This window comes from Ursus arctos, unplaced genomic scaffold, assembly GCF_023065955.2.
Source record: "Ursus arctos isolate Adak ecotype North America unplaced genomic scaffold, UrsArc2.0 scaffold_20, whole genome shotgun sequence".
NCBI lineage: Eukaryota > Metazoa > Chordata > Mammalia > Carnivora > Ursidae > Ursus > Ursus arctos.
In genome coordinates, this window is record NW_026622875.1 from 47,188,696 (window position 1) to 47,477,053 (window position 288,358).

At 45.5% G+C, this 288,358-nt stretch overlaps 2 protein-coding genes and 1 long non-coding RNA gene across 23 annotated transcripts in view; 2 read left to right on the top strand and 1 right to left on the bottom strand.

Annotated features, from left to right (window-relative positions):
* Window positions 1-27,592: 27,592 nt before the first annotated feature.
* Window positions 27,593-208,043, bottom strand: TRAK1 (trafficking kinesin protein 1). 16 transcript variants are annotated; one of them, XM_048215966.2, is made up of 18 exons: window positions 207,630-208,043; window positions 146,943-147,090; window positions 142,890-143,186; window positions 111,988-112,182; window positions 71,553-71,629; window positions 63,703-63,819; window positions 61,356-61,456; window positions 60,398-60,506; window positions 58,490-58,568; window positions 57,496-57,626; window positions 56,791-56,865; window positions 55,966-56,103; window positions 52,011-52,087; window positions 50,612-50,848; window positions 49,307-49,623; window positions 42,619-42,837; window positions 33,324-33,426; window positions 27,593-30,409 (listed from the first exon to the last, which is right to left on the bottom strand). In XM_048215966.2, exons 5-18 carry the CDS (start codon window positions 71,601-71,603, stop codon window positions 29,611-29,613), a joined length of 2,553 nt encoding a protein of 850 aa, XP_048071923.1. In that variant the 5' UTR covers window positions 71,604-71,629; window positions 111,988-112,182; window positions 142,890-143,186; window positions 146,943-147,090; window positions 207,630-208,043; the 3' UTR covers window positions 27,593-29,610. The 16 variants fall into 16 exon arrangements, with proteins under 16 accessions (XP_048071923.1, XP_057172077.1, XP_057172078.1 ...); XM_057316094.1 differs by lacking the exon at window positions 207,630-208,043 and adding an exon at window positions 153,714-153,904; XM_057316095.1 differs by lacking the exon at window positions 207,630-208,043 and adding an exon at window positions 152,667-152,822.
* On the top strand, window positions 188,304-193,902 carry LOC123000913 (uncharacterized). Its single transcript, XR_006409289.3, has 3 exons — window positions 188,304-189,879; window positions 191,237-191,821; window positions 193,214-193,902. It is a non-coding gene; the product is annotated as an uncharacterized LOC123000913 (long non-coding RNA).
* A 25,395-nt stretch (window positions 208,044-233,438) lies between the features above and the next one.
* ULK4 (unc-51 like kinase 4) overlaps window positions 233,439-288,358 on the top strand; it is a 592,175-nt gene continuing 537,255 nt past the window's right edge. For 5 of the 6 annotated variants that reach the window (XM_026496790.4, XM_026496789.4, XM_048216241.2 and 2 more), the window contains exons 1-17: window positions 233,511-233,618; window positions 239,573-239,766; window positions 246,147-246,246; window positions 248,303-248,442; window positions 249,882-250,044; window positions 252,420-252,521; window positions 253,111-253,194; window positions 254,772-254,847; window positions 257,799-257,891; window positions 259,806-259,918; window positions 260,073-260,142; window positions 261,470-261,566; window positions 266,380-266,484; window positions 268,881-268,941; window positions 270,279-270,460; window positions 270,794-270,840; window positions 284,968-285,046. In XM_026496790.4, the coding sequence (XP_026352575.1) occupies window positions 239,629-239,766; window positions 246,147-246,246; window positions 248,303-248,442; window positions 249,882-250,044; window positions 252,420-252,521; window positions 253,111-253,194; window positions 254,772-254,847; window positions 257,799-257,891; window positions 259,806-259,918; window positions 260,073-260,142; window positions 261,470-261,566; window positions 266,380-266,484; window positions 268,881-268,941; window positions 270,279-270,460; window positions 270,794-270,840; window positions 284,968-285,046 (1,650 nt within the window). In that variant the 5' untranslated portion in view covers window positions 233,511-233,618; window positions 239,573-239,628. Of the gene's footprint in view, window positions 233,619-239,572; window positions 239,767-246,146; window positions 246,247-248,302; window positions 248,443-249,881; window positions 250,045-252,419; window positions 252,522-253,110; window positions 253,195-254,771; window positions 254,848-257,798; window positions 257,892-259,805; window positions 259,919-260,072; window positions 260,143-261,469; window positions 261,567-266,379; window positions 266,485-268,880; window positions 268,942-270,278; window positions 270,461-270,793; window positions 270,841-284,967; window positions 285,047-288,358 lie in introns of all 6 variants that reach the window. The other variant, XM_026496788.4, reaches the window with a different exon arrangement.

Consider the following 288,358-nt stretch of genomic DNA (forward strand, 5'->3'; position numbering starts at 1 on the left):
TTCTCTCTCTTTTTCTCTCTCTCTCTCCCTCCCTCTCTAAAAATAAAATAAAGTAAAATTAAATTAAATATACCCCACCCCAAACACACACACACACACACACACACACACACACACACACACACACACACATCCACCCGTATTTCTTTTGCTGTAAGTTAAAATCCAGAAAGAATAGAGCAATTTCAAAGAAGGAAAAAGAAGGATGTTGATGGTTTTTGTTGCATTTACTCAGAATATCAAAGAAATGGAAATAATCTAAATGGTCCACAGTGAGGCAGTTGTTGAAGAAATGAATGTACAACCAGCTAGTGGTCTACTAAGCAGCTATTTAATGAGTATCGGGATGGTGTAGGCACATGGAAAATGACCATGATCCATGCAAAGTGAAACGGTCCTCTGACCCCATTAGGTTTATTTTCCTTTTAATAAGATTATGTGAAAATGAAGATAATCATGTGAGGGTCATAGGATCATGGGTATTTTTGTTCCTCTTCTCCAAACTTCTATGGTCTTTGTAGAACATCCTTTTAATGACTATAGCTTGTGTTTTCCAGGTTGTTCCAGTCTACAGAGACACAGAGTCAGAAGAAAATCCATAAAATTAGTTCTTCAGCCACCTTTACCAAGAAAATACCCCCACCGCTCCCCAGATGATTTCAACAATCACTTGTGTAGCCACAGTGTCCGCCATTTTGCCCTCCTTGGCTCCTACTCATCAAGGCCTTGGAGCTCCCTGAGGATGTCACCTCTGCTGGTAGAGATAAGTGCATTCTGGCTGCTGTGCCCACCCCAGGTTCGGGCCCAGTGTCTAGAGTCTTCTGGTACCTTCTGTCCTCAGTGTGGGAACCTGCACCACACTCATAACCATTTTGTTCTCACTGGGTCTCAACAGTTCTCTGTCAGACCTGGATGCCAGTTACCATCAAAGTCACAGTTTCCCCAGCCAGGTGGGTGTACTGCCTCCCCTGAGTGTGCAAGTCCTTTATTCTACTCACAGTTTTCAAAAACATCATCGGCCTCTGAAGGTCACTTTGTATATTGAAGTCTCTGCATTTACTTTGTAAATTGAAAAACGATAGCGTGAGTCACGTGAGCCGTCCATTCTTTACACCTGCGGGCTACTTAGGTTCAGCAGGGTAGGGATGCTGCAGCGGGGGCGAGCTCAGCTGCTGGGCGGAGCCAGGGCACCACACTTCTTTCTAAAGAACTTTATCAGTTCTTCTACAGCAGGTGTGCTGCTATGGATTCCCCTAGTTTTCCTTCATGGAGAACGTCTTTATTTCACCTTCCTTCCTGAGGGATATTTACACTGGATTTAGAATTCCAGGTTGACAGTTCTTTTCTTTTGTACTTTCAAAGTACCTCATCACTTCCCATGGCCTCCATGGTTTCTGCTGAGAAACCTGCGGTATTCAATCGTGACTCGACTATAGATAATGAGTCATTTTTCTCTGTTTTCAAGATATCTTCTTTGTCTTAAGATTTCAGTAGTTTGTTTATGATGTGTTTGGGTGTGGATTTCTTTCAGTTTATCCTGTTTGGGATTTGTTCAGCTTCTTGAATGTGCAAGTTTATATCTTTCACCAAACTTGGGGAAGTTTTCAATCATTGCTTCTTCAAATGTGTTTCCAGAATCACACTCTTTCTTGTCTCCCGGGATTTTGATGAAACAAACATTCAACCTTTTGTTGTTGTCCCATATGTCCCAGAGGCTCTGTTCATTTTTTTCTCTCTGTGGTTTACAATGGATAATTTCTGTTTATCCATCTACTGGTTCACTCATTCTCTGTCATTTTCATTCTGCTAATGAGTCCCATCCCCCGAGTTTCTTAGTATGGTTTTTATATTTCTCAGTTCTAAAATTGCCATGGATATCTTCTCTTTCCTTGTGAGGATCTTCTATTTTAGCAGTTGTTTCAAGGAGCTTTGCAATGGCTCACTTGAGCATTCTAGAACAGCTGCTTAAACATCTTTGATAATTCCAACATCTGTGAAGTCTCATCCTTGGTGTCTGCTAATTGTCTTTTCTGAGGAAGATTGAACATTTTATGGTTCTTTGTATGTTCAGTAATCTGGAAGATTTGAATATGAGACTCTGGCTCTTGTTTAAGTCTTACCAAAAATGGTGGTATTCTTGCTTTAGCAGGTGCAAGCTGGTGAGCTTCAGTCTGCAAGTTCCAGGCCCCCCGTCTGTGGGCTGTGGTTCCAGTGACGGTTCAGTGGTCAATGAAGTCACACTGCTCTTTGGCCCCATTTCAGGCATGCACTCCCAGTGACCATGGTGGGAATTGGGCGGTGCTCTATGCATCACTTTGGTCCTCAAAATAGTCAGTATGCTAATTAGGATCTGATCCAGACATACATGGCTCAGGAGTTCATAAACAATGATACAGAGTCATTGTCCTGAGCTCCTCCCTTTCTGCAATCTCCCCTGCACTTTTCAATTCCCTAGGGCTCCCCTTTTCGGTCCTCTACCCAGAAATTCAACTCTCTGGTACCCTGTTCTGCCACACGCTTTCTTATCTGAGCCCTTATTCAGGTCCCGGGGGCAGGAGAACAGAGAGAGGAAAAAGCCATGGGGGCTGGTCTCGTGCTCTTGGGATCACAGCTCCTCTCAGCAAAGAGCAAGTTTCCCCTTCCTTAGGGTTTTGGCTCCTGCCACATTACTGGTGGCCACCACCGTACTGTGGGTCTGCCTGGGGACTGTGGCATGAGAGAACAGAGAAAGAGGAGAAAGAGAAAACCAGGGAATGCCCATGCTCTCTGGGCATTAGGAGCTCCCTTTTTCATTCCTAAGCCAGAACAAAAGGGCGCCTCCTGAAGCTATGTGTGTCCTAGACCCCGCTTCCAGTCTCCAGTGTGTTAAACTTAAGAAAGTCACCACCAAAGCCTTAAGGGATTTTCCCCTGCCTTTTCTCAGCCTGCCAGGGTCTGGCATTTCCTGCTGGAATGGTAAGATCTCGCTGTGATATCACCTCAAGATGGGTCGAAAATTTAAAACCCAGTCATTACTACCATCAGGCTATTCTCTAAGAAGGGGTGGCTTGCTTTATTATCTTAACTTTGAATTGTTTAATATGACTCCCAAGAGGCTTCTGGTTTGGAAAATCTCAAGAGAGGACAAGAGTTGCTGATGATACATCTAACCAAGCTCCAAGACCAGCACCTTTTGTACCTTGTCCTTTCCACGGCTCACATGCTGGTCCGAGCAGATAGAAGCAGGAACACTTGGCAGTAGCCCAAGCCTTACCTGCCCAAACACCTCTGGACTGCAGCCAGAATGACTTCCATGGGTTCCATCTTTCTCTAAGTTCCATTTTGGAAAGGATTCAACTGTTGTCTTGTATCAACTTGGGTGGACTGTTACAAACCCTTCACTGGCTTAATATGCAAGGAAATTGCTTGTGTGCCAGGCACTGTGTTGATGTACTAGGTACGAGACCCAGCCAGGTGGAAGATCCAGAAAATCATAGTGCAATGCACCAGCAACTATATCACGTAATATGCAGAGGCTGGGAAAAAGCAGGGACACTGAATGAAGGGGCCAGCCAGGCAGCTGCCCGAGAATGCCAATCTCTAAGTGACATCCAACCACCACTGAGGCAAGTTGGAAACCCCGGTGTGGGTGAAGTTCTTCATACTTGACAGTTTACCTAACTGGAGAAAGGAGGTTGCTTCCAACCCTGCAGAAGACAACAGCGCCCTCAAGGGGATAGTTAAAAACACACACTCCTCTGGGCGCCGAGATCTCTGCAAAGAAATAGTAGTGCCCGTGATGAAATCTGCAGAATCAGGCCCATTTCTCCTTGCCAACCTGCTGGTTATCCCACCTAGTCAGCTGAGATTTTAAAACCAGAGAATTCAGAGCATGGGACTGTTTTCTGAGAATGGGTGGTTTCTTTTATTGTTTTAATTTTGAACCTTTAATATGGCTGCTAGAAGTCTCTTGGGTTTGGAAAATCACCCGATGAAACTGAAGGGAGAAGAAGAACCACTGGCAAGTGAAATGCTTTTTGTAGAATTAAAACCAAGAAAAACAAACTCTCAGATATATTGTGAAGGCAACTTGGTAACTATGGTTACCTCTAATTAGCGAGCACCTTATGCTTCCCAGATTTGAGTGGAGGAAAATTGAAAGGGAAAACAATCTCAAATAAGTAAACATGTTAATTTCCATCGAGTGCATGTATTCTTGTATTTTTAACATGAAGGATGGGATATAGAAGTTCGTTCTCTTCACTTTCACCTTCTGTGTCTTTCCTTGCATAATGAGGACTCAAAAACCCTAATTGGGGTTCAAGGAAGTCTCCTTGCGGGGGTGGCACCAAAAGCCAGGGTGAAGGACAGGCAGCTCACCGCAGAGTCAGACCTACACAGATGTTCTAACTGTGGCTGAATTAGGGCGAACATACACAGGATCCAAATGAACCCCTCCTGTTCTGTGCTGGACCCTGGGGAGGGGTTGAGTCTGGCTGTGGTCCCCATCACGAGTGGCCAGCAGGGGGCCCGTAATTACTTGGACTTGAACTTAAACAGAGGGAAGCCCCAAGAGAAAGTGTTCTGGGGTCCTCCTCGGGTGTTCTGAGAGGAGGAAGGACAACACGAAAACATACCCACATTTAAAGGAAGAAGAGAGTTGAGGTACCCATTCTACACACCTCAGTCCTCTCAGCCTCACCAGAGCTGATTACCTGACCCGCTCTCCAGCTGAATTCCGGCTGGGGTAAACTCATCGCAGGAGAGGGGAAGCTCCTGTCTCTGTGAGGGATTGCTTCACATCAAGGGAGAAAGAGTTCGTCTACAATTAATGAAGTCATAAGATGGGTTTCCATTGAACACAAGGCACAGCATGCAAAATAAAATTCTTACTCTCTTCTCTCTGGGGAAGATTGTAGGGCTGGAATCTGGGTAAGACGAAATTTGGCCTATGTGAGAAGCCCTTGAAGTTGTTCATTTATTTTTTTTATCCTTTCATTCAAAAGCGATTTACTGAGATGAGTGTGGTCCGAGCTCAGCGCTGAGCACCAGGCATGGCCGAACGAGACACATGGGCGCCGACATCAAGCATTCATGCTCTAGTCCGTAGTGAGCACTGGGTGTTATACGCAAATAATGAATCATGGAACACTACATCAGAAACTAAGGATGTACTGTATGGTGACTAACATAACATAATAAAAAATTGTCATTAAAAAAAAGGCAAAGATTTAGGAATCATTTTTCCATTTTATCCATTAGGAACTAATGGATACTTCAATCTCGATAAATCCAAACTTGGACTGAGGACCTTCCTCCTCCCACCTTCTCCACCTAATGCCTGGATTGCAACTCAACTGATGGCAACTCCATCCATCCAGTTGCTCAGGCGAAAACCCTTACAATAATCTTTGACTCCTCTTGCCTTCACTCCTCTCATCGACAGCAGCGGCAAATCTTGTTGGCTTTACTTCAAAAAGTATTCAGAAGCCACCCACTTTTTACAACTTCCTCTGTCACCACCTTGTTCTGAGCCATGTTATCCTTCACCTGGATTGCTGGAACAGCCCGCTAACCGGTCTGCTGCTTCTACCCTACAGTTTATATATATAATTACAGCAATATGGGCAGATTCCGAAACCAGTAAGCAAAGGGTTAACAGGACTAATCGCAGCTGCAGATCAGTAAGACAGGTGCAACTTTTTACCCAGACATTTTTCATTAGCTTTGAAATATCCCTGACTCTCCTTCTTCGGGAGGCAGATTTGAGGCTTGCCCTTCTGTCTCCTCGTGTGGCTGCCTCTCCAATAAACCCTTTCCTTGCTGCATACTCCATGTCTCCGTGATAGTTTTCGCTGTACTTTAGGCAGAAGAACTTGGATTCAATTACAAATGTGGCGCGCCAGCCCGCAGTTCTTTGTCGGTGGTCTGTGGATCCCCGCCCCGCCAAGAATAGGAGTCGGATAACCACTCCAGCCGGTTCCCTAGGCTCTCTGTCCTGGGACGTCCCAGTGGCCGCACCCCAGCTGGACGCTGCCAATCTTTGGAGCTCAATTTAACTCTTGCAGCAAGAAAACGGTTTTTGGATTCAGTTTCGACAGACATCTCTTGGTGAACATTTGGTGTGTGACAGCAGGTGAGCTGATTTCTTCCTCCCATTCAGCTGCCTCCAGATTGGAGATTTGGGTCCCTTAGCCTCTTTTTCTTGCTTGAGAAAAGGTTGATTAGGAAGCCCTTTCATTCAGTTGGTGAAGCTCTGAGTTTTAGGGAGGAACTAGAAAGTAGGAAGCCATAGGTTCAGTTGGTGACACCCCAACTTTTGAGGAGGTGCCAACACTCACAGAGGTATTCTGGGTTTCATTCGGTTTGTTTGTTGCTTCAGCTTTTCGTGTCTTTGAATAAAACTAGCTGTGTTCTAATTGGAAAATGGGAAATAACAATTTATCCCTACATGCTGCCCTTTGGGCTATATCCTCCAAAACTGGGCGATCTTTTTTTCTTTTTTGCAACACTGCTTGGCCACAATATTCATTAGGCTCTGGAGAAGAATGGCCAATTAATGGATCCGTAAGCTATAAAACCATCTTACAATTAGATTTCTTTTGTAAAAGGGAGATATTTGGGAATTGAGCTTTTAAGATTTGGTTCGCATCTTGTTTGTGTATTTGTCCATGTATATTGTAAATGTGAGCTATTTTCTCTACCTCTGGATGCTATTGCTAAAATTTATAAAAGAGCTCTGTTTAGTTGGTTAAAAGTAAGCACTTATAAGGATTAGGCATTCTAGTTCAAAGATAGAAACAAATGTTTTACAAGTTCACATGATCTGGAAAAATATTTGCTATGAAAATTAACTTAAGGTTGGTTTAATTACAATGGACATGTCTTTAGAATGATCGGCATTAAATATAAAACCTATTCTGCCCATGCTTACTGAAAGTCAAATAAGTTCAAGTTATTTCCATTGCAAAATTTGTTGGTAAAGGGGAAAAAAGCCCTTATGGAGTTTTATGGTCAATCTAAGAACAAAGAAACAGATGTAAATAATTTTATTGTTAACCTTACTGAAAATAAGGGGAAGAACTCTGTATGCAAGGACAGCGAGCCTGGTTATTTAAGAGGGAAAACTTAAGACAAAATCTGAACGTAAAAAAGAAAGTTGTAGGTTTGTGAGAAGGGCATCTTTGGAAAGGAATTTTGTGTGTGGTCAGGACAAAGAGGATGGAGGCTAGTATGTAAAAAGAAAGCTTATCAGGGAGTGCTCGGCCCCTGGGGAAGGGAAGGGAGAGTAAGAGGCAAGACCAGGTGACATTGAGCAGTGATACAGTATCAACAGGAACCTGATTCTCTGACAAGTTCCAAAAGAACCTAAAGTGGGACAAAAAGGCTGGATTTTTAGAACAGTCATTGTATGTGGCCACCCAGGAAGGGCACCTGCCTTTGGCAAGGCAGCTGTCTTCAGTCAAGGCCATCCCTGATGGTGTCTGGGAGTTGAGGACCGTCGGCAGCATCCCTATAGCTGAGGGCCCTTCGTTCCTGATGGGGATTCTGGTCCACACATCCCAGCACCCACCCCAAGAACCCAGGTCCATGCAGCACCCTGGATGTCCTTGTGTCAATAAGTATATCAACATGAGATTTGGGCAGAAAAGGGGTGGGACTGCACACAGTTTTAAAAAAAAATTCAGCCTGTTGGAATGAGTTTTAGTATCAGATGTACATTGGTATAAGATTAAAATTTGGGTTTTCCTTGACAATATAACACTTTTCTTAGATAAACTTTTGTTTACAATTTAGACCAATTATCTTTTAATCTGCCTAGAAAAACAAAGCTTCTATTAAAAGAGCTAAGTTTCAGGGGCACCTGGCTGACTCAGTTGGAAGGGCATCCAACTCTCGATCTCGAGGTCATGAGTTCGAGCCCCACATTAGATGTAGAGATTACAGGAATGAATGAATGAATGAACAAATAGAACTAAGTTTTGTTAACAACTATGTAACCCTCTACATTTGGCTTTAGAATCTCTTACTGCCACCTTGATTAAATACATAATTGAGTATTAAGTTTTGTAACCTGTAATCTTATTTAGGCATGTGCTTCAACACCTGGTATTTCAGACAAATTTCTCAAAATTCAACTTCTAAATGAGGTCTTGACTAATTACACTTGTTTATTTGGAATGTCCAATTACATGGGAAGCATTGTCAAATAAGTGCTAATAAACCCTCTTAAGGTTCTATTCTATGGGTGAATGCTATGACTGTTCCAGGAATTACATAAAATTCCAGAGGTTTTGATATGTCCTGGCATAAAGTCGTCACTTGTCCTAATTATTGAAGTGTTGGTCATAGAATTTCCTTATCAATTGCATCGTAATGACAAATATTGGTCTCTGATACCTTTAAGATCCTAAAACTAGAATTTCTGAAACTAATGGAAAGGCTGCACTCAAACAGACTCTTGTTTAAAACATTGCTGGTTCTCTAATGTTTGCTTTTGCAGACTTAAGGCCATCACTTAACAGAAATCTGGTAAAATATTCCTTTGTAAACAGATATGAAACCTTTATCTTTTTCTCCCTGCCTGATCCCTCCAGAATTCAGAAACTCTCAGTGAGTGTTGTATTTTCATGGCAATGTATTTATTTGCATAAGTTCAGTAAAAGTCTGGTCTCTTTATGTCAGGACACAATTGGAAACATTGGCTATATTACCAAGCTTTTGACTAGAATGTCCTATTTGAGAGAGACATGCACAGACTCAGATATGACTAGACAGCTTTAAGGGGTAAGAGTGTCTTTATGGAGCTAACGAAGCCCCTTGGAAAAGTCAGCCTCGTACCTTGCTTACAAGGTTCCCAGCAGCCTTACCTGCTGAGAAAAGAAGGTCGCTTTCTGGCAGATGCAGGAACCTCAGGATATTTGGGGGACCTCAGGAAGAGTGGTATCACAGGTGAAGTCTGTGACAAGTATTTGGCTTGGCTTCCTAGCCTCAAGAGGCTGTTAAAAGTTCAATCTGAAATTCCTTATTAAATTCCAGAAAAACAGCTTAAAAACCAACTAACCTAAATAACCAATCACTATTCTTGCTGTGCTTATGTAAATGATTAGGCCAAGTTTGTTAAAATTGGATTTATTTTACAAATGAATTAGCTTATTTTGGCTGTCTTTGGAAATAAAGGTGATTTTAGAGAAATTGTTTCAGTAACACCTTTGTGGATGTTAGATTCTCATTCTGATTCACTGTCTTTGGACTGGATCCTAATTTCCTCAAATGTCTGGCTATGACTCTTCAAACTAAGGTTTCCAATTTTCTCCCATTCTCTTAACTTGGAATCAATGAGAACTAAAACCACTTTTCCCTGAAGCGCTCCAAACTGAACCTGAACAACCGGAGCTAAATTTCAGAAAAATTACCATAATGGCCCGTGTTTAGACCAACTTCATGCCTGTTGCTTCATAGGCCAAAGATCACCAGAAGCATAGGTATAATTGAACAAGTTTATTTCAGTCATCCAGATTTGCTGGATCTGCCAGCGGAAAATCCAGACCTTGAGATGTTGTCCTTGCTTGCATCCATGACAAAGAGCTGAATGCAGTGGCGACCCATCAGCTCTCGTCCATGGCCAAGGACACCAGAAATCAGACCGTTTGCCCAAGGGAGAATCAAAATATAAAAATCTTGATAATGCAGAATGTTGCGTTTCAACCTGGAACTGAAGAGTATTTCTAAACGAGTACAGAAAGTTTCCATCCCTATAACCTCGAACTTCATTGCAGCAGGTCATAACTAAAATGGTCATTGTTCCAATTCCCTCAAGAAGGAATGACCAAAAGACAGTACGGAGTGAAATCAACAACGTAAGGGTTAACAGGACCAGTCACAGGTGCAACTATTTACCCAGACCCTTTTTGTTGGCCTCTAAATATCCCTGACTCTCTCCCCTTCCCAGAAGTGAGGTGGATTTGAGGCTTCACTCCTACCTTCTCCTTTGGCTGCCTCTCAAATAAACCCTTTCCTTGCTACATACTTGATGATGATGTCTCAGTTATTGTCTTTGCACATTGGGCAGACGGACTTGGGTTTGGTTACAATACTAGAGTCCTTGTTTCTGAACAGGTCATGAGGCTGTAGTTGGTAATTATGATTTCCTTCCTTCACTGAATATCCCACATTCCCTGCAAACCAAACAGGCATAGCCACTGGTGATGGTTTGGATCGTTCCCAAATGAAATTTTGCATTATCTCCACCAAGTAAAGAATTTTGACCAGCTGAGGAGAAAAGGAACATGAAGTAGGTGGTAGAGGAATGAAGTTCTAATTACCAACCAGAAACAAGGGCTACCAGGCTGGCTTTTTTGACAGACAGAATATAGAGAATTGAATGGGTGATCGAAGACCGAAAAAGCAAAAGGGAACATGGGATAACTAGTGATATTAACAGCAGGAAGCAGAGCCCCACCTCTGCAGGGCTGGGAGTACAAAGGGAAGAGGTTGGGATTCATTAAATTTAGAAGCTTGGAGAAGTGGTGAGAAGGAAGTGGAACCTAGACTTCAGAGGAGAGCATGTTACTTGGCTATTATCATGGAGCAGGTGTGTGTGTGTGTGTGTGTGTGTGTGTGTGTGTGTGTGTGTGTACACACATGCGCACATGAGAAAAAGAAAGAGAGTGAATGATGAAGTTGGTTCTGGGAATGAGGAAGACTGAACTGGAACCAACTGCTGCTTCCAGGGTGAAGAAGTGATTCTGGTTGACACTGATGGGAAAGGTGCACAAGCAGGAAATGACGAGCCTCCTCTCCCTCCTCCGGCCCCCTGCCCCAGTGATGCTCCTATTAGTAGCACTTCGGTGTGGACCGGGTTTGCAGAGTCCCAGCCCCAGCCATGTATAAAATGGTGTGTTCGGAGCAGAGAAACAATATCTTAAAAACTGGCAGAGTTGCCTTTCCCTACTCTTTCACAGAGGATGTGTTAAATGGCAGATGTTGCAAAGCATCCACAGGTCTAGTACATCAAGATGGGGTTACAATGGAGCAAGACGAGCTCTGCCCATATGCTGTAGATCCTGAAATTCCCTTTGGAGAAGGCCATGCATTTATGATTTGCAGGAGGGACAGCTGTACTGTGCTAATGGGAGTGCTGTTGCTGCTGAGGTTTGTGTTTTGAAGTAAGGAAGAAGAGTCTAGTTAGGTGTTGGACAGCCAGGGGGTGGACTGTGAGGGACAGTCAACCTTCCTCTTGGCTATTTAGTATTTTGAATGTCCCTCCTCTGGGCATGCTCCACACCCCCCGAGTAGGAGCAGAAACTTTTCCCCCAGCCTCTTTTGCAGCTGGGCACAGGCTTGTGAAGCTGGCCCCACCAGCCATACTCATCAGTAGTATGGACTACAGTGGATCTCCTGGGGTCGGCTGGTGACACGATTTGGAAATGTTCTTACCTCCATGGCTTCTCGCCCTGGTTCTCTATGTTAGGAGATTCTGTAATCTTATTATCCCTTATTAAGCCTCTTTTCCCCCTAAACCATCTACAGCAGTTTTCTCTTGTTTGTAACTAAGAGCCCTGACTGATACAGATGGTAAGAACATACTGTGTGTTATATAACTCTTTGCTCTAAGTTTGAAATTCTTCATAAAGAAGGTTTTTAAGATACAGGTGAATGAGAGTATGATGCATGAAATAAGGCCCTAGGAGAAGGAGGGAGGGGCTGAGATCTATAAAATTGGTGGAAACATGGGACAGAGTCCAGAAGAAGAACCTATCTTCCTTTGTAACAGAAGGTAGAGAGAAAATAATGAGTGTGTCTTCAGTAAGTTTACAGATTTGATCACAGAAAATTGAGACCATTCCTGTGTGATTAATTCTCTCTATGAAAAAGGTAATTTCATTTGTTGAGTGTGAGGGAGAGATGGAGTAGAAAGTGAGGAGGGGAGAAGAGCTGAAATAGTATCTATAGGGAATGAAAGAGACCACTGACAAGGAATATGTAGGATTGCCCCATCACTTGGAAGGCCTGGTGGGGTGGGAGACAATAATTGGGCATCCATACTCGTGATTTATTTTCCTTACCAGAAATCAGCAGTCCTGTTCAGGAAGCATAGATGAAGAGTTGAATGATCCAGTATTGGGGTTTTGACTTAAGAACTTGGTTCTGGAATGATGGGACATGGTCTAGGCTGCATAGGAAGAAAAGTGACAAGAAGAGGGGTAGATGGCAAATGAAAGGAGCAGAGGAGCCAGGAGTCTAGATATTTCTTTGAGGTCCAAGAACACATGGAGAGTGAGGAACTGACAGAGAACTATGTGCCAAGAGGTTGTGGTCAAAAGGGGGGTAATTGCATCTCAAACTTCAGAAGCTGAGCAATTTCAGGTGATAATAAGATTGAGGATATGGCTTTGGGAGAGCTTGGAAGAAACAGAGCAATGGTGAAGCCAGTGGAGATGAACTAGTACAGGAATTGAGGGCCCAGAGCCAAAAGGGCTGTCCGCATGGTGGCTGGAGTTACCTAGGCTGACAGCAAGATGTAAGATGGAGAAAAAGACTATAAGCTCAGTGTTAACATCTTCAAAGAATGAGGGGGATTTCCAGGAAGATGGCCAAGGACAGCCTTGTTGGGAAGGAGGTTGAGGGCCAGGAAGCATGGACTTCAATATGGCAGTGGCTCTGAAAGAGGTTAATGGGAAAAGAGCAATCTAAAGACAGTAGTAGAGAGCAAGGAGATCCAGGACCCCCGGAACGTGGGAAGAAGGGAATGAGAGAACGAGAGCGTTCTCTGAGAGGCTGTGGGGAGGCGGTTCCTAGGGACCAGGGAGGTTTGGTGAGGCATGAGGTGGAGGATTGTTGATGGTGGAAGTCAACAATGTAAGGGAGTCCGTTCACCATGGAACTGGCATTCCAGTGAAAAGTGGTAGACTCTGAGGAAGAAGGGAGCCGCTGAGGCCATTCCCAGATCTCACCCTCTCCCCATTCTGGATGGCTATCAAAAAAGTACAGCCCAGGGGCGCCTGGGTGGCTCAGCGGTTGGGCGTCTGCCTTCGGCTCAGGGCGTGATCCTGGCATTATGGGATCGAGCCCCACATCGGGCTCCTCCTCCATGAGCCTGCTTCTTCCTCTCCCACTCCCCCTGCTTGTGTTCCCTCTCTCACTGGCTGTCTCTATCACTGTTGAATAAATAAATAAAATCTTAAAAAAAAAAAAAAAAAAGTACAGCCCAGCTTTGGTGTCTGCCTTCTTCCTGATCCTCCATGCCATGGGGGTGATTTGCTAAGAGCAAAACTAACCATTCCAATTATTGAAAAGCATCTTTACTTATCAATGGGAGATTTAACGAAAAGTTGCCTGTCACCATGGAGTCTTCCATACCAGCACAACTCGAAGAGTGGTTTGTAGGCTGATGCCAGTCCATAAAATAAATAAGAATGGAAATGGGGAACGAATGGTCAGATGCTTTTGGAGGAATCAACATTGCTACATTATCTGAGCCTGTTACCAAAAGGTGGACCAGTTCAGGTGTAGGAAGGACTCTCAGGTGTCACCAGCAGCAGACTGGTCACACACAGTGGGACCACATTACAGCACATGATATTCTAAGGTTAGTTTGTCAACCATAAGCCAAAAACGTACAAAAGTCGGAGCAAATGTATGCCTTCATTTACTTTTCTAACTGCTTAATTTTACCATCAAGTTTTATCAAGTTTTTAAAAATTTATAATTCAGTATTATTCAAGATCAGAAGGTAAAATTTGTAGTGCTTATTTTTCAGCCGGAATTTACAGATTGTAAAATAAGCCCCACTAGAATTCTTTGTCACGATGTTACTTGAAAAATCCTGTCTTCCTTTTCTATTGATATTCCTTCTCTGAGGCTATTTCTCTAGGGTGGGTGTTAGTGAAAGAAAACATGGAAGCACTGTAGAAACACCCTATTCCCTGCAAGGAGAATGCTAGTCAGTCTGAGCCAGCTGAGATAAAATAAAAGAATCCAACTCTTGTACCACCTTAAAAACTTTGATGCACAGTGTTCATTCCAAGTGAGTGTATAAGTGTTTAATATGGAAAATCACTACTTATAACTGTTTAGTTATGATTGCAGAATGACAAAGTTGAGTGTAATGGTGGGTCCCTATATTAAATGTTCTATGTACTTTTTCAGTGAATAACATGTACTATTTTCATAAGTCTTTCCCTGTGGTGTATTTGTTCTTATATAGTGTACGTATATACTTAAATACATATTTATTTATATATGTATATCATATACATATATCAGTTGTAGGCTGGAAAAAGTTTCTCCTTAGAAATTTTAAGATTCATTATTTTCTAGTCAGCGTTGCTGTAGAGCAGTGAGGTGCTGTTGTGATTTTTTTTTTTTTTACTTTTAATTGCAGTGTAGTTAACATAGTGTGATATTAGTTTCAGGTGTACGACATAGAGATCCAACAATTTTGTACATTACTCAGTGCTCATCATGATAACTGAAGTCCTAGTCCCCTTTACCTATCTCATCCATCCCCCCACCCACGTCCCCTCTGATAACCATCAGTTTGTTCTCTATAGTAAATACTCTGTTTTTTGGTTTGTCTCTTTTTTTTTTCTTTTTAAATTTGTTTTGTTTCTTAAATTCCACATAGAAGTGAAATTATAAGCTATTTGTCTGTCTCTGAGTTATGTCACTTAGCATTATACTCTCTAGCTCCATCATTGCAAATGGCAAGATTCCATTCTTTTTATGGCTGAGTAATATTCCAGTGTGTGTGTGTGTGTGTGTGTGTGTGTGTGTGTGTGTGTGTGTGTGTGTATAGCACTTCCTTCTTTATCCATTCACTTATTGATGGACACTTGGGCTGCTGCCATAGTTTAGCTGTTGTAAATAATGTTACGATAAACATAGGGGTGCACATATCCCTTTGAATTAGTGTTGTTTTCTCTTTTTTTATTTTGGGGGTAAATACACAGTAATGTAATTACTGGATCATATAGTAGTTCTATTTTTAATTTTTTGAGGAAATTCCATGCTGTTTTCCACAGTGGCCGCACAGTTTGCATTCCCACCAACAGTGCACAAGGGTTCCTTTTTCTCCACATCCTCACCAACACTTGCTGTTTCTTATATTTTTTATTTTAGCCATTCTGACTGGTGTCAGGTGATATCTCATTGTAGTTTTATTTCCCATTTCCCTGTTGGTGAGTGGTGTTCAGCATCTTTTCATGTGTCTATTGGTGATCTGTATGACTTCTTTGGAGAAATGTCTATTCATGTCTTCTGCCCATTTTTTTAGTTGGATTATTTGGTTTTGGGGTATTGAGTTGTATCTGTTCTTTATGTATTTTGGATACTAACCTTTTATCAGTTATGTCATTTGCAAATATCTTCTCCCACTAAGTAGGTTTCCTTTTACTTTTGTTGATTGTTTCTTTCACTGCAGAGACTTTATTTTGATGTAGTCCCAATAGTTTATTTTTGCTTTTATTTCTCTTGCCTCAGGAGACATAGTTAGAAAAATTTTGTGACAGCCAACATCAGAGAGATTAATGCCTGTGCTCTCTTCAAGGATTTTTATGGTTTCAGGTCTCACATTTAGGTCTTTAATCCACTTTGAGATTATTTTTGTGTATGGTGAAAGAAAGTGGTCCAGTTTCATTCTTTTGCATGTGGCTGTCCAGTTTTCCCAACACCATTTGTTGAAAAGACTGTCTTTTCTCCATTGTATATTCATGCCTCCTTTGTCAAAAACTAATTGACCGTATAATTGTGGGCTTATTTCTGGGTTTTCTCGTCTATTCCATTGATCTATGTGTCTATTTTTATGCCAGTGCCATACTGTTTTAATTATTATTGCTTTGTAATATACCTTGAAACCTGGAATTGCAATACCTCCAGTTTTGTTTTGTTTTGTTTTTCAAGATTGCATTGGCTGAGGTATTTTGTGTTTCCGTACAGATTTTAAGATTGTTTGTTCCAGTTCTGTGAAAAATGCTGTTGGTATTTTGATAGGGACTGAATTAAATGTGTAGATTGCTTTGGATAGCATAGACATTTCAACAATATTTGTTCTTCCAATCCATGAGCACAGAATGTCTTTCCATTTCTTTGCATTGTCTTGAATTTCTTTCATCAGTGTTCTATAGTTTTCAGAATATAGATCTGTAACCACTTTGGTTAGGTTTATTCCTACATATTGTTTTTGGTGCAATTATAAATGAGATTATTTTCTTAACTTCACTTTTTTTTTTAAAGATTTTATTTATTTATTTGACAGAGATAGAGACAGCAAGCGAGAGAGGGAACACAAGCAGGGGGAGTGGGAGAGGAAGAAGCAGGCTCATAGCAGAGGAGCCTGATGTGGGGCTTGATCCCATAATGCCAGGATCACGCCCTGAGCCGAAAGCAGACGCTTAACTGCTGTGCCACCCAGGCGCCCCTTAACTTCACTTTTTGCTGCTTCATTATTAGTGTATAAGAATGCAACAGATTCCTATACATTGATTCAGTGACTTCAATGAATTCATTTATCGGTTCTAAGAGTTTTTTGGTGGAGTCTTTAGGGTTTTCTCTATATAGTATCATGTCATCTGCAAATAGTGAGAGTTTTATTTCTTCCTTACCAATCTGGATGCCTTTTCTTTCTTTCTGTTGTCTAATTGCTAAGGCTAGGACTTCCAGTACTATGTTGAATAAAATTGGTGAGAGTGGACATCTTTGTCTTGTTCCTGACCTTAGGGGAAAAGCTCTCAGGTTTTTACCATTGAGTATGATGTTGGCTGTGGGTTTTTTGTATAAGGCCTTTATTATGTTGAGGTATGTTCCCTCTAACCTTATTTTGTTGAGGGTTTTTCTCATGAATATCAGATGTTGTACTTTGTCAAGTTCTTTTTCTGCATCTATTGAAGTGATCATATGGTTCTTTTCCTTTCTCTTATTGATGTAACGTACCATGTTGATTGTTTTGTTAATATTGAACCACCCTTGCTTCCCAAGAATAAATCCCACTTGATCATGGTACGTAATTTTTTAAATGTATTGTTGGATTCAGTTTGCTAATATTTTATTGAGGATTTCTGCATCTGTGCTCATCAGAGATATGGCCTGTAGTTCTCTTTGTGTCTGTGTGTGTGGTGTCTTGATCTAGTTTTGGTATCAGGGTGATACTGGCTTTGTAAAATGAATTTGGAAGCTTTCCTTCCTCTTGTATTTTTTGGAATAGTTTGAGAAAAATAGGTATTAACTCTTCTTTAAAGGTTTGGTAGAATTCGCCTGTGAAGCCGTCTGGTCCTGGACTTTTGTTTGTTGGGAGTCTTTTTGATTACTGATTCAATTTCATTGCTGGTAATTGGTCTGTTCAAATTTTCTATTTCTTCCTGCTTTAGTTTTAGGAGGTTATGTTTCTAGGAATTTATCCATCTCTTCTAAGCTGTCCAATTTGTTGTCATGTAAGTTTTCATAATATTCTGTTACAATTATTTGTATTTCTGTGGTGTTGGTTATTTCTCCTCTTTCATTAGTGATTTTGTTTATTTGGGTTCTCTCTCTCTCTGTCTCTCTGTCTCTCTCTCTTTTATGGGTCTGGCTAGAGGTTCATCAGTTTTGTTGATCTTTTCAAAGAAATGGCTCCTGGTTTCATTGATCTGCTCTATTGTTTTTTAGTTTCTGTATCATCTATATCTGCTCTAATCTTCATTATTATTATGTTTTGAATATATGTTAGATCAACCTGGTCCAAAATGTCATTCAAAGTCCTGTTTCCTTGTTGATTTTTCTGTTTGGACAATCTACCCATTAATGTAAGTGGGGTGTTATAAAGTCCCCTACTATTATTGTATGACTATTGATTGCTTCCATTATGTTTGTTAATAGTTGCTTTATGTACTTGGGTGCTCTCATGTGGGGTGTATAAATATTTACAATTGGCATACCTTCTTGTTGGATTGTTCCCTTTATGATTATATGGTATCCTTCTTTGTCTGTTGTTACAGTTTTTGTTATAAAGTCTATTTTGTCTGATATATATATTACTACCCTGGTTTTCTTTTCACTTCTGTTTGCATGATAAATGCTTTTCCCTCCCTCCACTTTCAATCTACATGTGTCTTTAGGTCTGTAATGAGTCTCTTGTAGGCAGCATATAGATGGGTCTTGTTTTTTTTAATTCACTCTGTCACCCTATGTCTTTTGATTGGACCACTTAGTCCATTTACATTCAAAGTAATTGATAGTTATATACTTACTGTCATCGTTTTGTTTTATGGTTGTTTTTGTAGTTCTTTGTTCCTTTTCTTCCTCTTTTCTCTCACAATTTGTTGGCTTTCTTTAGTGATATAAAATTGGGTTCCAGAGAACCGGGGTGGCTCAGTCGGTTGAGCATCTGACTCTTGATCTCAGGTCTTGATCTCAGGGTCATGGGTTCAAGCCCTGCATTGGGCCCTGTGCTGAGTGTGATGTCTACTTAAAAACATTGGGTTCCTTTCTCTTTATTTTTGCATATCTATTACTGGTTTTTGATTTGTGGTTATCAGGTTTATATATAACATCTTTTGCATATAGCAGTGTATATTAAGTTGATGGTTGCTTAAGTTTGAACCCATTCTTTACCTCCCCCCCACACATTTTAGGTATATGGTGTTATACTTTGCATCCTTTTATTTTGTAAATCCTTTGACTGATTTTTATAGTTATACTTAATTTTACTGCTTTTGTGCTTCCTACTTTTCTTTCACTTACTTATGATCTTTTCTTCCCACTCAGAAAGTTTGCTTTAACATTTCTTATAGGGCTGGTTCAGTGGTCATGAATTCCTTTAACATTTGTCTGGGAAACTCTTAATCTCTCCTTCTATTCTGAATACAGCCTTGCTGGATAGCGTATTCGTGGTTGCAGGGGGTTTTTCCTCTCAAATATATCTTTGAATATATCATGCCACTTTCTTCTGGCCTGCAAAGTTTCTGCTGAAAAATCTGCTGATAACCTTATGGGGTTTACCTTGTATATAACTGTTTTCTTTCTTCTTGTTGCTTTTAAAATTCTCTCTTTGCTGCCACATTTTGCCATTTTAATTACTATGTGTCTTGGTGTGGACCGCCTTGGGTTTTTGCTGGGGGGGTTTCTATGCCTTCCTGACCTAGGTTTCTATTTCCTCCCCCAGATTTGGCAAATTTTCAGGTATATTTCTTAAATAATTTTTTTGCCCCCTTTTCTCTCTCTCCCCCTTCTGTGATCCTTATAATGCAAATGTTATTATGCTTGATGGTATTGCTGAGTTCCCAGAGTCTACATGCTTTTTTTTTTCTCTCTCTCTCTTTTTCCCATTCAGTTTGATTGGTTTCCATTACTCTGTCCTACTGGTTGCTGATCCATTCTTCTGCTTCCTCTAGTCTCCTGTTTATTCCACTTAGTATATTTTTAATTTCAGTTATTGAGTTCTTTATCTCTGGTTCTTCTATGTGTTTTCTCTTTGCTGAGCATCTCACTGAGGTCTTCCACTCTTAAGTCCAGTGAGTATCTTTGACCAATCCTTTGAATTCTCTATCAAACATATTTCTTACCTCCATTTCCTTAAGCTCTCTTGATGTGACCTTGTCCTGTACTTTCATTTGGGACATATTCCTCTCTCCTCATTTTGTCTTACTCTCTGTGTCTCTTTCTGTGTGTTAGGAAAGTCAGCTATGTCTCCTGCTCTTGAAAGCAGTGGCCTTATGAAGAAGGAGTCCTGTACTGCCCTGCAGTACAATGTCCCATGTTTACCAGAAGCTCCACTTCAGGCATGTCTCCTATGTATGTTGTGTGTGCCCTGATGTTGTGTCTTGGCTGTTTTTTCCTTCAGTCCAGTCATCTACGGTGGCTCTCTTTGCCTGTTGTGGACAGGATTTGGTCCCTGTGTTGTTAGGGGACAAGTCGGGCCAGCTTGGGCTTGAGTTTGGTCAGAGCAAGCATTTGCTAGAGATGCAGTAGCACCAAACCGCAGGGTGCTTTCCCTGTGGTGTTCCTTGAAAAGCTTTTGTTGATGGGCAGGGTCCACAGTCAGACCAGATATCTGCCCCCAACCCCCTGCAGTCAGATGGGGGCCTCTGTGTGGCTATCTTCCCCTCTCCTTGGTGCAGGAGTCACTTTGGAGTGGTGTTGACCCCGATTGGGGCTGCTTGCACACTGCCAGGCTTGTGGCACTGCTTTGGATGGGCTCTGATCAAGGGTGTACTGGGGGGGGGGGGGCGGAGAATGTCTGCAGGAGAATGCAGGCATGGGCATGCTGTTAGCAGTTAAGTAGCAAGTGTTGGCACTGTGCTGGTTCCCACCAGTGTCCCTGTGTCTAGGCTGGGGAATGGGGAAGAGAAATGACACCCACTAGCTCCTTTGTTCTTGGAGAAGTCTCCCAATGATCCCTGCCCCTCTAGCACATGTTCTCAGATTAGTAAATAAATCTCTCTCCCTTATACCCGGCAGTCTCAGCAGGGCTGTTTATTGTGCTACCTCTTTAAGAATGGGAACTCCGTTTCCTCTTGCCCTCCCTGCTTTCCCAAAGCCAAGCCTGCTGATTTTTACAGTTCCAGGGGTTAAATCCCACCAGTTGTAAGAATTCATGAAATTATGCCCCTCTGGTTTTCAAAACCAAATGTTATGAAGATCCCTCTTCCTCCTGTGGGTCTCCCAGGCCTGGGATTCCTGGTGTGAGGATCTGTTTCTCTCCCCTCTCTCCTACCCTGGCACTTCTCCCTCCCATGGACAGTCCTATGGGTTCATTTAGCTCTCTACTGGTTTTTGCCCTTCCTACCCTCTTTGATGTGGCCTCTTCTTTACATTTAGCTGTAGAGAGTCTGTTCTGACAGTCTCCAGGTCGTTTTCGGGGTTATTTACACTGATGTGGGTGTTATCTCCTTATATCCATGAGATGAGGTGAGGTTAGGGTCCTCCTACTTCACCATCTTCCCTGAAATCTCATAGTGCTTGTTGTTCAGCCGGACTTTACAGATTGAACAATAAGCCCCACCAGAATTCTTTGTCAAGAAGTTACTTGAAAAATCTTGTCTTCCTTTCCTGTCAATATTCTCTGAGGCTAGTTTCTCTATGGTGGGTGTTAGTGAAAGAAAACATGGAAGCACTGTAGAAATACCTTCTCCCCTGCAAGGAGCATGCTCGTCAATCTGAGCCAGCTGAGATAAAATAAAAGAATCCAACTCCTTTACTGCCTTAAAAACTCTGATGTATGGTGTTCATTCCAAGTGAGCATATAAGTGTTTAATATGGAAAATCACTACTTATAACTGTTTAGTTATGATTGCAGAATGACAAAGTTGAGTGTAATAGTCCATATATTAAACATTTTACGTGTACTTTCAATGAATAATATGCACTATTTTCCTAATTTTACCTTTCCTATGTTCTTACATTCTTGAAATATAACTTAGTATCTTGAATCTAGTCATTTAAAAGTTGGTTTTGTATTTTCATTGTGTATTTGACAAATATTGGCCCATAGGGATTGATTTAAAGCAAACCAACCAATCCTTCACCACTAAGGACCGAACCCAGAGTTGGAGGAAGTGGCTATTTGGAGGAAGGACGCACTATTTTCCATGTCCATAAAGTCCCAGCTGCTTGGCTGGCCCTTGACAACTGGGCTCAGTGGCCCCCTCTTCATCCCTGTGTATTTATGAGGGGTCAGGACTCCGGCTTTGACAAGGCAGCCTCAGGGGGACCAGAGACTGGATAACAGGTGACGAGAGTGGAGGTACCTTCTTACCCAGTTCCTGAGCCAGCCAGGTACCTTGTCTCTTTGGTGGGTCAGTTCCATATCTTCTGCGGAACTGGGGGCACCCTCTCAGAACAGCTGAGCACACAGTGCAATTACTTCTCCTGTCACAAGCTATGACCCAAGGACACCGAAGGCCACTGCTGGCTGGAAGTCAGGCAACCAGGAGAGTCAGGGGTCACACGGAGCCATTGTTACACTGGGCCTTAGTGTCACAGGTGACAAATAGAAGCCCCAGGGAGGACTAAGGGTTTATCTACTTCAGGGCTTAGAACAAAACATCCATTTTTTTTCTCTTCTTCTTCTTCTTCTTCTTCTTCTCCTTCTCCTTCTCCTTCTCCTTCTCCTTCTCCTTCTCCTTCTTCTTCTTCTTTTTTTTAAAGTAGGCTCCACACTCAGTGGAGCCCCAGCATGGTGCTTGAACTCATGACCCTGAGATCAAGACTTGAGCTGAGATCAAGAGTCTGACACTTAACCGACTGAGCCACCCAGGTGCCCCTGTTTTTTCTCTTCTGTAAACATGTCCCTAAACTTCGGCCTGCTGCTTGTAAGTCACCTCTGCCAGTGGTCCTCCAGTGGTGCAGCTGCCTGGCTGTAGGAAACCCTGCTGCATTCTGCCCTGCTCTTGGGCACCGAGTTCCTGTCTTACTTCCTTTCCCTGGGGCTCATGTCTACTCCCAGGCATTGCTGAGCCTCCATGCTGCTGGTCTAAGCTAAAGGGCCCACTTTCCCTCTCTGGTCTGAAGTTCTTTGGGACTTGAGAGCAGAATCAGCCTGAACCTTGGGTATTAGACATGACGAAGGCCCAAGCACCGAGGAATAGCCACTTCCTCCAAACCTGGGTTCGGTCCTTGTGCTGAGGCTCTGTCAAGCTCAGGAGAGGTGGGCTAATGTATTAAAGAGTAAAGAGGCATGTTATCTACAGCCCACGCTCAAATGTCTTTGGAAAAAGCAAGATACAGAAATTATTTTTAAAAGGAAGGTGCGTTTAAAGGGGGTAGATTAATTTCCAAAAGTGGAAACACCCTCCTAGTATAGAATGTTTTATAAACTATGTTTTGCTTTCTTCTGTCTCCTGGGTATGGCAAGACATAGGAAGTAGTTTCCTTCCCATTATATGCTGAATTTCTTTACTGATACCCCAAGCCTGTGTGTATGCTGACCCCTTGGCCTGGAATACCTCCTTCCAGTTCACCAGGTCAACTGAGACAGTGCCTCCTGACTTCCTTCAATGTCTCTGTTCATCCCGGTTGCCCTCCCTGAATTGCTTTCTGGTAAAAGCAAACCCACATGAATTCAGGATTGGATCATCAAGGTAGAGTCTTTTAGGTCTTCTGCTGTCTTAAAGTGCCCTCTACCGGCTATAGAAAATAAATCCTCCCTGGATACGTTTTCCAGCCAGGAACCCACATGAGCAAACAATTAATTTTCTAAATTTCCAATCTATTTAGGTCATCAGAATAACTTTCCACCTCCTCAGATGAATCTAAGTTCTGGGTGACAGCACTCCTATGAGCTTTGAGGGAGGCATGTGTCTACTTTCTTCCCCCTGTTGGAAAAGACCCCTAGGGCATACCTGCCTCTCTGCTCCCAGGCAATGTTTAGAAGTGAGTCCTACATCTGTTTGGTGCCAGATACTTGGTGATTCCCTGGAGAGCTCTCTGTGGAGACCCACTTGCCATTTCTCTTTTTGAGTGGTCATTGCCTGAGTAGGGGTGAAAAGCTGGGGTGGTATTCTGGAATATCTTCACTTTCTTGGCCCCCACTATGAAACTAGCTTTTCTGTACTTGGATTTTCAGACTCGTCTGGGGCTTCTCTCAAGACTCTAGAGTGGGCCCAGGGTCAGGGAAGATGAAGGGTCTCCATGTTCGTTGTGGGTCAGAGCCCTCTTCCAATGCTCTCCTTCATGTCCTGGCTTGCAGAACAGGCTGGGCTGTCGGGATAGCAGAGGGACAATGAGCAGTAAAAAAGGAAACTGGCTCAGTAGGTTTCATCCCAAATCTTTGATCTTTTTTTTTTTCTTTAAAGATTTCTATTTATTTTTTTTGAGAGAGCGTGAGCAATTGGGAGGGGTAGGAGAGAGAGGGAGCCTGACACAGGGCTTGATCCCAGGACCCCGAGATCATGGCCTGAGCCAAAGGCAGATGCTTAACTGACTGAGCCACCCAGGCGCCCCCTGAATCTTTTGATCTTAATCAAAACATTTATTCAGCTTTTTCTGTACTCCTAATTTAAAAAAAACAAGAATTTGACATTTTTGTTTCCTGGTCCCATCAACTACCTCTTTGAGAACTTCCCCTTGGGCCCTGGTGCCTTCTGGTTGAGCTCCCTGGGCTGGGCGAAGGGTTCGGGATACTCATGAAGAAATTTAACACAGAACAGGGAGGAAGAAACAAGCCCCAAGCATCCTCCTGCCACATGCCACAGCCACGAGACAGAAGAATGCATTTAATCTTACAGTTTACGAGACCTATGGTATTAGGGTGCTTCCCACTTTTACAGGTTCTTTCCTTGTATTTTTTTTTTTAAAAAAAGATTTTATTTGAGAGAGAGAGAGCACATGTGCATGAGCAGGGAGAGGAGGGGAAGGAGAGGGAGAGGGCATGTGAAGCAGACTGCGCTGAGCACGGAGCCTGACATGGGGCTGGACCTCACGACTAGCAGATCATGACCGAGCCAAAGCCAAAAGTCGGACACTTAACCGACTGAGCCACGCAGGCGCCCCGAGTGGTTTTTTTTTTTTTTTTTTTTTAATTAAGCTCTCTGCCCAAAATGGGCCTTGAACACACAACCCTGAGATCAAGAGTCGCATGCTCTGCCAGCTGGGCCAGCCAGAAACCTCTGAAAATGACTTGCAGACAGACTTCAAGCCCCTCTGGCTGAATCCTCTAGCTAGTATCTCCTAAGAAATAGGACAAGCTTTTACATAGTGACGGTACAAGTGAAGTCAATGAAATTTAACATTGACACAATGTTTTCAATTGTGTTCAATACTGAAATTTCTCTGATCATCCCGATATCTTGTAGAGCGTGTTTTTCAATACAGAGCCATGAATTGCATTAGTCGTCTCTGTTCTCCTTTATCCTGATACAAGCCCTTGGTCTTTCTTTCATGACCTTGGCGGTTTTAAAGGGAGCAGGTACCTTGTTTTATAAGTGTCCTCCATTTGGCCTAGTCCATTTGTCAACCTCATGATTCAGGTTTTGCAATTTTGGCAGAACAGCCTAGAAGCCATGTGCCCTTCCCAGTACAGCACAGCAGGAGGTGCTGATACCGTTTTGTCTCCTTTGGGTAACGTGAAGTTTAAGGACTTGTGGGAAGTGGTGCGTGACCGGTATCTCCACTGCAGAGTTACCTTTTCCCCTTTGCAAATTAATAAACATTCTACGGGAAGATACGTGTGTAATTATCCTGCTACCTAACACACTCTCACCCAACCCAGTGGTTTTGGTGTCCATCTTTGTCAAGATGAGTTGGTCTTAGGGTTGCAAAATGGTGGTTTTCCTAACTCTATTGCCCCTTCTCTATTTATCAGTTACCATGCTACTGTAAGGAAGGGCCTAGAAAAAATGCATCATGCTAGGATCCTTTTCCCATTCCTCCTCTACATCTTTACCCTCTGCTTGAGATGCCTTCCCTCCCTGGGGCAAAGCCTGCCCATCCTTTAAGCCCAGATCCAGAGTCACCTTGTCTCAAAGCCTTCCCACCTCAGTTGGGCAGATAAACCCCTCACTCTGCCTCTCCCCTTCAAGCAAGATGGGCCGCAACTGTCTGGCCTCAAGCCCCCGCGGCCCGGAGAGACTGGAGGGAAAACCCTCCCTCTCATAGCAAGACTCCCACCCCAACACCGCCCCTCCCAGCACAGTGGTTCTCAAACTTAAGCTCCAGAATCCCTGGGAGGGTTTGGTAAACCACAGACACCTGGGCCCTACACTGGATTGTGACATACGGCCCAAGAACCTCACTGGCTTAACAAGTTTGTTTCTCCTTCAGATCACGTGCAAAACGCAGGTTGGGCAGGGAGTCTGGCCTACAGGGTTCCCGGGCAACCCAGGGTGATGGAGACTGCACCAACACGTCTCCCCATTTCCACCTGCGCTTCAGGGGAAGGGAGGGGCGTGGAGAGTCAGGCACAGATCTCTCTCTGCTCATAGCCCACAGGCCAGAACTAATCATGTGGCTTGTCCCCTGCAGAGTGGCTGGAAGCAAGGGGATCAGAGGGATCACCGGGTGAGCACCCTGGCTTCCCGGTCACCACCGTGCTCCCCTTCTCTACTAGCAGGTGGGTCTTCTTTGTGCTCCTCAAACACACCAAACGCTTTTCCAGCCTTTGCGTCTCTGCACTGGCTGCTCTCTGGCCACGTGGTCTTGTGCCAGATCTCACACGGTTATCTCAAGTGCCACCTCCCTGGAGAGGCCTTCCCTGACTGCCACCCATTCCCTCACAACACCCCACTATAATTCTCTGCATGGCCCTCATTATGTCGTGTTTAGTGTCATCTTTCTGCCAGTAACAGACTGTATGTACACTCGACAAGAGCAGAAGCTACTTAGATCCCCACTACCCAGAACAGTGCTGAGCGCACAGTAGATGGCTCAAGACAAGCTTAGTGAATCAGCCCTAAAGTGTATCACCATTCACATTTTACAGGTCAGGAAAAGAGGCCCCGAGGACAGTAAGTGGCTTGCCCAAAGTCACACCATGACCGAACGGTTGCACCTGGTTTAAAAACCATGCTGCCACCCCCCACTCCTCTTTGCATAATTTCACTGTTGCCACAGATGGAGGTGGCAGAATAAGTTTGATCCTTTTTCTCTCAATTCTCTGATGACCCTCCATTGTCATTGGTTTCTAAAAATTTTTTTCAAGATTTTACTTCAGAGGAGCGGGGAAAGAACGGTTTCTCAACATTTGTTGCAACATGGACGGCACTGGAGGAGATAATGCTAAGTGAAATAAGTCAAGCAGAGAAAGACAATTATATGGTTTCTCTCATCTGTGGAACATAAGAACTAGGATGATCAGTAGGGGAAGAAAGGGATAAAGAAAGGGGGTAATCAGAAGGGGGAATGAAGCATGAGAGACTATGGACTCTGGGAAACAAACTGAGGTCTTCAGAGGGGAGGAGGGTGGGGGAATGGGATAGGCTGGTGATGGGTAGTAAGGAGGGCACGTATTGCATGGTGCACTGGGTGTTATATGCAACTAATGAATCATTGAACTTTACATCGGAAACCGGGGATGTACTGTATGGTGACTAACATAATAAAAAATATTATAATAAAAAAAGAAACAGAGGAGCGGGGAGGAGGGAAAGAGGGAGAAGGAGAGGGAGAGGGAATCCTAAGCAGACTCGGCACTGACTACAGAGCCTGACGCAGGGCTCGATCCCACAACCTGAGCTGAAATCAAGAGTCAGATGCTTAACTGACTGAGCCCCCCAGACGTCCCTCAAAAGTTTCTTAACACAACTCAGTGGAGGGCAATTTGGTAGTATCTCTCCAGGAATTTATGGCACAGATGTGCTCACATATGTGGAAGATTACATACATGCCAAGTTTTTCTCATTACAGCGCTGTGATAGAAAGGGCCGGAAGGAAATCTGTGTCGCCATAGGGTACTGGTCCGCGGGAGTGTCAACGGATTCACCGTGGGTATGTGTGCATGCTGGAACAGTGTGCAGCCCTGAAAGGTAGGGAAGATCTTCGGGTTCCAACTGGACTGGTGTCTAAGGGTCAGCATTGTGTGAGAAGGGGTGGTCAGAACAGCATGTAAACTGGATGGCTTCCATTTAATCTTCCAGAAGAGCTGAGTAGCTTTACGTCTCACGTGAATGAAAAAGACAAAAATGAGACACAAGCAGAATCCCAGTGTGGTTTCCATCTCTCGAACTTTTTATTGATATTCATTAGAGAATAAAATTTTATTGATTTTTTTTGACGCATGACAACGCACTCTGTTGGTCGTGGCTGCACAAGGTCGATCATGAGCTGTACTGAACACTGCAACCTCCGAGGTGCTTATTTTTACACTGCTATTTCCTTGGTGGTGATGGGTGGCTCCTCTCTGAATACAGAAAGTGGTCCGTTGGGTTCGTGGTTTTCATATTCCTTTGTTATTCTACCTACTGCTTTAAAATACATTCAAATACAAAGAATTTCCTTGCAGTGAGTGCACACATACAGCCACGAGGGGAGCTGAAAATAATGAACCAACCCCCTCGTGTTCTGAGAATAAATAATCTAAAAGTGTGGAACTGAAGCTTGCTCCTTTGAGACGTTCTCAAAGAGTCTTCAGTGGCTGGGTTTACACTCAACTGGACGTATTTTCACCGGGGTGGGCGGGGGGTCGGGGAACAGGGGGATGGCAACGTGACAGTTTCATCTGCATATGATGTCACCCTTCCACAAATGCCTGGGACAAAGGACCAGGGAGCACTGTGCTAGGCAGTGCAGCCCTCAGGTGAGAATAAATAAGTTACCTGCTTGGAGCGGAAGGCCCCATACACACTGCGACCAGAACAGGAGAGGACAGCACACACACATAATAAATAAAATTCAAAACTTGGTCAGCGACAACAACAGGACCAGGCTCCCCTGTTCATTTCTGGTTCGTCCCACGAGCACCTCTATCTGTTCTTAGGGATAAACAGCAGCGCACGGAGACCAAGGCTTCTGGGGGGTGGGGGGCAGGTGGCGGGAGAAAAGATCTTATTGTGACCACTCTGTCCTGAAACACAAGGGCAACGTGTGGGGGCATCAACTGTGTGCGTAAAGACCACGCACGTGCGAGCGCACGGGCCAGCCTCGGCTGTCACAGCGAGGACCGGAACCAGCAGGACGCCCAAGCTTTGTTGCTCTCATGAACCAGTTTGATACTACATTTGGTGGTTTCTTTTCACTTTTCCCGCTGACCCATTCCATCCACGCCCTTCTCCCCTGCCCCCTTTCCTTTTCACCCTATTGTGAAAACTGTCTTGGGTCTGGTCTTAATTTGGTTGTGACCCCGGGTCCCCAAGCTCCGCTGCTATCTCGCTAGAGACTGGGAGAGTGTGAAACGTTATTTCCGTGTCACAGAGAGAACAGACCGCGACTTTCCATCTAGTACCATTACTTCCCTACATATAAAAAAAAGTGGAAAAAATAAGACCTCACACAGAACACGGCGGGAGTGTCAATACATTCTTTCAGGTCAGCCGTCTGGCCTGACGACCGAGGGCAGGACAGCGAAGGGTGATTCGGGCTAAAGGTGTGGAAAGAAAAAGTCACACCTCGAAAAAGAAGCGACTCTCCATCGAAGCAGAGTAGTGAAGGTCTGGAGGAAGCTGGGCCCCCCCAGAGGAGGAAGAAGAGCCCTGCCATCCCGGGAGCTACATGGGCTGCGTGTGGCCGCAGAGGGGGGCTCGAGCTGCTCCCGCGGGGCGCACGAGGTGAGGCGCCCAGCGACACCGGCCAGCAGACGCATGGCGCCGGCTCAATGTACTGCACTGGGAGCCAGCCACCGATTCACTGGTTTCCTATCCATGGGATAAGAATGCACTTGGGAGTTTCAGTGCTTCTCGAAGGAAAGGAGGAGGAGAACAAGACGCCCGGTGGCCCCTGCCCTTGGGCTAGCACGGGCGAAGTCCCGGTGGGCGCGGGGCGGTGCTGGGGCCTCTCCCGCGGCATCGGGAGAAAAGGCAGGTGGACACGAGGTCGGCAAGTCCTATGTACACACTTTACAAAGTCTCCGCTCTTCCCCCATTAGGCACGAGGTTGATTTGTCTAGCTCAAGAGGGGAGGGACGGAGGAGGCAAGGGGGAGAGCGTGCGGTGCAGGGTGGGGATGAGAGGGAGGCAGGAGCGAGCCTGGTCTCCTCCGGGGGAAGGGCCTCCCCCTCCCCCGCCCTCCTCACCGCAAGCTAGTTTGTTTGGGGAGCTTAGCACCCATCAAGATGCCCGAGGTGAGAGTCACGGGGGCTTTCATCTGCATGCTGGACCCCACCATGGTGGGGAAGCTGCGGTTCCTCCGCATGCCGCTGCTGAGCTGCAGCCCGCCCATGGCACTGGGGACAGCGGGGCATCCGAGGGGCAGGCCCTCGGGGACCAGGCCCCCAGGGACAAGGGCCTGGGCGGGGCCGGGGGGCCCACAGAGGAGAGGTCCCTGATCCTCGGCCAAGGTGGGCACGTGGGCTCGCCCTGAGTTCACCACTTTGGCCACGCCAAACCTCCTGACTTTGTCCACGAGGTTGAGGTTGGAGACAGACACGTCTGTCTGGCTCTCGCTGCTCCGGACGTTCTTCTTCTCCCTCACTTCCCTCAGGATGGAGCTGGCTGGCTTGGAGGCCAGGAAGTTGTCATAGGGAGGGCTCGTGCACTTGAACTCGAAGGAGGGCGGGGAAGCCGTGGGCGTCTGCATAGGCGAGTTGGGCGGGGTGGAGGGGATCACAGCCATCCTGGGGGTGTAGGAGTGCAGGAGCGAGCCCCGGCCGGCCCTGTCCCAGCTCTGAGGGTCGTACACGGCTGCGGAAATGCCCCGCTCCTTCAGCAGCCACACCAGCCCCAGAGACGTGCTCATGGTGGTCGTGGACTCACGGATGTTAGTGAAGGATTCGGCCAGGCTCAGTCTCCGTGGAGTGCATGGGGTGGCCACGGGCGTGGACTTCAAGTGGCTGGCGCTGCCACAAGCTGGAGTTGGAGCCGAGTTAAGGCTGATAAGAAAAGACAAGAGGTCATTTGTCAGCAAATGCCCACGAGACCCTGGGAAAAGGTTCGCAGCCAGTCTCCTGCAGGGGGGCAAGGAGGACTCCCCCAGCCCAGGCTCCCCAGATGCCTCCTTCCCTGTCTGTTCCTCCCTCCTACCCAAGAGGACCCTGGGTTTCCTTGTATGGGGGTCACGGCTTAAAGTTCCCAAGCTCCACGTGATTCCCTTGTCTCAGCCCCAGAGGGCGGGCATAACTGCCCCTTTGCAGGTGAGGAAAGTCAGACTCAGAGGTTAGGTGGCTAGTCGATGTCACACTCAGCTATTAAATGGAAGACCCAGGATTGGAGCCCAAGTCTGAGTGACCCCAAGGATGGGGGGTGAGGGAAACCCCTCAGCAGGGAGGCTTCCTTTCCCTCCCAAATCTACTCAGTTTTGGCGTTCCTTCCTAATGACTACTTCCCTGAGGCAAGAAGTTAACCAGGACTATGGGACATGCGAGCTCATCTCAGGAATGGCCCCAGCAGGTGGCACGTCCCAGTGGACGGCCCCTGAGTGATGGGGAGCTGGAGGCTGACGGTGTGTATCACGTCAGCAGCGGAACACGGCCTCCTGACTCCCACTGTAGGCTCTTCCCTTGGTGCCACACTACCCCTTTGTCCTCCTTCCCTGGTTGCCGAGTCCATCTCAGGGGGTGGAGATGTGGGGTCAGAGGCAGCCATGTCATGTATTATCAGGCCTACATCTGTGGAGCGATCTAGAAAAGGCTCATGGGATGTATGAAACCTGCATCACCAAAGGAAAGCAGCAAGATTGCTTTATCCACTCCTGCCATGCTGGCTGAGGACTCAGTATGTTCCAGAAGCTGGGGTCCCACAGTAACAGGAGTTAGGACAGAATAGTGTAACACGCACTGCAGGGGGAAAGGCATTGCTGTCTGCTTAAAAAACAGGAAAGGTCTTCTCTTAACAGCTGCTACAGGGATGGGGCTGGGAGGCCACGTAGGCACAGAGGCCCTTCACAGCTGCTGGATGAGCTACCAGGGGCAAGGCAGCACAGCCCTCTCCTTACAGTCTCCGGAGCCCTGCGCTGGCACCCACCCAAGGACGTGGCAGGGCTGCAGGTGCCCCTTGGAGTGGGCCCCAGGAGCTGGGGGACCCTCTGTCCCCAGCCTGGCAGGGGGAGGGCCAGACACCTTGGACAAGACACCAGCCAGGGGAATGGGCAGGAAGGGGCCTCCTACTGTGGGAGGGAAGGTCACAAGCAAGTTCAAGCTAAGGCAGCTTTTGGCTCCTTGCCCCCGGCTGGGCAGCACGGGGCGAGAAACCCAGAACAGGCCCACTTCACGCAAGCTCAGGGGTGGGGATGCTGGAGGGTTGGGAGCACTCAGAGAAACACGAGATTAGAAGCCACAGCAGATTCCTCAGGTTAAAAAGTGGATTCTTCAAAAGGCACAGGTGGGACTCTATAAACTGGTCTACAAGCAATAGAGGGCAAAACCACTCTGGACTCCAAGCCTTGTTTACAGGGCCATTCTTAGGGAGATCTGTGATTTTGTGTCAAGCAGCCGTTCTTTCAAACTTGGGCAAAAAGCCTTCTCTTGCTACTGACTGCCCAGGCCTCTTTCGTCCCTGACAAGACATGGGGATGGGTATGCTGGTTGGAGTCCTAGGGCTTCAGGCAGGAGAGCCCCGGGCACCGGCCTCTCCCAGGAGAAGTTCTATCGCATGGTGAAACACAGAGCTCTTCCAACACAGAGCCCGGGGGGGGCACTAGAGGGGGGGGTATCGGCTTCTCCAGAGGCAGGAAGGAGGACAGAGAAGACAAGCTAACATTTAGATTCCCTTTCTGCCGAGAACTTCGGTTAGGCCTGTATTAGTGCTGGCACTCGGCTCGACTGAGCATTTAGAGGTGTTAGGGGGGTCCACTGTCAAGGCCACGTTAGCCAGGCACAACCACAGAGACACATCCACGCCTAAGTCCTGGGTTAGTGGCGGCCACGCGTGCACACACAGCTCCTTCCAGGAGGCCCTGCGGGGCAGGCACCACTGGCGGTGTGCTCACCCCCTGCCTCGCCTGTGGGCTCACTGTCTGCCCTACATCTCCTCTCAGCTCAACAGGGCATAGGGCCGCTTCGCCGTCCTCCTCACATGACCTGCGGAGAATTATTCATAGTTTAACGTGCTCCCTGGGGCGGCTGCTCCCTGCGAGCGGGCCCTGCTCGCCTCCCTCCCTTTCTGTGTTACCTGCCATTCACCCCAGCATCTTGCTCGACTGCACCATAGAGAAAACGGCCGAGGGGGCCACTTCACCATGTGGAGGGAGACCGTTTGCCCTTGCACTGGAAGCCAAGTGGACCACCCCACGCCATCCAGGTCCTCTTGCCAGATGGTGCCAACCTCTATCACTTCTTGAAGGCACCAAAGGGAAATGGACATGACACGGTTCGGTCTTCAAGTTTTATCATTTCAGTCATTACCATGCGGCTGTGGTGCATGGTTCCTGTGGTCTATTCCAGAGGCACAAGGGGCTTCCGCAGGGCTCAGTAACTCCATCCTGTGAAGGAACTCCATGCCCTACTGACGAACTTGGGAACAAAACGCCAACCTTCGCCTTATGGCCTATGGTAGTGTCAGCTGCGGCTGGTTAAGGACGGACCTAAGAATCTTCCATGGCCAATGAAAAAGGCAACTATGGGGAGGTCCAGGTCCGTCTCTATGGTGGCTCTGAATCAACAGGGGCCTCAAGTCAAGAGGAAAGACGGGACCCCAAACAGGTGACAGAAAGCAAGTGCTACGGGATGCCTCAGCGGGCCGGAGTTGGTTTCGAACGAGCCTCTCTACTTGACTTGCCTTGACAGCGAGTCTTGCAGGAAGTGCCCCCACCTCGCCGCATCCTTCCCCACCCGGGGCGGGGTCCCTTACCTTGGCGTGACCCGCGTGAGCTCGTCTGAAGGATGCAGGATGCGGCATGTGGTGAAGGTGAAGGTGGAGTTGGTCTGTGACATGCACTTCCCAGGGTGGTGCGCTACATTGGGGGGGAACAGAACATATTCCTCGCATCCAAGTAAACCCAGGAGAAGAGGCAAATTCCAGCATGGCTCTCAACGGACGCAGGAAGGGATGAGCTACCTTGTTAACTGGATCTGGGCAAGGAAGGTGTAATGCAAATGTTCTGGATCGAAGGTGGTCTTTCAAAAATAACCACACTTTTGAGCACTGGCGTGCAGCACATCGAATTCCAGCTTCCGACCCAATCCAGACAGGGTTCCCCATCAGCGTTCTTTGGCCAGTAGTGGATCCAGTTTGAGGAGCTAATGAGCCCATGGGGGTAATTTGATTTCCCTCCTCAGGGGTCAGAATCGGCTTCCTTCTTGTGGTGCTTCACACTTCTTTTCACTGGCAAACAGGTGCCACGTTCTGCCAAGGAGAGGGGAGAGGGGCGGGGCGGGGAGGGGCCTTGCCACCTGGAAACGGGGCAAGGCTCACATGGCTCCCTTTCCAGATGACACGAAAAGGGGCTTGGGGCAGCTGGCTCCACTACTGTCTATCGGTGGTGGGCAGGGTGGGGGATGGGGCCTCAGCTGCCTCAACAACAGGATGGTAAGACCCCCAGAGCCTGGGGCCATCTTCAGCCGTAGGATCAGGTGTGGTCTGATGCACTCTAGTGCCTGCAGCCCCTGACCCCCAGGCCACTTTCTTGCCATCCCCAGGATGTCTGATGTCTAATGAAAATAAGATGGCCACAAGCTGTCCTCAGTGTATCTCCTTTTAAAGCTCTAAGGAGCTGTTGTTGAGGCAGCTGAAGACTATGATTTGGAGCAAAGTAAATCACAGAAGCCTGAGGACCATGCATCAGGAAGCTGGCAAATGGTAAAGTAATGAGTGATAGAGTCTACGGGAGACATCATGATTGTAGAGGTCACCCTCTTTCATAACTCAAATGCAGAAAAAGAAAAAGAAAAAAAAGGAAAAAGGGGGGGGGAGATGCTGCTCTGAATAACATGCACAGTGAGGTCCTGGGACAACCCCCCACCCTGCCCGCCTGCCGCCTCTGCAGCAGCTCAGCCCCCAGAGACCTCCTGGGGGGAAACACGTTTGGTTCTCAGATGCCAAGAGCACTCTGAAGATTCGGAAGGCTGGGAACTAGAATCTTCTAGCTCGTTATGGCAAGTTTTCTCTTGGATTTGACAAAAAGGAAAAGGAAAACAAAACAGAAGAGATTGGTGCCCTAAACCTACAGATCCACACACAGCCAACTGTGTCTTTAAAAAAAAACAAAAACAAAAACAAAAACAAAAAACCCCCCAGAAACTAGATGAAACAAAAAATGTCGGAGACAGGCAGGACGAAGCCAGAGCACAAAAGTGGTGGCAGTGACTACAGTTGCAATGTAAGACTGCTTTGCCCTGATTATTATGGTCCAACCCATCTCTCTGGGTCCAGGCAGGTGCCCGTGGCCCCTGGCGTGGCAGCCAGCACCCCGGCCACCAGAGCAAACTCTCAACCACGGGGAGCGCCAGGCAGAGCAGGAAGGGGGGGAAAAACACACATGAAAACAGCCTTTATGAATCTTTGTTTCTCAACCAACAAATGCGATGGCTTAGGAACTCAGGCAACTGGAAAACTGCTGCGAACAAAACAAAAATCGAATAAGCTATGAAGAAAAGGCAACCAAACAATCACGATTCTCTGACTGCAATAAGGTCTAGAAACAAAAGCAACAAAAAGCCTGAGAGAAGCATTCCAAATAACCGGCGTGAGGGGTTATTTGGGAGGAAGGGAGGAAAGAAAAATGCAGTAAAAAGAGGGAACGAAGACAAAACAGTGGAAAGAGAGAACCTTAAAAACAAATCAAAAGGCTGGATTTAAAATTAGGAGTGTACCCCCATTAAACACATGGCCAGAATATCAGATCAAAAGATCCCAAAAGCCCACGCCTCCTCCACCCCATCACACATGGGATCTTCGATTGCAACAGGGAGCACGAGATGGACATTTCAGAGAGACGGTTGCATCAGCAGAAGCGAAACCCATCTGACGCAAATGGGTTTTGGGGATAGGAAAAGGCTGCTAAAATTCAGAAGTCATCATTGCCCGGAAGCCACGGAGAGAAAGATCAACAGGAATCAAGAGCGTCAAGCCAGAGGTTGGGCCCCTCTGCAATACCACTGGGCCGCGTGGCCCCGCCAGCTCTCCGCGCGTCACCACGGCCTGCCGGGCTGCTGCGGCGCTTCCCTTCCTTGGGACACAACACAGAGACAGTGAGTCGCCTAGGCCCCTTGTGCTGGCCGCCGAGCTGCTACATACAGGCTGATTCCTCAAGCCCTGCCTGCAGGAGAGAGCAAGTTCTCCAAGCAAGACGCATAGGACGACTTCTTCTCAGCGGGGACAGGAGGCTCGGGGTGTGGGCTCACTACTCAAGTCCCCGTCCCCACAGCACACCAAAGCCCTGCCTCACGTGCTGTGTGTTTACCTCCGGCTGCCCGCTCAGGGCCTCTGAGGGACAGGGCTTCTTGGATTTAATGCTCCGACTTCCTACTTGAATCCTTTCCCCCAGTCTGGACTACAGGGCGTCACCATGTCGCAAGGAGAGAGTATTACACGGGTTAGAGTATTCACACTGAAAAGGGCTTCCGTCAAGCATCTCCTAATCCTACATTTTTTCAAATTTATTTTATTTTATTATTATTTTTTAATCCTACATTATTTTTATCTGTTCCTTTTCCACCAGGTTCTGACACTGGTACAAAATATGAATCTATCAAAGAGAACCTATAAACTCAGCTAATCCTTGATTATTCAAGATCTTCTGTGTCGGTGAACTACATACAGGTGGCTAGTGTGCAATTTTTTTTTTCTGAACACGGGCTGCATGCAGGCACAGGCCTTCAGCTAGCTGCACGTGGGGGCATAGGAAGCCTGTCGAAGGACAAGGGTCACCCTGCTCACTTGCTCTCTGATCCGACCCTGGGTGCTTTCTGCCTGCAGCAGGTGCACTTGGTAAATGGTTCCGATGGGCTGTGCTCCTTTGGGGGGGCACAGGGTGCCCAGTACTGACTAGAAACTGGGTGCTTGGGATCCTGCCGCTGCAGCCAGTCATGGGGGTGCCCTGACAGGGCCCACAGTCTCCAGTGAGCTGGGGCTTCCTCCCTGCATGGCCCTGAGACTCTACTGGGGGTTATCTGCAAGTGTGCTATGCATATCTGGGTGATCGCTGCTCAGGGGGATGCTTGGCCTCCAGAGATGGGCAGAAAGCCCCTGCTCTCCCCAGGGGCCCCTGCTCTGATCGTGAGGAGAGAAAAGGAGCACAGACAAGGTGGGGTTGCTCTGGTGGGGACCTGAAGCCTCACCGAGACTCTACCAGCCTCTCCCATCCACGTGCCGTGATCTGTGTACACCAAGTCACGCATTTCAGTCAATCCCAACGGCGCTTTCCATCCCCCATCCACAGGGAAGGCAGGCTGGTAATGTGCTGGGGAGATCAGACATTCGCCCCTCTAAAGGCCATCGTGGCACCCGGTCCTTCAAAGAGCCCTCGCGTGAGCCCACACAGATGCCAAAGAGCATGCCTCCCCCCGGAGGTTTCTAAGGGGAGTCGCAAAACACACACCTGTACGAGGCTGCTTCAGAGGGGCTCTCTGAGGACCAAGAAACCTGGCCACACCACACCCCCCAAGCTATGTTTTTGCTAACATACATAACTTCTTAAAAGTCAAAATTACGAACGCCTCTCCAAATCTTGGAAAAAGAGGACTGTCGTTGTGATGCACTGAACGCTTTCTAGAGTCTCTCCCCCTTTTCATGGGAAGCGGCCACACCTGTGTGAAAGGAACAAAATGCCTGACAATTCCCTTTTCTTAAGTGGAACACCTAGGGTGAAGCTGCGGTCACACGGTTTGGATCTGCTTTGCAATTTCTATGAACTCACTAGCCAACACACACACACACACACACACACACACACACACACACACACCTCCCCCCACCCCCCACGGTTCCAGAAGCTGCCACCACATCCACAGTGGTACCCACAGGCCAGCCTTTTCTGTCCAAGCCAAAGCAAACCCACTGAAAACAGAAGCCACTGTGCATCTAGTTTAAAGCCGTGCCTTAATCTAAGAGCATCCGTACCTTTTCTTGTCTTTTTGTTTTGACTTTTTGACCAGCTCCTAATGACTTCATCACTTTTTGTTCACAGAGTAATCACATTGTGGGGGCGGGGGGGGAGGGAGAGGAGGATGTATCTTTGCCTGTCAATTACTTGCCCATTTAAAAAAAAAAAAAAAAAAGGCCAAAGCAATGTTTTTCGATTCTTCCTAAAAAGCTAAAATGTCAGGACACAGGAAAATGCTTTAAAGACTTTTTCTGTCACTTCTTTATATAGCTCTGCCCGTGAGTTTTTCTGGGAAAAAAAAAAAAGTTCCGTGATGAGTGCATGTGGAAAAGCTCCGTGCGGCCTGTGTGCTCTCTGCTTCATTAATATCAATGCTGTGTCTGGGATTCATGTGCTCTGCTAAGTGCTTTCCTCTGGGGGACGGGGAACCAAGAACAGTTTCTCCTATAGTAGGGCGGTTTTCTCCCTTTAAAAAAATAAATAAAATAATAAATAAAATAAAAGTGATTTTAAGCCAAGCAGTGTTACAGTGGTATTTTTAAAACCCTTAGTACCAGGCTTAACATGGACCTACTAACTCTCTTTCTCTGCCTCTTGAGCATTTCTTCAACACAGCCCTCATCTGGTCCTACAGCTCGACAGGACCTCCGAGCCCCTGATGCAGACACGGGCCTGCGGACACTGGGAGGTTTCTATCCCAGAGATTTGTGAACCACACATCTTTTTCTGGTTTCCGTACAACTTATTTTTGGCTCCTGCAAAATGAAAGTAATCAAAAGTCAATTTTTCCCACTGTGCCAAGCTGTCTACTCCCTGTTTCATCTAAGAAGTATGTGATTTAACAGATGAATGATCTAGCAGCATCGTGCAGAGAGGGACAGAAATTCCCCGCAAGTGGCCCCTAAAATATCTTCTGGAGAAAAAGGGATTTTTTTTTTTTTTTTAAGAATGTGGTTAAAATGTCAAAGGGGGGCAAAATGCAAAAGCCTCTTTGGATCCTTTGGCTACCAACAAAGCTGGACCCTATACCCTGTCCTTTTGTCCCTCCTTCTGTGGCAGACGCTCACAGGCGTGGGGAGCTGGCCTGGCGAAGCTTCAAGAAGCGAGAGCCATCCCTGCTAAGTGCCTTCCAAGCCAGTTCAGGAGTGCGCTTCCCCCACCCGCCTCTAGGTGGTGCCTCTGGACCGCTCATGCCACCGTGACACCCACCCCAGTGCTCCCTCCTCCAGCGCCTGTGCACAGTCTTCAGTGGCCCATGTGGCTGCTCCTAGAGCACGGGAGGGCCCTCCTGTGGTTTTCAGAGGTGAGGAGGCCATCAAGAGAGCGGTCCGAAGAGCAGGCTTGTTCAGGACGTTGTAAGCAGGGTTGACTCCAGCTGTTAGTTTGGGAGGAGTCAACGACCTCTCTTCGTGTCGTTTTTCCACTTCCACGTGGCAGTTGGCCTGTTTTGCTCTGGTTTTATAGGTATCCTGAGGCAAAAGCACAGGGGCTTCTTAGCATCGCCTAACATGGGTGGGTGTGAGCAGACCATCTGCTCTGCACCCAAGGACCGAACTCTTGGAACGGCTCCAGAACGAGGGCTGGGTTGGAAAGCCTTCCTATCAGAGTGGGAATGTGTGGTCAACTCTCTCCGTGGAGACAAACAGGAACCTTTCCTACACCTGAGGGTCTGTGAATCTGAGGGATCAGCCTTTCCTTCCAGACCTGTCAGGACCCCATGGCCCACTCTCCCTCAGGACCCACTTGGGTCCTGGGGCAGAAAGTATAGGACAGGGCTGCGGGGCTCTGCTCCAACCCGCTCCTGGCCCGCACAGGCGCTGGAGAAATACTCCGGTGGTCCCACTGCCCCTCTGGCTCCTTTCCTCCACGTGCTCTTCCTTCTCTTGCCTTGCTCGGTAGCCATCCCTGAACAGAACCTAGACCTATGTATCAAGTAAGGATGTCACAAAAGGAGCTAATTCCTGGCCTTTCCCTGGCCTGCTGGAGTGGGGGAGGGGGAGGGAGACAGGTCTACGTGCTGCAGCTTTAGGGGATTTTTCAACAGCAGTTTGACCAAATGTGATTTTTGCCTTCAACCCTTACTTTGGCACCTTAGCCCCAATGATGACACATCCCCACTGCGGGGCCACTGCCAGACAGGTGGCCGTAATTGCTATGAACCTACTTTCAGGCACTTGCCCCACCTGAGTGGCCTTCATGGGTATGTGTGTGAAAATAAACTGACCTTCGATTTCTTCTATGTTGCTCTAATCCTACTTCTCGAGACCTTTAAGGATCCCGGCATCCAAGATAATTCAACTAAACTGCCCAACCATCTACCAACTTGACTGTATGACTTTAAAACTCTAATCTAAATCCTTTCCCACATCTGGCTCTTCCCTCCACACATAAATACCTAAAATACAGAACACAGACAGTACAAGATAATGACTATTTCTGATAAATTGCACTTTCTATATGTGTGAATACATAAAACGTCACTGAAAAAGTAAAACTATAATCTAAAAATTGTTTTAAACAATCCATTTTAATCATCTAAATTATTTACAAATATAAAAACAAGGAATCGTGCTTTTTAAGACATGGGATTATAAAAATCAGCAAATAGTGATACAATACATTAAAATATATTAATAGTTTTTTTTTCAATACTCAGAACTTTTTCTCCATGAGCTAACAGGGTCTAGACAAAAGTGCCTAATATACAGGTCTCCCCAGTTTCCTTCCAGAGCATCAGTTGTAAGAAAAAAGGCTAAACCTTCTGTCTTCAAAGTTCTTCCCTACTCAGCCGCCCAGATGGCGGCTTCTGGGACTGTGCTGTCTGGCAACAGAAAAGCCTAAACATCAAGGGTGGACTGAGGCAGGGACCAGACCAGCCTGGATACAAGTCCCAAGAGAGGCAATGCCCCAGTCCTCCCTGATGAAGCTCATCTATTTACCTGTGACTCCAGAATTATGTACATAGTTGCCACTCGAGGCCTCAGGGGTGATTACTTAAGAGTGACATGTTTCTTACCTTCCAGTAATCAAAAGGGTCCTGTTAATCTCGGTAGGGAACAAAAGAGCCAAGTCACTATTCACACCGATCCCCTTTGCGCTGAGCTTTTAACAAGTCTGACCCAGAACAAGCCGAAAAGAAATCCTGTCTAAATGCTCGGGCCCTTCCTAAATTACCTTCGGCAATCTACAGAATATTTTTTGATCACATACTTCCAACCTGGGGCTCCTCTAAGTTTCAACTCTAGATTGGTGTCCTCTCCCCAAAGCTGCCAGGATGAATTTGGGGCAGGTTTGAGGAAGGAGGGAAGAAGCAATAAATATGTCCTTGTTTATGGTAAGGAAACTGGTCGGGACTTAGGTCATAATTGATGTCTCCCTCTGACCTCTGAGGGAAGTTCTTAGCTGACTTGATGATAAGTTTTACTGCTTCTGAACTTCTTGAAGACACACCTAACAGTGCTTCTTTAAATAACATTCACCTTCTGGTCCACCTGTAGGACCGCAGGGAGGGGTCATCACACTCACACTTGACATGATTCCTACCCTTTCAGTGACAAAACTCAGCAGACACTGTGTTTCCTGTACCACTGCCTGCCTTCCAGAAGGACATTGGTGCTGAGAACAAAGGGAAGTAACAACACCACAGCTGGTTTCCCTTTCTTAAGTGTGAGATATTAAATAAAACACATTTTCATTCCCTTGCAAGCTTAATCTGGTAACTTAATTGCTAAAAAAATAAATCAATAAACCATAAGCTTATGTGCTAAACCAATCCTTTTTACTTGGTGATATCGCTAAAGTTTACGTCAAAGAAAAAAGAAAAGTTGGCCCCAAATAATGTCCCTTGTCACAGGCACCCGAACTTAGCCTGGGAGGCGCCATGATGTCCCTCAGCTCGCTCCTGCCCTGTCCTTCACGGGAGTGTTGCGGCCTTCATGAATGAAAGTTATGAATCACAAAGATGCATGTTCTCTCCTCAAGTCTAGTGACTCTGAGATGCCATCAGGATGACAGCATTGGGTGAAATCATCTTTTTCAGAGTCTCTGCCCTGATCCCACAAGACAGCTTCCTTGTCTTCTCAGCACTGCAGGTGGGGACCCAGGAAGTCGGGAGCAAATGGTAACCACGTAACCCCTGTGGTTCCCGTGAGCCCAAACCATTTCATCCCAGTGACGACACCTAGGGTGTGATTCTGCAAACTCATGATCTCATCTTTAATGGGGCAGCAGGGGGTGGGCGATCAGCTAAAGCTCTTCTCCAGATTCATCTGGAGTCCTCTCTCTGGAAAAGCTTACTGACACTCTCCTCAGATTTGCTGGGTTAAGAAGTATTGCTAAAACACTTTTGAAAACTCCACTTTGAACACATGCATAAGCTGGAAAGAAAATACCTTCATTGAAGTTAGAAATGTGAAAAGGCTGATCTACCCCAGTGTCGTCTGAAATCCTGAACACTTTCTGGGCTTCCTCCTATCTCCACCCTCCTCATAGGTAACAGAGTCTCTCATTCACCGTCTGAGCAATCCAGTGCTCCTCATTTCCCCTTACAACACCCAACTCTGCTCAGCTCAGTTTAGAAATCACTGCGGGGCTCGGGAACCTGCCCTCCAGACTCAGGGCGAGAGCCACAGCAGGAACAGGGGAGCTGACGTGCGGGGCAGGGTAGGGGGGGCAACAATCCACTTCGTTTTAGCAGCCTTTCCTGCTCTCCCGTCAGGAGCCCTGCCAGCAGGCCATGCACCTCCAAGATGGGCAGGGAGTGACACCCATTTGTGACACAACTGGGGCATTGGACTCCACGTTCAGGAACAGAACCGCACGATGGGAACGCTTTAATCATCACCCACACAGACGAGCGGAAGCTACAGACAGAGCCACTACGGATGGTGCTCGGGACAGAGGTGAGAATGGCCCAGAACTCGGCCTCCGGTAAAGGTGCCGGGTTTACAGGACTTATCGAGGTGCCCTCACCAGACCCCTCCTCCTCCTCCTCCTCCTTCTCCTCGGCCGCTGGCGGCTCCTGCATGTCCTCTGCGAACGCCTGAGGCCGGCGCGGGTAACTTCTGCTGCCCGAGACAGTCACGCGTGCTCGGGACCCCTCACCTGAGGTCTCTGGGTGCTGAACTGGCGTGGAGGTAGCTAGGCCCGGGAGGGAAATGTGGTCACCTGTGTCGTCTTCCTCAAAGTCGTTAAGGCAGTACACTTCGTCCAGGTCAACGTCCAGTGTCCGGAAGCCTTTGGTGACCACACCGGGCCGGGGGTCCAGGATGCCCCCGAGGTGGGGCTGGGCCAACTGCTGCCAGTGGTGAAGGGTGGCAGAGCCTTGCAGGAGAAAGGGCAGAGAGGGAGGGGGGACAGGGAGAAGAGAGGGTTAGAATGGAAGTCTGAGAGGATGGCCGTCACCACCCCCGGAGCGTGGAACCCGATCCCTGGCAGGATCTGAACCTGGCAGGTGGAGTCTGGTGGGGACGCTGGCAGAGCGGCCCCGGCCACTGTACCACAGGGGCTGATACCTCGCCACGCCTGGGAGGGGCACCCATTCAAGGAATCCCAAACAAATCTTTTTACAAAGCAAAACTAATGCCGTCCGGTGTGGCAAGGATGTTTGGTGGCAAACTATTTTAGCCAAGCGAGGTCGATCCCCAAATCCAACACTGTATCGACGTAGGAACAGCAGAGGAAAAATAAGCGAGACAAGTACAAAAGCGGGTGTCCAGGTACCAAATCTGTGCCAAGTACCCACAGCTGGGGACAGGGAAAGACCCAAGCAGAGGCAGCGTATGACAATGTCGAACCGAGCCCGGGACGCACGACAAGAGACAAGAGGAACTGAGAGTCGCATGCACGACTGTCGCCTCCTTTACTTATTCGGGTTTCCGTCTCCTGGCGGCAACCCCGAGAGGCTGCAGGTTTGGGAGAGGGCCTGGTGCTAGCCAGGTGTGATCAACGAGCACAGAAGTCCGCACCGAGGTCTGAAGCAGAGGAGCAGATCTCCTCAGTGACACCAGACCCTGGGACTCAGGTGACATCGTGCAAGGTCTGTAATAACACCGGAGTGTGTCCCTGAGGACCTCGAGGGCGTCACGGCGGCTCAGAGAAGCGCTCCAAGAACAAGTATGCTTCACAAACCCGGCTTGAGAAGCAGATTTACTGCGGAACATCTCAGAACCTTCAGTACATTGCTGTGTCCTAGGATTCTGCCCAGCCCATTCGCCAGAGCCACCCCTTTTTTCCCTTGGGACACTTCCTACATCTCTCGTGGCCCGGGGATGATGGCCTGTGAGGCCAGGTGTCTGTCCCCATTCTACAGATGAATTAGTTAGCCACACAAATGCCTAGTCCACACTCAAGAGAGAGACTCTGAGAGCGGTTCTCAGACGTGGGAAAGCAGGAGCCTTCCCGCACAAATGCCTCCCAGTTACCACTGGTTGGTCTACCAAGGGAAGAACCTCCTTCAGGCCGCCCCAGGGCACATGAGAAAGGGGAGCCAAGGGAGCCAGGAGCCGGCAAGAGAAGAGAGAAGGAAATGGTGGCAGGTGTTGGGGTCAGGGACCGGTCCAGGAACGTGAGCGAGATACAGAGGACCCCCTCCACGGGAGCTCCCGACCCTCGGGTGTGCCCAGTGAGCGCGCGGCCCCCAACACCCCGCCGGGAAGGACCTTCCCGGGAAGCAATCTCAGCCAACGAGTCTGGAAGGGATTTTGTAAGTGGGCAATTTCGCATCCCCTTCAAAGAGAAACGCTGTACACGCTGCCAGCAAGTGTTTAGGGAAGTCCGCAGACAGCCACGCGGAGGCCTGTCCCAGTCTGAAGCGTGCACAAGGACGACTTCTCCTGAACCCACTGCATGCGAACGGCAATGTTCTACCTGCGAGAGAAACACGGCAACAAGGTTCGTACAAGGAAGAACGTCACATACTGTTTGTTCTCTCATGTGGTGCTGAGATGCTTCTAGACCCGTGGTTCTAAACTGGGGATGATCTTGCCTGGGAAACGAATGGAGACACTTTTGGTCATCACCACTGTGGGGAGAGAGGGAGGGCTAACGGCATCGAACGGGTAGAGCCGGGGATGCCGCATCCCACGATGCCCAGGGCAGCCCCCGCACCACAGAAGGATCCGGCCCCAGATGTCAGCAGGGCCGAGGCTGAGAAACCCTGCCCCAGAGCTGAGGTCCTCTACTCTCAGATCTCTGGAGAAGCTGGAGGAGCTCACGTGCAGGCGGCAGTGCGCACCACCCGCCGGGGCTTGGCCGACATGCTCAAACCAGCTCATGGGATCCTGGGCCCAGGTGCCACAGCATCTTTTTTTTTTTTTTTTAAGCTGCCCTGTATTGAGCGGGTCCGTACAGCAGCTTGTGTTACATCAACCCCCGGCTCAGAGGTACCAGATGAGGGGACTGAGGTTCACTGAAGTTAGAGAATTTTCCCAAGTCCCTGAGTGGTGGGGGAGCGGAAGGCCAGGTTCCTTGAGTAAGCTCACTCCGCCTGCCACCCCCCAAAGTCCACAGGCCTATAAACAAGCAAGAACCTCAGTGCTCCAAGCCGGGAACCCACACTAAGTGAGAAGGATCAATGGTGGGCAGTAGAAGTTCTAGGTGGCCGTTCAAGGTCGGCCAGGAGGCACACACACTGAGGCTGAGGGGATTTCTCAAGCCACCCCTGGAGCCCCCCATTCATGTTATATAATGAGCTCCCGTTCATGTGTTCGCTGGGTGCCCAGGCACATTCCTGGCAAAAACACTGCACTGGGGTGAAGTCTTAACAAGGCACCGTGACATCTAGATTGGGACACACGTGCTGGTCTTAGGAGAATGCTGACAAATCCCTAGGTATGGCGTGGCCACGTCACCTCTAGTCTTGGAAGGGGTGGAAAGGGGAAGTCGACAGACACCGGGAAGTGAAGAACCGTGTCTGGAAGTGCCGAAGGTCCTCACCCTTCTGAAGGGGGCTGAGGTGTTTACAGTGCCCTGGGAAAGAAGTCAGGGAGGCAGGAGGTCTGGGCCCGGACACCAGTCCCGTGGGCCTCCATCCTCCCTCTGTTCAGCGGACCGCCCTCATCCCTCCCCACCCAGGCATGGGCTCAAGAGAGAAACGAGGCTACAGGGGGTCTGCTGTTTGGAGTTCAAGATGCCGCAGAAGTACGTCAGGTTATCTGCCTTCCCTGAACACACAGAGCCAAGAGAACTTAGTGAGATTACAATGGAAAGATTATGCTGAAAGATGCATGGTAGTTGGATTTTTACCTCCCACCTTGGGCATCCCCAACCTCGACTGAGCATTGACCAGGTGTCAGGCACCCCTCTAAGAGGCCTGCACCTAGTAACTCAGTCATCATGATAACCCTGTTGTCCTCATTTTACAGAAGAGGAAACTGATCACAGGGAGGTCAGGTAACTTGCCAGAGGCCGCACAGCTGGCAAGGGGCTAATCCGGGACTCAAACCCATGCTGGCTCCAGTGTCCACCCTCTTAACCATAGACACCGTCTCTGGGCCAGCAGTGAGGCCCCCTGGGTGTGTGTCTCAGAAATCAGGGCAGCAACACACCTGAATGGCTTTTTCAATCCTCATGCAGGTGTCCTCCATCCTGCAAAAGTGACCGTTTCCATTCCCAACTGGTACTAAGGCCCCAGGAGGGTTTCCCAAGTCCAGCACCCGAGCAAAACAGCCGCACCTCACTCCCTCCCCCTGCCACTGCCTGGACCGCCACATAAGAATCCTACTGATCTCCTGGCTGCCGGAGGTTCTGCCTTTGATACAAGATGGAGCACAGATCAAAAATTAAATACGAACGGTATCTTATTTGGCCTCGGCTGCCTCTTTCCTGTCTCCCCCACCCCCACCCCAGCCCTCGCCGGCCTGGCTTCCTTTATTTGTCAAACATAAAGCAGGAGAATCACTGCGCTATGAGCTCCCTCCCATTACCACCCCCTCCCTCCCACCCACGCGAGAACGAGGCCGGGGTCAGGAAAAGAGGAAGCTTCGCGTTCCTAGTTGGCACCAAGATGAAGCTCTATGAAACAAGGGTGGGGACAGCAGGGAACACAATTATGGTCACCACGCCTTTCCCGGTTTGCTTTCCTTCCACATCTCACTGTTCTAATGAAAAGTTGTGATATCATCAAAGGAGAAGACAACCAAATCCATTTATGTCAGAGGAGTACCCGGGACTTAAAAGTTTAGAGCTAACCTGCTGGACAATGTCTAGCTTAGCTGAGAAGTGTCTGCTTCCCCTAATTACATATGAACTTATTTATTGGGAAATGCCATCTTGGTTTTAATTAATCACAAAGAAAGAGCAAAATACGGGGTGGGAGGGAATATTGCCGGGCTCATCTTTTTAATGGAGCTCTCTCTCTTCTAGTCTGAAAAATTTTGTTTGCTCTTCGCCTGCTTAAAACTCCTAAGGTAAGATGAAGAGACAAGAGTGCTAACCGTAAACACCTAGCCCAGCTATTTTGGCTGACACAAATAAGCAGATACCAGGATGCATTAAATAGGTAAGGGAGACACAGATGGAAGACCCAGATTGGCTACCTGCTATGATCCCAGCCAACACTCTCCAGGGACCTCATGCCAGGTACATTTACCTGAGCCACTGAAGATCAAGGGAATCCTATCAGCTTCTGAGTGGGCCAGTGAAAAAGGATGATGTGAGAACATGGCCCCTGCACAATTCTGGTCTGGGTTCTCAATACTGGTAAGGCCACCCTTTAGACCTGAGCTGCTGGAACAGGGTAAGTGTGGGGAACCTAAGTTTTAATTAGCACCTATTTAGGTGCCAGGCATAATCACATTTATTCCTCACAATTCTGTGTGACAGATGTAAGCCTTATTTCACAAGTAAGGGAAACAGGGCTTAAAGGGTAACTTATCGACTGTCACAGTTCGAGCTGCATTGAACCCAGTGTCTCAGACTTCTGTGTCAGCACTGCATCCTGTCAAATTAAACAAAGTACTACAAAAAAAAATTGTGGAGGTAAGGAAGAAAGAAAATATTGGTTGTATTTTAAATAGCTGAGAAGTCAGAGAACTACAAAATGGAGGAGAAGGACCTCTACCATGAGGATGCATTACAGTCCATAGTGATATGACATGACTTCTTAATGGTAGTGATTTAGCTTCCTGGTGAGCAGGATACTAGACGAAACTGATCTAGCAAATCTCATGGGATTTCCTCTTACTCTATTAACACAAAAAATACTAAGTCACAATATTAAAAGAAAAAAAGATGAATTGGTTGAAATAAATTTTTAAAAATCTCTTCCTGCAATATGCTTGGAAAATGAATCCAAAGACATATTTTTAGATGATCTAATGAAACACAACGTCAAATACAGAAATCAGACGAAATAGAGATGATAAATTCCAATGAGCTTTAAGAGACAAAGGAGAAAAAAAGAAAAGAAAGGCAGAAAGTAAAATTGCAGAAATGGAAGATTTTATTGAAAGAAAAACAGACATAATTATGGATCAGGAAACAATCACCAAGCTCACAACTGAATAAACAATTAAAAAAAGAATGAGTCATCCCTTTTCTGAAATCTAATAAGGGCCTAAATTATACAATTAAAAAATAATCATGAAGAAAGAACTTCAGCCCGCCCTCTTCCGTCCTCTGGAGACTACGGGACCCAGCATGTCCTGGGTCTTTAACAAGCACACCCTCATTTTACACCGCACATTCTCAACGGGGATAATACTGCCCCCAAGGGGTCGAAAACAGGTTCTTATGAGGTGAAAAGAATCCTACTCTTTTTAGGCAGAGAGCAAAGCTATATAGCACATCAACAGTATATTTGTGGTATTAAATTACAAGAACGAGTAACTAAGAATATATGTCTAAAATGACTCCTTAAGAATATAGGTCTAACATGGGAAATACAGCCTTACAGAAATTCTGATTTGGCTTTGCATCAGAAACGTAATACAGAATTCTAAAATACCTTCTCAAACTCACATGGGTTTCCAAACTAAAAGAGTCAAAAATGAAAAATACAAACACTCCGTGGCTCTTGATAGGGTAAGTGGGTAAGTAAAGGGAAGACATTTTATAATGCCTGGAAGAAAAAGAAAAGAAAAAAGGTGAATTTTTCTAGGAGTTTAACCATCTGGGGTGTCCCTGGTACTAAAAAGTAAATTGTCCCTGGGAAAGGCAGGCTTAAGGAGGTACAGAATTCACTTGCCTCCAGGACCACCCCCTTCCTGGCCCCCAGACTGTGGAGGTCTAGGCCTCTTGCTCAGAACCCACCACACTGGAAGCAAGCCACACCCTCTCTACTGGAAGATGGAAACAAAACATGTGAGCCCACAAACTGCAGATCGCTTTCATGTGGTTCCTGAAAAAACAACTTCTAGCATTTGCTCTGCACCCCTCCTTGACACCAACGTTTCTGAGAGGTGACAGCAATAGTTCCTGCGCTTCTCAGACCCCAGGCACGACCTAATTAACTTTTTAGTATGTTAGCAGTGCCTCTGCCTCTCAAAAAGATGCTCACTTCTAAGGTTCTAGATGCAAAAGAAAGAGAACTAGGAAACCCGCGTGAGCGCGTTCGTTCCTTTCCTTTAGCCGAGTTAGAGCCGGCCTGCGCGCACATTCCCACACCTGCCCCGGGTGACGGAGGCCCAGGCTGGGCACCGCCGTCAGAGGAACTCAAACCAGCAGCGCGGGAGGCTGTCTCTGAAGAAAAAGGAGTAGGCGTTACAGAGGCTGCCCGCTTGCTGGTGGTGGATCAGGGACCACAGGCGGTCGCCGAGGAGGGCGGAGAGGGGCCGAGGCCCCCGGTGATCACCTTCCAGCGGCTTCACGATCTGGAGTTTCTCGGGCAGGTAGGAGCGGCTGCTGAAGGACATGCCCGAGAAGCCGGTGAACTCGGAGAAGCGCGAGTGGGTGCCGAGGGACATGATGCTCTCCGTGGGTGTGAGGGAGCCGCTGGGCAGCTCGCCCTTCTCCGCCAGCTCCCTGAGCTTCCTCTCCTGCTCCTCCTCGAAGAACCTCCGCTCTGACAGGTAGTTCTCCCGGCGGAGGGACAGCCGCCGCAGCGCCGTCTCCAGGTCGTGGGAGCCCGGGGTGCCCGGCGTCCCGGGCTTCTTGCTCCGCTCGTCGTTCCTGCGAGGAGGGAGATGGGGCTGAGCGTGGCGCACCCGCAGCGGGCGCCGTGCAAGGTGCATGGTGTGGGGAAGTCCCTACTGCTAGATGGCCAGGGGTGGACATGTCCTGGTGGCCACAGGATTTTTGCTAGGGAAGCCAACAAGGCAAGCAGTGGAAATTAAGGCAAAAATGGGGAGGTAAATGCCTGTTCCCTCTGCTGGGTGTTTTGCCAGGTAGGGGAGAGCCCTAAGGTGCAATGATAATTTGCACATACTATGTAAAACATTCCGTCCCTATCAACATCTCCCTCATTAGCCCTCAGGAAGATGACTTCTTCAGGCTAGTTATCAGAAGGGCCACTGGTTCAAGAGGCATTTCTCTTTCCTCTTGAATTAAAGGAGCTGTTCTGATCAAGCAGTTTCCTCTCTGAGCCAATCAGGGAGAAGCACCAATTTCACTGTCACAGAGAAAGGGCGTACAACACAGCTGATGTGCATGCGTGTGTGCGTGTGTAGGGGGGGGTCTGCAGGGCTTCAGGACAAAGAGGGACTGCCCACCACTGAGGAGGCCCCACCCCAGGGACAGGAGGTGTGATTTGCACCTGCAGGGGGCCCTGCACCCCACCTTCTGCAGCAAACTAGATTCTGGTCAGAAGACAGAGCCTGAGTCCTCCTCAGCCTTTCAAACACCCAAGCAAAAAAGGGTCCCTGAAACTAACGTCTGTTCTGTAGTCCAACAATGATGAGTAACAGAAAAAATACTCATTTACCCTCCCCTTCAGCACCTGATGGAAAAACAGACTTCTGTCATACCTCCTCACACTGGCGAAAATACCAGAATCAAGAATGAGCCTAAACTCAGAGGGCTGGCAAAAAGATTACAGAACGAAGTATCTATACTTTCCAGGCGATTCTTTATCAGCCTCCCTCTTCTGATGGCCGAACCTATCCTCGATCCACATGACGTGTCTCCAAAACACAAAATTACAAACTCTCGTCTGCCTCACCCCAGGTCCGTTGACTCTGCTTCCAGGATGATGCTGTTGGTCTTGTTGTCCAGGACGACGTTGCCAACGTCACTGCCATAGAAACTGGACCGGGGGGTGCTGACGCAGCTGGATAGGAGGGAGTTCACGGCTGAGGACTGGTTAGAGCCGGGGATGTTCATGGGGGACGGGGTCAGTGACCTCTGCTTGACGACCTGGTTGATGTTTCTCACTGTCTCAAAGACTCGCTTCTGGTGACTGGGGGCGGGAGAGGGGGAGGGAATGCATAACACCCATGAACAAACAGATGCAGGAATGACAGTGGAGTTCAACCCTCCAAAAATTACCATCCGCGGAGCCAAAAGGCAGCTGGCTCAGTGAGTCCCCAAGCAACCTGCCATCATGTGCCTTCTACTTGTTTCTTAAAGACTAGTGGCTGGAACTCAAGAGCCTCAATGCCCACTGAATTCAGGGCTCTAATTGGTGGCTGTGTCCTAAAGGTGATGCTAGCAAGGTGATACTGCGTTTCTCTCCCTTAGGCTTGACGCACAAATACAAATACTTAAGTAGGGCTTCTGTCTCCTGGCTACTTTTTCTCTTTCATGATGGTCATGTGAGCTGGGGGAAGGGCAGAAGGAGAATCCCAAGCAGGCTCCGTGCCCAGTGCAGAGCCCGATGCAGGGCTCAATCTCACGACCCTGAGATCATGACCTGAGCTGAAATCAAGAGTCGGATGCTTAACTAAGCCACCCAGGCGCCCCCTCATTTGTTCCTTTTTCAGGAGACAAAGGCCACTTCTTTCTGGGATGCACAGGGCTTCACACACACACACACACACACACTGAGCCTCGGGGACTCTGGTCACTCCCAAGATCCCATTTCGGTTCTGGCTGGGGGCTTTGGGTACAGAAAATATACAATGAAATCGGATCCACAGGTTCCTGAGAAACACCTCGGGGCGGGCCTAGCACGAGGTCTCATGTTAGGAAGAGAGTTGGCAGAGGCCAATGTCTGTAAACATAACCAGAAAGGAAGCTTCTGCTTCCCCTCAAGAGCCCTCTGTACCTCCTACTGCACCCTATTTTGCTTTTTCTAACAGACATTAAACATTTTTTAAGTACTGTTTTTCACTGGAAGGAAAGATAAAACCAAGTGGTGGTATCAAGACAGGGCCTGTATTAACAGAGATGGGAAACGCATCCCTCCTTACTCAACTTTCTATAAGTTAATAACATAGCCTTAAAACCCAGGAGGAGGAACTGGAGGGCTATTACTGACTGTGTGCTCGTATCTCCCTTAATCTGGACCAAATTGGTGGAAGGACCACAGTGATCGCGGTTGGTGCCTGAAGCCCAAACACGACTAGCCTGTTGAGCACAGGGCACGAGCAGCCTCTGGGAAGCTTAGAACCAGGCCGTACGCGATATCTGGAGACTCGGGTTCTTCCAGCTGCAGCTCCTTGCGCATCGTTCCCTCAATCTCCGCTGCCAAGGAGTCCTGAGAAAAGCCAGAAAACACACTGAGTGAGCAGCTCAAATCTCTAATATGAGGCTCGTGGCTGGCTAGCCAAAGGAGAGTCAACTGAGGTCTCGGAAGCCTGCCAATTACCCATGGCCCGAGCATTCACCACTGCCAGCATTCACCACTGTGGGAACCCCTGGCCGGGCAATCCCCATGGCGGGTTCTGAATGGAGCAGTCCCCAGTGGGCACGGAGTGTACACCCCTTCACCCCCCTGCAGCTAAGGGTCTGAGAGCAAACCCCATGTTGCCTTGGCCACACCATGGAGCTGTGACTCTGCCCACAAGGAGAGGTGGGGAATTTGTGGAGGAGGGGACCTGAGTCGTGAGCACTGTCATCTGAGCCTCTGCTCTCGTGCCCCCCACTTCCCCTGCAAGGAAAGCTCCTCTCTCCACCAACGACCCATTGCCCATCCACCTTTAAGTGTGACCAGCCCATTCACCTTAAGTATGACCAGCTCATACTTCGTTTCCACTACTAATCCTTCATTCCTGCCCCAAGAAAGACACCGAACATACGAAGTTCCCGCGAGTTTCCTGAACACTTGGTTCACTTATGGTGGATTCTGTGGGTCACAGGAAGGCCGGTCACGGATGACTTCTCCATTCCTAGACGGGCCAGGCCCCAAGCTGAGAGTCACCAATACAGACTCCCTAATGAGTGCCCCCCTCCCTGAATGACCCACCACTCCTCACCATCTGAGGTAGAGCCAAACAATCCCACCCACTGGCCCAGGTTGGTGCCAACAGGAGGACCAGGCGTGTGCAGAAAAGCACCCGCTGGGGCCTCAGAGGAGGACACCACCTAGGACAGCTCGAAGGGAGGGCTAACTCTGCGCTAACTGAAGACTTCCTGTGATGATCGGGAATGTTCTTTCTGCACTGTCCACTGTGGGAGCCACAGGCCGCAGGTGGCTGTTGGGCACTTGAAACATGGCCAGTATGACTGAGAACCTGAATTTCCTGTACTAACTTTGATGGATTTAAATTTACATAGCCACCGGTGGCCAATGGCTTCCCAGCAGACAGAGCATGGGAATTCCCAAGCGCCCGCCTCCACAGCCCACAGTCAGGGAGCAACGTGCCAGTCTAGAAGCTGGAACCACGTGAAGACACTTGCCAGGAGCTAGGAAGAAGCTGGGTCCATAAAGGGTTAGTGGGCTTGTTTTCAACTCCTACTTATAAATATGCAATTTTATTTAGTAATTATTACATACAGATCACCATTCAATGTAACCCAGGTTGTAAAAGGCTTCCCTGGGTAAGCTTTTTAAAAATCAGTTTACTTTTCTTTGTAATAGATATTTTATTTATTTATTTATTTGAGAGAAAGAGAGAAACTGAGATAGCGAGAGAGCACAAGCAGGGAGCAGAGGGAGAAGCAGGCTCCCCGCTGAGCAAGGAGCCCAATGTGGGACTTGATCCCAGAATGCTGGGATCATGACCTGAGCTGAAGGCAGACGCTTAACTGATTAAGCCACCCAGGCATCCCACCTGGGTTTAAAAAAGTTTCCTTTTCTTAATACTGTAATTCACCATACAGTTTACATTCAGAGTTCTGCACGAGGAAGGACCTTCATACTACTTAGGAGAGATGACATACCAAACTACTAATTTCAAGGCCACGCTGGGAGGAAGTGGCAAGCCGGCTCTGTGACTTTTTTTTTGGCCCTGAGCCCCCTAGCAGTCTGGGGAAGCCATGGACCCCTTCTCAGAGTAATATCTTTAAGTGAATAAAATAATTAGGACAAAAAGAAGACAGATATATAGAACTGGTCACTAGACTATTAATAACAAGAATTGTGATACAGTAACACACAGGATCTGGCTTCAGGCCTGGTCATTACCGCCCCCTTGAAGTGGAGCTGAGCACAAATGGGATTTGGAGGCATCTTACACCCGAAAGCAGCTGTGATCTCAAGTGGTGACAAAGTCACGGGGGTGCTAATATCGCCATGGTTTGTTGCCCACCTCCAAATGAGAAGGAAACACTGTACACAATTAGGGACTAACATAAAAGACGTGACCTTCCCTCAAGTTCACGGGCCCCTGAGTCCTGACTGGGGATCCCCGATTTGGAACTCCTGCCACAGGCAAGAGAGCTGGCAACCACTCCTCAGGCAGAAACTGCTACTCACAGTTTGACTCAGCAATTAGAAAGGCTGGGAGCAAGAGCGGCAGATTTGGGCGTTCTGCTCCAGAAACACCACTCGGTGCCTCAAATACCTTTAATACACAGTGCGCTTTAAAAATAGCCGTCTTCAAAAACCAAGCCGTGCCAACAACTACAGGAAAAGGCAAGCGAAAGCTCCATCTCAGCAAATATGAAAGCAGAAGACACCCAAATGCAGATTTTCAGTTTGACTTTTCTATGTTATGGCTTCGTTTGAAAACAGTTCTGTCCCTGAGAGTGGGGAATGCAGTGGAGTGCCTCCTAAGTGCACGGGAAATAAGATGCCCCCAGGAGGCCACAGAGCCCAGGTGGGAAGCCAGGAAGGAGGGAAACTGAGGCAGGGAGCATACATCGCTACATAGGCCAGTCTGTGAGCTGAGTGTCATCGGCTCTAGATGGAGGCATCGGGGGCACAGAATGTTCTTTGCTGCCCTTACTGGGATTCCTGGACATACTGGATCACCAGTATGTCCCTTGGGAAGCTAAGTTATGCATCTTTCATTTTGGTTTCATGAGATTTCAATCAAGCTGAGACAGAGAGAGAGAGAGAGAGATTGTTCTAGCCTGATTTTGGTATATAAAAGGAAAGGAGACAGTGATTTAGAAAAAGTGGGGCAGACAACAAGGGTCGGGGCGGGGGCAGGGGTGCAGTGTTAGCAACGGGGGTGAGGGTGTGGGGAGGTGTAAAGGGAAAGAGCCCCAAGGAAAGGCCAAATTCCAAAGGGACCAAGTGTCACTGAAGCCACCATCCACTTATATCTCATTTGGGAGTGTTTCTCTCAAAAGTTCTTATCTCCTCCAAGAGAATTTGGTATTTCATCAAACCACAGAAACAGAGCCTGAATATAAAAGTTCTTGGTCATCTGTTCTTCGGGCTGTCTGTCCACTCCAAATCTAGTAGCTATTAGTATGTACAATTCTGTAACGTAACAAGCACCGAGCAGATAGCAGAGTATTACAGAGAGGGAAGGAGGAAAGGAGCAAACAAGACACTGTCCCCGCCTGCGAGGGGCTTTAGTCTGACAGAAGAAGGTACAATGAGGAAGCCCATCAAATGTCATGGCGAAAAGACCAGCAGAGGAGGCCTGCCCGGTGCTGCCGAATCCCTGCAGGGAGGGGCTAACCTGGAAAATCCCCTTCTCAACCATGTCTCCCTAAAGCCCAAACATGAAACAGATCAGGCCAGAGCTACAAAATAAGACTGCAGGGAAATCATTTGTAGAAATAGAAACACCGCTCCTGGTGCAAAGAGAGATTTTTTCAGATCACAGACACTGAGAGCTCCCAAAAGGATGATCAGTAAGCCTGGAAAGAACCAGAACTGCATGGGCAACAAAGAATTCTGGAATGCACTGTGAGGCCAAAACAGCTCAGACTCTAATAAGGTTAGAAAAATAACAGTGTATGCATAACATCTTCCAAATACCTGAGGTTCCTAAGAAATGTAGCAATTGAGGACACAAGCATTAAAAGAGGACTGAGTCAGAGGGACAGCAAAGGAAGAATCAATCCGCCTCATGTCCTCAAGGAGCCAGCAGCTGGGCACGTGAGCCCCTGGCGCAGATCTAGATCTAAGCTGTGGAATGAGAAGCCCACCCACCAAGCGTCCCCGCGGACCCCCCTCCCTGTCAGGGGCCCCCCGGCGGGTGGGGAGCAGGCGACACGGAGCGGGCGGGCGCTCACCATGGGGAACAGGCCGAGCGAGTGGTAGCGCCGAGATGTGGTGTTGGGCATGGTCTTGTTCCGAAGGTTCTTGAGCTCCTCCTGCGCCTCGTGAAGCATCTCCATGCACTCCGCGTACTTGTCCTCCAGCTCGCGCAGCTGCACGACACCGGAAAGGCACGCACGGTCAGGGCTGCCCTGTGCCTCCAAGTGCACACCAAAGGGCCCTCGAGGCTCAGCTCGCCTTCCAGATGGGGCGTGCTTCTAGCCTCAGAAATCTCCCAAGGTCTAACACGCAACTGAGATCACAGGCTTCCAGTGGCCGGATGCGTAAGTCACGGGGACGAGAGGCAATCTAGTCAATGGTACGGTAACAGTGCTGTGTGGTGACAGATGGGGCGACAGTGTGGTGAGCACGGCAGGACGGACAGAGATGTCCGATCACAACGTTGTACCCCTAACACTCATGGAACACTGTGTGCTAATGATACGCAAATAAAAAATTAAGATAAATCTTTTTTTTTTTTTTTTTTTTTTAAGCCAACTTTCCACGAATGGGAGAGTGAATTGTCACACCCTCATTTCTAGCTATGTCTCTGAGCGGGCTCCTTTCCATGGTGAGCATCGTGCCATTTTCCTCACAGGACACTCAGTAGGAGTGGGCTGGACAGGGCCCGGCCTAGCAGGTGCTCGCCAGCAGTGACAGCATCAGCAGGAATTACCAGTAAGAATGGCTTTCGATTCAGGATAACACCGGCAGGTGAGGTGGACACGATCAGCGGCCCATCAGAGGGAGGCTGATCACCCTAAGTGCGATGGGCCTGGTTGGGGGGGGGGGGGGCTCACCTCGGCCGTCAGCTGCCGCTGGGCATCCTTCGCAGCCCCCAGGTGCTGGACCAGCTCTTCATTTTCCACTGCGCACTGCAACGGGGCAAGGGCCGTCAGCCTCTCCTTTAATATACCTGGAAACGTCTGTCTTCCTCTTATTACCTGATCGGTTCTGATCCTATCATATTTCTACGGTAACATTTCGTCTTTTCTGTAATTTTGAAGGCAGCCTTTCCTCCGTCCGTGTTCACTCTGTACAGCCCGCCCTATGCCCGCCTCCGCAGGCACAGCCCCTTCCCAGACGCACTTCACCTCATGCTTCTAGCAAAGGCCTGATGTGCGAAGCTAAACTGTGTTTGTTTTGTTGTTGTTGTCTTGCTGCTGCTCCGTCTTAAATCTAAAGGGGATATTATTCTGCTGCGGGAACACCAGGTGCACTGTGTAACAACAAATCCTAGGCTAGAAAACTCACAAGTTAAATTTCAGAACTCCGTATCCCCGGCACCTTTCTTAACGAATTCTATTCATGTGCGGATTATTTTTAGGAGATAAGTGCGTCTATGATGCCCTCCCCAGTTCAGGGCGACTAACTTGATTCTACTGAATTTGCTAATAAGCCCTTTCTCCAAAGGGGCAGCACTGATTCCTAAACTACGAAACCAAAGGGCACGGTCTTTGGAGACAAATGCATCCGCAGCAGCCAGAGAGAAACAGAAGCCTTACAGCTTTCGCCTTCTTCTGCAAGTCAACTATCTGTGACAGCAGGTGCGTGATTTCCTCTTGCTGGCGGGCAGCGTCTTCGGTCTTCTTAGCCAGCTCCTCTGAGATACTGGCGATCTGCACATTGGCATCCCCTTCAACCAAGAAATGACAACAAGAGAAAGTCAGACCTAGAGAGAATGGCTTCTCTGTGGTTTGCACAAGAAAAAGCATCTTTGTTACCAGACAAGGGGAGGAGAGGGCGCTGAAGAAGGAACGGTGCCCATTTTCCCATACGGGCTCTGTCTGTCATGAGAAGGAGGTGTGGGGCCTGGTGTGGGGACCCAAGCCCGTTGACTAGAGGGAGTCAGACAGGCTTTGGGAGTCAGCTGGGAGATGCCACCCCACACAAAACTGCATTGGGCTGAATCCCCATGTTCATGTGTGAACGGACCCACATCATCAACAGGAAGCCCTGCTGCACCCTGTTCTAGAAGAAACTGTGCCCATACCATATAATTCCCTTGGGTGTTTTCAACCCATACTCAGAGTCATAATTCATTTTACTAGATTGGAACACAGGGTGTGTTTCTTTTATTGTTTTGCTGAAATTCAAAATACTGTTTGCCCTTTTGTCTTAACTTGTAAACTACGATAGAGAGGGCAGGGGAAGTACTTGTTTGCAAAGCGGGAGAACTCTGGCCTCACCTTTCACACATCAGTTATGAGAAACCATAACTGATTAGTGTTTGTACATCGACAGGGGACCTCTGTAACTGGGCTTAACTTAGAAATCACGTAACTCCAGTATTCCAGCAGAAAGCCGGAATCAAAATTAAACCTCCGTCTCAGTGAGAAATGGGGACAGCGTATGGCTGACAACCTAGCACCCAGTTTCTCATGAATCAGGGTGAGGGGTGCCACGTAAGACTGCGGGGGGTAGGGTCTCATCACAATGATGGCAGCTGCGGAAAGTTAAAAGAGGGGACGGGGATGGAGCAAGAGGACCAGGCCATACTCAGCTCCTTCACACAGTCGTTGACCAGCTGCTGTTCCTTCTCTTCGTAAGTGATGGTCTCCGTCTTCAGCTGGCAGGCCTGTGGACAAGGCTCAGGTCAGAGGCTCCACATTCACACCTGGACTGGTGGGGTGGGCAAGGCTGGGTCACGGAGCAAAGATTAACCTGGGTCTGGGAAGCTGCCCTTCACCCTCTCCCCACCTGCCATCCCTGACACCCTCAAATACAGAAAGTCCATCAGAATGCCCTGCTAAGTTAAGGAATCTCGGATCCTCAAAGCTGAAGAGCTGAAAAAGGTGTACCACCAGAGGGCGCCACACAAAGCGATATGCACTCTGCAAAGCGCCACCCTGGTGTCTACTCATTTGAATCTGTCCCGGCTCCCTTTTGTGACCCCAACAGTGTCTAGGACTCAGCTCCGCCTACCGTCTAAGGATGACCACAAGAATGGCTAACACGTGTCACGTAACCTGTTTTCTGCAAGGCACTGTGCTTGAGGTCTGAGCTGGAGTTAGATCCTCTGTGTTCAGCTTAGTAAAAACAAGGGACGGTACAAAAGCATTAGAATTCAGAGACCCAAGAGCTATCCCAGGACTCTGGATAGCCTGCTCCCAGCTGACAAGGTGAGAAAATAGAGATCCAAAGGTCTGAAGAAAATATCCCAGGTGGAGAGGAGTATCTCTGAGCCCTCAGGCCCTGGTCCCAAGGAGACACTACGCTCCCGAAAGCTGAGGTAGAACTGGTAGATGGGGTCAGATTCCCTCCACCTGCTTTAGGTGGACTCTGACAGAGGCATGGATTACTGCGCACCCAGGACTGGAGGATTTACCTGGGGCAGGCACTGGGAGGGAAAGCTCTGGGCAGTAGTCTTGGCTTGGCCACTGGCTGGCAGAGAAAGCTTGCACAACCCTCTGGGTGGCTCTGGGTTTGTGTTTCCCATTAGTCAATGAGGACTAGAAGATGAAAGATCTAAGGGAACATGATCCTTTCCTCGTGCATAGCCCTGGCGTAAGCCCAGACATGAGGCTCCTTCCAACGTGTGGGCAGGTTCAAGGTGGTCTGCCCTATTGCAGGGGTTGCAGGGAGCCCTGGGCCAGCTCAGGTGGGCATGCAGCCCAAACTTGACAAAGCATACCTCTGGCTGGAGAGCATAAACTCACTGATAATTAAGACGAAAAGTACTAAACTTGCATGCATCAGTGTTTCCAGGTAGGGGCCGTGGGTGAAGGGAAGTAATGGGTTCAGAGTCACAGAGCCTTGCAGATCCTGCCTTTGTCATTCCCTCACTTGCGCCGGTTGGCAAATCACACACCTAGGAGCCTGGGTCCCAGCTTTCTCACTGTAAACGAGAAGCAAAGTAACCCGCCTCCAGCCTTGCTGTGAAATTTGAAAAAAATCCGAAAAACAAGAACACAACACAGGCAAAGTGCCTGGCACAGCAACTAGCTAGTCAGAAACACTCAAAAGCAGGAGTCCCCATGTGGTCCTAGCTCTACCTTTTTAAGTTAATCGTCTAAGAAACCTGTCTCCACATTCTCACGTACCACGTTCCCTCAGAGCCTATGTGACCTGCGGCAACATGCGTCCCTGTCACTTCCATGGCAGAGCTGGAGGATGCCATAGCCAGGCGGCACCAACGGAGCCCCGCCCTAACTGAAGGAGGAGGGGCTCGCCATGCTTGCCCATCCACACTGACAATCCCCGAATCCTCAGTCCCCCAGAAGCCAATGCCCTGCACACGGATGAGGCACGCCTGCTGGGCTCTGGGGGCCGGGGTGAGCGGAGCTCAGGTGGCTCCCCACAGACGGTCACCCTTTAGAACAGCACCGTAAGCACGGCTCCTTCTGCCAGATAAGGCAAAGGGGGCCACCACCCTCCAGAGGGACAAGGGCAGGGAGTGCACTTCACCTCCGATCGAAGTACGACGTTCTCCTCCTCAAGGTCCTTCAGCTTCTTCTGAAGAGAATCCAGATGGAAGTAATTCTGGACGGAGGAGGATGACTCATTCCTCTTCAACCTGGGGGAGAAAGTGCAATCTCGCTCCAGGGAGAGACACTGGCTCCCTGCACCTGGCAAACCACCGTTTCCATGGGGGGGAGGGGGACTACGAACCACGCAGGGGGGACGGCGGCCCCCCAGGGAAACAGCACCTGCCAGCACACAGGCTCGCCAGCACTCAGGAGCCCCATCCCAACCCTCTGGCCACCGTGTGCAGTTGCCACACGGCCTCACAACTCCGTAGAATCAACTACTCAACGCCAGTGCACATTTCCAGATGCCTCGAAGTCTATTTCATATTCACACTGCAATTCTACGTGCCTAGGACACGTTCTAGTTTGAAGTACTCTACAGGTATGAAGTCAAGTCATGCTCATAACCCTCTGAATGAAGCACTATCAGTATTCACATTTTACGAAGGAGGAAACAGGCACAGAGTGGTTAAGTAACTTGGCCAAGAGCACATAGCTAGGAAACCACAGAGCCAAGGTCTGAACTCAGTCCCCTGGGCTCTAGAGTTCATGCCCCTAATGTGAGGTTCTGCTGACTCTCCGAGAAGTCCCCACACCTTCTGTCCCAGGGGCCCACCATGGCACCTCTGGCTCCAGAACCTGGTACTATCCTCTAACCGTGGGGCCCACCCTGTTACCCGTGACCAGGCCTGGTCAATCTAAGTTGAGGGGAAGAATCCTGTCCTTCCACGCCCTGCTAAAATACTGCAATCAATTTGTTGGAGGCACATGGAGACTCCTGGTCTGGGGAAGGCTGGGAGCAGTGGACCTGAGCTGCTGGGGAAGCAACCCTGCCAAGACAACTCCAAGGACACGGACGAAGGCCAGCCCCAGAGACACGGCCCTCGGTGACTTACGGGGTGGAGCACACGGACTCGGGCTCGCTCTCCTCGGCTGCGCTGGTGTAGAACTGAAGCAGCTCATCCTTCATGGACAGCTCATGCCGGAGCTGAGACACCTGCATAGACACGGCCGGGGGCCCGGCGTTCAGCCCCGAGCGCGGACAATGCCCCCTCCATGTTCAAACACCTGCTGCTGGGGGACAACGCGCGTTTAACTCCTCACCCAAAGTGAAGGCATGTCATTGGTTTTGTGCTTTTCAAGAAAAAGAGGTTACATTTGATCCCACTGAAGAAAAATACAGTCAACTGTGTTTGGACAGAAAACCCTCTGCCTAGATTTATAGTTTTTACTTTGGTTCAGAGAGGAGGTGAGAGGAGACTAGAAGGCTCTAGAATGATGTTGGGTGGGGGGCAAGACAGCATATGGGCTTTGCAAGTAGCCAGATGACCAGCTGGGCAAATGGCCAGAGAAAAAGGTCCTGTTACCAAATGAAAGGAGAGGCCATTCACTTCTGCTGAAACCAAATGCCACCCTCCACCGGGCTCCTGGCGATGCCAGCTCTGGGTGGGCAGCGACAAGCAGCTTGTCCACCCTTGCTGTCACACTTGGCACACTCACACCCCACCCTGTGACTGCTACACCCTCACAGGGCTCGCGGCCAAGCCTGGCCAGACCTTGCTCTGTGCTATCTTGACCACAAGATAGGAGAGAAAGGAGGCAGCCATCAGGAAGTGGCCATACAGATTACTAGGACAGTTTTTGCAAGTCTCCTGATTTATACTTAACATCTTAAGCAAACAAACCTGTGCCATAAAATTTTTCACTTCCCTTTCACTGCTTACTACTGATGAACAGGGATCCAGTGCGGTAAACGAGAATTACAATCTAGTTTTCATTCTTTCTTGTTTCTAATTTGATTTGGGGCTACGGTTATTTCCTACACAACACAGTGGGTATTTACGTCTTCCATGGAGAAGCAAATTCTATGTGGGTATTTACGTCTTCCATGGAGAAGCAAATTCTATGCACACAATAGCTTTAGTTTCAACATCTAGACTGACAATGTAATGACGTGCCAAAGGGGAACATGTTACAGCTTCCCCATTCAAAGCTTTTCCAAGGAAAAAGAGGCATTTCCACTTCCAAAGAGGTGGGTGCTGTTTGTGTGAGGTGAGGGAAGCCCAGGCCAGGGCAGACATGTGGAGGAACAGCACCCAAAGGACAGTGGGTGACCATTTACTGGTTCCCCAGGCGGCATGGTCCTCTGCTCAGAGGCCAGGCTGACCTTGCCTGCTCTAATGCCTGAGAGAAGGGGAGGTCAGGTCATGATGCTGGGTGCCAGGAAAGCAGGGGGCGACTTGACTTCTCCAAAACAAGACCATATTCTACCATATCATCTTTCAAAGGAAGCCGCCCAGGATGAAAACTTTTCTTAGATATTAGCAACCCTGTTTCATCAATATTACTGTTACTAAACCCAAGCAACAATAGCTGGGAACAGCTTCAACGAGGAAAAGGTCTGAATACATCTAAGAGACATGAGTCAGGGCCTCCTTTCCCGCTGAGAAGGTTTCTGATAGAAAATAAGGGAGACCAGGAGAAGAAGAAGGTCAAGTGAAAGTCCTCACAGCTAAAATTCGCAGTTAAAAGAACAGGATGATGGGAAAGAAGCTACAAAGTACGGCCAGGCTCTAACTCCTCAGCCTTGTTCCAGCGACCCCATCCGACTCTGCAGAGCCTTCCTTGTCCTGCCTGCACCACAACCTCCCAGAAAACCAGTGTTGCCCTCGGAAACCTCAGCCCCTTAAGATAAGCCCAAAGCATTCAGACCCCCTCCCCTGCCAACGATGCCCTTCAGCCAAGATTTGTATCATGGAAATGACAGGGTTCTTAAAATGACAATACAGCCTATTTTTCTCGTTTTGTTTTACAAACACAAAATTGTATTGGAATGAAGAATGTGCCATCGCTGCCCTACCCTGCAGCACAGGCTGGCCTCCTCCTGACAGGGCTCCCCTCTGGCCTGCCTGTGCCCACGTGCCCCAGGAACCCCTGCTCACTGCCGTGTTAGCCCGCGTGCGCTCCTGCCGAGAGCTGAGTGTCTTTCCCAGCCTTGGTGAAGATCTGGACTCTCGGGGGACGGGGACTGGCGTTGGTCCAGTACACACCCAGGCCTGGGGGGACCTAGCAGGCCTAGTGGGTAGATGGAGGCTGTTGCTACCCCAGCCGGTGCTGTCCACACTGTCAGAACAGCAGCAGCAGCAGGAAGGCAGCCTTCTGCCTCCAGGTGGCCGCCCCGGGACAGGCAGCGCGCGGGGCCTGAGCGCAACCCCCCCAGCCACGGCATGGCCAGCAGCTCACCTCCTCCCGGATGTATTCCACCTGCTCCTCCAGCAGCTCGTTCCTCTCCGTCAGCGTCTTGTTCTTCTTCAACAACGACTGGCCAATCCGAGCCGCCAGTTCTAAATCCCGCTCTTTCTACGAAAGGCAGAAGTGAGAACAGACGTTCAGAACACCTGTGCTTCCTGAAGGACCCAGAGTGCTCAGTGTCAACTGAGGAAAACAGAGCGGTTAGAACTAACAAGGGTATTAATAACTCACCATCCACACACCCAGGTTTGATACCTGTTCAAAGAGGGGGAACGCTCTGCCCCCAGAATGTGTAAGAGCTATGCAGACCTCAGGCAATGGGAGACAACCTTAAAATCCAATGAAAACAAGTCTCTGTTCCTACAAGAGAAACGTGCTTCCAAAAACATTTCTCCGCAGCTGCTTTTGGTGTCTGTGAAATCACTTGACAACCTGCCTACCTGAGGCCTGCGCTATTGTATCCCCAGGGCCCAGCGCATGGAAATACTCAGAGTAACTGCTCGCTGGATGAATGAATGAGCACAGAAACTCCAGTGCTCTTGCAATGCGGCCAAGAGCTGATGCAGGGAGGCAGGCTCGTTAGAACAGACGAGGGTGGAATTTACCGAGTTATTTACATTTACTTCATATGAAACACAAATGTTCAAAGTTACTCTGAAATCCAATAGCATGTTTCTTTTACTTGATGGAGGATACTTGGGTTGATTCTTTTATAATTTTTTTTGATTTATTTATTTATTTGAGAGAGAGAGAGAGAGAGAGAGCGAGCACAAGTGGGAGGATCTAAGGGAGAGGAAGAGAGAATCTGAAGCAGACTCCACTCAGCATGGAGCCTGATGAGGGGCTGGATTCCATGACCCTGGGATCATGACCTGAGCCAGAACCAAGGGTCAGACGCTTAACTGACTGAGCCACCCATGTGCCTGTACTTAGATTTATTAAAAAAAAAAAAAATAAAAAAATAAAAAAAACCTTCAAGTGGCACCTCGCTGGCTCAGTGGGAAGAGTGTGCGACTTTTGATCTCAGGGTTGGGAATTTGAGCCCTAATGTTGTGGATAGAGATTACAAAAAAAAATAAACTTAAAAAAATTTTTTAAATACTTTCAAAATGAGATAATGCATAAAACTGCCTTACTTCAGAGACAAAGCCTGTGTTAAGAACACAGGAGTTTCTGGCAGTTCAGCCGATGACGTCGCTTGTATGTAGCAGAGCGGTACACAAGGGAAGATCTTTAGCGAATAAAGGTACAGCTGCTGGGGCGCCTGGGGGGGCTCAGTCGGTTGGGCAGCTGACTCTTGATTTTGGCTCAGGTCACGATCTCCACGTTGTGAGACTGAGCCCTGTGTCGAGCTCCACGCTCAGCAGGGAGTCTGCTTGAGATTCTCTCCCTCGGCCCCTCCCCCTGCTTGTGTAGTCTCTAAAATAAATAAATAAATCTTTAAAAAACATAATAAATAAAGGTGCAGCTGCCTCTGTGGGAGGAAAGATGTTCCCTGAGAGTGCAGACAGCAGGAGAGATGCCAGCACCGAAGGCAGACTCGTCCGTGCCCGAGAGACTGTTTGTCACTGTGGTTAGATTCAACTTGCTCCCCTGTAGCAAGGGGGAGGAGAACTCTGGAAAACAAAATCATTTAAGAAGCTTCTGCTAATTATTCTGTCCAGCTGGTGTAAAAAGCAGATGAATAGGAACATGTAGTTTAGAGCAGGAAAAAAAGCTGGGGAGGAGTCTCAGCTTCTGACTGGCTACTAACCACCCACCCACATGGCCTTGGGACCCATGGTTTCCATTGAACAAGCATCGGGCACTCTCCAGGCTAGCTCTTCCCAAACATAGGTTATGAACCGTCAGGAGGCTGACAACCATTTTCATAATGGCAACGGATATTTTGTTTTAAATGAAATTCAATAGCATGAAATTGAAATACCGAAGTGCATTCAACAGAATAAGGGTCTTATTTCATGTTTATGCTTTTGCTTGTCATGTATTTATTTATGTGAGTACAGAGTCACAGCCTGAGATGCGTTTCTTACAGCAGGTATTGGCCAAAAGTTGACCTGCTCAGGGCGAACCCTTCTCCTCCACAGCCATGAGCTTGGGCTCTGAATGCCCCTCGGACCCGGTTCTCTCCTCTGTTCGATGGGGAGGGCTGGTGGGGCCGACTGGCTGAGCTGCCCTTGAAAAAATCTCCTAGCATTATGATTCAGAGTTGTAGGATATCAAAAAAAAAAAAAAAAAAGAAAGAAGAGGGGCGCCTGGGTGGCACAGCGGTTGAGCGTCTGCCTTCAGCTCAGGGCGTGATCCCGGCGTTCCGGGATCGAGTCCCACATCAGGCTCTTCCGCTATGAGCCTGCTTCTTCCTCTCCCACTCCCCCTGCTTGTGCTCCCTCTCTCGCTGGCTGTCTCTATCTCTGTCAAATAAATAAATAAAATCTTTAAAAAAAAAAAAAAGAAAGAAAGAAGAAAAGGAAGGAAGGCAGGCAGGCAGGCAGGCAGTTTTTATTTCTAACTTCTACATCCACCAAGTAATTCCATGCCCTAGCAGCACACCTTAGGAGCCGAGCAATGGAGGTGGAAGTACAGTTTGGGAAGGCTCTGGAGTTGACGGGGATGTGGCACTCTCTCTCTCGCACAGATGATGGTCACTCTTCCCTGTTTCCTACGGTCCTGAAACCTGTCACTGCCATCCCCGCTGCCCCAGAAGCCAGCCGGGCGTCACATCATGGGAGCCACAAATACCTCGTTCCCGCAATGTGTGCCTCCTTGTACGCCTGCCACGGAACAAAGGGGACCAGCGACTCTGCCCAATGAACCGAGATGTTCATCTGTGTGCTCATCCATGCTGGCGACTGTCTCTTCCAAGGACGGTCCTTCGCTCAGCGGCCTTTCATCACTTCTGAGACTCAACATGTGTGCTTCTTTGGTACGTGGGGGAAAGGACCCAAAGGAGTGGTGGGAGGGCACCGACCTCTCCAGGCTGACTCAAAATTAGCCTCTCATGCAAATGGTTTCAGCCGGCTAACACTCAATTAAAACCGCAATACCAGTGTCCATTTCTCTTCGAAAGAGTGGTCTCCGCAAATCTAACTCAAGTCTATTGAATCTGTCTACCAGAACAAATTCTCAGACTGAATACCCAGCAAGCGCTTAAGGCCAGAGGCTTCACGGCCTCGCTGGTGTACATGACATCACGCATCCATCATGGCATGCGTCATGCGAAGTTCCAACAAACACAGACATTCTGTATGCCTTGGCCACATTCTGTGGGCAGACTCCACGGCAAAGAAATCAAGCAAAAATTATAATTATGGAAGCCCGTTGGGCAAGGCCAGCTGGAGCACCCGAAGGACGGTGAGGGCTTCCCATGGCGCACGAAGGCCAGAGCCCAACAGCAATGGTCAGGGGAAGAAAAACAAATGGGCTATACACTCACTGAAGCCCCTCCCCCTCCCCATGACACCCCAAACCTCAGACCTGGGGTGCTGCTCACCCTCCCTGCCCCACAGTGGGGCAGCTTTCACCCCATCTACACCAAAAATCTAATCTTTATAGTAATATAAATAAAACTCTCTGCTGGAAAAAAAGGCAAGAAGTTATAGCAAAACTATTTATGGATGAAATGAAAAAATTAAACAAGTGACGTCTTGTCTAAAAGTTATCCTAGGGGGGCACTGACTGGCTCAGTTGGTAAAGCATGTGACTCTTGATCTCAGGGTTGTGAGTTTGAACCCCATGTTGGGTGTGGAGATTACTTAAAAGTTATCTAGGGAGTCTGGGTGGCTCAATCAGTTAAGCATCTGCCTTCAGCTCAGGTCATGATCCCAGGGTCTTGGGATCGAGTCCTGCATCAGGCTGCTGCTCAGTGGAGAGCCTGCTTCTCCCTCTGCCTGCTGCTCCCCCTGCTTGTACACCCCCAGCCCCGTCAAATAAATAAATAAAATCTTTTTTTTTAAAGATTTTATTTATTTATTTGACAGAGAGAGAGACAGCCAGTGAGAGAGGGAACACAAGCAGCGGGAGTGGAGAGGGAGAAGCAGGCTCCCAGCGGAGCAGGGAGCCTGATGTGGGGCTCAATCCCAGGACCCTGGGATCAAGCCCTGAGCGGAAGGCAGACGCTTAACAACTGAGCCACCCAGGCGCCCCAATAAATAAAATCTTTAAAACAAAAAGTTATCTAAAACAGCTCATCTAAAATTTATAGTAACTAAAAACTTATTGTTGTCACTCTGGTTTTTCTTTACTAAGAGGACAGACCGGTTGGGCTTCTCTTGGAGGATAAATGTGAATGAACACATTGGCATTTATTACAACAAGCCAACATACGGTAAATGTTTACTTCTGAAAACAGGCAACCAGCTAGGAAATGACCATTGGGTTAAACTACAGTGAGAATGAGAGACTACAAATAAATAATTTAGGCCCTTGGAAATAAACTATTGAAAGATCCGGTTCCCTCCTTCCTCGGGAAACTGCAGCCAGGTGGATGAAGCTCATTCCAATTGCTCGCTCCCTCCTCCCGCCCGTGCTTTGCTTAAAAAGACTGTGACTTGGCTCAGCCCCTTCTGCCAGCGGTGCTGGTGCTGTCTGACACAGCCCTTGGAGATGGAGAGCACGCCTCCCACACTTCGCGACTGACTCATCTCATTCACCAATCTCAGCATAAAATGCATGACTAAGGGGCCCTCGGAACAACCCTCTCCAAACTGGAGGGGGAGGGCGCGGAGGGAGGCAAGTTCTGCCCAAAGGTAAATCCAAAGGCAGGGAGACAAGGCAAGCCCTGGAATGGTCTTCCCCTTAGAGGCAGAAACAAAAGCTCCCCGCTGGCCACGGGCTGCGCTCTGGCACCCTGTGCACACCCCCGCCCAGCACCCTCCCTGCACGCGGCAGGCCTGCGAACCAAAGCAAATGATTGGAGGAAGCGGAACCAAAGCCAAGCCAAGCAAAACACAGCCCGGTACAAACTGTCACGTGACCGAGGCAGTTAGACTTTAACCGGAACCCACCTAGTTCCAAAGAAAGGCGGTGACTCAGAGGCGGTTCTTATCAGCACAGGGAGAAGAAGACATTACAAATAAAACACAGGGACACACAGACCACTGCCATGATAAGCGGCTAAAAATAGAACAAAGAATGCACAACAAAGCCACCTGAAGGAAGCGCCCCACAAATATTCCTTTCGACAGCTCAGGGTTTTTAAAAAGAGGGCAGCATGCTCTCTGGGGAGTGACACTTGTTTAGATTAGCTGGGGGAACGGGAACTACTGATACCCAGTATCTGCACGAAGGGCTGCAGGCCCAGGCTCCTTCCGCAGCAATCCCCAAACGTCCAAGCAGACACAGGTCTTGGCCTGGGAGGGATCACCGGGCACTACCAGCTCCAACTTGGCAAGAGCCAAGAACTGCGGGCAGCGGACACTCACAGAGGCAGCATCCCATAAAATATATGACCCAGTTTGTGTTTTTAAAATGTCCCACTGACAGCCAGCAGACTATATTCCCCAACACTAAATAAATAGGGCAGTCAACACTCCAGCCAAAAGCAAGAGTCACACGCGCTGCAGGTACCAGCCTGGGGTGCAAAGCAACCGTGTGGCCCTGGGCTGCTTCTGTCCTCTGATTCAGGTCCCTTCACTGAGATGGGAGAGACAGTGGCACCCACAGCTGAGAGCTACTGCAGAACTGATGAGACGACGCACGGACAACACGCAGCTCTCAGTAACGATTTACCCTTAATAACAAGCAGGACAGCCGTGGCAGGCATTTACAAAAGGCCTATTGTTTCCAAGGTTAAAAGGGAAGAGAACTCCCACCCCCCGCCCCCAGCCATGGTCCCCACCTTGGAAAAGCTTCTAGGCTAATCCAGCTGGGTGAACAGAACAAACGCAACTGCAGGATGACTCCTGTGCTGGGGGCTCACGGGGGTACAGACCACCCGGGGGCCGTGGTGATGGTCAGCTTGGAAGGTCCGCATGAGCCCTGCGGCACAACACTCAAGGCCAGGGAAAGACGGGGCAGGTCCCTGGAGACAAGCTGGAGGGGGTTTCAGAATGTGATTTGTGTGTGGCTTTGGATGACACAGTGAGGACTTCTAGGTGTCTCTAAGGGGGGGGGGGTGTGGCAAAGTGGCCATGGTGGGCTTGGGATGGCGGCAGCTGCAGAGAGAAACAGAAAACTCCCTGCTGAGGCTCTGGGGGCTGATGGAGTGGAGTGGCCCTGGAATGAAAAGAACGGTCCAGACAGCCCCCTCAGAAGACCCGATGGCTAATGGTGTGGGGTGAGGAGTGGATGCTGGAACTACTAGGGGATCCGGACAGCATGGCACTATTGGGGGAAATGGACATAGTGGGAACTATTTTCTTTTTTTTTTTTTTTTAAAGATTTTTTTTATTTATTTGACAGAGATAGAGACAGCCAGCGAGAGAGGGAACGCAAGCAGGGGGAGTGGGAGAGGAAGAAGCAGGCTCATAGCAGAAGAGCCTGATGTGGGGCTCGATCCCAGATCACCAGGATCACACCCTGAGCCGAAGGCAGACGCTTCACCGCTGTGCCACCCAGGCGCCCCGGAACCATTTTCAAAAGTTAGTGCTGCCAACCAAGCTAGCCTCCCACGTGCCTACTGCCAGCCACCATAATGGTGGCAACGGGAGCACCACCAGAAGGCCTATGCCCTAAAATGCCTCCCAATGGTCCTATCACACAGCCAAAAACCTAACATCACCTATTTGAGGCCTAGGTGTTGGTAACTGCTGTGACACGCCGGTGGCCAAGCAGTCTCAGCTCCTGCCCACATGCCACCCAACTGGGTCCATGAGTGGAGGGCTGGCTGCAGGAGGAAGGGAGGGGAATGGATGGCTGGGCAGGTGAGCCCTGAGGAACTCAGGGGGAATCCAAAGAGTCCAGCCATCGGAGCAGCTGGGATAATACTAGATGTGCAGATGGGAAAAACACAGGGGAAGAGAGACATAAAAAATGGGATACAAAGATGCCTCCCCAAACTCTGGCTCCCACCACTCCTGCTCGGTCCTGTGTTTCAACCTTGTCCTACCAGTGGCTGAAAATGACAACAATGATTTCTGTGTCTCCCACATTATTCTACTCCTTTCCTGGAGAAGAGCTGATGAGTGGTAACATGACCCAAAGGCAGTCTTGGTTCCAGAGCAGAAACGAGGGTCTAAGCACCAGTGCCATTAAGGACGGATAACGTTGAAAGACGGGCATTTATTCAATATATACCTCTAAGAACTTGCTGTGTTCGGGCTGGTTCTAGGCATGGGGGTATACATATGGTGCTCATCAGTTTGTAGTGGTGTGCACAGCACCGGGATTCTCAACTGCCAACAGAATGCTAAGAAGAAACCGAGAAAACCAGAGTCCCAATACCAGCAGCTCATCCAATTCTAAGCAAGTTTCCTAATTTTTTTTCCCCACGATGATTTTGATTATTTCTATGCTGCATAATATCCCCTGAACCTGAGGTAAGTTCAAAAAAATTACAAAGATATAATAATGATGTATTTTTCTGACACTTTTGGATACCCTTAAAATAGAGTGTTACAAAATACTTTCAGGGCTTTTAAAAATCTTAAACTGGGTATTCTAGCAAATATTCCTATTTGGTGTCATTAATACATTCCTTTTAAAACCTAACGTACCTTGTGCAAAGTTACAGCTACAAAGACCCGCAGAGCTACCAGTTCAAAAAGTAAAGGCCCTGCCCTGTACCCCGAGAGGGCCCCATTTTGGGGATTCTTCACTGAGACAGACAATAATGTACGCTATAATCAATGTAAGTTATAATCCGTCAATCATAAATGGCTCTTTGCCTCCCCGGAAACACTCACCTCCTCCAGAAGCCGAGTGACAGCATCTATGTCATTATACGTCTTAGTCATCTGGCCAACTCTTTCAGCACATAAAACTGCAAGAAATAAAAGTGGCAATGAGCTACTGATGTCACAAACCTGCCAAACAAATAACCCATCTAATAAAGTGGCCTTCAAGTCGTGCCTGTGTGTCGGGCACAACGGGTCGCCGGTTTTGCTGGGTTCGAGCCACACTGTGCTCAGCACCACTGGATTTCACTTCCCAGTTCCAGGGAAGAGCCTCAGGGGGCTCAGGGGAGGGGGTAACTTCCAATCCTGCAAGGTTCTGATACTGTGTGTGTGTGTGTGTGTGTGTCTATGTCTGTAACTCTGTGTGTGTGTGTGTGTTGTGTGTGCACGCGCTCTTAGCGGTGGCACAGAGGACCAGGCGCTGGAGTAGAAAGGGGTCTGGCCTCATATAAACTCAGCAAACTGAAATGGGTCAGCAGCACAGCCACCAGTGTGTGAATGATCAGAAAGCATCACAGGGTCTGGACCTCGCTAATCACAGAGACCCAACCACAGGGACAGAGTGGGATCCTTCGGAATGTGGCTATTGGTATAATTATTAAATAACAATCTTAGCTGACCGTTTCATAATGGCACAGCCCCTCCCCCCCCCCAAATGGCCTGCATTCTAAGGCTAGACAACCAGTTTCCCTACCATGGAAACTAGGGTCGTAGGTTCTTTTTAACCAACACCCAAAAGGCTGATTACACTCCTGCCATACACAGGCGCATGCGTGCACACGGAGTGCTATTTCACCACATATGTAATTGTCTGTGGTCATAAGAGGCTGCCTGCAGGCCACTTTAGGACGGGTGGGTCTTTGTTCTCCTTCTGTTGGAGAAAAAGGTCGTGCAACGAAAGAATGCTTTAGTCTGCGGAAAAATCGCAGGGTGGTTTTACTTTAAATCGATGACAAGGAATCGATCTGCAATTCCACAAACACCAAGAAGGGTGTCACAGGGCTTTTCTGTGGAGGGAGGAATGAACGTAAATGGGTTTAGGACCCAAGTGTAAAATTTTTTAAAACTTGCCACCGGTAACGCTTTATAACTAAGACTCTACAAAATAATTCCTTAAGAGCCAAAGACTTGGTTCAGCTTTCACAGTGACCCACATTCAGTAACAGCCCAAGCAAGGCAGTTGGGAATTAAGTGTATTACTAAGCCAACCTCTGTAGCATTGCTAATGGCGAGCTGCAGCACGAATGCAATAGGTCTCTCTGAATATTTTATTAAATGCAAGTAAAGATCACCCTAGTGAATGAGCTCAGAGAAATCCAATCCGTTGGAATGATTTTCTAGCTTAAAGGGATCTGAAATCTGGTTCCAAATCTGAAACCCCCTGCCAGCTCTCTCCTCCACCTGACACTTCTCTGGGAGCTGGAAAGAAGTACACTGCCTCGGGCACTTTCCTTCCCTCACCTCCAGTGGGGGCTGTCCAGCTAGGAAAAGCGAGGGAGATTCGTTAAGGGTTGGTTTAAATCAGAATTTACTTTGATGGAGATGGAGGCCAGATGAAATTGCTGTCACTTGTTCATTAGCTCGGGGTCATGAGAAATCTTTACTAAGTAAAGATTCCTGCGTCCCTGCAGGCGTTAGTTTTCAGGCCAGACAACTGCTCTGCGGCAGCACTGCAGGAAAAGACGCAGGAGGCCCCCCAGACCCCTGGCCCGGCAGGCAAGCATCAGCATGCCAGGCTCATCAACCGGAACCAGACCCCGGCAGGAACAAAAGGGCTCTGTGCTGAAACCAGGATTGCGACTGGGGGCTGCTTAGCGCCTACCCACCCTCTTAACTCAGAGCACCAAGTCCTCCGCTGTTGTGGAGACAAAGAACACGGGGCTATGCTTTAATCGGGCTCCATGTCACCCAAACAGGAGAGAGCAGGATTCAGAGCTGCTTTTTTCCTCTAGAATAATTTTTAAGCTAATTTTTTCAACTAATCATGTGTGATTAATCATGTGTAGATAATCACATGTAGACTTAAGAAATAGTACAGAGATCCCTTACACCCTTCACCCAGGTTCTCGCAATGGTAAAATTCTGTAAAATTGTATCACAACCAGGGCACTGACTTTGATACAATCCATGAATCTGACTCGGATTTCCCCAGATTAATTCTTACTGAGTGTGCATGTGTGCACCTGTGTGTGACTCGTAAGCTCTAACAATCCTATTACCTGTGTAGGTTCATGTATCCACCATCAACAAGATCCTTCGTGTTTCCTTTTATAAAGCTAATTTTTAAAAAGCTTTAACGTGCTTTAACCATTGACCCAATAAGATGTACATTTGGAGCAGTGGTTTTCTCGCATTAAACAGACACATATTGTCACCACGCACACAGGGACGGGAGGGCAGGTGTGATCTTTCACAGTCAGGGCTGCAGAGTGAGATAGAGACCTTCCAAAAGTCCCCACGCTTTTTACAGCGCCCAGCTTCAGAAGTCAGAAGCATAAATGAAAAACCACTGTTGACTCTGAGATATTAAAAGACATGCACTGTTATTCCAGTTATGTTTTTAAAAATACATATAATCCCAATGGGGAAAAGATGTACTGACTTATAAAAAAACAGGGGAGAAAATTGGGAAAGCCATAAACATACTGACATTTAGATAGCATTACAAATTTTAATTTTTTTTTTTGTAGCGACCACGTACTGAAGGGGAAAAAATTACTTAAAATATTTTTCAGAAAGTACACAGTTGACTATACTATAGGGTCCTGGGATTCTCCCTGATGCAACTTTTTAGAGAAATCAGTAACAGCAGCAGCAGACCTTTACTGAGCACACTTCCTATAGCCAGGCCATGTTCAATAGCCCTCTATACGGATTATCGATAAATACGACAAGACAGGAACTTAAACTAACCCCATTTTAAAACGGGAAACTGAGGCCCAGAGAGGTTAACTAACTCCTCTGATGTCATACAGCTAGCAAATGGTGAGTTTTGATATAAGAAGAGACTCCCAGCAGGGGCAGCTGTTAACATTCATAGAGTCCCTGCTATGTCTGGGGATTTAATGTGCTTTTTCCTTAATCCTCACCGCAACCCTGCAGGGTAGGTGCTGTCATGATGACCATTCCACAGATAAGAAAACTGAGACGTTAAAGGGGCGCCTGGGTGGTACAGCGGTTAAGCGTCTGCCATCGGCTCAGGGCGTGATCCCGGCGTTATGGGATCGAGCCCCACATCAGGCTCCTCCGCTATGAGCCTGCTTCTTCCTCTCCCACTCCCCCTGCTTGTGTTCCCTCTCTCGCTGGCTGTCTCTATCTCTGTCAAATAAATAAATAAAATCTTTAAAAAGAAAAAAAAAAAGAAAACTGAGACGTTAAGGACCCGACCAAGGTTGTGGCAAAGGAGGCTGCATGGCAAGGACTGCACGTAGGCCAGTCTGGCTCACGTCCTGAGTTAGGGAGCCATAGAGGATACAAGGGCGAGGCTGAGGCCAGCACACATCAACAACATTGAGGAAGCAGAAACAGAGTGAGGAGCATTTGTGGTATAGGGGAGAGATCCCCAGCGCCGGGGCTCTAAGGCTTAGGTTTCTATAGGAGACTCTACCAAGGTCATGGGGCTCCAGATAAGCCTTGTAGTTGTGTGTCTTGGGTTTTTCTTCCAGGAAATGAGGGGGCAGGGGTGAGAACAACGAGGTGGGAAAAGGACCAACCTTTAAACAGTAAGACAAGTACAGGCTGCACCTTCCAAGCACCGACTTTCTAGATATTTAATCTATAAGAAACCATGGTCCTGTTTCTCTCTCCATGGGAACAACATTCCAAAGGGAGGCTCCAGTTCTGACCAAGGGAGAGCTAGCAAATCAATCCGCTTCCAAAGGATGTTCAAAAAACAAACACACACTGAAGTAAAAGGACAGCCATAAACCTCTATAGTAATATGAAAAAAACTAGGGTCTAAGTCCTAGAAAAAGAAGCATAACACGCCTACGGTAGCAAAGCAGATACACCGTACATGTAGCTCCCCTCTCGCAACATCAAACGTGCAGCAGGCTCTGTGCCGACCAGGACAGGAGACCTGCCCCTTCCGAGGCACACAGAAAACAGGCTGCCCATGTGCTCCATCCGGGCAATGCCAGGCAGGGGCGCAGGGTGTGTGAGGCCTGGCAAGTCTCTTTAAGGAGTCTGGACTTCCATGATGGGACAGCAGAAGCCACTGGAGGGTTCTCAAAGAGGGAGAGTCCACGTAAGAGCTGTATTTCAAAAAAAAAATCTGGCTACAGTACAGAGAAATGAGGGGGAGCGGTGGTCAAGACCGTTGATTAACCCAAGGCAATCCTAAATGGCTGTGAAAATGGAGAGGAGTGGTCTCTTGGGAGAGTTAAGAGACCAGAAGGGGTGGGAGGTAAATCAACCTGGACAGAGGGGACACAAGCACTCCATCTCCTAGGCCTACTGTCCCCTGGCAAAACAGGTGCATGCAACGGAAGGTCAGAAGCACGAAGGGGCTGTCCTAGCTCAGTCACAGGCAAAGGGGACAGTGGCTAAGGTCAGCATGGGAATAACGTGACAGGCAGAGGGCCCACCGCAGGAGGAATACCCTCCCAGGAGCAGGAGGAGCTAATCATGGTTTGCAATGAGAAAAGAATCCAGTGCCTGTCCTTGGGTGGGCAGGTGGAATTGTGAAGCCAGACTGGAATGAGTGGCCTTGGGCTGGCTGAGCAGAGAGAGGGAGGCCTGTACTGGGCCGTCAGCTAATTGAGGGAGGGAAGAGGGTACAGCTCTGAGGGAGGGGGGCCGGCGGCTTTGGCTGAAAATCAGGAACGCAAACTTTATGCAAATTAAACCGTGCCCAAAACAATTTTGAGAATAAATGCTGGCAGCCATGTTTCAGCTCCGGTTCACAGATGTGAGATGGCAGTCAACAAATCCCCAGTATCTACAGAGATCAGGCCCTGAAGAGAGATGAGTCCCTGCCTGATGCGAAGGATAAGCAGCCAGTGGGAAGCTCGGGGTGACCACCTGAAGCCCAAAAGAAACCCCTGCAGGAAAGAAACCAATGGGGCCAGGGGCAGCAGGGGTGGGGGTGTGGGGCTCCATGGTCAGACCAGACGTGGGCATGGGAGGGAGCCCCGGGGCAGCAGTGGGAGAAGTGGGCAGGGGTGGGGCAGGCAGTGGAGCCGCCGGGGCAGGCAGTCAGATGCAGAATGGCAGGCCTCAGCAATGAAGTGGAGGGCAAGAAGGTTCCAGCACACAACCTGCTCTCCCTAGGAACCCGGGCCTTCTCATCACATCAACCGGCTCTACAAGGCCCCCTTGACATTTTGGCCTTATCAGACTTCTCCCAGAAACTATGGCTGGCAGCCCTCACTGCTCACTTACATAGTGCACTGTGGTGGAAAGATTCTCCTAAAGTTGTGTGAAAGATTAGCTCTCCTCACTTCTTCACCTAATTTTGATGACATTTCTCCTATGTCAGTTTTACATATCTTTGGAGCAAATAAATGAATGAATATTTTGCACCCATACAAATATGTGTGTGTATACAGGCATAAGTGCACATATATATACAATTAAATTATAAATATATATATGTGTGTGTGTTTGTGTGTATGTGTGGGTGGGTGGGTGGGTGTGTGCACCAAGACCTCAGGAGACACTGCTCCCTTATAGCACAAAGACCAAGTCACCAGCATCCATGAATAGAAAGAAGATATTCATGACTGCCCATTTTCTTTGCATTTGGGTCGTTTGGCTTACGTTCTAGCTTATTCACAGACCATTTCTTGAAGTAATGAAAACACAGCTTTTCAACTTTCTAACGTGATTCCAGTCCCCTCCCTGATAATTCCTCCTCTTACCTTACAACTTTTTAAAAGTAAATTTTATTTTCTATAATATTTATAAGAACCCTAACCATACTGAATAAGCTTTCAATATGCCCAGTCTAGACAGGCGCTGGCAGTTAGGTGTCCGAGACAATGGTCCACAAATCAGTGGGTTATCCCTCTCTCACTGTGACCAGTAACAGCAGTTGTCAGTTGAAAAAGCATCCCTACGGTTGGCCCCGATCCTCCAGGAAGTAAACTGGGTAAGTACCTACTGTCTGCCCTGCCCCCGGCAAGGGGTGGAAAGTTCAGAACCTGAAAGCCACAGGCTAAAAAGATTCCCTCCACACCCGTGAAATTCTAAGTGAGTCCCCCACTGGTGCTAAGTTTCCAGGCATTACAAAATAAATGTCATTTAAAGCTTTGTCTGTGCGTTTTTGAATTTGGTTTGGCTTGGTGCCACATATGCCTATTTCCTTCTGCAGGGCCTGTCCCTCGCCTGCTTCTCCATCTGGGGCATTCCTGCTCCTCCCCATGGCCCAGCAGGACAACAGTCCACCACTGTAAAAACTGCACTCTTCCCAGCCAGCCTTCCCTTGGAAGACAGCTAGCAGACTCCCAGACTGGGCCAATCTGGCAAAGCATTTTGATGAGGGGGACATCTTTATTTTCTTAATTTATTTATTTGAGAGAGAGAGGGCAATCAGAGAAAGCGAGAGAGAACACAAGTTGGGGGGAGGAGCAGAGGGAGAGGGAGAATCAGGGTCCCTGTTGAACAGGGGACCCTGGGATCATGAGCCCAAGGCAGATGCTCAACGACTGAGCCACCCGGGCGCCCCAAAGGCAGGGGGACATCTTTAAATGGCTATTCTGCCCCAGCCACATGGCAGCACCCCCTGCGTACCTCAGCCAGTGACAGTGCTGGTGGGTTAGACACATGTGTCCCCACACTTTAAGGCAGGGAAACTCAGGCTCTGAGAAATCAGATGAATGGCCTAAGGTCACACACTTTACAAGTCCCTTACGCCCCTGTCCAAGAGAAAAAAAAAACCTACGTCCATACAAAACTTGTACAAAAATGTTTACAGCGGCATTACTCATGATAGCCAGAAAGTGGAAACAAACCCAAATGACCCTCTCCTGGTGAACGGATAAACAGAATGGGGTACGTCTGCCCCCTGGCAAGCTACAAAGCCGTGATAAGGTATGAGGGGTTGGTACACGCAGCACGTGGAGGGACCTCAACGACCGTACGCTCAGAAGCAGCCCGACACAAAAGACCATACACTGTAGGCTTCCTTCCGACGCAGTATCCAACACAGGCAAATGAGACAGAAACAGCTTAGTGGTGGCCGCGGCTGGGAGTGGGAATGGGACTAGCCGTGAGCGGGCATGGGGGAGCTCACATGGGGAAAGGCAGACACATGTTCTAGAGCTGGACTAGGGTGATGGTGGTACAACTCTGAGAATTTCCTCAAAAGTGTTACACTGGGGGCGCCTGGGTGGCTCAGTCGGTTAAGCGTCTGCCTTTGGCTCAGGTCATGATCCCAGGGTCCTGGGATCGAGTCCTGTAATGGACTCCCTGCTCAGTGGGGAGTCTGCTTCGCCCTTTCCCCCTACTTGTGCTTGCTTGCTCTCTGCCAAATAAAGAAAAAAGAAAAAAGAAAGAAAGCATTACACTGTCCATTTTAAAGCAGCTGAGTTTTAAGGTATGTAAGTTATACGTCAATATATTAAGTTACCAAACAACACGCAACTAAAAATACTGGAAATACGCAGACTCTGTTCCAACCACTGCCCCACTACATAGCAGTGTAAAAGCCTTCTTTTGTTACCTCGATCCCTGACTGAGCCTTCCCCAGATCACAGTGGTGCACTCAGACAGCAACAACTTAGCAATGGCAATCCCCACCCCAAAACCGGCAAAGCACACACATGTACTAGCCCGCCCCACAGAGAGCACGTTTGCTTAGATGACTGTCATTAAAATTTGCACAGGTGATAACATCAGTAAGGAAACCAAAGGCCACCTCGGTCCAGTTTTTGAAAAGAAGGGCTCTGGACTGTTTTCCCAGGCATGATGCTTGCGCTCTTCTCTCAAGCTAGAGCCTCGTCTCTGGCATAGCTGTTGTCCTTCACCTATCTTCAAAATAATTTAGACTTGGCCCAACAGCCCAAGTGGAGTAACTACTAAGACCCATAAGACACACATTATTTGGTTTGAAAAACAAACAAATGAAATAACTATTTTGATGCAGCCCTTGAAGTGGGTGTAGGAATAGAGTGAGGACCTACCAAAAATGGCCATGGCCAAGGCCATAATGAAGGTAATTCTTACAAATGGCCCACGTTCCCTCCCACCTGGGCTATGGAAGTCACATGAAGGCAGTGGAGCGTCTTCTTTGGGGACACACGTAATTGGTGCTCAAAAAAGATGAAGATTTTGTTTTCTCCCAGACCAGTCTTTGGAAAGAAAGGCTCATGTAACCAACACCCCAGAGACGGGTGAAAACGTAAAAGCCCCGGAGTATATCTTGTTGCCCCAAGATAAACTAATGTCCCAGAGAATCGCCTCCCCTCCCCTCCCATCCCCTCCCAGCTCCCTGGGGAGTGGGGGTAGGAAAGAAGCCATCTGGAAAAGGGCAGTCTTAAGTCCAATGTGACACAAAGGGATGATGCAGGAAACTGCTAAGAAGCAGTGTTCAAGAAGGCATCAACTAATAAGCAGCTGTGCTCTCAAGCCAGAACCAAATGGGCCGACAGAGGCCGCCACTCGTCTCGGTGCAAGGCGCTGGTGTGTCACAGCAGCCTCGGAGCTGGACGCAGGGACGGTGTGGTGGCAGAGGCCAGCCCGCTACAACAGCAGTCTGTCCGGCCACCACCAGCGTCTGCGTGGCGCCCCGTCTGTGAACTGGGGTGGAGGAGGGGCAGCAGGGACCTGACAGTACAGTCTGGCTACACTGAACTGCTCGTCAGCAGCGTTAACTACAATGCTAGTGTGACTGTCTTACTGGTTCACTTTCCCCACCAGGTGGGCCGAGAGCAGAGCGCCACGGGAAGTTCCTGAAGAGGCAGGGAAGAAGAAACAAAAGGACTACTGAGTCTCCCCAACATGCCAACTGCTACCCTGGGCATCTTACAACGGACTGGACTATTTCACTTAAAACCCAGCAGAGTTCCATAACATAAACATGATCCCCACTTAACACACCAGACAGGGAGAGAGGCCAAGTGGCTTGTCCAAGGACATAACCGTGGTCTATTGGGCGCCTTAATCATCCACCCCACCCCAGGCTAGAACATTCAGTGCTGATCTCTGGTGTCCTTCCATCATCGGGATATCTACTGAGGGCTAACCTGGTGGCTAGCAATGGCTCACTGATGACGGCGCTCCCCGTGCTGGCACTCCGCCAATTGCTGGATGGCTGTCACCTCCTTCAGTGTTTACATTCATCCTAGGAGAAAAGTATTACTGCTCTCCACCCTTTAGACATGAAGAAACTGCCCAAGGTCATAGAGCTATCATGCCTGATCAGTGTGACCCCCATGAAGGCGTGCTTAACCACTGTCTGCTGAGTGAATACATGAATCTCTCTCTCTCAAGCAGGTAAGGTGCTTGCACAAACGAGCATCACGGAGAGGAGCAAGCAGGAAGCGCCAGGTGAGAGGCGCTGTTGGGAGTTCAGATACACGAAGACTGGGGATGGCAAGGGGTCAGGGGACAGATGCCAGAAGTAGGCAGAGCAGCAAGGGGACCCCAAAAGGCTTGGCCCTGACCAGCCCTGGGGTTATGCTGGTACCTGCACCCCAGGAAGAGGACCACCCCAAGCAAATGACATCACTGGAGGCCTGCGTGGGGTGGCCATGGATACCACCAACCAAACCCCAGGCTGGAGATCAAGGTCACGAACACCATGAGCAAACAATGCTGAGGCCAGTACTGATAAGCCGGGTCAGCTCCTTCCTCATGCATGACCTACAGGAGAGAGTGCTACACGGCTCGCTCACATGCTGCTGGCCACCCTGTGTCAACACAGACACGGGTGGGACCCTGACGGCGCCTGCTCTGGCGCAGACATCACAACCACCTCCCCTCCAGCCATTCTCCACGCAGCCCAGCCCCCCCACCAGCAGCCTGGGATTTCCATCGCAAACTGGAGGAATGTGCTGTTGGTGCTGCCTCTCAGGCTTCGCCTTGGAATCAGCTGGAGAGCGTGCACAGCCCAGCAGGGTGCGGCTTTGCACAGAGTCCCATGGGGCCGGCCCCGGGCTCTCCATCAAGCTCCAGCTAGGTTCCCACTGCCAATTGTGGTTTTCTCTGAGATCTCTGCTTTTCCAGATGATAATTTCTGGTTAGTGCTCAACACCTGAAAACTGCCCTTTGTGCAAAAGACTGAGGTGGCCCCTTCCATCCTGGCCATCAGCGGCCACCTCTGAGGACGGGACACAGGCTTTCGCGCAGCCGGTGGGCTCAGGAAACCAAAACATGCTATGAGAGCACCGAGTTAACCCCAGAGAATTCCATATGCTCTTTTCCAGTCCTGCCACCTGCCAGGAATCGGGTGAGGAATCTTGCAGTTGGGTAACAGCCTCGGGGGTGTCCAGATGAGAAAAAATTACGAAATCAGGCTCCCTTAGACACTCCCTTAAGAAAATGGTGGGAATCTGCTGCACAGAAAACCACAAGGAAACAACCACAAAAATTCCCTCTTGGCCAGGGTTTTCCTGTGCCGGCGCCAGCGCCCTGCTTGGCGAGGAGGGGGCACGACCTGCAACTTCACGCCCAGCAGCACTGAGCCCTGCTCCCTGCCCGCTCCCACCCCGAGCAGAGGGGACTGCGCAAACAAGCAGAGGCCTCCTTCAAGAAGGCCATGCAGCTAGAATCTGCTTTAGGTCAGTTCTGTTCCTATGCTGTTCAAGTCCTCAGGGGCCAGAAGACACAGAGCCCAGACACTTTCTCAACTGAGAGCCAAGCCGCCCCTTGCAGCTGCATGGTGGGAGCAAGCTGCTTCTCCTGGGAGTCCCGGCCCCCTGTGAGCACCCACCTTGTGGGTTAGAACCATTACATGAGATGATGCCAGGGAAGGCCTCCACACCCTTAGCTTCGTGCCTGGCTGTGCTGGAAGGCAGACCCCGGGCAGGGTGATGGTGGTGGGACCCGGGACAGGGACAACCCAGCTTACCTCAGTTGCTCTGACTACAAATGGGAATAGCATTTATTTCAAAGGCTGTTTTGCAGGTTAAAGGGTGACATTAGAAAGTGCCTGTCACCCCGTCAAGGTGACCTGAAGAGAATAAATGTGTCCTGAATCCACAGCTACCAAAGCAACCCAGCACCTCTTATAGATCATTAACAGGGAAGAAAACCACCTAAACCAGCTCAGAATCCAGGGAACAGTTATGTCCACATCCTGCACATAATTTCATTATTCAAGAGCATTTTCTTCCACATGCAGGACTTGCTTCCCATTAACTAAGACACAGGCGGTATGACAGCGTCGGAGAAAAGCAAGGGCCTGCCCTGCAAGTGGCTTGCTCTGGGACACAGGACTGGCTACAGAAACCAAACCTGCCAAGCCAAACCTCCAGCTTCTGATCTATGCTCCAGTCTTCCTTCAGGCCAGGAGCCAGTCTTGTGAATTCGACTTTACAAAGAAAACAGCACGTTGGCAAGAAGGTGTCTTTCTTTTGAGCTTACTGTCCTAAAACTATTATTAACACTTCACCCCTCCAGGACACCGAAACATTTTATTGGGGAAAGGAAGGAGATGGAATGGGAAGGGACAAAAGAGAAGAGAATTTAAGTCTGTTGGGAGATGGCAAATACAGAGCAATGCCCCCCCTTGAATGTGATCTTAAAGTAGGGGACACGCGTTGGGGGATGCCAACAAAAAGATGTGACCTCCGTCAGTTGACCTGTGAGCTGGCCCAGGGCACTCAGAGGCTCCCTACTCCCTCCCTATCCTTGGAATGTGGGTTCGGCTGGCCTTTCCTGATCCCAGAGGCTGTTCCAAGGTCACAGCCTTGAGTTGGTGATGTGGTGTTGAGAACACCTGAGTGGTATACATGACTAAACCCAGTTAAAGCCTCTATAGAATCTTCTAAGGTTTGGCAGGCAGGTGTGGGGAGCCACTGTCTTTCAGCCACCCAAGGCAAGCCTCCTATGAAAGTTCTCTTTGCTTATAACACCTGCCCCCCACCAATCTGGAGTGGCCTGCCTCCTTCTTCATCTCTCCCTACCCATGGGGAATGGGGGCGGGTTTCAGATTACACCCGGGAAGCTCCGGACAGGGTTGTGAACCAACACCCGTGGTTATCTATGAAATGTGGACCAGCATAGGACAATGTACATCGGAATCAACCAGAGGGCGTGTTAAAACCCAGTCTGCCGGGCCCCACCCCAGGGTTCTGGCTCAGCAGGTCTGGGGCAGGGCCCGGAGAAGGTGCAATTCTAACACAATCCTGGGTGATGGTGATGCTGATGCTACCGGGCAGGGACCCCACTTTGAGAACTGCTAGTATAATGGTTGAAGAGCAGCCGGCCTTGAGCCGTTCTACGCAGGTTGAAATCACTTACTAGCTCTATGACTCTGGACAAGGTCACGTAAGTTCCCTCTTACAAACCTGTGACATGGAAATTATAACAGAACTTAACCTCATAATGTTGTTTTAAGGATTAAATGTACAAATCCATATAAAGTACTTAGAATGGTGCCTGGCACACGCAGTAAGCACACAACGAACACTGGGTCTCATCATCTTCTGGCTCACAGTTTTTTCCTTAAAGTTAAAAATATGGATATTGGGGGGGGGTGCCTGGGTGGCTCAGTTTGTTAAGCGTCTGCCTTTGGCTCAGGTCATGATCTCGGGGTCCTGGAATCAAGTCCCACATCAGGCTTCCTGCTCAGCAGGGAGTCTGCTTCTCCCTCTGCCTCTGCCTGCCTATCTCTCTCTGTCAAATGAACAAATATAATCTTAAAAAAATATATAGATATAGGAAATATTTGCAATACACAATTTTTTCTTCTCTTGACTAGGCTATAAGACTGCTCCAGAACCTTGTGTAGCCTTTAATTTAGAATCATATGGTTCAATGACTGGTTTCTAAAATCATCTTACTATGCTTTACGGCGACTGCTCACCCCACACTTTCATCTACACAGGGATCCCTGGAAGATCTTGTTAAAAGATGGGTTATGACTCAGTGGGTCTGGGGCCTGAGAGTCTGCATTTCTAACCAGTACCCAGGTGATGTGGGCACATGGGCCACACACTGGGTTCCACAGCTGTAAGGGACATCCGCTGATCCAGGTAAACCTACAAGGGCACACGGATGCCTTTCCCCCTGAGCATTTCCAGGAACCTGACTAACACATAATCCCCATTACAGGGCACTTCTTTTACCTCCACCATCTCCTCTGTGGAAGGGTCGGGCGAGGAACCGGGCCTCAGCACAGAGCCCCTGGCTCTCTTCTGGCTGTTCCCTTTCCCTGATTTCTCCAGTGTAATGCTTTTAACTGGCCTGTAGGTAAAATGTTAATATTTTCAGGACAGACACCTCAAAAGAAAAACACTTCTGGTATATGGCCAATTATAAATAATTTTTAAAATAAAAAGTACGTTGAGGGGCGCCTGGGTGGCACAGCGGTTAAGCGTCTGCCTTCGGCTCAGGGCGTGATCCCAGCGTTCTGGGATCGAGCCCCACATCAGGCTCCTCCGCTATGAGCCTGCTTCTTCCTCTCCCACTCCCCCTGCTTGTGTTCCCTCTCTCGCTGGCTGTCTCTATCTCTGTCAAATAAATAAATAAAATCTTTAAAAATAAATAAATAAAAAAAAATAAAATAAAATAAAAAGTACGTTGAGACATGAAAATAGATCATCACAGAGCAGAATTCTGAAAAGGTATTCACATTGTTTTTACTCAAGACCTAAAGGACATACATGCAGTCAGTGTTTAAACATTCAGTTGCACCCCAAAAATCCCTTTCTCTGGGGTTTCTCTGGGCTGTGGGTGAAAGCCAGAGAAGCCCAACTAGGAAACTCACACCAAGCCTTTGGGCCTATTATTAACACTCTCCCCCTTGTCCAAAAGCAGCATCCCTCTGATAGAGCTGATGATGGGTTCCCAAGGTGATTTCAACATCAGCCCTTGCACTTTTCTATTTGGAATAATCCGAGGGGCACCTGGGTGGCTCAGTGAGTTTAGCATCTGACTCTTGATCTCAGTTCAGGCCTTGACTTCAGGGTTGTGAGTTCAGGCCCCATGGTGAGCTCCATGCTGGGAGTGGAGCCTACTTTAAAAGAAAAAAAAAAAAAAAAGAATAAAAAAGAATAACCACTTTGGGGAGCCTGGGTGGCTCAGTCGGTTAAGCCACCGACTCCTGATTTCAGCTCAGGTCATGATCTCAGGGTCATGGCTCCCCGCTCAGCAGGGAGTCTGCTTGAGATTCTTTCTGCCCCTTACTACCCACACCCCTGCCCCACCGCTGCTCACTCTCTCCCTCTCAAATAAATAATTCTTTAAAAAAGAAAAAAGAAAAGAAAGAATCTGAAGTTTGGTTCTTTTTTAAAAATCCCTATTTCAAAACAGTGATTAATGATTTTTTAAAAATAATGCCAGCACATTATAGGAAATAAACAAACTGAGGGTTGCTGGAGGGGAGGTGGGTGGGTGATGGGCATTAAGGAGGGCACGTGATGTAATGAGCACTGGGTGCTGTATGCAACTGATGAATCCTAAATTCTACCCCTGAGGGGTGCCTGGGTGGCTCAGTCATTAACCGTCTGCCTTCGGCTTAGGGCATGATCCCAGAGTCCTGGGATCGAAGCCCGCATCGGGCTCCCTGCTGGAAGCCTGCTTCTTCCTCTCCCACTCCCCCTGCTTGTTTTCTCTCTCTCGCTGGCGGTGTCTCTCTCTCTCTCTCTGCCAAATAAATAAATAAATAAAATCTTGAAAAAAAAAAATTCTACCCCTGAAATTAGTAATACACTCTATGTTAATTAATTGAATTTAAACATAAAAAATAACAAAATAAAAATAACGCCAGCACAAAAACATACTTTATTTAATAATGACTCAGTCTCTTGCCCATTAACTTACCAAAACCCATTCAGCCACAAGAAAACAACTAAAACTCTTCAAAAAGAGTACTGGAATGCCGCAGAGGAAAAAACAAACAACCAGACAACTACTGATATTTGCAATAACATGTATGAATTGGTTAAGCACCAGAAGCCAGACAAATTAATGCACACGACTTGATTCCACCTGCATAGATCAAGAACAAAGGAGCACACAGATCTAAGGTGACAGAAGCCAGGACCATGGTCTCCCTCCTGGGGTGCGAGGGGCCTTCTCAGGGTGCTAGACATGCTGCATGTGGTTTTACACGGGGGTCATTACAAGCCACTCACCACATAAGATCTGTGTACTTGAAGTTACACCTCAATAGGAAAATAGAAGAGTGCTGTGAGATCAGTAAAACAGTTAGACGCTAACAGGGAAAGGGTCAGATTTGAACAAAGTACAGAATTTACCCTCTTCCAAGAGGTCCAGGCTTTCATGCTGCTCAACAGGGGTCTTCCTCTCTTCATTCTGGTAGTCATACTCAAAATACTCTTCTTCCCTTCCCACATCTCTCAGGGACATTGCTGAAGTCACCCCAAAGCCCAAACATGGCCCTAAGGGGTGGTTCTTGGGGTAGCTCCCAGCTGTCTGCCCAGAGGAGCCATTGGAGCCTGGGCCCCTGGGGCACACGCCGGGCCCTGGACGGGGCAGAGGACATTCCCTGGTTGAGCTGGAGTGGAGGGTGTGCACAGGGAATTGGCCCAGCGTCACCCAGGACGGACCGGAAGGAGCTGGGAGGAGGGACAGTGTGGGGCGAGGCAGGGCGGGGAGGAGCACCTGCCAGAATGGGAATGCCCTGCCTGCCCCAGGCTGACCCCACCAGGTGCCGTTGACTCAGAGGGGAGGAGGGCAGGCAGGTGCAGGGCTGCAGGTAAGCTCTCCACCTCCAGATTCTTCTCTCCACTCTTCCTCCCCCCAGAAGCAATGAGGAATGGTAGCTCCCTGCAAGTTTCATAGCAACAGCACAGGGCAATACCAAACAAGCCTGAAGCAGGTACACCTGACTAAAGGTAGGACCCCAACAGAGCAGCTGTCCTGGTGAATAACTGCCCAATGCCCTCGGATGAGAGAATTTCAGTGGGCGTGCTCCAGGAACTGAGACCAAGCTTTTATCTTTTTTTTTTTTTTTAAAGATTTTATTTATTTATTTGAGGGAGAGCATGAACAGGGGAGAGGGGCAGAGGGAGATGGAGAAGCAGACTCCCTGCTGAGCAGGGAGCCAGACAGAGCGCTCGATCCCAGGACCCTGGGATCATGACCTGAGCTGAAGGCAAACGCTTAACCTGAGCCACCCAGGCACCTCTGAGACCAATCTGACTTTGACAACAGCCTGACACAGTGCTGAACAGGGAAGGAAGTGATCACTCTGACTCCTAGCAAAAGGAAAAAAACAAACACATGGCAGTAACCATTACCTATTTTAAGCTCAATTCACTCTTTTGGTAATAATACATTGCATTTGCTGTTTTTAAATCTGCGTTTATAACCCCCGCTCTCATCCTAAATCTGTGTATTCACAGGCAAATTTATAAATTCTAATTGCTAGGATAAGGGGGGAAAAAAAGCTAAAGTCTAACAGTTAACAGTGTTGCTTGGAAGAAGAATCCACAGTTTAATTGTGTATCTCAGTACCAATTCCTCTGTACTGTCTGATTTTGCCTTTAACAGTGAAAATGGCAGGTTCTTCCATCAAAGCCACTGGAAGGTGGCCCCGAGCGCTGGCAGCTGAGAATTGCAGCACATTCTGCAATTTCTGTGCCTCGGCCGCCTCCCAGCTACCCTGTGGTGGGTGTCCCTGCTCCTAAAAGCCACAGCAGGAGACCTGTCCCAGCTCTTGCCCATTCACCTCCCCCAGGTCACCAAGAGGGAGGCTTTCAGCCGAGCCAAGACCATCATACAGCATTCCCTGCACAGGTGCGGGGCGCTAGGTCTCTTTCAGCTTTGGATCCGTAGGTCTGCAGATCCTGTTTTGGTAGCTAAAAATGTCTGCTGCATCGAATTGCTACCTCCATAAAAACAAATATAAGACCATATGAGTGCCTCAAATAGCAAACCAGAATACAATAAAAATGCTATTTAAAAATAAAACCCTAGAGACATATGCATTGTCTGGCTAATATTTTGGAACCTGAAAATGACTACTACATTGTACAACATTAAAGAGGTATTCTTTATAAAAAGAAGGCTTAGCAGAAATTCAGTGGCAGGGGTTTTAAAATCACATTTTGAAAATCTGCATAAGCTTTAAATACAATGTTTATGAGGATACACACTCAGAAAAAAAATGCCATTTAATCTCAATAAATGGCATCAAATTGGGCTTAATTCAATTCAAATGACAGTGAGTCTGAAACGCTGGCAAGGGAGGGAGGGAGGGAGGATAGGAGGGGGGATCTCCACCTTGTGCATTATTCATTCACCAAATATCAGACTGACTAGAAGATGTGTAGGATACCGTACTGGGGCACGGTGTGTACAAATGAAAACAAAAGCTGATTTCATGTATTTGAAAATACTCTCAAGTGATGACTCATCACCAAGTTGTTTCTACTCAGCTTTTAACTCAAATCTAGGCTATCCTTAACAAATGATGCCCAAGTCTATGTATATTATATAATAAACACTGAGGACACAGCATTTTGAACACAAAACCATCCTAGACTCTCCATGTCACCTCATATTTCTGGGTTTAGTCCTTCAGGATATTCCCTGCCTCCCACCCCCAATTTCTCCTCCCCCCCACCCCCGCCCAGCCCCCTAGGGATGTTAAGGAATTCTCAAATCTTATCCACACCTGCATTCATTTCAAGGTTAAAGGCAGAGACGGGCCAAAAAACATCTTCTCTGACAGAGTACTTTCTTCAAAAGCCAAAGCAAGAAAGCCTAGGAATGCCTGTGCTAAGTGGGAGATCCTGGACCTCTGGATGGAGCTCGGCCCCAGGAAGAGTCAGGTATGTGTGCTGGCCTAGAGGCAAGGACCAGACACTGGGGCACCGGGGAGGAGAGGCAGGGACTGAGTTATGGACCGTCCCTGGGAACGCTGGACAGGAAGTGTGGCCTCCTGCGGGGTAGAGGGGCTTCCTTCTGCAAGTGTCCCTCTCTAGATCTACTCAATATACTGTCAGAGGTGTCACTGTCCTGAAGGTCTACCATGCACTGTCCTGAGACAAGCCACTATTTACAGTCAAATTTAAATTGATTAAAATTAAATAAAATCCAAAATTCAGTCATGCTAGACACATTTCCAGTGCTCCAGAGCCACACGTGGCTAGTGGCTACCATACTAGACAGCACGGCACAGACTGTTTCCATTGTCACAACAAGTCCCACTGGACAGCAGCCCTCCTGAGAGTGCCCCTTTGTTCCAAGATGTGAGCTGTATACTTCCTGAGCTCCATGGTCTGTGCCTCCCCCTGCCCGCCCGACCCCACTGCACCCCCCTGCCATTAGTGTCCTTCTGTCCTCTCCTCCCCGGTGCCATCCACTGTGCAGACCTCTCTCAGTGCTCCAAGCGCCCCCCTCCTTCCACTTCTTGGTCCCATTTTAGCAGGGCCCCCCATCATTGAGGGTCATGGTCCAAGGACTTTGTTTATGCCATTAAAAATAAATAAATAAGAGAAACATCATGCTTCAAAACCTGGGCTCTGGGCTTGCATCGACCTCAGAGGGAAGACATTACCGCTACTTTCCCAAAGAACAGACAGTTAAACTATGCATTTATACTTCCTTTTTTTTTTTTTTCAAGTCACTTTTACAGCCATTCAGAAGGGTGCTGTGTCTGGAAAGGAAAAAGCCATCCTCCGCTTCCAAAGGTGCATCCCACAATAAACACAAAAAGAACACATGGGAGGCCTGCTTGCATTGACACAAAAGTGCAGGAACATTAGAAAATCATCTAGAGGGGGCGCCTGGGTAGCTCAGTCATTAAGCATCTGCCTTCGGCTCAGGTCACGATCTCAGGGTCCTGGGATCTAGCCCCACATCAGGCTCCTCTGCTAGGAGCTTGCTTCTTCCTCTCCCATTCCCCCTGCCTATGTTCCCTCTCTCACTGGCTGTCTCTCTCTGTCAAATAAATAAAAAAAGAAAAGAAAAGAGAAAAAAAAATCATCTCAAAACCTAGGAACAATTTTTCAATGAATGTTTAAAATACCTCCAACAAAACTTTACTCCCAAATTAGCCACGCCCCACCTTGGGGTGGCATTTTAGAGGTCACTGCAGTCAAGCAAGTTAACAGGGCACACATGACAGCCCCTGTGTATCGTCACGGACTTTTCACTATGGAGTAAGAAGCCCAAGGAACAACTTCCTCAGCCGTCCACCGAAGCTTCCCCGTGATACGACCAGCAGGAGGGAGACCACCCCCCGCCCCGACACTCACACCTACAATGTTGGACAGCAGGCAATGAGGGTGTGCAGGTATATGAGAAACTAGCAAGAAACAGGTGCTAAAGATACCATAGCCTGGGGCGCCCGGGTGGCTCAGTTGGTTAGGAGTCCGCCTTCGGCTCAGGTCATGATCCCAGGGTCCCAGAATCCAGCCCTGCATCTGGCTCCCTGCTCAGCGGGGCATCTGCTTCTCCCTCTGACCCTCCCCCTTCTCCTGCTCGCTCTCTCTCTGTTTCTCTCTCTCAAATAAATAAAATCTTTTTAAAAAAAGATACTATACCCTTGTTCAAAATGCCACTCACCTTCTGAGAGGGATTTTTAAAAAGAACTTACTAACTAGACTATTTCTGAGAAAATAAAATTAAGCACTGGCCCAGCACGTCACCGTTTACAGAAAGCTTTTACAGTTGACGCTTGAACAACATGGGTTTGAACTGCATGGGTCCACTTATATGTGGATTTTTTTCAATAAATGCAGTACGGTACTGTGAATATATTTTCTCCTGTGATTTTCTTAATAACATTTTCTTTTCTCTAGCTTACTTTTTCTAGAAAACTGCATATAATATATACAACATACAAATGTGTCAATCAACTGTTTATGTTTTTGGCAAGGCTTCTGGTTGACAGTAAGCTATTAGTAGTTAAGTTTTGAGGGAGTCAAAAGTTCTACACAGATTTTTCTATTGTGTGTGTGGGGGGGGTTTGTACCCCAAACCCCGACACTGTTCAAGAGTCAACTGTATTTTCAACAGCCCTTCACTATGGCTCTGGTCATTGTGTCTATCCCCACTTTCCAGACGGGGCATCTGAGTTGACAGAGGCTCACAGAGGTCCCAGGATGTGCCCAAACCATGCAGAGTGCAAAATGGGCCTCAGAAACTCCACGCCAGTGCACTTTCTGGCAATCTCCATACTTCGAGAGTCATTACAAAAGTACGCTCTCTTTAACTTAAAGACATACACTTGAACCCAAGCCTTTTGAAATATTAAAACGGTGTCACAGTTTTTAAAAGTATACTTTTTTTTTTTTTAAGTGACCAGCGTAGCCAAGAAACAACAGAAGATTCTGTGACAGACCTAAAGAATTATTTTCCAGACCTGGTCTCCACTGACATTGGCACAGTTTCCCAAACACACCTGATGTAAAGACCACCTTTAATTATGCATATTAACGTAAGGAATCATGTGCTAAAAATTCAGATTTCTCAGGACCTCTCTGGGTCTGGAGTAAATCCAAGAATCTTCTTTTTAAATAAGTGGGCGATTTTCATAATCTGCCAGGCTTTAGAGGGAGGACACATCCAATGTAGGTAGCCATGACCCTGTCTGACACCACAGTTAAAACTGGTTTATCTGCACAAATTCCGCGGTGGCCACGCTATACTGTGTTGAGAGCTGGCTGTTTCAAATCTCTAAAAATGACTTTAAGGTACTAGGCACCCAACCCCTCCAATTTCTTATTATTCTAAGCCCAGGCCCCATGCCCTTTGTTACACCATCTGGGGTCTTACTGTTTTTGGTTTGGGGGGGTGGGGAAAATGGTGTGCAAGATTCCATAACTAAGACTAAAAGGGGGAAGGATACGGTCATTTGACACCAAATAAAGCTTTCCTAAACCTCAGAGAGAAAAGAGAACAGCAGCTGTTTTTTAATTCCAATTTTTAAAGAGGGGTCCTATTGTCCTGCAATCGATACTCATATATATATATATATATATATATATATTACTTTTCAGTGCTAACCCTGCAACGTAAGTGTGAGTCAGTAACTCTGACATAAATGATGATTTTGCATCTTTTTCAAAACATTTGACTCATCTTCTGTCATTAATATGGAAAGTTCCCTAGAAGTTTCCCTCATTAACGATTCAAATGCCAAATGACAAGAGAGACAAAGCAGTGCTGTGTGTCTCCTCCTACGTGGCCTCCTCAGGTAGGTCAGGACTGGGAGACGAAAGGGCTATTTCATTTGCAATTTTAAAGATGCATATATAAACAAAGGCAAATGGCATTTCCAGACCAACTGCACGGGCCAGGAAAGAACCCAACTAGTGAGAAATGAGTAAAGGAATTAACTACAAAACTAGCATTTACTTGAAATCCCAATCCCCTGGATTTTCTCAACTAGATGATTTCTGGGTTTCTGTCCCTTGTATTCCCTGTTTTGCTGTTTTAAAAATGGGATTATGAAAATGCCAGTTGTCCCAGTAAATTCTGTCCCAATGGCCCTCTCCCCTTCATCCAAACTGGAACAGAGGGTAAAGGAAAGTATTCTGCTCAACACACACGCAGACAGTAACTGCAAACAACACTGATTTACCCTTGGACAGATGAGTTGCCTCTCCTTCCATTTTCCTTTCAGTTGGAAGAAGAGAGATCTGGCTGCCTCTGGGCCAAAAGACTCAACTGAGAAATGGCTGGGTAAGAAAATCCTTCTGACAGACACCCAGATAAGAGTCAGCGGCCTCCTCTCACCCCTCAGACTGACTACCACGAGCGACTGGCTTTATTCCCAAGGACGAGGGTGTAAAGAGAGCTGGACGGTGTAGCAATTGGGTCAAGACAGTAAGAAAGCTTCCTCCCCCACTTCTAGGAGGGATCCGTGGGAGCCATGGCCACACCCAGCTCATCCACAGTCTGGGACAGGCACTCTGCTGGAACTTACACTCCCCATTCCAGTGATCCACTGAGGTCCATACTTTAAAAAGTTAGGGAGGGCTCAGTGAGTCCCAAATCACCAAGGAAACTACACAAGTTCACTGACAGTTCTGAAAAGACGCATCCCTATCATTGCCTCTTGGAGTCGGGTAACAGGATGGGAACCTGCTTCAAGAATAACCTATCCAAACAAGAAAAAGGATCCAGTCACCTTTTCCCTGGAAGGCCCTCGGAGCTGCCCACCACCACCATTACTCAGGATATTTAAAAACGCACACGGACTCCACATGACGCTGTCCTCACCGAATGCTGGGAGACAGTGGGGCTCAACTGGGAAAGTTTCTCAGCACAGTTACATACACACCCACCCTACCCGAGGAAACCTCCCAGTCCCTCTCCTGTAGCCGTTGGTCAAGGCAGAAATCAGCAGACAAGAGATAATCATGTAGTTCCTCAGCTTGCTGATGAGGCCGGCCCCCAACCTGCTACATCATTCTGGTTCATCGAATGTGGTCATGGTTAGAGCAGTCTGAAACTCCCGATTCAATTAGGAAACAGTCACCTTACCTATGAATGGCTCGTGCGGGGCTGAGAACATAGCAACCCTAGGGACCAGACCCTCAGACTGCACACATACTAATTGTGTTCTTTTCGTGTGTGGCGGGGGCATACAAAAGACATGTGATTTGAGGGTCATTTTGAAGAAGAAATTAAAGAAGACAGATCCACTGTGTCTTACACGATTCTGAGGCCCAACATCACAGGAGCCTAAGGGCCCTCTCCTGTGGCCTCTCTGAGAACGCACCTCAGTGCTATTTTCTGGGTACCCGAAACCTCCCGAGGCCTGTCCGGCCACACAAACTCCACCCAGTCTCCTCTGGAATGTGCCACACCCTCCCTGCACACAGGAGCCGGTGACAGAAGGAGAGCCCCTCCCAACGGCTCCCCACATCCATATCTCTGTGGGATCCCACAAGCAAAATTCATTTGAATTGCCTGCTGGGTGGGAAGCTGCTTCTGCATTTTCTCCAGCCTCCCCAGGGGCCCCCAGGTCTGGGCTCCCGAAAGGAAGGATTCTTCCAGGCCTGCTGCCAACTGTCCAGAGAGCCACCTCCTGAATACACTCTTTCCCAGCCCCGCCAATTGCACAGAGGTCACCGAACACATCTCCCCTTGCGTGCACACACACACACACACACACACACACACACACACACAAGCGCATGCACACGCATCAACACCACACTCACGCCTCACCCCAGAGAGAATTCAATCCAGGAGAAGTATAATGCTCACAAGTCCAGCACACCAATACCATCTGCCCTTCTGAGCAAAGACCGACTAAGCGCCGAGGATTCTCAACGAGCCCTGCCCACCTGCCATATCGTCCACCATGCCTTCAGAACTGTCAGAGCCATGCATGCCTACGGTGGCGCTGGTTCCAGTGCCCCCCCACCTCCTGCCCGTGTCCCCAGGCAAGGTTTCAGGACCACCACCCTACCCCAGAGGGAGACAATGCCCCTACACATTCCTGCTCTGTTTCGCGGGGGGCCATAATTACCGTCCGAGCATTCTTCATAATACCAGTCTAGTTCATAATAATCCGCTTCAATAAATTTCTGCATAGTCAGTATTCTTGCAGAGGAAAAAACGGACTTCACAGCGCCATCAACATCAAGTAAAACACTGCCATGCCTCCCTGCCCTTCCAGAACACTGGGCAGAAGAGCATCCTGAAACACACCGGAATTAAGCTGTGCATTCCTAATGACAGTCTGCAGCCAAAAGAGAAAAGAGGCCGTGAAAAGCAGAATTCTGGTGGGGCGAGGACAGGAGGAGCAGAAAGAGAGGCAATTTGCAGAGCTGTCGGAGCCCCCAGCAGCCCTGCTAATAAAGCGACAGCGGCCAGCAGCCCTGAATGGGAGTATCCGTTATCATCCTATCCAGACGCGAGGAGGGTGACGTCAGGGACACACACCACCACCCGGAGGTCTCACTCGAGCCTTGCCTCCCGCTCTGGCCTCCCGCTTGCTGATCATCTTTCAATCTAACAGTTGCCATAGAAACTGGCCAGCTCTGGAAAATGATGCAGAGATTTCCATCCTTGGAAATGTCTTCCAAGGATGCTGGGAGCAGGGGCTGGGAGGTGCCACCCAGGGAGAAAGGAGGGTGCAGGCAGGTGGGGTCCGGGGGCCTTGCCACCATCATCACTTCCAACAAATGTTAAGGACAAGAATATATGCTCGATTCTGGGCCTCCTCGGAGTCCACATTTGAAAAATGCCACCTTCTAAAATCTGCAACCATTACTTTTGATTTTCTTTCACCAACCTTATTTAATACATTAAACACCTTTTCTTAACATTTTTAACCACCACCTAAAGGAAATGTGAATTACTCAGAAAATGGAAATATTTCCATTGAGATGCAGTTCTGCTCCGCTGCTCATGCCTTTGCTCAAACTTCTGGGAAAACGGCCTGCCACATACAAACAGGGGAGAACACCATGACAAAGGGGCCCAGGCAACTCGATATAGTGTTTCATGCACACTCACGTGTGTGATCCGAGTACAAACAACAGAAGGCAACAGCCCACCTGCAAAACGGTGTGGCTGCCTCTAGGGAGGGAGGGAATGGGGCTTTGCAACTGTCCTTTTAAGTGCATCTACAATGTTTTATTTCCTTTTTTTTTTTTAAAGATTTTATTTATTTATTTGACAGAGAGAGAGACAGCAAGAGAGGGAACACAAGCAGGGGGAGTGGGAGAGGGAGAAGTAGGTTCCCTGCGGAGCAGGGAGCCCAATGCAGGGCTCGATCCCAGGACCCCGGGATCATGACCTGAGCCAAAGGCAGACGCTTAACGACTGAGCCACCCAGGTGCCCCTATAATGTTTTATTTCCTAAAGAAAAAAAAAAGGAGTTACTGTTTATTAGTTCTAAGCGTCTGGCATGTTTTAAATATCTCATTAAAAGGAGTAATGGATAATTAAACAGATTCTGGACTTACTGTAGGTAACTCCATCCCTTAAACCAGTGTTTCTCAACCTCAGTGCTACTGACACTTAAGGTCAGATCATTCTTTGCTGTGGGGGGCTGTCTGGGCATCTCGCAGTGTTTAGCAGCACCCCTCGCCTCTACCCACTTAGAGGCCAGAAGCACCACTCTCTCTCTCTCTCCTTGCCGACGTAAGGACCAAAAATGTCTCCAGACACTGCCAAATGTCCTCTGGGGCCAAAAATCTCCCTCGAAAAACAATGCCCTAAAACGAAACTACCTACAGAACCTCACCAGCCTCTGGGCTGGATACTGTAACGATCCACTGGCATCACCAGCAGCAGCGTGGGCTTTGATGGGTTTTTCTCTTAATTTTCTACTCAAGGCCATAATAATTTGTGAACGAGTAATAGTAAAAGTCTCTTTTCCACTACTGAGAGGGCATGTGTCTCTCCTCTGGTGACCCAACAGGGACAATTTCCCTTTATTCTCCCAGTGGCATATGATGCCTCCATTAACAAAGGTGGAGACATCCCTCGAGGGCAGGACTTCTGGGAGTTAATGTGAAGCCCCCAGAGCTCTTGGTAAAATGCAGATTCCAATGGAGCAGGTGTGTAGCAGGCCCGAGAGTCTGCATCTCTAACAAGTTCGAACGTGACGGCAATGATGCTGGTCCCCAGACCACACTTCCAATGGTGAGGTACATCAATAGGATGGATAGATCGGGGAAAGTAATATATACAGTGTCTGTGTGTGTCTCTCCGCATTTGAGTAAAAAAAAAATTTTAAGAAGAAAACTCTATGTTTGTGTATGTATATTTACACACATATATATTTATACACATACATACACACACACAATTACAAACCCTATATATAGACTCTTGGGCAGAATCTGTACTATGGATAAATATATCTCAACCTTCCTAAATCATGGGAAGCAGATGAGTCTTTAATGCTGTGTTGTGAGGTCCCCAGAGCTGGCTTCCTGTCCCCCGTATAGGTTCCAGACGCTTCTCCCAGCTCCAGGTACCCCCTGCTTACTTCAGCGTCCTGTGGTTTCACCAGGCCGTGCTTGTCCACCAGCACAAGATGCTACAAGCAGATCGTCCCACTTGCCAGGGGTGGACAACTGAGCCCACTTGGCCCAGCCTGCACACTGTGAGAGCATGTCCTGCCCCGCGTGGAAAGCGGGGTTCCTGCCTCTGGTCATGCTGTTCCCCAGCTGCCAGCTACACCCCGGAGGACCTGCGGCCCTCCCCACCCAATTCCAAATTCTTCCTGGGCAATGGAGAGAGCAGACCCCAACGCCTCCCTCACTCACTTTAAGCCCTGCCCTTCCCTCTGCCTGACCCCAACTTAGATACACATTTAAGATTTTCTAGGACATCTGCCTATTTAAAGTCAGCAGCCAACGATTTTAATTCCAGCTATACCTGCCCCCATTATCTGAACATCTCTCCCTCTGGTCCTCCATCATGTCTCTCTCTGGCAAGGACGGCACCTCTCAACAGCCCCATAGCAAACCCCCATGTGGCCCTCCCACATGTCATTCCTCAGAAAACGTGAGCAGAGACTCGTGCCCCAAGCTTTTTCTAAGGTTTTGGTAAAAATTCCTCAAGATGGGGGCACCTGAGTAGCTCAGTCGGTTGAGTGTCTGTCTGGCTCAGCTCATGATCCCAGGGCCTGGGATCAAGTCCCACATTGGGCTCCCTGTGCAGCAGGGAGCCTGCTTCTCCCTCTGCCTGCTGCTCCCCCTCTTGTGCCCCCTCTCTCTCTCAAATAAATAAAATCTAAAAAAATAATAATAAATAAAGTTCCTTAAGGTGTTTCTAAAAAGATGATTCTAAGCCTCCCGTCAACAATTAACAGATTCCTCAAATATCAGTACACTCAACAGGTTCGATCCACTATGTCTGGGGGAAAGGGTCCAATGTGAATTTGCAAAATGATGATGTAATAAACGAACGGGAAATGCAAACTGTAAAGCATCACAGAAAGTCAAAGCCATGCACATTTCCCTTCCTGCACTATGAGTTCTTAAAAATACTATATTTGTAACACATCATCATAAAGGCAAAGAATAATGGATAAATGGATGGACAGATAGATGGACACACAGACGGACGACAGACGGACTAATATCAGGCAGTTTAATTTCATAGTTAAGAGCATGAGCTTTTGGAGTAAGATGGCCTGAGGTTTGGTCCAGGCTCCTCATCTACCATATCTGTGACCTTCTTAGACACAGAGTCTTATCTGTTAAATGGGGTGATTATAATACCTGCCTCAGAGACGAGGCGAGGTTTTAATTAATTAATGGATGGCAGAGCACTCAGCACAGTGCCTGGGACAAAGTGAGTTTGTAATAAATATTAGTTTCCGATCATCCTCATCACTCAAATTCTTTAAAAACATAAGTAAGCCCGTACAATTAAAAAGAGAGTACAACTTTCTAAGCTATAATTAGGGAAATGAGGTAGAAACATCACGTCTTGGCTTGTCCCCGCATAATTAATGAAAAGGCACTGGGTTCACAGTAGAAAGCCGGTGTGACAGTTGGCGGGGGGCAGGGCGGGGGACGCATTTCTAAACAGTAATATATTACTGAACATAACTTACATCAATTGCAAAGACTGTACGTATCCAATTCATGTCTTAAGAAAATAGGAAAGAAAACAGAGTGTATCAACAAGTACAAAGGAAATAACATCACTGGTGGGTGACTTCCGTGAGCTTTAAGCAAGATTCAAAGTGAGTATCTACACCAGAACTCCCATTTTATAGGCTCAGACGGATAAAGCAATCCCTCCGCAGCTCTGCAGAGATGGCGCTGAGGGTAAGATCCAGGTGTATCTGCCTTCGAAACCACACTTTCCTCCAAGAGTCCCATTGCCCCGAGGGTCCCAGCCTTCCCTCCCACTCATCCCCCCCCCGCCCCCCCGCCCCCCCCCCCCCCCCCGCGGCTTCCTGCAGCTGAAAAAGCCAGTTTCCCCCACCCCCACCCCAGGCCTGGGCTGCCCCCATCACCACCCCACCCTGGGAGACTCGGGATCAGGGACAGGTCCCAGGAGCAGCCTCAGAGAAGCCACCTCTCACTCACCCACCTCACCCAGGACCATCTAGGACATGAGGCTGCACACAGGCAGCCAGCACTTTCCAGCTCACTCACTCCTCAGACCCTGCTTGCTAAGTACCAGCCCCTCCCTGTGCACATGACGACAGGGGACCCAGACCCTTTAAGACTCTGGCCCAGGATCACTCAGCAATAAGAGCATCTGGATAGAAATGGGGCATGAGCCACCCCTACAGTCTTCCCACTGACAGCTAAGAAAACATCTATGATGTTTTACAAATGAAACATAAAAGGAGAAAAAAAAAAAAAGAAGACAAAGGAGATAAAAACTCAAGCTGGCATCTCACAGCAAAAAACAAATCGTGGGGGCACCTGGGTGGCTTAGTCGGTTAAGCGTCCCACTCTCGGTGTCGGCTCAAGATGTGAGACAGAGCCCTGGGTGGGGCTCCACGCCCAGCAGGGAGTCTGCTTGAGATGCTCTCTCCCTCTCCCTCTGCCTCTCCCACTCATGCTCGCTCTCTCTCTCACATAAATAAATCTTTTTTAAAAAACTGTGAAGTCTTTTTAAGAAAAAAATTAAAAATGGTCATGAAAGAACTAAATGGAAAATATCAATGGGACTCTGAGATACTAAAAAGAAATAGTATTTCCGGCTCTGTCAAGAAAGTGGCCTAGCAAGGATACCACTCCACCCACGACCAGCAGGTCGACACTCTGGTGTCCAGCTTTGGGTGAAATGTCAACAGGGCTCCTTGGAGAGCTGCTGAGTCCATGCCTTCGGGCAGGAAAAATCAAGGTCCGCCTACAACGCCGGCTTGCAAGAAAGCAGAGTTGGCTCCACAAGGTCTTGGGGGCAGAAGTGATATGACGCAGAAGGCAGCTTAAAAGGACAGTCAAGGGCCAGGCTGTGACAATTTGAACAACAAAAACAGAATATAGTTAATGACATTTAAAGGGAACACAGTGAGTCTGTCAAGGCCGTGATGATCGGGGAACGCCAAGACAAAAAGGGCAACCAAGCGAACGAGGCAACTGGTATATTCAGGAAAGATGATAACAGGAAGATATTTTTAAACCATCTGAAGAAGTAGGGGGGGTGGATGTGTATGACTGTTCAGTCTCTGCCACTAATATCTTTAATAAAGCATTACATTAACATTTCTCTAAGTAGGGTAGCTAGGAATAAGCCAACCGGATATGGAATGAGGAGGCAGGTAGGTAGGAGAACGGAAAGGCCTGACGCTGTGGTCACAGATACACCCGGGCAGGACGAGGACTGGGTCCTGTGTTGCGAGGTGAGCCGTATGTTTGCTTTTATAAGCACTTCAGAGAATCTAATAGATTTGGTCTGCAGCATTAAGGGGAATCTGTGAAATACATTTGTGATCAGATTTAAATGTTTAAAAGAATTTAACTTCTAAGTTTCTAATTATTAGTTCTGTGAGCATATGAATTAAACATTCATGTACATAGGGAATGGCTTTCTATATATACCTGAACGTATACATACATGTACACATGATTTTGAAGTTATTCAATACATTTAAAAGATGAGTAAACACTAACAATGAATAACTAAAGCACAAATAACGCAGTTATGAGTTTGCCCCAAAGTATCGGATGTCACGGCACTCGCCACAGGCCACGCGCTGCCACCCACTTAAGCAGGTGGTGTAAGGATGGCTCCCTGCGTGCTTCCCTCCTGCTAGGAAGCAGAACCACTTGACGGCCCTAATCCCCTCTGGAACATGCTCCCAGTCTCTAGGACTTTCCTCCGTTCAGGAAATACTGTGGCTGGCCTTCTGTCTGCACCCAACAGAGGCCAGGAGCCTGAAGACAGAAAAATGGGCTTCATAGCCTTCCATCCCAGAGAGGGCTGGTGCAGCTTGCGTGAAACACAGCGTTACAAGCAGACCTTCCCTGCACCTGCTACAGAGAGGATACTTCTGGGGAGCTCTCTTTCCAATCTTAGTTTTTAAAACATGGCCGCTGCCAGTCACTGAGCTCCTGTGGCAGAAGGCAGGCTGCTAGCAAACAGCTTGCTGTCAGCTACCCCCCTCCCAAACCATCTCCACCTCATTTCAGGCACAGGGAAAGCAGGCGCCCATGCCATCTCCAGGGTTCTCTGGGGCAGAACAAAGTCTGGCTTTCAGAGACACATCCAAAGGCAGGGAGGCGGCATTCAGCAGAGCACTGCAGAGTCGACGTGCAGCCCGGCCTTGATGCAGTTATTAAAATTGCCTGTATGTCCGAGAAGGACAAGCAAAAGACACAGAGCTCAGATGTGTCCCACAGTTCCCAGTTTGCTCATTGCAGCCTCGGGGGGCTGCATGGGGCATTCCATTCCTGGGACCACCAGGTCACATGGCAGATGTCACAGGCTTCAAAACACAAACCAGAAGCTCCACCCATCCCCGATTCTGCTCCTGCTGTGACTCGGAGCCTCTCTGGCCTGAGCGCATCCTGCAGGAGGAGCTGATGGGGGTGCAAGCTGAGCTGTCATGTCAATTTCCCACCTGAGTCCGTTCCAACTTTGTCTTAGACGTGCTGGATTGACACGAAAAGGAAAACAGTCAATCTGTACAGAACTGCTTGCCAAGCATTTTTGGTCTTAAAAGAACAGATACTCAAGATTGGAATCTGGTTTGATGAGGAAAAAAGAAAAAAAAAAAAAAAAGCTGGCAGGTGGCAGATGCCAGAGTAAGCTTAGGGGCCACGTGGGTAGACTGCCCCCGGGGATGAGTGTCTGGCTATCCTGCTGACCAGAGCCCATTGCCCAGAGCTGCAGGTGCTATCAGGCACGCCAGCGTGCAGCTGCCCTGCACCAGCCCCCGGGCACAGGTCCTCCAGTTCCCCTTGGGCCCACACCGGGGTGGGGATGCTGCAACCAGGTGTGGCTTACGTGCGAGGAGTGTCCATGCAGCCGGGGCTGCTCTGCTCCCACCTCTGCCCCTGCAGACGCCTGGATAGCTAAAAGCAGTGAAAATGGGCCAAGGGAGAGTCCACTCGTGGGAGGGAGAAGCAAGAGAGGGGAGCAGGCACAATCCAGGGCTCATTTCGATGCTCACCCATAAACAACACGGCCCCCAGTCTTGGAATGGCAGAAGGACACGGCCAAAACATGGGCATTTACAGGAGAGAAATTCATGGCAACTATTCATAAATATATTATAATGTAAGCATTTTGGTATCATTTTTGTTGGCAAATGAAAATGAGAAGTTTTCCCTGGGCATAAGATCCCTTCTCCAACCCCAACACATCCTCCACCCCAAGCCTATAATTTATCTTTCCTCACCTCACTCGACCCAACCCACCACACACAACACCTGGGTGAGAACAGATCCCTAGGGTTGCCCAGGGCACCCCTCCCCCACGTTTTCTCCTTTGTCACCACCTCATGGAACTATTCACCCCCTCCTTCAGAAAGCACCCGGTGTTATTTGTCCATTTCACTTGTCTAGGCTCAGAGCAGACTGCAGTCGCCTCTATTTTTGCCGCACTTCAGATTTTAATCAGACGAAGGCGATCTTGTGAAGGTAGCAAAAACCGAAACAATCTCTGTATTCCACACGTGCTTGCTCTGTTTGTTTTTACCTTTAAAAAGGAGAAACACTTTGACTTAAAAACATGTATCTTTACATTTTCTCTTACTAACGAAGCATTTATTAAACACTTATTTAATGCAAGGCACTGGGCCGAGGGCTTTGGCCCATGCAAACACGAGGCAGACAGACGCGGGCTCTGCCCCCCTGGGATTTACTCAATGAATACGGAAATTATTTCCAACAGCTTGTAGTCTTTTAGAACATAAGCCTTGCAGAGATCTAAATCTTAATGAGAAAAGTTCTAGGCAATTTAAAATGTGCTTAGAGAATTAGGCCAATATTTCTATAGTGTTCTGAGAATTCTTTAAAATTTTCTCTAGAATTATCACCTGAGAGCGATGATATCGCTTTTATTTTAAAAAAGCAAGAACTACCTTTTTTTTTTAATTTATGAAGCTGATTTTTCTTTTTAACAATTTCTTAAAACTGAAAATTAAAGTCTCATAACTCTTACTATACAATACAGAAAAAATACTTTAAAAGAAACTGCAATTAGACAAAAACAAGAAATAACAACAATAAAAGAACTTTGTCCTGGAATACCTTTGACAAAAGAGTAAAAAGTGCTCCGTGACATATTTCAGAGAGTCACAGAATGTTGAACGCTGACTAATTTCCAGACAATAAATCTGAGTCCCAAAGAGGCTATGAGATTTGCTCAAGGTCACACACGGAGTTGGCAGATGAGGGAGATGAGGCCCTCGTTTAACACAGGGTGACTGCTGGGTCTCTCATGACTTGTCTTCTCTAGGAGCCACTCAGAAGAGGAAAATCTTCACCATATAGGGAAGTTACCTAAACCTCAAATAGACATCACCCACCCCACCCCCCCACAGATTAGCTGCATCTCTCAATCCTCACTAAACTTCCACAGACAACATACATTACTGTTCTCTCTCATGAAGTGGTCCTGGGTGAAAATTTTAAGGTGATCCCTTAATAACACTTTGAATTAAACACGCACACACACACAAAATTGAGCACTTCAATCATCTTCTTCAGGTCATTATCTATTATTGTCATTTTCCAAACATTCAGTAATGGGTAACAACCTGTACAAACCAAGAAAAGGGTCAGACACTGTTCCTTAGGTGTCTTGTAAGAAAACATGTAGGACGGGTTCAGACTCCTTCAAGACCAAATTTGGTGTTTTCAGGCTAAGTGCTTCTGAGCACTACATGGCTTGATGTCTTGACAATAAAAAGATTTGGTAAAAGATGGGAAGATCACAAGTCAGAGCTAGGGCGAAGTTAAATGCTGTCCATTTTAAGTACCTCAAAAGTACATAAGACCTTTTCAAACCACAGGTGATAAGGCCTGGGCTGCACTGAGGATATCACACCGTGGAAAAGAATTGGCTTGGTCCAGCTGGGCTGAGACCCTGCTTCTCGCCCATCCTGTGTGACCCTGCGCCGGCAACGGAGGGTCCCTCTGAATCTCGGCCTCCTCGTCTTAAAAATGGGGATAAGAACAGTCGCCCCCTCTGAGCTCTGCAGGGGGACTCAAAGTGCCTGGAATGTAATAAACGCTCAATGGATGGCCCTTCATCATTAACCACCACCACATACAAACCACCCAGCAGAAATTAGAGATGAAACCCAAAAAAATTCTGAATCCAAAGAACGAGGTATCCACCAATCTCCGAATCTCTGCCGACCATTCTTAGGCGAGGAAAACACCAGGAAGTTTATGAGCTCTTAGCACTTCATGGAATGATGCCCTACTCATCCACTCCCTCAACATTCATTCCTCTGGGCTCCTAATGATCTCATGACTCAGTATATGCTCACCCAGAATGGGCTGCTTTTGTTGCAGTAAGTTAGTATTTAATCTAAGAGTAATAATATAGTTCAAAGAAACTTAAAAACTGCCACATTTTCAAGCCAAGTAAATTTCTAGACATACGCCTTAAGGAAATCATGAGTTGGGCAGACACCTACGGATATAGAAGGAAATCAGAAACAGCCCAGATTCCCAATAACAGACCAATGATTAGATATAAATGATGGGATATTTAGCAACAATGAAAACTGTACTTTTCAAGAACTTTAACGCCATGGGGAAATGGTCAACGTATATAATTAAGTAAAGCATTATGTTCCCAGATATGTAATATATTTGTTGGAGGGAAAAAAACCACTTAAAAATATCTCACAAAAAATGAGAAGTGGTTGCTAAGTTAGTCATCTTTTTGTCCTAATTTTTGCTAAATTATCGACAATCAGCACACTTTTATGACCAAAGGATACATTATTTTTAAAACCTCACTCCCTTTTAAAGACCGTTTATGTTCCCTCAACGGCCAGGCACTAAGGGCTGAGAAATGGAGTCGGCAACATGATTCTGTCAAATAGTGACAAGCATCCCTGCTTTCTCCACCCCGAAAATCATAAATGGACACTATCTCCCAATGCCATGTCACCAATAGAAAGTCACAAAACCTTTTTTTAACTTAGAAAAAGAAAAAAAAGAAAACCGAGGTCCAAAGAGGTTCCATGACTTGCTCGTGGTGACATTAACAAGCTCACTCAGGACCAGGACGGAGACGCGTGCAGAGCATCTGTGGATGTAGGACTGGAGAGAAGGCACCCCTGAGGACACAAAGGACGGGACGTGGCACAAGCTGTGACTGGGTGCCTGGGGCCTCCGTGCAAGTCAGGCAGCGGGTAAGAAAAGCTGACGAGAGGATGACAAACTCACGTTCAGTTTACGGGAAACTCTGGCAACGCATCCTGTGGGTGGAGAGAGAAATGCAGAAGCCGCCTCCAGAGAGGCAACAGCTAAAGCAAAGGAGGCAGGGGAGGCAGGGGACCCCAAGATGGGAGACTGATTAAGTGTCCACCGTTAAGCAGAGGAAGGAGAAAAGAGATTTACCAAAAATGAACGGGAACAGACCAAACCACAGAGGACTGGTCCAAGGAGAGGCGGAACTACGACACTGCTGGGGACAATTTACCTGCACACAGAGGTGCTGCAGCCTTCGTGAGTTCCACGCACTCCTGGCAGACCTGGGGCCACAACAAGACGTCGTGGCCCCCGGAGAGCCTGCCACCGCTCACCGCCACCATCCGCTGCCACCGCCCACCGCCACCGCCCCCCAGCAGAGAGACCACTGTCTCTCCAGCCTGGCCACATGGGCTCGTAGGAATCGAGCACCTTCCCTACCGAGGGTAATTTGTGTTTGTTCCCAAACCTGTTCAGGTCCCTTTTGCTTGTTAACGGAATTATACCATTACATTTATTATTTCTTGAATCGCCCAGAAAAAGAGCTGTTTCTATGAAAGCGAAGTTTAATACCCTGAAAGACTAAATTAAGGATTAAATGGCCAATTCGATTTGGATACACAGTTGCATTATATCCAGAAAAAAATCACTTAAACAAAGAGGGGATTGCGGACTTCAAATCCAGTGTGTGTGTCCTAATAGACTCATGAGGCACCAGCCCGGACAACAGGAAGCACTCCACAGAGGTGACTCAGGATTATTATTGCTTGCATTATCATGATAGAAGCAAATAGACAGATGAGAGCCATGATGGCGGCAAAAAGGAAAGGGAAGGGATGCCACAGATGGGTGGAAGGCTTCCTGGAGGAGGGCATATTTGTGCTGAGAACCAGAGAACAGGAAAGAAAGGGGAGGGAGGGAGCCTCTGTGAGACTAGCGTGGCGTGTCCACAGTGGGGCTGGTGCGGGGTAAAGGGAGAGGGTGCAACGAGGCTGGCGGCAGAGAGGGCCAAGAGCCAGGTCATGGGGTCCTAGAAGACCCTGCCTTTTATCCAAAGAGCAATGAGAAGCAAAGGAGCAGCATAACCGCAGGGGATCTCGAGAAAAGACCAGCCAGGCTGCTGAATCAAAAGAGAATCGCAGAGAAGCAAGGTGGAAGCAGGCGAGCAGTTACGGCAGCCCAGGGACGGGATGGCAGTGGCTTCATCCATGCCGGTGGCTGCAGGGTCAGAGAAGGGGTCCGAGATACACACACACGAAGAATTAACAGAGCCGGCTGGAATGGGATAAACCGTGTCACATTTCTCAAGACAAATGTGTGGGCGGGGGGATGTTGACAGTGGACATGCTATAAGCCCATGACTGAGCATAAGAGCTTGGAAGGGGGGAAGGGGCGTCAGAGGTGGGCAGTTGGGGAGTTGCCAGCACGTAGCTGGGAGGAGGAGAGCATAGGGAGAGATGCCGGCGGGGCGTGCCAACACTTCCAGCAGCACCTCACAGTTACCTGGACGTTGGAATTACGGGCTTCAGGTGACCATTTCAAGAAGGGAGGGTTGTGAGGGCTTATTTTTAAAAGCTCTCTCAGTTCATCAGGGTCAACGGCCACTGATGTAGCAGCTCAGGAGATGAGGGAAAACCAAGTGAAAGAGGTTGGAAGGACCGGACAGAGAGGAGGCAAGTCGAGGAGGAGGAGTGGCAAGTGTCCAGAAGGGAGTGGTCACTATGTCACCCCTGCTCCAGGGGCACCAGGACTTCCAGGGACGGCTGGGTAGAGACACTGGGGTCCAGCCCACGCTCTGGCCAGTTAGAGCCGCCACAGATGCTTCGGGCCTGCATGCCTCGTCCCGAGCAGACTGCCTCTGCCCTGCAACAGTCCTAGGGCCGTGAAGTGTAACACACAGGCTAGTGACACTCATGACACCTGGGACCATGTGGACACAGTGAATGAACACAGTGGAAACTGGCATATGATATCAACTGTGGGCTCCAGTCCTCCATGGGCACAACCCCAGTGTGCGGGGATGAGGGCAGGAGGACCCGTCCAGGACCCCTGGCCCGTGCAAGGCCGGCACCGTGCATAAGCTTAGTGAGGCACTTTGCCACAGGCCTCGGGTGCTCCAGCAACGGTCTTTCATTTTTGTTTGTTTGTTTAAATTAAACTTTAAAAAATTTAAATGGCACAGGGACCAGGTAGAACATGCAAGTTCCCAGAGCCCACTCGCTTCTCCCACATAGGCAAGGCAAGCAACTCTGTGCAGGATGCCAGCAGAGGCCTGGAGGGCTTCCTGCGTGGGCCCAAGCCAGGTGCAAAGTCCCTGTTTAGGTAAGGGAAGAAAATCCATAATCCAGGAGATGTTTTCACTTCCTTAGCCAGAAAACCTCAGCTGGAATTCAAAAAAGTCAAGTTCACAAAGGATTAAAGGTGCATACCAGGCGCTCAGTAAATACTTGCTGGCTGATTCATTAAGATTAGTTTACAGTAAAAGTAAACAATAGAACAATGTCTTGAAACTCGTATTTGCTTTATAACCTTCTCTTCTCCTTAGGAAAAAGACTATTCCAGGGAAAGTCGGAGGTGAACTGGTCAGAGAATCCTATGCACTTGAGACACAGAGAGAGTTCTTTTCTTGACCCAATGTTCCTTAACCAAAAAGTTACACCTCTCCAGCTCCCCCTGCCTGTGTTCCCTCTCTCATCACCTGTCTCTCTCTCTCTCTCTCTCTCTGTCAAATAAATAAATAAAATCTTTAAAAAAAAAAAAGAATAAAAAATAAAAAACAAAAAAACAAGCCAGGTGAGGGCCAGATTCAAAAGGTGAAGCGTCGTTTCTCTACTCTGGGAGACAGCCTGTAAAAGAGGGAGCTGAGGCTTCCCTCATCTCCTATTATCAGAAGCCCTAGGGAACCCCTTATCCCCACTCCCACCCACAACAGAGAACCACTGCCCTGACTGATGAGAAAATAAATCTAAGAGGAAACAGCTCTGTTATCTCCTCGCGCACCTCGTAACTGACTTAACACACCGGTGAGTCACAGCGCTGTGGCCACAGTGTCGCCTGGGTTACGCACATATAAACACACAATGAAACCCAGAAAGGACCCCGCACAGAGCAGGGCTCCTGATCTGGGCCTTCCACTGACCTCTCAGCCAGTTTGGCGAGGCTCACAGACCCCTCCTTAGAAGAAAGAGCTGAAAACATAACATTAAATACAAAGGACTACGAAGGAAACCAGTATCACAATGCAGTTACGAAAACTTGCAAAAAGTCTGTGATAGAAGACCTTCTTCTTTGTATTAAATAACGAGATCTATCAGCAGGCCCCCTATGAAGCTCATTTCAAAGCAGTGATGAGGAAAGGTGGTATTTCAGTGTACCTGTCTCTGCCACAGCGGGACATTGACTTCTACTGGTAACAACATCATAGGGCCTGCTGAGGTCACCGTGCTTTGTTTTCTGGGTTCGCCGCGAAAGGAAATGCTGCATTTCAGTTAGAAGTTAGTGAAAATAAAGATGTCATTTCATTTCTTTACAAGTGCACAGAATCCCCAATTTCCCTCTACAGACTTGTCGGGGATCCTAGGATCTCCATTTGAAAGCCCTTCTGAGAAGCGTGCCTCTATGTAAGAGTTAACCCCTGACTGTTCATTTAATCAACAGTTAGCAAAGAGCTACTTTGCTCTAAGTGCAAGTAACGCAGAAGAAAATACAGAATTGAGGTAAGACCTGGGGGCGACCATGCTCTAAGAACTTGCAGAATCTCCGTTCAGCGTTTACTTCACTTCTTCTAATTTTGGCATAATTTGTGTCATCCACTACCAAATCCAACAGGACCTTTTTCTCCCTCTCTTAAATACATAACCAAAACCAGAGCGCACAAACAGAAAAAAGCCACAGCATCTGTTCAAGGCTACTGTTTGCAAGGATTTCAGAAGCTGGAGGTCAGTGCTACGGAAGAAATACTAGGAGCCCTCCATGCTTCCACTTCCTCAATAATCAAACCAGCCCTGCCCAGACTGCAGACGTTGCACAGGGATGAAAGGAGCAATTCATATGAAAGTTCTCTGAAAATACTGAAGTCCTGCCTTTGAATGGTTCCCGTTACACTGTGAATGTAAGTGATTCAAGGGACACACCAGGAGCCTCCTGCAGCACAAATGGCCATGCAGGGTCCTGTGGAATCACAGGAGGGTCTCTTAAAGAAGAGGAAGGAACACAAGGAGATTTCTGAAAAAACACTTCTGCTGTGAATTCTACCGTGAAGCAATCTGAAGGAACCAAAGACGGAACCTGCCAAGGACGTGACTCTGGACACAGTTTTCTATTCAACATCACATCTCTTGGTGTAACAGATACCGTGAGTCAACAAAAGTGACTGCCAAGAGCTTCCTATACACTACCAGACACGTCAGAAATCCTAAAGCTCCACTGTGAACACTGGGTACAGGTAACATGCCTCCTATCTGCCCTGGTGTGGATTATTCTATTTTTATTCTGATCGAACCTGATTATCCGCCATGTTCACAGAGACTGGAGGATTTGTCTTAGGTATAAACACACAGGTCGGTTTAAACAAAATCCCTTCCTCATTAACATCCGATAGAGAAAATGTGAAAACAGCCCCAGGTACATTCTAAAAGAGAAACTTGCAGTTGCAACTTGTTTATTATAAATGAATTCTCGAATTCAAGAACACTGGAGATTGCTCTGTATTGAGACAATAATTACAGAAAACTTATGGATGTTGTAAGCTGGTTTTGAACCAAGTTATCATCAAGCAGAAGCAGGATTGCTATACTTTTTATTTTTGAAGGCAACACAATGATACACAGGTATATAAATGATCTCACTTCCAAAATGATATCACTGATTTAGACAAGGCTAAAGTTAACTTGAATTTTAAAGTCAGGGGTGTCAAGACAAAGGAGAGCTGGTCTGTCCTACCAACCACATTGGGCTGTGTTGAATTTCTAAAGAGTAAAGTGATTTCTACAAAGGTACCTCTTGAATGAACATTAGAAACATCATTAGCATGAGTTTTTAAAATTATCATGTTTTCCCAATCTGCAAAATCAGGTTTCACACTGCTGTCACCACATACCGGTTGGGGGGAGCGGGGGAACACACCTAGTACACTGCTCACCCTAGCAGGTGTCAGCTCTGCAGCCCAAGATATGACTGGTTTGTCGCTGGAGCAGCACTAACCAGCTTAGTGGGCTCTCACACAGAAATCATTAGCCTTGGAAAATCAAGTTCACAGATATAGAGAACAGACTGGTGGTTGCCAGAGGTGGGTGGGGGGGGGGGGTGGTAGGAGAAATAGGGGTACAAACTTCCAGTTATAAAATAAATACATCATGGGGATATGAAGTACAGCACGATGACCACAGTTAATAATACCGTATTGCATATTTAAAGTTGCTAAGAGGGTAGATCTTAAAAGTTGTCATCATGAGAAAAAAAAATTTTTTTTTCTAACTATGTACGGGGACAGATGTTAACAAGACTTATTGTGGTGGTCATTTTGCAATGTAGACAAATATCAAATCATTATGTTGTACACCTGAAACTAACAAAATGTTATATGTCAATTGAACCTCAATTTAAAAATGAAAAAAAAGAAAGACAATGGTAAGCCTTGGTATACGTGTCTTGCTATGTCATATAAATAATACTAAGCAGCCAAGATGTTCCCAGTGCCTTTGGTTTAAATGCAAACTGCTTCCCAGTGAGAGTTTCTAAGGACTCACGTGGTATTTGGGGGGGGGGGGGGGAATGGGAGCATTTTCAAACTCTTCTGTAGAGTTAAGATAAAACTGGTTCAAATGAAAATTTGTACCTGGTCCCCACCACCCTAAAATTTCTATTCAGAACACTCAACATCAAGGCCTTGTGTGTGGCTAAACCCTACGGCCACATTTACCGAATCACCCTTCCAGGAATGGCAGGCTGTAAGACCTGCTAACCAGTACAAGTCCCACGTGGGGCCACGGCTGAGAAGCACTGGCCATCATAATGCCATCGGCAGACGAAAGGGAACTACTCACGGAAGTACTTCAGCGTCTCTTCGATTTGCTCGGTTGTGAGGTCAATGTTGGCATCTGGAGAAATGAGGGGTGTATGGAGCCAGTCGTCGTGGTCATAACCATAGATGGTGTCGGCTCTTAACTTATAATGGGGCAGCTGCTCCTCCAGCAGGCTGATGATCTCGACTTCCGGAAGATCGGTGCTGTTGCACACGTCTAGAGAGAAGAAGACAGGGAAGTGAGAGCCCGGAACTGGTTCTGGCCTCGCAGCTGCTAGCTAACTGACCTTGTGGTCCCAAAAGAGGTCTTCAGCTGCTTCCCCACAGCATGGAGAGGCCAGGTGTGGCCATATCAGGGACCTTCTCCCAATTTAAATTCCATTCTCAAAACGTACAAGACCGACCTGAAATAGTTCCTATACTGTTTAGCAACTCACTTTCTTCAAAGTGAAGCCACAATTCTTGTGCTTTCTGGACTCAGTCATCCTTTCCAACCCCTTCTCAGACCATTCTCTTTCAATCACTCTACGTGTAAGCCAAACCAGCTACAATTTCACCAGTATGTCTAACTGCTTCCTGCAGTTACCATTCCTCTTACCATTCAAACCATCCCCCCCTCTGGGATTGCGCCTTCATTGAATTCACTCAACCGTTCATCTGCCTCTGTTTCTTTCCATTCATCCACCCAATAATACCCTGAGTCCCAGAGATGCAGGAGATGCACCAGTCCATGCAACAGGCACGGTCCTGCTCTTGCGATACAAGCATGGCTGTGCTTGTATTCCTGCGGGGCTTCCAACCATTAAAGCAACAGGTGTCCCTCCATCAAGACAGAGCTGGATCTTCCCGGATATATGTTGGTTGGTGTTTTGAACACTTCGGGCAGAATTAACCTCTTTCCTCCCCCTCTATATTCCCACAATGTTTTATCAGATCTTCTATTACTGCCCTTATTAGCTTCTGTCTTCTGGGTATTTTAGTATCCAACCCACCTTCCTGTGATGGTCAATTTGCATCGGTGGTGGTTCTCAATCCACCATCCGTACCCCTCATAGTCCTGGCCTAGACTGGGCTCAAGGGGTGCATTATAATACCTGTGAAAGTCGATCAATCCACATAAAGCCCATGAAAGAGGCCTTGTAATTAAACTATACACACAACAACACAGCCAGCGTACCCAGGACAAAACCAGTCTTCGGCAACTTCTCTACCCCTGGGAAGAATGAATTAAATAACTGCTAACGGATGAGTGTTGATTATCTGTCAACTAATTCTGACATCAGTCACCGTACTGGCCCAGTTCACAGAGAGTATTCATGACCCATGATGGCAAACGGCGGGTGCGAGCAGTGGTGGTCTTGTGAACCCATAAAGAAACAGAAGCACCTATGGTGCTCATGGCTGGACAAGAGAGTGAACTCGGTTCTTCATTCCAGGAATGAGCCTTCAATGAGCAAAACCACTCGAAAGATAAGAATACAATCAGAGCCATTCCTACGAAGGTTACTGCGCAATGTTCTAGCCTTGAAGTCGTAAACAAAGGTGGGGGCCTGGATCAAGGTGCATGGGATTCGGTCTCCCGTCCCTCTCCAAAGTGCAGGGAGGGGCAGGAGGAGAAAATCCTCTCGAGACAGTGCACCCACACAACAGCAGGGTGAAGTAAGGAAGAGGTGCTGACAAGAGATCACTATTATGAGTCATTCTGAGGACGTGGAAGGCGGCATCAAAGGAAAGGAGAGAGGCCCACCGGAACACAGAGGACATGAGTGGTGCAAAGAGTGGGAGCGAGTCCCGGGGTGTGGCAAGCTGGAAGGGGAGGTGGAGGAGCAGGAAGGGCCCGGGGCAGGGACTTGGGGTTCACTGGGGAACCAAAGCCAGTGCAGCAGGGAAGACCAGTCCCTCTGCTGCTCTCTGGGCTGAACCAAAGCAAAGGTGGCAGCAGGGTGTGGCTACAGGGCTTCTCACATTCAAGGAGAATATGGAGCCTCCCGTGACCAGAACAATTACATCGGAGACTTACCAAAATCCCCCTGTCCTTCGTGTTTAAGGCTACACGGCAGGCAAAGAAAAATACAGAATCACAGGTGAAGGGAGCATTCGGTGACCCAGTGTCTCCCTTTGGGCAAGAACCCACTGAAAGCACCTGTCAAGCTCCCTCCACCTCCTACCATCCCCCACACCCCCTTCTCGCTCAATTTAATATGCAAAGCTTCACTGCAGAACATTTCCATTCAGGAAGTCAGGGTGGTTTCTCAAGCACTGAGGAAAGAGAAGAAAGTTAAGTACCAAGTGAAGACATTTAGAATTTTCCTCGGAGCTTTAGGGACTGAGGGGGACAACATCTGAACACTTGGATTCTCCGCCTCCTGTGGGAAATGTCACCGCAAGCGCTCTTGGCATTTCAGCCAGCTAAAAACCAGACCAGAGCCACTCCGCCACTTAGCAAAGGTCTGCTGCAAACAGAAGCTGCCTTCTCCCCGAGGCCAGAGCCAAAAGCCCAACCTGAAGACAGATGTCTCCTATTTCTTCTCACCTCCCGCCAACAACAAAAACGCCACCCGAGAGGCTCAAGAGGAGCCCGTAATTAAGCAAATCTTTTCTTCCCTCACAATCAAGTGAATAACAAGTTCCCACAAAGCTCATCTTGGGGAGAGGCCTCATGGTTACAAAATGGTGGCCTTGCGACTAAGGGGGCATGGGGTCAAGGAGGGCTGACACCCAACTGGCGGCATCTCTTAACTGAACACAGACTGGCTCCACGAAAGGCAGTACCGGCCTATGCCTAGGAGACCAGGCAGGAGACCAACACATTCCTGCATGACTCACCCTCCTCACAACAGGCTAGAATCTTCTGGTGTCACTGCTCTTGGTGGTGGGGAAGGCAACAACCTAAAACAAAAATCCCTTCTAAGAATACCATGTCAGTTCTGAGCATGTTGGCAGCTGCTTAGACTCTGAGACCTGACCTGTCCTTCCACATTTCCAGGGCTGAAGGTCAACCTATTTACAGTGCGGGTCTTCATGTCCAAGAGAGATCGTTTCCCTCGGAGCACATGATGACCGGTGAGATAAAGTATCAAAAGGTGAGACCAAAATGCCTTTTTAAAAAAACTATCTGTATTTGATTTTGCCATCATGTGACCAGCCATATAAACATAGCCAAGTTTTCGGCCGCCTGGAAGGCCCAGAGAATCAGAGCATAGGGAAGGATTACAGAGACCCAGGGAGCATTCCTTGACCTTGGCTGCAGGGCCAAAGGCCCTAGGGACCTCCTGTGGAGGGGAACACCACATTTGCCCCATAGAGAAGACATACCCAAGGCCTGAGGTTGGGTAAACATAGTAGGAGAGCCTTTAAGAATTCTCCAAGAATGCCTGCACTGTGGAAAGCGCCAAGCCGGCTGTCTGCAGGGCACTCTCTGACCCTCCAAGCAACCTGGGACAGATAATATCTGTTCTGCTTTACAGAGGAGGAAGCAGAGATTCACAGAGACTGTGGAATATCTTGTTGGTCAAGGCCACACAGCTAAATAAGTGGCAGATCCTGCATGAGAAGCCTCAACTGACCAAAAGCTATGCCCTTCCCTCTGCCACCTGCCACCCATCTCTCCCAGGCGGGCACACAAGAAATGCTGGGGAATTCCCAGGATCTTCTGATTAGGAAGTTTTTGTTCTAAGCAGAGAGACGACTTCATAGGCACGATAGGGATGTGCAATGAAACACACTGACAAATGAGGGAAGCATCAGAATGATTTTCCCTTCTAGAGTGCCCAGGAAGCAGAGCGGAGAAGTGAAGTAACTTGTATGCAGAACCAGGAAGGGTCAGGGGCCCGAGAAGGACAGCCCTGCTCCTTCTCCTGGGGTTTACTCAAGCTCACGGTGTCAACGGACACTGTTGGCCCAACCTGGAGGAAAGGACCCCTTTATACTCTTGACAGTCATCATTTCTCCATAGCTCCAACTCACATTATTTTTTTTAAAGATTTATTTATTTGAGAAAGAGAAAGACAGAGAGCGCGAGCATGGGTGGGGGAGGGGTGCAAAGAGGGAGGGAGAGGGATAAGCACACTCCCCACCGAGCACGGAACCCGATGACATGGGGCTCAATCCCAGGACCCTGAGATCATGACCTGAGCCGAAACCAAGAATTGGATGCTTAACCAACTTAAGCCACCCAAGCGCCCTCCAACTCACATTATTAACAAGCTATAAAAACGTGTTCTCAGATAACCCTCAAATAAAGGGCATCAGCCTGCTGATTGAACTCACACCCTAACAGGTCCCTGGCTTCTGGAAGATGTGCAGCAACCACAGCCCAGAATCCCCCAACGCCCAGCCTGTCAAACCGCCAGAAGGCCAGGCTCACCCAGGCAGTCAGGGCGGATCTCCCCCTTCCACAAGTTACTACAACAGCCCCATGGTTGCTGGCCACACTGCCACTGGTGCCGTGTGTAGAAAGATGCTTTTTTAAAACACGGTACTGCCCTGTTTTAAAAAACCTCCCAGCTCCCTCTAAAGTGCTCCATGTTTCAGCCCTTGCCTCCCTCAGATAGAAGTTGTTGGGACAGAGGTTTCCCAATATCCAATTTCTGCTTCCTCCTTTTGGTAGTGGAATTCCCAAGGTATGGCCCCGGCTAAAAACTACATTTCCCATCTTTCCTTGCAGTAAGGTATGTCCCCATGCCTGGTTAACAGGATGTAAACAGAGCTTCCTCGCCATGCCTTCTCCAACTCTCGCATGCAGAGAGGGGGCTGGTGCTGAAACCATCTTCAACCGCACGAGTAAAGGCAACGCCAGAGCAACCCTGGGCGCCTGGGACCACCTGGTGGAGTCCAACCTTGCCCTGGGGCTTTGAGGAGGGAAAGAAAGGTCTACCTTGTGGAAGCCACTATTATCTTTGACTCTGTTAAAACAGCCTTTCTTATCAAGTGCACACTCTGCTCTTTCATCCAACACCTCTTCAGTGAGGCCACACCAACTTCTCACCATTTGCTAAACATACTTCTCCACAAATGGTGGTTTTTACACCAGCTGTCTTAGCTGCCTAGAATGCCCTTCGCTGCCCGGCAAACTCTATCTCAAAATACCACTCAAATGTCACCTTGTATTTCAGATTTTCCTTGACTTCTGTCCTGTGGCTAGGTCCACAGGACACTGATGATTTCACTACAATGTTAGGAGTGTTTTCTGCACTCCCTTCTCTACCAGCTGCGAGCCCCTCGAGAGAAAGACCTTTCCAGCCAGCTGGGCAACAAACAGTAAGTGCTCAGTGAGTGTTGGGTAAATAATGGGGACAAAGGCTAGGAAAAATCAGCAATGGGTGGCAGGGCTAGTCTGACAGCCCTGCATCCCCAGGATGGACCAATGCCCAGCATTCAGCACAGGGGAGGTGGAGCCATCTAGTGCCAAGGGTTTTCAGGCCCCTCCCGGCAACCCCATAGGTTTTCATTCAGCATGGAGGTTAAGTCCCACAGGGAAGTGAATGTCCCCTCACTCACCCAGCAAATACCAGTTCAATCCCATGCCTCCTATTCTTATGGCATCACTCCGGGAGCAAAACATAAGGGGGTCTCTTCACCTGTTCAGAGCTACAATCCCTCCTAGGTTTTCTCCAAGGCATAAGGTTTGGCGTGGGTCCCTCTACCGAGGATGAGGGCTCCATTTAGGGCTGGCTGGGAGGTGGGACAGGGTGCTGGAGACTGCTAGGCATCCAGGAGGTCTGGGGCTATAGGGGAAGCTACGTCCACTTGGCACCTGCCGTGGGCTAGATCCTCATTCCCGTGGAGGGGCTAGAAGGAGGCCCCTCCGATACACAGGTGACACGCCAGCTTCGTGGAACTTGCCAGGCGCCCGAGATAATGCTCAACATTTTACAGCAGAGGCGGCAGCTCTAAATTAGTGTCTGACATTTAAAGATCAGGGAGTCTCATGTAAAGACACAGATCCCTGGCCTCTCAGAAGAAATCAGCATATCCAGGACCGTGAAGTTACAGGCTCTGAGTGGTGGCCGCCCCCAGATGGGGTGGGGGTGGATCCCTTGGGGTCTCTGGGCCTCCCGCCTGCATGCTGAAGCAGAGGAATCTGGACCCAGGAGAGCAGGGAACTGCACAGATGGAGGGGAGAAGCATCCTAAACACTCACCCAGGCTCTAGGAGGTCCTGGGGCAACAGCAGGGGGAGAAGAAGGAACAAAAGGAGAGAGAGAACAGCGCTGGATAAAGAGGAGAGCTTCCTGAGAAGAAACGCAAAATCCGAAGAGAGGGGGAGCAAGAGCACAGGGTCAAGTCAGGGAAGAGACAGACTGGGAGGCCAGCCAGCAGCGCGACTGCCACCTGCCGGAAGGTGCGTGGAACCCAGCCAGGTATGGCAGAAGTGCTGTTCTGAGAGCTCGGAGGAGACCCCAGGCCTGGCTCTGTCCCCAACTTCTCCCCATCACCCCCCAAGTCCCATCTTCATCTGTCTGGAACTCAGTTTCTGCATCCACAGAACAAAGGCGTGAGGTTGCAGAAAAGCTCTATTCCTGCCCAACACGTGTCTGAGCAGCCAGGCCAAGAGCGGGGTGTACAACACATCCTGCTCCACCCAGGGCGGGGGTGGGGGGGCACCCAGAGCCCCGGATATGCTGATTTCTTCCAAGAGGCCAGGAATCTGCATTTTTACATGAGATTTCTTGATTTTTTTTTCAATGTCAGACACTCAGAATTTTGTAAACACCTGAGGGCCACATTTTGTTTGCGCTCTGGGATTTCCCAACCTGGCGTCTCACTCTGGGCCTCGGGAGAATGTTCTAGACTACAGTAATGGTGACAATCAAAGAAAAAGTAAAGGAACCTTAACTCAACAAAACTGGCCATATTCTAAAAGCCCATCTATCTTCTACTTTCTCCTCCTCTACCCCACCCATTCCATGTCTTTACCCACCATGTTTCCACTTAGCCACAAGGGTGGTGGTCAAGGAGCATGACCCCAGGTCTGTGCTTGAAGAGGTTCTGGAGGGGAGGTAAGCTTCCTACCATCCACTGCTTGGCAGTGATGGTAAATCCAATGTTTTAAAGACTGCATGGGACAAGACCCTTCTCCTCCTCGGCCACTTGCAAACCACTTGCACAGACTTGGAAACAATTCATTCTTCTTGAAATTATTAAGATTAAAGGGCACAGATGCAAAGACTTACACATGGGCCATACTAGTGCCAGAGACACACGTGACACTTTGTGACTGGTGTCTTTCTAGAAAACTATTACAGGGTCACACAGTTGAGAGCCCCACCTCGGCATCTTCAGGGAACTCAGGGTTAGTAGTTATGCTCTATATCACAAAAGTTGCCATTTCACAAACTACAAAGGGATCATTAGAGCTAAAAGTTACTGGCTTAACTGCCTCATCTAATGGAGAAGAGACTGTACTCAGAGAGGCTGAGGTGGTAGCCAAATCCCACTGAGCAACCAGCAACAGACCCGAGACTGGTGCTCGGCCCGGTACAACAGCCCCCCACATGAGAGGCCTCAGAAAGTGACAGCGCCATCTTGGATGCTGATTTGTCCCTGCTGTTTAAACAGCACCCTGCCGGGTAAACAGTAAATGCTCAACAAACAATGCTGAATGATACAAAGCTTGTGGTACCCATTCCTGAATTGCATCTACACTCCCGAACCAGTGGGTAGTGCAGGGTGAGAATTAAGAGCACACTTTACCCACGAGGAAACCAAAGTCTCAGAGATTATGTGAGGAGCCCAAGTGACTCCGCTACTAAGGGGCTGTGCTGGACCCCACACCCCAGCCCGCTTCCTCCTAACCCTAACTTACACATGGCTCACTCCCGGTCTGGTGAGTCCAGGCGGGGATCCTCCAGGGAAGGAATCTTCGAGAAAGCATTTCCCTTCCTTTACCAATCCCTGCTGAGGAACCTTCCCGAGAACCATACTTGGGGGTGATGTTGCCAACAGGCAGGCTTCTCAACGAGGGGTCTTCAGAGGGCTGCTGAGGTTCTCCCCTAGACCCCCTGTACCAGGATCTAGGTGGTGTGACCCAGGAACTGGCTTTTATGTCAAACCCTCCAAGGGGTTCTTGCACACCAACGTTTGAGGTTGACACTTAGCCCCTGGTGGTGTTCATTAACTGAACGTGCTTTCTTTAAAAAACAAAATCAATAAGTAAGGCACATGACTCAGCACTCAAACAGTATGCAAGGGTGAGGAGGTCTCTCGGCGGGCTCCACTCCGCCTACACCTCCGCCCTGCCCCTACTTGCACACAAGACCCTTCTCAGACTCCTCACGAGAACCGGTGTGGGCCCCCAGTGAGCCCGTCCTTGCCCTGCCCTTCCCCTTACACAAGGGAAAGGCCCTACAAGGTGCAGGGCCACAGGCAGACCAGACACGAGGCCCTGCTGTCCCCCTGCGGCGCCTCAGCTCACACTCCAGCCCCGAAGGGACAGGGACAAGTCTTCCCTCCCCTGCTCTTCTGCCCCACCCCACCGAGGCCCAGCTACCCTGCTGGGAGCAGCGCAAGTGATCTCTGGGAGGCGCAGGGCCACACAGAGACACCCACATGGAAACGGAAAGAAAAGGCCAACTACAGAAAGAAAAAAACCCACACTGGGGAGTTCTCAGCAATGGCTGTGACCCTAACTGCCAGCAGAAGTGACTCTTTCTAAGAGAAAGCATAAACAATGACACGGGGTGCATTCCACATAGACCGGGTGTCGGGTCCTGAGCTATCACATAATCACACACGAACCCTGGCTTGCAGGACACCTACCCCCACCAGGAGCACGGCGGCCACGACGCCCGATCGGCCCCACGGCCGCGTTCACAAGCAGGATCGCCGACACGACGCTCAAGTGCAATCTTGTGCAACTGACCGCGGCACAGTCCACCCGGACACGCCAGTTTGTTGTGCAAGAACAGAGGGCAAGGACAGGCAGGGCAAAACAAATGGGGTGGATCCCGCTATGGGGGCGCCCCAAATGGCAAAACCAAATCCAGCTTTTCAGAAAGAGTGCCCCCAGTGGGCTTTGAATAGAAATCAACAAAAGCAGAGGATATTACATTACAGGCTGGATTGACTCTAACACTGAGACATCCAGCTTGAACTGCACAGAAATTTATTTTAAAAGGAAAAAGCACTGTGTATAAATTCAGCCCATAGTTACACCTGCACAAAAAATAGGGAGTGTTACTACCCCTTAGAATTTGTTTTAGTGGGAGAGAAATAGAAAAAAATACTTTGATTTTCTAATGTCCTTGGTAATTTCTCTTAAAAGCGTCTATTTTATAATTATTAAATTACCAAGGGGAAAATAATTTCACACAAAAATAGCCAGGGTCGGTGTGATGACTGCAATTAAAGTGCTCACAGCTGAATTAGGGTTTAGACAGATGGAGCTGGTGTAAATTGGAACAACGGTGGCAGTAAACGGTCTGACAGCATGTTTGGAGAACCAAAAATGTGTCATGACCCTCAAGCCAGTACTCGCACTATAGGATCAAATCTAAGAAAGGAATCCAAAAAATCTGAAGTGCCAAATATATAAGCATGTTTATAGTGCATCTGATAAAAACATGCATCACCAGTTTCCTCAAGAGTTAAACACAGAACTATCTTATGAGCCAACAATTCCAAGTCTGGGGGGCGCCTGGGTGGCTCAGTCGGTTAAGCGTCTGCCTTCGGCTCAGGTCATGATCCCAGGGTCCTGGGATCCAGTCCCACATCGGGCTCCCTGCTCAGTGGGGAGTCTGTTTCTCTCTCTCCCTCTGCCCCTTCCCCTACTTGTTCTTTCTTTCTCTCTCTCAAATAGATTAAAAAAAATTTTTTTTTAATTCCAAATCTGGGTATATATCCAGAAGCAACTGCAGGAACTTGTACACCCATGTTCACAGCAGCATTACTCACAATAGCTAAAAGGTAGAAGCAACCTAAGTGGTCACGGATGAATGAATGGATATCAAAACGTGGTCTATACATACAGTGAGATATCATTCGGCACTAAGTAGGAAGGAAATTCTGGCACACGCTACACCATGGATGAACCTTGAAGACACTATACGAGGTGAAATAAGCCAGTCAGAAAAGGGCAAACACTGCATGCTTCCTCTTTTACGAGGTAGCTAGAGTGGCAAATGTGTGGAAACAGAAAGCAGAATGGTGGTGGCTGGAGGCTGGAGGGAGCAGTCTGGGGGGTTAGTGTTTAAAGGGTGCAGAGTTTCAGCTGGGGAAAATGACAAAGTTCTGGAGATGGATGAAAGTGGTACTTGCTCAACACTGAAGGGACTTAATGCTACAGAACTGTACACTTAAAAACAGCTAAAATGATAAACTTTATGTTATAGATATTTTACCACTATTTTTTTAAAAGAAATAAAAGACGGTCACTGCATTAGGGATTTTCTTTCATCTCTCAGACTGGGAACCTGGGGACCTCGGCGACAAGAAAAGATACACATGGAACAGAAGTTGGAGAACGTGCGAGAGGACGAAGCACACCATCTGGATGGTGGCTGACACCAGGAGGGAAGGGAAGAGAGGAGGCGGAGGGGCTGGGCTGAACAAGGACCCCACTTGTCTTGGCGTGCCCAAGACAGCCCCAGTTCGTGCCTGCTGTTCCAGCGTAAGTATCGGTATCACTCTCTGTCATACTCAAAGGTGTCCCTTCTAGAAAACAGTGTGGCAGTTCCTCAGTAAATTAAACACAGAATCACCATATGACCTGGCAATTCCACTCCTGGGTTTATACCCAAAGGGACCGGAAGTGGGTATTCAAACTAACTCTTTTTTTTTTTTTTTTAAAGATTTTATTTATTTATCTGACAGAGAGAGAGACAGCCAGCGAGAGAGGCAACACAAGCAGGGGGAGTGAGAGAGGAAGAAGCAGGCTCCCAGCGGAGGAGCCTGATGTGGGGCTCGATCCCAGAATGCCGGGATCATGCCCTGAGCCGAAGGCAGACGCTTAATGACTGCGCCACCCAGGCGCCCCTCAAACTAACTCTTGTACACGAACGTCACAGCAACACTCTTCCCAGTAGCCAAAAGGTGGAAACAACCCAATGTCGACCAATGGATGAACTGGTAAAGAAAATGTGGTATATCCGTACAACAGAATGTCATTCTGCCATAAAAAGGATACCTGCTATGATGTGAATGAACACGGAAGACATCATGCGAAGTCAAAGAAGCCAAGACCACATGGGATATGTCTCCCTTTCTACGAAACATCCAGAATACATGAAGTCATTGAGACAGAAAGCAGACTGGTGCCGGAGGCTAAGGGGAGGGAGGAACGGGAATGAGTGCTCACGGGTGGGAAGTTTCCTTTGGGGGTGATGAAATGTTCTGGAAATAGATAGTGTCTACACACATTTGAATGCATCAAATACTAACTGAATTACACACTTTCAAAATGGTTAAGTGGGCAATGTTACATAGATTTTAACACAGTTTAAAAACCCTAATAACAAAAGTGTCCCCGCTGATAGACCACACCGTGATACCACGACACACTTGCTAGAATGGCTAAAACAAAAAAGACAGTAGTGTGAGGCAAAGGGGATGTGAAGAAACTGGGACCCCTGCACACTGTAGACGGGAATGGGAGATGGTACAGATTCTCTGGCGGGTGGTACAGCTCTAAGTCCACTGCAAAATCTCTCAATTATGTACTTACATTGTATGGTTACACAAATTACACCTCAACGAAGCTGTTAAAAATTGTCCTTGCTTGAACAATGATCACCCTAATTTGGGCCAACTACTTAGGAGATCCAAAATTAAAACAACAAAAGCTTATCAAAAACAAATGAGCGTCGTAAGTACCTGTAAATTATTTCTGTACATACCTATATGTTAACAGTCACATCCTCAATACCCTTTTTAAAAAATGTTCATTGCAAAAAAAAGAAACAAAAAAAACCAGACTCTTAAATTCAGAGAATAAGCTGGTGGTTGCCACAGGGGAAGTGGGGGCGGGGTGGGCGAAAGAGATAAAGAGGATTAAGAGTACGTTTATCTTGATGAGCACTGAGAAATGTACAGAAACGCTGACTCATTATATTCTACACCTGAGAACAGACCCCTGTAAGTTAATTATATTTGAATTTTAAAATGCTAGATTTTAAAAACGAAAAGATGTTCACTGCATTGCCAAATACAACCTTCATGTCTAGCAAAAGTGCAGTACTTAAGTAAATCATACCCAATTAATGGAATATTATAAAGTCATGAATATCAATTATTTGTTCATTTCTGGGAAAGGGTCACTGGGGCAGAAACCGGAATGAAGATCTAAGGGGGACAGTGTTCCAAGCACAGGGAAGAGTAAATATAAAGAAAAGCCAGAGGCATCCTATGTGGCTGGAGCCCGGGCAGGGAGAGCAATGCAGGTGAGGGGTGACAGGCCACAGCACCCAGAACCTTTAGGCCACAGCAGGAGGCCTGAACTCACTGTGGCCGCAGTGGGCAGCCCCACTACAAGAGCGCCATGTTCTGACGCAAGGATTACACAGGCCTCCCTGGCTGCTGTGTGGGCAGACTGAAGGGGCTACCAGTTGGGGATAAGCCAGGATGCTACTGCTACAGTCCAGGCAAGAACCGATGGTGGCTCAGGCTAGAATGACATAGGTAGAAGTGGCTGGATTCAGGAAACACACTGAAGGTAGAGGTAACAGTACTTGCCGACGGATGAGAATTGCACAGGTGAGCTTGTCACATATTTAAAAGAAGGAAGGAAAATGTCCAAAAGCACTGGAGATAGTCATTAATTCCAAAACCACTCTGAAAATCTCTTCTCTACTTGCTGTGATTTTATTTCTCTCCCCTCCATATGCCTTGGAAAATTCACTGGTGATGTCATCAATATGTCACGGACATCTCTCCATGACAGTAAATTCTGATCCGCCTCCTTTTAAAGGGCTGCATGGCATTCCATTTTCCGCACCGACCCCAATTCAGTTATGTGATACCCCATTCACAAACATTTCATATTTTTGCAATTAAAGAACACTGAAATAAATATCCTTTTCAAATTGGCTGCATCAATTTACATTCCCGTCAACAGTGCACGAGGGTCCCCTTTTTTCCACACCCTCGCCAACACCTGTTGTCTCTTGTCTTTTCCATACAAGCCATTATAACAGCTGTGAGGTGATAACTCATCGTGGTTTTGGTTTGCATTTCCCTGATACCTGGTGATGCTGAACACCTTTTCATGCACCTGTTGGCCGTTTGCATTTATTCCTTAATAATATCCCACATGTTTTCATGGACATATTGGCCATTTACAGTTCTTTTACAGGATTTCACATATATTTTTTCTTGCTTATCTCTTCTTTAATACTGATATACACAAAGAAGCTTTATATTAATCCTCTATCAAATATAGTGCAACTGTTCCCGCCACCCCCCTATTGGCTTGTCCCTCGTCTCGCAACCCTACTCGTGTTTCCTTGGTTTCCCCACACAGCCTTGTGTGCTGCAACGGGACTTTCTAGCAGGAGCTCATATGCTGGTGGTAAGTAGGGAAGTGCTCTTATACTGCACAGGCAGGAGCCCATATGGCCCTATTTTAAAGTTTAAAATAAGCGCTACATGTAGGGCTCCATCTCCAAGAAGGGGCACCCCAGCGTTGCATGGCTCTCAGGCTGCATTTCCTCCTATGCCCACCTTCATGGGAGCTGCAGGGCTCACAGCCTTTGTCCTGCACGGTTTCTGCAGCCTCCCCTTATCTCCCAGTATACTGTTTGTGCTTCGTACGGTCTAGTGTTCTGGTTACAAAGTCACCTAACTCCTGGTATTTCTGGCCTGCAATTATGCAAAACGTGAGAGCTTTTCAGGAACAGATACATCGTGCTACAGCAAGAATCCCTGTCTCAGGCTTAATTTTTAAATTAAGGCTTAATTTTTAAATTAATTTAAATTAAATTAAATTAATTAAATTTATTTAATTAAATTAAATTTATTTAATTTATTAATTAAATTATTAATTTAATTTAAATATTATAATTTTATAATATAATTTTATATATATAAATATATATAAATTTATATATATACATATATATACATATACATATATATGTATATATATGTTTTATATATATATGCATATATATATGTATATACATATATATGTATATATACATATATAAATTTATATATATACATATATATGCATATATGTATATACATATATATAAAATATATATATAATATATATTATAATATAATTTTATAATATAAAATTAAATATTATAAAATAAAAATATTAATAAATTAATTAAATTAAATTAAATTAATTTAAATTAAATTAAAATTTTTTAAATTTTTAAATTAAAATGATGGATCATTTTCTTTTTGTGTTGGTTTGAAACCTGGTTTCATCATTTTCTTTACAGTTCTAGCCTCTGTGTCAGGCTGCAGCCTGGCCTTGCCCGTCTCAAGATTATTACAATATCCAGCGATATTTACTTCTACCACTTTTATGGCTTCATTCTTGACGTTCTATCTTTGAGCCATCTGGATTTTATTGGGTGTGAGAGTGATGGAGGGATCCAGCTGTACTTTTCATAATGATAACAAACTACAGTAATAACAAGGCAAACATGGATGGAGCGCTACCGTCACCATAAAAATCCTACCAGGTGAAGTGGCTGTTCTGTGCAGCCAAACCTAATCCTGACTGATACTGGTAGTTACCTGTAAGTCACTAGGAGGTAAATCTCTGTTTCTCTGATTCTCCAGAACAAAGAAAGGATAGCCCATTATACTTCACCTCACCAACCTCCCTCCGCAGCTCTAACCTCCCGTTGATTTAATATGTGGGTTCAGATTCAGTCTCCTGTTTTAAAATTATTAACTTTTTACACTTACACTTGCTTTCTGTTTTCCAAAAACATCTATACCCAGTATTTATAGTTAGCCTCTCTAAAGCTTTCAAGGCAGCCTGAGCGGAGCAGCTGCCAGAATTCAAGGGCCACATCCTCCCACTTGTCCTCTCCTCCCCAAAGTTAGCTTTTACTGTGGAATGAAAGCCAATTAATGTCGAAGGTCAAACTCTGAGATCAACAGTCAGATGTCAAATCAGGAAAAGTTTATGTTATTAATAGAACACAATTTTATAAAATCATAATGCCTACCATGCCTCGACCATTGAATGTGGTCCACTGCTTTATTGTTCGTCTAAATGACTTCCTAGGCAGGAAATTCTGTTTATAGGTGAACAATGGCTACTTTTTCAAAACATGAAGTGAGATCATCTGGATATTAAAAGACTACAAACTCATCCCCAAAACCATGACTACAGCCCGACAATAAGCAGTTAAGCAAAACAGATAAAACCAATAAAACCTGAGTGTGGAATGATTCCATGTTGCTTGAACCAGGTTTCAAACCAACACAAACATAAATTCGAAAAGTAGAAAATTACAAAGGGCGACTCCTCCAAAGCAGAACACAAATGAAGAAATAGAAAGGTATGATAAAGGAGAAAATGTTAAAGCTATGTCCTCAGCTGATGTAGTTCTGAGGCCCAGGTGTCAGGCACAATGAAAGTCTCTACTGGGTATACACCTGCCTAGCACGATGACCATTCAAGAAGATTCCTCGCTCTGCTTTCCAAGGCCAGGGCTGAGCCTGTTAGGGCCAAGAAACCAGGGCAGCAGATTCCAAGAGGTGACCCTCCGAAAGCTCATTAAAAATTCAGCCACACTGTGGGGTGGGGTGTGGATGAGAGCGGATTGGGGGTGATAGCTAAAGGATCTGGGGTTTCTTTTGGGGGTGATGAAACTGTTCTAAAATTGATTGGTGGTAATAACTGCACAACCCTGTGAACAAACTAGAAGCCATAAAATTATACACTTTAAATGGGTGAATTATATCTCAGTGACGTGGTCATACACACAAACACACGAAAATGTAACCACAAGAGATGGGAAGGTAGAGTCACTGAGCATACCTATTACCCTCACTTAGGCACACCTCAAAGTCCTTCACCAAAAAGGCTGTTCGCGAAAGATAAATCTGAATCCAACAGGAAGGTTAAATTGCCTTCCGCACCATCCTTGGAATGACCAAGGATCTTCTAATACCCTTTCCAGACATTTCTATGGAGAACAGGTTAAGCAAAACGACGTTTCATACTTAGAAAATAAGCTTTGGCTGCCTAGAAAATTCAATGACAGGGAACAGCAGTTTACAGCTTAACCATGCTGAACAGTGGGTGGGGTATTACTGGACTCACCAGCAGCCTCCCAACTAACAAAGGGTATTCCTCTCTTACTGTTAAGCTGACACCCAGAGAGAAATCAGGGCTTGAACGTCTAAGCCAGGCATCCACCAACTAGGATCCATGGTCAAATCCAGCCCCGGCCTGTTTTCATAAATAAGGGTTTTACTGAAGCCCAGCCCCACACCCATTCCTTTAGGTATCGTCTATGGCTGCTTCCGGCCACCTCGTTGCAACACAGGTCATGTGATCCACGAACCTGAAATATTTACTCTCTGGGCTTTAGGGAAAGGTCTGCCAACCCCTATTCTAGGCCATAGGAGAGATCACTGACTCCCTGAAGCTTCCTGAAGGCCACCGAGGGGCCTCCGCCATTCGAGGATCTTCTAACATCCGGCCGCTCATCTTATTCGCAATTCCTCCTTCACTATCTGCCTTTGGTTTTGGTGCACTGTGAACAAAATACCACTTTGCAGCTCTGTGACTGAGCCGGGCCACAGAACTCGCCTCGGCCGGTCTGGAATGTGAGTGGACGTCACTTACTGCCTGTCCAGCCAGGGACTCTGAATGTGTTGGTTGAGTTTGTGCACGTGGCCCTGTGTTCAGCCAGAAGGGTACGGCCCTAGACAGCCGGGGCCCCTTGAGTCCAAATCCTCAAATGAGAGGTAAGTAAAGCAGACCCGATTGAAGGTCAACCCTCAGGTGACCTACGACCATGATCTAGGAATAAACATTGCAGTAGCCACTGTGGATTTGGGAGTGGTCTGTTGTCCAGCCAAACCTGACTAATACACACTTGGTTTAAAATGACGCAACGTATGATGACTGAGAGCTAGAAGAATAAAGCTGCCTGCATGGCACTGAAATCACACCACCACCAGGACCTCCTAACAAGCAGCTGAAGCAGGAAGACATGGTCATCCTTGGCTCTCATATACTCTCCTCCTTGCAAAAAAATAAAAATTAAAAAAAAAATTAAAAAAAGAAATTCTGGAATCAACTCCAGCAAAGAGCAGATGGGGCTCAACTAAAATAAAGGTGGAAGGAACAAGACAGAGGAAGGCATGGAGGGGCGGAGGGAGATTTGTTTTGTTCTACACAACAGAAGCTGTCTGCCTTACCTGTCCGATTCTCTGGACAATTGACCTCCTCTTTCCTTCAATCCCTTTCCGAAGTTGCGGACCCCAGAGCACCGCACATGTCTGGCCTCCGGGTAAAGGCTGCCACTCCTGTTGCTGGTGCTTCCCTGGACCACTAGGTGGTGCTGCGTGCACACCTGGGCAGGCCACTCCCAGCCTCCTGGTCCCAGGCAAAAGGAGACTGGGCACCAGAGGACTCCCACACCCTTTCTCAAACTCATACTTGTCCCTTCCCATTTCTAGTCACCACCAACCCCCACATAAATAGGGAGAAATCAAGCGGAAGTGAGTCTTGCTCTGAGCTGGTTCACTCGGGGTCTGGAGTTAGTATCGGCATTCTCTGGCTCCTCCAGCCACAGAGGGTTCCTTTTCTTCCACCGGCTCACTTGAGCCTCACTTGAGCCTCACACCACCCTTGCTCACGCTCACTTGTCCACTTCCGAGACGCTCCCTGGACCGCACACTCCACGTCTGCCAGCGCACCTGGGCCACCTCTGAAATCTGAAATGCAGATGCCCCCTCCCTGATCATGACCAGCCCCTCCGGCCCCCTCTCCTCACAGTTCCCCCTCATTTATTCCCAACTATGCCACATCAATCACCGCCCCGTGATCCCTCCACTTTGCCTTTATTGTGCCCTTCCCTCCAGCGTGAATCCCACAGCCCTTTGCTTCAACTACCCTCCTTGCTCCATGGTACTTTCACGGCACCCAGCGGACCAAACCCAATTCTGCATGACAGCAAGCGTCCACCTCACCTGCCTGGGCTCCCGGAAGCACCAGGGGAAATCACAAAACACCATGGGACTGGTGCACAGCTCCAGAAGGCTGAGGACTCCCGTGCTCAGGGGGGCCGCCATGCCCAGCACCCCACTGCCCATTCTGACACAGTGCTGGAGTGGCAGGGGTGCAGGAAGAGATGGGCTGGGTGAGGTCTGAAACAGCCTCTCCGCAGGGCTGGAACTCACGGTAAAGGCACCTTCAAGCAGCTTCCCATCGCCCAGAGGGTGAGCGGCCAGTCTCTGCAAGCTCTCCCTCCTTCCTTCTCTCCCCCAGCCTTCGGGTTCCCTCCTGAAGACTCTCAGAGCTCACATGCAAACGCTCAGCTCCTCCTTCCAGTTTAGCTCCATCTGAGAATTCCCTAGACCTACCACACACTGTGTGCGCAGTGCTAAGGACCGGTCCCTTCTCTTGCCTGTTCGCTCACCGGCACACTCAGCAGCTGGGCTGGGAAACACCGTTACTAATCTTCCTCTTCTAGCTACACACTAGCGTATCCCAAATCAGCATTATGTAGCCCCTTCACTATTCCAGAATGCGTCCGGGAACAGAAGAGGGTGCCTGTTACCCAGACACAAGAAAGGACTAGTTTACAAGAGGCCACCTTCACGTCCTCCATGTGCCAGAAAAGCACTAGAGAACATTAACCCAGCAGGGCCTATAACTGCTGCCTTCACCTAAGTAGTTCTGTCGAATGTGGCACAGCTTCCAAAGTCAGCCCGGCTAGATCCACCTGTTGTAAAATTTTTTAAAAAAGAAAAAAAGAGCGTGCCTGGGGGGCACTCAGTCGGTTAAACGTCCAACTCTTGATTTCGGCTCAGATCCTGATCTAAGGATGGTGAGATCGAGCCCTGCATCGGGCTCCACACTCAGCGGGGAGTCTGCTTGAGATTTTCTCTCCCTCTCTCTCTCTGCCCCTCCCCCCACATGCTAGTGTGGACTTGCACTCTCTCTCTATAAATAAATAAATATTTTTAAAAAACAAAAAAATAAATAGTTTCTCTTATGGGGGGAAGAGCAGGGGAAGGGGAGTAGGGAGGGTAGAAGAAGGGAGGAAAGGGAGGGCAGACAAAGACAGGAGAGGAAAGAGGAGAAGAAAAAGTAAAAAACAAGGAAGGAAAGGAAAACTGAAAATAGAAGTCCTCTGAGCTAGTTGTCCGGCAACAGGACACCCACTGGCCCCGGCTCTGAGGCAGGTCCTGGTATGATTGAGGTTTAAAAAGCTGGGGCCCTGCAGGCCTTCCCAGAGCCATCTGGACTGACCACGTGTCCATGTGCATGTGTTCAGTCTGTTTCCCAGGACAGACACCTGCGAAATTTAAAGACTCAAATCACAAAACACACGGTGATCCCTTATTATATAAGGCACAGGGCACACCCCAGCAGGTGATCCAAAGCCTGGCTCCCCACTTCTGGAATTCAGTTCAAGCCGCGCCTGCTGGCAGTAAACCACAAGATGAGGACGACGGACAAGGACTGTAGCAGATTTCCTGGTAAACTGGGCTGGGTGGGGGCACCATCACCGAAATGGGAATTAAGCAGAGACGATAAGTACAAAGAGTCACCACCAATCCTTACTGAACACCTTCCACGCACCGCTGTACTAAGTACTTATCAGGAATCACACTCTGCGTACCAATGACGACTCGGAGGTTCTCACTGTCATCCCATTGTAGAGATGCAGAAACAGGTCCGGAGACTAGCTGACTTGCCCAAGGTCGCACTGTAAATGCTGCAGCTGTAAGACACACCCGGATGTCTCTGCCCCAAAGCCAACATGCCCAGGCCGAGAACCCCAGGAGACCACGCTGCTTCTCCCTTGGGAATACCATGAGAGTCTGTTTGGGCTGAAATACGGGGTTGGGTGGACTTCCCACAGGAGCAAGTTCGTGGCACCCTGAGAAAGTCAACCTTTATTTCCACTTAAACCCCATGTATGTCCACTAAGGTTTCAACAGAACCATGTTAGAATAAGCATAAAAGGACAGCACCCTATATATCTTATTAGATGGAAGGAGGCAGGAGCAGGCAAGGACAGTTTTACCAGAACAGCTACTCAGTGAAAACCTAAGGCAACTGAGCATCCTAGAAACCAAAGCAGAGACCTTCCCCCCTACACACACACCAAAAAACAAAACAAAACAAAAAACACCTTCATTATCTAATAAAAAGAAGCATACATAAGCAGGAAAGAAAACAGTTCTAGCAAGAACCCCAAGAGTTCATAAAAAAATTTTTTTAAAGATTTTTTATTTATTTGAAAGAGAGAGAGAGAGAGAGAGATAGCACGAGTGGGGGGAAGGGCAGAGGGGGAGGGAGAAGCAGGCTCACCACTGAGCAAGGAGCCTGATATGGGACTCAGTCCCAGGACCCCAGGATCATGACCTGAGCCAAAGGCAGATGCTTAACCGACTGAGCCATCCAGGTGCCCTGAGTGCATCAAGAAATTTTTGAGACAAATATTCAATAATGTAATGGGAAGTATCTTTGAAATCATTTTTTACAAATGATGCAGAGATTCCAGTCACTTCTACAATCAACTACAGCCTTAAAAAAAAAAGAAAAGAAAAAAAGAAAACGAGATCATATGCTAAAAGTCTACGAAGACATATTTAATGGAGAACATTTCCATCACTGTAGAACGTGCTACTGGGCTTCCTGCAGAGCATCAGAGTTTTCTAGGTATTTCACAGAAACATGTCACTTGCTCCCCCCAATAAGTCCATCATTCCCATCAGACAGGCAGAGAAACAAATTCTGCCTCCCCAACACTCCAGAAGCCTCCGAGACCCGCCCCTCCCTTAAGCCTCCTGGCAAGGCCTTCCAGTGACAGGACCAAATCCGGCCCAGCTTGCCACTCCCTGCAGAGCGGGCCCCAGAACACGGACAGCAGTAAAGGCACAAAAAAGGAAGAACAAACCCAGCCGGGCAAAGGAAGGAGGAAGTGAGAGAAGAGCCACGAGCGGGTAAGAGATAAGCACATTTCTGAGAGTCAAATGGGAGCATGCTGATGTCAGAACGGACAGAGTAAGCGTGGGGCCCAGAAATGGGCGGAGGAGCCCTGGGACCGTCTCAGAGACAGCGAGACAGTGAGACAGACGGAAGAGGGGGAAGGGGACCGCAAACCAAGGGAGAGCAGAAGGGCAACAGGTGAAACGGCTATGCGACCGGCTATGCAACCCGTGGTCCTTCCCCTTGACCCTCCACCTACCAAGCCAGCCTCAGGCAGCCCAGGGCTTTCCTCCAGGCCAAAGACACACAGATGAACAGACAGTGATAGCGAGACAGACAGACAAAGGACAGATGATAAATAGACAGCAGGCAACACAACCACACAGAAACTGACTCACTGAACACTGACTATGTGCCCACGGCATGCTCAGCCCTCTGCGTGTAGTAACTCAGCGAGTCCTCGCGGCAAGCCGGCGGGGCAGGTACGGGAGACCTTCTCTACCGTCAGCAAAGAATGGAAGGACAGCGTCGATTACTATTCTCTTACGCAGAATTATGGAAGTAACTACTCCATGTGCTAAAAACAGAAACTGTTAAGAAGCATCTCTCTGAGATATGGAAAATAAAAATAAAAACTCCCTCTACGTACTGAGAGGAATATAAATCGAGACCATCTGTGCGCTTGTTTTCACACCTCGGTTGGCAAACCGCGAGGTGTTTGCTAATACCCTGGGTGCAAGGGGGTGCAGGGGGTGTGGGCCCAGACACCCCCGCTTTATCTGAGCAATACAAAAATACAACCTCTCTGGCAACATCCATCAAAACTAAAGTTCCCCACTCCAGAAATTCTCCTCACAAGTGTCTTCATCACATAGTTGCTCAAATATCTGGGAACGTCGACCTTACGAGGGACCCTGAATTAGAACCACCCAGCTAAGCTACTCCTAACTTCTCAACCCACAGAAATATGTGAGACTATAAAGGTTTGCTGTTCTAAATGGCCAAGGTCTGGGGAAGTAGGCTACATAAGAGATACATGAGAATGAAATGCTGGTAGGTATAAAAGGCATTTAGGACAACATCTAGTACATAGTAGGTGCTCTATCAATGTTAGCTCTTACTGCCAATAATCTTCCCACCACAGGGCCTTTGCTCACGCTGTCTTCTCCCCTCCCCACCCTGCGAACTCCTACGTATCCTTCAGACTTCTGCTTAAATACTGCTTTCCCACAGAAACCTTCTTGGAAATACCACTTCAGAAATCCCTTTTACACAATCTTTATCACCCTCTGCTTCTCCTATGAATAACAAATAAATAGTAATAGTAAATAGTAATTCATGTGACTATTTTTAAGACATTTTTCCTCTTCTGAAACATAAAAGATTCTCAACCTGGCACACTGCCCTATCCTCTGTACACACAACAGAAACTCAATTATACCTCTTAAAGGTCAACAACCCACTGGAAAAATGAGCAAAGACTAAAAAAACAAGCTGTTTGCAGAAAATAAAACAAAAAAAAAGAGGCACAGACTATCCATAATGAAAAGGTACAAAATAAAATAAACTACCCTTTTTCATGACTACCTGATTAACCGAGATGAAAAGGGTTGCTGATGCCCACAGGTGGCAAGAAATGGCCACTCCCTCACACTCACACTAGGCACTTAATGGGTGCAGGCTCTCTGGAGGGCAGTGCTGTGACATAGACCAAATCCTAAACGCACATTCCCTGTTACCCTACAGACACATAGGATAGGTGAACCGAAAGATATAAATGCAAGAATGTTTCTTGGAGCACTGTTAAAATGCCAACCCCGGAAATAATGTAAAGGCTCCACCAAGAGGAGTCTGCCCCAAACAGTGGCTCTTGCTTGCACCTTAAGTGCCCAGCACACGGTCAGTTGCCTTTGCAGCTGCCACCTTCCCAGTGATTCCACCTGCAGAGGCGGGACCTGACTGATGATCACGCACCCTGAGGAGGCCATGTGCGTGCACTCACAGCCCAAATCCAGGTCACAGCCCTGTGCTTCAGCTTCTTGTCTGCGTGACAGTGAGCCATGACACTGGTTCTCTTACAATGGCCTTTAGAAGGATTAGTGATCCATTCGTTTGCAATTAATAAAGGATGAATTCAAAAATATGTTATGAAAAGAAACAGTACATCTGAGAATTGCTGGATTAAAAAAATGTTAAGGATGAGAAACAACAGGAGACTTTGTAGCTATTCTAAAGAATAAGGCAATATTATATGTACTGTAATGAATAATCATAGGCAGTCATGTCAACTTTTTAAAAATGCAGATCTGGGTATAGGGTATGGTCCCATTTGTGTTTTTCTGAAAAAGAATTTAGAAAAAAAACTTCTTGGAATGATTTAAAAAAAAAACGCTAAACTATATAGATGGTAAAGTGACTTATTCTACATTGCTGTACTTTGGTACAATTCGAGTTTTACCACTTGCATGTATTATTTTTATAATTTGAAACCCTAGGGGTGCCTGGGTGGCTCAGTTGGTTAAACGCCTGCCTTTGGCTCAGGTCATGATCCCAGGGTCCTGGAATGGAGCCTGGCATCCGGCTCCCTGCTCAGCGGGCAGCCTGCTTCTCCCTCTGCCTCTGTCTGCTGCTCCCCCTGCTTGTGCTCTCTTGCTCTCTCTCTGACAAATACATAAAATCTTTATAATTTGAAACCCTAGTTAAATGAAATTATTTTTAAAAATTTTCACAATGGAGGAAGTTCACTGAAATAGGGTCAGCAAATGACACTGCTGGGTCTAAACCCCACGGACCCCTATTTTACATAAGAGGACAAGCCACTCCACTCTACACCTTCTTAAAAGTACAGGTGATAACGGTACCTAACCCCTGCCCCCGTAGGGTTGTGCCAAGGAAGAAATGAGTTTCCACAGCAGTGCTTGGAAGCCTGCCAGGCACCGAGCAACCACCCATAAGTGTCAGCCTGTGTTAGCATTTGGCTAACTGTCAACTTGACTGAGCCACGGGATGCCCAGATATTTGGCCAAACATTATTCTGGGTGTTTCTGTGAGGGTATTTTTGGAAGAGATTAACATTTAAATCAGTAGACAGAGTAAAGCAGACTGCCCTCCTTAATGTGGGTGGGCCTCATCCAATCTGGTGAAGGCCTGAATAGAACAAAGAGACCTCGCTCCAGTACGAAAATTCCTCCTGCCTGACTGCCTTGAAGCTGACATCAGCTTTTTCCTGCCTTTGGACTCAAACTGAAACACTGGCTCTTCCTCGCTTGCAAGCTGCCAGTCTTTGGCCTGGAGCTACAGCACTGGCTCTCCTGGGTCTCCAGCTTGCTGACGGCAGACCTTGGGACTTCTCAGCCTCCATAATCCTGTGAGTCAATTCTTCATAATAAACCTCTTTATATATGTATATCCTGTTGGTTCTGTTTCTCTGGAGAGCCCTGACTAATACATGATTTATGAAATCTGATTCGTTCCAGGTCTAATTACTGCTATAAAGTTCCAGTTCATGATGGTGTCAGCTTGAAGGGCTCAAATCTGTCCATGTTCACACCAGATCGGGGGCAGGGAACACAGACAGGTCTCTCTGGGCCAAGAGTCCCACAGTCACCGCTGAACTGTGCAGACAGGGGAACATCTGAACCCAGCTGCAAGGCCTGCTCCTGTCAGCAGTGCACCCCCTCTCGCTGAGTGCCTGGAAAGCCCCTACAGCAGACCCTGGCCAAGGGGGCAAACAAGGTGCTGAGGCCAGAGGCCCACACCTGGCCCCTCAGCCAGCAAATGCCCCTGAACCCTGGTCTGGTCACATCGAAAAGTGGCTACCTTGACAAAAGCATGTATGAAGCAACCCTCACTCTGATATCTGCAAATCAAATTAATATAAATCCATTATGAAAAAGGAGCATCTGAAAGAACACCATGAGGAATGCTATTTGCGGCTGGGATCAATGTTCTGAAGCCCTGCAGAGCACACCTGATTAATACTGTACGATACGATCACTCTCGGGGCACCTGGGTGGCTCAGTTGGTTAAGCATCTGCCTTCGGCTCAGGTCACGATCCCAGGGTCCTGGGATCGAGTTCCGCGTCAGGCTCCCTGCTCAGTGGGCAGTCTGCTTTTCCCTCTGCCTCTGCCCCTTCCCCCTGCTTGTGTGCGTGTGCTCTCTCTCTAATAAATTAATAAATAAAATCTTTAAAAAAATAAGATTACTCTTTAATTTTAACATAATTTACTATTTGCCAGCTTCCTAAAATGGTTTAAAATGGGCAAAGACCAACAGGAATATGCTGGATACGTTCAAAACTTGTTTCAAATTCAAAATGAAAACCCGTTAGGAAGATAAACAGATATATAGATATAAATATAGATATAGATATAGATATAGATATATAGATATATTAAGCACCTGGAACTACAGCTTCTGATTGCATGCTAAGAATCTTACTAATACATTTTACCTAAATTTTACAATGTATGTCAAAGATCCTGTATGACAAAAATTCTCCCCACTCACCTCACAATGAGGGACTGAGGGGGCAGGAGGATCAGCTGCTGGCCTCCAAAATCACTTACAGCGTGTCTAAAAGACAGATGTGAACATTTGCATGTTTTGCTGAAGATTAAACATTAGCTCTGGAAATCACCATACGAGGCCTTCCTCCTGCATTCCACGTGCAAAAACCAACTGTTAAACAGAGCAGATTCCACTAAGAAGAAGAAAAGAACATTTCCAAGTTATGAGTTTAGAAAACATGTGTAATTCCCTGGATTCTTTTTTTTTTTTTTTTTAAGATTTTATTTATTTATTTGGCAGAGAGAGAGACAGCCAGCGAGAGAGGGAACACAAGCAGGGGGCGTGGGAGAGGAAGAAGCAGGCTCGCAGCGGAGCAGGGAGCCTAATGCGGGGCTCGATCCCAGGACCCTGGGATCACGCCCTGAGCCGAAGGCAGACGCTTAACGACTGAGACACCCAGGCGTCCCATTCCCTGGATTCTAACTCCCATTTTCTCACCCCGTGAAAGAAGGGATATTTCATAGTCCATTCTTCTGTCTGTTTCATTCAGCCAAGTACCATTTAGGTTATAACTTCTCAATGGAAAAACACATGAATTTTACACTAGACAGGAACTGATAAGCAAGACGTTAAACTGAATTCATAAAAGACATCTGTGATATTTTCTCTGAGCATGTTTTCAGAGGATAAACCATCAAGTTTGATGGCTTAGGCTTGTGATAGAAAAGGAACAAATCCTAAACAGTGGATCTGCAGAGTGGGAGCGATTCTCGTGGGGCCACCGCTGGTCATCTACACCTCCACCCACCTCCCGTGCTCAGAGCCAGAGCCAGTTCTCATGCTGGACCCAGCAAAATGCTGGCCTTGAGGAGCTATTGGCTGAACAGAATCACAGAACACACCTGGAGGGGCTTTACATAGCCCCCCACACACACTCACAGTACCCCATCACCTCTCACCCAAACTCTTAAACGTCCTGAAAACTGAACCAATTTGAACAGGCCAGAGGGGCCTGCCTCTCAGTGTACTGGCTTTGGGCCCAGACAGCTGTTGGTAAGCGCATGTAGACAGGACAGGCACCAGACGCTCATCCCTCATCGGACTCTGATCAGCCCCACCGCAGGGGAGACAAGCCAGAGCAGAGCTGATTCGCACACTCTCCACCGCTGGGGTGTGGATCAGAGGTACAGACGGGGCCAAGCAGGCTTAGTAAAGAAAAAAAAAAAAGGCAAGGCAGAGAAGAGAGGAGGAGGAAGGGAGACACTAACTCTCAAAAAAGTCCTCGCTGACCCAGAAGCCAGGCAAGGTTCTGAGAAACCAGGATGAAGACACAGGATTAGGAAAAACTGAAGAGTCAGAGAGGCCAGAGGGGGTCTTGGAGACCCTCCCCGTTTAGTTGCTGCAAAGAACCACAAAGGGGAAGGCGGTGGGAGCCTGGGAGGCCTGATCCCAACTCAGAGCTGCCCCTCACGGCCCTATGTCACTGCCTCCCCTGAGCCTCCGGGACGAGGGGACGGGGCGGGAGCAGCTGCAAGGACCCTCGGCTCTGCCCCTTGATGATTCAATATTGCCATTTCCCCACCACGTGCCCAAGGACGACCCGCCCAGCAGAACAGAGCAGGAGAGACACTACTTCTCCTGTGGTCTCATCTCCTTTCTGGACGCCCCGCAGAGAAAACAAACAGCAGACAACTTACCGCCTGAGTTCGTCCGAATGAGCTCGTCTTGGCAGAGCGCGGGCAGAGGCTGGGCCCCGACGGGCTGCCCGACCTGAAGCACCAATGCCATGTACAGAAGTCAACTCCAACGGCAATTCAGAGAGAAAGGGGATTCTCCATGCGAACCCCAGCTCGGGCAGGACCTCGGCACAGCCACCCTCCCGTGCCTTCCTCGGCAGCTTTCTCCGTCTGCTTGTCGGGGCAAATCCTGAGATTGTGAGCGGCTCTGGAGGCACAATGGGTTACGTAACTCCAGGCAGCCTGGGCACCCTATCGGCTCATCTCGTTAAACCGCCCCAAAAAGAAAACGACGCACCCAAAAAAATGTGATCTCCTTAAGTTGAGGGGAGGGGGAGGAGCGGGGGCGCAGGGCTTTGTGCTGGACGTGGGGCTTTGTGAAACATTAACGAGGAACAAAAAGTCTGCTGTTCACCTCGCTGCTCGCTGGGAACCGGGGGCGGAGGGTATTCGTCAGAGGCCCTGTGCCAAGTGGGCTCCCGGGACTGCGCTTGGCAAAGCCCCGGGAGCCACAGAGCCGTTCCTGGGGACACTCCAGGTCTCTCTGAGAATATTTTTCACTCTGTGGCCTCCTCTCAGTGACCATCTAGTAAGACTTGAACCTGAGCAGGTCCTGCATCGTCCGGCTGCCCAGCACCTTGAACATGTAACAGGGCCTGTGCTCATGCTTCTGTTTACTGAGCCACTGCCAAACGTGACAGCACAGAGCTCTGCAGCTCAGCTGTCCTCCGTGCTTGCCACTGACGTCCCAGCAAAGAGCCTCCGGGCACCACGCCCCATGGGGTCTGAAGTTTCAGCACTGCATTCTACCATTTCTTTGTCCTCGGTTGTCATGTTCAGAGAAAGTGAAAACTACTTCAACAGGTTGGATGTTTCCTGGATTTCGCTGGCACAGATGCCACCGGAAGCCCAGGAGTTAGTTCACGTGCTTGGACAAATGACGCAGTCGGGCTACTGCCTCCTCCAGGAAGCCCTCCTGGTCGTCCCCCAACCTTTCCTCTCCCAGGCTCGGCCAGGCACCCTCCTCAGTGTGCTCCCACGTGCCCATGCTTATCACTGTGCTGACCATGGCGCACAGCGGATTTTCACTTGCTCATCCATCCACCCCACTGGACTGTATTCCTGGGGGCCCAGGGTCGTGACCTGCACGTAAATCTCACCCCTCAGAGCTCAGGGATCTTAGGCAGGATGCTGAACCTCTCATGATTTAATCTCTTTACCTGTAAAAAGGGGATAAGAGACCCCACTAGCCAAGCACTGGCCACGTGAGGTACTATTTTAGTCAATGAGATTCAGGGCTGCACAAAGTCCTTGCCCTCAATATACAAACACATAGTAGCTCATGACTAAATCTGGGGAGGAAGGAAAGGCAGGAAAGGGAGAAGGGGAAAGGAAGTGGTGGACCACTCTTCATTCAGGGCAGTCATGAAAAGGCCTCTAATGAAATGCCCTTTGGAGAAAGTGAAGAGGGAATCATAAGGACATGGGGGGGAGGGGAGGAGGGTAAGGCGATCCAGGTGCTGGGCAGCAGCAAGAACAAAGGTCCTGAGGCAGCACATTCCTGGTGAGTCCAAGGAGTAGCAAGGAGGCCAGTGTGTCTGGGGTGGAGTGGGCACAGATGAGACCGTCAGAGGGGTAGGAAAGCCCTGTCACTTAGACCCCCACAGGCCATGGTCAGATAGGAGACCACTGGAGGTTTGGAGTGGAAGAGGTAAATAAATCATGTGTGTTTAGAAAGCCTCTTTGGTGGGTAGACAGAGAACAGACTGCACAGAAGCAAGCGGAGAAGCAGGAGACCCAATCAGGAGGCCATCGCAATAATTCAGACGTAAGAGGAAGGTGGCATGGAACAGGGTAGATGCCGTGGAGCTGGTGAGAAGCTGTCAAATTCTGGACACGCTGAAGACAGAGCCAACAGACTTCCCAGCAAACTGGGGTGTGAAAGATACAGAGGTCATGAATACCTCCAAGGTGTTTGGCCTGGGCAACTGGAAGGACAGAAGTACCATTTATAAAGACAAGGCAGACCAAAGGAAAAGCAGGCAGAGGCAGAAATTGGTTCATTTTTGGCTGTTCGAGTTTAAGATGCCTATAAGCATCCAGGCGGAGATGTCGTATGTGGAGTTAGACCAACATGCCTGGCCTCCAGGGGAGAGGATTAGTCTGAGGACAGGAGCTAGACAGGGGTCAGCGTGGGGCAGGTTTTAAATCCTGGAGACTGGGGGAGATCACCTAGGGCACGGGTGCTGATGAGAGAGTGAGGGGCTAGAAGGACTGAGCCCCAGGCCCTCCAACATCCCGTCTCGGGAGGTGCTGTTGCAGCAAGGAAGGAGAACAGGATAATCGGGGAGCCAAGGGAGGGCCAGATTTCCAGGAGAAGGGAGTGGTCGGCAGTGTCAACTCCTGCTGAAAAGGCAAGAAGATGAAGGCTAAGGACTGACCCCGCACTGGACAAGGCCCTCAGTGCTGGGGGAATGGTGGGCTCGCAGCCTGCTCACACCGGACGCAGGTGAGAACAGAAGAGAAAATGTGGTGAACACAGAGAGGAGCGGAGACACGGGTACGCACACTGGCTGTGGGGGCCGCGAACGGTTCTTTTCACAAAGGGAGAGATCACAGCACGTCTCTGTGCTAATAGGAGAGCTCCATGAACGAAGGGCAATGGGTGACTTGGTGGCGGAGGAGCTGCCGGCAATGTCTCCTTCCAGAAGTGGGCAGGCCAGTAGGGGTGGGATTCAGTGCATGCGCAGAGGGAGGGCCAGTCATGGGGCTGGAGCTCAACACGAGGGCAAGGCACCCAGGCTAGGATCCTGGGCCATCCCGGTGGCCCTCTGTACTCGGGACACTCCTGACACACAGGAGGTCCCCCGTGCTCAACTGTGGGACAGGGCAGTGGAAAGTTACTGGAGGCAAATCTCCACATTTTCAGCTGTCACTGGGCATTATCTCAAATAGGAGGAGAAAAGTAAACACTGCGGACAAAACAAGAACTGGGGCGAACGTTGCTATGAAGGCATCTGGATGTAACTAACAAGGCTCCTCACTGCTGTGTGTGCACACCGGCCTACGCCACATCTGCTCGGGCTCCAAGCACTGTCCTGATGACCCCGCGGGGGAAAAGGAACGAGAAGAGCTCCAGCACGATGCGCTCTGCTCCTGGGACACGGGGAAGGTGTGACTGATGCAGGCTTCTGAAAGAAGCGCTATCCAAGCAAGCCTTGCCAGTAGCCGCCGGGCACTGCGAGCAGTTCCCCATGTTTGCACCCCACAACGCAGCTGTGTGTGATTTCCATTCCACCTGTCTTTATGTGTGAATCAGAAACTGAGCCTCAGCGAGAGGGAGAGGCGCCAAACTACACTGAGCATCGCTACAGGCCAAGCAGGCTGCTCAGGTTCAAAATTCCCATCCTTAACCTCCACGGCAATTCGTCGTCTCACGTTGGTTCTGGATGACGGGTCTCAAAATCCCAAAGCTCAGACATCAGACAGACTCTTTGCACTCAGACCTTTCCTCCCTGGCCCTTCACGCCTCCCCCAGACCCATTCCTGTGGCCACACGTCCCACCCCATCCCCGGCAAGAAAGGCCCCCTTACCGGTGATGGTGCAGGCATCCCGGTACCCTCTGCAGCTGGGAGCATCTTCCACAGCCTCGCTTACATAGTGCTCCTCAGGGATGCCCGGGCTGCAGGCTAGGACTGCATGGTTGCACGCCTCCAAAGGGGGCACAGAGTTGGCCAAAGTGTCGTCGTGCAGAGCTGTGGCGTCCAGCTTGGCAGGTTTCACGGGGAGGTGCCCACTGCCATCGAGGGCCCCGTTGCCGGAGTCTGGGGCAGTCGGGTGGACAGCCCCCGGTAGGTCTGGCACACCAGCAGGGGCTCCTTACAGGGAATCTATGGGACAATCCAGAGAGAAGAGCAGAGTTAGTAGAGTCTCTGGGGAAAAAACAACAACAACAACAACAATAAAATAAGGGCCCTGAGACGATGTGGGTTCAGATCGCAAATTCTGCAAAGTGTGTCCTTCAAACCAAGGTATTTCCCATCAAATTCTTCAATTTTGATAAAAGAAACTGCAGTAAATTGTGGACACACTTTAGCACAACGGTTCTCAAAGCACGATCCGAGAACCCCTGGGGTTCCCTGAGACCAGTCTGAAGGGCTCACAAGGTCAGAAGATTTTCTAAGGTAGCTCTCATTCTCTCACAGATGCACGTGGAGTTTTCCCAAGCCCACGTGATGCGTGGTGACACCTTTCCCTGAAGGCTGGTTAATGGAAATGTGTACTGTATCACTGCGGCTTACATTTTTCTGTTCTGATTTCTAATACAATACATATGAATCAATATAATACCTATGAACAAAAGCTCTTTGGGATCTGCAATGATTTTTAAGGGATCCTGGGACCAGCAAAGTTTGAGAATTACTGTTCCAATATATAATGTGTTTACAGTTGGTTTTTTTTTTTTAATAAGAAAGAAAACAGAAAGAGGGGAAAGCTAACGGACATTTTACCCAACACCGACACAGCACAATCAGTTCTGAAAGAAAACTACGGCCCTAGGTCTGTGACCTTTTCCTTCCCGAAGAGGTTATTTACCACACTACACCAAGAGTTCCTATTAGATAGAAGTGAATTCAGCCCTCATCAAAGCCAACACACTAATATAAAGTGGGAAGGAGTGGGGAAGCCTGTAGATCCCTGGTGAAAAGTGAAAGGGAACCAGAGTCAACCAAATTGTAACATCTACTCAGTGATTCAAATACAAATGGATAAGCTGCCTGATAAGAAAAAGCCTGGAATTCCCAAGCAGAACCCCAAAAGCATTGCAGGCAGCAGAGGTCTGAGGAGGTGGACCAGGAGACCTCCAGAAGAGACCTGTGAGCCAGCTGAGCGACTGTTCTATGCAAAGACAACAGAAAGACATCGTCAGATATTTAAAAGCTTAAAGATTTGATCCCCGATACTCCCAGGGAAGCTCCAGCCAGGTATGCTGACCACACCTTACAGGCTCTCACTAATGAACAGATCAAGGGAAAGAAAGAAGGTGAGGAAGGCCTGCTACAGTAAGAACGGCAGGGAAACTAAACCAGGGACACTTAGAATTAACGTCTCAATAATGCACGATTCACAAACCTGAAGCAAACAGCTCAAAGGGAAAAAAATGGTCAAAGGATATAGCTTCTCTAGTCCCCAAAAAAGAAATAACACAAACACACACACCAAACATGTTAAGGAACGTTAATAGAGATCCAAAAAAAAAAAAAAAAAAACCAACCAAACAAAAAAACCTCTTTATCGGACTGACAAAGATTTAAAGATTATAAAAGGTTCAATTTGGCAAGAGTTTTAAGAAACGGTTTCAGGCATTACTTGGGGTGGGAGGGATGGTAATGAATTGAGGAGGCAGCCTGGCCAGATCTATGTGGCCTCTGGCTCGGGCGGACCTGAGCCCAGGACGCTTATCACCGTGCAATGCTAAGCACAACCCACCGTGCTACAGAGAGCAGGGGTCAATTACAACTCCGCAACAGAGAAGGCAACCATGCAGCCGGGAAAAGTTTCAGAGCCAGTATGAATTTATCATCATGGGAAGACGCCCTGCCCAGAGAGACGGGAGATAATAAACATGGCCTTCGAAAAGTTTTACACCTGCTAACAGACTGAACCCTCACTCAAACCTTCCGTAATCTGTACTCAGATGCATTCCAGATGATCCTAACACAGAAGTCTGAAATACTTTCTCTCTTGGCAAAATGCCACTGTTTTACTGAAAGCTAGGAAAAGTCCATTCAAATCAATGTATGTTTTTTTAAACAAGGGTTCTCAAATACACAGATTTTTTTTTTTTACAAGTTAAGCCTCACCTATTTCTTCTTTTTTAAGATTTTATTTATTTATTTGACAGAGAGAGAGACAGCCAGCGAGAGAGGGAACACAGGCAGGGGGAGTGGGAGAGGAAGAAGCAAGCTCCCAGCAAAGGAGCCTGATGTGGGGCTCGATCCCAGGACTCTGGGATCACGCCCTGAGCCGAAGGCAGACGCTTAACCGCTGTGCCACCCAGGCGCCCCAAGAGGCCTCTCTTTTTTAAGTAGAACAGAACTACTCCAATTTGTTTTCTCACCTCAAACACCGGTGAAAAGAATTAAGTACATAGGCACGTGCACTCACATTCACGCTGCACTCGAGGTATACATCATATCCCATAATTTGCGAATTTTAATGCTCACCACGTGACTTTCTTTGGCCATATTTTTGTTTTGTTGTGGTAAAAAAAAAAACAAAAAACCAAAAAACATAAAATGTACCCTCTTAACCATTTTTAAGTGTGAAGTTCAGTAGTGCTGAGTACATTCCCATTGCTGTGCAACCAACCTCCAGAACGCTTTTCATCTCGCAGAACAGAAACTGCGCCCATTAAACAACCCCCCATCCCCCTCTCCTGCCAGAACCTGGCAACCACCATCTACTTTCTATCCTATGAATTCCCTACTCTCAGTGCCTCATGTGAGTGGAACCATACTATGTCTTCTCGCGACTGACTTACGTCACTTAGCGTAATATCCTCAAGGTTTATCCATGTTGGAGCATGTGTCAGAATTTCATTCTTTCTAAAGGCTGAATAGTATCCCACTGCATTGAGAAGCCCTTCTTGAAATGAAAAGACCAATCTCTAGCCCATTAAAGTCAAATGAAAACAACCTAAACTTCCATCAATACAAAAACAGTTACAAATTACAGCCGGCCCAACCCACACTGAATTCTGGAAGAGGAGATAACCCACCTGAGACACACACCTCCACGCCAGGTTCATCTAACATGCTTGAAACAATCTTAGATTCGCAGATTTGACCATAATCTTCACATGCCAGCGTCTCCCATCCTATTTCACTGTGAAACCTTTCTCCACATGATACCTAGCTGCACGGCGCTTACTGAATGGAGTTCACTTGGGGAAAAGCCTCCGTGTATTTGATACAACCTCCATGCCTCCATCATCACTTGTCCCGGACCCACATCTCCCACATATTGTGCGCATCTTGAAAGCATGGGCTGGTCCTGGCATCTGTTGGATACTAAGTATTTACGGAATAAACGGTAAGGCGTAAACAAGAAGGGACGTGGTCCAAATGATGCTGGGGATCTCCTGAAGCTATGAAGTGGTAGTTCTATGATCATATACGAACCAAAGGGTCTAAACTCCCAAACCACAACTCCAAATGCTAACCCTGAGGACTCATGGAAATCAACAGGAAACTTTCTGAAGCACTCCCGAGGTGTTCCAGGGATGAGGACCACATCCCGTGGGCTCTCCAGGATGGCTCCAATCGACCCTCACCATATTCCTTCCGTTACCGACCAATACACACAGAATGTGACTTCGTGTAAGATCACCCACACACAGCAATTCGGGAATCAGGAATTCAGAAACCCCTCAAAAGCTGGCTTGCGAGTCCCTCACCCAGTTTCTAGCTTAAAGAAAGTCACAGCACATGTCCCCTGGGGAGACCTCAGGGATGGTGGGGGAGGGGTGACGATGCTTCTCTCCTTCCCCAAAGTGCAGCCAGGTGAGAAGTGCTGGGAGAGACACCCTGACATTTCAAAAATCAGTTTTCCCAGAACAGTGGTTTATCAGTGCTTTTACTCACAATGCAGTTTTCTGCTGGTAACTCCGGATCTCCAAGAGCTCAAGGATCAGAAATAAACAGTGCCAGGTATCCAGTCAAGACTCCAGAGGCAAGCAGCTGCTGCAAACGAGGCCACCAGCTCGTGACCCCAACAACCCCAAAGCATCATCTGGGGAAAAGCAGAGATGAGCTCCTGTATGTCTCAGAGCCTCGGATTCCTCCTCTCTGAGGCAATAATACCCACACGTCTATAATCTGTTTAACGGATTACAGACATGGATGCAAGTAAAGTAGCCAGCACTGTGCTAAGCACACAGCAAACCCTCCAGTTTTACAAATTCTCAAATTGCCTCCCCCCCGAAATTATTTATTTACTGTGTAAGAGAAGTGACCCTTGAATGTTCCTAAATGTGCACGATTTTGAACACCGGTATTCTGTAAGGCAGTGCATATTGTAAAGTCTTAACCATGTTGGCTTTTTCTTTAAAGATTTTCTTTATTTATTTGAGAGAGAGAGCATGTGAAAGAGAGCATGAGGGGGGAGGGGCAGAGGGAGAGGGAGAAGCAGACTCCCCACTGAGCAGAGAGCCCAATGCAGGGCTTGATCCCAGGACCCTGAGATCGTGACCTGAGCCGAAATCAAGAGTCGGCTGCTTAACCGAGAGTCACCAGGTGCCCCAATAATATCAACTTTTATTAAGAGCTCGTGGTGTGTACCAGGCACTGTGTCAAGAGTACTTTGGAAGCTCCAACTTACATCCCCCACCACCACCTCCTTGACCTTGCGGGGGTACTGTGACCAGCCCCATACTGCAGTGAAGGAAAGGAAGCTCAGAGAGGTTCAGTAACTTTCCAAAGGTCACAGAGCCAGCAAGCCAGGTCTTCATAGTGACAAGTGAGGGAAACCCAACGTGAAGACAGTTCCTGACACCTGGTCTCTTGTCTTCCCCTCTGTCCACCACACTCGGGCATATGTGAGGCTCCCTGGGTTCAGAAATAAAGCAGCCGCAGCCCTGGGTGCTCTCTGGCTCCGGCAAACCCTGGCACACCAAGCAAAAGGCCTCTTTCAGGCAGAGGAAACAAACAGGGCTTAGGCAAAGTGAGAGCGGATGGTCTGGGGCCATGAAAGCGCCTCTGTTTCACTGTCTGAATTCTGCTTGCGGAGCCTGCGTGGTGGAGGGATTTTTCTCAGCAGAGGAGTGAGAAATTCTGCAACCTGGTCAATTCTTCAGCCAAAGAGGTGCCAGGAAAAGAAGTAGGAGAAAGTACACATGGAGGCGGCTTTGCATTCGAGCTGAGAGAATTCACTGGCCTCCAGCCCAAGGCCCTTGACCCCGGCTCCCCTGCCTCACTCTGCCTCTCAATTTGTGGTCCAGATCCAGCCCCTGGTTGTCAGCGGATGGGACAGGCCACTCATCTTACAGCAGTTTGTTATTGACAAAGTACATGTGTGCAAGTTCGTCCCTCCCCCCCGCCCCAGCATGTGATTTTTGGAAACCAAAACTAAAACCAGAGAGCTGTGTGACACCGAGGAGGCGGCGTTGTCCCTCTGGGCCTCAGATGCCTCATCCGGATGAGGGAAGACCTGGAGCGAGCATGAGCCAGACAGTCCCTTGCAGCTAACCCACATGAGGAGCCCCAAAAGCACAGGAAATTATGGGAAGACCTCTGTGTCATCAACCCGTCCCCCGCGCCCTCCCCCGTACTATTGGCATGAACCCTCCTCCTTCACCCACGTATAGGGGACCTCTGGCAGGAGAGCCACGCGATACTGTGCAAACACGGCTGCCCTCTGCGGACACAAATCGCCGATTTCCCAAGGGCCAAAAAAGGAGCTTCTGCCAGGACACACTCGGAGGCTGTCGGGAGAAAATCAGAACAGGGCTCCAGGTTGGTGGCCCGACATGTGACAAGGAGAAGCCAGTGCAGGGTGACTCCCTCCATGGCCAGCCAGGTGCCTGAGCTTTCGAGGCTTCCGTTTTCTGGGCAAAGGCATCCACCACATCAGGGGACTGTGACTTACTGTTATAGTTTAGTGATTCTGAACAAATAGGTCCAAGTAGAGGAAAAAGTTTTCAAAAAGGAACAAACTCTTCATCAGGATTGCCATCGGTCCTCCACTGACGCTGTGACAAGCTCCCACACGTTTGGTGGCTTGAAATGACACCTACTGACCAACTCACAGTTTATAGGTCAGCAACCTGACATGGGCCTCACTGGGCCCCAGGCAACAGGTCAGCAGGGTTGCGCCCCTTCCTGGCGCTCTGGGGGAAGAACGTGGATCCAAGCTCAGCCAGGTTGTCAGTGGAAATCGGTCTCTTGTTTGCAGGAATGAGATCCCTGCTTCCTTGCTGGGCTGTCCGCTGGGGGCCGGTCTTTGCTCCTAGCTGTCCTGTGTTCCTTGTCACACTTCCCAGGTCCCTGCCTGTGCCTCCTTCATCTCAAAGCAACAGTACGTTGAATCCTTCTCACACCTGGAGCCTCCCCTCCCCTTCCTCCACCTCTCGACAGCCTCCTCTTCCATCTTCCTTCTCTGCTTTTAAGGGCTCGTGTGATTATGCTCACATAATCCAGGACACTCAACCCTGTCTCAAAGTCATGTGACCAATAACCTTAATTCCATCTGCAAGCCCCTTTGTGCCAGAACCTAGGTTAGTGCTGGACTGACTAAAGCCAGGGGACGGCAATCCTGAAGGAACGACTTTAGAATTTTGCCTCCCACGAGGGCCTTTGGTTCTGAAGGCACGGTACACCTCAGGAGCCCCCGTGTCACCCCAGCCAGGTGAGAGGGCAAACGAGAGCCCAGACCCTTTCGGCCCCACAGGAAGATGACTGAGACCCAGCACCGGGGACCAGACAGGCCTGGGTTTAGTCCCAGCTCTGCCACCACCTACTGACTGCAGTCCTTGGTCAGATTCCAAGGTTTCTCTCATCTATAAAATGCAGGTGCCACCAAAGGGTGGCCAAGTAGCTGGGAGTAGACACAATGAAAGCAGCTGGCCTGCCAGGCCTGGGACGGGAGCCTAAGCATTAGCACCTGAACAGACCACGGAGGCACATTTATGTCTACAACGCACTGTTCTTCTCTCAAGAAAAAGGTAACTTGCAGGCTGTGGACTGTGGGCACCCACTCCCGGGCCCAGACACTCCCTGGAGGCTGACTCGCTCACAAAGAAGCCTGACTACGGTGCGACAAGCACTAGGCTCACCGCACTCTCGGGCCAGCTATATCGCAGCTGCTTCTCTGAGCGAACTGCTGTGTGCTTCGAAGGTGGTGAGACCTGCCTGTGCTCTTGCAGAACACAGACGGCCTCAGCAGGCCTCAGCACTCCTGTAATTGTAAAATGCGCCACAGGCCTGGCACTCGACTTAGTAATTTACATGCATGACCTCGTTTATCGCTCACAACCTATAAAAGTATTATCAGTAGCTGCTGTTTGCAGGAGAGGAACAGGCTCAGAGAGATAAATAACTTGCCCAGGATTTGAACCTAGATCTGAACAGCCCCAAAGACACTGCCCTATTACAGTTGTGAGTAATCCTGTGTGACTATGTCGTTCAGTCAAGTGGAGAATCATACCCCACGTGATCTCTCATCTTCTCTTACAGCTGTCCACTGTCTCTCGAATCAACCCTCCTGAGGCACCTGGGTGGCACAGTGGGTTAAGCATCCGACTCTTGGTTTTGGCTCAGGTGGTGACCTCAGGGTTGTGAGCTCAAGTCCCAAGCTGGGGTCTGCACTTGCACAGAGTCCACTTAGATTCTCTCTCTCTCTCTGTCTCTCCCCCCCCCTTTCTCTCTCTCTCTCTAAAACAAATAAATAAACCTTTAAAAACAAACAAATAAACCCTCTTGCCATAACAGGGGCAAAGGAACTCAAAGCGAAGACCCCACTGAGACCACTCAGGTGCACATAAGAACTACGTGTCCCCGCAGGCAGCCCACGGTGGGACCTCCAGGGCCATGGGAGCGTCTCTGAGGGACCCATGCCGCCGAGGCGCAGCCACACAAGTCCGGTCCTCCCTTACTTCTCCATCTTATCGCTCCCTCCCTACCTCATCTGACCTTTCCGCCACTCCCATCAGCCCCGGCCAGTTCCCTAAATAACTGGACAAGCAGCAAAGTAGTGGAAACTATCTGCACAGTTGGAACAGCTGGGGGATGAGGAGGGGATGAGTTGCCGTTTTGCGGTGATGGTACCATGTGGGAGAAAGAGCGAGGCCACCAAGCAGCAGCCGCCGGGGCCCTGCAGGACGGTACGGCTCACTGCAGGCTTTCACACGCCTGCAGCCGTTTGCCTGTAAAACTGAACCTACGCTAGAGCCTGGTGGAGCCTTTCTCATTCCGTGAGGCGGCGGTGGGGCCTTAAAGTGCCTGGCTCAAAATTTCATCTCGGCTAACAGAAGCGGGACTGGGAAGCATTTCTTACTCACACAAAAACTTCAATGACCTCTACGCCACACCACAGAGGGAAGGGCCATCCTGGAAGAGGGCAAGCGTGGCTACCCGCACATGAAGAAGAATATTTGGAGCCAGTGTTGGCCACCCCAGCCAGAAAGTCAGAGCCACACCAGGGTACCCAAGGCACAGGAAACGAGATGCCATATGGTCTCAAGGACGACTGTCAGGGCCTCTTGTGGACTCCTATGAGAAGCCTGGAAAGGGGCCCTGGAAAGGCAGAGGCCAGGACTGGGGACAGCGAGGGACTGTGGGCGGGTGCTGTCTCGGTCTCCACTAGGCTGGCTGCAGGCGTGCAAGGGGGGGTGGTGCTTGAGTGACTGCCACGCGTGCCTTCCTCCCTAACACCTGCTTTCCCACACTCTCATGCTCTCACACACACACACACGCGTGCGCACACACACAAAATAAATGCCATCTTCAAGGCTGACCATTCTCCAGTTCCAAAGAAAGTGAATCCCCAAAACGGTTTTTTAAAAGAAAATCAAGAATCGGGGGCGCCTGGGTGGCACAGCGGTTAAGCGTCTGCCTTCAGCTCAGGGCGTGATCCCGGCGTTCCGGGATCGAGCCCCACATCAGGCTCCTCTGCTATGAGCCTGCTTCTTCCTCTCCCACTCCCCCTGCTTGTGTTCCCTCTCTCGCTGGCTGTCTCTATCTCTGTTGAATAAATAAATAAAATCTTTAAAAAAAAAAAAAGGAAAAGAAAAAGAAAATCAAGAATCAAAGAAAATGCTTATAACTCCAGGCAACTGGAGAAAAAAATCTGGTGTCTGGTCCTATAACTCAGCCTTGTCTTTTCTAAACATTGCTTAGGACAGAAGCAAACCCGCCCGCACATGGCACTGCCCTCCAGCCCCCAGTCCATGCTATGAGGGACAGGCCCATTTCATCGATCAGGTCTCATGAATGAAAGCTGCTGTCATGTGACCAGATCCCCCAGTGTCCCAAAATAATCCTGCTGCCCTGGAGAGCACAGAAATGCCCAGCCACGCCGCCTCCCTGCCCTGTCTCCCAGAAGAAGGCAGACAAGGGAATAAAAGGCCGTGTGCTGACAGCCTTACGTAACAGTCCCAGCTCTCCCTAGCTGGCGGCGGCAGATTTATAACACGCCAGAAATAGCTCCCAGCTCCCTCTCCTGCAAAACGAGACCGGCCTGGGAGGCTGAGCAGAGAGCCTCGCCTACAGCATGCCTCTCCCCTTTTGTCCGCAAAGGACCCTTTCTGCGCCTTCCAGCACAAAGCGAGTTCAGAGCCCCAGCTGCCAGAGCCCCGCACAGACATGTGTCACCTGAGACCCCCCTAAAGGCTGGAGAAGACATTCAAAACGTAGCTGTGGGTCCCTCAGAGACGGCGCTCCCAGGCCCGGGGACGAATGGTAACTCTAGCATGTTGCTCTGCAGAGGAGTCTCCCCAGTACCACAGGCTCGCTCTGCACTCCCAGACCAACTCAGGACAAAGAGTGGCCTTTGGACACTTTATCCTGCCAGCCCCGGAGTGCGAGTCCAGCCCGACAGGTGGCAGGCAGGGCAGAGGCCCTGCCCCACTTCAAAAACCAATCAGAAAATCCGAAACTGCAGCAGAGATCTCTTCACATTCCCAGGACACCCCGACGAGTTCTGGAGGCTGGCCAAAGCTGGGGAGGGTGGCAAGGGTGGTAACCTCATCCAGAATCACTGTGGGATGGCTCGCTGGCCATCTCCACAATTCCAGGCTGCAGGGCCGCTGCTTTGAAGAGAAAACGGTCCCTGAGAAGAGCCAGACGTCCTCATCAGGAAGCCCTGCAGCCCAATGCATGTGTCATCACTTTGAAGGGGCCTGGGGTCTCTGGGGAGCAAACGCTGTGGGAGGGAAGAGGGTGGGAGGGAAGAGAGCAGAGATCTTTGGGGAAAGGCAAGCACATGAGGCCTCACCTGCCCTCTCAGCGTAGAGGCCTGAATTAGTAATAAACCTTGCCCGGCCCAGAACAGCAGCTGCCAAGCTGTCACGCTCCAGGATAAAGTTAATACAATAACCAGAGTGGGAAGGAGGTCCAGGAATGTGGGACAAGGGTGGGAGACGAGGAGAGGAGAGGGAGCAGTTCTCTGTGCATGACCCCTCCTTAAAGCCTGGCTTTTACGGCACTCACTCCCTGAGAGGAATCTGGCTTTTAATGATTCCAACAAGGAAAAGAGTATTAATGGCTCCCAGTTACTGCACAGTGACCATGTGCCTGGTCAGGGCTGGGTGCGTTGCCCCCAGGCATGCTGACATAAAACTCAACAATGGCCTGTGGGGCCTGCATCATGGCCCTGTCCTCACGTTGCTGATGGAGAAACGGGGGCAAGAGGTAACTCACCCACGGTCCAAGAACCTGGAGGTGGGGCTAGTACTGAACCCAAGCCTGTTTACACATCACACAGCAAATGTGCCGTATGCAGCAAACGCCAATAAATGCAGAAGGTGAACGTCAGCTTTGTTCATGGTGTTCTTCTCTTAGCCACATATGCAGATCGGAAATTTTTCAGGACGGTTTGGACATAAAAAGAGCAATTCTTCATGAAAAAGAAATTAATAGTATAAGATAATGTCAGTTTTGAGACAAATGCATTCAAAGAAATCACGAAGATCATTTTACACTGAAAAATGTTAATCCCCAATGAAATGCTTAAGCATCAAACGATAATAAAGGAAATTCAGTAATAGTTTTCAGGAGAAAAATCACACACAAAAAATCAAAGAAACGGCAATTAAAACATGAGATGGGGGGGCGCCTGGGTGGCTCAGTCGTTTAGCGTCTGCCTTTGGCTCAGGGCGTGATCCCGGAGTTCTGGGATCGAGCCCCACATCAGGCTCTTCCGCTGGGAGCCTGCTTCTTCCTCTCCCACTCCCCCTGCTTGTGTTCCCTCTCTCGCTGGCTGTCTCTCTCTCTGTCAAATAAATAAAATCTTTAAAAAAAATAAAAAATAAAAAAAAATTTAAAACAGGAGATAGGGATGCCTGGGTGGCTCAGTCGGTTAAGTGTCTACCTTTGGCTCAGGTCATGATCCCAGGGTTCTGGGATCGAGTCCCACATCCGGCTCCTTGCTCAGCGGGGAGCCTGCTTCTCCCTCTACTTGCTGCTCCCCCTGGCTTGCGCTTTCCCTCTTTCTGTCTCACTGACAAATAAATAAATAATATTTAAAAAAATTTTTTTAAAAAAGTAAATTAAAAAAAAAAAACATGAGATACTATCTTGTTATATCAAATAGACACCTTTTTCCCCCTAGGTAGAGCCTAGACTGCTGAAAAGGGTGCCAATAATGAGCTAGCTTCATGTGCAGGGGCATGCACCAAAAGCAATTCCACTTCTGGAGCTCCAGTGGCGCAATCGGTTAGCGCGCAGTACTTATACGACAGTGCAATTCCACTTCTACAAGTATTTCCTAGGGAAAAATCGTAATTGTGGACAGAGAACTTTCCTGTTCTCAGCACTGCACAACAGAGAACAGTTAGAAAATGAAAACGTCTAATAATACGGATTTCAATTCAATAAAGCATGGCCCATCCACGTAACACATCTGTACACTTCTGACCGTAACACCATTTTTAATTTTTTTTTAAAAGATTTTATTTATTTATTTGACAGAGAGAAAGTACAAGCACGGGGAGCAGCAAAGGAAGAGGGAGAAGGAGACTCCCCTCTGAGCAGGGAGCCTGATGCAGGGTTCAATCCCAGGACCCTGGGATTATGACCTGAGCCAAAGGCAGGTGCTTAACCAACTAAGCCACCCAGGTGCCCCCGTAACACCATTTCTAATGTCAGTGCAGAGAAACGTATGGTGGTCAAGCCAAGATGCTCAGGACAGATTAACTGGGAAAACGGCAGATCACAAAAGCGGGTGCAGAGTACAGGGTGTCTGATTTAACAAAAATGAGACACATACAAATATAAGAAGAGGATGTGTCATCTTCATAGACATCCCAACCTCGTGTCCTATCCCCACCCACAGAACTACACGCAACAGTCCTCTGCTACCCCTTCCTTATTAGGTCCCTGGCTGTCCTCCCACACGACAGTCCAGCCCTCACCTCTCGATGGCAGGGTGAGCTCTAGCACCACTGCACCTTCCTAGATGCCCACAGCTTTTGAACAGCCTAAGTGTGAGTACATTTCCTCACCACAGCCACAGGAACATCACAGGAGCAAATGCACTTCCTAAAGCCCTTCCAGGACAAGCTCAGCCCCTTTGAAACAGTCACCATTCGTCACTGTGTGAGGTGGGGCAAGTTAAAGTTAGTCGGCCTCTACAAGCCTCAGTGCTTTCCTCTATAAAATGGGAAATAACAGTACCTAAGCATGTAGGGCTGTCAGAAGGATTAAATGAGATAATATATTAAAGTAAAGGCAAATGCACTCTAAGCACACAGAGTAAATGCTCCGTGACAGCTCCCCTAATGGGAGTTAACTTGTTGGGAAAATGGGAACCCTATTTCAACAAGCATCTTCCTACAACCAAGCTATATGTAAGCTCAGAACATATGGCTTATATCCTATGCTTCATATCATATGGACAGAAGCCGACCAAAATAGAGACTCGTTTCTGCCTCTTTTGTTCATTGCTGTGGCCTCAAGTGCCTGGAATATAGTAAAATCTCCATGAATGCTGAGAGAATTGGATGACGTGCCCAACTGAATATAACCCCAAGCCAAGCTTCTGACTTAATTACAACTACATGACAGGCTAATCACAATTGTGGGGACTCTGAAGTACAACGGATTTCCACTGAGTCATCTGTCATATTAGGAAGTGAGAAGGGAATGTTTGAGGGGCTTCCTGAATGACAGAACCAAGGTCAGCTTCTGAAACCGGCCCACAAAACCTGAAAGCTTGAAAGAGAAAAAAAATTCTCATCTAAGCATCAGAGGAGGATAGGAAATTTTTATTTTGAACTATATTTCTCAATAAAGCTTCGTTCCCTTTTCCATATCAGCTTCTCAATGTGCACCAAACTACAGTGAAATCATAGCCTTGTGTTTTTGAAAACAGATTCCGTAGCTATGGTAACAGAACTTGTCACTATTCTGACTTCACTGTAGGATCAACTGAGAAGAAACAGCTCTCAGTTCGGACACAGCTCATCAGCTCTGGAGATTGTTCTTTTCACTGAAATGTGCTTAACCATAATTAATAGAGCCCTCAAACTGTACCACATAAAAGTTCCTTCAGGGGCACCTGGGTGGCTCCGTCGGTTAAGCGTCTGCCTTCAGGTCACGTCATGATCCCAGGGTCCTGGGATCGAGTCCCGCGTCGGGCTCCCTGCTCAGCGGGGAGTCTGCTTCTCCCTCTGCCCCTCCTTCCCACTCGTGCTCTTTTTCTCTCTCAAAAATAAATAAATAAAATCTTTAAAAAAAAAAAAAAAGAAAGAAAGTTCCTTCAGCTAACAATTCATACTTAGGGACATCCACACAAAAATCTACTCCAGATTTTATTAGTTCTAAATAATCCCCCAAGAGGCAAGTGACTGGTCCACATTAAAAATCAGATTCTGGACTTGAACCATCGTGCCAGCAAAGAAGAAGTTTTCTACATTAACATAGGCATCTGCACAGAAGTGGGAAACCATGGCTCAATTTTTATCATCCAATTTTGGTAAGTAATCCAAAGCAGACTTTGGGATTACTCAAGAAGTAGCACAAATAATTAGGAATGCATGGTCTTGAGAGTAGAAGCCAAAAGTTTCTGTATGAGGATATCCCAGGGGGGGGGGGCAAAGAATATCTCAGAAAGCAGTGAGGTCAGACTCCATAGCTACTGAGGGGCTAAAGGAAGCACATTTTTCCCCCAGAAAAAAGTACCCAAGGGTGTCTGGGTGACTCAGTCAGTTAAGCATCTGACTCTTGATTTCAGCTCAGGTCTTGATCTCAGGGTTGTGAGTTCAAGCCCTGTGTTGGGCTCCATGCTAGACAAGGATCCTACTTATAAAAACCAAAAAACCAACACACACACACACACACACACACACACATGCAATTTATATATGTGGCACCCAATTAGCATTTCTCTGAAATTAACAAGGTTGTTACTAGGGAATTGGTCGAGCAGCCATGTACACACTGAATGAATCCTGATAGCTGGCTTGCTAGTCAATACGTAGTTTCATGGGATGGTAAGATCTCCTTTGGGTGAATGGGCCATGATAACCACAACACATAAACGCAACAGCAAGACAGGAAACAGAAGGAGGAAACACAGTGGCTAGGAACTGGATGGGTGGGAGGCAGGGAGGACTGAGTCATCTCCAAGCAAACAAGTGTTAGCGTCTCACTGGTCCCCACCAGTCACTGCCCCCAGGGGTGCCAACAGTGGAGGTCCCACAGAGGCACTAATTCTGCACTATTCATGACCTCACTTGGGGGGATCAATGCCCACAGGACACTTTCCCAAGCTGGCCTACTGCTTTCCCTCTCCGTCATCCTCCCAGTACAAACAAGTGGCATCTCTCCACGGCCTTGGTGAGTCTCACTGACCCCAGAGCTTCCTCTTCACAACTGGAAGTTTAACAGCAGACTCAAGTAAGTCCACTTCTCACAACTTCAAAACCACACCACCCACGTGGTCCCGGGAGAACTGATAGGGTCACATTTTCATAACTTTATTATGCTTGGCCTACATCATGTTGTTAATTTTTTAACTAACTGCCAAGTGTTAAAAGTCAAAAGTTTTCACATAAAAAAAAAATCTAGATTTCTCAGCCTCTCGATAAATTTGGAGATCTGGCAACATTGAGCTCAGAGTCCTGAGAAGCGGCACTTGGTCGGGAGCTAGAGAGAAGGTACCCTCCATTTGCCACAGTCCCCACCACTCCCTGCTATCTGATGCCCATCTGGTCCCCCTCTTCGTGTTCTCTGCCTGGCCTCTACCAGCACATTCTATACTAAGGCTACGCTCTGGAATAGCTTTGCCTTTAATACAGAATGATTCCAATCTTGGCAGGTCCCCTTTCTTCTATCATTTTGCAAAATTCGAATCTCTGCAAAAGGGACTGGTTTTAGGTAAATTCCTGGTTAGCTTCTTGTTTATACTTATAATAGAGAACATATAATCCAACATAAAAGTTTTTAAAGAAATCCTTACACTTCCCATAATGAAAAATTTCCCCCTCAAACTCTGCTATTGAATTTACAATCAGAATTTCACAGGGGAATTCTATTAGACCTTCAAAGATCAGATAATCCCAAACACATTTAAATTGTTCCAAGGCACATAAAAAGGAAAAAAAAAAGAAAAGAAAAGAATAAACATGCACAAACATCATGGGCTCTAGTCCAGGAATTGTTCAGCATTTAAAAATCCATTAATAGGGTCACCTGGGTGGCTCAGTCGTTAAGCGTCTGCCTTCGGCTCAGGGCGTGATCCCGGTGTTATGGGATCGAGCCCCACGTCAGGCTCTTCCGCTATGAGCCTGCTTCTTCCTCTCCCACTCCCCCTGCTTGTGTTCCCTCTCTCGCTGGCTGTCTCTATCTCTGTCAAATAAATAAATAAGATCTTAAATAAAAAAAAATAATAATAAATAAATAAAAATCCATTAATATAATCCACCATATTACTAAGTCTAAGGAGAAAAATGATTATCTCTAGAAATGCTAAAAAAAAAAAAAAAAAACCAAAAACCTTCAACAACCTATAGCTAGTAAAAACAGTCCATAAAATAGGAATTGATGGATACTGCCTTAACAAAACACACACACACACACACACACACACACACACACACAATGGTCAACACCTTACTCTGGAGAAACCGTAGCACCATTCTCAGTGAGGTTAGGAGAAGGTTAGGACACCCACTATCTCCACTACTACGTAACAATGTGTTGGGAGTGTTAGCTAACACAGACAAATGAACAATGAGCAGCATAAGAGCAGGAAAAGAAGTAAAATGATCTCTTTGTAGATGATATGATTACATACCTAGAAAAACCAAGAGAAATCATAACAAAACTAACTCAATAAAGGAAGTTGGTAAAATAGCAGGACATTTTAGCACAAAAATCAAGAGCCTTCACATCCACCAATAACCAGCTGGAAGATACGACAGCAGATGAAATCCCACATAAGATGGCAAAATAAATCACTCTGAAATACACTGAACAAGATATATGTACAGCGAAGGAAAACATTTTAAAAAAATCACACAAAGTTTTTCATCATGACACAAATTCTAAGAAGGAAACATCAGAAGCATCTTATATGTTTATGGAAAGGAGTTTGTTCAACCAAATAATGGAATCCCACACAGCAGTCAAGAAAAAAAAAATCTACGAGGAAGATCTCCATAAACAGATCATGGAATAGACTCTGGAATATACTTCTAAGTGCAAGAAGAAAGGTAGAAAAGGTTACTACTTTTTGTACAAGAAAGAAGGGAAAACATTCATATACAAGTTGCTGATTTTATTTATTTATTTGAGAGAGAGAGAACACGCACATGAGGGAGGGGCAGAGGGAGAGGGAGAAGCAGGCTCCCCGCTGAGCAGGGAGCCCCACATAGGGCTCAATCCCAGGACCCTGGGATCATGCCTGAGCTGACGGCAGATGCTTAACTGAGCCACCCAGGTCGCCCATCACTGTTTATTTTTATAAAAGGAAACACGGGAGGAACAAAGAACTGAAAACTGGTTACCTTTCCAGGTGGATAGGACAGGGTGAAGGTAACACACGCTGCCTCTGGGTGCACCCTTTCCTACACTTTGGACTCTGGGTCATGTTAACAGTTTACATAATCGAAAAATTAAGTCGATGGAGACGGGAGCCTGATACTGCATGTAAACAAAAGGAAGAGAACAGTCACAGAGCAAATGAGTAACATCAGCACTCCAAGAAGAAATCATCGAGGTCACCGTTGCACACAATATTCCACACATACTCAACAAGATACAGTCTAAGGACAAAAAGAACTGCACAGGGACGCCTGGGTGGCTCAGTCGCTTAAGTGTCTTCCTTTGGCTCAGGTCATGAACCCACGGTCCTGGGATCAAGTCCCAAATCGGGCTCCTTGCTGAGTGGGGAGTCTGCTTCTCCCTCTGTCCGCCGCGCCCCCTGCTTGTGCGCGCTCACGCTCTCTCTGATGAATATATAAAATCTTACAAAAAAACCCAAAAAACCAACACTGCACAAAGCCAATCTTATTTAGTAAGTGTGTTGATGGTACCGGTATGGGTGTAGCCAATTTTAAAATTATTTGGGGTGCAATGTGTAAATATGTTGGTGTTGCATAATAACCAGCTGTTGTTAATAACAAGGCGGGAGGGGGGCTGTTTATTTAGTCGAAAGGGCAGGGAAAGCAGAAGCAAGAAAACCCTAAAAAGGTTCAATGTGGGTGGAACTCAAGACGCGAGGGATAAAGCTGGAGAGGCAGGTGCAGGCCACATCACCACACAGTTCCAGGGGGGCACTAGTCTCTGTAATCTATGTAACTGTACACTAAGATGGCCCTGGCCTTCTTGCCCCATGCTAAAAAGAGCCTGGCCTTTATCCAGTAGGCAAATAATCCACCATGGAAGAAATGCTCTGGGCTGCCAAGTTCATCCTGAGATGCCCAGTGAGTTAAGATGACACCATGAGCTTTGACAGGAGAGAGCTTCATGGCCGGGGGGCTCAGGAAGGCTCCGGAAAAACAAGCACCATAGATTTAGATCTGTGGAAAGGCACGTGTTTTACCAACCAATGCCAGCCCTTCCGCAATTCCTCTGATTAGAATCAAACAAAATCAAAATGAACAGCCCTATTTTCGTGTGACTGCTGGGAAAAAAAAAAAAAATACAAAAATACAGCTACTTAACCCACTGAAAATAAACCCTTAATATTCCGAGGTAAATGCAACTCACCAATCATTTTCAGAAAAAACTTTCATTTCCGGGAAGCCTAACACAAATATTTTAACTTCAATATTTTAGGAACCATTCTGTAAGCTGCTTACGATGCTCATTACTCACTTGCTTTTCCATGATAAGCTCATAAGAAAGCAACATTCATTCTATTCTTATTAGTCTAGAATCCCCTGACGGTGTCCCACATTCCAGTCGATCATATTTTAGAGTTCTTCAGAATTACATTTGGGAAACTCAGACGGCAAGTTCAAGAGTCTGTGTCATACCTCAAAGTCCTGGGGCACGGACACGGGACTGTCTGAGAATTCAAATCTTTGTGATGTGTCACCACCAGCCAATCTAGAAGGCATCTGCGGCCTCTCCCCCAGGTCTTATCTCACCTTGGTCTCGGAGCAGCACATCTCTTGCTGTATAACAAACCACCACAAAAAAACTTTTGCTAAAAACAACGATGGACTGTCTCTTCCAATTCTGTGGGAGTAGCAGAGCTCAGCTGGGTGGTCGTTCTGCTGTTCTCACTTGGGTATCTCATGACGTTGTGTCACATGGTAACAAGGGCAAGAGCATTTAAAATGGGTGCACTCATGCCTAGCACCTTGGCAGGTATGGCAGGAAGGCTGGGACCTCTCTCTCACGCGGCAACATGCTATTTCCATGGGGCTATTTGGGCTTCTCATATGGTGCCTGGACCCTAGTACGGGGTGTTCAAGGTATGAGGCAGAAACTGCAGATCTCTCTAGACTCAGTCCTGAAAGTTACACAGTATCACTTCTGCCACTGTCCGCTGGTAAAAAAATAAGACCCAAGTCCAGCCCACATTCCAGGGGAAGGAGAGAGACTACCTCTCCACAGGAGCATGGCAACAATCCATGGCCTACCACGTGGCCAACAGTACCAGGCCCCTGAGACAGTAAGGACAGCTGCCTTGCCCTGCCTCCCTTGTCTTTGCTCACAGCAGAACACAAAGGCTTTCCTGGAAGAAAAAGTCTGATAACACAAAGAACTTGAATGCTTCTTCAGCTATGGAGTATGCAAGGGTTGGCAAACTTTTTCTGTAAAAGGCAAGTTAGAAATTTGCCAGGCTTTGAAGGCAATATGGTCTCTGTCACTATTCAACTCTGCCTTTGTAGCAGGAAATCAGCCATTGACAATATGGAAATGAAAGGGGGTGGCTGTGTTTCAATAAAACTTTATTTACAACAACAGGTGGTGGGATGGAGCATTTTGCAGACCCCTGGTCTAAGACAAGGAGCACTGGATTTGGGAATGGAAAACCAGGCCTGGAATTCTGACTTCACTATTCACTACCCACATAACCTGGTTTAACTTTCCGGTTTATTTTCTCCATCTACAACACAGGGATAATATCATCCATCTCCCAGGGTGGCTGTGGGAAGGATACACAGCACCCCAGTCAGTAAAACAAGCATGCCTGAGTTCTAGCCTGCAGGGCCTGAAGAACGGCTCCTTGGGAGGGGGTTGTGGGGAAATCCAGCTGGGCAGCAGAGAAGGGACTGTCCTGCACTGTTCTTCGATGAAATGGAACCTTCACTGTGAAAATTATATTTCGCACCAGACTGAACACTCTTTGTGAAAGACCTGGCACTGTTTTGCTCTTTCTCAATAGCAAAATACCGTGTTTTAAGGCATACAGACAGTATTCAGACAACCAGTATGTCACAAACAAGGGCATACGTGGTCAATGAGAAGGGAAAAAAAAAAATACCAACATGAGCAAAAGAAATATTTTACTCAAATACAAAGTTGTTTCAGAAGCAGAGCAGTGTAATCATGCTGTACTTACGCTGGTTTTTAAGTTCTGTAGAGTTAAGTTCTTAAGTTCTACGTTAAGTAGAAAACAGTCTCTGATATATGTATGTATGTATATATATATATACTAAAAGCATAACTGGCATTTTTTAAACATGTGAGTGCAAGCTTTATTTTCCTGAAATTGGCCCTGGAGGGAAAAAAATGTATTCAAAAAATTTTTAAAGAATCTATCCATAGCCAGAAGGAATTAAAAGCATTAAAGAACTTTGTCTGCATCTCCACTAATAGGGCAGCCCTTTATCATACCAATAGTCCTCTTGAGAAGAGATTTCCCATAAGTGACTGGCAGCATTCTACTCCCGTGTTTGGAAAATTCCATTGCATCACCGTCAACATCTTGCCCACTACCGGATCTTCCTGCCGCACACACCTGAACAGGATCCTGGTCACCATTCATTTTAGGCAATTTCATGTTCCTTTCTCCCTCAGCTGGGCAGCCATGGTCAGAAGCAGCTGTCCCACGGCCTCCATGAGAGACAGCTGCATTCCAGAGTGATGGTGTCAGGAACATCCTAGAAGGGTGTGGGCTCCCTCCTAAGCCCCGGAGTGAGTGCCAGTGGCTGTCACCATTTGGATTGAATGTCCATTTCCAAAGCAACCTGTACCACTTCCAGAACAAAATCCTACTGGACAAAGTAAAAATCCAGGCAAATGGATGGATGAACAGCTTTGTTGCTCCTGATTCAGAAATTAATAAATTGGTGCATAGCATTGGTCTTCAGATTCAGAAACTAGATGGGAAAGAAGTGGGATGACTTAGCATTGCGAGAAGCAAAAGTGAACGTTTCCAAATTGTCTTGTATTTGTACTTGAGCAGAATGGAATTCTCACATGATCGCTGGGATGTCTATATTAAGTATCCGAGGCCAAGCTTCTCCTAAATAAAGTTCAAGTGGCACTGAGTTCACATGCTCCTCGGCGCTCTCCACACAGCTGACTGTTCCCCCATATCTCCCACTTCGGAACTTGAGCTTCAAAGTAGCTCCCTGCCTGCTTTTGCCACAGCCAGAGTCCATTCTGCACCCAGGGGTGTGAGGCTGATAAGCTACCAGAGGCCCCAGCGATAACAGAGCTGCCTCTCTCGTGTGGGTGTGTGTATGCATATGTGTGCACGTGCACGGGTGCGTGCTTATGTGCACGCAAGCGCACACGGCTGAAGGTCAAAGGTCACGGAGGATGCTAACATCAGGAAAGGCTGGGTCAAGGGTGTATGGGAACTCTCTGTACTCTTTTTGCAACTCTTCTGCAAATCTAAAATTATACCATTATAAAGAGTTTTTTTTAAAAATAAAATAAACTTCAGGTCAACTTGAAGGCCTGAGGGGTGCTTCTAGTTTTCATAGGCTCCTTTTGCATCCGCCATTATAGCCCTCAGAAAGTCAGTTTGTTTAGCCCTGAAATGAAGCTCATGAGATTCCCAAGGGATTGCAAACCATGCCTGACAAAAATGTATGAACGTTCAACATTAAGAGTCAGGCTTTTCCCCCGTGACAGGCTGCAACTACAAGCCAGCCAGACTGTTAAGTGAAGCCAGGCCTGGAGAAGAAGCAGCCATTTGCTGGTATCCTACTATATCACCCGCATTTCAGTGCGACCCCACCTCCACCCTCCCAAGTGCAAAGGGACGACAAACGCTGAGGGATGGTCCTTTGGTAGCCCTGCAACATTTTAAGAGCACTGAAAATATTTTTTATTTGGTTTTCACAGAGTTGCCTATTTCATATTTAAATGAATACTTCAAAAGAAGTCCTATAACACTAGCGTCCTCCATTCCTCGAAACTCTGGGTCTTTGTATGTGTTCACTCTACCTGTAACCTCCTCCCCCAGGCATCCTCATGGCCTTCTGTCTCACCTTTTGTCAGATCCCACTGACACACCAACCCCTCAGAGAGCCCTTTCCTGACCAGCCCATTTAAAACTGCACACTTTTCCCAACACTCAGTATCTTCTTCCCTTATTTTTCTTCTTAGAAGTCATTCCTTCTAGAGGCACCTGGGTGGCTCAGTCAGTTAAGCATCTGCCTTCAGCTCAGGTCATGATCCTGGCATCCTGGGATCAAGCCCCCTGTGGGGCTCCCTGCTCAGCAGGGAGTCTCCTCCCTTACCCTCTGCCCCTCCCCACCCCTGCTCCTGCACTCTCTCTCTTTCACTCACTCTCTCTCATAAATAAAATCAGAAAGAAAGAAAGAAAGAAAGAAAGAAAGAAAGAAAGAAAGAAAGAAAGAAAGAAAGAAAGAAAGAAAGAAAAAGAGAAAGAAAGAAAGGAAGAAAAAGTCATTCCTTCTAATGTACTACAATTTACTCATTTGTTAAGGGTCCATATTCCCCAAATGGAAATTACACTCCACATGAGCAGAGTTTCTGTATATTCTGTGCACTGCTAATGCAATTTCTTAGAAACCCTTTATGGAGAGAGAGAGTCCATGTTCATGGATAGGAAGACTCAATATTGTGTAGATGTCAGTTCTTTCTAACTTGATCTATAGATTCAATGCGATCTCAATCAAAACCCCAGCAAGTTATTTTGTGGAAATTGACAAACTGATTCTAAAGTTTATATGAAGAAGCAAAAAACGCAGAATAGCCAACACAATACTGAAGGAAAAAAAAAAAAAAAAACAAAGCTGGAGGACGGATGTTACCCGGCTTTAAGACCTACTATATACCTACGGTAATCAACACAATGTGGTACTGATGAAAGAAGAGGCAAATAGATCAACAGAACAGAATAAAGAGCCCAGAAATAGACCCCCATAAATATGTCAACTGATCTCAGGCAAAGGAGCAAAGATGGTCTCTTCAACAAATGGTCCTAGAACAACTAGACATCCACATGGAAAAAAATGAATCTAAACACAGACCCTACATCCTTCACAAAAATTAACTCAAAACTGACCATTGTAAAATGCAAAACTATAAAACTCCAAAAAGAAAACATGGGAGAAAACCTAGATGGCATTAGGTGTGGCTATCACTTTTTAGATACAACAGAAAAGGCACAATCCATGAGAGAAACAATTGATAAGCTGGACCTTCATTAAAATTAAAAACTTGTGTTCTGCAAAAGACAGTATAAAGAGAACAAGAAGATAAACCACTCAGAGAAAATATCTGCAAAAGACACTTCTAATAAAAAGGACCATTAGCCAAAAACAAAGAACTCTTAAAACTCAACAAGAAAACAAAATCCAATTGAAAAATGGGCCAGTGACCTTAACAGATACCTTCCCTAAGAAGATACACAGTGGCAATTAAGCATATAAAAATATGCTCAAAATCATATGTCATCAGGGAAGGGCAAACTAAAACAACTATGAAATACCACTACACACCTATTAGAATGACTACACCAAATGCCGACAAGGATATGGAGCAAAAGGAACTCTCATTCATTGCCAGGAATACAAAATGGCATAGCCACTCTGGAAGATAGGTGGTTTCTTACAAAACTAAATATACTTGCACTATATGATACAGCAATCAAGCTCAAAGGAATCCAAAACTTGTGTTCATACAAAAACCTGCACACAGATGTTCATAGCAGCTTTATACATAACTGCCCAAACTTGGAAGCAACCAAGATGCTCTTCAGTAGGTGAACGGATAAACCATAGTATACAAGGGAGTATTATTAAACCCTAAGAAGGAATTGGTTATCAAGCACAGAAAGAGATGGAGAAACTTTTTTTTTTAAGATTTTATTTATTTATTTGACAGAGAGAGGAGACAGCCAGCGAGAGAGGGAACACAAGCAGGGGGAGTGGGAGAGGAAGAAGCAGGCTCCCAGCGGAGCAGGGAGCCCAATGCAGGGCTCGATCCCAGGACTCTGGGATCATGCCCTGAGCTGAAGCCAGACGCTTAACGACCGAGCCACCCAGGCGCCCCAGAGATGGAGAAACTTTAAATGCATATACTAAGTGAAAGAAGCCAGTCTGAAGAGCTATATGATTCCTCATATATGACATTCTGGAACAGGAAAAACTACGGAGACGGTAAAAAGATCAGTGGTTGCCAGGGGTGGGAGGTGGGGAGTAGGGATGAATAGGCAGAACACAAAGAATTTTTAGAGCAATGAAATATTCTATATGATACTATAATGATGGATACATGTCATTACACATCTGTCCAAGCCCACAGAATGTACAACATCAAGAATGACGCGAAGATAAACTATGGACTTTGGGTGATTATGACGAGTCAATGTAGCTTCATCAGTTGTAACAAATGTATCACGCTGGTGGGGGATGCGGATATGGGGGAAGGCTGTGCTTGTGTGGGGAAATGGGGTATATGGAAAATCTATGCACCTTCCACTCAGTTTTGCTAGGTACTTAAAACTGCCCTAAAAAAATTTGTCTTTCTTTATTAAAACATTTAAAAATTTTAAGCATGTAAAAAAATAAAAATGCTTTATGAGCTTGGCCTTATCAGTCTTAATAATATGGTGTTCTTTAGGACTGACAGGAAAAGAACAGAATATTTTAAATAAGGAAAGGACATTTCTTATGCAGAAAAAAAGTGACAAATATCAATCAAGCACTTGTTGAATCACTGCTATGTGTACACAACACTATCCCTTACGCTCTTAGGTAACTGTCTATACTAAGTACATGTCCCTTTCATGTAAATTATCTCATTTGCTCTTCCCAAAACTGCGAAGTAGGAGGAGCAGGTATTATCATTCCCATTTCCCACAGGAGGAAACTGAGGCACAAGTAAATGGTGAAGCCAAGAAAGAATCTAAGCTACCAATTCTTTGAACAGTCTCCACCACTGGTAGCTATCTCTCTGTACAGAAAAAAACACCCTGAAATCAGTGACTTTAAATTTTTTCTTAGACTATAATATTCCAAAGTTGGATACTTTCTAAATTAAAATATAAATATTAAAAAAAATTACCCATGACCTATCACATGCATTCTTGTAGGAAAATGCACAGGGCCCTGCTGATAGGCACAGGGAGAAACAGACCACAATTTCCACTGAGCTGCTATTTCCAAAATTCTGTTAGAACTCATCAAGACTACCAGAAAGCCTACCAGTCAAGCCCAGTATATATCCTCCTAAGATACGGTCAACTTAGTTCCCATCCTGGGGTGGGGGGTGAAAGCAAAATCTCAAAATCTGTACAGATACAAAAGCACACGTGAAAGTTCACTGAAGCCCAGGGCACCTGGGTGGCTCAGTCGGTTACGCGTCAGACTCTTTGATTTCCGGTCAGGTCATGATCTCAGGGTTGTGAGTTCCAGCCCTGCATCGAGCTGCACGGTGTGTGGAGCCTGCTTAAGATTTTCCCTCTCCCTCTGCCCCTCCCTGCTCTCCCTCTCTAAAAAATTCCCTGAAGCCCAAGGCCTACTTACATCCTGTGCATGAATATGTACACACACACCTGGATTTCTTTTAAATCAGGTGAATAAGCACTAGTTTAAAAAAAAAAAAAATCAGGGGCGCCTGGGTGGCTCAGTCGGTTAAGCATCTGCCTTTGGCTCAGGTCATGATGCCAGGATCCTGGGATCCAGCCCCGCATCGGGCTCCCCGCTGAGTAGGGGAGCCTGCTTCTCCCTCCCCGTCTACCCCGTCCCCCTGCTCGTGCTCGCTCTCTCTCAAATAAAAAAAATCTTTAAAATATTTTTTTTTAATTTTTTTAAAAACTACAGCACAAAGGGCAGATGGTAAAGAATAACTCTCTCAAAATACACACGATGCACATTTTTCACATTTCGAGATCTCTGAAATCAAGGTCTGTCTTACATATAGGCAATGGTATCTTACCCTTTATTTTACAGCATTTTTTTCTTAGAGATATATACAACGATGATCTTAACTTTTGGTCAAGGCATATATATGGTAGACCCTATTTCTCCAATATACAAGGTAGCGCACTGTACACGCAGATCTGCTCTTCGCTCTCCTTGCTTAGCAGATCTCCAATCTTTCATTATCAATGCACATACAGAGATATCTCTTTGCCTTTAAACAGATGCACAGTAAGCCACTGAAGGGACAAACTATAACTTAACCAGTTGCCGTGGCTTAGACTGTTTTAAGGCTTTTGCCATATACTGCAATGAATGGCAGTGGACAACGGCTTTATACGTTCCTGAACACAGAGGAGAGACTGCTAGACACGGCATGATGGAGTCTAAAGAAATCATTTAAATACATATAAGTCACCTTGCCAAGAGCCACTGGGATGGGAGAGAGAAGCTCAACAACTCAAATGGCCAAACAAATGATGAGCAAGGACAGGCCGGATGGCAGGGGAGATCCTTGCATCAGGCAGGACTGGGTGACTAAGGGTTCCTCTGGTCCTCACTGACCATCATGAAGATGAACATGACAAAACAGAGTTTAAGGGGGAAAGGACACTAAAAACAATCCCTATTTCATATAATCGTCATAACTGCCAGATGACATGAGAATGATCCCCATTTTAAACATGAGGAGAGACACTCAGAGGGGTAATTTGTCCAAAAGCTGGACACAAGTCTGACTTCCCATCAAAATGCCCCCTGTGGCAGAGCAGTTAAAAAAAAAAAAAAAGTAAGCAAAACCAGGAGAGCTCAAAGGCGCAACCCCAACTCACCTCGGGCAGAGGGCAGAGGTGGGAAGGAGTAAAGGAGGAAATGAAGTCTGAGCTCAGCCCTAAATGACATATTCAGGTTTACTGGCATTAAAAAAAAAAAAAAAAAAAAAAAAATTAAAAAAAAAAAAAAACTTTCAGATGGTTGTATTTTCCAGTTTCTTCAAACACTTCTGATTAACAAGGGGCAGGTCAAGGAGCAGGTTAAACAGGGTGAGTTCTCAAGGTTATAGGACACTTTATGGAGGAGGGACATATGGCTTGCCTGAGAGGCAGATGAGTCAGAGCCAACCCCATTACCCGTCCATCCTTCCTGTTCCATGGCGGCACATGCAGCGTGTCAGCGTCCGCGGCAGGCTGGTTCTCCTCAGATAGCTAGGGGAGGACAGCAGCTACAGCGTCACTGCAGACATGACAATGTCCAGGGGAGGAGAGAGGCAGTCTTCACATGTCTCTTTGTCTCTCTTCTCTCAGGAGAAGAACCTTCCTCAGGAGACTGAAGCCAACTTGTCCTAATTGCCACAGCCCATGCCAAAACCACAGCGAGGAGAATGGGACCACAGTGACAGGCCTAGGTCAATCAGCACCCACCTTCTGCCTCCCCACCCCCACCGCATACACTGCAAAGGAAGGTGAAGAGTGGCACTAATTCAGGATTCTTCTAGGAAAAACAAAAGTGTGGTGGAAGATGGGTATGTGAATTGGCGATCAGTTTCTGCTACTCCCATCACTTATTGACCGTTCATTCATCTGAGCACTGCTGTGAGCTTGTCAGCCCATGTAGAAAAAAAAACAAAACACCTGCCCCAAACTAAATTCTAGGCGTATGGTCCAGCCATATTTACATAAGAATATTCCAACTCCTTGATATTCAAAGTAGCACTGGATATCCCAGGTGGTCTAAATATCAAAGAGTAAGAGGGCCCACAGCAACTTCTGGCTAGACCCATCTCCAAAGGCAAGAGAAACAAAAGCAAAAATGAACTATTGGGACTTCATCAAGATAAAAAGCTTTTGCACAGCAAAGGAAACAGTCAACAAAACTAAAAGGGAACCTGTGGAATGGGAAAAGATATTTGCAAATGTCTTATCAGATAAAGGGTTAGTATCCAAAATCTATAAAGAACTTATCAAACTCCACACCCAAAGAACAAATAATCCAATCAAAAAATGGGCAGAGGATGTAAACACACACTTCTCCAAAGAAGACATACAAATGGCCAATAGACATATGAAAAAATGCTTCACATCACTGGTCATCAGGGAAATACAAATCAAAACCACAACGAGATACCACCTCACACCAGTCAGAACGGCTAAAATCAACAACTCAGGAAACAACAGATGTTGGTGAGGATGTGGAGAAAGGGCAACCCTCTTACACTGTTGGTGGGAATGCAAACTGGTACAGCCACTCTGGAGAACAGTATGGAGGTTCCTCAAAAAGTTAAAAATAGAGCTTCCTTAAGACCCAGCAATTGCACTACTATGTATTTATCCAAAGGATACAAACATAGTGATTGGAAAGGGCATATGCACCCTAATGTTTATAGCAGCAATGTCCACAACAGCCAAAATATGTAAAGAGATGTCCATTGACAGATGAATGAATAAAGATGTGGTAGATACCTACAATGGAATATTACTCAGCCATCAAAAAGAATTTGCAACAACGTGGATGGAACTAGAGTGTATCATGCTAAGCGAAATAAGTTAGTCAGAGAAAGACAAATACCATCTGATTTCACTCCTACGTGGAATTTAAGAAATAAACACATGAAGATAAAGGAAGGGAAGGAACAATAAAATAAGATGAAAACTGAGAGGAAGGAAAACCATAAGATACGCTGAACTCCAGGAAACAAACTGAGGGTTGCTGGAGGGGAGGTGGGTGGGGGGATGGGGCAGCTGCGTGATGGGCATTAAGGAGGACACGTGATGTAATGAGCACTGGGTGTTATATGCAACTGATGAATCACTAAATTCTACCTCTGAAACTAATAAAAAAAATCAAAGATAACATAACAGTGATACACAGATTTTAATTATTACACCTTAAAATGCATCAGTGCCCTACTTCCCATCACCATGATCATAGGTGGCTAGGAAGCTGTTCAATCTGAAGCGGCTGAGGCAGCAGAAGGTGCCCTTCACCGGGCCCATTCTATTAATAGCCGCTCGGCGTGACTCAGGTTACAGGTTGGTTCAAATCCATATACAACTGGCTCCCCTGACGGAGGCAATTTGGGTACTTTGTTTCTCATGCGGGATTTTTATTTTTAAAACCCTACTATTGGAAATAAAAATGTCAATGAAGGTATTAAAAAGGGTGGAGAGCAGTCTATTATTACAATCAAGGCCAGGGAAAAGTAAGAACTTGTGAATATATATATATATATACACGCAAGCACACACACACACATATATCTCCCAAGTTTTCAATATTATATTCAATATTGTATGCTCGGGCGCCACACATTTAAGCTTACAATATGAAAAATACACACTTTTATGATGTACTGAGACATTAAAAAGCAGAAATTCTTACCTCGTTTCTGTAAGATTTCCAAGTGAACAGAACAAAAAAGGATGCTTTTAATTTTACCATTTCTAACATTCACTTGGTGAAATAAATATAACTTAGAGATCAATGATTTAAAAAGGGGTGGATTTCTGTTTATGTGGAAATATTTTAAGCATTTACTGATATTCATCCAAGATATGTCCTAATTAAACAAAAGAATTGCACAAGATGGTGGGCCAAATGGCCAGTAAGCTCATGAAGAGACGCTCGACACCAGCAGCCATCAGGGAACACGCGACTCGAAATCCTAGCGAGCTCCTACGTCCCGCCCACTGGGACGGTGAAAAAAAAAAACGATAAATAAGAGCGAGCGTTGGCAAGCCTATGGACAGACTGGAAGCCTCATACACTGCCTGTGGGAAAACGCGAAATGGAGCAGCCACTTTGGGAAGCAGTGGGGCAGCTCCTCTAAAGGTTACCACATACAGGATCTAGCAATTCCACTCACAGGTGGCCGCCCAAGAGAAGGAGAAGCACACGTCTGCGCAAAAACGTTTCTGAAAGTTCATAGCAGCATCAGTCACAACAACCAAAAAGTGGAAACAATCCAAAAGTTCAACTGACAACGGAGGGTCATCCAACGTCAAAAAGGAATGAAGCACCAACCAGGCTACCATGTGGATGAGCCTGGAAAACATTATGCTACGTGGAAAAGCCAAACGCCACGGGCCACATATGAGTCCATTTATGTGAAATGTCCAGAGTAGGCAAATCCATGGAAACAGAAAGTCAATTCATGGTTGCCTGCGGCTGGGGATCGAGGGAGGTGGGGAGCCACTGCTGCGGGTACAGGGTTTCTTTCTGGGGTGATGGAAGCACTCTAAAATTGACTGTGGTGATGACGGATGCACAGCTCTGTGAATTCACTAAAAACCCGTGAATTCACTAAAAACCCATGAATTCTCTATTTAAAGGGGTAAAGAGCACGGTACGTGCATTATTATCTCAGTAAGGCCATTATTATGAAAAAGAAAATTTTTTAAAGTCTATGGGAACGGGGGACTATGAAAGGACAGGGCAGTGTCTCTGGGCTAATGAAATGACTCTTTATCTTAGCGGTGGCTGGCGACTTTACACACGTGTAAAACTCACAGAATTGGACACCAAAAGAAAAATGTCCATTTCGTTGTATGGCAATTTGAAAAATAAAAATTTCTTCACAAGTCTATAGCTTTGGGCATCCAAAGCCAACTTACTAGGAACCAATGTTCAGATATAATCATGTCAACAGTTAGTCGGAAATGCGGAATGATTCCGCTGACTTGGCTATATCTGGTACAGTGCATAACCCTGCCTCTTCCAGTCACCAGGCGAGGAGTGGGAGGTCCTTGATCCTTGGTCTTACTGTACAACTGCTTCGCCCGTGAGCAGGTGACCTAGGCTGTTATTTCTGATCCTTCTGCTTCAACCGGCCCACAGCTTCCCATCGTTGCTAAGACAAGACCCAAGCTCCTGATTCTGGCGTGCAAGGCTCTCGCTGTGCAGCCACGTCTCTGCCTCTCCATACTGGCTGGGGGCCAGGACAAGGCAGGACAGCAGGGTGGGCCATGGAACCAGCCAGGCCTGACTCTCCAGCCAGAGGGAGAACGAAAGGAGGTCATTCACTCCACAAGTACTTATTGATCATGTTGGCTAAGCACTGAGCACATGCTTGGCACATAAGGCGTCCTCGATAAATGGTAGCTATTGTTAAAGATACACACACACACACACACACACACACACACACACACACATGGATGTTAGCTTCTTAAGGACAGGTCCCCCCTCTCTGCTGTACCAACACCCAAATGGCAACAATACCAGGTAGTCAATAAACACACTGACTCCATGAAACTTGTCTTAGAGAACCGACAGAAGATTCTTCAGAAAAAGCCACTGTCTTTAGAGAAATTTCTACTTAAAATGTTAACAGACCTTTATGCATCCCAGTATCTTTTGTCATAGCTGAAGGAAGTGTCAGGGTAGGGTAGGCTGTCTGCTGGGATACAGATTTTGATTCCCAGCTGTGTGGGATAGGCTGTAAATCCATCACCAGGCTTGGAAAAAGCAAACAGAGATCTGGGGTCTCATTTCGCACAGGGAAGACAAATCAAGGAGGGAGAAAAGGCCACATCCCTGGATTCAGAATACCTCTTTGCTCAGGCCAGTTTAGGCCTGCACTATGTGCTGAGCCAGGTCAAGCAGGGTCAGTGTGAACTTGGCTGACAGCAGGCCTGGGGCACGGGCACCTACCCAGCTTTTGCCGGCTCCCCTGAGCCTGGATTTCAGGGGCGGGGACGAGGAGGCAGTGGCTCCTCTGGATTTCTCCAATCTTCGCCTGGGTCCAGGAGGAAAGGAGACTATACCACAGAATGGGGAGCCCAGCAGAGTATACCCAGCTCCCCCACCAAGAGGAGAGACTCCCCAGGGCCCAAAGCATCCACCTGCCCTAAATGTTCTCTTTTACCCTCTTCCCTTGCTACGAACTTGATTCTTTATTCTGATGGGACTGTGGTATTTTCTCTCCATAGAGTGTTTTTTTTTTTTTCTGGGAAATGGGGGGATGCCATCATCCACCTTTTTCTTTGTGCAAAGAATGAGTCGGCTATCACACTATACTAACTGTAAACATCAGATAAAAGTCAACGAGACAGAGTCCATAAGGTTCACCAGCTTAAACAAATGGAAAAGAAAAGATTTCACTGTGTGGGGCATTGCCTGGGAGAAGCAAGAACTCATAGAAACAGACATTGTTTGGGAGGAAAGAATCAGGCGGCTTTATTCCCGGCAGCAGATGAAAAAGCAACATTCAGCCAGCTTGCAGCGTCAGGGAATCTGAATGGCAATGGAGTGGCCCGGTCACTTGGCTCCCCCTGCCTTTCCCCCTTAACAGAAGGTCCAAGATGAGCCAGGAGCCCCAACAACCCCAAATGCCATGGAGAAGATGACTTCTTGAGGGCCTGTGCACCTGGCCCACACTTTTCTCACGGCGCAGATAGGCGTCTCTGACAACTGGAACTCAAAGCCGGGGGCCACCTGCCACCTCAGTCCTTAGACAGTGGTGTCCAGGGCTCTTCCAGGATGGGTGTGGGCAAGGCGGGGGACATAATACAGAACAATGCATACAGAGTGATCTCAGCTAGGTGAAATACACATCCATAGCCACAGGCACACAGAATAAAGATTGGAAGGAAACCCCCAGAATGCCAACTGTTCTTATCACACACACACACACACACACACACACACACACACACACCCTCGTCAGTTCTTCACAGGATGCACAATAAGACAAGTTATATTTTTCCTTCAAGATTAACCCATGCTTTTGGTCCAGTTGGCTGCTCTCCCAAAGCACAGGCTGAAACTGCTCAACGACAGCAACAGGGGCCTTAGGCAGTGATGCTGGGGGGATACGTCCCGCAGGAAGCCTCAGGTAAGATTACCGCTCCTGGGGGAGATAGATTTCCAGGCTTTGTGCAGCTAACCCCCAAGTCCACAAGGACGGGCTTCGGTGTGAGTCTATGAAGATTATCTAAACCAGTCAGCGTGCCTCGGAACCTTCTGGAGGGCTTGTTAAAAACAAAGACTGCTGGGCCCCATCCCTGAGTTTCTCTAGTGTGGAGTAAGGCCCAAGAATTTACATTTCAGACAGGCTCCCAGGGGAGGCTGCTGCTGCTGCTTGGGGACCATAACGGGAGCGACGGCTCTAAACCAACGAGTAAGTTCAAGCCGAACACCCCTAAGACACCAACACACTGAATTCTTCCGCACAGGGCTGACGACCCTTAGAACCCTGCCCAGGAGGGGTGTCCTTGACTTTTAGTTATCTTTAAATTTTTTGTGAGTTTGGACTTCCCTGATTACTCCTTGCTTCTGTAAAAGCCAGATTTCGTAATTCAAAAGCTGGACACCGGCTCAGCTATCATATCACAAGGTCATGGGGCAGCTTCTAGTCACAAAAGGCTTCCAAATGAGTCACCAGGGTGTTGCCAGGCAGTAGAGAGGACGGGATTAGAAGGGAGAGAAGTTTGATAAGGAAAAAAAAATCTCAGTCACATTTAGACAGCCACCAGCACCGTGTTCTTGGGAACTGGGAATGAAGCAGCTAGAACTCTACTGTCTTCCATGATTTAAAAGATGGGGGTTCCACGATCTCCGAGGTCACATATGTATCACCCACCACTGCCCTTCCCTTCTTCCTTGGCTCATCCAAATGCAGTGGCAAAGAGCTAGCCAGCCTCTGTGAGGCTTTGAAGACCAGTTCACTTGGGTCTTGGGCCATCAAACAGCTACTCAGCTGTTCAAACTGGTCCATGAGTACAGACCGGAGCCAAAACAGGAAAGCATGCACCTGATGTTGGCCCAGGCTAAAAAGAAAGCTGCAGGTAAAGGGGAAGCTCCCACTAAGGGAGCCCCTGAGCTGTGACCAGGGTTGATACTGTCCCCACTGCAGGGGAAAAACGAGAAGGCGTGGATCCCACTGAGCTACCTACCCATCTTCCTGCCAGCCTGGGAAGGAAGGTTCCCTAGTGATTATCAAAGAATAGGCCATGGAAAGAGCTGCACCACCTTCATGCTCACGGAGGTCAACTCAAAGACTGAGAGCTCTCGCTGGGCTGTTGAGCAATGGCACACATGAGGAGATCTGCCACCACTGGGAAGAGGAGAGCTAAAGAAGTTGCCTCTAAACTGGGCTAATGGCACAATGTTAGCTTTTCCGTACGTAAAAATAAAATTTTGCCTTCAAAATAAAGTCAGCCAGAGGGCCTTCAACTTTACTCCCCTAAGTCCCACAAGGAAAAAAAAATTAAGATATAATAAACTATAAAGAAAAGGAAATGGAAGAGAATGTGAAAAATTTCAACCACTTTTCAGAAGATGAAAAGCAGTAGAACCTGGTTCTAACTGCTTTCGCAGAGCAGAAGCAACTGTAACAAGTGCCTACAGGAGGGTCCCAAGGAGAAGTGGGGAACTCTGAGAAGACTCAGGACTTTAGGAACTGAACTGTGGGGGATGGTGAGGGAGAAAAGTTTGGGATTAGCAGAAGGGTCATATACAAGAGCAATCTGACACCTTCCCAGGCCCACAGATCCTGTTGGTCGCCGGAACATCCGGGTAATAGTTCTTTCTTCATTCCAGCAGAAAACTGGAGTCAGAGAGGTTGAATCACAGAAGCGCTGGGCCCTTAGAACACCTGGCAGGGCTGAGATTGGATCAAAAATAGGGGAGTATGTGTAAGTTTTCCCACTCACGTCCCCAATTCAATTCACAGATTACCAGCCACCAGGAAGGAGACCAAGGGTTCCCCTCTGGGGAAATAGACCAGCACCAAAGGAAACAACTCCAGATAACCAGAGTCCCCAGTGAAAAGGCAAAGTGTACCATCACTCGTAATACTTGCAATACTTAATCAACAAGCCCCACTCTTCATATAGAACTCCAGTCAGGATTTAAGTCTCCCAAATATGGACAACCAAAGACCACCAGACATTTGAGAAAAGCCTCTATCTTGTAGACAGAGACCAAAGCAAACAGGAAAAGGAATTCAAAGGTAACAAAGACAATGCAGGGAACAGAAGCAAATTTCGAAATATTATCATTTATGCCTTCGGAGAGAGAAGCCATTGTCTCCAAAAGCATATGAATAGGACACTCTTCCAAAAAAAAAATGGGAGAGGGGACACTCGGAGAATAAAAGTGAGTTTTCACAAATTAATACTGGAAATTAACTTATAGCAGAAATAAGAAATTAAAGAACTGAGATTAAAAACCTAAGGAAATCTCCAAGAAAAAAGAATAAGAATTAATAATAGAGAAAAACAGATAAGATAAAGAGGGGACCAATCCCAGGGGTACAACAACCAATAAAAGGAACTCCAGAATGGGAAAAAAAGGGGGGAATAACAGGAAGAAATTATCAAAAAATTATATAAAGATTTTACAAAAATTATATACATTATATTATGTAGTTATATATAATTATATCTATATTTATATCACATATAATAAATATTTCTTTATACTTACATTATACATAAAAACTATGTTTCCAAGAACTGAAGAATATACATTTCTAGATGAAGAGGGTCCACTGAATGCCCAGTGTAATGAATGAAAAACATCCTACACATCATCTTGAAATTTCAGAAGCTTCTAAAAAATTGAATGACACGCAAAGGATCAGGAATGAGGATGGTCAAGGCCTTGGCAACAGCAACACTGAAGGTTCAAAGACAGGGAGCATGGCCCTCAGAATTCTGAGGGAAAGTTATCGCAAATGAGAATTCTACACCCACTCCAACTGCCAATCAAGCATGAGAAAAAAGTAAACATGCCAGGATAATTTATAATTATAAAAGCAAAGATGAGAAGAAAAAACTCAGAGCTTGTGAGTTCCAGGGAATAAGAGGGAGAGCTGAACAGGTGGGACATGGAAAATACAGTTGTTTTCATTGGTCTTTTAGTGTAATTGACTTTTTAGAAGCCATGTACACGAGATTAGCAGGAAATACACTGGACTAAGGACCATGTTGAACTGCACTGTGACTGTGCATACAAGTGAAGTCATTTCAGAGCTGTGGTCAATTCTGCCAGCCCAATGGCCTTGGTTATGCAATAAACCATGAGGAAGAGGAAGTAAAGGAAGAGAAAACCTGTATATTAAAAGACTTAAAATACACAGCATGTTTTTAGGGGCGCCTGGGTGGCTCAGTCAGTTAAGCATCAGATCTTGGTTTCAGCTCAGGTCATGATCTCAGGGTCATGAGATTAAGCCCTGCATCACGGAGCCCATTTAAGATTCTCTCTCTCCTCGCCCTCTGCCCCTCCCCCCAACACCTACCTGCGTGTGCCCTCTTTTTCTTTAAAAAAAAAAAAAATTTTTTTTTAAAAATAGATAAGAATAGGGCACCTGGGTGGCTCAGTCGGTTAAGCGGCTGCCTTCAGCTCAGGTCTTGATCCCAGGGTCCTGGGATAGAGCCCCATGTCAGGCTCCCTGCTCAGCGGGAAGTCTGTTTCTCCCTCTCTCTGTCTGCCCCTCCCCCTGACTTGTGCACTCTCTCTCTCTTGCTTGCTCTCTCAAATAAAAAATAAGTAAAATCTTAAAAACATAGACAAAAATAAATTATGGTGCCTAGTGATTATGATGAAAGTCTGGACAGAAGTTACCTTTGCAGGGAGGGCGAGAGGGGCTTCTGCAGAAGCTGACAAAGTTGTACTTCCTGAACTGAGCCATCACTATAGAAGGTATTTATCTAATAATAATGCATTATGCTACTCAGGTTTTGTGTGGTTTTCTATATCTATGCTTGATTTAATAATAAAAAATTTTTTGAAATTATGTGCATGTATTTTTGTCTTGATACAAATGAATTGCTTTAAAAAAGAAGTCAAGTGGATCTCACACACAGAGGAGATTTTTTGGCAAGATGTTCTCTCTGTGCATCAACACTGGGTATTTCTGAGTGGTCTGATCTGGAATGTTTTCTTGCTTTCATCTCTGTTCTGTCCTAAATCACAGATGCTTAAAAACTGGCTACTGCACAAAAAAGAGTCAATTATTTTTAACTTAACAAGTCAACCATAGGTATCTAATGGGCCAATCTTTCAAATCTGGGGGTTCCAGAGCTTTCTTCTTTTCTCTCCACCTGATTAATGTCAAACCCAGAACTGAAGGATAGAATGGAATCTAAAATGAGCCCATTTTTCTATCTTCCGGATCTGCCAAAAGACTGGCTTGTGTGGGACCATTTACATTCCCTCTTGTTGCCACTGAATATATGAAGATAATTCAGGGATATAATAATCATGCATTTTCAAATCTGCTTTACTTTTGTTTATAAAAAGAAAGCAACCTAATACTTTGGCTGTGCTTAATGTAAAGAATGAATTTAAATATTAGGCACTAAAATATTATTCTGAATTAGTAAGATGTATATACAAGTACCTCCAGTTTCAGTCAAACTTTGCACTGTCCCTTAAAAGCTAAATGAAACCAAGGTTATCCAACTCAACAAACAATAGTTACTTCGGGGCCCTCGGGAAATACCAAAACTCATGATATTCAGAATGGACAACCAAAAAAGCATACACTTACATGAAGAAAAGGAGGAGGGGGTGCCTGGGTGGCTCAGTTGGTTGAGTGGCCAACTCTTGATTTTGGCTCAGGTCATGACCTCAGGGTTGTGGGATGGAGCCCCAAGTCGGGCTCCGTGCTCAGCACAGAGTCTGCTTAAGATTCCCTCTCTCCTGGGGCACCTGGGTGGCACAGCAGTTAAGCGTCTGCCTTCGGCTCAGGGCGTGATCCTGGCGTTATGGGATCGAGCCCCACATCAGGCTCTTCCGCTATGAGCCTGCTTCTTCCTCTCCCACTCCCCCTGCTTGTGTTCCCTCTCTCACTGGCTGTCTCTCTCTCTGTTGAATGAATAAATAAAATCTTTAAAAAAAAAAAAAAAGATTCTCTCTCTCCTGACTATGGACTCTGAGAAACAAACTGAGGGCTTCAGAGGGCAGGGGGATGGGGAGAATGGGATAGGCTGGTGATGGGTAGTAAGGAGGGCACGTATTGCATGGTGCACTGGGTGTTATACGCAACTAATGAATCATCGAACTTTACATCAAAAACCAGGGATGTACTGTATGGTGACTAACATAATATAATAAAAAAATATTATTATAAAAAAACAGATTCTCTCTCTCCTTCTTCCTTTGCCCCTCCCCCCCCGCTTGTGCACACACGCATGTGCGCAGGTGCTTTCTCTCCCTCTTTCTCTCTCAAATAAATAAATCTAAAAAAAAAAAAAAAAAAAAAGGAGGGGAAAACGACTCAATTAACACCAGAAATATGAACCATTAGTTCTTGACAGGTTTATGGACTGGGAGTTAGTCTTACTGGAAAACATTTACATTTCTTCCTCCCCAAACAAGTACTGTAAATTCTAGTAGACACTGTGCCTTCTAGCCTAAATCCAAACTTAACTGTAAACACGTTGATTCATCTTCCCTCTCTCGGAAGGGCTCCAAGCACTCAATAGACATCTTCCGAATCCCATCTTCCTAGGGGTGGGAAACTAGGGCCAGAGGAGCTCCAGGCAATGGCTAGATGAGCCAACAAACTCCTCCAGAGGGGGAAGACCTTATATAAGCAGCCCGGCAAGGCAGCAGAGGGACAGACCAGAACCCACATCTGCTCTCACCAGGCGGACTCTAGCCTGCTTTCCCAAGCTATGGCCTTCAGAGGGTCCCATGGGAGTTCCTGAATGGTACGAAAATTGTGTGTGATTTTTTTTCAAGTATGCTCCACAGCAAATTTGAATCAACAAAAAGAAAGAAAATTGCAAAAGTTGCCCAGTCCAAACCATGATTACCAAGGCAAAGCTTCCAGTTCCAAATTTGGGATCTGCTACCCAAGTAAGTCCTTGGTTTTTATTTGTTTGCCATTCAGTTTGGGGACCGCTACCCCAGAACACTAAGATCCATACTGGTCTGGCAGAGGAGGGAGGTTCACAGGGACAGACAGCAATTCTTTGAAGGCTCAGAGACCTGTAGGCACAGGGACTCCACCCATACGGTGTACTGAATCGTTCAATTATCTAAAATTCACGTAACCCCAAAGCTCAAATACACAGATTTTTGAAGTTACCTTTACATGTAATGGACAATCGTAACAACAGCCCAGGGGAATGGGCTTGATTCAGAAGTACCTCGGAACAAAGAGTACACTATGAAGGGTTTCCGTTTACTTAAACACAATGGCCTGATTTCTAACCATCCCAGGTGAAGGAGTCTTGGTTCAGGGAGGAAGCCCGATGGCGTGGCCTCAGGATCACAGGGCTACTGAAGGCCAGAGTAAAAACTGGATCCCAGTCTGGGGCCAACCACGCAGAGAACCAAGAGTTCAGTGGACTCACTCTGAAGCATGAGCCTGAGGCAAAGTATTGGATCCACAGTTACCCCACCTCACAGAGAGTTCAAGTTCATGTTTTTTTTTTTTTTAAGACTTTATTTATTCATTCTACAGAGATAGAGACAGCCAGCGAGAGAGGGAACACAAGCAGGGGGAGTGGGAGAGGAAGAAGCAGGCTCCCAGCGGAGGAGCCTGATTTGGGGCTCGATCCCAGAACGCCGGGATCACGCCCTGAGCCAAAGGCAGATGCTCAACCGCTGTGCCACCCAGGCGCCCCTCAAGTTCATGTTTAAACGAAGAGAACAATGATGTGGTTCCACCTTTAAAACTCAACTTTGAAACAGTTTCCACAGTAAGATTCCTTTAAATGAAGGTAGGAGTCCAGCTTCTAAATAAAGTTATAAAAAGAAAAGGTACACATTTATAGGGCTGTAATACGCTATAAAATGTGTCCTCCCGAGCAGAAGTTTATAGTAGCAATAGGTTCCTGCTTTGAGAATTTTAAATCATCACGTTTCAGAATGGCCACATCTTTTTTTAAAAAAATGTTTTTAAGAAACACACAGGCATCAGCTGGTAAAGATTTTATTTTCTTCAAGTAAATTGGTTTTACAGCTTTAATTTCTTAACTGGGCTAACTTAAAAATCCAGAGAAATCATGTAATTCAAGTGAAAAAACAGAGCACAGGAAAGAAAATAAAGAAAACTGGCAACCAGCTCAAGGCTGTTTCAATGGCTGACCTCTGTAACTAAATAGTCATAACAACGAATAGATGGTGTTTATTAATACGCGCTTAAACTACAGCACCCCCCCTACACTCACCGTCCCATGAAGAAGGCATCCCATCTCAGCCCTACCAAGGAGGAGACCATGACTCTAGGAGCTGGATAAACAGCCCACACGGCAGGCAGGTGGCACAGACAGGGCTTGAACCTGGGAGGTCTGGCTCAGGAGCCCAGCCTCTTGGCACAGCACGATGAAACTTGTACTGGCAAATCCAATTTATTGACTACTTTCTAGGAAACTTGCCCTTTTATACAGAGAAAACGTCCACATAATACAAACAATATTCAAATGACTTTAAAAAAAAAAAAAGAAAAAAAGCCTGAGAAGTATGGGGGGAGGGTGTAAGACACCCAAGCAGAACTGAAAAAAACATTATTTTAAAATTTCAACATCAGTTTTAAGGTCCAAAATCTAAATCAAACCAGTGCCTACCCAAGGCCACCTGAAAGGTAAGTTCCTACCCAGGCCAGAGGCCAGGACATCTGGGTTCCAGCAAACCAAGAGAATTAGCTGGTCAGCAGACTACCCTTTCCATCCCAAACCGACCCATTTCTGCAGATCAGGGCAAAGAATCACAACCAGATGGCCAATGCTCGAGTTTCCATTTTCAAAATATTAAACTATGACCATAGCAATCATTTTGTTTTATTTAAAATATAATGTCTCCCACCAAGCAAAGGCATTTTAAAGGGCCAGTAAGAAGGGTGCCCATCAAGTAAGTCTTCAAGAGCTTTTAGAGGCCACAACATTGTCCTCTTTCAAATCTTCCAATATGCGTCCCCTGGGGATGGTGGGGGAGGAGCTCTGCCACCCTCAAGAGGTCACAGTGAGAACCAGGGACACTGAAAAGCAATGGCTAGACCCTGCAGACAGAGCCTGTCTGAGACCGTGAAAACCGGGTCCCCCTTTACACTCCTCACCTTTGTGAAGAAAACAGGACACCGGGTCTCAAGTAAGAGAAACCCACAGGCGAAAAGCCAAAAACAACATCCATCAGCAACTAGAGAGATTTGTTCACAGGGCAGAGAGGGATTAGGGGAGGTAAGGGGGGCCGGGGGTCACAGTAAGGACAAAGGATTCCCAAGACAAAGGGGAAAGCAGGAGGGCGAGGGTCAGGGGGAGGGGACTAGAAGGAGAAAAGATGGGGCCAGGAGACAGGATGGAAGGGGGAGAGAGGGGAGAGGGACTGCAGGAGAGAAAATGGGGGAGGGGATAGAAGGAAGAGGAATGGGGAGGGAAGACCAGAGGAGAGGTGAGGGGAAGGGTAGCAGAAGAAAAAAGGGGGATGGGGGAGGGGAAGGGAGAAGAGGGAAGGCAGGAGGAGGAGGGTGACAAGCAGGGACAAACTGAGACAGCTGAGTACCATGAAATGGTTGCTAAGCTGCTGCCCATAAACCCACAATAATGGCTGCAGATACACTAATCCTTACCCCAAAAGGGGGGAGGCAAGATCAGCAAGAACACTAAAGCGGAGTTCCCCGGATGGAATTCCACATAAGCATCCTTCCTAATGTATTCTTTACAAAGGAGGCCAACATTCTCTGGTAATAAGAGCCCAGGCTCATCATTCTTTTTAAAGATGAGACAACGAGCTCAGTATAATTAGTAACACTTCCAGACCGTGGCAGGTCAGGGTCCACTTAAATATCAGAGACAGCAGTCCTAGCAGTGGCAAACAGGAGATGATGAGCCCCAGAGAGTGAGACGGCCATTTGCCATCAGCACTAAGAACTGTGTTTCTTCTCTGGAACACACACTAGGAAGCAATCATTTTCATGGGGTCCTTTTCCAAAAGAAAAAAAACAAAGAACTTTAGTTCACTGAAAAACAATTTGTAAGCAGAAGCAATTTTTACTCAGAAGTCTCCATTTCAATAGTATTTTCATTTAATGGGCTCCTGAAAAAATAATATAAGGAAGTAATAATCTGAAAATCATTTACTGCAATACACCATCCTGATAAAATAAAGGACAAAAACCACATGACCATCTCAATATGCGTCAAAAAAACACCCAACAAAATTCAACACCCTTTCAAAACACTCAACCAACTAGAAATAAAGAACTTCCTCAACTTGGTAAAAAGCATCTATGACCAACCCACAGCTCACAACACACTTATTAATGAAAGAATGAATGTTTTCCCCTACGATCAGGAACGAGGCAACGATGCCCACTCTTGCCACTTCCATTCAACATTGTACTGGAGGTTCTAGCCAGAGCAGATAGGCAAGAAAATGAAATAAACAACACTCATACTGGAAAGGCAGAAGTAAAGTTTCTATTTCTACTTGCATATGACATGATCTTATAGACAAAAAAATCCTAAGGAACCCACTAAACACCGATTAGAACTAATAACAGGTTCGGCAAGGTTGCAGGATATGTCATCAACATACGAAAATCAGTTGTATATCTAGATACGAGTAAGGAACATTCTAAAATTGAAATGAGGAAAATTATCACATTTATAACAACATTTAAGAGGATAAAAAAACTGAGGTATAAATTTAACAAAGGAAGTGTCAGACTTGTACACCGAAAACTACATTGTGGAAAGAAGTGAAGACTATCTAAATGGATGAGAAGACATCTCACACTGAGAAAGACTTACTATTTTAAGACAGCAATAGTCCCAAAATGGATCTATGCATCCCATACAACCCCTATCAAACAGTTGCCTTTTTTGCAGAAATTAAAAGCTGATCTTAAAATTCAAATGGAAATGTTAAGAGATCCAAAATAGCAAAAATAGTCTTGGGAAAAAGGAAAATAAAGTTGGAGGACTCACACTGTCTGATTTCAAAACGTATTAGAAAGCTACGGTTAGGGACGCCTGGGTGGCACAGCGGTTAAGCGTCTGCCTTCGGCTCAGGGTATGATCCCGGTGTTATGAGATCGAGCCCCACATCAGGTTCCTCCGCTGTGAGCCTGCTTCTTCCTCTCCCACTTCCCCTGCTTGTGTTCCCTCTCTCGCTGGCTGTCTCTATCTCTGTCAAATAAATAAATAAAATCTTTAAAAAAAAGAAAGAAAGAAAGAAAGAAAGCAAGCAAGCAAGCAAGCAAGCTACGGTTAGCCAAACGAACGTAGTACTGCTGTAATGCTACGGATCAATGGAACAGAACGGAGAACCCAGAAACAAACCCTTACGCATATGGACAACTGACTTTCAACAAGACAATTCAATGTGGAAAGAACGGTCTTTCCAACAAATGGTGCTGGGACAACAGCCCCATGCAAAACAGCAAAGTTGGACTCCTACGCACACCATCCACAAAAATTAACCTGAAATGGACCTCAGTCCTAAATGTAGGAGCTAAAACTATAAAGCTTTTAGAAGAAAATACAGGAATAGATCTTCATGACCTTAAGTTAGGCAATGGTTTCTTAGCTGTAACACAATAAACACAAGTAACCAAAAAGAGATAAATTAGGCTTCATCAAAATTAAAATTTTTGTGCTGCAGATGATACCATCAAGAAAGCGAAAAGATAACACAGAATAGATAGTCAAGGCTGTTCAAAATGAAACAATGCATCCTTGCTATTTTGGTCCAGGTAAGGGCAGCTCAGCACTCCTAACCCTATCCCAACACCCCCGCGCCACTTCTAGGAGGAGACTCTGAAAGATTTCAAGAGTGGGGCGCCTGGGTGGCTCAGTTGTTAGGTGTCTGCCTTCGGCTCAGGTCATGATCCAGCGTTCTGGGATCGAGCCCTGCATCGGGCTCCCTGCTCCACGGGGAGCCTGCTTCTCCCTCTCCCACTCCCCCTGCTTGTGTTCCCTCTCTCACTGCCGCTCTCTCTGTCAAACAAACAAACAAACAAGTAAATAAAAGAAAGATTTCAAGAGTTACCCAGGGAGTTGTGAACCTCTCTCTGCCACACTCCAATCCCAGCCTCCACTCCACCTGAGGTCTCCCTTATAAAAAGCGACTGACCTCTCTGATCCACACCCTTGTCAGGCAAGGTGCTAAGGATACTATAACCCTGTCTTTCACGTATACAAGGTCCCGCCGCTCACCCTGCAGCAACCCTTCAAGACAGCTCTCAGGAACGCAGGACTGCACACCCTTCTGGCACATTACACCACATACAGCTTGCCTCTGGAAGGGGGAGAAGCACGGACACGAGTGAAGACGTCTGGACGTGAAGCCCTCAATATGGACCAGCTACTCAACTTCCAATGGTTTGCCAGGACCCACCTCAGCGAAGTCACAGGGAGGATAAAATGCTAAAATCCATGTAAACACTCACTAAATGTCTGTCACCTGTTGTTCTCACTGAGAAAGGAGAGGCAGGTGTTAGAGCCCACTGTCAGAGATAGAGAGTCCTCTACTATGATTTCCCAACATGGATCATGCTGCTCCCTCCATCTGAATGGCCCTGCCCCTCCCTTGAGCTGGGCACCTTTCCTTAACCTCCAGGGACCCTTCCCAAACTCCCCAAGCCCAAAAGCTTCTATGAGAGTCCTCTGAGCACAGTGGCCTCTCAGTCACTGTTCCAACTCTACATTTCTTGGTGAAATTTCATTCATACCTGTCTACACCACCAGACTATAAACTCCAGGGCACAGGGGCTGCGCCCCTGCTTACCATCCCCCAGCACACTGCCCACTATGCCTTCAACGGAAGCACTCTGCCAGGCACTGTGCTAGGCCCTGAGCACTCCCAGTGAACATCATAGATGAGGTTCCCAACCTCCAGCAGCTTCTGTTCTCCTCGGGGGAAGACTGGAAATAAAACCCGGAAACCAGCACATAAGATCATTAAGAAAATGGGCACAGAATGGGCACACTATAAATATCTGTCCAGTAAATGTGTGACGAAGAACCGTACCCACTTAGTAACTTGACTCCCGAAAGCACAAAAGCATCTTCCGTGTGTGTCACGCCCAATAGCAGGGGCTCGCTGCCCGGTACCCCAGCGCTATCTGCTGCGCTCGGCCAGGTCCCTGTCCGGGGAGCATCAACTCCCTGGAAGGTGAAAAGGCACTGATGTGTAGAGGCAGGTCAATCTCATTCCCAGGACCAGAAACATGTCAATTTTCCCCAGTTGGGGCATGAGTCAGAGCAGCCACAGCGATCTCATGACCCAGGCATTCTGTGACATGGCTCTGGTGATGACGACTGGTGATTTTAAAAGGCTCACGAAAAAGCACAAGAGAGACCGCAGAGCAAGCCCGCTCCAAGGGGGCCGCTCCCACTCCGAAATCCATGCCCCCCATCACCCTGGCAGACAGACAGAGCAACTTAAATCGGCATCATGAAAACTGAACAAGATCGAAAGGGTCACGTTTGCTCTTCAGTCATTTGATATGTTTTGAGCAGCTACTAGGTGCCAGGAGCCCCCGCCTGCCTCTAAGTAGTACTGGGAATATAGGGAGAAAGGAATCTGACAAAAATCCCTGCCCTGGTGGAACCTGCGATCCGTTGGGAAGAATGACCTCAACATGCTCTGCCCCCAATAAGTCACAGACAAGAACAGCCCTTCGGGTCAAGTGCCACATGCCAGGGTGGACATCTGCATGCCCTCCACTGTCCGACTGAAGCCTCTCATGGACGTTCTTTACCTCCAAGGGGCCACAGACAAAAATATCAGCAGTGATAGGCCAGCGGGAGAACTGCTGATACAGATGGGTCACCTGGGGTCAGGAAGGGCTTCCCATGCCAACCTCGGGTCAGCCCTCAACAGTGAGCAGGAATCAGACAAGCTGCCAGAACAGGCTGTATGCCGGGAGCAGGGGCAGGGCACAGGCTCTTCCAGGCAGAGTTAACAGCACAAGCAAAGTCCGGGAGGAAGAAGAGAAAGCACCGCCCAGTGAAGGAACTGAAAAGCTCAGAAGGGCTTCAGCAAGGGAAGAAGGGGCAGCAGCCTCTTCCGCCCCATGGGGAACTCCTAAACAGGTTGTAAGCAAGCAAGTGAAGGGATTTGATGTATGCTTTAGAAAGGTCACCTTAGGAGCAAAGTAGAGAAAATATTAGAGCAGCCAAGACCAGCAGGGCATTCAGAGCAATCTGGGAGGCAAATAGCCAGGGGAAGGCGTGGGAGTGAGAGAAATGGAGAGTCAGGCAAAGGTCCAGGTTCCTGCCTGAGCAGCTGGGAACAGTGATAACCCCCATGAGGCTGGGCTCACAGGCAGACCCCTATGGGGAGGGGGAGGGGCCAGGCGGAAAGCGGTGGGGGTGGTAAAGATCTGGGCCGTGTTCGTGCATCCCAAAATGGAAGTGTGCAGTGGGCAGGCGGGCGGGCAGGCAGTAAACAGGTCCAGAGCTCAGGAGACAAGATTTGGGTAGTGATGGCAAACGAGGCCACAAGCGTGGTCACCTCCAGGGGCAGTGTGCAAGGCAAGGTGGTGATACACCCCAAAGATACCACCACTCAAAGGCTACGGCGGGGGGGGGGGTACAGAGGAGCCTGCAGACTGCCAGGCAGGGTGGCAGAAGAAGTGGGAAGGAAGCCAGAAGGGAGCAGCTTTTTAGAAGCCCAGGGAAAAGACCCTTTCAAGATGGAAGGAATGCGAGTGTGTAGCCTGTGCTGTCAAAGGTCAAGAATGCCAGGGCTGGGTGTGCCCTGGACTCAGCCCCAACTTCAACGCTCTTGGTGGGGGAATAAAGGGCTCAGGTGCCTGAGGGCAACAGGATCAGGGAGGAGGGGCAGTGAAGGAGGGGGAAAGAGCCATGGCCAGGGGAGACCGGGGATCTAGAAAGATGGGAGAGAATGAAGTATGTCAGAGGATGTGGGATACAGTTCACAGACAGGATGAGGCTGAAGAGACAGAAAGAAGGACTGGTATTCCAGGTGCCTCTCCTGAGGAAGTGGGAGAGGATGAGACCCACAGGATAATATGAATCAGCCTCAGGCAGGAGGAGGGTCCCTCCTTCACTTCACCGGAGACAGGACAGAGGAAAGGCTCTTCACATCTGGACATGAAGGCTGGGAGGCAGCAGGTCTGCTGTATCCTGCTCACGCTGCCAGGGGTAAGTAAAAAGTTTAGGAAAGACGTGGAAAGTCTAGAAGTCACTGTGGCACAAGGCGGAGAGAGAAACCTCTTAAAGAAACATACACACACAACTGGGCAGAGCCTATGGCCCAGCTGAAGTTGCTTGACAGGGTCAACATGCTGGGTGATAGGTGATTCTAGAACTTCTCCAGCAGCCCTCGGAAGGCAGGTGCAGAGTTCCACTGGGTGGCACAAAGGAAGGACAACAGGTGCTCGGTGACAGCAAGCCGGGGTGGAGGGGACATGCCAGGAACCTGGATGGGGCAAGGAACATGTGCAAAGGGCTGGAAGGTCTAGAGTTCAAAGAGCAAGGCCGTTATGCTGAGGGTTTCAGAGGTGGGACAGGTAACTTCAGGAGATGACAGAGTCCAGGCTGCGACTAGGGCAGTGGATAAAGCAGGGAGGAGAGGCCACCACCAAAGAGGAGATGGTCAAGGTGCCAGGTAAGTCATCAGAATCCCGAATGATGCACTAGGTCAGGGGAAGATGACCTAAAGCCAAGTGTTCCAGTCTTCCATGATGGGAGGTAGAGAGCCTGGGAGTAGAAGGAGAGGACCATATACCGAAGTGTCACCATTCTTTTGGGGCTGGTATTGAATCCCCTCGATCACGCTACACAGTCTTATCCTATGGATGGAAACACGGAGGCTCACTGGCTGAGAACTTTCCCAAGGTCACAAAGTCTAAACCTGCAGGACGCAGATTATAAGGTTCAGGCATCCGAAGATCAAATGTGCTCGGCCTGCTACATGCACAGAGAGACAGGGTAGATTGCATTATTTATGCCCCAGCAACCACTTCTCCCCATGCAGGGGCTCTTTAATTGCGCCTCACACCATCTCCAAGGAGGAGGGGGTCAGGGGCCACCGGCTGCCAGCTAATAAGCGACCGGCTATCCTCCTGAATGGCTTACTATACTCACTGAGATGGGAGGCCACGGTAATTACCCAGAGCCCATTAAAAAGAGCCCAGAATGTGAATGTGCTAATAGTTCCAGAACAAACACACCGCAATATAGTTTAAGGCAATCCTAGCCCAGAAATTATATTTCTAAAAGAGCTGACTTGATCATATTCTACAGGAAAAAAAATCCCTTCCTTCCCACATTTCCGAACAAAGCAGCCAGTGTCTTAATTCAATGACAACGGAGTTTCATTTCAAGGAAAGCGCAGCAGCCTACCACACTTGTTTGGGGGAGTTAAAAAATATTGGTGCCACAGTCTCGGGGGGCTAGAAAAGACCCAAGGAAGTGAAACAGGACAATGGTCTTGTAATAAGAGAAATGGCCGTCAGCATTAATTTGGTTCTTCATAACTTGCTATTTATTTATTCAGATGCCAATAAGACAGAGTGGAAAGGCCTAGAAGAGAAGTGTTCAGAGGTTGGAAAGAAGCCCTCGAGTGTTAACACGCTCTAGGTGAATTTGAGCAATATCCTGCGATTTCACACCATACTTGGCAAAGACTCGCCAGGCCACGAACAGCACGACGGGGTGATGGGCAGCTCCTCGACGCTGCACACACAGGAAACCCAAGCCTCAGAGCCACTACCTGGAAGACGGCAGCACATTCTGGGATAACCAGGCATGCCCCACTCATCCTCACTTACGGCAACCCCAAATAAGCCCAGCTCTCGTGTGGCTTCTTGCCGGACTCCACCAGAAGGCAGCAAGATCTGTCCTTAAATGTTTCAGATTCCAGGAGAACGCACCTTTCAGATTCTTTACTGATAACCTCAGCAGCTGACCGGCTTGAAGGAGCCTTCTCAAAGGAGCCTGCTAAGCATTCCTCACTCAGTCCCTCCAAGCCCGCAGGTGGAAGAGCGCAACTCCCCAGGAGCTGTGGCAGAGTCCGATTTTCTCCCCGTGCCAAGTTTCAAGGCCAGGCCTTCGGGGGAGGGAAATCATCTCAGATTATGAGGTAAGCAAGAGAGATAATGATAAACCTGGGATCAGCTTTTAATGTTTGTATAATCTTCCTGGTTCCTGAAATTCTGATCCTTATGGAGACGGGGGGGGGGGGGGGGGGGGGGGGGATGCTATCATCCACACCGTGAGGAAACTGGCAACGTACCTCAGACAACCCCACTCGAATTTATCAGAGAAGAATTTTTATAACAGTAAATTTCAAATAGGGCACTGGATCCAGACCCAGGCTAAGCAAATGGGCAACATGCACAAAGAAAATACTATCGAATCTCTAGAAGAATCTTCAGATATGTTTCAATGTTGAAAATTCAAATCGCTCCGGTTCACTAGGATCCGCTGTCACCGATGCTGTGCTCTGAGGCACACCGTTCCTTTCCCTCTTTGTAATGTGTTCAACAGTTACTTCGTGCTCCTTGACTTGGCTTCAAGTTTGAGATTCACCTTCTTCCCTCTGCCAAGAGTAACTTCTGAGCTGTGAAAGAACACAGCATTCTCCTTCCTCTCCGCCTTTACCTCAGGCTTGAGAGGAAGATGCCTCCACTCATTTCTTAGGTGTTGGGTAAACTTTAACTCCAGCAGTCCCTACTAACCCCTTGACCAACAAATTACACACAGTGACTTTTAACACCGGGATTTTTAAGTCATGTAAATGTTTTCCGGTGTTAAATGCTCCATTCAGAATGTACAAGATCTAAGGCGTCACAATAGAGTCTTCCTGGCCGCAGCTCCTCACACCCACAGCCTGTCCTGAGCCTCTGCCCCAACACACATGGTACCCAGTACCCTGGCCTGGAGCGGCCGCCGCTCTGCCCGGGCCTATACCAACACTCAACCCTTTCCCTCTCCCTGCCCCCCACACAGCAGCTGGGGAACCCATGCACAAAGTAAGCCCATTTATGTCAGCTTCCTTCCAGCCATACTCAAAATAAAATCTCAACTGCTGACCACAGCCAAGCAGGCCAGTGGGATGCAGGCTTGTCCTGACCATCCCCCTCATCTGTGTCCACTTTCCCGAGGGGTGGGGGGTTCCCTGCATTAAGGTCACACCAGGCTTCTTGCAGAGGCCTGGGCACTTGAAGTTTGCTCTGCCTGAGAGGACGCTGTGCTTGCACATTTTCCCCCTCCCCACTACTGGGTCTCTGCCCACCCATAACCTCCCTATGGAGACCTTCAGAGCCACTCCACCCTCTGTCGCCGGTCCCTCCCTGTCTCCCATAGTCACTACCTGGCATTACAGCTTACACCTGCTACTCAGCCTACACCTGCTACTCGTTTACATCTCTCTCACCTGCCCCCAGACCTGGGCTGCCTAGTTTACTGTCACTCCTTGATGCCTGGCCCAGGGAGGTCACTCCACACTACTTACAATCACTCTTCTAACCAGATCTCCAGCTCCCCATCCCGCCGAGAAGGCGCTGACTCCAACCAAACCCGACTCTTACCTGCTGAAGACCTAGGAAATCAGAACCGACCACGTTTCTGGAATAAGCAAATACACTGAGATTCGGCATGGACACTTGTCACTGTCACCCCACTGCCCAGAGCCACGGCACCTGCTCCCACCAGTCTGTAAGAGCTGGGGCAGCCACCACGGAAAAAGGCTTCCTACTTTATGATTCCCATTCTTCAGATAAAGTTAGGGAAATGAAAAAAGGCCATTTTTGGTTTTATTTCCCAATCTCTGAATTAGCAGAGAAACCAGTAAGAATAATTAGGTGCTCAGTTCAGTAAGTCTCTTCCCATGCTGATCTTACTCTACATTTTGGGTTTGGGCTTTTATTTATTTTCTTTAGCACTGTTTTACAACAAAATAATTTTTAAAATCCAAAAAAAGCATTTTTTCTAAAATAGTTATATTTACTTTCCTTTGAAGAAAAATGCCCAGGCTATAGAAGCTTTTCTTAATATCTATTTCTGACCATTGTAGCCATTATTACAGTTCACTAGACAGGACACTGATATATGGATTATTTCATTATTTTTGAAATTAAATAGGATCAATTTGTCATAGCTACAAAATTAATGTAAATATCTCAAAACAGCAGCACTTGGAAATAAACTGTAGGAAACTTCTATAATGAAGCTTGAGTCCCTTTGAGCTTTAAAGCATATACTTTGAGGCCCCAGCACATAACAGCACACCCCTTGTAGAGATTCAGTCCCCCCAGAACAATAATTCAAGTTGACCTGATATGATTTTACCTTGGGTTTCCAAGCTGAGATGGGTTACTATTAACAATGAGGTGCGAGCAAAGGGTCACGTAGAAGCTTACTGATAAAAGTTATCAGCTGGACCCAGGACAATGGTGGCAGGAGACGTCATCAGCCAAACCAACAATGCACAAACTGTGTGCAAAAATGAACAGAAATAACCAGGGCTTCAGTTTGTCTGGGTTACAGTGGCCCTAGAGCCACTACTGTGCCCCAGGAGTGGAGAGAGCAGTAAGCCAACCACGCAGTTTAAAACAGGCTCTTGACCAGACAATGTCCAGTGTTCATCACCCTCAGACTTACCTGCACTCCTTACACTTTCTAGGAAACGCCGAGGCTCACTTTTAACCTAAAATGGGCCAACTTTCTTCACGTGCCACTCTGTCCTGTCCTAGTCCCACAAAGGGTTAAATAAGAGGGCCTCAAAGGAGAAAAGAAGGAGGTATCATAGGAGGGAGGGACAGAGGGAGGGCTTGGGAGGGGGGGAGTGGGAACAGCACAGAAATAGAAAAGATGGAGAGAGACAGAAACAGAGAGAGAGAGAGGGAGAGAAAGGCAACAAACAGCAGAGAGAGAAACAGAAGGACAAAAGACAGACAAGAAACAAAACACACGGAGAGGGCAAGAAAAAGATGAGGAACAACAGAGAGAAAATGACACAAAGGGTCAGAGAGACAGAGAGAGAGAGAAGGGAAAAGTTCACGGGGGAAAAGGAGTGATGTGTTTCATGGAAAAGCTGTTTGTTACCGAGTCGCTCCTTTTCCATGTACTGTATTATGCCATATGTGGGAAGTGAACAAGGCTGGAACTCGGCCTGAGAACATCTGCCACGGACTTTAAAAGCCCTAATAATAGCACAGCTGGTGTCCCCAGCCTAATGAGCTCACCGCCCACGTGACTGCTCTTCCCTGGCAGCTCCTCCCCAGAAGGGAGGCGGCCAACAGCGGCCAGTCCCCACCTCTGCGCCCTCCCTCCCCCAGGCTTTATTTCCTTCGCAGCCTTCCCGAAGCCTTTCCCGACACCACCCCCACCCACTTTCCTGAACTCAGTTACCCCAATCCGGCAGTTCCTTTGGACAAAGACCTTCTTAACAGCAAAGGCACAGATCAGAAACATAACGGAGGCCACCACTACAAATCTTCTGGATATTAAAAGGATAATGGTTATGCCAATAAATTCAACAGCTTAGATGAAACGGACAACGTCCTTGAAACATACAACTTCCCAAAACTAACACAAGAGGAAAGAACAGATCTGAATAACCCCATATTTATTCAAGCAATGGAACTCCTAATGAAAAACTTTTCCAGATCCCAGGAAAGGCCAGTGTGCCATCAGTTGTGCCTTGACGCCAGGGTTCAGGGTCCCGGCCCCTCTAGCAGCCCTGGTGACGGGCTGGGGAAGCCGGTCTCTGGCAGGGAGGCTCTCAGCCAGCTTGACTTTCCCACTGACCACTGCGTGTTGCTAGGAGAAAACCATGCACAGCAAAATTGGCAAGGGGGTGGGGAGGATGTGAACAAAGAAGTGAGCTTTTACAAGGCTGGGAAGTTTTAACCCTCTCTGGTATAAGTTTTTGAAAGTAGTTCCCATATAGTACACTCTGAAAAGTCCTCTAGTACTTTGAAGAACCTACAGCTTGGCATCAGGAAGGGCGAGCATTTCAGCTCCTAAGGGGAAGCCCATCGGAAAGGGACAGAAAGGAGACTACAGCTGGCACTGATACCGTATCCATAGCAATTGGAGGAGGTGCTGAAAAATCTGGGATCCCCCCCCCCCTTCCCGCCCAGGCTCAGTCCAGGCAACATATCCTGACCACATAGAAGAGCCAAATGGGCATGATACATGGGACTTATTCACCAGAAAAAGACATAAAGAAGGCCACACTGCAGAAACCATGCATGGTAACATACAAAAGCATGGATGTGTTTGTAGGATGCAATATGGAGGCTAGCAAATTACTAGATTCTGCCCTGCCTACCCAGTAATTATATCCACAGCAATCACACGATTAGCTAAAAGGTGGGCAATCACGAACTTTTTTCTAGTATTAAACACTGTTACACACTAAAAGACAGGGTTTTATATCTTGGTAATGCCATGAACAAATTACCTGAGGCTTGACAATTTCCTGATTTGATTTCGAACATCAAGCCACTCTTGCCATAAGTTATCACAACAAAATTCACAGAAACCTAAAAAGAACAATTACAGTATCTGAAGGACCACCGTAAGTGCTTTTACACATTATTCCCTTTTGTCAGAATGTTTCATATGCTGAGAAGAATCCTCTCCAAGACACAACACAGTTGTTTCCATTCACAAAACACTGAAAAGCATTAACAGACTCAACTGCCATTCAGTCTTTACCAACCTGCCTTTTCACATTTTACTCTCTTGACTCAGTCAGACATCCAGGCCAAGACTATGGTTTTCAAGCCTCGCACTCCTCCTGCTCTGTCTTTGTGCCCACGGCAGTGCCCTGCCGAGCCACATGGGAGAATGAGGCAAAAGGAAAAATCAGTAATACAAATTCTGTCTCTACTACAAATGTTGATATTTTGTTCATCATCGATTTCTTCGCGCTAATTTAGATTTTTTAAGAAATACTGCACTAAAATATTATTTCTCTTGATTAAATTGTGGACCTTGGGCAAGTGGCTCTATCACATTGCCCAAGGCCTGGCCCCGGGCCACCGTGATAACAATACACCCTGCGTGAACCAATGAAAAACGAGTAAACACTCAGGCTTCATTAACTACCCCAAAGACTGGACAACAGCTGCCTTAAGGACCATGTACTAGGGGTGCGTGTATATGTTCTAAATGACCCTACGGGAGGGTGCGGGGGAACGATGGGATGGAAACCACAGATTAGGGCACTGTTAAATTCTGTGGAACAGCTAACTATCTTACGTCACGTTGCATTAAAATCTCATAGTTGCCAAATTCACTGGAAACTTTCATTGTCTTATGCATGCAGCACCATTAATTTCTCCTTACACACCCACCTTGCACGGTCAATACCTCCTTGTAGGTAACCACCACTATTCCGATCCTTACTATAGGTTAGTTTTGCCTGTGTTTGGACTTCCTGAAAATGGAATCGTCTGGAGTATACGTCTGTGTCTGCTCTCTCCAGCTCAACATTTTCTCTGTAGCACTCGTCTCTTTGTTGCATGTATCAATAGCTCATCCCTTTTTATTGCTGAGTAGTAGTCTGCTGTATGGATAAACCACGATTTTGTTTACACAATCATTAGTTAATAAACCTTTGCTTCTCCACTTGGGGGCTAACATGAGTAAAGCTGCTACTATCTGAGAAGGCAGCACGCGTTTCTGTGGAATATATGCCCAGGCGTGAATCTTGGCATCACAATGCATATGGTCAGCCTTAGTAAATATTGCCAATGTTCCAAGTGGTTGCTCTTCTTTGTACGTGGTGCGTGAGGTTTCCACTTGTTCCACATCCTCACCAGCGGTTAGTACTGCCAGGTTGCTTATTTTATCCATCGGGATGGGACTGCAGAAGTTACCTTTGCTAAAGCAAGCAATTTCCAATTCCCTCCAATTTTACCACGATTCCCCAGCTCTAACAGTAAACTGTAAACCCTCAAGGTACACGTATAAGAATTACAAGACAGTGCAGTAAAATCTCTAAATCTGCACTCACTAATTTCGGGAATTCATAAAACACGGACGCCCTTGAAATAAGCATACATGGTACTTGGCAAGAACACTTGCGAATGTTCCTGAAGGCCACAGGAATCCTCACAATCCACGTTACTGTGTTTACAAGGCTGAAGCCAGCATCTCCTCCGGAACAACTCCAAAAATATTTGCATACCAACTAAGGGTAAACAAACCCAAAGAACATGTTAGCTGTTATCTTACTGGGCCTCTCACAGCAGAGAGAACCCAGGAAACTCACTCCTTGCTGCGAGCACACTTTCTCTCCCCCAGCCCTTCTGGTCTCCTCCTGGTCGGCATCAGGGGGGAGTTCTTCACACGACATTACTAGTGTCTACACAGGGACGGTCCCCAAACCCTCCCCTCACACTCGAATCTCTCCCAAACCTCAGGCCCAGACGTCCCACTGCCCTGAACACCTCCACTGGGAAATCTCACAAACACACCCAACTCGGGACCTCCCAAACAGGACCCTGCACGTCTTAACCCCTGCACAACTGAGCTACCGCAGCGCGTTAGCCAATCAAAGATCTCAGCCTCGTCCTTGAGGCCACCCCTCCCGAACCTTACCACCATCTCTTCAAAGGGCAAGCCGTGTCTCCTCCGGGTCACCCAAAGGAATCCATCCACTTTACCCACACTATCACTCACTGCCCAGCTGAGGTCACCACCCTCTCTCACCTCTAGTCAAGCCAGAGCTCCGGCGCGCGTCTGTCATTCCGGTGGCGGATAAGGCTGGGGACCTCACACCTTCCTGGGCACGCTCACCCCGTGAAGCCGGCCGCCTCAGGACCCCCCCGCCCTGCCATGGCCTTCTCTTCGCCAAGTCTGCACGCTGCACCCCTGCTCTGCCCTACCGAACAAATGCGGGTGCAACTTCTGAGTCTGTGAGGGAAATTCTCACACTTGATTACGCTGAGATTCTCTGGCGTGCGGCCTCTTCCACCAGGATACCATAAAGGATTACGAGAAAGGATAAGTTTGATGATAAAATAACCAAACTCTCTTCTTTATTCCCCTTGTTCCCTTCCATAGGAGTATCATTTCTCTTCTAGTATCAAGAAACAGCTCGGCTAAAAGTTGTTCAAGTTAACACTCAACAGCTGCTATGACATTCCTCTTATAATCTCTTTTAATACCACAAACTATTTTCCTATCTTCCCAGTACAGTATAAACACACCTACCGCAACTGTCAGCAGTTTAAAGCCTATTTTCCCAGGGATTTGCTTGTCATACCTTTCATCTGTTAGAACAGCAAGAATATTCTGCTTGTCTTCTCAAACAGAAAGATATTTTCTCAAACACTTAACACCAAACTACATTCCTTGCAGAAGAGACCTTGGAAATGTGTTGCTATTTGTGTCCAAATATCAAGTCTAAAGGGATTTTTCTCTGATCCCTCGGGATCCTTGCAAAGTGAACCGTTTCTTCTCGAAGCCAAAAGGAGGGAAGTTCATTGTCAAGTGAGCAAAATCCACAGCCCACATCACTGCCTTAGGTCACGGGGGCTATTCCTGTGAGTACCATAAAGACAAAGGCCCACACCCTTGGGCTGTGGCACAGGCTGCGTGCTCTGAAATGACTTGTGACGAACACATCATAAGTTCAATAACAATAATAATGGCCAACACAAAATGTTTACTGTGAGCCACGCATACACATTAATTCACGTAATCCCCTTAATGGCCATATGACATTATCGTACAAGGTAATAATTCAGAAATTGGCTGCCCCAAACAGGAGTTTTTGCCAGTTTCAACACATCTAACCCTGAAAAAGCACCAATCTTAAAGGGAAAAAAAGAACATGGCTCCAAACATATCAAGAGCGTGCTACAGTTTATCCCAACAAATTATTAAATCTGGAGGATTTTATTTTTTTAATGAATAGAAATAAGGCTATGCCCCACTCAAGCACATAAAACTATATAATTCCCATACGATTCAGCATTTCATTCAAAACATATTCTAGATGCAAAGGTTGAAATGGAATACCCACCTTCTGGATGACACTTCCCTACTACCGAAGCCAGTAAACCAATTGTCTCAGAAATTCTGCGTCCAACTGGAACACTCACAGACACACCACCAGTGACTCATACGTGTAACAAATTGCTCATTTTCCTTCTCCCCACCTTTCCTCAAAATCATTATACGGCCATCCTTGAATCATAGGTTTGGTTTTTTGTTTGTTGGTTGGTGTTTTTAGTCCCCTGGCACAAAGCTCATCGATCCCAACTACGTAATATGACAAGAATCTGTCTGCCACTTTAGTTTAAATAAATCTCCAATTTTCTTCCCAGATTTGAAAAAAAATTTTTTTTAAAGATTTTTATTTATTTGAGAGAGAGACACAGTGAGCATGAGAGAGAGAGAGCAAGCAGAAGCAGGGGGGCAGAGCAGGAGAGGGAGAGGCAGACATCCTGCTGAGCAGGGAGCCTGATGCGGGGACTTGATTCCAGGACCCCAGGATCATGACCCGAGCCGAAGGCAGACACTTAACCAACTGAGCCACCCAGATTGAAATTCTGCAATGTGGGCAAGACCTACAGTTTTGGAGCTGACATTATAACTATGTTGCCAGACTTCTGCAGATATCAGACCGCCAAACACCTCTACTCCAAGGCAAGGTCCAACAGGCAAATCAAATTTATTTTTAGAATCCTGGACTCAGAATCACAAAATGTGATGTCCTGTCTTACTGAGTAGCCTTTCCACTGTTGTCCTCCTTGTTCCCCCAACTCACACACACAAATTTCCACTCAAAATAAGAAAGGAGAGGGAAGCATGGGAGGAAAGACCATAAACTCACAGACTCTAAAATACTAGCAGCTCCTAGAAAACTTATTCATCTGAGTCTCACCACACTTACTAAGTAAATTCAGTGTGACGCCCACAGAGTTAAACAGCAATCAGGAGCAAGGATCGAAGCAAGAGTTCCACTTTTCAGGAATTCCCCACAGCTCAAAGCCAGGCAAAGACCGTAGCTAGTGCTGGGAGAAGATCAGAATAAAGAAAAGGGACTCGAAAGACACAACCCCCATCACCCCCATTAGGATGGCTATTATCAAAGAAAGAAAGAACAAAACTGAATATAACAAGCGTTGGTGAGAATGTGGAGAAATTGGAACACTTGTGTGTTCCTGGTAGGAAAATAAAATGGGTCAGCCAATGAGAAAAATGGTATGGCATGTCCTCAAAAATTACACAGAATTACCGCCAGACCCAGCAATTCCACTTGTGGGCATGCACCCCAGAGAAGGTAAAGCAAGGACGCAAACAGATACCTGTTCACCCACGTTCATAGCAGCATTATTCACAACAGCCAAAAGGTGGAAGCAACCCACGTGTCCAAAGATGGATAAAAGGATAAACAACATGTGGTCCATACACACAATGGAATACTATTCAGCCTTAAAAAGGGCTGAAATTCTGATACATGCTACATGGGTGGACTATGAAGATATTATGCTAAGCGAGAAAAGCCAGATACAAAACAACAAATATTGTACAATGCCTCTTAAATGAGGCACCTAGAGTGGTAAACTCATAGAGACAGAAAGTAGAAGAATGGTGGTTGGCGGAGGCTGGAGTGACGGGGGAATGGGGAGTTGGGGTTTAATGGGTACAGACTGGCAGCTGGGGAAGACGGAAAAGTTCGTTTTTTTTTTTTAGATGGAAAAGTTCTGGGGATGGATGGAAGTGCTATCTGTACACGTGAATGTATTTAACACCATGAAACTGTACACTGAAAAACCGCTAAAATGGTCAATTTTGTTATATATACTGACCACAACTTTTTGGAAAAGAATAAAAGCTGATCATTACATTAGAGATTTCCTTTCCTTTTTAACTTTTTTGTATTTTCCTTTTTAAGATTTTATTTGAGAGACAGAGAGAGAGGGCAAGAGAGCACAAGTGGGGGAGAGGGAGAAGGAGGCTCCCCGACGAGCAGGGAGCCCGATGTAGGACTCAATCCCAGGACCCCAGGATCGTGACCTGAGCTGAAGGCAGACACTTAACCAACTGAGCCACCCAGGCACCCTTAGAGATCTCCTTTCATCTCTCAGACTGGGATCTTGGGCACCTCCAGGGCAAGAAAGGAGAATTCTGCAAAGGCGTGTTGTCTGCGCCCATCCCCACAAGTTTACAGACGGAGGACCCTAGGCTGAGAGCTCTGTACCTGCTAGGAAAGCAGTACAGAAGAAGGGAGGTTGAGAAAGGTTACCTATATATGGAGTCAGATCCACCTCCCTTCTCTCTAGCTTCCACCTTGCCTAGTGATGCCCCAAGCATATGACCCAGCACTTCCGATCTGCTCAACAAAGAGGAGGTGAGTGTGTGAGTAGCTGGGTCAACTCCATGGCTAGAACTTAGGGACAACCACATCATCACTACTCTGGCATATTTTTAAGAACCTGAAACATCACCCAATGTTTTAGGTGTGCGTTGTGGCAGGGAGGGTAAATAACTGGCCACATTTTGGACTGCTTTTCCTCACTGCTGACTGACAATGACAGCTTGTGCCCTCCCTCCTGGGATCTTCCCATTTTACCATTCAGTGCGCACAATATAAGGGAAGAGGTGGGCGTTGGGGAGGGACCGGGTTCAGCAATCTCTTCTGAGAAACCCCAGCCCCTTTCCTTTTGGAGAGGTCAAGAGGTGGAATTCAACCTTGAGCACCAACTCTCCCACGTAGGGCAGGGAACAAGTGTGTACTGGCCATTTGTTTTTCCCAACATATGCGAAGTCTGGCCTTGTGCATGGGGAAAGAATATTCTGGGGAACCACGAAGAGGTGAAGAGATCTCTGAGCATCAACACCACCTGAGGATCTGTTAAAAACGGAGATTCATGGGGCGCCGGGGTGGCTCAGTCAGTTAAGCATCGATTGGACTCTTGATCTCGGTTCAGGTCTTGACCTCTCGGTTGTGAGTTCAAGCCCGGCATTGGGCTCCAAGCTGGGCATGGAGCCTACTTAAAAAAAACATAAAAATATAAAAAGAAGAAAATAAAATGCAGATGCACATTTAGCAAGTCTGGGGTGGCAGGGTCTGAGGTTGTGCAGGGCTAACAAGGTCCCAGGTAATGCTGACGGGCTGCAAGCCCACCTGCCACAGGCTGGGTAGGGAAGCCTCACACTCCTGCAACCAGCTGGAGCCAGGACAGCAGGGAGCAAAACCCAGGCACAAACAGCACCATCAGGATCTTCCTCTCGTGAGCATCGCCCTCCTCCACCCAGGCCAGGGCCAAGTGGTCCCACCGCGAACCTGGACTCTTGGTCCCCTTTGGAAGAACTAGCAAAAATGAAATTCTTCCTCCCTACTCCCCCCTGGCAAAATTTTCCAAAGCTGGGGCGCCTGGGTGGCTAAGTCATTAAGTGTCTGCCTTCGGCTCAGGTCATGATACCAGCATTCTGGGATCAAGCCCCTCATCGGGCTCCCTGCTCAGCAGGAAGGCTGCTTCTCACTCTCCCACTCCCCCTGCTTGTGTTCCCTCTCTCGCCGCCTCTCTCTGTCAAATAAATAAAATCTTCAAAAAAATGTTTTTTCCCAAAACTCTTCTGACAACTTCAAGGGCAGCTTCTGCACTTCGTTGCTCACCTGCTCCCCCTGGTTCAGATTCCTGATTCAATAACCCAAGGGAAGCCAAACCTAGTCTAACATTCTAACGGGAGATGGTAGGTGTTTGACCACATCCCCAACTGGAAATTATTTGAGAAGGAGCATAATAAAAAGAAGCAAACCTACACTAGGTCCTACCTTCTCTACTTTTTGCAAAACTTAAAAAGTGAGAGCTTGCAGAACGCTACCCTCGAAAAAATCCAGGCCCACAGCACATGCTGGTGATGTAAAGAACTGCCCAGAAGGACTTTTCAATTTTACCAAAACCACCAGAGGAACTGATGGAGAACTTCGAAAATCCCAGGGTTCTGCATTTGCAGAGATGCTTTTTCTCTCTAAGCCTGGAGAAGAAAAATCAAAACCCTTACCCTTATCCCAATTAATACCCATTTTAAGTGACATGTACAAACCTGCATCTATGTAATCCAACGTAGGATTTGCTAATAGCTAATCTGTGTGAACATAACTCAGGAGACAGCAGCATTTTTTAATCAACATAATCTCACTATCCAGTAACTATGTCTGGTCACTAAGGGGGCGTGCAATAAAAAAAAGAAGGGCTCTGAATGGTATTCTACAAGGGATGCCTTCTAGAAAAAGTCAAACCACTTCATCCAAAGGTTCACAGTTATTTTCAACAAATTCTTAGAGGTAAAAAAAAAAAAAAGACTTCAAAGTCCCCTGAATACCCAGAGCATGGTCTTCCTTAACATCCAAATTCAGATAATTTATACTCTGGTGGTTCTTTAATTCACTAACATACCCTTGGATATTGGAGCACCCTTCTCACCTCTAGGACGGAGATGACCTCCTGCTTTGAAAAGTCCATGGACATCATGAAGTCTGGAACTAGCAGAACCCCTAGAAATAATCCAGTTCCAAGATTCTCAAATTGGGGTACACAAACTTATGCTGCAGGGAGCCCCCAGGGCCTTGGGGAAAGTAAGGTGCATCTTCCTTTAGTGCTTTTTGAATCAAGACAACAACTTAAAGCATTTTTATATTAGAACAAACAGATGAATCCTGCATCCTATTCTCCATCAAAGGAATCCATGAATGCGCATTGAAAAATTCCCTGAAAAGTGCCAGAAACCTCAGGCTGCACCCCCAAGTCCCCTTTTCCAGGGTTCCTTTGCCCTGCAGATTATGGGGCAGGTTTAGGAAGCATCAGTATGATCCAGTTCACAGCTTGAGATCTGGCTGTGAGTGGCCACTAGGAGAAGTCACTGCCCTGTGTTAGTCTTCAAAGAGATTTACAGCCCTCCTCCCACTAACCAGGTGAGGCTGGGAGCAGCCCTTCCTCAAATGCAGGACCAGAAGCCCAAACAAGGATGCTAAGAGCTTGCCTTTCACCTGTGTGCCACCCCCTTCCACCTCAGGTGCACTCCTAACAAACACATAATTAAATGAGCTTCTCAGTGAATCATAAAGCCACTCGTCCCTCCATAAAACACATGTCAAAGCATTTCTTTAAGCAGCTGCACATCACTGGCATTATACATAGCTCAGAGGCATCCAGATTTACACATATGCTATTAGTTACTGTCTCTTCACTAAAGCCTTGAATTTTTCAGCACCGCAGGTGGCCTCCATTTGGATACACCTAATAAGGAGGCAAGTCAGAATGGGTAGTATTTGTTCCAAAAAATGGGAGGAGGAACCAGAAGGCCCATTCAACGGTGTGTCTGTAGATAAAAGACACTCCCTCAAAACTAAGAAATAAAATCTAAAAACCTATGTGAGATGGTCAACCCAAGAGTCATCTAGCAATTACAGAGACCTACTGTGTGGCCAGTTCAGAGGCTGGGGTGGGGCTCAGAGAGCAATGACTGGAAGGAAGTCCACATCAGACGGCAAATGGGAATGTGCTGTTGGTTGGGAAACTGAAAGTTTAGGAACTTCTTTCAGTGCAAATATTGCTCTTTTATTTTCACAGTCCCCTTTTGGGGGAGGGGGGAGTGGGAGAATCTTAAGCAGGCTCCAGCCCAGCGCAGCGCCTGATGTGGGGCTCAAACTCACAACCCTGAGATCATGACCTGAGCTGAAATCAAGAGTCAGACACTTAGCGGACTGAGCCCCCCAGGCGCCCCTCAAAACCCTTTTACATGATCTGATTGGACCTTCACAGCAAACTTGTAAGAAAGATAATTAGTATTATAATATCTGCTTTATTTAACACTGTTAGGGCTGAAAAAGGTTACCAAGTCACACACCTAGTCATGTTGGAATGAGAACTGAAAACCCTCCCACATCATTTAGTCAAACTTTTACAAACACTTTCATTTAAAACTCTCTTTAATCCTTGTAACAATCCAATGAGGTTTGTTTGCTCCGGGGAGGCAGGCAATCTCTCAGAGAAGGGAAAGCCAGGTTAGAGAGGTTAAATAAGGGCCCAAGGTCACAAAGCCAGTAAAGAGAGAGGAGCTGGAATCTGAATCCAGGTTTTCCACTCAAAGGCCTGTGTCGTAGGGTGCCTGGGTGGGTCAGTCTGTTAACAGCAGACTGATTTAGGCTCTGGTCATGGTCTTGGGGTCCTGGGATGGACCTCCCCCCACCATCAGGCTCAGTGCTTGGTGGGGAGTCTGCTTGAGGATTCTATTTCCCCCTCCCTCTCCTCCTCCTGCTCCCCCCATGCTCTGGCATGAGCACACACTCTCTGTCTCAAGTAAATAAATAATCTTAACAACAACAACAAAAAAGACCTGTGACCTTTTATTTTTTTATTTAAATATTTTATTTACTTATTTTGAGAGAGAGAGAGAGAGAGAGAGAGAGGACAAGCAGAGGGGAGGGGCAGAGGGAGAAGCAGACTCCCCGCTCAGCAGGAAGCCCAATGCGGGACTCAATCCCAGGACCCCAGGATTATGACCTGAGCTGAAGGCAGATGCCTAACCAACTGAGCCACCCTGGTGCCCTGGCCTGTGTCCTTTTAGGAGGAATGTGAGTAACAGCCTGGGGAAGAGACACCCTCCAGGAAGAGCTGGGGATGGGAAACTAAATCTCAAAGGCCGCTAGGGAGTCAAACAGGAACCGGCTCATGCTGGGGTCAAGCAGAGACCCAATTCTTGCCAAACCTGCTGCACATGGACTGAGGCTTTCTAACCAGGCTCAGCAACCCCCAGCCCTGCTCAGCTCTCCAGGCGGCTCAGCCCACACTTGTCTGGGAACCTCTCTGATGAATCTGGGGTCAGAGATCAAAGGGCACACAAGTGTGATCTTTCCAAACCAAGAAAGAGAGGAAGGTGCCGTCTGTCACTCCAGGTCCAACTCTGAACCTGCCCGGCACACTCCCTGCCTGTCAGGGCGCTGGGGCATGGGGGGTACCATCCCCAGTGCAGACTGCTCAGGGCTGAGCATTGCTCAGTCTGGCCACCTCCCTCTCTGCTACTCTTGCAGTTGCAAACTGAAAAGGACCCTGTTCCTAACTTGTCTCCTGTCTGTCACTCCTTGCCACAGATAAACAAAAGATGCTCCAGGAAAGGGTACCCATCCTACCTACACACTTGCAGACATTTACACAGTTGCTTGAAGCAATTAAGTTCTAGTGAGGAATATCAGAGAACAACTTTTTAAAAAAGAAATCCGAGGCCTCAACACTCATACTTCATTCAGAGTTGCTCCAAGTGAACGCTGATCGTTTCTGAGCAAGTGCAGGGAAGGGCTTGAAGCACAGAGGCTTCAAGGGCTCGTGTGCATCCAGCGCCAGCCTGGGGAGCAGCTGGGCTTTTGACTTGGGCTTCCCTAAACACAACTTCACAAAAGAAGAAACTACACTTCATCACATTTGTTTTTACCTGCAAGAGGCTGACCTTGGAGTTTCGAAAACGATTTAAAAACCCATGTCAAAAAAGTGACAAAAGTAAACTTGTTAAGTCTCAGAACTGAAAGGAAGGTTCCTAAAAGCCACCCGTTCGGTCCCAGACACACTCATTAGATGTAATTTACATTAGTTTCGCGGGTGAGTGGGAACCGGGGTGCTGCTCACTCTCTGGCCTGGCTCAGCTCGGGGCTCTTTGAAGGTCGCCTCACTGTCATCTCGGAGTGCCGATGCCCGGAATCCAGGCCACGCGGTGTGACCGACACCATGCCCTATGGTCACCTTTTGGGGCGCCGCGAGGGTCTCCCTCAGGTGCGGTCAATGCAAGAGGGGTACTGCCCCTCAGGGTCCCGGAGCCCGGCCTCTCCCGCCGCCACCACCACATCACGCGCCCACACTCTGCGAATACTCGTGCCCCTCCCCTCCCAGCCCCCAAGCCCGATGCGCGGACCCAGGTCTTACCCGCGAGAGGCGCAGGGAGCGCGGCCCCGGAGCAGGCGCGGTCCCGGGAGCCTCCCGAGAGGGGCTCCCCGGGCGCTCGGCTCTGCTGGCCGCCTCCTCTTCGTTGTCCTCGGCCCGGCCCCGGCCGCCCGGCGGCTCCAGTTCCCTCCGCAGCAGCCGGCCGGGCGGCACCGGGGTGCACGCGGCGGGGTTCGGCTTCGGCGCCCCCTCCTCCTGCTGCCCGCCGCCGACTTGGCGCTCGCGGGCTCGGGGTCCGCGGTTCCGGGACGCGGGGGTCGTCGGGGTGCTCGGGCTGCCCCGCGCTCCCTCCCGCGCGCAGCCCCTCTCCGGGGGGCGCCTCGCTCGCGGGCGTCACGGGCTCGGGGCGCGCGGGGACGGCGGTGGGGTGGGCCCCGGGGCGGCGGGCGGGGGCGCTGCTGCGGACGCGGGCACTGATGCGAGCGCCGCGGCGCGGCCTCTCGCCATGGCTCCCCCGCGGGCGGGCGGTTCGCACCTCCCCTCCGCGCTGCCGTCACCGCCCGACGCGCGCCGAGCCCTCCCCTTCCACTGCCCCGCCCGCCTGCCGGCCTGCGCCGCCACCTGCGGGCCGCCCTCCAGGAAGCTCGCCCGGCTGAGCGCGCCCCAGGAGCCAGAAGCCGCGCCCCTCCGCCCTGCTACCGCGGCCCTTGGCCCGCCCTGCGCTTTTACCTGAGCCGCGGGGCTCGGGAAAGTACCCCGAGGACTACCTGGGTGGGGAAAAGCTATCACACCGCTCCCCGCGCGCTTATTTCCTTCTAGCGCTTTTTGGAGTCCGTCTAGGGTCAGTCTAAGGGGAGCATGGGACTTACACGTGCACTGTTTGCCCCTAAAGCAGTGGAAGTCCAGGCGTTGCGTTCCTGCAGGTTGGGCAGTCTCCTAAGAAGCAACCCTGAGGCTTAAGCAGGGGGAGGACAGAGCCGGGTGCTGGCGGGTGACGGTGGAGGAAGGGTATGTCGGTGGACAGTCTGAACAAAATACCACCGACATTGCGGTCGGGGGGAGGCCGAAGGTGGGGGCTGGGGGGACGGAATCAGAAAAGGATCCAGGAAGTAAGTGCTCACAGGGCACTGTATTATGCAAATCACTGGTGGACCGTTTAACGCGGAACAACCCACATTAGCTCATTTTCAGTTGGGGCTGCTGAGTGTGCTACTTCGGCCCAGTCTCTGCCCAAAGGTCGTAGAGGACATTGAGAAGACACGGAGAACACTGACCAGAACCAAAGACGTAAGAAAGCTGAGCCGTAGAAAACCTGGTTTCAAACACTGGAAGGGGACTCGAAGTGTGCGGTAAAGATTCGTTCAGGCAAGAATCATCACTGGATGCTAACACTAGAGTGGATTTTATTGGAGAGCAGACATTTGCTTGGCTTAATGCGTCTCTCCATAGACGGTTTAGGCTCATTCACAACAAGGGGGAAATATTTACCAAGGAGCAGGCGGACAACACCTTGACCGGGTGATCAAAATTAGCATTACCAGTGAGAGTAGATGGATGCCATGTCCTCAGAAAGTATCACCTAGGCAGTATTCCAGGGAGACCGCATAACCTGAATCTGACGACGATGAAACCTCAGACAAACCCCAAATGAGGAACTTCTAGTAAAAAGTGGCAGGGGCTGTATTCTTCAAACATGCCCACGAGATAAAAGACAAAAGAGGGGCATCCGGGTCCCTCAGTCGATTAAGTGTCTGACTCTTGATTTCCGCTCAGGTCTTGATCACAGCGGGCTGAGTTTGAACCCCACCTTGGGCTCCACACTGGGCATGGAGCCTACTTTAAAAAAAAGAAGAAGGCTAAATGTTCCAGATTAAAGGCTGCTAAAAAGTCATGATAACTTAATGTGACACCTTGTCCTAGACTGGATCCTGTATTGGAGGAAAGGAAATGCTAGAAAGGATATTTCAGTGGACAAAGTTGGAATCCTGATAATAACGTATTGGATCAATGTTAAATTTGCTGTTGTTGATAACTAGTACCATGGTCATACAGAAGAATATCCCTATTCTTAGAAATACACACTGAAGTAATGTGCAGGCATGATGTGTGCAACTTAACTTCAAGGCACTCAGAAAAAACATGTTGATAGGAAAAATGATGAAGTAAATGGGCAAAATATTAACAATCAGCGAATCTGGGTACAGGGTGTACTAAAACATTTCTGTCGTTTGGTTTGCAAATAAAAACACTTTTGAGAAACACAAGAGATCCTTCTGGTTTTAGAACTTGTGGTCTTAGAACAGGTGGTTGAATTTGAATTGAATTTGAATACAATGGAAATACACTTAAATAAGTACAAGTAAGACTGGGGAAATCTGAATAAAATAGGTAGATTGTATCAATGTCAATATTCTAGTTCTAATAACATTAAGGTTTTTGTAAAATGTGATCATTGGGGAAACTGCGCAGTGTATTATTTCTTACAATTAAATGTGAATCTACAATTTTATCAATAAAAATTTGGATTACAGGGACGCCTGGCTGCCTCAGTTGCTAGAGAATGTGACTCTTGATCTCAGGGTTGTGAGTTCAAGCCCCACACTGGGTGTGGAGATTACTTAAAAATAAAAAAATCTTTTAAAAAATTTCAATTACAAAACAAGTGATCGAATCTATGCCAGGTCGGTACGTAGGAAAGCAGGGCTACCTGGGGATCTGTAAGAGCAGATGCGCTGGTGCTATCTCCTTGTGGGTTTAGAGTAGACACGGGGCTGTTAGCAACATGTTTTTTTAAGTAAAAAAAATAATAAATAAAGGACTATTTGAAGTATAACTGACAGATCAGTTTCCTTCCAATTCTGTAATTTAAGAATCCTGGAGCTGGGGGATCTTTGACATCATCTAGTCCAACCTTCTCATTTTCAGGAAACTGCGGGCAGAAAAGTGGTACATGACCAAAGGAGCATCAAATTAGTGGTAGACCCATAACTACAACTCCTGTCTGCCGAATATGTCCAATGCTCTTTGCACCTTTACCAGCTGCCTGCCACCCTCTATATCCATGAGGTCCAGTCAAAGTTGGTGCCAAATTTTGAAGTCGTCCGTTCATTCATTTTGAGTCACTGACTGTGGCCCTGTGGGCACAGGGTCCTGACATCCTGTTTCCAGCACCAGATGACAGACAGGTGCATCCCACCCTGGAGGAGGAGGGGCTGGTTTCCCTCTGCCACTCACAGCTTGGAGGAAGCAGGTGGCAGGCAGGGCCCCTTGAGTGAGCCCCCAGCTGTGCACCCGGAGCTGCTTCAGCAGCTGGTGACCTGCTGCTTCTGGAAATCAAGGGTGCAGGGGCCTGGGAGGGAAGCTGGATGGGTGTAGGGGAGAGAAAGCACTAATTGCACTGGCAGGTCCCAGCCTTAGCCAGCATCAGGCACAGGTCTCTACACCAGAAGTGACTCTGGCCTCCCGTGGAGCACAGATAGTCACTGTATTCTTTCCTTCTGTCAAATCAAATCAAAATCAGCATGTGTTCACTGATATTTGCCAGGCCCTGAATAAGTAGCTATGGGGGGGGGGAGGAATATCTAATGCCTGCCCTTTAGAAATCCAAAATACAGCCAGGGACCCAAGATGGAAATGTAGGACATGACCTGACAAAAGAATTAAAATGCTAGCTTATTGGCCTGGGTTCTCCTCAAAAGCAGTGTTAGAGAAGGACTTGAGGGCAGGTGTTTTCTTTTGGGAAGTGATCCCATAGAACAGGGGTAAGAAAAGGAATCAGGACCAGAAAAATGAAACAGGGAGGGAGAGAAAAGCCATCCAAGGGTGCTTAATCTAGGTGGTCTCCCCTGTGAGCAAGTAGGGCTCAGTCCTACTGGGACCCTCTGAGCAATTGCACAGAATGCAAGACAGGGGGGCACCGGGGGGATGCAATCGGTTAAGCATTCGACTCTTGGTTTCGGCTCAGGTCGTGATCTCAGGGTTGTGAGATCAAGCCCTCCGTCAGGCTCTGTGCTCATCGCAGAGACTGCTAGGGGTTCTCTCTCCCTCTCCCTCTGTCCTCCCCCCTGTGCTCTCTCTAAAATAAATAAATGAATCTTAAAAAAAAAAAAAAGGAAGAAAAAGAATGCAAGATGGAAGGAGGGGACATTTATTCACCAGCTCCTGGTTGCCATCAATCAAGTAGGTACTGAGCAAAAAAGTGAACTGAGAGAGTACCACTGGAGACACACATATATAAAATGCTCAGATTCAGCAGCAAAAGAGCAGTCTACGGGCAGCGATTTTTGCTTGCGTTATTCATTGCTACATTGCCAGCATCAACAACAGGGCTTGACTCATAGTAGATGCTCAATCAATAGATACAGAATGAGTGAAGTATAGAGGCAATTATTCAAAGTATGTAAATAAGTCATTTTTCAACAATGTGTGTGTGTGTGTGTACGAGCATGTATGCGCACTGGGTATTGGGTAGTTAGAGTGAGAGTGAACAAAAAAGGCACAGTCTTGGCCCTGTGAGCCTTTCAGTCCAGGAGAAGAGTCAGATAATGTGCTCTACATGCACATTCAATTAATTTGTGACACGTGCTGGGAAGAAGAGCATGCAGGCACTAGAAATAGAATAATAGGAGGATTTATGATAGACTAGTTGGGTCAGGGAGGGTCTGTCTAAGGAAGTGACCCTTAGGGAGGAACAGGAACCAATCATGCAAAGGGCAGGGGGCAGCATCAAAAAAGGACCCAGAAGTAAGAAAGGCACTCAGTAGCCGGAGCTGCAGTGGGGGTTCAGGGAAGAGCCAGACTGTGGCCGTGCACCAATTTGAGGAAACCCAGAGACCACTTCAGAGCCAGCTGGCAGGGCTCACCCCCAACCGCCACCTTTCACCTCCACTCCTGCTACCAGTAATACTTCGGGAATATGTTAAAACTCCGCTGCCACGTAAGTGGGCCCCCCAAATTCAACTGGCAGAGTATACCATAGGGTCACAAAACTGAAGGTTAATTAAAATCAGTATTTCTGGGGCGCCTGGGTGGCTCAGTCAGTTGAGCGTCTGCCTTCGACTCGGGACATGATCCTGGGGTCCTGGGACATGATCCTGAGGTCCTGGGATGGAGTTCCATGTCAGGCTCCCTGCTCAGTGGGAAGTCTGCTTTTCCCTCTCCCTTTGTCTCTCCCCCTGGCTTGAGCACTCATGCTATCTCAAATAAATAAATAAAATATTTTTTTAAAAAATCAGTATTTCTAGTAACTATTTCACAGTTACTATGTGAAAAAAAGAAGGAAAAATGTTTTCTATTCATTTAATAAATACCGGAGTTATAAATAAAGCATCAGCTTAACTGAACTGAGAGCACCCAAACGATCATGGGCTCCTCACTTATCACCACCGCCACACACACATCCTCCAAGAACAGAACTTGAACCTGTCACCGTTTCAGAACAAGAGCAAAAGTCCAATCATGTTATATTCACATCCACGTTGTTACTGAATGTCTTATCCTAGGGTTTTGGTTTGTTGTTGTTTTTTTAAGATTTATTTATTTATTTGAGGGTGAGAGATAGAGGGAGAGGGGGAAGAGAATCCCAAGCAGACTCATGCCAAGTGCAGAGCCTGATGTGGGGCTCAATCCCAGGACCCCAAGATCACAACCTGAGCCAAAACCAAGAGTCGGTTGCCCAACTAACTACACCACCCAGGTGCCCCTTATCCTGGGGTTTTAATCTAATGCTTACTGAGCACATATATGCACCAAGCACTGTACTAAGTACTTTAATGACATCACTTCACTGAATCCTCACAGCAAGTCTTTGTGATAGCCATTATCATCTGCAATTTATAAATGGGAAAATTTGAGCCTCAGAGAAATTAATTAACTTAGCCAAAGTCACACACTATTGACAAAATCAGAATCAATCCAGGCTTTTAGCCCCAGATGATTGATTCAACACTTTGCTTTTGTCCTCCTGCGAAATCAAAGAGAATCAACCTCAGTCTTGGAAGAAAGGAAGAACAGAGAGGTTAGGACTGGGGTGGGAAAGGAATCCTAGGCTTAAGATGTGTAGCCTTGTGTTTATAATGCTGGCCAGTTGCTCGTGGGTTCCTTAGAAGTAAGAAAAAAGTAGATTAATACCAATACCTTCTTTCATACCAGGTGTTAGTCCTGAGGCTTTCACACCATCTATGCACGTATAACTTCCAACTTTACACTTCCAGCCCTGACTCTCCCTCCCTTACCCCAGACTCGGGTAAACAAACTGCCTAATTGGCACTTCTGCCTGGATATCTAAAGTCATCAACTGCCTAATTGGCACTTCTGTCTGGATGTCTAAAGTCATCTCAACCTTCCGATGTGCCAACGTGAACTGCTGGTCTTGCACCAAGTAGTTCTACTCTTCCAGTCTTTTAGATTTCAGTTGCTTCGGCCAAAAACCTTATAATCATTTTTAATGTCTCTCTTTGTTCCCAACCTATCAGGGAGTCTGCTGGTTCTGCCTTTAAAATAGAATCCAGAATCTACTTCTCACCGCCTTCATTGCTTCCAACCTGCTCCTAACCGCCATCATTTCCCTTGGGCCCCTGCAAGAGCATCCGAAATCCTTAGTTGCTCCCCTCTTCTTCTACCTTCCCCAGAGTCCATTGTCAACACAGGAGCCAATGACCCTGTAAAATGTGACTCATTTCATGGTCCTCCTCTCTTAAAACCCTCCAATGGCTCCCCATTTCCCCCAGAAAATAAGTAAAATTCTTTCCAATTGTTCATAAGACCTATGTGGTCTGTCCCCTCACCTCCTGGCCTCATTTCCCTCTTCTCTCCAACTCACTCACTTCACTCCACAGGCACAATGATCTCTTTGCTATTCCCTGAACATCCAAAGTCACTCTCACCTCAGCACTGCACACTGTTCCCTTTGCCCAGAATTCCCTTCCTCCACATGGCCCTTCTGCTCACCTTCCCAGCAAGGCCCTTAGGCAGCCCAATTCCCCTTACCCTATTCTATTTTTTCTTATTTAGCATATTATAAAATGTACTCATTACTGTTTATTTTCTGCCTTCTCCCTCTTGATTCACAAGGTAGTTTTATTCCTAGGAATAATCTCCACACAATGTCTAGAACATAGTAGTTATTTGTCAAATGATCAATCCTTCCAAATCTTACCAAAGAACCATCTGACCCAGAATACACTCACCGATTAACATTTTATTGTCTTGTTGGAGGTGGAGAATGTAGTAATTTTTGGTTTTTATATAAGTGTTAAAAGATCTTGAGAACATGTCCTGACTATCCTTAACTTCTCTTCCACAACCCATTATGAAGTGACCATCTCTCCAAACCCTGCTAGATCCTATTTGTTCTCAAGATCTACAGTATTATCCTCAAGGGAATGAGTGCCCTATATTACTTTCTGATTATGGTATATTCATTCATATTGGCTAATATTCTCATAAAACAACTTCTGACCTCCAAGTCCTAGGATTCCACATTTCATTGGATGATTCTGTTGACACCAGCTAGCCCTCAAGCTTGCATAGTTACTCATCTAATTCTCTTTCCAAACTAAAGAGACTCACTCTCGGTTTATCCTGATGGGAAACTACCTCTGCTATTTTAATTTTTTACTTACCCCCATCAAAGTCATTTCGAATTTATATGCCTTGAAGAGTTGCTGGTACATGATATTTTACATGTGGCCCATATTCTCCTAGCTGCCTGTTTCCTAGTGGTATATATTTATGCTTTGTTTTATTTTTCCCCTGAGCATGGATTCTTCATCCAGGGTCCATGGAGGTCCAAGGGGGGATGTCGGGGAGCCTATCAGTTAGAGTGGGCTAAACTGTTGTAATAAGTAAATGAAAAATGTAACGGTTCAACACAGGGGTTTGTCTTTTGCTCAAGTAACAATCTAGAGTAATTCCAGATTGGTAGAGGAGCTCTGTCCCACATATTTCACTAAGGGACTGATTGTGGACTGAATGGACAAACTCTGGCTCTGCCATCTTGGGTCACGCCGGGCATGGCCAACTCTGAGGGGCTAGGGGAAAGAACATGGAGGAGCCTGTGGGGGAGGTTCTATGAGCCAGGCCCGGCAGGAACGCACAAACCACTTCCACTCAAGTTTCACTGGCTAGAGGTCTTAGTTACGTGGCCACAGTCACTAGAGGGAAGCTGGGAAATGTTTAGCTGAGCAACGAGGAAGAAAGGGGAACAAATTTTGGTGCTCAGCTAGCATTTTCTGCCACAGGGGGCTCTGACGAACAGACACACACACACACACACACACACACACACGGGAAAGATGTATTTTTATTCAATTTATTTTGAAAATTAGAAAGAAAAATTGCTTTATTAATTTAGATTATGAGCCTATGGTTTTGCTTCACTTTATGCTTCAGGAGGAAGCAGGAGGTGATCGGATTGGCCTGGCTGGGTCATATGACTCTAGGGAATCGGGGGTGGGGTCTATTAGCAAGAAAAGATGCCGCTAATTATGGTCAGGCAAGGTACAAGGATCATTACACCATTGCACCATGTTATGACATCTGAATTAACTTAATTGAGAAAAACCTCTTGTGAGGGACACAGCTGGGACTCCCCCCGTATCCCCCGTCTGGCAACTGACCGCTGCTCTGCTCAGTACGGTGGCCGAGAGGTTCTGGGAGGTATTAAAGACCTTGTCCCAGAAGTCTCTGTTGCCTTGCCCCTTAGGGCAATGTCAGTTTTTTGCTGGCTCCCCGACTTCCTCCATGTGATTAAGTTCCAGTTATTTTGACTTGATAAAACATCCTTCATTGGCTATCCTTTCCTCGTCTCACTTCTCTGCTCTCCTGCCCATGTCTCTTGGGAATCACCAAATAAATAGCTTGAAATCTCTGGGGCTTCTTTTGGGGAGACCTAGACTAAGACACTTACCCTACCATGATCATTATGCATGTGGGTTAGTGTTTATGCTTAGCACAGACTATGTTGGAAACTGTCAAAGCAAAGCAAAGAGCCTCTATGGAAACTTTACTTTAGACACTGTGATTATGTCACACTGGGAAACAAGGTGAGGAGAAGCAGGGTCAGTGGTTTCTGCACTGCAAGGGCTCTGAAAAGAAAACAAAAGTAACAATCTCGCCCTGCTCAGCATCAGCAAGTAGAACATTCTCCCCCTGCTGTTACTAAATTTATCACGTTTAGTAATAGAAAGTAGTTGACCCAATATGAATAGACTCCCGTTTCTCTGACTGGAGTTTAGGAATAAATAAGCCAGTAAGAAACAACCTCCATGTAGGGTGTAAGACCTTGGCACAGATGAAGCAGAGTTAGCTAAGGGAATATGGCACGGCAGAAACAGTTTGCTCTATTTCTCCCAAGCCCCTCCCCCGGCCCCCCACATGGACCAATTATATTGATGGCATAGCAGCAGCAGCAAGCTCTTAAAAAGAGGTACTAAGGCTATTTGTTAGCTGAGGCGACAAAGAAGGGCTTTCAGGAACAGGAATGAAGTGCTCACAGTTTTCGTTTTTCTTAAATCGTGGCACGGGACAGGACACAAAGCCACCCCGTCCCACATGGAATGGCGCTCTTGCCAACAAGAGCACAAAGGCAAAGGCAAAGGACAGGAGCATCCAAGACCCATCATCTTGGACATGCTACAGAGAGGGTGCACCTTCTTCCTGAAAAGAACTCAGACTGGAGTCGGCTTCCATTCAGAAGCCTCGTGTGAAGCACCCTCCAGGGTTGCACATCCCAGTGCCAAATGGAAGAAATGACACACAGCTTGAAGAAACTTGATGAAGTCCTTGTTCCCTCCCTCCCCTCCATTTCAAAAGGTTGTTGGAAAGAATCCATTTTAATGATTCTTTTCCTCCCCGTCTCAATTGGTTTTAAAGTTTTACAACCTGTTTCTATTTCTTTCATATTTACCCTCAAAATTTTAACAAATACATGTTTATTTATCAGAACAAGCCATCAATCTTACTTGAGGATGTACTCTAGGAAAACAAACAAACATAGATGCAAATAAAGAGGCTAAAAGATGACATGCAAAACAATAATGATAAAATGTAATATGCGCTTGGGGCGCCTGGGTGGCACAGTGGGTTAAGCGTCTGACTCTTGATTTTGGCTCAGGTCATGATCTCAGGGTTGTGGGATGGAGCTCCGAGTTGGGCTCTGTGCCCAGTGTAGAGTCTGTTTGAGATTCTCTCCCTCTGTCTGCCCCTCCCCCCACTCTGTCTTTCTCTAAAATAAATAAATCTTTTTTTTTAAGATTTTATTTATGAGAGAGAGAGACAGAGATAGCTAGAGAGCACACAAGTGGGGAGGAGAGGGAGAAGCAGGCTCCCCGCTGAGCAGGGAGCCCAGTGCAGGGCTCAATCCCAGGACCCTGGAATCATGACCTGAGCCAAAAGCAGACACTTAACTGACCAAGCCACCCAGGCGCCCCTAAGAAAAATAAATAAATCTTAAAAAAAAAAAAAGTGCTCAAAAGACAAAACAAAACCCGCAGTGATGGGTTATGTCAATGGGATGCAGGGGTCAACTACAAGAATTCCCAATGGCCAAAGCTGAAACAATTTAAGCAAAAAATAAAGATTTTTTTTAATTTATTTATTCGACAGAGATAGAGACAGCCAGCGAGAGAGGGAACACAAGCAGGGGGAGTGGGAGAGGAAGAAGCAGGCTCCCAGCAGAGGAGCCTGATGTGGGGCTCGATCCCAGAACGCCAGGATCACGCCCTGAGCCGAAGGCAGACGCTCAACCGCTGTGCCACCCAGGCGCCCCTAAGCAAAAAATAAAGTGGTATCGAGTCATTTGGATTATAACTCAAAGTACAAATTAAATAGCCATGAATACATACTGACATAAATAAATGATTGAATAAGTAAATACATGGGGAGGAAGAGAAAAATCTCCCACACAGAAGAATTCCAAATAAAGTATGTAGATCTCCCTTCTCAAGGCAGTGGCGCCTAACTCCCCACTCTGGAAGTGTGGGCTAAATATAGTGCCTTCCTTCCAGAGAGCTCAGTATAGAAAGGGGAAAAAAGAGTTCCTTTACAGTGGGGAAACCTGGTAAGCGCCGCCTCTGCCAGGGGAAAAAGGCTCACGTCAACAGTGACAAGTCATGTTGACAGTAGGTACCCCTGATACGACGTGATGAGAAGGGCACTTCACCTCTGTGGTCCTCCTGCCCCAACCCATAACCCCAGCCAAATCATGAGAAGTATATCAGATAGATCTCAGATGAGTGACATTCTAAGACCACCTAACCAGTATTCTTCAAAACTGTCAAGGTCATCAAAGACAAGGAAAGTCTGAGAAACGGTCACAGCCAAGAGAAGCCAAAGGAGGCACAACAACTGAATGTAATGCGGTGTCTTGGATGAGATCCCGGACATTTGGTAAAAACCAAGAGAATCTGAATAAAACGTGGACTTCAGGCATGTCTCAATATTTTCGTCAAGCGTGACGTCCTAAGACAAGGTGTTAACAGAGAAAACTGGGAGTGGGGCATGACAAGTCTTTGTGCTATCCGCGTCATTTTTCTATGAATCTAACACTATTCTAAAGTAAGTTTATTTTTAAAATAATGGTAAACATTGAAACCGGTAAGTAACTTTTTAAAATTTATTTATTTATTTATTTGAGAGAGAGAATGTGCATGCGCACATGAGCTGGGGAAGGGGCAGAAGGAGAAGCAGACTCTCCACTGAGCAGGGAGCCCAACACAGGGCTCAATCCCAGGACCCTGGGACCACGATCTGAGCTAAAGGCAGGTGTTTAACTGACTGAGCGACCCAGGTGCCCCTAAAGTTGAAATAACTTTAAATAATATAAAATAGTTAATGTACTGTTCATGAAAAACTATTTAAATGTAAATAAAATTAATAACTTGAAATGAAAATACAATTTCCACAAAATCCTTAGAGAGGGAAGAAGTTGGAGAAGGAAATTAAGTCTTGGGGGTGGGGGGTTGGGCAGATGGGCGAAGGGGAGGGGGAAGTGCAGGCTTCCAGTTACAGAATGGACAAGTCATGGGAATGAAGGGTACAGCATGGGGAATATAGTGAGTGGTACTGTAGTCGTGTTGTGTGGTGATGGACACTTGTGGTGAGCGCAGCATGACGTATGGAGAAGCTGGATCATTCTGTCGTATGCCTGAAACTAATGTAACGTTGTATGTTACCTATACTTCAATAAAAGAGAAAATCCATTTTTAAAACATTTTTAAAGAGAAGGTAAGTCTGAAGGTTTTGTCCTGGGTAATGCATGATTTTGATAGAGAAACAGATGTATTTTGTAGATGTGAGGGCTTATTGCTAGAGGAATTAAAGTAGCTGCGACACAGGCTACTCAAGAAAGGGGAACAACGAGAAAGCACGATCAAGTCAAACATAGACGATGACAAGAGGAAGGCCACTGTGTAATTGGGGATCGTAGGAAACTTCAAAAAGGTTAAATCATCTTTGAGAAAGAGAAGACTCTCAGGGTTAAAGGAAAGTCCAGCTTTCTGGGTTTTGTGAAAGACACCCAAAAGAACACAATTCTCTCTTTTTTAAGATTTTTAAAAATTTATTTATTCGTCCCAGAGGGAGAGAGAGAGAGCACAAGCAGGGGGAACTGCTGGCAGAGGGAGAAGCAGGTTCCCCGCTGAGCAGGGAGCCCGATGTGGGCCTCGATATCCTGGCCGTGGGATCATGACCTGAGCTGAAGGCAGACTCTGAACCGACTGAGCCACCCAGGCGCCCCAGGAGCATGATTTATAAAACACTGGAAATCATAGGAAGGGCAAACATATAACAATAGAAAGCACAGTACATTAGGAAAAGAAAACATACACCGGAAGCATCGGTATCACTCCTGACACAGCAGCAGTGTCCTCAATCGCTTACACGCGCCTTTCTCTGTCTGCTCACGCCCAGCCTGAGTCCACATCACTTCTGACAGCAGGAAGTTCTGCCCCTTTCCCCGGTAAATCTGAATGTTTACATTTTCCAAAAATCCATCCCATCATTCTTGTCACCTCTTGTGCTGGGCCTGCAAATGACTCACTCGGGCCTCTGGTTTCTGCAGATCTCTCCAGTCAAGGCCACCTGGAGGCCCCCTGATGTCCGCCCGAGCACAGCTAATGCAGGGATGTCATGTTTAATTAGAGTTCGTTAAGACTCAAACATGGTCATTACATGTTAGCCAAGTTCACCAGATGGAGAGACTCGGTGTTGTGATATGTCATTTATCCCTCAAATTAATCAGTGGATTTTATGTTATACCAATGAAATGCCAAGGAAATTTGATTTTAAGGAAATGACAATGTGTCCTTCAGTTCACAGGGAAGAATAAATACATAAGAATATCCAAGACAACTGAGAAAACCATCAAGGGCTACTAATTCTGACCAGGAAGCGAAATACAGGGTTGTTGCTGTCATAGGAACAGACAAGTACAGGGATCACACAGAACTGAGAGTTGAAAAACAGAATAATGCCTCTGTGAGAATTTATGTTTTTTTCTAGCAGGACACTGTTTTCCCCTCATTTTAGTAGTCAAGATTCTCCAGAGTCCTGAATAATTAAATAAAAACAGTGTTACTGGAAGAAAACTGTAAACAGTTTTATTAGTCACGTAACGCCCACCATGACGTTAGTTTCAGGCAAAATGCTGAACAATTCAGAGAAAACACCTTTAAAAAAAGGTTCTCTAAGTCTTCCATGTTTCTCTAATTTCTTCTTAGTTTCTCTTCCTCTTTTTACATTTTTAAAAATTTTTGGAAGATTTTTAAATTTTTTTTAAAGATTTATTTATTTATTTATTTATTTGAGAGAGAGAGAGAGAGAGAAAGCCTGAGGGGGAGAAGCCGATGGAGAGGGAGAGGCAGGCTCCCCGCTGAGCAGGGAGCCGGATGTAGGGCTCAAACCCAGGACCCTGGGATTATGACCTGAGCTGAAGGCAGACACTTAACTGTCTGAACCACCCAAGTGCCTCAAAAGATTTTATTTTTAAGTAATCTCTACATCCAAGGTGGGACTTGAACTCATGACCCTGAGATCAAGAGTCACATGATCCACCAACTGAGCCAGCCAGGAGCCCCCTCTTCTTCTTCTTTTTAAAGAAATGATCTGGATAATATATCTCTAGAGCCCTTGCCACGTCCTTTGAAATTCCAAGATTAACAGCCATCACCAACACATTCAGCAATTTTTTAAAGAAACTATAAAAAAATTTCAAACGTGAAAATAGAACCATACAATGGGCTCTGTGTATTCATTGCCAACTTCAACAATGATCACTGCAGAGCCCATCTATCTCCATCCTCACTCAATTCTCTCATCCCTTAAATTATTTTGAAGCAAATCCCAATCCCAGACAGCATGTAATTTCATTTAAAAGTATTTCAGTGTGCATGTCTAAAAGACAAGAAGTCCTTTTCTGACAAGTTACCTAAAGTGTACATAGTTTTGGTATTATGCTAAGTGAAATAAATTAGAGAAAGACAAATGCCCTATGATTTCACTTGCATGTGGAATCTAAAAAAAACAAAACAAGCAAACAAAGCAGAAACAGACACATAAACACAGAGAACAACCTGGTGGTTGCCAGAAGAGAGGAGGGTAGAGGGATGGGTAAAATGGGAGGTACGGGCTTCCAGTTGTAGAATGAACAAGTCACAGAAATAAAAGGCACGGCATAGGGAATCTAGTCAATGGCGTTGTAATAGAGCTGTATGGTGACAGATGGGAGCTACACCTGTGATGAGCACAGCCTAAGTTTTGAGCTGTGGAATCACTATGTTACACACCTGAAACTAATGTAACATGTGTGTGTCAACAACACTTTATCTTAAAAAGTACATATTATTGGTTGCCTGGGTGGCTCAGCCCGTTAAGCGTCTGCTTTCGGCTGAGGTCCTGATCTCAGGGTGATGGGATTGAGCCCTGCATCAGACTCCTGCCCAGTGGGAAGTCTGCTTCTCCTTCCCCCTCTGCCCCTCCTTTTGCCCCTCCCTCTGCTCATGTGCGCACGCGTGTTCTCTCTCCCTCAAATAAATAAATAAAATCTTTAAAAAAAAGTACAAATTATTAATGAAGTTGGGTTCACAAAACTTACCTTGACTTAGCTTTTTTTTTTTTTTGAGAAAGTGTGGCTGAGACTTTCTTTTTTTTTTTTTTAAGATTTTATTTATTTATTCAACAGAGATAGAGACAGCCAGCGAGAGAGGGAACACAAGCAGGGGAGTGGGAGAGGAAGAAGCAGGCTCATAGCGGAAGAGCCTGATGCGGGGCTCGATCCCAGATCGCTGGGATCACGCCCTGAGCCGAAGGCAGACGCTTAACCGCTGTGCCACCCAGGCGCCCCTTGACTTAGCTTTTTGAGAGACTGGAAATCTTTTGTGAATTTTTCGATGTCTTCTTTGGTTATTGTTTTATTAAAATTTTTTCTCTGTATTGAGGTCATGTTGTCAGTTTGAATTTTGCTAAAAATACATCAATTTCATCAAATTTCCTAATTTATTTTCATGCAATTGTACCTAGTGAAGAGAAAAAAAAATTGACTATATCAAGTTAATGCTGGAGGAGCAAATTGATGATTCAGGAAAGAGAGGATAGATCCAGGGAGCAAGAGAGAGAGAGAGAGTGTGTGTGTATGTGTGTGTGTGTGTGTGTCGGTGTTGGGTGGTGTGCTGCTTATTGCTGTGTAAGTGAGGAGACAGGGTTCATGGATTCAGATAGGTGTAAATGGCTTGATTCAATGCTTCCACTATCAGTGAGGGTAGTGATGAGAATATCAGAAGTTGCAGGAGAGAGAAATTGAAATAGCTTAAAGAGGGGAAAAGTGAATCGTCTAAAAAATGTAGGATTTCCTGGAGGCGCAAGAGACCTTTTTTTTTTTTTAAAAAAAAGATTTTATTTACTTATTTGACAGAGAGAGAGAGTGTGTGAGCGAGCACAAGCCGGGGGAGTGGCAGGCAGAGGCAGAGGAAGAAGGAGAAGCAGGCTCCCCGCCAAAAGCAAGGAGCTGGATGCGGGGCTTGATCCCAGGACCCTGAGATCAGGACCCGAGCAGAAGGCAGATGCTTAAACGACAGCCACCCAGGCACCCCAGCTGAGAGACCATTTTAGATGCGTGGGTTATAAATTTAAAGTAGGGCTCGATCAGCATGATTGCGTGTTTTTCTCCAACCACAATCCTCTGCTCCATGTTGGCATAAAAGGGAGGAAGAAAGTTGGATTTCACCAAAGTTAGTTTTTTCCAGTTGAGTTTAATGAAGAAAGAGAGGTAGGTTCAGGGTAGTTTAGAGTAGACACAGGAGAGTAATTTTAGTGATTGGGAAAGTAAAAAGAAGATGAGAGTGGTGGACGATGACAAAACAATCTGAGGTGTAGGAGAAAAAAATAACCATGCCTGAGAGGTTGGTAGAAGCAGCACTGTGTTCAGGGAAGAGCCAGGGGATTTGGCTGATGGTGGGCTGTCAGTCTAGAGGGCATAGCAGAAGGGCCAGGAAGGGGCACAGTGAAAGAGTATGTGGGAGTTTGTTGCATTAAATGTATCAGGATAAGATTACAAGACAGGAATGATGTCCAAGGAGGCTTTAACTTCCTGTGGCCATTAGGCACTGCCTGTGAACGTTGCTCTTTACTTCTGGGCTTTTCTCTCTCTAGAAAAGTGTATTTGCTGTTTAAAAGTTCCCCCACTGGGAGGATTTTCTTTCCTTTAGTTTTCAAAGCCATCTTTCTTTGTCTTTCATATCTGTAATATGAAGGCAGTCCACTTCTGGTTGGTTCCAAGAAACCTTGCAGGGAACATTGTAAGCCAGACTTGAATTTTTCAATAGCCAACTGGTCAAAAGGAACTTCCCAAGAGGAAAAAGCTATGGGTTAAAAAGGGGTTTTTAGGGGTGCCTTGCTGGCTCAGTGGGTAGAGCACTCTTGATCTCAGGGTCATGAGTTCAAGACCCATGTTGGGTGTCGAGTTTACTTTAAAAAATAAAGCATTTTTTAAAAAGGGAGGGTTTCTATGCATCAAGAGTAGTCATGCTGGGAGTGTAACGAACCTGCTTAGGCAGCTCACTAACGCCTTCAGGACCTACAATTAACACGGTGGTAATAACACTGGACACACCCATCTAAATGGTTTGGTGGATCATAAAACTCAGTTCATGACAAGCAGCTCATATCCCAAGGGTACTTACTATCTAATGGTATATACCAGGGGCCTTTAAGAACTGTTTCTCAAAGGTAGGTACTTGATGAAGAGAGGGTGCTCTGTTTCAAGTTCATGGGCACCACCCCTGGGCTAATGCGGTCAGAGCTGACCACACCATCCATGTGAATCTGACACAGACACTTAGAGTAGCATTGCATCCATTGGAGTATGCGGACCAAATCACAGAGCTACTTGCTCATTAGCCTGGACAGGCTGGAAAGGCTCTTTTGTTCCTGGATCTGCTCAAATTTGGCATCCTTTTCATATAATGTAGTAGACGCAGAGTAACACATCTGAATATTTTGCTTCAGAAATCCAAAGAGGTCCAGCAAACATTGGGCATCTTTCTTAGTGGTAGAGATACAAGGTGTGGTAGTTCCCTCTTGACTTTGAAGCAGGGACCACTGGCTTGTCAGAAAATTCAACCAAATGAAAGGTATCTGAATTCTCTTATGGTTTCTTAAGATTCATCTCCCACACTCACAGGGTAAATATGTATTACCAGGGAATCTAGAGGACCTGTTATTTCCATCTTTCCTGATTCTATCAGCATTGTGGCCTCCATATAACGAACCTGTGTGATATCCTGTAGGATGATGAGAGGGTCGATGTTGCTATGAGCTAAACTTTGGCACAGAGCCAGAGTGGATATAACCCTGAGGCAAAATTTAAAAGTGCACTATTCACCTCTGTATCAGGTGAAAAAAAAAACCTGATCCCCCCCCCCCATATCCCGAGATAAAGAAAAACGCATCTACCAAATAACAAGTTACATACCGATGCTAGGAAGGTTGATTTACTGTGGTCAGGAGACCACATCTGGAAGAGCAAGTGCAACGTTTAAAACACCAACCGATGAAGCCTATGGTGATAATCCATTGTCATTTTGCAAGAGCTTTTGTTCAAGTCAGTCTGGGTTTGTTATTTCCAAGCCAGTGCCAAGTACTCCCCTGGCAGTCCAGGAATTTCCTTTTCCCTGGTGCACTGTTACTTTGATCAATGGTTTCAAGTCTTCTTGGAGAATACCAGGAGGAAGATTCACAGTAAGTTTCTGTGTGTGGCGGAAGTATTTTTTCTCATGGGCATTTGGGCCTCCCATTCATTCAAAAGCTTCCTGATCTGTCTTAGATATGGCTCTTGGGTGAGGGGTCATGACTTTCCATCACAGTGTTTCAAATTATACCTCTGTTTTCCAGAACTAAACTTTTTTGGGGGCAGGGTCCTAAAATCGAATAGTATCTTAGTACGCTGTTATCTATTTCAGTAGTAGAGATTACACAATCAAGTAGCCCCATTAAATATTCCCATGGTGAGCACATTCTGTTTCTCTCTCCATCGCTGCTGGCTATTATGGTAACCATGACCACCTTGACTCTTGAAGTCAAGAGCCGCTTGATCAGACCTTCCTGGGATCCCACCATTCCCATTGAAACAAAGGAGCCCTTTTCAACTGTAACATTGCCCACTCCACAGCCTACAGAGAAAAGCCACTCAAGTGCTGTTAAAACATGTTTATACTTCTCTCCCAATATATTTCTCAAGACTTTAATGAAGTAAGCGTCTTCTGTGTTGTGTTGGGACACATATTACGGGGAGGTTAGGTCCCCTCTTAAAGTTGTTGGAGCCTTTTCTCTATATCAATGGCTCTCAAGGTGTGGTGCAGGGAACACTGGGGGTCTCTAAGCCCCTTTCAGGGTATGTACAGGCTCAGAACTATTTTCATAGTAATACCTGCCTTTTCCACTCTGATTCTCTCACGAGTGTACTGTGAAATTTTCCAGAGGCTGCATGACTTGACATCTCAGTAGACTGAATGCAGGGGCAGATGTGAGAATCCAGCTCTCTCCATTGAAGCTAGACCCTAAGGAGATTTACGAAACACTGCAATCTTCATCACTACATTTTTTTCTTTTGAAAAATATAGTTATGTTTATCAAAATATGTTATTTATGTGAAAATGTAAGTGATTTATTCTTCTTTAAATATTATTACATAAATATTTTTTAATTTCTGAGTTCGAATTGTTGATATGATAAATATCAATAGCTATACCACATGTGAACAAAATCTCTTTGGGATCTTCAATAATTTTTTTAAACACGTATTTATTTGAGTGAGAGAGGGAGAGAGCAAGTGGGGGGAGGAGCAGAGGGAGATGGAGAGGGAATCCCCAAGCAGACTCCCTGTTGAGGGCAGAGTCCAACATGGGGCTTGATCCCAGGACCCTGAGATCATGACCCAAACTGAAATCAAGGGTCAGACACTCAACTGACTGAGCTCCCTAGGTGCCTCAGGGTCTTGAATAATTTTTAGGAGTGGAAAGACATCCTGAGACCGAAAAGTTTGAGGACTTTTGACCCATGTTTTATATCTTGGAGCTTTTGACATTAAAACACACCAGGTCACTGGTGAGACCAGTTTTAATCAACTAAGAAAATAGACCATAAATTCAGCTGATGTAATTTGTAATCCACAGGATTAAACTTTTTTTCAATTAAATCATGTAGATTTGAAATAAGAGATTCTTTTATCACAGTCATGCAAATTCCTGAGGTTTTATTCCATGCTTCAAACCGAGAATTTAGGAACTTAACACTGTCCAGCCCCATTAGAAGAAGCTGTCTCAAGTCATGGGTCTTAAATTCTTTGTGGGATATGTGTGTGTATGTGTCCTGCACCAATTACATTTTACTTTCAAGCCTTTTTTCAATTGGGTATCCAACCCAGCTGACTACAGATAATAATTTCAATAATTGTTTTCCCTCATTCTGCTATAGATTGCCACATTCACATCCCTTAAAATGAGCTAGATTTCATCACCTTGGTCCCCAGGCAGACCTGATATCCAGCCCACGTTTGCTTTGAAATTTTAGGGTCTTTCTTTCGTTTGCATCCACTCTTGGGATCAATTTCCACATTAGCCAGGGCTCTTAACTGGAAGCAACAGAAATGGACTTTGATTAAACAAAATGGGAATATATTCATAAGATACTGGGCAGTTCACAGAAATATTGGAAAGACTGGGGAATTGGGCTAAAAAAGAAAAAAGAAAAAACAACCAACCCAAGAAAGAATAAAGAGAACTGTAGGACTAAAACTGGGGCTATGGTCCGAACTATAACTGGGATTAAAGTTAGGGTTAGGATCAGGGCTCAGCTTGGGGTAAGGGCTTGGGTTCAGGCTAATCTAGTGATAGAATTATGTTTGGGATATGGCTAAAGTCAGGGTTACAGTTGGGGCTAGGATTACATTTAGGGCTGACATAGGTCTAGGGTTGAAAGAGTCGATTCGGGGTTATGGCTTAGGCTAGGCTTTCATGGCTTTTGCTAACCTTAGGACAAAGAGAGCCATAGGCCTAGAGCTGGGGTTACTTCTAGTGCTATAGTTAGAATTACGGTTAAGGCTAGTGTAAGCTTCATTTGGTGAATGTAGTTCATGCTCCTGACTTTTCACCACAGTTTTCTCTATCTGGCTAGTGCACTCTCCTCCATTGACTTCCTTCTGCAGAAATGTACTCGTCTGTGAACAGTAACCACCTCAACCTTGGAAATTAGGCAGCTCAACCCTAGTAGCTTTCCACCAATATTTGACTGCTACCAGCATTCAAAAGTGACACCTCATCTTCAAGGTGGAACCAATTCTAGGTTGCAATTTATGGCTCAGGGCTACCAGTGGGTTCAGGCCAAATCTTGGCTTCAGGTAGTTCACATTCCTGCTTCGCTGTTCCTATGCCCTGTCCTATTTTCCTTATTCCCCTCTTTCTAGGAACACTTCCTAATAAATCACATGCACAAGAATCCCCTCCTCAGGTTCTACTTCTAGGCAACGGAACCCAAGGTATTGAGCAATAACTTGAATATAAGAAGGAGACTCATATTCTGCACTGCCAGAAAAGGACAGTCATCCGCAATGCCTATCTTAAAGAAAAGCAAGATGCGTAACCCCCATTGACAATGTATTCCAGTCCAGAGACACTATTTCTCTCTCCAGTTCCAGTAGAACTCTGTGAGACAGAATGCTATCTTTCTGTTCACTGCCTTAGACCCAGGAGTGAATGTCTTGCCTGATGTATAGTAGGCCCTGAGTGTATATTTGTTGAATCAATGCATGGTTAGTACACAGGATTCCTATGATCCTGCTCCCAGTCTGTTGCCAGCTCCAGAGGGTTACCACGCCAGACTTTTTCTCTCATAATTTGATGTAAGCCACAGGCTGGCTATTAGTGTAGTTCAGAGCTATAAATGACTCCCCATCACACATGGTGCACTGTCTTTCTTAACCACCCCCCTCCCTATGTTCTCACTGTCATCGTGTCCCTTCGTTCTCTGCAGGTAATTTTTCTTTCTTCCATGCTATAAATTTTAAGACCCAAATTATTCAGAATCATCTCCAACTACTTCATAAATAGAGATCTCAACCGATTGAAATAAATAAGCTAGAAGTAGACCTTTAGCATATTAAAAAAAAAAAAAACCAAAAAACTGGTCTACAATGAGGGAGGCATCACAAGTGCCTGAGGAAAGGGAGAACGTTGGTGCTGGGAAAATTGGTTAATTATTCTGAGGCGTAATAAAGTTAGAACCTAATTCTATAATGTTCACCAAAATAAATTCCAGATGGACTAAATAATCCCATGTTAAAATTGAAACAATAAAAGTAGAAAAACAGGTGAATGGCAAATCTCCACACGGGAAATGCCTTTCTAAGCTTACAAATAATTTTCTACAGATCACAAAGGAAATGTCAAAGCTGTGACACTCCCCTATCACATGTGAATTTATCCTCAAGCAGAAAATCAGAACTGCTTCCTGAGATGGATGGATAAGAACATTCCTTTCAGTGTTACTAGGAAAGAGGAAAGGGAACCAGCCCTTTCCCCTTTCAGAAACCGTTAGAGAGGCTGGCTTAATAATTTGGCTTGAGGTTTGTTAAGAGAAAACTCAAAATGCAAATAATCTACAGACTCTTTGCATTCCCAAAGGTAGCAATCAGGAGTGGGCAACATTTGTTTAGGGAAATTCTGTAACAATCTTCCTGCTGATTAAAGATTAGATCAGTTCTGTCCAGAAGAGGTGAGGAATGGGTAGGGAGTTCAGATGCTCCATCAGATACGATGATGAGACTGAGACAATATTCCCCTGAAGACAAAGAAGGAGGGATGTCAGTCCTGGACTGAGTAGACAACGAGAGAAGGGAAAATGAAGCTATTGGGAAAGTCTGAGAAAGGAGGGTGGTGCATGGCTGGGAGGCTTGGAGAATGCAGATGAACCACATTTCATTTTGTCCATCTATGGGTATATGTATATATGTGTGTATATATAAAACATACACATATGCTATGTATCATTTAAAAATATATATTCATTTACATTAAGTGATGTACAGGTAGAATAGGTAGTGTAGTTATGTGGTTTCAAATCTGAACTGTACAAAGTGTGTCTCTTCTAGCCAGCCCTGCACCCACCCAGGTCCTCTCCAACAGTCAGCAGTTACTGGCTTCTTGTCCTTCCTTCAAGGAGGTGTTGGAGCTATTCTTTGCATATATGAACAAATACCTGCATGTACTCTTGCTCCTCTTTTTTATGAATGGGAGTATATTACACTTAGTGTTATGCACCTTGCTTTTTCCCCTTAATAACTAGTCTTGGAGATGTTTTTATATCAATACACACAGAGCAAATTAATTTCTAATTTAATCAGTGTCTTCCTGATAGACATTTATTATCAGTTTTTTAAAATTATAGATGAGGCTGCATTGAATATTTTTGCATATATTATTTTTCAAATGTAATATATATACATATATACTAAATCATATATATATAATTATATATAATTATATAGAAATATATATAATTAAATATAAATATATATAATTATATATATCATATGCATAATATATATAAATAATTTATATATATGTATCATATATAATCATATACGATATATATGGTATATATGTAAATCATATATATATATAAATATATATATATTTATAAAAATATGGACTATCCTGGAGACACAATAAGATAAGTTTAGATAAGTTTTTAGAAGAGCTGCTAGGCCAATGGGGATGTACATTTGTTATTTTGATAGATATTGCCAAACTGCTTTCCCACCAGCAGTGTGAAAGTACCTGCTTTCTAACACCCTTATCATGATTATGTCTAACACTCACTTTTAAGTCCTTTCCTTTTTTGTGTTGTAACCTCTGTTATTACCACACCATCAGTAAAATATGTTTTGCACAGTAACACGGGCTTTGGGGAAGGAAGAAGAAGAAAGCACCATCAGGTGCAAGAGGGGGAGCAGGGTCAGAGACAAAAAGGGTGTGCTGGAGATAAGACGGGGAGAAGGGAGCAATCACTAAGGAATTTGTTGCACAGAGTAACCAAAAAAATGTAATTTCTCTAGAAATCTAGTCCATCCTGGAGTTGCCACAGCATGTGTAATAGCTGTTACAGTGATTAATTTTTGTTATTAAAGGGAAAAGTCATCCCAGGAGGCCAGAAATTTTAAAGACTATGGGTTACATTATAAGGTTGAAAATCTCCCATCCAAGAGGGTGGTGGCATCTGGCTCTCCCAGTGCATTTACACTTGTAAGCCAGTGCTAGAGGAATGATCATGCTCTCTCCCAAGTCTTCAGTGTAATGGGGTACTTTGGTCTTGAGGCTCTCAGAACTTGAGCTTGTGTCTCCAGGATAGTCCATTCCCTAAGCTGGTAACCTGAGGGTGGAGCACATCATATCTTAGGGAGAGCTGGAGACCACAGTGCACCATGGCCAGCTTCTGTGTCTAGTTCTCTCAACCCAGAAGAGAACCATGGAAACCATCTCCTGCCCTCTGAATTTATGTCCCAGTTAGATTTTCCCCCTTTTGTTTCATTCATTTCTGTTTTTATCTTTAATAATGTTTTCCTCCTATTTATTTCCACTGGGATAATTTTGCTGTTATATTTCTAAGCTCACTGCCCTTGAATTAAACCCAGAAAGAAGTAATTGCTAAATCCACAATCATAGTAACTTCAAAACATCTTTCTCAGGAAGTGGCAGAGCAATCAGAATAAAGCAACTTAACAAGAAGGTTTGGAAGATTTGAACATGTCATTTAATAAGCTTGAAAGTATTCATATGAAAATTTGAACACAACAAATAAGAAATAGATCTTTTTTCCAAACTACTGTGGAACATATAAAAATATTAACCATTTATTACAAAACAAAGGAAATTTCAGTAGCTCCCCCAAACCAAATACATGCAGGCCAACAAGAAGAACAAAATATATCCAGCAAAAAAAGCAAACAAAGGCCCAACTCTTAAATAGCTCTTGGATTAAAGAAAAAAGAGAATGCAAACTATAGATGCTATGCATGTTCACATCTACAATGATATTAATAATTTTGATGTTTTAGTCTGGTTTCTGCAATGTTTTTGTTTCATTGGTTTGCTTATTTAAATCTCTTTCATCGTAGGGGCTTTCCTTATATATCTTGATATCTCTGGCTATGTATTCATATGCAAGAGTAAGGCACTAAAAGGGCTCATTCAGTGTTTATTGCGCATTTTGGGGGTTATCGTTTAGTGAACTTTGTTTAGAAGAAATAAGGCACTGAGATAGCTGAGATAGCTCTTTTGTTGGGAGACCTTCTCTTCTGCAGGTATTAAGGAAATCTCTTTCCCCAACAGGGAACCTTGCCAATTTTTTTTCACCAAAGATTAAAACACAAGCTGCTGCCATCATTCTGGGCAGAAAAAGCCTCAGTGTTCAGAAGGCATTCTTCATTTTCCACTGCTTTTGGCCTTTGCCTCACGTCATTTAGAAAGTATTTCCAAGTTCTATCCTGAAAGCAGAAGCCACTGAGAAAGATTCCTGAGAATGTAGGAAGGGTTAGAAGTCAAAGAATAGCTGTGATTCACCTGAGATCAAAGAGATGCACAGCTCCTCCACATACAGGTTTGCAAAGCGTGGTCCCTGATCAGCAACATCCACATCACCTGGTAACTTGATAGAAATGCAAAATTTTGGGTCTCATCCGGAAGCACAGAATCAGATGTTCTGTGTGCGAGGCCCAGAAATGTGTTTCAACAAGCGTTCCAGGTGATGCTGATGCTAAAGTTTGAGAACCACTGACCTAACTTGATGGGAGGAAGAGGGAGCTGGTGTTATCTCGTGGCTGGAATTGGAGGACGTGGAATTTTAAAAGCCATAAGCAATCAACTCGAGATGGAGGGTGTGGTCTGTTTTCTCACGTGCTAGAAGCAAAGGTAATTCATAGTCTTCTCTTTTCTAAAGGGTGAGGAACCCAAGAAACTTGGCTTCTTTCTGAGCCATTAATTACCCAGACCATGTCGCCTCGTCCTTGAGCTCCGGAAACGTCAGAAAAAGAATGGAAGGAAACAGAGGAGGGCAGTGTAAGGCAGGAAGAAATGACAAGGGCCCAGGCTTTCATAGGCCCCAACTGCTCATCTTTTGCCCAAGCAGGTTCCCCGTATCCTCCTAAAACCCCAGTCCCCACACCCAGTTAGGTTGGACAACAGGTCTGCCGCGGCCCCCCCCACTTCCGGGCTCTAGCCAATAGGAACTCAAACTGCTCAGCCAGTCAGCGCCCTGCGCTGCTTCCGGCGTTCTGCGTGCTGCCCTGGAGACGGGATGGGAAAATCCAAACGCAGAGGGGTGCTGGATACGCACTACCTTAAACTGCGCCTGCACGTTCCATTTTGCTCCATTGTTTCACCCCGGGCCTTGGTCAGTGGACCTGCCCCGAAGGATTAGAGGCCCAGACGCGCGCCGTGGCGGGAGGTTTTCACCGGGTCCGCGGCTTCTCCCCTCCAATTGTTCCAGGTGAGTGGCAGTGGCAGTTTTAGGGTTTACGAATTTGGATTCGTGTCTTCCTGAGCGGGTGAGGGGGACACTACAGGCCTGGAGGGGCGCCATCCTACCTGCCCTCCCTCCGTGAACCCTGTGCCTCTCGCATCTTCTCACTTCGCGCTCTGCTTTGTTATTGTGTTAAACTAAAAACCTTAAACAATTTTCTCGAGGCTTTGGTCCCGGGCACATGGGACATCTCTTCGAGGACTTAGGTGCAGGGGGGATTCGGGACTGTAGGCTTCGGGAGATGCGCTTTATGGACGCCCCAGATTCGAAGTTTTTCCGCTTAAAACTTGGCGACGCTTCCTGAATTCTAAGCCGGCTGTGCTGACGGATGTCCATGGTCGTAGAGAGGCAGTGAAAACGACCAGTTCTCCGGTCATGAGCTTCTTGGAGCGAGGGGTGTTTACGTAGCGACTCAGCTCCTGCACTTTCGAGGTCAGTTAACGTCTGTAGTTAATTCAGCCTGTCAAGGAGGAGCACTTGTTGAATGCTTGGCCCAGTGCCTGCCACCTTTTATGCCTTCCAAAAAGGTTGTTTTAGCCTGTGGTTAACGAAGTTGAGCGTGCATCAGGTGGGGTGAATTAAACCACAGATGGCTGGGCTCTGCTTCCAGAGTTTCTGATTCAGTAGGTCTGGGCTGGGGCACTGCTGCTAGTTGAGGAGTTAATGATATGAAGGTAGAGGTAAGTGAAGGGAGGGTTCTGGCCTTTATCTGCGTGCCTCTATCACCTGGTCATTTTCAGAGTTTGTTGAATGTAAGCCCGGCTCCTGAATCTTAAATGCTCATTTGCTCTTAGGTGTGATTCGTTCTGACTTCTGGCTTCTCTGATAATACCTTGGTGAACTTGTAGATTGAAAGTCTTTAAAGACGTGCCATGCCTTTAGAAAATGTGGAAGACTAAACTGTGGTGTCAGTAAATGCGCACTTGGTAAGAAAGCAATAAAGAAACACTAGGAAGTGAAAACTGTGAAAGTCGGAATGACTGAATTGGAAAGGATGAGGAGTTGTGATTGCCACAGGCTCAGGAAGGGACTTCTGGAGTAGCAGGCAACGTGATGTTCTTCACCTGGATGATGATCACAAGGATGTCCCTCTTATAATAATTCATTAAACTATGCATTTATTCTGTGGGGTTTTCTGTATTTGTGTCTTATTTTGCAATTTAAGAGGTTACATAGCTAAAAAATGCATATTATTATTTTTTTAATAATTTTTTATTGTGTTATGTTAGTCACTATACAGTGCATCCTTTGTTTTTGATGTAGTGTTCCATGATTCATTATTTGTGTATAACACCCAGTGCATAATACCCATCACCGGCCTATCCCAGTCCTCCACCTCTGAAGCCCCCAGTTTGTTTCCCAGAGTCCGATGTCTCTCATAGTTCATTCCCCCTTCTGTTTACCCCCCCTTCATTCGTCCCTTCCTTCTCCTACCGATCTCCCTGCTATTTCTTATGTTCCATAAATGAGTGAAACCATACGATAATTGTCTTTCTCTGCTTGAGTTATTTCACTTAACATAATCTCTTCCAGCCCCGTCCATGTTGCTGCAAATGTTGGGTAATCGTTCTTTCTGATGGCTGAGTAATATTCCATTGTATATATGGACCACATCTTCTTAATCCATTCGTCTGTTGAAGGGCATCTCAGCTCCTTCCACAATTTAGCTATTGTGGACAACGCTGCTATGAACATTGGGGTGCATATGGCCCTTCTCTTCACTACGTCTGTATCTTTGGGGTAGATACCCAGTAGTGCAATTGCTGGATCATAGTGTAGCTCTATTTTTAACTTTTTAAGGGACCTCCACACTGTTTTCCAAAGTGGCCGTACCAACTTGCATTCCCACCAACAGTGTAAGAGGGATCCCCTTTCTCCACATCCTCTCCAACATTTGTTGTTTCTTGCCTTGTCCATTTTTGCCATTCTAACTGGCATAATGTGGTATCTCAATGTGGTTTTGATTTGAATTTCCCTGATGGCTAATGAGTTTGAACATTTTTCATGTGTCTGTTAGCCATTTGTATGTCTTCATTGGAAAAGTGTCTATTCATATCTTCTGCACATTTTTTTATTTGTTTCTCATGTATTGAGTTTGAGAAGTTCTTTGTAGATCTTGGATACCAGTCTTTTATCTGTAGTGTCATTTGCAAATATCTTCTCCCATTCCGTGGGCTGCCTCTTAGTTTTTTTTGACTGTTTCCTTGGCTGTGCAAAAGCTTTTTATCTTGATGAAGTCCCACAAGTTCATTTTTTCTTTTGTTTCTCTTGCCTTTGGAGATGTGTCATGAAAAAAGTTGCTGTGGCCAATGTCAAAGAGGTTACAGCCTGTGTTCTCCTCTATGATTTTGATGGATTCCTGTCTCACATCGAGGTTTTTCATCCATTTGGAGTTTATCTTTGTGTGTGGTGTGAGAGAGTGGTCAAGTTTCATTCTTTTGCATGTAACTGTCCAGTTTTCCCAGCACCGTTTATTGAAGAGACTATCTTTTTTCCACTGGATGTTTTTATCTGCTTTGTCAAAGATTAGTTGCTCATAGAGCCGAGGGTCCATTTCTGGGGTCTCTATTCTGTTCCATTGGTCTATGTGTCTGTTTTTGTGCCAGTACCATGCTGTCTTTGTGATCACAGCTTTGTAGTATAGCTTGAAATCTGGCAACGTGATGCCCCCAGCTTTGTTTTTCCTTTTCAACAATTCCTTGGCGATTCGGGGCCTTTTCTGGTTCCACACAAATTTAAGGGCTGTTTGTTCCAGCTCTTTGAAAAATGCCATTGGTATTTTGATCGGGCTGGCATTGAAAGTGTAGATTGCTCTGGGTAGCATAGACATTTTAGCTATGTTTATTGTTCTGATCCATGAGCATGGAATGTTTTTCCATCTTTTTGTGTCTTCAATGTCTTTCAAGCATGATCTGTAGTTTCTAGAGCATAGATCCTTTACCTCTCTGGTTAAGTTAATTCCGAGATAGCATATGATTTTTGGTGCTATTGTAAATGGAATCAATTCCCTAATTTCTCTTTCTTCAATCTCATTGTTCATGTATAGAAATGCAACTGATTTCTGAGCATTGATTTTTGTATCCTGCCACATAACTGAATTGCTCTATAAGTTCTAGTAATTTGGGGGTGGAGTCTTTTGGGTTTTCCATATAGAGTATCATGTCATCTGCGAAGAGAGACAGTTTGACTCTTTCTTTGCCGATTTGAATACCTTTTATCCCTTTTTGTTGTCTGATTGCTGAAAAAAACGCATATTAGGAAATCTAAGGTGAGAATGGCCTTGGAGTGAGCCAAAAAGAATCTAAAAGCCTGGAATTTCAAACTTGAAAGATAATTTAGAAGATCATCTGATTCAATTCTTATTTTACTCTAAGGAAACTGAGCCCCAGAGAGGGAAAGTGCTTCCACAGTAAACCACCCTTACCTAAGCAGACTTTGTAATTGGTGCATTTCGTTAATTTGAGGCTGTGTGGTCTGTCTAGATGCATTACTCAGTAAAAGATTGAGGAAAAGAATTTGGCCTGAATCAAATTCAAAATTTGAAGATTATTTTTTTTCTTGTGGTTTAAAATCTTTTTTTCAAGGAATCAATTCTTTATCTTACATAAAAACTTATTTCAACACCTTATTGTGGTGTATCCTAATGTAGCCAATTTGTGACTATTTAATTAAAGGTCTCTGGTTATTTTTTTCTGGCTAAATAGCTTTTCCATCTTAAGATATTGTTAATTTAATCTTACTTTGGTTATGTTACATACTATGTAACGTTGACCTGTTGCCACACAATTACTCCTGTCTGGGCTGCATTTTGGTGGGTCATGAGTTAGTATTGGTTTTTAATGAATGGGTTTTAGGAGGAGAGGAACATAGAGGGGAAATTAGTAAAAGTGATCATTAAAATAAATAGATACTATCTGTGCCACTTTTGAGTTTTCATTGATTTAAATTCGGATTTCTCCCACATCTTTTCTACTTAGAATTTAAAGAATTTTTCTGTGAATAGTACGAGTTCTTCTGATTTGATATAGAGACCAGGTTTGTAATCTAACTAAATGTAACTACTAGCCTATACATTTTTATAGTAGAATTTCCCCCCATTTTTCTGTAAATTTTAATTTCTTTGGAAGATGGAATCATAGAGTTAGTTATTCCTAGATTCTTAGATTACTGGTTCCCTATACCAGAACAGGACAAACTGCTGCCTTTTGGCCGGATGCGGCTCTCAGCCTGTTTTTGTATGGCCTACAACAGAATATACGTTCTGGAGATCTGATGTACGTCATAGTGATTATACTGAACAATAACATATGACTTCAAAGTCACTATGACAATAGATCTTACATATTCTTACCACAAAAAAGTGATAATTATGTGACATATAGAGGTGTTAGCTAATGTTATGGTAGTAATCCTATTCTTCTATATAAATGTATCAAATCACATCGTACACTTTAAACTTAGAGTACATGTCTATTATATCAAAAAATCGAGATATTCACATACTATACGGTTCACCCCCTTTACAATGTACAATTCAGTGATTTTTTAAAAAAAGATTTTATTTATTGAGAGAGAGAATGTGGGGGTGGGAGGGGAGAGGGAGAAGTAGACTCCATGCTGAGCAGGGAGCACTAGGGGCTCAATCCCAGGACCTTGATATCATGACCTGAGCCGAAGGCAGATACTTAACCGACTGTGCCATCTGGGCACCCCAATTCAGTGGTTTTTAGTGTATTCACAAAGTTGTACAACCATCAGTACTAATTCCAGAACATTTTCATCTGCCCAAAAAGAAATGCCATACTCATTAACTTCTCTTTTACATTCTGTTTCAAAGGGTTTTGCTCTAGGTTCTGACTTACTGGATACCATGTAAAACAGCTGCTTTTAAAGAGTGTATCTTCCAGCTTACTGGATAATTTCTGGAAAATTTTCTGTAATCTAGAATGTGAAATCCTTCCAAAGAGATGGCAATTTAAAATATATTTTGCCAATCTAGTAAATACTTTGAATATATTGTAAATATATTGTTCAAGATACTGAATCCACTAAAGTACTTCAAGTCTAAATAAAATCTGAGAAAAGACTATATCAATGCCTATTCAGTCATGCAAATTAGGACAAATTGGCCAAGAATGTGAGCTCTCTTAACTGCTTATATTCTTGATGATGAAATGGTTGGTTTAAAAAATTTTTCTTGTTGTTGTTGTTTAAACTTAAAACAGGATTTAGCAAACTTTTTCTGTAAAGGGCCAGATAGGAGGTATTTTAGAATGTGTGCAGGCCATCACTCTGCCACAACTCTGCAACTGTAGCCCCAAAGGAGCCTTAGACAATATATAAATGAGTAGGTGTGGCTATGTTCCAGTTAAACTTTATTTACAAAAGCAGGCAGCAGGCTGGATTTGGCCCAGGACCCAAATAATATTTGGATTGACTTTCAGAATCTCTGTGGGTTAGATGGAAATATCATTCCACATTTGTTTATAAAGTATTTTAACATACATTGTCTCATTTGCGTCTCATAATTCAAGGTTTAGGTAGGTCATATATTGCCCCACTCTATACAGATGTTGACACAGTGTGCCTGCCTTTGTAATAAGAATATAAGAAAAGTATCAAGATACACTGGCTGGCATCTCATTCATCCCTCTTTTTGTTACATGTGTTGGAAGTAGTTGTCATTTTCATCATTTTTGTTGAGATCTTGTTGAAGGAAATTGAGTATTGGTTTGTCAATTGTTTTATTTTCCTCTTAGTTTTTTTTTTTTCCCCACTCTACAAAAAGACGTTAGTAACCAACACCTGTGGGTGAATTTTCTGAGTTTATACAATTATTAGGTTTACATATTAAGTATCCTAGGCTAATTAATCATGTAACTAGCTTGCATTTATAAGTATTTTTTTTGTTTACCTTTTAGGAGCTAGAGATGCCATTAGGCTGTCATTTTATCCAATGTGAGAAGTCAGCCCAGAGATGGAAAACTTCATTCTGTATGAGGAGATTGGCCGAGGAAGCAACACCGTTGTTTATAAAGGGCGGCGGAAGGGAACAATCAATTTTGTAGCTATTCTTTGTACTGATAAGTGCAAAAGGCCTGAAATAACCAATTGGGTAAGTCAAGTATGTTTCCCTCCCTCTGGGAAAACACAGGGCTATGATCAGGGAGAGGTAGCAGCATTAAACAGAAGCCATTGAACTCACTATAGCAAATACCACATTTTCATTATGGAATGGTGTTTCATTATGTTTAGTGCCACCAATCCTGAATAATGACTAATAAGCATACTTAAGTATTCAGCAACTTAGTGTTAATTTTTTTGGGAAGAGTCAGGGAAGATATACTGTATATTGGATCATTTACTCATAAATTTAGTATGTGATTTATGAAGCTTGCCAAAGGAAGGACATTGGGTGAGAGTGACTTGGTTTTAAAATTTATAGCCCAGGCTCCTGGACCAAACTTAGCTTTTTTTACCCCCCATTGTGCTAAAATACATGTATCGAAAAATTTACCATCTTAACCATTTTTAAGTGTGTAGCTGATGATATTAAGTACATTCATTATTCTGTACAACCACCAGCATCTCTAGAATTCATTTTTTTTTAAGTTAATTTTTTTTTTTTAAGTAGGCTCCATGCCCAGCGTGGAGCCCAATGTGGGGCTTGAACTGATAACCCTGAGATCAAGACCTGAGCTGAGATCAAGAGTTGGACGCTGGGGTGCCTGGGTGGCTCAGTTGTTAGGCGTCTGCCTTCGGCTCAGGGTGTGATCCTGGGGTCCTGGGGTCGAGCCCCACAACAGGCTCCTCTGCTGGGAGCCTGCTTCTTCCTCTCCCACTCCCGTGCTTGTGTTTCCTCTCTTGCTGGCTGTCTTTCTCTGTCAAATAAATAAAATCTTAAATAAAAAAAAAAAAAAGTTGGACGCTTAACCCACTGAGCCATCCAGGTGCCCCTAAAAAGTTAATTTCTTAGGAGCAGTTTTAGATCCACAGCAAAATTAAAGTGTAGTGATTTCCTGCTTATTCCATGTCCTCCTGCATGCATAGTCTTCCCCATTGTCAGCATCCCCACCAGAGTGCCACATATATTACAATTGATGAACCCACATTGACACATAATCCTCCAAAATCCATAGTTGACATTAGGGTGCACTCTTGGTGGTGTACATTCAATAGTTGTGCACAAATGTGTAATGATATGTATCTATCATTATAGTATCGTATGGAAGAGTTTCACTGCCCTAAAAATCCACTGTGCTCCACCTGTTCACCCTTCCCCCTTCTTCCCAACCTCGGGCAACCACTGACCTTTTTATTATGTCCATAGTTTGCCTTTTCCAGAATGTAATAGAGTTGGAATTGTCAATCTGAAAAGGCTACATGCATCTTTAACTTAGCAATACGCATGTAAGTTTTCTGTGTCTGTTTGTGGCTGGAAGTGCGTGTGTTTTCATTGACGAACAACATCACATAGTTGTACCAGTTTATTCATTCACTGATTGAAGGGCATCTTGATTGTTTCCAATTGTGAATAAATCTGCTATAAACAGGTTTTTGTGTGGATGTAAATTTTCACCTCTTTTGGGTAAATACCGTGATTACTGGATTGTCCAGAACTCTTGTCATCTTGCACAACTGAAACTCTGTACACACTAAGCAATAATTCCTCATTTCTCCTTCCCCAGTCTCAGGCAGCCACCATTCTACTTTGTCTCTGAATGGTACCTCATGTAAGTGGAATCCTACCTCCTTTGTCTTTTATGGCTGACTTCTTTCACTTAGCATGGTGTCCTCAGGGGTCCTCCATATTGTAGCATGTGTCAGACTTTCTTTCATAAGACTGTGTAATACTCCACTATGTGTATATACACATTTTGCTTATCCATTTACCTATCTGTGGACACTTGGGTTGTTTCTACCTCTTGGCTATTGTGAATACTGCTGCTATGAAAATGGGTGTACACATATGTCTCCAGGACATGTTCTTTCAGTCCTTTGGATATATACCCAGAGAGTGGAATTCTATGTTTGTTTGTTTATTTATGGAAATACCACTCTGCCACAGAGGCTCTACCATTTTACACTCCCACCAACACTGCACAAGGGATTCTATTCTCCACATCTTTGGTGGTAACACTTGTTATTCTCTGTTTTTGTTTGAAGGTAGCTATTCTAATGGGCATGAGGAGGTGTTGGTTTTTGTAAGGAGCCGTGGATAGTTGAGGGAAAACAGGTATATGGGACAAGATGCAGGTTAGTTTGTGGATTCAGTGCTAGGAACACACGGAATTTCTCTTCGAATGAGGTTTTCTCTGAGATGAGAAGCTAAGTCCTCAATGGGGTGGGGAGGGGAAGGCAGTGTTCTAGGCAAGAGGAAAGCAAACGTGTGAAACCTCACTTGGGCGACAGATGGGCTGGGGCCATTTGAGATTGGGGATCCTAAATTGAAGCTGGGTCAGTCAGCATGGCTCGTGTCTGCCCCAGTTGCTTGTGTATGTGTGGAATGTGGATGTCTGAATTGAACCAGAATTGGAGAGCTGGGGTGAGTGAGCTGGAAAGTGAAGGAGTGGTGGTCACAGGCTAGGATGTGTGCAAGACTTTGGAGATGATACGGTTCTTAGTCAAAACCTAACAGTTCAGTCCAACAGAAACATAATGGGGGCTACAAATCTAACAGATGGGTGGTTGAGGTGCAGGTGAAGGGGAGATTGAGAGAGCTGAGGTGAATCAGCATCTGAAGGGTAGGTACTTGGCATATACTGAGTGATAGGGAGTGTGGGAGCCTGGGCTGTGGCCTGATTTCTGGTGGAATTTCCACACCTCCTTTACTCGTCGTTAGGACCCCCCCCCCCCTTCCAGTGCCTGAATCAGTGGGGATCCATTTAAACAGGCTTACCTTGTGTCTTCCCCACTCTCCTCTGGCCCTTTGTTAGGAGTTTATTATAAAGTGCTCCTCGAATTCTCTTGGCCACTCTGATTTTTGTTTTTCTCTTTAAATTGTGTGGATTCATTTCCCTTTCTTTGTGTTAGAATATGAGCCCACCTAGTTGTCCCTAGAGAGTACCACTTACCTATTTTTAAAATAAGGAGCTCTGTATTTCTACAGATGAGTGGGCCTATTAGCCTGTGTTGAGTGTGAGTGACAGTAGAATTTGTGGGGGTGTGTGTATGTTGTTAAGAGAATCAGAAAACAAGGATCCAAAGCACTTGGGTAGTTGTCACCAGTTTGAAGTCTGGATGGTTTGTTAACAAAGCACACATTTTTGTGGTTTTAGTTTCCGTATTTAATGGGATTTTGAAGGGAGAAAGCAAACATCCCTGAGGCAACTTAGTATTTTTTTAACTGATAGTCTCTTACATCTTTGCAATTGAGTTTTGGATTCATTCTTTTTTTGGTGCACAGTTATTCTCATGATCTAATGGAAATGTACATCTTAAGAGTAGTGTGCTCACTGTAATGATTCTTCTTTTAATAAACCGAGTGAATTGATACTGGGATTCACTAAGGATATTTTTAAGAATAAAATTGTAGAATCCTTTGAGACTTAAATATTTTAAAAGTAATACCTCATCATTATAGAAAACTTGGACAATCTAGAAAAACGGGTAGAAAAGAAAAAAAAAAAAAGGCAGCATTGTTCCATCATCTGAGGCAGTCCCTGTTCTGTTTTGGCTTGTTTGTTCTAGTCTTTTTTACTATGAGTTTTTAAAAAAGATTTTAAATCATGGTATTACATAATTTTGTTTCTTGCCTTTTTAACTTAACATTATTATACTGTCATTTTTTTATGATACAAAATGCAATGCTTTAAAGTTGGGCTAATGTTTAGTCTGTTGATATATAACTTAACTATTGTGTTATTGAGCCTTGAGGTTATTTTTACTTAGTAAAGTTTTTTTTTCTTCCTTGAAAATTATTTCATTCCTGATTATTAAAGTACTGTGGACTGAATGTAGAAAATAGAAAAAGCAAAGTAGAAAAAATTAAAATCACCAGCAGTTCTGCTCATAACAGCTATTTTGATATATTCCTTTTGGTCATTTTCCTATGAACATTTCTTTTGCAATGTTGTGTTTACACAAACACAAAACTGTATTGCACAAGCTTTTTTTTTTTTTTTAAGATTGTACATTGAATTAGCATTTTTCCCTGTCACCAGCCTTCAAGCCATCATTTTTATTTTTATTTTATTTATTTTTATTTATTATTTTTTTTTAATGATTTTTTATTATATTATGTTAGTCACCATACAGTACATCCCCGGTTTCCGATGTAAGGCTCGATGATTCATTAGTTGTGTATAACACCCAGTGCACCATGCAATACGTGCCCTCCTTACTACCCATCACCGGTCTATCCCATTCCCCCACCCCCCTCCCCTCTGAAGTCCTCAGTTTGTTTCTCATAGTCCATAGTCTCTCATGTTTCATTCCCCCTTCTGATTACCCCCCTTTCTTTATCCCTTTCTTTCCCTACCGATCATCTTAGTTCTTATGTTCCATAGATGAGAGAAATCATATGATAGTTGTCTTTCTCTGCTTGACTTATTTCACTTAGCATTATCTCCTCCAGTGCCGTCCATGTTGTAGCAAATGTTGAGAACTCGTTCTTTCTGATAGCTGAGTAATATTCCATTGTATATATGGACCACAACTTCTTAATCCAGTCATCTGTTGAAGGGCATCTCAGCTCCTTCCACGATTTAGCTATTGTGGACATTGCTGCTATGAACATTGGTGTGCATATGGCCCTTCTCTTCACTACGTCTGTATCTTTGGGGTAAATACCCAGTAGTGCAATGGCTGGATCATAGGGTAGCTCAATTTTTAACTTTTTAAGGGACCTCCACACTGTTTTCCAGAGTGGCCGTACCAACTTGCATTCCCACCAACAATGTAGGAGGGATCCCCTTTCTCCACATCCTCTCCAACAATTGTTGTTTCTTGCCTTGTCTATTTTTGCCATTCTAACTGGCGTAAGGTGGTATCTCAGTGTGGTTTTGATTTGAATTTCCTTGATGGCTAATGATTTTGAACATTTTCTCATGTGTCTGTTAGCCATTTGTATGTCTTCATTGGAAAAGTGTCTGTTCATATCTTCTGCCCATTTTTTGATTTGTGTATTTGTTTCTCGTGTATTGAGTTTGAGAAGTTCTTTGTAGATCTTGGATACCAGTCCTTTATCTGTAGTGTCATTTGCAAATATCTTCTCCCATTCCGTGGGCTGCCTCTTAGTTTTTCTGACTGTTTCCTTGGCTGTGCAGAAACTTTTAATCTTGATGAAGTCCCATAAATTCATTTTATCTTTTGTTTCTCTTGCCTTTGGGGATGTGTCATGAAAAAGGTTGCTTTGGCCGATGTCGTAGAGGTTGTTGCCTATGTTCTCCTCTAGAATTTTGATGGATTCCTGTCTCACATCGAGGTCTTTCATCCATTTGGAGTTTATTTTTGTGTATGGTGTGAGATAGTGGTCAAGTTTCATTCTTTTGCATGTAGCTCTCCAATTTTCCCAGCACCATTTATTGAAGAGACTGTCTTTTTCCCACCGGATGTTTTTTCCTGCTTTATCAAAGATTAGTTGCCCAAAGAGCCGAGGATCCGTTTCTGGGCTCTCTATTCTGTTCCATTGGTCTATGTGTCTGTTTTTGTGCCAGTACCATGCTGTCTTTGTGATCACAGCTTTGTAGTACAGCTCGAAATCTGGCATTGTGATGCCCCCAGCTTTGTTTTTCCTTTTCAACAGTTCCTTGGAGATTCGGGGCCTTTTCTGGTTCCATACAAATTTAAGGACTGTTTGTTCCAGTTCTTTGAAAAATGTCCTCGGTATTTTGATCGGGATAGCATTGAAAGTGTAGATTGCTCTGGGTAGCATGGACATTTTAACTATGTTAATTCTTCCGATCCATGAGCATGGAATATCTTTCCATCTTTTTATGTGTTCCTCAATGTCTTTCAAGAGTGATTTATAGTTTCTAGAATATAGGTCCTTTACGTCTCTGGTTAAGTTAATTCCAAGGTAACGTATGGGTTTTGGTGCTATTGTAAATGGGATGGATTCCCTAATTTCTCTTTCTTCGGTCTCGTTATTCATGTATAGAAATGCAACTGATTTCTGAGCATTTATTTTGTATCCTGCCACTTTACTGAATTGTTCTATAACTTCTAATAGTTTGGGAGTGGCTTCTTTTGGGTTTTCCATATAGAGTATCATGTCATCTGCAAAGAGAGACATTTTGACTTCTTCTTTGCCGATTTGAATACCTTTGATCCCTTTTTGTCGTCTGATTGCTGTTGCAAGGACTTCTAGTACTATGTTGAATAATAGTGGCGAGAGTGGGCATCTCAAGCCATCATTTTTAATGTCTGTATAGAATTCCACCAAATTCCGCTGTCTTGTTACCCACTTTCCAATTGTGTATGTAGGTGTTTCTTAATAGATGTGAGGATTTTAAGAACTTTTTGTGTGTGTATGTGAATACTGTGTTTTTATAGGTCCGTCTCACCCATGAAATTAAACACAAGAATATTGTCACTTTTCACGAATGGTACGAAACCAGCAATCATCTCTGGCTAGTGGTGGAACTCTGCACAGGTAAGTGTGTGTGAGAAGTGCTACAAATATATCCAACTTATGTAGTTTTGAAAAAAACATGTGATGTAGGTTTTGTTGTTTTCCTTTTGCACTGCAAATAGAAGCTCTCGGTCTCTTGACTATGTTCACTTGCACGTATGTTGTTTCGTTATCAGGGTAGGGTAAAGAACAAAGATGTCTGGTAGGAGGGAGACAGTAAAATTCAATTTGGGTTTAACTTTACTTTGGTATAAAATATTACTAAATCACCTACATAAAAATTTAGAAGTCTTTTTTAGTGATGAACTTATCAAGCAAGTTTTCCTATTCAATAAAAACCAAGTATTTTAGGTCAAGTAGCTATTAGGTAATTAGTTTATAAAGTGATCATCTTCTTATTCTTATGAAGAAAATACTTGCTGTTTATAAAAACTTAAGCTATGTGAAAAAGGACCAAGGTGAACCAACAAATACCAGCACCTAACGATCATTAGAGATAACTTGTTATAACTTTCTGGGACTATATAGGGAGAAAAATAACTGAATGTATTGATATTATCTGGGCTTTTAGTTTCAGTGTCTTCAGGGAAAAACCACCCCTGTTAGCGTACTTCTATTTATACATTGAGTAATAAGAAAGGATCACTAAATATTAAGATATACTGTAATTTCTAGCTTTATGAGTCTTACCCTTTATATTGGCACTTGGAATTTATAAAACTGAATCATGGAAGAGGTTATTTGGAAAAATAACTTACTTGCATTTTATTTTTTCTGAACCAATAGGCAAGGACTATGGCTTAATTACATTCATGGTCGAACACACTGTTGAGGTGATCAGGGAACTTTCCCTGTGTTCCTTTTTGCTTCAGCTGTTATTTCTGCTCCCTATCATCATAGCCTGTGTTTGGAGTGGTTCCTCACCCACCGAAACAAAATAAATTTCAAAATACCTCCTACCTTCATCATAGTGTTCTGACTGAACTTTCAGGTGACAGCTAAGAGTCCCCCCCCCCCCAGAGTGTGTGCAGGCTTGGGTGGGGGGAGGGGGGTGGGGTAGCGGGAGGGAGGGAGAGAGAGAGAGAGAATCATAAGCAGACTCTGCACCCAGTATAGAGCTGACGAGGGGCTCAATCTCATGACCCTGAAGTCATGACCTGAGCTGAAATCAAGAGCCGGTTGTGTAACCTACTGAGCTGTACAGGTGCCCCAAGACTTTTTCTTCTCTCTTTTCTCTCTTCTCCTCTCCCCTCTTCTCCCCTCCCCTCTTTTCCCTCCCCTCCGCTCCTCTCCCTTCTTTTCTCTTCTGTTCTTTTTAAGAGAAAGGGGAAGAGTTTTATTTGAGTCCAAGGTAGGACAGCTGCCTGGGGTATACAATCTTCACAAAGAGAAGAGTGCTCTAAGGAAGGAACATTATGTTCAGGGTTATACATGTTTCTCTGAATTTGGATCCTGTTGGAATCTTGATGCCAAAAAAAAAAAAAAAAAAAAAAGGTTTGTTCCTGGCACTTAGATGGTAGAAATGTGACCAGGACCTTGGAAGAGTATAGAAATAGAATTCACAGTGTGTCTGCCTTTGACGTTTTATTTCCTCAGGAATGTACTCTGAGGGTTGTGATTTTTCTCTTAAGGAAAGGCCTCTTTTCTGCCATGCTGTACTTTGTAGAATGATTAACGTTGCACAGGAGTAAATGTGGCTATACTTTTCATGATGAGTTTTAAATGCACAGTTTAGGTTAGTATTTACCACTAATTTTTGTAGCTTTTCAATTCCTGAGGTATGAGTTAGAAATCATAGTACCAGAGGAATTCTCCCAGCATCCCACCTGCTTGCTTACTGACTAGTCTCCCAGTCTGAACAGTAATTCTCTGGGAGCTGGCTCTGGAGTGTAGACACAGATTCCTCTTAGGGTGGTTGGACCACTGTGTTCATTCACACGTGTATTTCCCCTGCCAGGCTGTTCATGTGTACTGATCAGATCATTTTTTTAAGGCTGAGTATCTCCCAGCATGGAAGCGCCTAGAGGCACTGTGTGATGCTGGTGGGTTAAAATGGGTGATTTTAATCAACTTGCAGGTGGTTCCTTAGAAATGGTTATTGCTCAAGATGAAAACCTCCCAGAAGATGTTGTGAGAGAATTTGGGGTTGACCTTATTACTGGATTACATCATCTTCATCAACTTGGCATTCTCTTTTGTGACCTTTCTCCTGGCAAGGTAATTCATGAAAATTTTCATTTCCTAACTGCTTCTGTCTGAAGTTATAGTGCTTTCTCAAAGGTGTTTTTATTTTTAGATAAAATTTAGATAAAATATAGACCATCTTGAAATTGAGTTAATTTTTTTCTTTTAAAGATTTTATTTATTTTAAAGAGCGAGTGCTATCGAGAAGGGGCAGAGGGAGAGGGAGGGAGACTCTCCAGCAGATTCCGTGCTGAGCGTGGAGCCAATCCCCCTACCCGAGATCATGACCTGAGATGAAACCAAGAATTGAGGCCCAACTGACCGAGCCACCCAGGGGCCCCTTGAGTTAATATATTTTTTTAAAATAAAAAACAGTGCCATATTTTAGCTACCTATTGAAATAGCTTTTAGAATGGGAAGTCTCCCCTCCTCTTGGAGTCCTTTGAGTAATTATTATTGCTGCCAAGGCATATTGTGAATGAGGAGCTCAGGAGCTCTATACAATAAGATGCTAAGCTCTTAGATTATAAGATTATGAACCATTATTTTAGCTTGATAATGGATTTTTGGTGTTGTTGTTTGATTAGCGGCATTATGGGTCAAATAGCTTCTTCTCTGGTAAAATTAATGGTCCATAACTAAATGTGCATCAGTGTAGTAGAGGCATGAAACCTGCTTAGTTTCAGAATCACAGGTGACACTGACATTTAGAAGTTGTGTGACCCTGGGCAGGTTACCCTTGCTCTCGCTCTGCCTTGGCTTCCTTGTCTATGATCTGGAGATGGATTCTGTACTATATTTAGGTTAAGCTTCTAGGACACTTTCTGGTGTTTTCAATCAATGGCATCTATTATTTATAAGTACATATTCTTAGGGATTGTACTTATTACTGGTTTGAGTTGCACTTTGTTAAAGTGTACCTGATGAAATAAAAAGTTGAGTATTGTTAAACATTATTACTGTAGGCCCTCCATATGAGAACATAATTACAGGCAAAGAGATTGAGATTTAGAAAGGCTAAGTGAATTCTCCAGTTCAGGCTGCCAGTAAATGGTGGACCTAGGGCTAGATCTCTGACTTCAAAACCCTGGTTTTGAGACTGTGAGTAAACAACACCTTGGACAGGTGGGTTTTCAAGTCCTCCTTCAGCCGTCACGGAGGATTGGCGAGGATAGATTTTTCCATATACATCGTTGTTTATCTTTCCCAAAGGTATGTGGTTTCCCTCTGTGGTTATGATGTGTTCATTGTACACATATGAGAATGGGCAGTTTAATATTTGATTCTATTATTAAAATGTTGGATTTATTTTTTTCTTTAGCTGCTTTTAAAAATTTATATGCATTTAATTTTTTGAGTAGGAAGAAGTAAGAAGGCCAGTGCTCCGAGTTCTTCAGTGGGATGTGAAGAGGTACTGATGGGAGTGCAAATGGAACTGGTTTCTGAACACCTTTATTTTCTCATCTTTATAGATACTCTTGGAGGGGCCTGGCACATTGAAGTTTAGTAATTTTTGCTTGGCCAAAGTGGAAGGTGAAAATTTAGAAGAGTTTTTTGCTTTGGTGGCAGCAGAAGAAGGAGGAGGTGATAGTGGGGAAAATGTACCGAAGAAAACCCAAAAAAGTAGAGCCAAAGGTATGTGGAGAGCTTATAGATCAGAACCTGCGCTGCCTAAGTCATGTGTTTAGGAGATAATGTGGACCTTATGTTTTTGGCAGTCAAAATAGTATATTGAAAATAACAGTAGAAGTCTGGATATGGGAATGGCTTTGTCCGTAGCCCAAAGGTTTTCACATAGGTCCAATACTATGTAAGGTACAGGGAATCTCTAACGAAGCCTATATCCTATCCTTGGCTTTCTTTTTTTTTTTTTTTTTTTTTTTTTAAGATTTTATTTATTTATTCGACAGAGATAGAGACAGCCAGCGAGAGAGGGAACACAAGCAGGGGGAGTGGGAGAGGAAGAAGCAGGCTCATAGCGGAAGAGCCTGATGTGGGGCTCGATCCCATAACGCTGGGATCACGCCCTGAGCCGAAGGCAGACGTTTAACCGCTGTGCCACCCAGGCGCCCCTATCCTTGGCTTTCTATGTCACTAACTACTCATTAGAACATAAGGATGGCCATTTTTGTCCTGCTTCCTTCTGTATCCTCAGTACTTAAAACAGTGTCTGGCACACACTTTTGGCTCAGTAGATATTTTTTCAACATTGATGAGTAGCTGATACTCTGAAATTAAGGGCGATTGTTAGGGTGCATTCTTGGGAGGTGGTTTTGCCAGTGAGATGGGACCTGAGGTGTTGAGAGTTGCTGTACTTGAGGGGAGATTGTGAAGTGATACCTCTTTTGTGATTCTCCTTTTCTTTCTTTCTTTTTTTTTTTTTTAAGAGAGCATGCAAGTGGGGCTGGGGGTGGGAGGAGCAGGGGTCTGGGGAGGGGAGACAATCTTAAGCAGGCTCCACGCCCAGTGTGGAGCTGATGCCGGTCTCAGTCTCACAACCCTGAGATCATAACCTGAGCTGAAATCAAGAGTTGGACACTTAACTGACTGAGCCACCCAGGTGCCCCTCTTTTATAATGTTCTATGCGTAAATCTGTCGTCAAACTTAACACATGAAATCATTTTTTGTCTTTCTCCCATATGTTGTCTTTTCCCATGCGGTGGTGTTGGTAGGAACTTCATACTCATTTGTTCATTAGTATGTTTATTAACTCAATGTTGAAGAAAGAAGAAATAAAGTGCATGAATCAACAGAAATTTAGACATGTTGTAGATCCTGGAATTATGAATGTGAACAAACTAGCAAAAATCCCTGGTCTAAGCGAACTTGCATTCTAATCAGGGAAGGCAGACATTCACCTTAAACACCTACGAATGATGTGCCTGTTAAGTATTGGGCAGGGTGCTTGGGCATCCTTGGGGGTCTTATTTGTGTTTGCTTTCTCAGGACTTGGCGAAGTAAAGGCAAACAGGCCCTCCGTAAGTGTTTGCTGCATGAGTGAATGTATGTATGAAATGTGATAGCATAGCAAAAATGTCACATAAACCCTGAGGCCACATGAGACTGCTGTTGTGGCTGTAGTGGGCCCTGGAGATACTATTTGCTGGAAGATTTACCTCAGTGGAATTTTCTTTTCCAAATGATTGGTGATGACTCACTTCACGGAAAGAACATTCTCCTTGGAAGATGGGAGGGTTTTCAGTGGAATTCTGCTGGGTGCTCTGCAACCGCTCGGCCGTGTGACTTGGGGGATATTAGGGGAGCCTCTAAGCTTTAGTCTCTCTCATCGGCAAGTAAGGGATCTTCCAACTCAAGAATTTGCTACTTCGCTGTAATATTAAACTTTGTGTAAAGTCTACGTGGCACACCTTAGTGCTCTTCACTGAACATTTCCAGTTCTTCTTGATTGCGTCTTCTCCCTCCCAAAGCTAAGGAGGTGTGAGCACAGGTGGTGGGAGTTACTTTGAGGTGGGCATTTTCAGAGCCAGTGTTCAGTTTGCTGCATTCTTTCCCCTGTCCTCGTGGTGATGCAAGCATGTGTTGAGATGGAACCTCTCTCAGCCTGGCTCCTTGGGTGATTCTGAGGATCAGGGCCCCTGGGCCGACCTGTGGTGGACGTGTAGTTGAAGTAATAAATAAACCTTTGTTGGTAAGCCGGTGGGAATTTGGGGTGTTATGGCTATATAACTTAACCTATTCTAATGAAATACTGTAATCAAAGGTTCTTTTGATTAATTAAATTGTTAACTTAAAAGAATATACCTCTGACTCAAGTGGATTTTCAAAACCTGTTTGTATTCTTACATATCCTTGTAAATGAAACCTTAAAATTAGAAACCATTAAAAAATGTGGAATGTACATGAAGGCATATAGTCACGTGCGTGTTTTCCTCCAATCTGTTTTCTTTCTCTTTTTTCTTTTTTTTTTTACCTTACCAGATCCCTCCTAGGTAGATTTGTTTTGGGGATTGATACAAATGCCTAACAAAGTTGTTCTTTATACTTGTAGGATCTCTTACATACACAGCGCCAGAAATTTTGAGGGGTGCTGACTTCTCCATCACCAGTGACCTCTGGTCTTTGGGCTGTCTGCTTTATGAAATGTTTTCAGGTGATTCCATTCTGGTTCATTTTAAAATCAGAGCCGGGCACACACAAAAAGATGAAGTCTCTAGTTTGCAACAATTTTACCTGGAAAATGTGAAAAAAGCTGGCTTTTCTAAATTTTTATATCACTGGTTTTGGCTTGCTTCCCTCTTATTCCTCCTGTATGCTTGGTGTCTAGGCATATGTCTAGAACCTTTGACATATAGGTCAAGGAACTTGTATAAGTATTTTTCATGATAATTGTTTGGAAAAATATGCCTACTTATTAAAAACGATTATTAGTAGAAATTGTCGTAAAGGTACCTTGTGCCTGTGAATTACTCAGATGTGTTCAGTGGCCCATGCAGCCCTTGGATCATGGTAATGGTCCGTAAATGCATCAGCATATTTCTTAGCTTGATAAGTTTTGGATCATAGAAATATAAAAATATACAGTGTGCTTGGTTTGTACCAAGCATTCAGTAAGTAGTTATTGCTCTATATTTTTTTCCTATAAACTTTATAATTCTAAGCTATCTGTAGTTGAGATTTACTTAGACTTATCGGTGATAGCAAACTACTGTCTAATTTTGCAGTTTTTCTTGTGATTTCAGGAAAACCTCCATTCTTCTCAGAAACTTTTTCAGAATTAGTTGATAAGATTTTTTATGAAGATCCTTTGCCACCTATTCCAAAAGGTAAGATTTTTTTTTTTTTTGTGATAAATGCCGTTAGTTTACATCTGACACTAATGGTACACTTTTATCCAAAGTCTGTTTTTGATTCCTAACCCCCAAATTTACATGTTATAAATAGTTCCAGATTGATACTTTTAGAAATGTTAGCATTCCCTTTGCTTTTTTAAGACACTAAAATGAAGAACAAAGTACTACTAATAGATTCCCTCATTTAAAAACACAAATTATTTTCTCCTATATCAACAGAAGTCTGGTTTAAAGATTTTAAAAGCCCAAACTTCTGTGTTTTTTTCTTGTTTTACTTCGTGCTCATGTTCCATGTAGTTATTTCTGTTTAGCATTCAAATAGGGACAAGTCAGGCGTTTGTCAGTCCTTATCTCGATGAATCAGAATGTCCCTGGCAAGTTTTTAAAGTCTTTTAAACTAGATATAGTTGTAGTATTTTAGAAGTATTGGAATTTTAATCATATGAATTTTGATTAATATAACAGTCTACCACTAACAATTTTAAGGCAAGATAAGGAAAAAACCCCGAACACACATAGTAAAGCACTTTGCTGTACATACACCACAAGAAAAGTGAGTTTCAAGACACACAGATGAAAACAGGACTTTACAAAAAATGCACATTTATAGAAGAAAAAACTTTTAGAATAATTAATGGGATAACTAGGAATATGGAATTCTTTTAGGATTTCAAGGGTCATCCTAAGAGGGGAAAAAAATCTTGTTTTGAAAATAGTTATTAAAACAAAAACTTATTAAAACAAAACAAAATTGCCTTTGTTTTTCCTTTAACTTTTATATTAAGAATGACTGATTTCTACAACAACTATTTCCTTTAATGATAACTTCTGATTTTTGTTTTGTTTTGAATACTCATAGTATTGATTATTGTTTTGTCCTGTAAGTTAAGGATTTTTATGCAGGAAAGAGAAATCTGAAAATGTAGGTGTCAGAGTCTGGTTAGGATACCACTGGTGGCCCCAGCTTAATTAGGGATCTTCCTTCGACTGTGGCCATCGTGCCCAATGACGCCCTCTGTTTGTCTTTGTCCATTGTCTTCATGGCCCTTGTAACCAGAGACTGATAATTTGGTTGTGGTATATTCTAATTTAAAAAGAACTAACATTTGGAGAATACTGGAATTGGCCAGTATTGTCATATTATTTTCCTGTTAAGAATCTTTAAAATAGGGAGCTAGAGAAAAGAGGGATTGCAAGTATTGTTATTATATATTATAGAGCCTCAGAACATGAGGCATAATTAAAAGTTGAAGACAAGAGTGTGGGTTTGTTGGGCTGGTGATCCTTACCAGGCTTATTCAATAAAGAGAAAGTTTAGAGGCTAGTCAAGACTCAGCTTTTGAGATTCATGTTTTTTATGGTCTAGGAAAAAGTATTTTTATGCCCACACCTCACCCCCCATTAAATGGAGGCTGTAATTGTTAATGATGGATTCAGTGTTCTGTAAAAATGATATGTGCTTAAAATACTTTTATTCTAAATGTTTATGTAGGGTATGTGTTCATATACTTACCAGTTATTTTTCTTTTTGGGAATCAAATTGTGTATAGATCCTTCTCTTCCTAAAGCTTCTTCAGATTTTATTAATTTGCTTGATGGTTTACTTCAAAAAGATCCTCAGAAAAGGTATGTATGGGTAGTATTTTAATATGAATGAAGTGGAAGAATCTTTCTCCTTTAATGTACTTCTAAAATAGTACTATTATATACAGAGAGCTATTCGAATTACTCTTAACATAGGCTCAGATTTTTTTTTTTTTTTGGAGTGTGTTCTCTGTTTGCAGGGTTTTTTTTTTTAAGTTTTAAATTCTAGTTAACATGCAGTGTAATATTAAAGATTTATTTATTTTAGAGAAAGTGAGAGAGGATGACTGAGGGGAGGATGAGTGAGAGGGAGAGGGAGAAACAGATTCCCTGCTGAGCGGGGAGCCTGATGTGGGGCTTGATCCCATGACCCTGAGATCATGACCTGAGCTGAAATCAAGAGTTGGCAGCTTAACTGGCTGAGCCATCCAGGTGCCCCTAACATACAGTGTAATATTAGTTTCAGGTGTACAATATAGTGATTCAGCAATTCCATACATCACCCTGTGCTCATCACAAGTGCACTCCTTTATCCCCATCACCTATCTCCCCCATCCTCCCATCCACCTCCCCTCTGGTAACCAGCAGTTTGTTCTCTCTAGTTAAGAGTCTGTTTCTTGGTTTGTCTGTCTGTCTGTCTGTCTCTCTCTCTCACTCTCTCTCTGTTTGCAGGGATTTTTAGTCATGAGGAAGTTTTAAAGTCCATTTCTCCTTTAATATATTAAATAGTTGCATAGTAGGTTGACAGATTTTCTTGTAACTCCCAAATCCAAGAGGGGCATTTTTTCCCATTGTAGATTTCAAGCTAAAACTGTCTTATGCTATTGAACAAGGGATGATGCTGTCAAGACAGTTAATGTAATAACTATTGAGTGGTATTTTAATATGCTAATGTTTTTATGATAATCCTGTCATAATGAGGGTATCAAGTGTGAGGATAATAGGCACAGTGTGAATTTTCTGGGTTACAGTAATGGCAGAAAGTTAGAAATAACTGTGGTATGGAATAGGGGAGTGTGGAAGGGAGGTGGGAAGTCCGGAGGGGGTCTCCCTGGCTTGGCAGACAAGAGCAACTGGTTTCTACTTTGGATTCTGCCACTAGGTAACTGGGGGGAGGGGGTTTAGGCAAGTATTTGGGGTCTCTGCTTCAGGGTGTAAAATGAAGAGTAAATTTAGGGTAGCATATAAAATAATCCATTCTCTAGCTTCCTTAAATATAAGAGAAAAACTGCAGAGGGAGATGCTAATTCTTGTATAAGTTGTAGGACAAACCCCTTGCGCTTACAGTGGATGCTCTTAGGATTGGTGTTATTTTGCTGTAGTCTTCCAGACACCTTTTGATAGCATACAAATACACTTACTTGAGAGTGGTGTATTCACATTTCCACATATTTATATCCTTGTATACTTTATTGCATAAATGGTACCACTCCGTAATCTAGTTCTTTCTATATGTCCACTAAGTCCTTTTTAATGGCTGCAGCATGTACACGTGATACCCTTAAGCACAGTAAACGTTTAGAGTGTTTCTTGATTTAGAATATTATATGGGCTGCTACAGTCAAAATCCTTGTGTTTTTGTTGTTGTTCACTTAGGCAGTGAGCTCCTTTGGAGAGATTTCTGACAGTGGGGTTGGTGGCCAGAGGCTAAGGACGTGAAACAGTTTGATGCATTTGCTATTCTTAGAGTGTGTGCTGGTTTAGGAACCCTGGAGAGCCCCTTCCCTCCCAGTGTTACCTGCAGTGGACTTTGTTGACCTTATAAATATTGCCAAGCTGCCAGACAGAAATTTCACTTTATTAGCAATTTTTATTTCTGTTTGTGAGTTTTAAGAGCCCTTTGTATAAAAGGGATATTATATGTGATTGCAGATTCTTTCTCTTTATTAATCATGTTCTAATTTTGATCTAAGTAGTTTTTATTATTTTTTTCTTTTTTAAGTAGGCTCCGTGCCCAGCGCGGATCCCAACACAGGGCTTGAACTCATGACCCTGAGATCAAGACCAGAGCTGAAATCAAGAGTCGGATGCTTAACTGACTAAGCCACCTAGGTGCCCCAAAGTCGTTTTTATTTCAATAGAGATATTTTGAATAATCATATTTTCTCTTTTGTTTTGAAATTTCAGTCAGGCTTAACCATTCCAAGTCTGATGATTATAACTAGACGCATACTCTATTAGTTGTAAAAACTAATGCATTGAAAGTGAGTGTGGGTTTTAGATACAGCCTGAAGTCATTTTAATGTGGGTGAAGTGGCTAGATAACATTTTGGCTCCTACACAGAAGTATGACTGCATAAAATTATGAGCTTCATTTTCTTTTTTATTTCTGAATGAAGTTCTAAAGGTGAAGTCCCCAAAATGAAATGTGTGAAACAGGTAGGGTGTATAGAATAATGGATGACAGAATTATAGATTGATAATATCTGATCTATTTACTTTAAAAATTTAAGCTAATTATAGACTCTTTTCATAGACTGTTTTTGAGAACCCAAAATGTTTTCATCAGGCTCCATGGAATATAAGCCCTGAGACTTCTAATACTTAGTTGTCAGACTCTTTCATTCTGTACCATTTAAGTCTTCTGAATTATTTTTTTGGGTGTCGCGAGGAGATTAATTGTATACTAAAATGAAAATAGGGGCACCTGGTTAAGTGTCCCACTCTTGGTTTCGGCTCAGGTCATGATCTCAGGGTGGTAGGATTGGGCCCTGAGTCAGGCTCTACACTCAGTGGGGAGTTTGCTTGAGATTCTCTCCCTCATCTCCTCTGCCCGTATATGTGCGCTCTCTTGCTCTCTCTCTCGCGCGCGCTCTCTTTCTCAAATAAAATCTTAAATAAAATGAAAGTAAGGTGTGGAAGAATTGCTGAAGTAATTTATAGAGAGAAATTTATAAATTGTAAAATGTGGTAGATGTACTTGGGACATGACTTGGGAATTGTGCATGGTAAATCATGTTAAAATAGAATTTTAACATTTATATTTTATAAAGATTAACTTGGGCAGGCCTACTGCAGCATTCATTTTGGAAGGATGCCTTCGCTAGGAAAGATCAGGAATCAAGCCCTGAGGATTCCAACGTCAGGTAGTATATAAGCTTATCTTTGTGAGGGGGGCATGGCTATTAAATGATCATACCGATTACTGTTCTATCAATGACATGAATTTCTCTGCTTACCAGGAGAAAATCAAACATTTGTTTAAGTGTTACTTAAAGAGTTTAGTCATGGCCTTCTGTGTTCTCGACTTTGCTCATTTTCTGCTCAGTTGTTTATTTTCCAGTCGGTGATTTAGTATGGTAGTCATTAGCTCTGGCCACCAAATGTAACTCACTTTCCACCTTGCAAGCGCGTGGTAGGATCTCATTTCCCCCTCATGTGACTCGCTTTGGCCAATGAAACATGAGCAGAAGCGATATGTGTTCGTTCTGCATAGAAACCTTGTGAGCCAGAGTGAGATCTGACACATTTTTTCCTCCTGATGAGGTAGCAGGGATGAAAATGTCCGAATGGCGCTGCTGTCAGGCTGGGTCTTCAGTGACTGTGATCAGCGTAGCTTCTCTCCAGCCTTCAATGGCTGTGTGCATGAGTGAGACAAAGTTGTGAGATTCAGGCTCCTGTCTGATCCTGACTACTACACCTCATTTTTATTATAAAATCTTCTTAGCCCAGGACACTTACACAAGTGAGGGTATTAAGAGCCAGGTGAGAAGTGGTCGAACAAAGTTCTGCTAGTTGGCTTTGCTCCCCCTCCACTTATTCAGTGGTGAATGGTTTCTTAATTTCATCTTGGCAAATTCATTGTATTGGATAGAGAAACCTGAATTTTGTTTAAGGTCTCTCCCAAACTTGGGTTTCTCTGATCCAGTGAGATTCAACCATGTTCTCCCCCTTGTGTTAGGCTCTGTGGGGACTCTAGAAAGTGGGGCTCTGGTCTTGGTCCTCCAGCATCAGCAAGTCACAGAACACCTCTTCCCCTTTAATCTGTATGCCTTTGATGTCTTTTCTTGCCTTACTGCCCTTGCTGAGCCTTTTGCGGTAAGATGTTGAATCAGGAGTGATGAAAGTGAACGTCTTTGCTTGGTTTCTGCCTCTGGGATGAAACCTTCAGCTTTCACCATGAAGTACAATGAGCTGGAGGTTTGCGTAGCTGCTCTTTTGAGTTTGAATGAACGTTCAATTTTGTCAAATGCCTTTTTGTATCAGTTGATAAGATCATATGGGTTTTCTTCTTCAGATTCTGATTATGGACTCTTACATAAATTGGTTTTCAAATATTGAGCCAGCCTTGCAATCCCACAGTAAACCCCACCTAGTCATGCTGTGTTATAATTTTTACGTCTTGCTGCTGGTGTTTGGGGACAAGTGGCAGGAGGACAGCGAGATAGGAAAAAAAAGAACAGAGCAACAGGGATTTGCCCCATGTTCTTGAGATCATAGCTGTATGATTAGAGAAGATGCCCCTCCCTCAATTTTAGGCACTGCTAGAAGCTGCTCCTTGCCCAGCTAGTGGCTGCAGGATTACCCGGAGGCTGAAACAGAATAAAATGGAAAAAAAATCAAAGCAAAACACAACAAAACAAACAGGGGATTTCCCCTTAGAGGTCCCCTTTCCTGTTCCTTAGAACAGGAATAGGAAGCTCTTCTGGGAGGCTCGTTTTGTCTGCACTCACTGCTTTGAGTCCAGGCCCCATAATACTGGAAGGGGAAAAATAAAAGGGAAACTCACTGTGGTTTTATTGGTACTTTGAGTTCTGGTTTCGTTCCCCAAACTGCGTGCTGCAATTTATTTTTCGGGGTAAGGTTTATAGACTCCGTACAATGCCTTTGGTAGAGTGAGTGCTCATTTTAGCTACTCAGTGACCATACTTTCCAACTCCACAGCTTTGCCAAACGTAACCTGTAATTTCATGATCTTTTCCCACCTCTTGTCCGACACAGAAAATTATAGAAAGCTCAAAAGTAAATTTGATTGTGTTGGCTTTCTTCTGTTGACCCAGAAAAGTGATGGAGCATTCTGGGACACAGGATTCCAAGGAGTTTTTGAAGCCTTCAAGTGGACAAGCCAAGGGGGAGAAGAGTGGTCAGCGACTAAGTCACTCTTTCAGACTAGGTGAGCTCTCACTGGAGCGTGCTCGTGCCGCTTACGATGCTATTCTGAGGGTTTCTAGTTTTTGTTACCACTCTCTTTAAATTTCTGCCTGCATCCTGCTCTGCTCATGATATTTTTGGTCCTTTATGGATAACGGTTTTCTTTCCTGCCACAGAAAATCCAACTGAGTTGCGGCCTAAAAGTACTGCTGGGGGTCAACCGAATGAGTCCATGTTTCTTCTCAGGTAGGTAAGATGACGGAGTGGAAGGGAATCCATGGGAGATGACAGGGTCTTCCCGAAGCATCTGTTGTCCTGGTGGCAAGCTGTGTTACACGGAGCTAAAGGACAGGGATGTGAGTGCCAAATTCCAGTTTCTCTCTCTGCTTTCAAAGTTACCTTTAAGTGCTGACCAATGGAATGTTGACTTGGCTGTGCATTTTTAAAAGTTTTTAACCGAACCACCCATCTTTCCTATTCATCAGGGTTAAAACCTCTTCATTTTGTACTTTCCTTCAAACAGAATTGAATTTGAAATTTTAGCAGTCCAGCGTCTTTATTGGATTAAGACCTATAGGGAAGAACAGGTGTTTTTTTGGTTAAGTGTTGTTTTATATGGAGGCTTAAATAATGTTTACTTAATAATGTAGTCATTGAAATAGTTAAATATCAGAATGGTATTTTAATGTGATTAAGACCAATGTATTTAAAATTTTAGTAATCCATGTTAAGTGTTATATTTTAGTTTTAGTCTTAGACACAAATAGTTTTATTTAATGACATAGGGTTTATAACAGTAATCTAAAGTTGCTGGCCTTGTTTTACCCTAAATATAAAATATGTTAACTTTATGTACATTCTAGGCATTTTAAATTTAGTTTTTAAAAACTTTGTGTAATTTTTGGCATATTTTTTGAGTTAAATAAGGACTTGTTCAAGGAATGAATAAACAGATAAGTGAAAGAGAGGTGAGAATCCTGATATTTGGGAATTTGAAGGAATTCATTGAAAAACACCCTAATTATCTGAGTGGAAAAATTTCTTAAAATGTGAAAAATTCAAAATCAGAGACCCAGGTGTAATGGAATGATCCACAGTGTATGACAACCATTTTTAAGAGTAGGAGGAATCATTAAAAATAGACGCAGATTATAACTTGTTTCTTAAATAGGTACCAAGATCATTTTCCACTTCAAACATGTTCTGAAAAAATTGTAAATATTTTCCATCCTTTGTAGAATGTCCGATCTATTTTATTATGTCAATCCTGATACCAGCAGACATTTAAAAAATAATCAATGTTTTAAGGTTTCTAGTTAAAATAGAAACTACTGTATATAACAAAGGTGCTATAAAGAAAAGACATAATAAATTAGCCAGGAAATTGCTTTAAAGACATTTACAGAGAAGTAGTGTTGGATAATCACAAATTAGGGCTTAAATATGTGAGATCACCTAGAATCTTGATTATTCTACTGTGTTTTTCATGAGATGTGTTCTTTTCCCCCAGATAATAGTAAACACGTTAAAGGTTCTAAAATCTGAGTAATGTTGACTGGTCTGTATTTTCTAGTTCTCGTCCAACTCCAAGAACGAGCACTGCAGTGGGATTAAGTCCTGGTGAGGATAGGACTCAGCATTCACCCCAGAAGACTTCTCCTTCAACCAAGGTGAGCAGAGGGGCACTTTTTGTTTTTTTTCATATAAGATAGATGCAGAAGAATAATTGCCAAGTTCACCTACAAACTATGATCAAAATGATGAAATTTACAATTAAGTTGTTATCTCTGATGATCACTGGTTTTTCTGGTAAGTTCTCTTAAGAGGGAATTGTTTCATAGTTATTTCTTTGATAACAGCTTTCCTGAGATATGATTGACATCCCATGTAATTCACCCAGTTAGAGTCTACAATTCAGGGGCTTTGAGCATATTCACAGAGTCATGCAGCCATCACTGCGGTCAGTTTGAGAACACTCATCATCCCACAAAGAAACCCCACACCTATTTAGCAGTCACTCCTGTTTTCCCTCAATTTCTCTCGCCTCTCACTCTAGGCAACCACTCATCTTTCTGTCTTTATAAATTTGTCTATTCCGGACATCGCACGTAAATGAAATAACACAATATGCGTTCTGTGACTGGCTTTTTTCACTTATCCTAATGTTTTTAAGATTCATCCACATTACAGTGTGTATCAGTCCTATGTTCCTTTTAAGTGCCAAAAAAAATCTGTTGTATGTGCCACATTGTATGTTTCCATTCATCGGTTGGTGGACATTTGGGTCGTTTCCACCTTGTGGCTCTTGCGAATAGTGCTGCTGTGAACGTTTGTGTACACGGTTTTGAGTGGGCGTGTGTTTAATTTCTCTTTATACGTGCAGGAGTGTAACGCAGCACTGTGTGGTAACTCCGTGTTCCAAGGCAGCTGCGCCATTTTACATTGTCCCCCAGCAGTCCTCTCCAGCGTTTACCCGTCCCTAACAAAACTTATTATTGTCCAATTGTTTTCTAATTCTGGTAAAATAGAGGTTACGTAAAATTCGCCATTTATTTTTAAGTGGACAGTTTGTGGCATTAAGTACATTCCCATTTTTGTGCAACCATTACCACCAACTACCTCCAGAACTTTTTCGTATCCCAAACTGAGACTGTGTACCCGCTGAACAATAGCTTCCCATCTCCCTTGCCTCCCAGTCCTGGCAACCACGATTCTACTTTCTGCTTCTGTGAATTTGCCTAGTAATCTCATACGAATGGAACCATACAATATTTGCCCTTTTGTGTCTGGCTTGTTACATTCAATGTGGTATCTTCAAGGTCCATGCATGTTGTGGCATGTGTTAGAATTTCATTCCTTTTTAAGGCTGAATAATATTCCATTGTGTGTATAAACCACATTTTGTTTATCTGTTTATCCATCTTTGGACATTTTGGTTGCTTCAGCCTTTGGGCTATTATGAATAATGCTGAATGGTAGCCAGACAGGGGGTGTGAAATTATATCTAGTTTTGGTTTGCCTTTTTTTTTTTTTTTTAAAGATTTTGTTTATTAGACCGAGAGAGTGAGCAAGCATGCACAAATGGGGAGCAGCAAGCAGAGGGAGAAGCAGGCTCCCCGCTGAGCAAGGAGCCCGATGAGGAACTCGATCCCAGGACCCTGGGATCATGACCTGAGCTGAAGGCAGACGCTTACCTGACTGAGCCACCCAGGCGTCCCTTGATTTCTGATGGCTAATTATGTTGAGCATCTTTTCATATGCTTATGGACCATATGTATATCTCCTTTGGAAGAATTCAATCTTTACTCATTTGAGTTGTAGGAATTCTTTATATATTCTGGGCATGTGACTTGGTGCTAGTGTCCTTTGAAGCAGAGATATTTTTAATTTTGATGTAGTTCAGATTATCTTTTTGTTTGCGTGTTGTTGCTTATGCTTCTGGTGTCCTAATTTAGATGCCGTTTGCTAGTTCAAGGTTACAAAGGTTTATGCCTATGCTTAGCTCTTTAGCTCTTTAATTCATTTGAGTTAATTTTTGTATATGGCAGGAGGCAGGGGGTCCAGCAGCTTCATTGTTTTGCATGTGGATTTCCATTTGTCTCAGCACCATTTGTTGAAAAGACCATTCTTTCCCCAATTATCTTGGCATTCTTGTTGACTGCCAATTGACTATAAAGGTGAGGTTCATTTCTGGACTTGCTAGTCTGTTGAACTATGCATCCTTCTCACGTTGGTAGTACAGTAATTGGTTAGCTTTTTTTTTTTTTTTTTAAGAGAGGGAGAGCACAAGAGCAAGGAAGGGAGGAGAGGGAGTGGGAGAGGGAGAAAAAGAATCCCAAGCAGGCTTCATGCCCAACATGGAACTCAATGGGGGAGCCTGATCTCACAACCCTGAGGTCGTGCCATGAGCTAAAGTCAAGAGTTGGACACTCAACTGACTGAGCCACACAGGCACCCCTAGCTAGCTATTCTTTTTTTTTTTTTTTTTTAAAGATTTTATTTATATGACAGACAGCCAGCGAGAGAGGGAACACAAGCAGGGGGAGTGGGAGAGGAAGAAGCAGGCTCCCAGCGGAGGAGCCCGATGTGGGACTTGATCCCGGAACACCAGGGTCATGCCCTGAGCCAAAGGCAGCTGCCTAACGACTGCGCTACCCAGGTGCCCCTAGCTAGCTATTCTTGATCACCATAGCTTTTTAGTAAGTTTTGAAGTTAGGAGGTATGATTCTTCCAACTTTGTTCTTTTTCAAGGTAGTTTTGGCTCTTCTGGCTCTCCCTTGCATTTCCGTGTGAATTTTAGGGTCAGTTTGCACTTTGCATGTTTCTGTAAGGAAGCCAGCTGGGACTGTGATAGCGGTGACATTTGAATTTGGGGAGTACTGCCATTTTAACAATGTAGAATTTTCCTCCAGGAATGTGGAATGGCTTTCTATTTGTTTAGGTCTTTAATTTCATTCAGTCAGTTGTTTTTGAATACAGAGCTGTTTTGAATTAAAGTTTTTCCATGTTATCTCATAGTATTTAGTGCTTGAGAGATATAATTGCTTTCATTTGTTACTGTAATTTTTATGTAATGTGAAATGCATTTGGACTGCTTGAAACTTATTTCTGCATTGAAATGAAATATAAATGCATTATAATAAAATCTCATTCTGCCAATAATTTAGTTATATGTGAGATAGAAAATCAGTGTAAAAGTAAAAAATGCATTTTGAAATGTTGTAGATGTTGAATCTCTTCTGGCACATGGTTACTGTAAGTGCACTTAATCATTTTATTGAGAATATTCAAGCAGTAATTATGTAAATACTATATGAAAGTTTGTCTTTTGTAGTTTTTAAGTGATACTTTTAGATTCAATTACAGAATTTTTTATAATAATTGTAGAAAACTTGGGAACTGTATAAGAGGACAAAAAAAATTAAAAGCTGCTTGTAATTTAATTACCCAGAGGAACCACCGGTTACATTTTGATATTTCTGCTTTTGGTTCTATACATATGTGTTCATTTTCAAACTAGGGAACATAATTTTTTTCATTTAGTAGATTGCAGGTGTTTGATCATTTAGTTTATTCCTGAGCATTATGTTTTATTTTTTACTATCTTGAATATGGTTTTTTTTTTGTTTTTGTTTTGTTTTTTGTTTTGTTTTTAGAGCATGAGTAGGGGGTTGGGAGGGGCAGAGGGAGAGGAGGAATCTTGAGCAGGCTCTACACCCAGTGCAAAGCTTCATGTAGGCCCTGAGACCATGACCTGAGCCGAAATCAGGTCATGGATGTTTAACCAACTGAGCTACCCAGGCATCCTTGGTATTTCATGTTTGCAATCTGTTATCTGTGCATACATTTTGTGTATATATAGGGAATTTTTATATATAAATTTCTAATTGGTCTGCCTAATTCTTATACTATAAAAATATATCTTAATATGTCATTCATTACGGTCTTTCTTTGAAATCTTTCTGTCTTGAAAGTCCATGCCTTTAAGCATTAAAATTTTTGTTTGTTTTCCGAACTTGTTCCATATTTACTTTTCATGTTGTTTTTTAATATGTCTGTTTTCTAAGTTGCAAAGGGGTGGTCTTGGTTTCTGGAACTTTGTTAACAAATTATTCTATTCCTTTTTTCATGCCCCTGCCTCAGTTTTGGATAATTTCCTCATTTTTCACTTATTTGGTTTTCTGTCTTGTTCAGTTTGCTGGTCAGTGTTTCAGTGGAAATTCTTTTTTTTTTTTTTTTTTTTTTTAAAAGTCCATGTTTTTATTTTATCCTAAAGTAAAATAGATTCTGAAAATCAGTGGAAATTCTTAATGCATAAATCCTCTTTCTCTCTCTCTCTCTCTTTTTTTTCTTTGTCTGATGGGAAGTCCTAAGGCATAGCACTAGAAATGGGAATTCTGTTTACTGTTTAAGTAGAGGACGAAGAAACATCTCAAAGGAACTGATGGCAAATATCTGGTTACTTGTTTTCATTATGTGTTAACTCTACGTCAGCTTTTATAAAGATAGAAGTGTTTAGCACTTAGGTAACAGGTTAGTACTTGACCCTGAAATTCTTTTATGCTGTAATTTTAACTTTGTACTGAATATTCTGTAAAGCAGAATAAAGTGATGAGTGTTCAGTAGATGTATGATAAAAACCATGCTGGTGATTGAAAAACCAGTTTACCTCATCATAGCTTAGAACATCAGACTATAAAAGATCTGTTTGCTGGTCCTAACTAGCCGTTGTGGTAAACACAAACAAGTCAGTTACTTTGAGCTTTGTGTTTTCCTTCTGTAAAAATGGGAATGATGGTACAGATGACCGAGGATCTTAGTGGACATCAAAGAAGGCCGTGAAAGTGTTTTGAATAGCAAAGTGAGGTACGCTGATCTAGGTGACCCTTGCAGTGGTGTCTTAACTCAGCACCTTATGACCTCCGTTTTTACAAGCTCTTCACTAGTCACAGAAACAAAGCCTCATTTTTGTTCTTATTTCAGAATACAAGTGAACACCTGAGTCAGCAGGACCTGGAATCCCAGATGAGAGAACTTATCTACATGGACTCTGATCTTGTTGTCACCCCGATTATCGACAACCCAAAGGTGTGGAAAGATGCTCTAACAGCTGAGGGCTGAGCTTTTAGACTTCCCTGAGAGCTGGAACCCTGGTGATATTTTTATTATAAATATTCTTTGCCTTATTTTCTTTGCTGTTTCTCATGTCTGCTTTTATGTCACTTGTGCCACGTGTCTACATTTCTAATGCCTGCCCTGTCTGTAATCTTTTCCTCTTCCTGCACTGCTTTCTGTTCACTGAGTGGTGAGTTTCTTCCTCTTCTGCATCAGCTCTGCCTCCCCGCCATCCATGGGCTTCTAGACCTCAGACCTTTGTCCTCAGTCCTTTGTTTCTCCATACACACTTGGGTGAATTTCTCCAAATACTCTAGTTGTGAATGTGTTAGGAAAGCAGATGTGAGTGAGCACTGCTCCCCCAGCTGGGGTGGGTGGGTGGGGCACACACAGACCACGCCCTCTCACAGGTGCTCAGGGCCCCAGGGCAGATGGTGGGGAGACACTGGGAGCTTAGGAAGTCATGGTTCACAGGTGCACTTCATACCCAGCGTGATTTTTGTTGCTTCATGTTGCTTGGAATGTACTACTGTGTTACTAGGGGATGATGAGTATTCTCCTTAAGAAAAGAAAAATTAATTTCTCCCTCTGTACTACCTAATCTGTATTTTAATTTAATTCTTCTTTTTAAATGTCTTTTTCTGTTTTTAATTTATGGCCATTTTCTCTCATCTCATTGGGAACATTACTATAATTTAGAACAAATGGGTTTTTGGATGCATATTTATTTACTAGGTAGACAAGATTTAATATAGATTACCCAGCTATTTTTCATAATGGAGCTAATAATTTTTATGAGATATCTGGCAGAGTAATTGTATACCATGCCAGATTTAATGTGTAATGGGTCATTTTCCCAGTGGACCTTCTAAGAACTGTTTGTAATATCTTTTGACCATATTTTTTCTGTTTCTTTCTTTTATAACCATACTTAATTGTTTTGGGGAAGCCTTAGTAGACATTTTTTTAACTTCTAACTTTAGACCTACAGAAAAGGTTCGAAAATAGTAGAATTCCTGTATAGTTTTTACCCAGCTTCTCCTAATGTTAACATTAGGAGAATGTTAAACCTCATAGGACCATAGAATGGTTAGCAAAACCAGGGAATTAACATTGGTATAGTGCTATTAACTAAATTTCTGAATTTATTTGAATTTTACCAGTTGTACTACTGATGTCCTTTTTCTGTTCTAGGGTCTCTTATTAACAGTTTGCTGTTAGGCCTTCTTTTCCTTGTCTTTCATGGCCTTGTGGTAATTTCTCAGTCTTTTCTTGGCTTTTGTGACCTTGACATTTTGAAGAGTACTGGTCAGGTATTTTGTAGAATGTCACTCAAGCTGGATTTGTCTGAGTGTTTCTTATGATTAGTACGTCTGAGGTTACGCATTGTTGGCAAGAATACTACCAGCAGAGCTTTTTAAAATGCTCTATAGAGAAGTTTCGGAGAATTGAGAGAGATGATGGTTGAAATTTTAATTAAAAGTCTCAAGATGAAAGTACCCTTTGTTGTTCCAAACTCATGGATCCAACTACCCGTTTTTTCCCTTTCTTAAAAAAACCAATTATGTGCTTTCCCGTTCATGCCGTTGACAGCTTCCTGCAGTGGTGTGTTCTCTAATTCAACCATGAAGTTCTTACCATTCTTTAAAACCTCAGCCTCCTTCCAGCTCTTCCATAAACCTTGTCAGCCTAAAGCGCTTGCTGCATTCTCTAATACTTTAGAAAATTTTATCTCTGTGAAATGTTCCAACTATAATTATGTCCTGCCCGTTTTGCATTGTTCAATATTGTTTTTTTTTTTTTTTTTGTTTAACATGTTTGTCTTATCTTCACAACCAGAGTATCAGCTGTCTGACCGTAGGATTGTGTCTTTTATCTTGGTTATTCCCCTTAGCACTTAGCTTACTGCCTAACCCTCTCAGGTAGCCAATAAATATTTGTTGATATGACTGAATTTCTAACCTTAGAAGTTGATCAGCTTAAGAGTAAACCAAGATAAAGTGCTTCTTTTTTAATGAAGCTTTTATTGTGGATATCAATTGAAATGATTTTTAAAAATTTTATTTATTTAAAGTACACTCTAGCCCCAATGTGGGGTTTGAACTCACAACCTAGAGATCAAGAGTTGCATGCTCTACTGACTGAGTCAGTCAGGCACCCTGAAACGATTTTATTTTTAGAAATTATTGTCTGTGTATATTTAATCTGAAGGGCAATGTTGAATTCTTTCCCTTTTTAGTGGCAAATTTTCACTGATTTTTTTTTTTCCTGCCCGAATTGATTTATAATCTGGTAATATGAGATCTATCAGGAGACAGACACCTGTCTCAAAGAGTGTCTTAAAAGTTTTTTTTTCCCCCCAACCACAGATAATGAAACAACCACCAATTAAATTTGATCCAAAGCTACTGCATCTACCAGCACATTCAGGTAGGATTATAGAGGCCTTGTCAAACACATAGACTCTTGGAAGATAGATACAAGTAAGAAATTTAATAGCAAATGGAATCTCTCATTGAATGGCCGAGGTCCTGTTTCCTTGCCACCTGGCTAGATTCTTGGGGCAGTGCCGTTTATGTTATAAGCCTGTAATCGATTTGTGTCAGCCTTGTACCTTAGTCAGCTGAGTCTGGGCTGCCCTGTACTCTGGGGGGAGTGCAAGTGCCTGTAAAGCTGGGTGGGCCCTTCTCTTGCCCTTCCCCCTTGTAGAGTCCATTGACTTTCCAACACTTATGGTGCTCTTGTGGGTACAGAGGGTTGGAGACCACAGTGAAGAACTGAGATTCTACTTCAGAGAGTGGGGCAGTGGACAGTGGGGGTCAGATGGTTCACTTTTGTGGGGATGGTGTGGGAATGGAGATACTTAAAGGGTGATTGTTATGCTTCCTTTCACCTAATGGGAAGTCTTATTTGGGATGAATATCAGAAATTGTTTTATACCTTAACTGTTGATGTATTTTTGTTTGATAAAATCTATTTGCAGCTGTTAAGCTAGATCCAGAAAAAATTCGTCGTCATAGCTAGAGTATAATCTGTGGCTTAAAAGCAAATCAAAGTAAATCAAAATAAAATATATTCAAATTAAAAAAAAATTGTACCAAGTAGAACCACTATTCATGAAAACCTTGGAGAAGTATTTCAAAATAATATTCCTTCCCTTTCTCCATTTATGTTGAGTTATTTTAGGAAATTATTATTACAGCTTTTTTTGCTTAAAGACAGAAATTAGCTGAAACTATGTTAATTTTAGATGGCATCACATTGCCCAGTTTTTGTTTTCTGTTTGTGGAGGGTTTGGACTTGGACTTTCCAGATGACTTCAGCTCCAGTATTAACCTGTTATGCTTAATAATTTCACTGGAACCTTTTAACAACTGTATAATTCTTGGCTTTCTGGTGTTTTAAGGCTAGATTGCTTTATTTATACAAAGGCTATCTTGCTTTTTTGTAACAGAATTTTATTTAGCTTTGTATTTTGTTAGATTCTAGGTTGGAGGATGATTCTCCTATAGGCATCTTTTATGCATAGTTTTCCATTCACAGGGTGAAAAATCTCCATGGGTAGAAAAAGAGGAATCTAGAAGAATAAATAAAAGTAGTGTCATCTTTGGAGGACTTTTTGGTTTTGACATTGTAAAGTTAGGATTTTCTTTGTCCTCCTCTTAGCTATTCAAATTCTATGTTCCATTTATTTTTCTTGTAATGTTTTCAGGATTTTATTTATTTTTTGCATGATACCTACTTTTAACATTTTCTTTCCTCTCCAGTGGATAAGTTAGTATTTCTAAAAGACCAAGATTGGAATGACTTTTTGCAGCAAGTGTGCTCACAGATCGACTCCACTGAGAAGAGCATGGGGGCCTCCCGAGCCAAGCTCAATCTCCTTTGCTATCTGTGTGTTGTGGCTGGACACCGGGACGTGGCCACCCGGCTCCTCAATTCCCCGCTGGTACGTAGTTCGGTTGCAAAGACTCCTTTTGTGGCCCTTGCAGCATGCCTTTTGCGTGTAACTTTTGTATTTCTGTTGAGATTAAAACATTAGTGCTAAAATACTAATTTGATCTAATTACAGTGGAAAAAATGATTTATCAAGATTATAGGTTTGCTAAAATTATTGTTTAATCCTCACCTCTGAAAGCGGTTGAACAGACAGTGATTTTGAACTTCTTTTGTTGTCTCCTGGGGCAGGATTCACATTTCAGTTGTCTACAGGTCATATGTGTTAGTCAATTTCTGTGTCATTTCATGAATGAAATATACATCTTATTTTTTTAAATTCTAGTTCCAGTTGCTAATCCAGCATTTGCGAATAGCTCCAAACTGGGATATGTAAGTAACATTTATATTTTAATAAATTATTCATTAAATAGTTACAACATGTTTATCAAAAGCACATAGTGCTCAATACTTATATAATGAGATAATAATTACTCTGAATCATAGGCAATCATAGGCAAATCATAGGCATCCCAACTATAAATTTAAAAAGATTTCAAAATAGGCCTTATACTATTCTAAATATAACTCTAGGATTATATAAACTACAGCTGGAAACTTCGTTACTGTTCCCCATTTGAATATTCTTTATTAAACACTTGATCCTGTGTTTTAGGTTTGCTTCCTGCAGAGTTTTCCCTTGTGATACCATCTTTCCCTTACGTGATGCATGATTTCCTTAAATGTTATTTAAAATCTGATGGGATTATGCTCTGTAAGCTCCTGATGGAAGGATGTATATTTGCTTATTATGCAGATAGCATACCATGATGGAAAAGTACATTAGATAAAGTGTTAGAAGGCTCTGGGCTCCGGTGGCCGGTGAGACCAGGCTGGATGATTACCTCTTTCTGAGTCTCAGCTCCCTGGGGAGTCTGTGTGGGGTGATGGAATTGCATGGGCTTCACAGACAGACCTGGGTGTGAATCACAGATCTGCCCTCTGGGCAAATTGCCTTAAGTACTGAGCCTCAGTTTCCTCAACTGTAAAATGGGGATAGTGTATCTACTTCGTAGATTTGAATAATTAAATTTTGAACAAGATAAGTACATGAAATACTTGGCATGGTGCCTGATTCTTACTGGGTGGGTAGTAGCTGTTGGAGCGTGGAGGTTGCAGGGGTCGTGCTTGGTTAGAGAAGCACATGAAAACCTAAAGGTGAAGGGGTTTTGTGAAATGTGGTAATAGCAATTATTCTTCCATGCTGGCAAAATTGGGGGGGAACAAGAAGTATTCACAAAATGCGTTTTTTTGGATAATTTTTGTTAGGCATCTTCTAAGGTTACCTCCCCAAGGTAAAACCTCGCATTACAAATAGGATTTTTAGGTAATTTTTGAGCAGATAAAACTTTGAGAGGGTTTGTGGTGTGCTCACTAACAAGAAACCAACGAAACCTAACACTGCAGCTAAAACTTATATCCTTGAATGGGGTGCCCCCTGCTGACTTGTAAAAAAAAATAGACAATTTTTTCTCCTTTGTAAGTACTGTTTTCTCCCCCCCGTCTTTTAGATTGAAGCTTCATTATAAAACAGCTTGTGTTTGAGGAAAATGATAGATAATGAGATAGACAAATCCTCTGCTTGGAACCTTCTTTTATTGTCTTCCTCCATTCAAACACCAGTTCTTCCAGCAGAGCCTTCTCTGACCCAGGTCATATTCCCTTAATAGCCTAGAAGGGCCCTCAGCTTAGCCGGGGGATAGTCACTGTTGAAGTAGATATGTTTATTCCTTGGCTTTGTTCAGCATGTAGAAAAACAAAATAGAATAATATAGAATTTTTTGTTTCTCCAAAGTGGGGGGGTAGCTGGGGGGGAGGGGAATGGGGTAACTGGATGATGGACATTAAGGAAGGCATGTGATGTAATGAGCACTGGGTATTACATAAGACTGATCAGTCACTGCTCTCCACCTCTGAAACTAATAATACATTATATGTTAATTAAGTTTAAATAAAATTAAAAAATGTTCTGTTTCTCTTTCCCTTATAACATATGTTGTGCGTTTTTCTTGAGAGAGAGAGGGAGAGGGAGAGGGAGGGTGCAGAGGGAGAGGAAGAGACAATCTGAATTAAGCAGGTGCCACGCTCAGCATGGAGCCTGTCTTGGGGCTCCATCTCATGACTCTGAGATCATGACCTGAGCCAAAATCAAGAGTCAGATGCTGAATCGACTGAGTCACCCAGGCATCCCGTATGTTATGTATTTTTTAGTGTCATTAACTATTAGTCTAAGATTTTTTTCAACGTTTGCCTTTTCTACTATGCTATGAATGTCTGATCATTTAATTTACCCTGTTCCCTATTTTTGGATAATATTATAACATTGTAAATAATATGTTGATAAACATTTTTGCAATTAAATCTTGGTGCCTGTTTTTTTTCTTTTGCCCCTTAAGGCAGATTCATAGAATTAGAACAAATGAGCACAAGGCAATAAATAGTTCTGCAACTTCTGATAAATTGCTAAAACATTCTTTAGAAATATTGTGTTGACATGCATTCCCAGTTGGTGTGTATAAAAATGCCCTTTTGTTAGAACTTTCAGCAGTGGATATTAATGAAATTTTGTATCCTTTGCTGATCAACTTTATTGAGGTATATAATCCACATATAATAATGCATATTATTTTAATTAAGAAACTATTAACTGGAAATATACAGCATATGAAATTGAACATTTTGGTAAGTGTACAATTGAGTGGTATTAAGTATATTCACAATGCTGTGCAACCATCACCACTATCAATTACCAGAACTTTTTCATCATCCTAAACTGAAGCCATTACCCGTTACACTTTAACTCCCCATCCCCCTTCTCCCAGTCCTGGTAAACTTCTATTCTACTTTTTGTTTCTATGAATTTGCCTATTCTATACCTAAAACAATTGGGATTATACACTATCTTTTTGCACCTGGATTAATTCACTTAGCTTAACGTTTTCAGAGTTCAGCCGTGTTGTAACATCTATTAGAAAGTCATCCCTTTTTAAGGTTGATTAATATCTCCTAGATATATATACAACATCTTATCTTCTTACCTGTTGATGGTTACTTGGGTTGCTTCTACCTTTGGCTATTGCAAATAATGCTGCTGTGAACATTGGTATACAAATATCTGTTCGAGTCCCTGCTATCAGTTATTTTGGGTGTATACCAAGGAGTGCAGTTGTTGGATTATTTGGTAATTCTATCTTTTCAGTTATTGAGGAGACATCATACTGTTTTCCACAGTGGCTGTACTATTTTACTTTCCGTCTAGCAGTGCACAAGGGTTCCAATTTTTCCACATCCTTTTCATCATTTTTTTTTCTTTAGTAGTAGCTGTCCTGGTGGCTATGAAGCTGCATGTCACTGTGGTTTTGACTTGCATTTCACTGATGACTAGTAATGTTGAGCATTTTTTCATGTACTTATTGGCCATTTGTTTTTCTTCTTTGGAGAAATGTCTGTTCATGTCCTTCGCCTATTTTCTAGTTCGGTTGTTTTATATTGTTGATTTGTAAGAGTTCTTCATATATTCTGGATGTTAATCCCTTATCAGATTATATGACTTACAAATATTTTCTCCCATTCCGTGGGTTGCCTTTTCACTCTTGATAGTGTCCTTTGAAACTCAGATTTTTCCACTTTTTCTTTTGTTGCCTGTGCTTTTAATGTCCTATGCAAGGAATCATTGCCAAATTCAATGTCTTAAAGCTTTTCATCTCTGCTAAGAGTGTTACAGTTTTCGCTTTTGTGTTTAGGTTTTTGATCCATTTTTGAGTTAATTTTTGTATATGGTGTTAGGTAAGGGTCTGACTTCATTCTTTTGCACGTACATATCCAGTTTTCCTAGCAACATCGGTTGAAAAGGCTGTTCTTTCCCCATTGAATGGTATTGGCACCCTCGTCGATAATCTTTTGACCAAATATGCGAGGGTTTATTTAGCCTAAACATCAGTCTTTAAGTTTTGCAATCAGAAAGTGTGAGACCTCTAACTTTTTTTTTTTTCAAGATTTTTTGCCTATTTGGGGTCCCTTTGGATTCATATAAGTTTTAGGGAGGATTTTCTAATTTTTGGTATAAGTTTGACACTTGAATAAGGTGAAATAAGTGTTCATCATCAGTTTTTTAAATACAGTTTCTGCATTTGTGAATTTTTTGCTCTGCTTCACCTTAGTGGATTAGATTTCATTTTTTTTCTGGTAGTTTTCTTTTTCCTTCCTCCCTCCCTCCCTCCCTCCCTCCCTCCCTCCCTTTCTCTCTCTCTGTCTGTCTATTAAAGATCTCTGAGTCTCTGCTTCTCTAGTTGTTGCCTCCTCAAGGCTTTCTCTCTGGTTTTAGGGTTTGGGCATAGGGGGCTGACTGAGTCCTTTTTCTGCCCTTGGGCTTGCTCACCCCTGTGCCATGCTTCGAAGTTTGCTCTCTGTTTGCACAGCTCTGGAAGACTCAGGGCCGACCTTTTTCTTCTTCTTTATATGTGACTAGTTTGATTGTTTTTCAGTGTCTGGATTTTTCTTTTTATTCTAGGTGTATGAAATTTTATTGGAATGTGTATAGGTATTTCTTTTTACTAATTTGCTTTGGCAAATTGTTAAGTGCTTCAGGCTTTCTTTAGCTTCCCTATTTCCTTAGGATCTCTTCTTCTGTGTTTCATCCTTTATCTTCTCCTAAAAGTCCTATAGGATGGGTGTGGGATTTCCTGTCTCTCTCTCTCTCTCTCTTTTTTTAAGATATATTTATTAGAGAGCAAGCAGAAGGGACAGAGGGAGAGAGACTCTTAAACAGACTTGTGCTGAGCATGGAGCCCAACACGAGGCTCGAATTCATGACCCTGAGATCATGACCTGAACTGAAACCAAGAGTCAGATGCTTGAGTGTGCCACCCAGGTGCCCCTCCTGTCTCTTGACTCATTTGCTTTCTCACTCTTTTATTGACATATAATTCACATATCATAAAATTCACTTTTTTGTACTAAGAGTTTATTTTTTTAGAACAGTTTTAAGTTCACAGCAAAATTCAGAAGAAGGTACAGAGATTTCTCCTATACCTCCTGCCCCCACACAGGCTAGCCTCCCCCATTATCACCATTTCCCACTAGAGCAGTACATTTGTTACAACTGATAAACCTACAATGGCACATTATAATCACCCACAGTTCATAGTTTACAGTTCACTCTTGGTTTTATACATTCCATGGGTTTGGACAAATGTATAATGACCTGTGTCATCCTTATGGTATCATACAAGAGTATTTTCGTTGCCCTAAAAATCTGTGCTCTACCTATTCATCCCTCTGACAGTCACTGAACTTTTTACTTCCTCCATTGTTTCACCTTTTCCAGAATGGCCTACTGGGAATCCTACAATGTTGGGATCCTGTGATATGTAGCCTTCTCAGATTGGCTTCTCTCACTTAGTAATATGCATTTAAGGTTCCTCCATCTCTTTTCATAGCTTGACAGCTCATGTCTTTCTAGTGCCAGATATCTCCTTGTCTGCATGTACCAGTTTATTCACATACTGAAGGACACCCTGGTTGCTTCCAAATTTAGCGTATGTGAATAAAGCTGCTGTAAACACCATGTGGACATATGCTTTCAGCTCCTTTGGGTAAGTCCCAAGGAGAATGATTGCTGGATCGTGTGGTAAGGGTATGTTTAGTTTTGTAAGAAACTTCCGTATAAGAAACTTCAAACTGTCTTCCAAAGTGGCTGTACTATTTTGTATTCCCATCAACAATGAATGAGAGTTCCTGTTGCTCCATAGCCTTGCTAACATTTGGTGTTGTCAGTGTTTGGATTTTGGCCATTCTTATTGGGGGTATAGTAGTATATTGTTTTAATTTGCGTTTCCCTGATGACATATGATGTGGAGTGTTTTCTCATATGTTTATTTGCCATCTGTTTATCTTTTTTGCTGAGGTATCTGTTAAGATCTTTGGTTCATTTTTTCATTGGGTTGTTTTCTTGTTGAGTTTTAAGAGATCTTTGTGCATTTTGAAAGACAGTCTTATATCAGGTGTCCCTTTTGTAAATATCTTCTTCCAGTCTGTGGCTTGTCTTCTCATTCTCCTGATGTTATCTTTCACAGAAGTTTTTATTTAAATAAAGTCCAGGTTATTATTTCTTTCATGGACTGTGCCTTTGGTGGTTGTATCTAGAAAGTCCTTGCCACACCTGAGGTTATGTAGGTTTTTTTTTTTTTTTCCCCCTATGTTACCTTCTAGCAGTTTTATACTTTGACAACTTACACTTCGGTCTTTGTTTTGAATTTTTGTAAAGTGAGTGAGATCTGTTTCCAGATTCTTTTTTTTTTTTTTTTTTTTGCATGTATGCTAGCACCATTTGTTGAGAAGACCATCTTTGCTCCGTTGTATTGCCTTTGCTCCTTTGTCAAAGATCCTTTAAGTATATTTATGTGAGTCTATTTCATAGTTCTCTGTTCTGTTTCATTGACCTTTTTGTTTATTCTTTTGTTAATACCACACTGTCTTTTTAAAAAATATTTATTTATTTAATAATCTTTTTTTTATTGTTAGTCACCATACAGCACACTCCTAGTTTTTGATGTAAAGTTCCATGATTCATTACTTGCTGTCTTGATGACTATAACTTTATAGTGAACCTTGATGAAGTCAGGTGGCATCAGTCTTCCAACTTAGCTTTTCTTTTTCAATATTGTGTTGGCTATTCTGGATCTTCTGCGTCTCCATATAAACCTTAGAATCACTTCTCAGTATTCATGAAATAAGTTGCTGGGATTTTGTTTGGAATTCTTTTGAATCTCAGGATCACAAGAAGAATAGACATCTGGACAATATTGAGTTGTTTTATCCATGAACATGTAATACCTCTCTATTTCCTTAGTTTTTTGATTTCATTAGTGATAGTTTTGTAGTTTCTCATATAGGTCCTATACATATTTTGTTAGATTTATTCATAAGTATTTCATTTTGAGGTGTTAATGTAAATGGTGTCATGTTCTTAATTTCATATCTCACTTGTTCATTGCTGGTATATAGGGAAATGATTGACTTTTATATGTTAACCTTGTATCCTGCACCTTGCCATAATCACTACTTCCTGGAGGTTTTTTTTTTGCGGGGGAGGGGTGGGGAGTCAATTCTTTAGGATTTTCTACTGACAGTTATGTCCTATATGAAAAAAGACAGCTTTATATTTTCCCTCTTAATCTGTCTACCCTTTGTTTCCTTTTCTTATTGCATTAGCTAGAGCTTTCGGTATGATATTGAAGAGTGGTGGTGAGAGACAACAGCCTTGCCTTGTACCTGACCTTAGTGGGAAATATTTGTTTCTCAAAATTAAGTAGGATATCGGTTGTAGGTTTTTTGTAGATGGTCTTTATCAAGTTGAAGTAGTTCCCCCTCTATCTCTAGTTTGCTGAGAGTTTTTTTTTTTTATCATGAATGGGTCTTAGATTTTGTCAAATGCTTTTTCCTCATGTATTGATATGATTCTGTGTTTTTTTTTTTTCTGTTTGTAGATGTGATGGAAATTCTTTTTTAAAAACTGTGAATTCATTGGTTATTAGCATATTCACAAAGTTGTGCAACCGTCACCACTATCTAATTACAGAACATTTTATCATCCAATGAAACCCCATATCCATTGCCCCTGTCCCCTTGGTCCCTGCAAACCACTAATCTACTTTCTGTCTATAGATTTACCTATTTTGAATATTTCGTATAGATGGAATATATAAATTGTGTGTGGGTTTTTTTTTTTTTTTTTAATGTGGCCTCTCACTTAGCATAATGTTTTCAGGGTTTATCAATGTTGTAGTATGTATCAGTACTTCATTCTTTTTATGACTGGATAGTATTCCATTGCACAATAATACCACATTTTGTTTATCCATTCTCGATGAACACTTGGGTTGTTTCCAAATTTGGCTTTTATGAATGATGCTGCTGTGAACATTTGTGCACAAGATTTTATGTGAACATATGTTTTCATTTCTCTTGGATATATACATAGTAGTGGAATTGTTGGGTTATAAAGTAATTCTTTGTTTAGCCTTATGAAGAACTGCCAGACTTTGTGTTCTTCCCTGATTTTATCTTTGAGGTTTCCGGTTTGATATTTATCCCTGCTCATTTTACTCTTGAGAATCTCTGTTTTATTTCAACAATCATATGAACTGATCTTTTTCATTGTATTCTGATTCTTTTCTCTAGCAGCCTGTATTTGGTCTATAATGTCTTTTTGAATTTGAGGACAAATAGTGGGATTATGAAAATTCTGTTTTGGAACAGAATTTAAGGTTATAAATGTTATGACTAATATGTAGGGTTAAAACAGTAGGATTATACAAGTTCTATTCTTATCTCCTTAGCCTGTGGGTCACTTCTTTTTCATCACGGTCTTGCTTTTTAGTGCTGTTAGTTCCTCAAATTCTTGGTGGTCTTTGGTACTTAATTTTTATTATGAATAAATGGTTAAATTGATCAGTATAGACGTTGGCAATACAAATTGCCTCTATACTTCTCTAAGTCTGTTTCGCCAGCACCTTCTTTATTTTTTTATTTACTTTTTAAATTTTGATGATTTTTTATTATGTTAGTCACCATACAGTACATCCCCGGTTTCCGATGTAAGGCTCGATGATTCATTAGTTGCGTATAGCACCCAGTGCACCATGCAATATGTGCCCTCCTTACTACCCATCACCAGTCTATCCCATTCCCCCACACCCCTACCCTCTGAGGCCCTCAGTTTGTTTCTCATAGTCCCTAGTCTCTCATGCTTCATTCCCCCTTCTGATTACCCCCCTTTCTTTATCCCTTTCTTCCCCTACTGATCATCCTAGTTCTTATGTTCCATAGATGAGAGAAATCATATGATAGTTGTCTTTCTCTGCTTGACTTATTTCACTTAGCATTATCTCCTCCAGTGCCGTCCATGTTGCAGCAAATGTTGAGAATTCGTTCTTTCTGATGGCTGAGTAATATTCCATTGTATATATGGACCAGTCATCTGTTGAAGGGCATCTCGGCTCCTTCCACGGTTTAGCTATTGTGGACAATGCTGCTATGAACATTGGGGTGCATATGGCCCTTCTCTTCACTACGTCTGTATCTTTGGGGTAAACACCCAGTAGGCCAGCACCCTCTTTAAAGTAAAGTGCTGGCATGTGAATGGTGATGCTTGTTGGCTGGTTGACTTACATGTTGGAAACTCAGTTGGCTAAAGAGCAGGTGGGCAGGCTGGAGGCCTACGCAAGAGTTTCCAGGATGGGTTTTTCTTTGGGCTGGAGCTGGCTTTCCTCCATTAATCCCCTTTTCCACTGTAGTATCTGGTGTAGAGGACCGCAGTCTTTGTTCCCCACATCCACATCTGTATCCCACCTTAGGGTAGGTTGCTTACTATAGGAATAATTTTCCATTTTTATCCTGGAGGCCAGGACTGCAGGGCTTATTTTACGTACCAAGGAGCGAGATGGGAAGGCAGCAGGACCTGGTTGGCTCGCTTGTTCGTTGTGCGGCTTTGTAATCTGGTGATCGTCCAGTGGCTCATCTTTGCCTTCTGTTTTAGTTTACTCTGAGTCTCTGGGGCTTCCTTGGGGAGATCTGTCTTTATCTGTGGTTCTTAGGGATTTCTTCTGTTGATTTTCTGACAATGCGATTTCCTCTGTGCTTGTGATCTGGGATTTCCTCAAACATTTTGGTCTACTTTCAGCCGTTCTTTCTGTTTCCAGTTATCATTTAATTATAAATTATGTTTTCTTTTAGCAGACTCTTGACAGAACAGAAAGGTGGGTGTCAGTGTCCAGTCTTCTGTGTAAAGCAGCAAAATGTCTCCTAAGTTTCAGCTTGTGTTATTTGTGTTGATTATGATTGTGCCTGATGGATACTTTCAATTTTTATTTGACACATAAGATAAATAAAAGTGCTTCTGAATTTACAAGTATTTAGGTTTTTTGCTTTGTATTTGTTATTTCACTTTTATAACATAATATGTTCTGTATAATTTCTGCCTTTGGGGATTCTATGCATTTATCTTTGTGGTCTAATATAAAATCATTTTTAAAAATGATATTAATGTAGTAAAAGATGTGGTAATACTAGCTGACCCATACAGCACATATTAAATGTCGGACAACATGGTAATTTCTTCACATGGATTATCTCTTTTGATTCTTCGAACAGCTTGAGGTACGTATTGTAGGCAGTCCTATTTAACATAAAAGTAACCAGGCACATGAAGGAGGAGTAACTAACCCAAGGAACTGTTCCAATTTTTCCCTCGTGGTAGGGACAAGGCTGGGCCTAGGACATTTCATTCCAGAGTAATAAATACTGCCCTATACTGCCTCTTACTGAGTAAGCGTGGTCACTGTTTATAGTAAGTTTGGCATATACATCTGTTACTTTGACCTTGCCAGTTTTATTATGAATGCTTGTATATATGTATTCATTGTGGCCTCCTTGCTGTGCTTGGAAGAGAAGTAGGTTGAAGTTTCCCACTATTCTTGGGTGTACTTTTTTTTTTTAATGTTTTTTTAATTATATTATGTTAGTCACCATACAGTACATCGCTGATTTCTGATGTAAAGTTCGATGATTCATTAGCTGTGTATAACACCCAGTGCACCATGCAATACGTGCCCTCCTTACTACCCATCACCACCTATCCCATTCCCCCCTCCCCCTCCCTTCTGAAGCCCTCAGTTTTTTTCTCAGAGTCCATAGTCTCTCATGCTTCATTCCCCCTTCTGATTACCCCCCTTTCTTTATCCCTTTCTTCCCCTACCGATCTTCCTAGTTCTTATGTTTTGGGTGTACTTTTAATTCCTTGTTACATGGTATATAATGATACCCTTTGTAGGTTACACTGCTTTTAGTTTACAAGGAATCTTTTTCTCATCTAGTGATGTTAGCCTTAAATTCTTTTTTGAGATTTATATTGAAAACCCTGTTTCACTTTTGTTTACCTCGTGCAGTCGTATATTCATTCCTTTTCTACTAATGTGTTTAGTTACCTTATTTTTAATGTCGCTGTTCTAGTCATCAAACATTTATTGAGGCCTACTTGATGCAAGGGACTGTCTTGGTGTTTGCATTGGTGAGCAGTACCAAGCCTTGCATTTACGGGCCTTCTAGGCTGGTGGGGGACACAGATAATAAATGAGTAAACACATGAAGAAGGAACTACAACATTTTATTTTATTTTATTATTATTTTATTTATTTATTTATTTGACAGAGAGAGAGAGCGCCAGCGTGAGAGGGAAAACAAGCAGGGGAAGTGGGAGAGGAAGAAGCAGGCTCATAGCGGAGGAGCCTGATGTGGGGCTCGATCCCATAACGCCGGGATCACGCCCTGAGCCGAAGGCAGACGCTTAACCGCTGTGCCACCCAGGCGCCCCGGAACTACAACATTTTAGATCTACTCTGTCTAATGTGGTAGCCACTGGCCGTGTGTGGTTATTAAAATTTAAATTTAAAAGTAATTCCACAAAAAATTAGTTCACTTGTACCAGCTATATTTTAAGTGCTCAATAGTCACATGTGACCGAGGGATACTCTTTTGAACAATGAAGATACGGAACATATCTGTCATTGCAAGAAGATTATTGGCCAGTGCAGTTTTGGATAATGTCATGAATGTGGGGACACTTTTGAGGTACAGTGTAACGGGACACTAGGGGCATCCAAAGTGGTGACATTTAAGAAGAAAGCTGATTATGAAAAGTCCATTTTTTGAGCGCATCATATATAGGATATAGTTGTAGGTATTTGGTATACACTGAGAAAAGTTTTTATTTAAATATTTTATAACTTAACACACTATCTTAAAATTCTTAGTTTTATCTCTTGTTCTGATAAAGATCATTTCTGGTGAGATTGGGGAAAATAATTAGTATGTTGTAATACATTTTTCTTTTAGTCGAATAAGTCTTGTAGGCAGTATTTATTTTTGTAGATTGAAAAAAAAAAACAGGTTAGTGTTTCATAAGTACTTTAGGCTTGTCCTTGAACCAAGATAAGTTTTTGCTTTGCATCCTCTATTTCAGTAGTCAGTTTCTGATAGTGTTTTATCATTGTAAAAAATTTAGAAGTTAACCCATCTATCCCTTGAAATTGCACACATGCGGAAATGGAAGCATAATTGACTTGGTTGTGGTCACAGAATGGGTCAGTGGCAGAGCAGTGACTAGAAGCTTTTTCTTGTAACTTTTGATCCAATGTCCTACCAAATCTTTTTCAAAATGATCACTTTTAAGGTATAATCTTTTTAAGACAGTCTCTTCAACACATGGTGTTGGGAAAACTGGACAGCCACATGCAAAACAATGAAACTAGACCACTTTCTCACACCAAATACAAGAACGAACTCAAAATGGATTAGGGGCTTAAATGTGAGACCTGGAATCATCAAAATCCTAGAAGTGAACACGGGAGTGATGTCTCGGACATCAGTCATAGCAGATTTTTCTAGCTATGTCTCCTGAGGCAAGGGAAATAAAGCAAAAATAAACTATTGGGACTACATCAAAATAAAAAGCTTCAGCACAGCAAAGGAAACAAAACTAAAAGGCAACCTACGGAATGGGAGAAGATATTTACTAATGACCTATCGATAAAACTTACATAACTCAACACCCAGAAAACAAATAATCCAATTAAAAAAATGGGCAGAAGACATGCACAGACATTTCTCCGAAGAAGACACTGAGATGACCAATAGACACATGAAAAGATGTTCAGCATCACTAATGATCAGGGAAATGCAAATCAGAACCAATGAGATATCACCTCACACCTGTCAGAATGGCTAAAATCAACAAGAAACAGCAGATGTTGGGGAGGATGTGGAGAAAGGGGAACCCTCTTACACTGTTGGTGGGAATGCAAACTGGTGCAGCCACTGTGGAAAACAGTATGGAGGTTCCTCAAAAAATTAAAAATAGAACTGCCCTATGATCCAGTAATTGCACTACTGAGTATTTACCAAAGAATACAAAAACACTAATTCAAAGGAACACACACACCCCTATGTATTTTGCAGCATTATTTACAGTAGCCAAACTGTGGAAGCAGCCCAAGTGTCCATCGATAGATGAATGGATAATGAAGATGTGAGATAGATATATATGTATAATGCAATATCATTCAGCCATAAAGAAGAATGGAATCTTGCCATTTGTGACAATATGGCTGGAGTTAGAGAGTATGATGTTAAGCAAAATAAGTCAGCCAGAGAAAGACAAAAACCATATGATTTCACTCATATATGGAGTTTAAGAAAAAAATGAGCAAAAAACACAAAAAAACAAAAAAAACCCAACAAACCCCAAAACAACCTCCCCCCCCAAAACCAGACTCTTAATTATAGAGAACAAACTGATACCAGAGAGGAGGTGGGTAGGGGGGATGGGTGAAATAGGTGATGGGGATTCAGGAGTGCACTTGTTGTGGTGGGCACCGGGTGTTATATGGAAGTGTTGAATCACTGTATTGTACACCTGAAACTTATATAACACTGCATGGTAAGTATACTGGAATTAAAATTTAAACGACTGTATAATGTTTTTTATTTAGAGGCAGGATGCTTGTCATATGAATGCCTAGGACTTCTTTAATTTGTATATGTTAAGAGATTTGAATGGCTAATTCAAGAAGTGTTGAAATCCATAAGAATTATGTCTGTATGTTAGAATTCTGACAACATGAACATTTCCCTGTGGTCCTTCTCGGAGTCTGATTTGTTTCCCTCCATGGGTTCTGTGTAGTTTATTTTAAGAAGCCCCAAAGTTAGAGACTCTCTGGCTGGTGTACACACTGATTAGCCCAGAAAACATGCAAGCATCAATATGAATACAGTGCTCAAAAAAAAAATATGGTTCTCATCAACTCTTATGTCCAACTATTTTTTCCAATTAAAAAAATCTTATTACTAAACTTTTGCAAATCATCTGAAAATGATATTTAATCATTTATTGACCTTATTTTCTGTTGGATAATGATACAGAAACACCTCACTAAAGCTAGTAGTTTTTGGAACAATATTTGTAAGATCTAGGATTGTACAAATTTCTATAAAAGTAGATATATAACTATATGTTTAACTGTTATTTTTTAACCACTTATGTATAAAATCCTTTGTCTAATAAGTAGGACATAACCTTTAGCCAAATACTGCTGTACTCAGAAGTAAAAAGGTTAATTGCATTTTTTTCTCCTCTCTGGTTAAGGCCTTTCAAAATTTTTATTTTACATTTTACAATGAAAGCCGAACTTGTTCAACTTGAGTCACTATTTAGACAGTCCTGCAGAGGGGATTGCTGTTTTTGGCTCTTTGTGTACACAGGGTCAGATATGTGGAGGAGTGAGCGTTCGCCCTAGCACACTTTTATCTTATGTTAATGCTCATTACTGTGTAACGTAACTAACTAGAGTTGGTTACTTGGGTCTCTAACTGTCCTCTTCAGAGCTTATTTTTCTCCATTTACAGACGGGCCAAGGTTGCTCGGGTGATTGGTTTATTGGCCTCGCACACAACTGAGCTCCAGGAAAATACACCTGTTACTGAGGTAATTCTCTTTTATTACTGGAATGTTATGAATGACAAAAAAAGATTGTTCCTGATTTTGTAATTTAGAACACTCAGCTTTCATTGACCTTCACCTGAGTTTTCTTTGTGGAATTGTGGCAATTATAAAATAACCTCCGTAGACCCTTAGGCGTAAACACAGCCGCACATTGACAACCTAGTCTGTTAGTAGAGGTGATAGGTGGAGTTCAAAGGCTTGTGGGCTCTATTCATCATTATTTCAAGAATTTTTGGATAACCCTTATTTCATTACTAGTTTTCTTGTAGTCTACCCAACATTTTATTATACCTAATTTATTTCCTAGTTAAGCACAGCTCATAGTTCTGATCAAAATCCTTTTCACCCTGAGTTTAGTGTTTTCAGCCTCACCAGTTGTCAGTTATTTCTGACAACAATGCCAGTATTTAATGGGCATGCTTGCTTGAAAGATATTTCGAAATATCGGGCATTTCTTTCAAGTACTGATACTGGGAAGCGTTTCTTAGTTAATCAGTAAATCTAAGTCCCATCAAGTGAATGCTACCGTTGTACTGCTCTTTTGAGCGTCCTTTATTCCTTGGGCTAGGGGAGTGTCATGAGTCGAAATAGGTGAAAAGGACCAAGGCTTTTAGGGGCAAGGGCAAAAACTCCTGAAGGAGGGAAAAAGTGGGAGGAGGAGGGGATTTTGTAGAGCCAGAACCTGGTGGTATGGTATTTGGGGCTTGAGGAGGAATTGTTTAGCCGAGTATTGTCCAGTAAAACTTTCTGTTGCGACGGAAAACGTTCCGTAACTTTGCCGTCCAGTACCTCAGCCAGGTGCTGTAATGGCATCCCAGTTAGCCCTGGACTGTCTGAGTGGACATGAGTGGACAGTTAATTTAAGGTCCCCGCATTTCCTTTGCTTTTAATTCCATCCCTATTTCCTGCAAACTGTGAGATCTCTGAGGAGATCTACAGGAAATGTCACTAAGTCTAACCTTTTTCTTGTTTTTATGGGCCCAAGAAGAATGAATTGTGACCTCTGCGACCCCTGATGGTACCCAACTTGGCTATCAGAGATGTATAAACTTGACTTTTCTTTTTAAGACCAAGCAGATAGGGCGGTATCACTAAGCAGAGAGGCTTTTAGCTCAAAAGTGGGGGCTTGTAACGATGACTCAGAGGAAGGATTTCCAGTAAAACGGAGAGGTACTGCAGGAGGTGGAAGAGAAGTTAAAATTATAAGACAAAGTCCTGGCATTCTAGAGGGCATTCCTAGATAATCAAAACAGGCAGTCAGTGCCCAGGAGCAGTGTGCCATGAAGGGTGAGACCCTGAGGGTGTAAAATATGACTGTTGAACTAAAATGTTCAGTAGGTGCCATAATGAGGAGGGTGAATACCTTAGGAAGCCGAGTTAGTGGATTTGAAGATCAGCTGGATGAATTCTTTTAGGATTCAGAAGAAAAAGAGAAAGGTTAAAAATTATTAACTAAAAAAGCATGGAAGAGAGTTCCAGAAGATCTGTTCTGTTGTCCAGTATGGCACACTGTAGCCCAAAATGACTGTTGAGCCTTTGAAAAACAGGTAGTGTGAATTGAGATGAGCTTCAAGTAGAGAACACATACCAGGTTTTGAAGACTCAATATGGGAGGGAGGAGCATCTCACCTGTAAGTTTTTTATAGATTACATTTTCAAATGATAATATTTTGGATATGTTTGGATAAATACATTATGACAATTAATTTCACTTCTTTTTATTTTTGATGTGGCTCCTGGAAAAATTTAAATTACCTTTGTGGCTCAAATTGTATTTCTGTTGGACAGAACTTGTCTAAGATAAACATAATGGGATTTCAAGGAGAGATCAAAGCAAACATTCATGAAAGAAATAATAGAAGAAAATTTCACCCTGAGCTGAAGAAAGACTCAATCTTTAGATGAAAGGTTTCACCAAATGTCAGGCAATATATTGAAAGAAGATGCACATTTAGACCTATCCTGGTGAAATTTGTAATTACAAAGAGAAAAAACCAAAGCTCAGGTTATAAACAAATAGAAGTGAATTAGACTTGCATATAATGTATTTGTAACACTACAAGCTGAAGATACGAAAAACAATAGAAATAGAACAACACTTAAGGGATCGTGTGACCTTAACTTTCTCTGTGCGGCCATCCCATTGCCCGCTTGTGAGAACAAAAGGAAGACTTTTTCAGAAAATCAGAGACTTAGTCTTAATTTCATCAACATTTCTAAAAACTTGCCCTTGAGCAAGCTACTTGAGTAGCTGCCTATAACCACATTTTCAGATGAAGAAGAAGCGAGTATAAACACTGAATCCATTGACATTTAAGTGCAAATAACAGCTGTTAATGTGACGTGCAACCTGGAAAGAATGGATTCTTGAAAAAATACATATACTGTGAAAAAATTGATGGTAGCATGGAAGTAAATTCTACATTGTTTTAGAACATCTGGAAGGGTGAGAGAGAAGGGAGTAGGAAAGGACAAGACCCATTGGTGGTGGTTCTTTTACTGATTGAACATTTATTAATCGGTTATGGGCATGGTAGTGTGTTTCGTGCAGGAAGACCATTACTCCAGGCAGGTTCTTATCTTGTTCTAGAAGAAATTAATAGATACATGTTTTATTACTTGTACTGATACTCTCTTGTTCCTTGGTTAACAAATATTTGTCAGCGGCTGTGTATATTACAAGGTACTGTCTAGGTACCAGGGTACAGTGTTGAGCAAGAGAGATAATCCCTGTTCTGATAGAGTCTGCATTCTAGTGTGAGGAGAGAAAGCGAGTGAGCATATATGTAGTGTTAGGTGGTGACAGAGGCAATGAGAAAGATAAAAGTGGCTAGCGGGGTTTGGGAAGGATGAGGTGGCGGCGGCGCTATTTTAGATGGGTTGGTCAGGGAAAACCTTGGAGAGGAACATCCAAGCAGAGACCTGCAGGGGGTGGAGGAACGCTTCCCTTAGTTGGGGGAAGGGTGGACAGCAGGTGCAAAGGATTGGTGATGAAAGAGTGGTTGGCATGTTTCGAGGAACAACACAGAGGTGATGTAGCTGGAACTGAGTGAGAAGGAGACTCAGGAGGAGGACACAGGAGATGAAGTTAGTGAGGTAGCCAGGGGCTAGGTCATCCCAAGCCTTGTCGTAAGCCCTGGTCAGAACTGGGACTTTATTCTGAATGAGATGGGAAGCCATTGGAGGAACGTGAGCAGTGGAGAGCCTCAATGTGGCTTATGTTTGAAGAGGATCGCTGTCTTACAAGGACAGGGGCAAGGTAGAATCAGAGAGACCACTTTAAGAGCCTGTGGT

Excerpts from the sequence above, each read along its gene's own strand:
- TRAK1 (XM_048215963.2), bottom strand. The coding sequence starts at position 139,347 with ATGGCATTGGTGCTTCAGGTCGGGCAGCCCGTCGGGGCCCAGCCTCTG. Across the intron at positions 58,569-60,397 it reads ACGTCGTACTTCGATCGGAG|GCCTGCCAGCTGAAGACGGA; the intron begins GTGAAGTGCACT and ends CCTTGTCCACAG. Across the intron at positions 33,427-42,486 it reads GGAGGAGGAGGAGGGGTCTG|CGCACCACCCTGGGAAGTGC; the intron begins GTGAGGGCACCT and ends CCCCCAATGTAG.